Here is a 243,793-nt window from a genome sequence, read left to right on the forward strand (position 1 = left end):
AGACTTCATTTTGAGAAAGTAACATCTAGTTCTGAAAATGTGTGTGTGGTTAAAACATGTCAAAGTTACAAACCGATGTTCTCCCTTTCTTATCTGTTCACATCCAGCACAAAATAGCAGGCAACGACAGATGCCATGCATCCAGTATGATACTTTATAATGCAGTAGCCCAGTTCATGAGGGAAAGATCAGTCTCAGCAACTCCAACAATCTTGCCTATGTATTTTATTCAGCTCTGTATTTTGGGCGGTAGGTAAGTGAGTTTTTGACATTTACTGCAAACAAACAGAGAGAAAAGCAAAAATGAACCTCCTCAGCTGAGGCCAGAAAAAAGAGTGCAATCATCACTGATGCCTCTGAGTTGTTTTAATTATGACACAGTGCACAGAAAAAGAGGGAACGGAGGAAAACAAGGGAGAAAAAATGAAAATCAATAATGTGGCAAGGTGATGTATGCATCAATCCAGTGTGATGACTTCTACTAATGAAAAATAATAGTTAATAACAGACTTGTTTGTGGAAAACAGAACACTCCTCTTAACAGGATATTAGAGTGACAGAAATGGATAAAGGGCCTTTAAAAAGTGCTTATCTTGAACTCATTCAGCTGTCTTTCTCTGCATAGTCCAGGCTATTCCCCCCCCCCCTCAGAGCCAGAAATCCAAAGAGCAATTTACAACACTGTTGGCAGCGATTTGTCTGCAAGTGCTTATGGGGAAGAGTATGTTCGATACACATTCCCTTGGCTTGATTCTTTTCCACTGCCGATGTCATTTGTGTTGGATTGATAGATAAGATGTGTCTCAGCTGAAAACCGCTGAAAAGGCCTTGATGATGCTCTCCATATGTTCGGCTACATGAGTTCAAGTGTTATGCAGTCACTTGGGTGATGAAAGACCCCATCACTGATGAATCTTGTCAATGCCTCATTAAAAACGGTGGTGAATTCAGCACAGATGATTCGCTGATGAGGTCAAGATGGAATATGGAAAATACATGTTAAATACATCAATGTTACACTATAATGGCACAGAAGAAAATGGGGTGGGGGGGGGGGGGGGATACATAAATCAGTCATTTCGAATATGTGATAACTTCAGGCTAAGATGCAAATAAGTATATTATTCATTTGTACTTTATATCAGCTTACCGGAGTTCACTGTCAAACAATCTCATTACAGTGTGTTCTATTTTTTCTTGATGCAACTTTTATGACTGATTTCAGGGTGACTATAGAAGCTGCAAGGAAATTGTGCCAAAGTCTGTTTGCTTGAATAATGAACATGACCTGATAAGGTTGAAAAAGATGCTATTCTCACTTTAATTTATGAAGCTTCACCCCGGAGGTATGAAAGTATATTATTTCTCATATGATTTACTGAAAACTGCTCTCATTATGCGACAGTGAATAATTGTGGCATGTACTGTATGTTTGTTAAAGAGCTGAAACAACACTTTCTTATATACTGTAGCTGGCACTGCTAGGCTGCAACGTAAACACGGATTACTTGGCAGTTGGTTTGGCAACTTAAAGATGTTCAATCTGCTCATTTGTGTCTCTAATCACCCTCCGGTTACACATGATGCCTTTAACGATGCCCTCCTGCCACATAACTCCACTAAACAACATGCTGGGGATTGGCTCGCTGCTGTGTCTTGCAGAAGGAGGGAAAACTCTGTCACCACTGTGTACCAGCCCAAATCCCACACCTTCCTTTTAACCTGTCGTAACAGATTGTTTGGCCACTCTTGGGGACGAGGAACTCGAGGTCCCATTTTAACTATCCAGTATTTACACTCATCATTCATTTGAAAGCATGCTCTCTTTTTTTCCCCACAGAAAAAGTCCAGCATTGAGTTTTATTGTTAGTTGTTTTTTTAGTTCTCTTTTTGCTCCCTTCCCACTCCTGTGGGGAAAATAGAGTATTGGTCTTTAGCTGCTATGTTTTGCCATGTTCACTAGCTAGTCAATGGCTCTGACTGTCTCGAAATTGTTTTTTAAGAAGAAGAAAACAGCTCCCTGCTGTTACAGCAGTACGCGAGTGGGAAACTTGGACCAAAATAAAGGCTAGATAGATAGACAATGAGATGAAAACTCACAATAAAGCTCTATAGATCCATTGACATGTTCTTTTCTTTTTACACATCGCTCTTATGAAGAAAAAAAACTCGATTTAAGTGGCTTTAAAGCAATATAATGCAAGCCAACAGTGGATGCTTGTTTTGCAACACAAGCCACCAGAAAGGTCCACGTCAAGGGTGAATGGGCATTGTTAGCTGCAGAGACAACCAGTGACCTGATGGCCAACACTCCAGACACAATGCACATACACTTCACTTTACTTTAGCTGGTGCCTATTTATTTCTCGGGTACTTTCTTTAACACTGTCTGAATGTTTTCATTCAGACAGAAAAGTTCAGTAAAGGTGTACTGCTGATGTGTCTTTTAAAAGGAGGAAAGACATTAAAGAAAAAATGGCATCTTTGCAAGATGCTTGGTTTTTGTTTTTATGATCGGACTCAACAACGTTTCCCGATGTACCTTTAAATCGCACAGTGACCTGTGTGGATCACCTCCATCTTCGCATCACGCTTGGCATCGGCAACCTGCGGTCCAAGTAGTGTTTGTTGCTTTTCCAGATAGACAAGGTGGACATACTCACGAGTGCATTCATTCTCAGGCGCAGGGCATATTGAATTTCAGCAGTAGAGGGCACAATGGCACTTTCACACTAGCCCACAGATTGATGCCTTTAATTAAATTACAGTAAATACGTTGCCTTTTGTGAGGACTGTCCACACCTTCAACATGCATCCGACCACATGATGTGCTTTCCAGATAACAGGCCCTGAGGGCAATTACATTCTGACTTTAAATCATTACTTTTACTGATGATTATGACCTTAAATGCATGCTACATCTAATTCATGATTCTAAGCATTAAGGCCATGCGCAAATCATAGTTTTTGATATTCAAATCGAATAAAAACTGATTATTCTATTTTAAGACTATAGTGATGCAAGTCTTTGAAATGTACTGCTTCTAATTCATCAAAGGCCAACATGAAAGTATTTGGGTGTTTTTTATGTCTTTCTTTTAAAATATTCAGAAACAATCAGAAATTGAAGGCATTTTTTCTCAGAGAGGGGTCACAAATTTCTCGACCTGCTAACGATGAATATGCACTTTTTTTGTTATTGAATTTCCAAACCTGGCTGCCCAAGCATCGGCAATCCAGAACGTACCACGAATGTTCAAAGGATCGTGTGATCACGTTTTAGTTTTCTCCGTCACTAAAAGATCCGTAACTCGGAGGATGTTTGATCGGTTGCCTTCTACTGTAAGATACTAAAAAATTCATTTTAAAGTTGAATGATTCCTGTTACAATTTCTAAAATACTGTTTAAAAAAAATCACAAAATGAATACTCATTTTTACAAGGTTTCACTGTTTCATTTAAACCAAAATAAATCCCCTTTTCTGGTGATGTGTTTAAACAGCAGTGGGTGAATTTCAATCAAGGCTAGAAAGAATCAATCCAGCACAGACGAGTTGGTCTTTTTCTCCCTTTTTCTTCATTTTGCCGTGAGAACCTTCACGTTCCCTGTGGACCATGCCTGTCTAAATGTAGACCCTCTCACTTGATTAAATGTGTCGGGTAGTACTTGGCCTTCACATCACTGCAGTGCTGCCAGCTGCCTGGGGGCTTCCAGTGGGTGTAGTTTCCTGACAGCCTCTGGATTTGATCTCTGATCACTGTTTTTTACAGACATGAGCAAAACATTAACAGTTATACCTTGTGATTAAAGCTACCTAACACTGTTTTATTCAGTAGACATGATCTGATTGTTATTCAGAGTGTGGATGGGTGTTCCTGCTGGAGAATCAGGGTGGGGTTTTCTAACACCTGCTGACTTTGTCTTTCTTCTGTTTGATGCTGGACAGATAGGATGCAGTGAATTTTTGGGAGCTTTTTGTTAAAACTAGCTTTCTGCCTATTATTATGCTGTGAAAATGGGTCATGATTATTAGTGAACTCATTACACAAGCAAAAGCTTTCATATATAAGTCATGTGATTAGCGTGACAATTGCACAGGGGGAGAAAGACTAAAAAGCTTGGTGCCACACGTAGTTAAAAGTCCAAAATCTGAGTCAGGCTAAAGGTCATCCACCAGAGATCACTACACAAAGGAAACGAAATTGGTAGGAGGCACACAGCAAAAATCTAAAAACAGGAAACTAACGAGGAAATGCAATAAGAATCTAAACATTCATTCATTCATCGGGAAACTAGCGGATGATACCGTGGAGACAAAGACTATCACAACGTTTCCCAACCAGAAGCCGTGGGTGGATAAAACCATCCGCGACGCTCTGAGATCCCGCACCGCTGCCTACAACACGGGACTCATGACGGGGGACATGGACCCGTACAAAGCCGCGTCATATAACGTGCGGAGGGCGGTGAAAGAGGCGAAGCAGCGCTACGGGAGGAAACTAGAGTCACAACTCCAACAGAGTGACTCTAGGAGCCTGTGGCGGGGACTAAGGACAATAACGGACTATAAAGCACCAACAACCGGTATGACGAACGCGGCCGTGACTCTGGCAGACGAGCTGAACACTTTCTATGCTCGCTTCGAGGCTGCAGCTAAGGTCTCCAACAATGCTAGTGTTAGCGGCGCTAACGGCTGCAGACAGGAAGATACTGCCAGCACCGGAAACGTGCTCGTCATCTCCGAGCATGAAGTAAGGAGAGCCTTCAAGAGAGTGAACACCAGGAAAGCAGCAGGACCAGACGGCATCCCAGGTCGTATCCTAAGAGACTGCGCATACCAGCTAGCTCCTGTGTTCACTGAGATATTCAACATCTCTTTATCTCAGTCGGTGATCCCCACATGCTTCAAGGAGTCCATCATTGTTCCTGTCCCGAAGAAACCCCACCCTGCTTCTCTCAATGACTATCGCCCTGTAGCCCTCACCTCAGTAGTGATGAAGTGCTTTGAACGCCTGGTCAGAGACTTCATCATTTCTTCACTACCAGACACACTGGACCCACTACAGTTCGCTTACCGTCCAAATCGTTCCACAGACGATGCCATCTCTCATCTCCTCCACACATCACTCACTCACTTGGACACTAGAAGGGGGAATTATGTTAAAATGCTCTTCATAGACTACAGCTCTGCATTTAACACCATAATTCCCTCCACACTCACCACCAAGCTGGAGCATCTGGGACTCAGCTCATCTATGTGTCAGTGGATCTCCAACTTCCTAACTGGCAGACCACAGGCAGTAAGGATGGGCGGACATGTCTCAGCCTCCACCACTCTCAGCACTGGAGCCCCCCAGGGGTGTGTTCTGAGCCCCCTGCTGTACTCTTTGTACACATATGACTGTGTGGCCACTACCAGCTCCACCACCATCATCAAGTTTGCTGACGACACCGTCGTGGTGGGCCTGATCTCTGATAACAACGAGACGGCCTACCTGAAGGAGATTAGGAATCTGGAGAACTGGTGCCAGAGGAACAACCTCCTTCTAAACGTCAGTAAGACAAAGGAGCTGATAGTGGACTTCAGCACTAAGCAGGAGAGGAACTACCAGACCCCCGTCATCAACGAGTGCCCAGTGGAGAGAGTGGACAGCTTCAAATACCTCGGAGTTCACATCACGCAGGACCTGTCATGGTCCTGTCACATCAACACCGTGGTGAAAAAGGCCCGACAGCGTCTCTACCACCTCAGACGCTTGAGAGACTTCCAACTGCCCTCCAAGGTGCTCAGGAACTTTTACTCGTGCACCATAGAGAGCATCCTGGCGGGAAACATCTTAACCTGGTTCGGGAACAGCACCATGCAGGACAGACGAGCTCTACAGAGGGTTGTGCGGTCAGCTGAGCGCACCATCCGCTCCGAGCTCCCTGACCTGCACTCAATCTACAGCAGGCGGTGCTGGACCAAGGCCAGGAAGATCGTGAAGGACCTCAGCCATCCCAACAACAGACTGTTCTCTCTGTTGAGGTCAGGAAAGCGATTCCGCTCCCTGAAGACCAACACAGAGAGACTGAGGAGGAGCTTCTTCCCGCAGGCGATACGGTCTCTCAATCACACCACCACACAGTACTGACCCACACATATGGTTCTTACACACACACACTGGACATTCTGGACATTGTTTTTGCACAACACTGGTCACTATATTCTTCATTTCCAGTTAATACTTGTACAGCTGCTGTTATTGTGTATATATTTATTTATATTTAGATTTCTTCATACATTCTTATATAGTTCTATATTGTGTATTGTGTATTTTGTTGTACAGTTATTTTATTTTCAACTTTAATTTATATATTTATCTTATTCTTCCCAGTTAAATTTACCCTTCATTCTAATTTGTGTTGTACAGTTATTTCATTTTTAACCTTAATTTATATTTTATTCCTTCCTAGTTAAATTTACCCTTTTTAATTTTTCATATTTATTTCCTATCTTATTCATAGCCTTTTCCTTTTTTGTTCTCTTTAGGTCACGAGCAGTTGTCCAAGCATTTCACTACATATCGTACTGTGTATGACTGTGTACGTGACAAATAAAATTTGAATTTGAATTTGAATTTAAACAAGACAAAAAGTAAGGAGCACTAGGCATGACTGGAAATCTTAAATGCTGTGAGTACAAAGCCAGTCTAGCAAAAGGGAGAAAGTATTGAGTGAGCGATAAGCTGATTGAGCACGAGTTTGGCCCAAAACTGGTGGGAAGCAAAGCAAATGGCAGAAGTAGAACTAACTAAAGTGCAAGATAAAGAAAGATTTCAAAACAGAGTCTATCCCAGTGCGGTATGGAGCGTTAAGACTTACATTATTCCAGTTTTGCCTTTATATATTGCAGAGGGCTCCACTGCTGTGCATCATTTAGCATTGTCGCATGTTCTCCCCTGTGCCTGTGAGGGTTTTCTCCATGGTTTCTTGCCACAGTTGTGGATGATTGTTTGTTTTTCTGTGACAGACTACTGATCTGTTCAGGTTCTACCCCACCTCAGCTGTGATGGGCTCTATGCCTGCTGCAGCACCAGTTCATTAACAAGTGGAGGAATTTATATATACTATAGACTATCATGTAGCGATGCTGGATATTATTTCACAGGATTCCTTCCTGATTTATGGACACTTTCTGGTTGGTTTATCATGTAAGTAATTGTGTTTTTTTGTGGGGGGGGTTTCATGTATTCTCTTCGCTGAATTATTTTTAAACCTCACTTGGTTTATATAATAGCCAAACTGTGGGTTACACTGATGATGGCTTATAGCTGAGACACATTTTTTTTTTTTTTTTACCCACAAAAAAGGAAGACAATTTATCAGTGAGCACCGGCATCCTTTCTCTTTTCATATGTTGCACATTCCCCAATCAATCTCTTTAATCAAACCCCACAGCAAATCTGGGGCAGAGTTGCACTGCAGTGCAAAAAAACAATGGGAAACAAGTACTACAATGGGAATTATACTCATATCGGTGACATATTAGGTCCAATCTGTCTTTCGGTGTTAGTGAAGGAAGTAGTGTGTACCACAGTACCAGGCAGATTTTAAGGACACCATGAACTGTTACCATTTCTTCCTAATCTTAATCATGTTGTCGTTGCCAAGCACATATCTTGGAGAATGAGAGATTTTTATTTATTTTTATTTTTTTGAAGAAATGGACTCTTGACATAAAAAAACAGAAAGATTGCCACAGAACATAATACAGAGTTTTGGCAGAAATCATCAAATTCTGTATTTCTTGTCTGGTGATAGGGCTGGGAAAAACTGTAAATACATCAGCACACAGTGAAACAGTAGGTGGTCTACTAAATAGGAGAGTAACGGGGCTAGTGGCTCATTTTTTCACTCTGGGAGGCTTTTTACAGCTCATTCCAACCACTGATTATATAAAAAAAAACATACATTTTGTACTTATCCTGCAAAATTGTGAGCACGTATGAAATGTTACCAAAAATCCGACATTATACACTAAATCTAAGGCCTGATAATGCTGTGAGAATGAGGTCAGGGTATTATCCAGTGTCTAACATGCGGCAACAAGGGCTAGTTCACTTCAGACATGCTCTCTCACTACAGGAAAACTTTATGTTTAGGAGTGGTTGCTACATGTTTAGAACAAATGGACTACTGTGGGTTTAACATACTATAGCACAACCTTTGCATTAGGCAGCCGTCTGTTTACAGTCCATTCAATGTCCCGCTTGCATTCTCAAGAGCACCTCTGATGATTCAGGGCTGAAAAGGCCGCTCTCATTCTTCCACGACACCCGAGGTCAAACATGAACCAGACTGTGAGGGAAAGCAAACTTTTGGGTAAAGATTTTACAGCTCACCTTTAGGTTCTTTTTAAAAGTAAATATGCTTTCTTTACTACTTCTCCAACACTCTCCCCTGACTTTACCTCTTTTTATTAACAGATGCACGTCACGTTTCTTCCTGTAGGCAGCAAAGATGTTGACGGCCGTGTTCAGTTTCTCAGGAGTAAGCCTCCCAAGGACTGGATGTCTTTTATTGAACCACAAGAGTATTGTTTGCGATTATTAAATGCACTCATTTCTTCAGATGAAACAAAGGCTGATTAGTGTATGCTCATATCTGTGGTCACTGTCCCCAGGTGGAATCAGTTGACGGGAACTGTCACGGGCTGATTTAATTTCCATAGCCTCGTTCGCAGGGACTCGGGGAAAAGCGCGCACCTAACGCTCTTTCTTCATTACACTCCCAGTGCACATTCCCTTCATTTCTACAGACAATCCATCTGCTGCTCTAAACCCTGTTTTGTCAAGAGTTGTTAGCCGCTTGGTCCCAGGGATGGGCACCGCAGGCGATTATTAATCTTGTTTGTTTCGTGTTTCTCTTTCTCTGTGCAATAGCGGGACTGAATGCCCGGTGGACTTTCTCTTCCACAGACATAATTAATGATGTAAGTAAGTGCAGATTATCATTGAGACTTGTGAAATAGGGCCGCCTCTGAGGTCTACAAGTGTCACCTTGTGAATGATTAGATATTTGTACAGAAGCCACTTTTCCTTCCTTGTAGCTTTAAAATTCTACTGAATTCAGTAAAAATATATGGCCGTAGAAAAACAGAGACATCTTAAAATATATCCTGGCAGGCGTATAAACCTTTGTGCCGTCTCAATAGAATTCCATTTTTTATTTGCTGTCATGTAAATAACAAAAAAATTAAGTTGCATTGTTTTATGTGTCATTCTTGAGTTTCCTGGATGTAACACTTGGGGAATATTCCTGCAAATGAAATTTATAGCTATTAATTAAACACCCTCAGCAAGTGTGATATCCTGCAAAGGTATACTGTCTGCTTGTTAATGCTCCAAACCCAACAGTGGGAAGAGTTGACATAATCCGATCCCTGATAATCACGATCTTGTCAGAGAAGGACGAGGCCAGAAGAGAAGGACACTGCTGATTCTGGCTCGGGCAGCTTTAAGCTATCCAGCGGCACTGAAGTTTTCTAAGCACTCGTAATCGATACGTTTACACACATGTTTCTCATGTAAGTGAGATGTGATCCAGAATCAATCCCACTTTGGTGACTCCGCTGCCATGCTGACCTCATCTTTTTTCCATCACATTAGCATTGAACAAATGAGCCGTATCCCCCTGTGTTCCTCTGTGCTCCCACAGACACCCCAGGAATCGAACTGGAAAGAAGAAATATAAAAAATGCACGGCAGATGCCTTTGCTGCCCTTCGATTCTTTCGGTCCTTAACTCAAAAATCTGTAGTCGCTGTAATATTTAATTTCTGCAGAAGGCATAATAATGTTCCACTTTAACAATTACGTTTGAATAAAGGCAAGTCACGACTCTCTTTTTTGTACTGAAGCCAGTTGGGGGAACAATAAACCACAATTTTGAAATTCAAATTCAAAGGCCCTGCAGATTGAAGTTTCTTGATTGAATTTATGATAATTTGGTTATGCTTCATTTATCAATGAAAATATGATAAATATTTGAAACAACTCCTGATATCACACAGTCCTGCTCAACACTGCCAGGGACAGCCTCCAAGGTGACCTTAATGTTAATTAACACCTGCACTTTTTAAAAGAAATTGATTATTTTAACCATCATTAAAAAAAGAAAAGAAAAAGCAGGCTTTATTACAGGGTTGTTCTATTGGATTGCATCAGTTTACCTCATCAACTGAGTGAAAGCCTACCTTAGTTTACCCTAACAAATGAAAACAGATTCCCACACAGTGTCTCTTGATCACTGATTTTTCATCTTTAGTAGGGAAGCAACCGTGATTTGATAGTGTTATACCATTTTTGTCATAATGAGTCAATTTATCTCATAATCTTGTGGAAAAGAAGCAGCTTTCGGAAGATAAGGAGCTAATTTATCAGAATAAAACAGGTTCATTTTCTTTAGATCACGGGATAATATAGAGCTCCATAAAGATAACCTAATACCCTTGTATGGTTACTAAAGAAGTTAATGATCCCCATCTCTGAGGTGTGATTGCCTAAGAAGTAACTGATGATGTGTTGATCAATAATGAATGCTCCTTGATCTGACACTTGCTGCTTAAATTAGCTATATATACACCACACATGCCCTGATGTTGACAAGGAATCACGTGTGCATGCTGCCATGTGATATGGGAACTATAGCACTTACTCTGTGGGAACTTTTTATTTTAGTCGGAAAGGAGCTATACATCTGCATCTCTAAAGCACTTTGCTATAGAGATGCAATATTATTTCTATTAATAAAAATACGAGTAAAGAGAATAATAAACAGATAATGAAGGTGTTGAGAGTGACTGAAGGGGCTTTTTATGTAAGAATAGAACTCTTTGCAGCTGGTGGAGACCTGTTTGTTTTCTCTGGTTTATGCATTATACCATCTTTTTTTTTTCTTTTTTGTCTTACATTGGTAAGAAGAAAAAGCTTGGTAAGAATAGCATACATGCTAGTATCTTCATTAAAGTGAAGTAGTGATGAATCACCCATATGCATGAATCATAAATCTGTAATAGCCTAATTTCAAGTAGGATCTATGATGCTTAAGATACGGGAAAAAAATAGAAATGCAATGGGAGAAAAAAAACCCCCCACACATTTTAGAGACCCTCCAAAATTTTACAAATCATGTTTTCAGGGCAGCTCATTAGGCACAGTCAGGCGCCCCCTGGCTTCCCTGCAGTTTGCACCCTGCTGATATTCTGATCTATGATAAACATAGAGACAATAGATAGATAATGGTGAAGTAGAAAAAAAACCTATATTTAGCTGCACATTAGCCTAGCTCTAATATAGTGAACTCTCGATGTGTAATTTTACCATAACAAAAGATTGTAGCGAGAATTAAATTGTGATACTTACCCGTTGCTTGGCTGTAATAGGGTAACTTGCTCTCCATTTACCAGCTGCTGGAGTGACACTTAAAAGCTCAAAGCTGCCATTAAATCACAATCAACCCCACCAAACCAAATTCCAAGAAAATTCAACATTCGACATGAACATCCACCCAAACTCAACATAAAACCATGGCTCTAATATGCAAATATAATATGATGCGCCTATAGTTAGCACAACATTATTCATCCTTTTCCGGAACTGATGGCACTTTGTAAAGCACAGGAAAAGATTGTAATCTGCTTTGATATTACCGTGACTTAGGAGATGAATTGTTTATTTGCCTTTAATCAAAATGCTTCGTTTATTAACCTTAACCAAAGTGCTTTTATTACCTTAATGAAGGCTAATCACAGACGGGAGTTTGAATGCAGACTCCGGTCTCTGGTGTGAGATTTGGATGCTTGGTGCAAACACCATTCATTCCAATCACCACCGCTCCGTCTTGAAAGGAGTTCATAAACGTGGAGCTTTGTCTCTGAACATGATGATATCATGCAATGGGTATAAATAGCACCCCGCTTCACCACATTGTCATTTCTGCACATTTCGACCTTTCTGCGTGTCATTTATAGCTTTTAAAATAACTACACAGGTAATCCTCCAAAACCTTTAAGGGAAACAGTTACCTGATGATAATGATAGGAAGCATTTTCAGGTCAGGGTTAGGCTGTCCTTCGGCTCTGATTAGTGAATGAAGTCAGTGTGAAATTAAATGAAAAAGGCATTAAAAGAAAACGCACTTTAATAACATGTGAAATCATGGTGTTATTCTTATACCATTTCATGGCATCAGGCTGCTCTGAGCATAATCCAACCAGAGATAATGCTGCACTTAAATGTAATTTAAAAAACAATTTAGCAGTATATAAATGCAATCTGTAGGAGACGTGGTTGCCGAAATGTGGAATTTAATAAGTGGTTATGACTGTCGCTGTCCTAGGTCTGGGTTATGCTTCGAATCCTGAAGCACAATTACCCGCTAATGTCTAATATAGAGACTGTTTCTGAGTAAGTTCACAAATCATTTTTTAGATCGCTTGTTTAAAAAAAGTGAGATTCCTCAAATAAATATTCCTACGACGCTTTCATTTATTTGCAGTCACACAAAGTCACTCGTGAACCCCCTGTAGAATATTTAAGGATACCTCATTAAAACTGGTGTGTTCGTGACCCTGGTGTGATTGTTCACAGAATGCTTTCCATCTACATGCATAAAAAATGATTAAAAAAAGGATTTGCACAAAAGACTGACATCTCCCAAAGCACTCAGCTAAACTGTGTCCAGATGAAAAAAGGAGATATAATTGAAATTTTCAATGTAATTTGATTTCTTTGGCATCTCCATTGACTCGTGCTGTGAATGGTGAGGCAATTTAGTCACTTAGAAATTATTTCTATGAAGCACCACTTATTCTAAATCATATGCAAGCATACCTCCTCCTCAGAGCTGAGATTGAACTCCAAGTATGATTGTGTTTTTTGTTTCCATGCAAAAAATAAAGACTTGCAAAGAAATACCCCGAACAAAGAAGAAACTGAAGGGTTTTATGTAACTGCAAATCATCATCGCCATCTTTTTTCTTACATTTAATGTTTTTGTTTATGCATTTTCTGGACCTCACTTGGTGCGTAGCCTATTATTATCCCCTAGATATTATCCGAGATGTAGATTTTTTTGCATCAAAGACATTGCTTTGGGAACGTTTCTGATTTTTTGTCATGCAGAGACTCTGTTCCGAGGTGCAAAGTGTCTTGATGCACACAGCATGTGATGAGCCACATCTGTAGACCATGTACCTGTGTATATAACCGGAGGCGCAGTTTTAATGAGCATTTACAAAACAAAGAAAACATTGCATATCAAATGGGTTGATAATGTACCTACAGAAATGAATTAATTTAAAAAGTATTTGACAATGAAAGATAAAAAAAAATCGGCAGTAAGTAAAAATTACTCAAATTGTAATTATACAATAATCAGTATTCAGGGTAAAAAAAATTAACCATAGGCATTTTACTGCATGTAGAAATCCTGTGGCCATGGGGCTTTTTTCCTATGATAGGACATCTTTCTAAACCAAGAAAAAGAAAGAAAGAAACACTGAAATACAGCATTGTGCAAAAGTGTTAAGCCATTCTTCAATTCTTTATATACTGCCATGAAAATTGCAAACAGATGCAGCAATTTATTGAAACATACAAACACAAAAGCAAATACCGTAAACGGCAAGCTATGGTCTCTACCTTGAAAGTCCATATTTGGTATGACCACCTTTATTCTTCGATACAGCCTGAACTTTGTTAGAAAAGCTTTCTTTATGAGCATTCTTTAAGAAGTCTTCAGAAATAGTTGTCCTGGCTTCTTGAAGGACATTCAAAGCTCTTTCGCTGTCGGCTGCTTTTTGTTCCATTCTCTGAATAGATGATCCCACACTGCTTCAATAATGACTGTACTTTTCTGCATTCATAATTCCATCATTTTTCTCCAAAGATGGGCTGATATGCAGCCCTGAACCTTGACAGAGCTGCCACCATGTTTTACAGATGACTGCAGACACTCACTGTTGCACCTCTCTGCTGACCTCCTTCGTACATATTGATGACAACTTGAACCAAGGATTTCAAATTTGGAATCATCCTTCCATAAGATTTGTTGCATTTGATTTTCAGTGCAGTTTTCGTGTAATTTGCCACATCTTTTCTCACGGTTTCATTTTCTTAAGAATGGCTTCTTGACATCCACCCTTCCACTGAAACCATTTCTGATGAGGGTTCAGTGAACAGTAGATGGATTCAACAGTAGATTCATCTTTCAGGTTGTATTTCAGGGTTTTTTTTCCCTGTTAAGGACTTTCAGATACTGGTCATCTGTAGATCGCTTTTGAGGCCTGACACTTGCCCTCCTTTAGTCCAGTTCTCTCAAATTACTTAAGATTTTGAGAGAACTGGACACACCGCACACCATGTTTTCTGCTAATAGTTCTTTGGGAATCATCTTGTCAGTGCAAAAATACAAGTTATGCCTGTCAAACTGTGTTATCTTTGGCATTATTCATAAATTCAACTAAAGAAATGGGAATAAATTATGTGTTTCTGTGACAGGCTATTAGTAACAAAGTGCCTAAAGACACAATTTAAAATTGTTTCTCTGCCAAGTTGTCTGTTACATGTCGATTCAACACTGCCTCATCCCTTGAATGACTTTTAGCCCCCCCCCCCCCCCCCCTTTTTTTTTAATCATAGGTCAATGTTAAATTGCCAAACAGATTTAAAAAAAACAATTAATCTGAGCATGGCCGGGTGAAAGAACTCGGCTGAAAGAACTCTTGTTCAAGACCACTTAAAAAAAAAGTCTGGCTCTACAGTACACAAGCTTTTGCTTTAATTGCTTAAAACCCTCCAAACACTTTGAGAGCACACACAAATCAATGTGAGGAAAAGCAGTGGCACCTGTTACTGAGGTGTCAAAATCTCCCCAAATGAATTTTTTTTACAATGACGGCTTATTTAGCGTAATTTTCCACCTGAAAAGTACAATTAGGCTATTATCACAAAAAATCTGACCAAGTGCTTTATTACAACTAAGGGTAAAATAAATTTAAAGATTCAGTCTTGTAAACTTGTGTAGCTCACATTGTGTATGCTGCTGTTTCTGAATGCATTTAGCAGCTGTGATGATTTTTTTTCTTGGGGGGCAAATACGATACATTTCGTAGTTTTTAGTTTGTTTGTTTGTTCATGTCTTTGGTTGTTTGTTTGTTTTTTGCTTTGTTTTTAATTATGAAGTAAGATTCTTTTCTTTGGGTGTCAGGGGGCTTCATTTGTTGTGGAGCAAGGCACTGATAGGCCAACAGGTCCAATTATGAGGCCCACTGTCAGCGCTGTTTTGTAAGGCGGTGCAATTCCAGCCTCAGCAGATGTGATTAAAAATGCCTTCTGTGGGAATTGTTTATGCTGTAGCTTGTTTAAGTTGTTGTGCCAGTGGATCAGTGGGTCAGCCTGTTGATTCCCAAACCAAAGCCATGCTGCATTTTTTGAGTTATTATACCAGTAGGTTTGTCTGGCAGTAGCACTTACACAGCAGTAGGGTTTGGTGTTCAGACTTGTAGTAATGACATATGTAGGTTTTTTGTTTATTACCTTATGTGAGCCGCCAGATGTCACTTTTTTACGTGAATGATTGCATTTAAGGTCGGAACATTTAATTAGGGTCAGGTGTTGTTGGGCGGAAGGACCAAACAGTTTGTGACTGTTGTGCTGTTGTGATTTATGTTGGATGATGTTGGATATTAAGATGAACTATGAAACAGCAAATGCAATCAGTGGTGAGCAATAAATGTTTAAAGTGACAAGATAAGGAATGCTGCAGTTATTGGACTTTCTCAATACCAAAAGCTTTCATTCATAACTGTGGCATCACTGCGTCAACCCCGCCCATCAAATACCTTAGTGGCTTTTAATTATACAGATCATTATACAGGGATCCTCATACAAAGAGCTTTCCCCCATTTCTCTAGTCTTTGTGCTAATCTAAACTGTCTTCTCAGCTCTCTCAGAGAGAAACTTGTTTATATATGACTCATTCACAAAGCAACATACTAAATTGATATATTTCATAATATCATCTAAATGAAATTCACATGGACTGGCTTTTGTATAGCAATATATGGTAAATGGCCTGTATTTGTATAGTGCTTTACTAGTCCCTAAGGACCCCAAAGCGCTTTACACATTCAGTCATCCACCCATTCACACACACATTCACACACTGGTGATGGCAAGCTACAATGTAGCCACAGCTGCCCTGGGGCGCACTGACAGAGGCGAGGCTGCTGGACACTGGCGCCACCGGGCCCTCTGACCACCACCAGTAGGCAACGGGTGAAGCGTCCGAGACAACGACCGAGACTGTCCAAGCCAGGGCTCGAACCGGCAACCTTCCGATTACAAGATGAACTGCCAACTCTTGAGCCACGATTGCCCCAATACTGTCAGACTAGCTTAGCTTCTTTGATTGGAAAGCAGAGGGAAGCTTCTAACAAACTCCAGCTCAGAATTTAATATGTTAACTCCTATATATAAGTTGTTTGATTTATTAACACAAACCTAAATCAGTGTTTGGCTGGACAGCAGATTGTTAAAACGTGGACAGAGCTGGACTCTGTCTTATTGTGAAGTGTACGTATATAGATGACTAACATGGGAAGGGGACATCATTTTGACAGTCAAGAAAATAGTCACAAATGACTGTCAAAGTAAAACAGGAAATGAAAAGCATCATAACTAAAACACAAGTATGAAAGTAACTAGTCATTTGAAAAAACTCTTCATAACCAGGACCTAACTAAGAATATAGACATAAAAAATGAATGCAAAAGATAATCTATAGAGTAAAATTCTAAAACACTGATCCTCAGACCCAGTGGTCATGACAGGCTTACGTTTCCCCCGTGTTCCTGAGTTTGAGTTCTTTTGGCAAGTATAAAGTATCAATCCTTCACCATCTCTCCGTGATGTGCTGGACAGTCACAGGAGCAAGCTCAGTAAAAGACCAAAGCCATCACACTTTACAACTCCTCCCTATGACCCCTGAGGGGTAGACTGTGAAGGAATTTCAACATAGCCAGGATTTCTTTGTCTTAGCTGCCTTGACAAAAGTGCTTCAGGCTCTGTGTGCACTCACACAAAAAAGGGCGTTTCATGCGTCATATGACTCTTCTTCCACACAAAGTGACCCCTGCGAATGCTGCCTACTCCAGTCAGAGACGTTATCAGATGATGATGATGATAAAATGGCAATTAAAAATTTATAAAGGACATAAAAACATGACAGTAAAATGCATCATGGTGAAAATAAGACGAGAGATTAATGCAGCAGAAAATCATTAATATTGGGATTTAGTGCACAGACCGGTAAATAAAGGTTTTTAATTCAAGTTGATTATTTTAACGCTGCTGTTTATATCAAACTGCACGTTAAAGCTCTGAAACTTTAAAGTTTACTGTCCCGTGGCCTAATAAAGGAAACATGGAATTCACTTTAATTTGTCACCAGATCAAAGTAAGATTAATTTTTTTGATTGAATAGGTATTGTTGGTGATAAATAGCCTGATCAATTTTCTAATTTATGCTCTAGCAGCTGCAGTTCCAGCAGTGTGAAACAAAAGTAGAACAGATTAAAACTATAAGAACATTTATATTTTATCTGCTTTAGCTGTTGAATACATGCAAATTTCAGCAGCAATACAAACCACAGCTTTGTGCATTTTTTACAGCTGGGCTTCGGTCTGTAATTTTTACACCTTAACAAGTTACACGTATAAAACATATTCTTACAGCACGTGATTCATAATGCACTTAAAAGATGCTGTGAGTTTCGGTTTCTTCCTGGATGATGGAAGCGCAGAATAGTGTGTTTAAAAACAGCCTTTTTCCAGCAACCATCATTCAGATGAACAAATCATAGCTCTGCGATCCTGCATGAGGCTGGGTAAATTCTCTATTATTATTATTTATTTATTTATTCAGTATTTTGTGTTATGCTCATCTGTTGTCTGTGTTTGTATTAAAAAGTGTACAAGTGAGGATGGATGACTCACCAGTGCAGCTCAAATCTATCTACGGGTTCAAATAAAAGCTGTATTATTCAAGTAAAGGAACCTGGGCCTGAACCTGAACCTAAATTAGTGAAAAGATGGCGTTTCCAGTCGATTTTATACTGAAACGTTGAGCCTGCTCCTGTCCAGGTTATGTGGTTAGCATAAGTTACCAGCATAACAGAGCCAGGTAAAAAAAGAGTGCTGTCTTGTGACACCGAAAATTCGGATTTTAAGATCAACAAATCTTAATAATTCATTAGTCTCGCTTCATAATATATAGCATAATATATATGTCATCTTGTATGTATTATTTAACTTTGGAATATTTCTTCTTGGGATTAATGAAATATTCAGATTCGGATAATGCTAACGTTTTTTTTTTATATCAGTCATACAATATCCCATATATTTTACATTTATTTTATGTTCTTGGTAATATATTTTTATATGGTATATATTTCATGAATCAGTTGTGGGTTTTATTTTTAGGCAAACAGACCCATTTGATTGCTGTTTCTCTTGAATGTGAGGTGAGGTTTAGGAGGGTTTTTCTTTGTCATATTAAGTCAAATACCTTGAGCTTTCTTTTTTCTTTTCTTTGCAGTATTTGTCTGATAAGAACCAAAAAACTGAATATGTTACAACTGACTCATACTGAAAAAAAATAAATGTATGTCCATTCTTTTTTTTTTCTGCATTGATTTAGGTGAGCTGTCATCTAGAGACAAAACAACAGAAGGTGTGCAGTTTTTTCTAAGATTTTCTGTCTTTAAAAAAATGGAAATAAGTTAATAAATAATTCCTGCCTCAGTCAGTCAAATGAAAAGTCAAACCTTAATCCTGAAATGCACACATGTAAACAGATAATCCAGTTTCATATGGCACATAAGCTGCACAATATTTTGCTTGCGGTTTAGATCGCCCATTTCACTGTCCGTGCATTCATTATACATGCAATAAGATATGTGATTACCATTTTGAATATCAGCACTCCCCCCACCCACCCAAACCCCCTTTAACCATCCACCCACAACCCAATACGCACACGTGCACGCACGCAGACACACTGACGGTGAAGGTCGGTTTTAAAAGACAGGTTTGCCGTTTTCATTTTTAAGAGCATAAAAATCCTACAGTATCTGTGTTTAACCACAAGATTATCTCTGACTCAGCATGAGAAGCAGCACCTGTATGGGGTTAAATGCCACTCTAATGGGCAGAAAGACAGCATGGATTTCCATCTTAGTACTGAAAATGAATGCTAATGGTTCTGCTTATTGCGGTGGAGCTGAAAACAGTAGCACCTAATCCCTGACATGATGGAGTGTTCTTTATTTATTTATTTCACTGAGCTCAGTGGACTCCAAAAACCATCTGTCAACTTACCTGTCAGCATCTGTTACTTTGACTGTTCAGCCTTTATTTTCATGGCATTATGTCCAGAAAACTAACGAGAACGAGAGATTTTAAAGAAGACTTCTCGCAATGATTTGACAGAAAGATTAAAAGAAACAGACTGGATTGCATTCTTCTAAATGTGTCATTTCTTGAGTATTTTTTCTGTCTTTACCCCCATTGTATTCTTACATCAAAGGATTTTTGTGTCTCGGAGAGCAGTTGCAGCGAGAAAAGAAAAACTACTTTTAAGAGCTACATAATGCTGCTTTTCTCTTGCTAACTACCTTCTCTACCATACTTTCCACTGATGTCTTGTACTCCCCACTCATTCAGTATATCTGCAGAGGAAATAACTCAGGTGGAAGAAGGGACCTGCCAGCATACTTGCCCATTCATCACAGTCTGTTTGTGGCAACTGTATGCAGCGGGTGACTCAGCAGCAACCTGCACATCAGAGGGTGAGGCTGCATCACAACTCCGAGGATGACTGAGAGGTCATTTGTGGTCTTCAGAAAAGTGGACAGCTGTACTGCTTTTGGCATGTTGTCCAGGCTGCTTGCCTCTCTCCCTGCCACCTCTGACCCAGCCTAGTGTGACTTGAATTCTAATGCGCAGGGTATTGAGTATTGTCGCCGGGCTATGCTCTGAAATGTCATTAGCGATGAGGCCAACCCATGCTAATCGCTAACATCTTGAAAAGGTTGCTTCTGACATTGGTGCGGGCTCTGAATGAGCTGTGATAGCTGATGATTGTTATCTGCTCACAGCGGAGGCGCACTGTGCCTGTCACTATGCTGCTGCACCTTTCTGAATACGCTGCGACACAAAGCTCAATCTCACATTATGCTAAGAGGATTGATAATGAAGCCCAGGGTAAAAAAAGAAAAAAGAAAAAGTTGGTATTTTCTCAGTGAATGGTCATACAGAGTATCAGGAAAAGCTGTTTATGTGATGATTTGGCGAATAAGCGATTTGTCATAGAAAATCCAGCTGATCCAGGTTGGCTTATTCACCAGAGTTATATAACTTCTATAAAAACCCTTCCTGCATCTCATATTGAATTATGCTTGCAAATGAGCATAACATTTTTATTCAGACCAGACACCTGTTCGACAAACCAAATAACTTCCTGATGCCATGCATACTCTCTCCGTTTCTCTTTCACACAGACATACACATGCATATTGAGTAAATGTTTACCAATTAGCATTTCAAAACAAAACACAAAATAATAGATGCTTATCTTGTGTGTTTTCATAATGGATTGCCGTTTGGCTTACATTACCTGACAAACACGCCGCATACACACCGGTGCGGAACTGTTTAATTTCATCACAGTGTACAGTCTTCGGATTAAGAGACGTGCACAAGGACACAAAGGTAAAATGTTTCCATCTCAATGTAAAGCGAGCGGAAGTCAATTAACATCTAATCGGCATGGCAGGAACTCATTTCCTTGCTTTTAAAAACATCCTCCAGGTCACCAACTAGTATAGCTCTGCACTTTTTTCAAAAGCAAAGTTCTTGAGTTTGCAGTCACCGCTGCGTATGCTAGCCGAAACTTCAATGCGTTCGTAGAGCGCCATTTCAGTACAACAGTCGTGTCAAGGCATTTTTTACTGTCACGTAAAGACCCTACAATATTAGAAAGAAACCCAAACAATCCGACAACCCCTTATGAGCAAGAACCTGGCGGCTGGGGGAAAGAAAAACGCCCTTTAACAGGAAGAAACAAGGGTCTGGCAGGGGCAGCCATCCATTTGGGAGTGAGGAGGAAGCATCAATTTTTGTTGTTGTTTTCCCTTTTCTTTTACATGAATTTAAAGTACATGTTTGATAGGAGGACTTTGTCATGGTCGTGGACTGGTTAGGGTTGTTTTTTATCCCCCCACTCCCCCTCTGGCCAACCCTGGTGTTGGCCAGAGGGGCCGATGGCGCGATATGGCAGCCTCGCTTCTGTCAGTCTGCCCCAGGGCAGCTGTGGCTACAACTGTAGCTTGCCTCCACCAGTGTATGAATGTGAGAGTGAATGAATAGTGGTATTGTAAAGCGCTTTGGGTGCCTTGAAAAGCGCTATATAAATCCAATCCATCATTATTATTGTAGGATCTACCTTGCAATAGAAGGTTGTTGTGATTTGGCACTATATAAATAAAATTGAATTAATCTAAGACTTAGGTGGAGGTGGGCAAGGCCTGCCCTGGGCTGCACCTGCTGGTGGTGTCTCCTAGTTTCAGCTTACAAACCTGTTTGTCATCAAGACATTAAAAGATCAGTTTAATCACAGCAGATCCCTGAGCCTGGGCCTACTGGAGGTTTCTTCCTGTTAAAAGGGAGTTTTTCCTTCCCACTGTACCCAAGTGCTTGCTCATAGGGGGTCATATGATTGTTGGGGTTTTCTCTCTATTATTATCAGGTTCTTACTGACAGTACAAGGTGACTGTTGTTATAGCACCGAGTTGAATTGAATACCTGTCCGTCCTTCACAGATACTGAGGAACCCTGGCTCCTTCCACCACCTTCTCTCTCTTCTTCTCTAGAAAACCCAAATAAGAATTCAGTTTAAATATTAGGGCTTCAGTGCTCCAAGCGACTTGAATCTATCACATTTTTTTCTGGCAGAAGTGAACTCCTGAGCTGTTGACCTAAATTCCCATTGACCTCTGCTTGCAAGTCTCATTTGTGAATTTCAAACTCCTATCAATAAATCACTGTACGGGCTAGGGTCTTCCTTTAGTGTCCTTTACAATTATTTCTTATAACCAGTTATGACAGAATTAGGCTGCAACTCTGCTGTGGTTATTGACCGAATCAGATTTTACAGCAGCCTGTGTGATGAACTAAACTTGGTGACTTTCCACTCGTGCACACCAGCCAACAAGTGGGTTGTAGCCCAGGCTGCATGGGCACAAGGGAGTCTGGATTTCCATTTTCTGTGAAAAACAGTGTTCTCTTGCCCAGTGCATCATTGTAAATATAATTAATGTAAATAATGTCATAATATGCCCTCTTGTGTTAATTAAAGATGCAAAACAAAACCTTTTTTTTTTAGTTTTGAAAAATTGACTCCCCCTCATATGCCTCACAGTGGCTCTCTCTCAAAGGCAAACTTTAAACAAAGGAAGCATGAGACAGTGCCACTCACTAGAAGTAAGCATATTTACATTTGCAATCAGACTCCATTTTGTAAGCTCCATTACCTCGCCGTTAATTATTATCGTGGTGGGAAGGAGGTCTGTCCACAACTGTCGTTACAAGTCATTGAATTTTTCCAACCGATTCCTGGTTGCCATAAAAATTCATAGAAGCACCCTTGTTATAGCTGAAAATTGGTCAATTACATCTTATAAAATCAAACACCAATTCTGTTCAATGACTTGTTCAAAAAACAAAAAAAGAGCACCAATGTTGAGTAGTTTCCCGTACCACTGCAGAAAAGAAAAAAAATGCAAGTTCATGTAAAGTAACCCATAAAAATGTTTACATATTTGTCAGTGTGTAAATAACAGCTAGTGCCTGCTGTGGGACAGGTGTAGAAGAAGTACACACAATATACTTAACTCACTGGTGAAGGTCAAAGTCATTACTGCTGCTAACAATTAATGCTGAGGTGAAGAAGAGGATACTGGCAGGCCCATATCTTATTTTATGCATACCAATGAGATTGTGATGCAGGGCCTGTGCTACCCTTTCACTCAAGCAGAACATTACTCGCAGTGTTAAATTATTTCTCATAGTGGTGGTGTTGATTCTCATATAAATGTGAGTGTTTTGCTCTTTAATTGAGACACACACACTGCCTGCCAGTTTTCTGCTTATTAGACTGAGCTAAAAAGAGTGACCAGTGCTAATGAACCCCAAACACATCATCAAACCCAGCGTCTGCATGCAACTCATCACCACCCCCTTTTATTGTGATTATTATTATTATGTTTTTAGCCTATTAAATTTGTCAGATTTTAACTTCTCATCTTGTTGGCACAATAAAGAGGAAATCAAAACAATTAATTACAATGAAACGGTAAAGTTGAACCATGTCAACGGGTGACAAAAGAAAACACATTTTTTTATTACCAATAATTCCAAATAAACTTGCACTCGTGTTGTGTATTCTCTGCCAGACAGCTACAATTACCAGCATCCGCATTTACATTGATGGCCCATTATACTGCAATTACCACTACAGCATCATGCCATAACTTAAAGTCATGATCTAAATCTGGCCAGCTGCACTTACAGCTTCTCAGCGATGACTCATTGTATTCGTGACCAGATTTTAATGCTACGACTAGCCAATAAATACAGACTTTTACATAAAATGGGCTTAAAACGGGTTCCTCCAATTCTCCACTTCCTCACTGTCATCTGTATAATCATACTTGCATATGACCCCGCTTAGCTGCTGAAAGCCACTCTCCATCTGCTGCGGTAAGAAACGAAGACAAGCTGTTTTCAGCTTAACACATCTAACTCACACACCTGCTACTGTTAGACAGACTTAGGTTGCACTTGGCAGCTCACACAATATTATAAATTGCTGCCTGCTGCCTCCACTAAATGTAATGGGCTATATCATGTTTACCAAGGAAAATTGTTCTACTCCTTCATGATGCTGTGATTCTAAGTAATTGTGACCTTTACAGAGAATAACTTGTCATTTAGATTTTCTTAGCAACAAACTTTCTCCAATTTCCTCCCGCTGTGTTCACGTGGACACAAAATAAATAAATAAATGCATTCATTTAAAAAGGGGAGGGTTATATTTATTATTAGCACCTGGAAAGCAAGCCGGTGAGAGCTTTGTACGAAAGCCGTTTACGTCCACAAATCATTTCTACACCAGATGAAGCTGGGAATATTACCTCATTAAAAATGTTCCATCTATGCTATCTATCAGCTTTACCTTTTCAGCTGATAGGAACTGTGGAAACGTCCCTAAAGGTTTTTTTTTTTTTCTTCCGCCGACTGTTTCACATCATTGCCTGCAATCTTTTCTAATAAACCAAGTGATGTCAGCATTTAATTTGTCGAACCTCTCTGAGGCTTAAAGAAGATTTTAAAAAGAACGCCATCTGGCATCAAAAACCGAATTTATTCAAATTACTCATCCAAAAAGCGCATAACTAGAGTTGTGTTAGTCAGTCAGATGCTGATGAATGGATTCAGTGAAGTTTTTCATAAACGTTTGATAAACACAATTTCCTTTGTAGGCTCTGCCCACTGATGCATTACAGAGCAAGAAGCGGTGTTGCTACAAGTTTCCCAGTGACCACCTGCAGTGCCGTAACATCAATGCAGAAGCAAACTCAGAAGCTAGAAACTTTCATAAACTTTCATGGCTTAGCGAGCAATCTTCATTAAAATTGTATCTTGGATTGAATCTTCAAAGTGACACTGGTTTTCCACTAGATTCTGTAGGATACTAATAAACTCTAAACTGGGGTGTCAAACTCACAGCCCACGGATCTGAGCTGGCACCAAAAAAGGGTCTAATTCAGCACAATGGATGGCTTTGCAAAGTGTGAAAAATGCATTGTCTTAAAAATGTAGAAAAGTCATTAATAATACCATTTCTTAAAATGAACTCCTGGTTTAGTAAGCACTAAGACGAGGTGTAAATGTGTGGAAACTTCAAAAGTAACTCTAGAGCTCAACAAGTTCAAAACGTGAGATATTGTTATTTAGTTTCAAAATAATCTACATGTGAAGGTTTTGTGCCTTTGTTGGCTCGCCTGTACTCTCTCCAATGTAAGGCACATGTACAGAATGTGTTTGTTCTTCTTTACAGGATGTAAAGAAGCTACTTTGGGCTGCTCCCATATTTGCGAGGGGTTGCCACAGCGGGTAGCTCCGCATGTTTGATTTGGCAGATTGTTCCCTTGTTAGGTGAATGTGTAGAAAAAATAGGTGTTTTTCAAGACCCTATTTTAAACTTATTGATGCGATCTTTATTTGAGCGCCCAATTTGGATCAGGAACCCATCTTAATGCGATGGGTAAATAAAAATATGAACTAATATCAGTGACACACGTAGGTTTAGGCAGTTTGCTCACTGATCCAGCTTGAATTCACACTGTTCTGATGTCAACAGACCAAAGGTTTTAAGTGTTGGTACCAAACTGTTCATCAGGACTGAATCTACCCCAGCTGTTCATCTGTCAGCTCTGCGTGCTCCGAGCAAAACACAACTATCTATATAAATGATTCACTGTTTCGCTGTGGCAGTGGCTCCCAAGGTTTTCTTCTTTTATGCTCTGTTTTGGAAAACAAATTATACAGTGAATTGATAGTATTTTAATTATCCGACCATAAAAATAACAGTAAAAACTACAAACAAAAGGAATCGGGTGGAACTCTACATGCTGTTATTCATTTTAAGTTGCACAAACAAAAAGCAATTTAAACTTAAAGCCCAAACTGAGTTTTTACAAAAACAAGACTCTCCTCCTACGCTGATGGCAAACCTTGGAGCATGATCGTCTTCTTCATATTTTGAATTTGACTGCCGTACTTGCCTGACAACCTTCACTTGTTTTTTCTTTTGGAACGGTCACTCTTGAAATTCACTAGCAAGTTCTGCTTTCTGAATACATTTCCTTACCTGAATCTTTTAAGCTTAGCTACCATTAGAGTACACTTTTTTCAAAATCCACAGTCCACATTGTTACGTATTGAACTGCTCACTAACACAAATATACAATCAACCAATCACATGTCAGTATGTTCAGTCATGTAGAAATGGTCAATGTGACCTCAAACTGTGTTCAAACTGAGCATCAGAATAGGGAAGAAAAGGGATTTAAGTGATTCTGAGTGTGTCATGGTTGTTGGTGCCTGACGGGCTCCTCTGAGCATTTCAGAAACTGATGCTCTATTGGGATTTTGCACAAACATCTCTAGAGTTTACAGAGAATCGTCTGAAAAAGATAAAATATCCAGTAGCGGGTTTGTTGATACCATAGGTCAGAGGAGAATGACCAGGCTGCTTTGAGCGGATAGGAAGGCAGCATGAACTCAAATAACTATTTGTTACAACCAAGATATGCAGAGGAGCACCTTTCAACACACAACACATTGACAGTTTGAAGCAGATGGGCGTACAGCAGCAGAAGACCACACCTGATGCCACTGGTGTCAACTAGCAGGAAATGGAGGCAATAATGTCACCTGGTCTGATAAGTTTTAACTTCTGCTACTGCATTCAGACAGTAAGGTGAGAATTTGGCACAAACAACATGAAACCGCAGATCTGCCCCGCTTTATATCAACAGTTAAGGCTAGTGTATTATTTCCCCCTTAATACCAACTGAGCATAGTCAAAACACCACAACGTACCCCTGTGTTGTTGCTGATCCATTTATAACCATCTACTGGTGGCTTCCTTCAGCAGGGCAACACATCATATCACAAAAATCACATCAGCTCAAAGTGGTTGAACATCCCAGTGAACTCACTGCACTCAAATGGCCCCCATAGTCACCAGATCACAATCCAACAGAGCACCTTTGGGAAGTGATTGAACCTCATCATGGATGTGCAGCCAAAAAATCTGCGGTAAATGTGTGATACTGTCATGTCAAAATGGACCAAAATGTCTGAGGAATGTTTTCAACACCTTGTCGAATCTGTGCCACAAAGAATTATAGCAGTTCTGAAGGAAAAGGGGGGTCTAGCAATGGTACCTAATAAAGTGGCAAGTAGGTATATGGTTCACTCTTCATTTCAGTAGAGTGGATTTAACACCTGTAGATGGGAAAGGCAGTCTGTGCTAGACAGTGTAACAACAAAGAAGCAAAACCTGCTGCAATGTTTCAATACTGGAGAAAAAGTTACAAAGTAAAAGGACTTTTTCATATGAAAACATTCAGAAAAAGAGATGATGCTCAAAGAGCTAATTCAGCTGTGGGCGTTGTGTGGTGCTAAATGAGCTGGCTAAAGGTCTAAATATAAAGCTGCTATTACATTACAGTTGTCCCTAATACACTATAGTATGTGATTAGCTGAAGCACAGAGGAACAAACCGTGTTTGTGTCGGTTTTTTGAAACCGGGCACAGAAATGATGATGATCAGTGCAGCTTAAAAGATTTCATCTTCAGTCAAAAGATAGCTTTAAGTAAAGCAAGAGGACAAATACGGTTTTTTGATTCGCCACATGAAAACTGTTACACCAAAGATAAAAGCAACACATCTTTTGTCATAGAAAATATGAACATTAAAAAGAACTAAGTTGACCAATTAAGGCGTTGCTGCAACTTGTGTTATGTTTAAGATGATTTTTGACTTTTTTTGCAGCCTTTAAACCTTAGACATGATGCACATTTATTCGGATTATTGCACGATAATGATGTCAGAGGCGATACACGAAAAAATTAATTATTTTATGCGAAGATGCGTGCCCGCTTTCTTGTGTGAAACCAGCAGAAACTTGGTCCCCGTCTCCCACATAACACAGAAAGTAGGCAAACTGTTGTGTAAACAACAGTGACATGCAAGCTGATTAAGGGCTGGACAAATTACCATATAGTCCAGACAGAAATAAATTGAAGTATGCAGGAATCAGCTATCAGATTATAAAACCTTCAGTCAGCTCAGCCATGTCTTCATAAGTATTTTTTTTCTTGCAAGGTGCAAGTTCACAAATTAGGGAAAGAATATCAACAAAGAGAACACTAGAGGAGTGCAGTAATGATTTTATCTGAAAATTATGTTTTGCTTCAGTCCGGTAAACTGATTAGATGTTTAATATATCCTGTTTCCTCGGCGATTGACATCATTATACAACAGCGGCCTCGCCACAGGTAAAATCAGGCTTCTTTGTTTTTGAAAAATGTTTTTTCATATGTACTAAATTTGCTGATAAGAAGTCTGAGCATAGGAAAGGATGGCTACATTGTCTCTTCTGCTGTGGAACATTAGCTTGTGTGCTGAATGACTTTAAATCTGTGTTTGCGTAAAGAACAATAAAAAGCTGTAATCTTTTTTTTCCCGCCCAGCATCTCTTCACCCTTTCACGGGTCAAGTGCAAGCGAGTTGTGTAAGCTTTCCTCGTTATTCATTGCAACCCACTGCAGAAGTTCAGTTAACTAATGAGAATTGGAGAATTGGAGGCCTTTTGAATGAATTCAGATATTTGTCATATTTAGTTCATGGACACAAACCACCAAACCTTAACCCAATCTCTTTTGTTGGCTTGAACAATAGACTAATTATTGTTTAATAATCATGTTTAATTTTCCAGAGAGACACTTATCTTTTAAAAAGTCAATCGAAAGATGTTCTTCGGAGCAACCTTTTATCATCAGGCCAATTCCTCAGCTTTGGTGTGAGATAAAGAAATTGAGAATCTCATTAACGCCAAAGCATGGATGGGAAGATTTATCTCAACTAGCTAATGAGGCTGGGAATGTTTCCAGTGTGCATAATCAAATGCAGAGCAAAAATACAATACGCTATTAGCATATATTTTAAAAGAACAACAACAGCAAAACACCACACACACACACACACAATCACAGGTACAAAGGAACAGGTCAACTGTGGAAGAATTGGAAAAAATTGTAGAGGAGTCCATAAATGCACCTGTGTTTCATTGTTTGTTATTATGTGTGAAAACCAAATAAGAAATATACGAAAAACAACATTTACACTGAGAAATGTTTTTCAGTTCGTTAATGGACTAGTACTTAACACTTTTCTACTCTGAGCACTTAAAGCACTTTTTACTACAAGCAACCTTGACCAGTTCACAAACACCCACTCACACAGCACTTTAGTCTATGCCTTCGAGCACTCTCAGAGACACAGAGACCGGTCAGCAAACCTCTGGCAACCTCTGATCTCTAGTGAAAATTGTGTGTCCCCTGACCTGTTGCTGAGTTGGTGGAAGTTGCTGGTGGTCGCTCGCTGAAAGGTATACGGTGCTGCTTTGGTCACTAGCGTTTCCCACGGTCACCCGTGATTTAAATGAAAAAATCCCGACACAATTCATTCTGTAGTGATGTCGGGTTTTGGTTCATTTTTCTTTAAATCGTTTTCCTTCTCGTGTTTTACATTTTCTCTTGTCTTTCTGTGCCTTTGACCCCCTCTCTTTTGTCTATGCGTGTCTCAGAGAAATTAACATATTCTTCTTTTGCTAATAACTTTCTTTGTTAGTCCCTTCTTACTTTGCTTCCTTTTTTCCCTTCCAAGTCCTCATCAAGTCTCAAGGCTTTTCACATTTGTCTAATTTGCGCTTCTTTTTCCTTCTTCTTCCTCGTGTCTGTGACCTGGAAATCAATCTCAGTGTACCATGGTAAAGGATGTCTCAATTCCCAAAATGCACCTGGAGGACAGAGAAGCGATGACCAGATGTGTTAAAATTGAAGATGCATAGGTGTATCTTTTGTTGAAGTTTTTTTTTACATTAAGTGCTTAAAAGATGTGTGGCACAGCTGTAATATATAAATGGTTGTAGCTGTATTAATTTAATTTGAGTTTGTTAAGTTGATTAGACTTTCTGCCCTTCAGAACTACTCAAAAGTAGTCCTGAATATCCTCCGAAACTACAGTAGTAGCTGTATTTTTTTTAAAAGTAAGATGTTCTCATGTCAAAGGTCATCTTTAATTGTCATCGCTCTAAAATGAGGCTCCAGAGAAAGGATGTCTCATTTTATTGAATGCCTGTTGCCTCCACTCTCCCCCATCTCTTCTTCGCCTCCATCACTTGCAATGCATAAGTGGCAGAAACTCCGCTTCTTCTACTTACCACTTGAAGCTGGCTCTAAAATCGACATAGACTTCCAACTTTACAGCATTAAAAACCATATTTACAACCGGGTACCAAAAAAAATGGTTTTGGCCTCTATGGATAATACCACCCTCATACCACCTGTAGGAGGGGAGTTCTTTTATAACTCATCCACCTGGATAATTGAGTTAAGGATGGGCCACGTTGATTGAAAAGTGTCCCCAGGCTGCAGGAGGTGATCAGTGTCTCCTACTTCAAGTCATTAAACTAGACCTTTTAGTGTGTGTGTGTGTGTGTGTGTGTGTGTGTGTGTGTGTGTGTGTGTGTGTGTGTGTGTGTGTGTGTGTGTGTGTGTGTGTGTGAAAGGAGTTGGTACTATTTTCAGCACTGTTAATAGATGAGTAATATTGTCCCTCGCTATATGTTACAGACCATCCAAGATGTTTGTGCTTTGGTTTTGGTGTGTCTGATACTTTGCATTAATGTGTTGCACCCATAAAGATTATCAATGCATCTGCTAACTAAGCTCACTAACATTAACTGATAAATTAGCACGCCATCCTTTCATCGATATATGGTAAATTTTGGCTCCACAAAGCCAGCATGGCAGCAGCCAAAATGCTAATGCTGAGGCCTAATCAGAGGCTGACATCACAGTGGCTCTTTTATGCTGTTTATGCTTTTATCTCTATTGGGAAGGACTAAGATTCAAGGAGAGGAGAGGACGCACAAACTGAGAAATCAGAGGCCGTTTTATCTCCTTTTATCTCGCTTCTATTTTACCTCAAGTTTACCTCGTCAGCTTTCACAAAATGTTGTCAGTTATGCCGTGATTGTTTTCACCAAGTTAATTGCACACTTCTCAGTGCTCTAACATGGAAAGCATTGAGATAACATTTATGAAGCAAAAATTAAAACTAAAAATGGAAGGCAACATACTTCCCCCCACCATAATTAAATGTCAGCTCCTGTTTCATTTTAGAGACATTATCAGGCCCATCAGTGCTTCTGTGTTTTTGTTCGTGTGTGAATGTGTGTGTGTCTCAACCTGTGTCAAACTGAATACGATTTTAAAACTATTTTAGTTATACCGACAACAGAAAAATCCTAAAATGTCTAAAATCAATCATTACCAAAACCTAGTTGGAACAAAGTGTTTATTAAAAGATAACAGCAAAGCCCATTTTTTATATTTTTCTCTTCCACGATAAAGGCATGCAGCCATACACGTGCCGCTGTTTGTAATGCACATGAAGCACGTGAAGTGGTGAAGTATCAGCAGTAGAATTAACTTACTGTTGAAAGTAAACATAACAGGGTTTACGGTAGATTGTGATATCACAGCTAGGCTGTTGAACCTGAGTGCAGACAGAGGCAAAGGAACAGGTCAACAGACTGTTGATTCATCCAAGGTAAATAAAGGATTAGAGGAAAAGGCTGAAGAGGTGCTGGGCTGGCAGCAAGAGAACTGAAACTATGGCTTAAGTAGCTGGAAACCTGGGAAACCTAGGCTCGTTGACTGAAACCCAAGGTTGGAGCTGATCCAAGCAAAAGGCGAGCAGGGAACCAGTAGCTCTGAGTGCACAGTCCAGCAGCAGTGGAGCAGGTTGAGCCAGGGCCACAGACTGGAATCCTCTTAGGGGAGAAGATAGGGACAGACATAGGCTGGCTCAGGCAGGGCTGACTAATACATCAGCCTCCTCTGGGTATGAGTGCTAAAGGCCAGCTCAGGGAAAGATATTGCTTTGGCTGACTCTGTGTTGACCAGTTGAACATAGGATTTGTCAAATGACTCAAGTAAGGAGAAGGCCAGTTCTGAGACGGTCTTCGTGTCAACTATCAGAGGCAGAAGAAACAGGTACAAACACCTACACCTTGTGTAGGCCAACCATGGAAGAGGCCTTGGAACTGACTTGGCATAGGGGTAGCTGAGACATCCTTCTTGTGGAGGCCTTTGAGGCGAGGCAGGTCAACCAGAAACGGGATGCCAGGGGTTTAAGTCAGCTGGTCTGAAAACTGGCAGGGACAGGCTGGCAAAAAACCATCTGGCTGACTGCTAGCGGTCAGAGTGGTGAGCTGGCTGTCGAACTAATTCTTGTGAGCCCAGCCTAACCAACCAGGCTGCTGGCTAAAGACTGATGGGAGCAATAACTGAGCTAAGGTTCATGGAGGCAACTCGAGACTAGTTTGTGTATGTCACCAACTAAAGTTTTTACAAATGGAGTCCAGCGTCTGGTGGGTCCGCATTTTTGGCCAGAATGTACCGTTACGTCAAGGCCGATGTACTCAAGCGTAGAGGACGACACTAAAAGACTTCTGAAATAAAGCAAGTCAAAAAAGTAGTGCAAAAGTTGTAGGAGCTTGATTGGCAGCAAGAAAACTGAAATTTGGGTTTGGGTGAGTAGTAGCTGCGAACCTCAGATGCGACCGAGGCACGGTTGGAAGCTGGACTGAGAAAGGCAAAAAGAGAGCCAGGCAGAGAAGGATCCAGTTAGCTGAGAATCGGGCTGAGCCAACAAAGAGAGTGAACCAGGAAGAAAAGGGGGCTGACTCATTTATGGAAGTGCTTAAGCAGAGACTACGTTCTGGCAGAGTGGTGGTACTGAAAGTAGACTTGATAGGAGAAGTGTTTGCAGCTGGTGAAGCTCAGCTTAGGTTCCAGCACACCTGTCCCCACTCCTATAATCAGACACACACAGAAGTAAACACATAAGAAAGAGAGAGGGGAAAAGGAGGCAAGGAGATGGTGGGGATAGAAACAAAGGGTTTGACAGGTGATGCCTGGCTTATAGGAAAAAATTGTATCAATCCAAAAGATTTAAAGTATTTTATTTAAAGGTAAAAACAGAAAATGGAACACCTGAGTTATAACTAATGTAGCGCACAGAGTTTTTGCTTTGCAGGTAACTGAAGCAAAGCGTGTACGGCAAAGTTGGTGATCGTTTATTGACTTTATATTTCAAAAATGTTTTTGAAACATGTGACCTCATCCAAGCATTCGTGTTCCTCTTTCTGTAGCACACTTCCTTTCCAAATATCAGCATTGGACTTCTAGATATCAAAAGGATGTCTATATGCAATAAAATAATACATAACTGCTAACAGTTATCCAGGCAATAACACTTAGTTAGCCTGCTAATTGTTAGCGGATCCAATATGTTGGTTAGCGTAACAAGAAAGAGCTCGTTCAAGGAATCCACCTAATAACTGTTTCCACAACAGCTAGGTGGGATAAGTCCTGTGACTTTTCTCATTAATCATCACGACAATTAGAGCCTCAAACATGTCACAGTTAGCGTTGTGCAGTCACAGCATAGACTGTAATGTAGGTCGTCAGATCACAGCTAACTGCCCGCAAAAGTGAGAAAACACTCCCAAGATATAGTAATGATTAGATTAGTAGCCAGCTAAATTACAGAGAAAATGTGTCTTTCAGCCAAGCATCAAAAAGATGCTGTGAAAGCATTCAGAATTGCAGATGATACCAACGGAGCTAATTAAGCTGTGGGTGTTGTGTGGCGCTAAATGAGCTGGCTACAGGTTCTAAATGTGAGGCTGCTGTTATGTTACTGTCATCTATGCACAGTGTGTGATTATCCGAAGCAGAGAGTAACAAATTAAAGTGTTTGTGTCTGTTGTTTAAACCAACGTGCCACAGGATCTTGACTACACAGTTTATTTTAAATGGGAGCATGAGCAGAAACAAGGTTGTTAATTTTTATGTCTCTTTTGTTGATTTAAAAAAATGGATGCCTGATTAACTGAAAATATTGCTCGTGTGATTTATACCCTCCTCGCTCCTACCTTACCAATGTTATTGATGCCCAGTTTGTATATGAAGCATAGACAAGATTAATGATCCTTGAAGGTGGAGTATTAAATGATCCAAATGCAAATACTCTGTATGGCTGTGACTGCTTTTTTTTTTTTTTTTTTTCCTTTTTTGGGGGGGGAGTAATTCAATTCAAGGGCAGAAATTAGACTTGCAAAACTTCAGCCATACTCAGGGAAAATACACTGGGATGTGTAGCTTTGCTGTAAGTGGCAAACAACAGGGAAATGAAACATGCACCAAGAAGAAGGAACCATCAATCTAATGGGATTCTATTGCAAATTCTCTGCATTTCAGTGTCGCTAGCTCACACAGGGGGATAGTCAACAGTGGAATAGCTTTTAGACACTTCTTCCGCACACGCAGAGGAGTATGCCGCCTCTCTCTAGATCCAGCATAACAAGCTTTATTCCATGTAATTCTGTACAAAGAAACTCATTTTCAGTTGTCTATAGAAAGAATAACAGCTTGGAATAAAATAATGGGAAGTCCAGTAAAAATGAATCAGCTTCATTAGACGCTGTAATAGCCTCACTTAGTGATGGCAGACACAATGACTGGCAAACTCTGCTCATTAAGGAGATTTGAGCCTCACATGGCAGCATATGATGAATGGCAAATTATGACCTATTTTGTTTTCTGAAATATATTTCTGCACTGCACATAAGCTATTTTTGCAATCTTAAGCTTCCACAACAATTTAAAGATTCTCAAGCTAGTAATCTCAAGCTCAAAACACCACGCACCGTGATGTAAAGCTTTCACTCGGGTTTGTGCGAGCTAGCGGTGACTCCATAAGTATCCTCAAGCATGGCTTCTTTTTTAAACAGTGCACAAGTGGAGCTTGAACAGCATGATGCGCACTGATTTGTGTCGTTAAACAAAGCAGAGGGCCGGATGACAAATGAGGGAGGAGGGAGCGTGATCAGTGAGACTTTCTTGTTCTCAGCAGCGGTCGTCGTCTCTGCAGTGATTCAGAATACAACCGTCGCTTTTAAAACTTCTCATCCCTTGCAAGTAGTGTGAGACAGAAGAGAATACATTACAGCTGATTGCAGATTATGACAGTTAGTGATATCACCGTTTGACCTTCTGTACCACTTCGGTAAACGGCCTGCTGCAGTCAGGTCACGTCAGACACAATGAAAGTCGAATAACCTTTGCATCATTCTTGCTCTCAGCTGCAGAGAGACATCCTGGGAAGGACTTATCTTGGAAGAAGTGTAGGCTGATGAGTGAAATACTCAGCCATGGCAGAAGCAGCTTTTTGACTGGAGCTCGCATGGAGTGCAGAGCTGGATTTCTAGCCGCTCAAGTTATTACATAAAGTAACATTTGAAGAGAGTTCACATAGAACTCTCTTCACATTGAGATTGACAAGATGGCGCCGAGTATGGCAGCCTCGTCGCGAGCTCCCCCAAGCAACGGCTTTCTTCTGTGTTTAATTTTACTTTTCCTTTATTTTTTCACGAGCAGCACTTGTCTCCTTGTGTACGACCGACAAACCTTACTGGACATAAAAGACGGTCTTTCTTATAACTTTCCGGAGTTCAAGTTTTGCAACACGGACGCTCCGTTTGCAGACCCCCCATTCATCTCACCTGAGACGCCTTTGTTCTCTGGCCCTGGAGGCCGCAAACGCCGACGCAGAGGGAGAAGATCTGGCGTTCTGGTTCGACTGAGACGGCGCACTTACAGACCACCGTTACCCAGTTTATTACTGGCTAATGTGCAGTCTCTGGAGAACAAGCTGTGCGAGCTTCGGGCACGGATCTCATTCCAGCGAGAGATGCGGGACTGCTGCGTGATCTGCCTCACAGAAACCTGGCTATCGGACAAAGTACCGGACTCCGCAATACAACTGCCGGGGTTCTCTGTGCACCGCGCGGACAGGTCACAGGATCTTACTGGGAAAAGCAGAGGCGGTGGTGTGTGTTTCATGATCAACAACAGCTGGTGTGATTATGCGAACGTGCACCCGGTCAAATCCTTCTGCTCACCGGACCTGGAGTACCTGATGATTAAGTGCCGGCCATTCTGGCTACCGAGGGAATTTACAGCAGTGATTATTACGGCTGTTTACATTCCCCCACAAGCCGACACTGACCGTGCACTCAGGGAACTGTACAGCGCGATCAGCAGTGAGGAAACCGCACACCCAGAGGCAGCGTTTATCACAGCCGGAGACTTTAATAAGGGAAACCTGAAGAAAGTCTCACCAAAACTCCATCAACACATCCTTTTTAACACACGTGGAAACCGGCTACTCGGCCACTGTTACACCTCTTTCCGGGATGCGTACAAAGCCCTCCCCCGCGCCCCATTCGGCCAATCAGATCACTGCTCCATCCTGCTCCTGCCCGCCTACAGGCAGAAGCTGAAACAGGAAGCTCCAACCCGGAGGGCGGTGCACTGTTGGACGGACCAATCGGAGTCTGCGCTGCGGGACTGTTTTGATCACGCGGACTGGGAAATGTTTCACGTGGCCGCCAGAGACATTGATGAGTACACAGACTCAGTCTGTGGATTTATCAGGAAATGCGTGGAAGATGTCGTCCCATCCAGAACAGTTAAATCCTTCCCAAATCAAAAACCCTGGATTAACGGAGATGTTCGCGCGGCACTGGCGGCACGGAACACCGCCTTCGCCTCCGCGAACACATCGGACTACAAACACGCACATTACCAACTCCGGAAGACGATCAAAGCAGCCAAACGTGAGTACAGGGACAGGGTGGAGCAACAGTTTGACAACCCTCGGAGTATGTGACAGGGACTAAACACGATCACAGACTTTAGAGGGAAAACCAGCACACCGCAGACCACGGCCTCTCTGTGTGAGGATCTAAACGTATTCTACGCTAGATTCGACGCAGCGAACACCATGAGACCGGACAGTGTGCGCACCGCGGATGACGTCAGTGCGCACACTGTGTCTGAGGAGGATGTGCGGAAGTGCTTCAGGAAGGTGAACGCGCGCAAAGCTACTGGTCCGGACGGGATTCCCGGCCGCGTCCTCAAGTCATGCGCGGCTCAGCTGGCTGGAGTGTTCACACACATCTTCAACCTTTCCCTCTCTCTGTCTGTAGTCCCAGCCTGCTTCAAAATGGCCACCATCGTCCCTGTACCCAAATCCTCCACCATCTCCTCATTGAACGACTGGCGACCTGTAGCCCTGACCCCCATCGTAAGCAAATGCTTCGAGAAGCTGGTCAGGGACTTCATCTGCTCTGCACTACCCGACTCACTGGACCCTCTACAGTTTGCATACCGCCACAACAGGTCCACTGATGATGCCATAGCCCTGACACTACACACTGCCCTGTCACACCTGGAGAAGAGAGACACGTATGTGAGAATGCTGTTTGTAGATTACAGCTCAGCATTCAATACCATCGTTCCCTCGAAGCTGGACAGGAAACTGCAGGATCTAGGACTGAGCAGCTCCCTCTGCAGCTGGATCCTTAGCTTCCTGTCTGACAGACGCCAGGTGGTCAGACTGGGCAGCATCACCTCATCCCCCATCACACTGAACACTGGTGCTCCACAGGGGTGTGTACTGAGCCCTCTCCTGTACTCACTCTACACCTACGACTGCACAGCCACTAACAGCTCCAACATCATTGTGAAGTTTGCGGACGACACTACAGTGGTGGGTCTTATCACCAACGGTGATGAGACGGCTTACAGGGAGGAGGTCAGCGCCCTGACCCACTGGTGTCAAGACAACCATCTCACCCTCAACGTCGCAAAGACAAAGGAGTTGATAGTGGACTTCCGGAGGTGCAGAGAAGTACACACCCCCATCACCATCAACGGCGCTGCTGTGGAGAGAGTGAGCAGCTTCCGGTTCCTTGGAGTACACCTGGCTGAGGATCTTACGTGGTCAGTACACACAAACAAAACAGTGAAGAAGGCGCAGCAGCGCCTCTTCTTTCTCAGGAGACTGAAAAGATTCGGCATGAGCCCCCGCATCCTCAGGACCTTCTATCACTGTACCATTGAGAGCATCCTCACTGGATGCATCACCACCTGGTATGGCAACAGCACCGCCTACAACCGCAAAGCTCTCCAGCGAGTAGTGCGGTGCTCTGAACGGATAATTGGAGGTGAGCTTCCCTCCCTCCAAGACATCTACAGGAAGCGCTGCCTGAGGAAAGCGGGGAGGATCATCAAGGACTCCAGTCACCCCAGCCATAAACTGTTCAGACTGCTTCCATCAGGAAGGAGGTTCTGCAGCATCCGGTCCCGTACCAGCAGACTGAGAGACAGCTTCTTCCACCAGGCCATCAGACTGCTGAACACGTCATAGACACCTCAGCTTCACTACTGGAACTTCAACATTATGCACTCCACACTGTATATAAATGCCACTTGTTTTGCACATTTTCAACTCTGTATATTTTATATATTTTATTATTATTGTTATTATTGTTATTATTATTATTATTTTTACTATTTAATTTGTAAAAATGTGTATACACACACACACACACACACACACACACACACACGTAGGAAAATATTTAGTATACACATCCAGAAATGCATACACTATTATATATTGTACATATATTTATTAGTTTCAGGTTGGCCATTCTTGTATTTTGCTCGTTTGTGTTGTTGTGTTTGCACATCTCTGTTGCTTGTGGGGCTCGCACACAAGAATTTCACTCGCATGTGCTGTGCCAGTGTGCCTGCACATGTGATGTGACAATAAAAGTGATTTGATTTGATTTAGAAGAGGACCTGAACACAGGACACCAGGGTAGAATAGTCAATTTTGCTTTGGAAAGGTTCCTAACTGAGTGAAGTGACCCAGAAGTATCTGTGAGGCAGCCTTAATAAGATCTGGTTGAATTCTCTAAATACTAAGGAAAGGTGCTTGACTGCATCCCCCTTTCTTTACCTCCTAAATTATATAGATATCTTTTGAGCCTTCAACAATTTGTTAAACCAGCAGGAAAGCTATTAACACAGTTTAATCAGTTGTATTATGAAGACGTTGCTTTGCATGAGGCCGTTTGTATCATGGATTTTTTTTTATAAATGCTCTCCGAATGCTCTTCTTAACGATTTAAAGGAATATAAGGTTTCCCATAATTCAGTTCGCATTAGTTATGATATATTGCTGTATTTCCAGCCTTTATGGATTCCCATTAATTATTTTAACTTCGGTCACATATGTTGAAAGCCTTAATAAAAAGCAGGAGTCTGTCTCGATCATCTGTCAGGACTGAAGAGAAAATGTGAGTGGACAGAATGAGCAGCTAATTTTAATGTGAGTTTCTGTGTATTCACTTATTTTCAAAGAGCTCAGCCTTGGTAATGAGGTCGCGTCTGTCAACAACAAGAATTCACAGGGAAAGGTATCAAAGATGTGCTTTATGTAGCCCATCTTCTGAATGCTGTGGTTTCACCACAGTAGACCGATGCAAACAGCACCTGCCTTCACATTATAAAGTAGTGTAGGCTAAATGTAGTTAGCCCCGTGCTTCTCTTTGCCAGCCTTCTTATGAATTCTCCTTCACCTCATGATTTTTCCAGCAAAGTCACAGAAAAGTGATTAGGTAAAGGCATGGTGGATAATTTGGCCGCAATCCAAAATCTAAGCCTTTACTGCCAGGCTGGAGATTATACGCAAGAGCTCTATCGGTTTAGCAAACATTTCCAGCAAGGGTTACCTAAAAGGCAATGTTCCAAAAGGAAGCAAGGAAATCACACATAAATATAGCTACTAGAAGCATGTCACAAAAAGGAAAAACATCAAAAAGCTCGAAGAATACAAACCAGATGGAATGACAAACTGGAAGAAGTAATATGACAATCAGGCAACAAGAAGTTGAAAAACAGATTATATAAATAGTGGGAAGACTAATTGCTAATTAATTAATGACATTGGTGCACAAAATTGGCAGGGAACTAGACAAAGAACAGAAGAAAAAGAGATGAATTTATTTTCATTTATTCATTTTGTTAGCCCAACGTGTTTATTTTCCTTTTCTCTCTTTTTTTAAAATAAATGGCTCTTTGTGAATGGACCTTATCATTTGCCAATACACAGCGAGTCCTTAACAGCCCTCGCTATGCCAGAGAGAAAGCAAAAGTAGTTCCTCTGCAAAACTCTCCCTTTAAGTTCATGTTTTTATAAAAGCAGGTGTGCACAGGACTATCAAGGATGATCAGAAAATCATTAGCATGGCGCATAGAAACCTATATGACTTCACAGCAAGTCAACAACGCTCTTTGGGATGAAGGTGCAAATGTTTCCTCGTCAATAATCAGCGGGGCATTTTGTTACCTTGACCTTGAACAATTCAGCACCAGATGCGAATCCTCACAAAAGCATCAGTTTGAGAGGGAACAAAAGCATGGACGCATTAAACTCAATTGAGTCTATATCACCGTCGTTGAAAAGGGAAGAGATTAACACAAAACAAAACAAAAGCACTGAGCATGATCCAAAATAAAGCACCTCATCTCTGTTTTATTGATGGCATTTATTGATGATTTCACTGCTGACAGAAGCAGCAGGATGATTGCAGAAGCATACAGGGAGCGCTGTGCGTGCTCCTGTTCAGCCCAGTGCAATTCAAAGCGCACGACTGAGGCAGCCAGAGAGTATGTCGTGGTGAAGATTTGTAACATGACCTGAATTGGACTGAGCTGTATTTTAAGTTGATGAAGTGCAGAATAAAGAGGGGGAGGATATCCCACTACAAGAGAAGTGTAGAGAATATGCAAAACGTCTGCTGATGCCAGTTTGCAGTGGCCGACTGCAAAAGATTCTCCACAAGCTATTAAACATGATTATCTTGTTTGACAGCAGGTATGTTACGTTTGAAGGTCTAAACACTGTGTTGGAAATTTCTCTCTATATGTATATATGACTTGGGCTTTTAACATAATGCCTTATTTTTAACAATTTAAAATTATACATGAGTGTCTGGAGAACAGCTAAAGTGTAACAGTGTCTATGCTTTGGACTGTAGAGATACTGTAAATGGATCTGAGCTCTTTATTTTTTGCCAGTAGTGTCAGTGTTGCCTCACAATGGCTATAATTATGTCTGAATGTAAGTGTGATTGAAATTGTGATTCTTATAGCATGCTGATCTAAAAAATAAAATGTGAAATGCAAAGACTTGTAAATGGTAAATGGTCTAGTTCTTATATAGCGCTTTTCCACTCTTCTGAGCACTCAAAGCGCTTTACACAACTTGTGCATTCACCCATTCACACCCATTCGCACAAGCACAACTGACATTCACACACATTCATACTCCGATGAATGCATCGGAGAGCAATTTCGGGTTAGTATCTTGCCCAAGGATATTTGGCATGCAGACTAGGGGGAAGCCGGGAATCGAACCACCAACCTTCCGATCAGTAGATGACCTGCTCTACCACCTGAGCTCAGGTAGCTCAGGTAACTGTATAACTAAGGTTTAACGCCCGAAACCTTTTAGCATCATTTGTTATTTTATATTTTTTAAAAACATCTACATATAATTATTAAGACTGTTTGGGCAGTGACTTCTTCCCAGTTTGGACTCTCCCGCTAGCGTGGCGTTCTTTCAGCGTCTGCGTCCAGCTTTAATCTCACTGAAATGTGTTGAAATTATGTCAGCACGCGCAAACTCCCTTAGTTTTAATTGACAGTGTTGAATGGAGACAACATGCACTCAACTGTGGTGGAAACACTTATCCTCACAATTCAAAACTAACGAGAAGATGTTTGGAAATAGAAGAGGAATTTCTATACAGACAATCTGCAATCTCCTTCCATTGCAGTTAAGATGACGCTTTTCATTGCATGTCTAATGTAGACCGTTTTTATGGATATGACGGAGTGCTTGAGATAAATAATGCATTTTTTTTTCCAATTTACCGACTTTTCCAGTCAAAATATGGTGTTAGATAAGATTTAATTAGACATTATGTCACATTCTGAAATTTTAGTTTAGATTTCTTTTAGAAATTATGTGTATTATGTTCAAGATTAGTTTTCATGAATATGACTAGTCACGATGATTTGAGTCTGTCTTCACGTGCGCAGACGCAAATGATGTAGCCATCATTGAAGAGCAAAAGCTGAACATTAAATAATTAAAGGTTGTGCTACAGGAAGAATTTCAGTTTCTTTCAGCACATTTTAAATGAGGGTCAGTAACTTGAATACTTGAAACACAGCCCGATAACCTACTAACTCACCAATATTGAGAAATTAAGAGCAATTAACATCTTGACAAAAATCAACCAAAAAGAAGTGAAAATAAGTATTGTCCCTGCGGTACTGGCTCTTCTTTTTTTCCTGCTTTTTTTTTTCAATTATGCAACACACTTTGAGCAAAATGTCAGCTGAAAAAGAGGAAATTACAGAAACAAATGAGATAATCATAATTATATTGCTGCATATCCAAACACTTTTCAAATCCCACATTGATATGAGGTGCTAATTACATATGCATCTTCCTGGGGTTGGGTGGGAGGTATAACCAGTCACGAGGGATCGCATCCATAATTCATTATTTTACCTATGAATTTAAATCACAAATGGGTAAGAAAAAAAGTGCCTTTGTGAACTTCGAATAACGTCTTGTGCATTAATACACAGTAAATCTGCACTGTGCAAATACGGCACGATTAACATAAATTAAAATATAAAGGACTGAGCTCAGGGTAGTAAAATGAACTGAACTGATTAGAGCATCATCATTTTCGTAAATACCAATCATACTGTGAATGTTTTTCCTCACAAACTTCATCATTTCATAGTATTCATAATCCGGCTAGGCTGAACTACGTTGCTTCTCTGTAACGTTTTGTTATCAGCTTGTGAATGAGCTTGTTCTATAACACCTATATTAATTATTATTTTTATTGTTATATTATTAGTTTGCTTTTCTGTTCTGAGACTTGTGCAGCAGTCCGTGTATCTGCAGTTGTTGTTGTTATTTACTCTCGATGACAACTTGGCAAACAATCTTTTAATGAAATGCACATAGCATGCCTTAAAGCTCCAAACAGGCTTGGTGTCTGCATAGGTCTCTAACCTGCCTTTGAATGATTTGTACATATCTAGTTTATTATTTTTTTTAAACACCCTGTAATTTAGTTTGATGTATTGCCACTGAATAACTGTTTTAAACCAGTTATAGCTGTGTTATAGTTTATTGGATGAGAAATGCTGTCATAAAAATTTTAAACCTCACAGCAATTTATCTGTCTATCCTACAACCACATTATCTAGTACAATAAACATTTAAGTGAACGTCCATGTGGGCCATCTAAGAGTTTTCAAGGTGAAGTGTTACCCAAAATGTAATTCCTACAGGGTGGAGTTCCTGCTGTTGGCAACATCACATTGAATGTCCAGACTCTGCAATCTGAGTAGGTTTCTTTTGTCCATTTGTCAATATCACTTGGCATTTTTTTTCTTTCAAGGGCACATAAACGAAGGGTTGAGAGCAGGCACTGAACCTAATTATGCTGATGGTCATGGGATTCTAAAAGCCGTTGGTCATTAGCTCTCATAAACGTCTACATGGCGTCCCCTGAGTGACGTTTTGCTGAGGACAGGGAGATGCATCTGATGCATTTTTATTATAGACTTCACAATGACTGCAGCATGAGCTTGGTCGATGAAAGAAAGGCTCGGGGAGTGTCCGGGAAAGTGCATTGTTTTTTTTTTCGACTGTAAGGCCTGCTATCACGTTTATATTGAATCTATGCTCTGTATGCTGGCCCGTATCATATATCTGCAGAGTAAGACAGTATTGTTATTGCAGCACAATGCAGAAGAAATTTGGTGAATGATTGCTGCTACGAAAGGAACTTAAAAACTAGATAAATGTGTTTGCCTTCCTTATCTTCCATAGCATATTTCCACTCAAAATGTTTCCTGAGTGCTAAGTGTAAGAATGCAAGACATCTGGACAACATAATTTGGAGGAAAAATGTTTGGGTTTTTTATTTTTTATTTTTATTTTTTTTTGCTATTGAAAACTGCAGCACTTTGTGTGCTTGCTTAAATGTAAAATTCTTGTGCATGTCTTCAGCTTGCTATTCTCCCGTGGGACATGTATCTGTCTCCTCCACACAATAAAGCTTGATTTATTTTCGGTCCACTCTGTGCATTCGATAATGTAGTTTAATCTGATTCGAGGCAGAATCTTGGCATCCAGGTAGGGGAAGGCTTCTATTTGTCTACTCTTGGATTTGGATCCATCTTTTTTTCTCTGGAACCTAAAACAAAGCATGTGCTGGATATGAGCCACCACACAGACGAGTAGCTCAGAAAATGATCTTCAGCATGCATCAATCCAGCAATGATTCAGGTGGGGGAGACTGAATGGAGCTCGTCTCCAAAGCTGTCACTGCAAAACAAACAAATTATAGCGCATAGTCGCTCTGGGCAACAAAGTGAAAAGATAAAATAGTAAAATAAGCTTTAGGATTGCATATGATTATACTTTGTAACACATATCTAACATAGGAGGCCATCATTTCTGCACAACATCAACATATTACCCCAAAGGCTGATGATGTATTGTATAAAGGTCACCATATAGATCTGAAATAGGTTTAATTATTACAACCAGACCACCACAGTAATACAATAATATGAGACCTTTTAAAGTACATAATCAAGAGTTATGAGAGAGCGTTCATGGCAAAGTTGATGTTTTTGCTTTCTCCTCCATATAATATCGTCTCTCTCATATACCAAAACACCACAGTATGCAGTAATCTCACACTGAAGTAGGTGAAGGATGCGGTGTTGTCATGTTATCCTTCAAATAAAGCATGCAGAGTAAAATTCCTTCAGAGTGCCAAGAATCCAGGTGACAAATTACACTGACAGCACATAAAGATTGTTTCACAGGAGATCACAGGTCTAAATTTGTCTCTGGTCTTTCATTTTCTGCACTTCTGATTATGCATGGACTTCTGTATACTTTGTGTACGCCGTTTTTACACAGCGCGTCCCGACTGCCGCCGAGAGCAAATAACATGGTATGTAAGCATAAGCGCGACAACAATGGCAGCAATACATTTGTTTCTGTGAATGTGTGAAAGCTGTCTTCGCCATGCTCTCTCTTGCAATCTCTTGAGAACTGAAGAAACTAAAGAACAGACTTAAGTAACAGGCACTGAAGTAACAAGAGCGAGCCAAACACTGCCAATCGCTACATCATGGAGCCGCTGGAGTTTACTTTGCAGTGGGACTGGAAAACTATTTTTAAAAAGAATCCGTGGATGAAATTGTGACTGATAAAAGTTGAGTAAGTTATGCATACGCTAACTCGAGAAAAGTGAACTAAATACGGAAAATGGAAATGGAAAGACGGCATGCTTCTGCGAGAGATGCATGTTTAAATTAAGATAGCTATAGGGACTTTAAAATCCATTTAGCGTTCAGACATTAGGTTCGTTTTTGTTTTGAAAGACCCATTATGAGAGTAAACAAACCTAATTCAGCCTAATAAAGTGCTGTAAGCAGTCTGACCTTGCTGTTGGGTTGTTTGTAGTTCGCAGCACAGCATAGGGACTGCCTGGAATCTGCTTTTCTTTTCTTAACTGCAGCCGCAAAACTGTGGCCACATATCGACAACAGAGCTGTAGTTTCCACCAAATACATTTGATTATATACCTTTTTTTGGCGGTGTGTGACACGGGTAGAGGACAATGACACATCTCCCAAAAGCAATCCTTTTGTTCATCTGCATAACTTCAATTTTCATAATTGCTTTGCTCAAATGGAACTCCAGGCACCTGCCCAGCAGCACTATTTGGCTGTGTTTTCCCTTATGCTGCATTCAGACTCTGGCTAGTGATTTTTCACACTCGCATTGGAGATTAAAAAGAAAAAAGAAAAAGGAAAAAAAAAAGCAGGCTAGTAAAATATTCATTCCTCAGTTTTGCATAAATTACATCTCATAATAGGTTATGCATACAGCTGCATACTTTTACAGAAATTATTAATGTTATGCCACTTTCATCTGCAGTGGCGTAATTAACTTCAAATCCTAAACTGCCTTCGCCTCTGATTTTGTTGAAATGTCTTTATGTGATTTCACATTTTCACTTATATATTTAGAATATTTTCTGTGAATACAGCTTTTTGCCAACTCAAACATCCAAAATGTAATTCACCTGGTTCACCTGAGAAGATTATATATTACAAGGAATTAATATAGCCGAAGACAACACAAATAGCTCACACTTAAAGAACTGTTAGCAGGAAGAAATGTGTGTCAGGTCATCTCTTCAGACCTCCCCGGCCCTATGAAGCTAATTGAAGTCCGCAGAAAGTGCAGGTATCTGATTGAGAACACGTTTCATTTGAGCAGGAAAAGGACACATAAAAATGTAATGCTGACACAAGGATAGTACTATGAACTTGTGCATGAGGCTAACCTCAGCAGGTTTTGTGAGTGATGGAATAAATTGAAAGTTCACTGATGGGATTCACTGCCAGCTTCGTGTTTGGTGTTTTATAGTGGGAATTATGCAGGTAATTGGTGACTGATTTAAATAATAGGTTGGCAAAAATTGGTTTAAAGAAAAAAAAGAAGAAGAAGACCTTGGGTTACCTGGTGTTTGGGGGTGGCTATGGATTAACATCATACAGATGTAAACCAGGAAGCTTTGATGAGCTTCACAGCTGTTAACACAGAAGACTTGAGCAGACCCACAAGATGAAGCACTAATGTGGGATATCATGCTCAAATCATGTTATGGATGTGCTACACAACACAATGCAGTTCTCCGCCACGATGCTGACAAGCTGATTTCCTTTACGCGTTACTCTGACAGTTTGTTCTGTTCAGCACTGTGTGGCCATGTGTACAAACATCTGCCAGCTCTTGCAGTTGCTCTGTGTCTAAAAAGATGCCAGCTAGTGCCAGCAGGGAGATGAATGCAGCAACATCTGAATTATTGACGAAAGTGAGAGGTATCTTAATTTTAATGACTTTGGACATGAGGGGAATTTGAGGATTGTCAATGCTCTTTTCAACCACACCAAGGACATAAGCGCTCTCTAATTAAACAATGAGCCGTCTTGAAATCTATTATAGAAACAGCGGAGCAAATAAAATCAGGCCAAATTATCTAATATTGCAAAAATGACCAAGATGCAGCCACCGAAGCTTTTCGCTGAGATGTAGCTTTCATTTCGAAACAGTCAGGCAGAGAAATTGTGGCTGTAAACTGTAAGCTTATTATTTCCTCTGTAACTCAATATCCTACAACCATTATGTAGCCATCCTACATGGGATTTGAATAAATTCAATTGAAGGAGCCATGTTTGCATGTATGCAAATTGCCTTCTTAATTCAAGAACTCTCATGTTATTCCCTCTCTCCATTTTTCTCCGGCATTTTTGCATCACGGCGTTAGCATTCGACAATCCTCTGTGACTCGCAAATTAGTGCAAAGAGTTGAAAGAAAAAGAAAAATTGATCCATGAGCTTTGCTGATTCTGGTACAAATTATTTATAAAAGGAGAGGGGAAAATAGAAAGAAAAGAGAGATGTTTCACCTTATGAGCAGAGATGTGTTACTGAATATTCTAGGATGCCTATTTTTCTCTGTGCTGGTTAAGACAACTGCACAAACACTGTGCCAGGCCTCCCTAATGGATATAAAGTAAATTATTGCGACATCAATATACCAGATTAAACATGATGACACTCTATTCTGGATTTTTTTTTCTTCATTTATTTATTTTTTGGATATTAAATCACACACAAGTTCAGTGCTGGGATTCGATGCCCTTCTGTGAAAAATGAATCTATTATATTCTTCAGGAGCTTCACTGATGGTCCTTGGTGGTTTGAACAACTGCAGTGATTAATGGCAACATGAATTTTGCAGACACCCTCTACTGGCTTCAAATAGTAACTACTACCGCCTCAAATCATTCACAACATTCACATAACTCTCTCATTCCGACCCCCCCACCCCCAAAAAAAGACCTCATCTTTCTTTTTCCTCACATTTCTTTGATCTAACTGACCATCCCAGACTAAAACTTTCCATGTTTCTCTCGTTATCCCTACATTAAAGAAAAATTATTCTCCAGCCTACAGAATTGGGTCAACTGCACCAACATATTACATCATGGCGAAACCTCTCTGCATTTGAGATTACTCCATTACTTTGATGACTGAAGTAATTTGTACATATGATTCAGCTGTATGATCTCGTAAAGTTTTTTTTTTTTTAAACTGACTGTAAGAAAAAAAACCGTGTGAGGCATTTTACTCTTGCGGCATGAAAAGGTGTCAGATTTTATCTTATTTGTTTCAACACCAGCTGCAAAGAGACATTTTTATGCTCAAGGAGACAGAATACAATATAATGAGTAATCAATTCAGGGGGTAGTAGTGGCACATCATATCATTGGAGAAGTACTTTCCTGTTTACACAAGTTTATACTTCAAAGGTTCCCATCTGTTCTCTGCTCCTGTTTGTTTGAGTGTTGTCACTATTAAGACCCTTCTGTCCTCTGGGGGAACTTTGTTTTCGTGCACAATTGCAAAAGTAAAACTCAACTTTAAGTCGCTACATTAAGCAAAACCGTGAACATATTTAAAATCCAGGGCTTAGCTGGGCTGCAGGAAAAGTACCTACTTCATATTTTTCTTTTGCAGTTGGGACATATTTGCTAATTGATTGTGTTCACAGCTTTTTATCAGAATAAATCATGAACGCGGATCTGTTTGGCAACTGGCATCCCGCAGCACATGAATGCATGACAAAGGCAGACTTTTCAAATGCATTTCAACACAGCGTAACATGACTTTGACAAAAATAAAATCGGACATGATGTTCTTTGTAATGGATTAAGTTGTCTGTCATGTCACGCAGACATTAAATGGAAAGAGTGGCTGCCAAGAAAGCAGCAAAAGAGACTGTTGGCAGTAGTCTAAAATAAATGTGGCTCCAGAAAACTGGTACAACATTCAAAACACAGATTTGGTCCTTTAATCTTTGAATTAAAAGATAGTTGCAGTCATATTGTTTTTTTTCCCTTCTGATTCCAAGCCTGTTATTGTCTCTGAAAATCAGCTTCAAAAGCAGCTCAGTCACAACAAGATGAGGATCATTTTATAGTGTCGTTCAAATGCAAATATAACTTAACCTACATTTTAAAATGCATGTTCCTCCAAGTTATTCGCCGCTAATTCAAACCGACAAGAAGCTCACATTATTTTACATTAATTGTGACTTTCCCTTTCTCACTCTTTTTGACATTTTAGCTTTAAGGCATTTTAGAGGGAAAAAGCTGTTATTGGCTTGCTAGAAGCAACCTTGTGAACTCCTTTGAACCCCCTCTTTGCAGTTTTTGAGTGCTACCCTTTTTAAGGGTGTCCTGCCCAGGCTGACAGACACCCGTGACACCCTCCTGCAGCATTAATGCGCCGTGAATTCGAGCGCAGCAACATGACATACCGATGAGGGGGGAACTAAAGAACAGACCAACAAAAGATAAAACTATTTGAGGAGAGTAATAATTGTAAAAATAGCTTTTGATTAAATAATGTAGGAGAAAGAGAATGAAATAAATTATATATGTTCATAGCCTGAATTGCATTACATAATTGATGCGCACGGTCGTACATTATGTAGCAACTGTCAACATGTGAAATATGTTTGAAAAAATAATACAAGTGTGATTCTCGAACCACTTAAGGGTGAAAGGGAAGGAGATGCCTGTGGGACAATGCTGGTATCACACTCACCTATAGCTCAGCTTTTCTGTCCTTTTCCTCTTTCTTTAAATCCAGGGTGCAGTTTAACTGCCAGAGAACGTGTTAGGGTGCCTTTAGGGTCTAAACTCCCAAAGGGGGAACAAGATTAGAATGTCAAATGTCATAGCAAACATTAAAAACGTCTCATGAACTACAAGAAAACCGGTAAGACTTGCGCTCCTTTGATATATCAAGGCCTTTGTATGATGCTCAGGATGATGTTTTAGGATTGAAAAAAACCCGCCTATGACTCTTTTTTTAAAAACTAGGTTGGTCGTGACTATGCTTTTATATGTTTGCAAGTATATCAAAAAAAAAAGAAGAGGAAAAAAGCCATCTCTCGACTGAGTTAGTGCAGTATTACCCTGGGGCATTTTTCAGACTTTGGGGTTGGATATCACAAATGCACCTTAATGGTGTATTATTGATTTGAATGTATTGCCTGTTCCCCTAATTTACATGTTTCAGAAGCCCACAGTGCACTGCATGTAGGGAGGCCAATAAGTGCTGCTGTTCAGGAGAAAATTGAGTTTCAACAGGGGCTGAGATGCGACTGCAAAATTACAAGTACAAACACTCGTCTGATGAAGATCTCATTTTGTTTTTAATACTCTCAAGTCAGGATTTATTGCAAAGAGCATGTCACCCATCTGCTTTGTTCTACTATTATTTGAATGCTATTGATTGAAAAAAAGAAAAAGAAGCACGCACATACACACACACCCACACAAATACACACACTTAGATCCTTTTTATTAAATCCACAAGCCTGAATCATGTCATGATTGATTTCAAAACAGCTGCAAGGCAACGTTTTGGAAAGAAAATCAAGGACATCAAAGCTTTGGCTTTGAGGAGACTTATTGGTAAGATTATGACCATGAATGTGATCATAGCATTTTAATTTTATGGTGTCAATTAATTAAATTTTAACTGATTGCTGTTTGTGCACTGATTTCTGATTGAGTTTGCATATACCCATTACATGGAAAGTAAATTGTCGGAACAGTATATTTAAAAAAAACAACAAAAAAAACAAACAAACAACCCCCCCTCCCACTGCAGATGCAGTACATGTACTGATTGATTGATTGCATCTGTTCCACCTGTATTCAACTGAGAAAACTCACCTTACCAATAAAATGTTGATGAATGTCTGAAACATGGAGCTTGACCCATGATTGCAGCATAATTAGATGATTAATGTGGATGTGGTGATGCAGTGGTTAGTGGAAAAGGTTGTGGGTTCAGGGTTTCTGGTTGGCTGGGGCCTCTCTTTGTGGAGTAAGCATGTTCTCCCAGGGTATACCCTCTGGGTAAAGGACGTGCATGCTAGGTTGGGCTGTAAGTGTGAATGTGAGCATGAATTTTCTCTATATATCTCTGTGTTAGCCCTTTGATAGGCTGGCAACCTATCCTCTGCCCCACGTCCTATCCAAGACCCTGAACTGGATAAGCTGTTAAGAGGATGGATGGCTTGACGTTTATACATTCACACTAATGTGAGCCACAGTTAGCATCATCCTTATTTAGTATACTGTGTGATGTTCTTTTGGTTTAAGAAGATTGACCTCTTCACATAAGGGTCAGTGTGCTGGATCTATTGCAGAAGGGTTTTTTTTTCTTGGAGATTGCATGAGAAAACCAAAGAGGCAAGGGAACTGTTGCGTGATGTGCCAGAACAAGAAAGGGGAGGAAAAAAATGTAATCGTAAACTTCTGTTCAGGTTAACTGCACCTGATCAGTGAGAATACAGTAGGGTCTGGAGTAACTGTCAACCATGATGGTGTTTTGCTGTTCACGTGGAGGTAGTGCAGCCTGGAGGATCATGCGAGGATGCCCAGGAGGCTGTGGGGGCTTTGAAAAGGTAGGCATTTTGGAGAGGAAGCAGATGGCCCACATTAAAAGCAAAGGGCCCTTGTGACTGTCCTCAATGGCCCTGCAGAGAACTGGGTAATTAAATGAGAAATTTAATCAGATTCCTCAAATTAAATGTCCAGCTGGATAGTTCTGCAAGAACACCACTGACTACACATTTACCTAAGGGAGTATCACCAGTGGATGCATAATTCTCCAATCAGTACACACTTGCACAAGAGGATATTCCAGGTGATGATTGCTGCTAAAGTATTCCATTCACAGTTCTGCCAGCAGGAGGCAAGGGGGCCCTCACTGCGCGGCCACAGAGGGGTCATTTTAATAATAGGACCTGAGAGGAAGCAACGAAACTGCGAGAGGACAGCATTGGTGGGGTGCAATCAGTGGAATTAGCCGGTTGGCTATTATGTTTTCCGCCTCCGCGCTTCAGATAGATATCTAACAACATTTCTGTTTGATGCAACATGTTTTGATGAAACACGTTTGTTTTTTTTTTAATAAGAGGCAGTGGAGTGTCGCGTGGATGGTGGACATAAGCTCTCGATTTCTGAAGTCTTTCTTATCACAGCCACCCTAGACAGAAACCAGCTTCTGGGTCCGTTAGAAGTCATTTTGCATTCAGCAAATCCAAGAACCGCCTCCCCCCCGCGTCTTCTCCTCTCCCTTCTCAGCTCCCGCCCCGTGCAGACTCCCTCTCCCTCTCTCGCTCTCTTTTGCACACACGCAGCCTGTCCGGTAGGATGGGACCAGACCAGTAGCCACATATCCGTGCACGCCTGACCGCTAGTCTACTTCCTGGATGGAAGAATGGGACATTTCCAGCACCACTTTTCTGCTTCGGGCTTCGTCTCGCTGACGCCGCGGATAATCACTTAATAATGACCGCATGTAGTCAATATTATTCGATCACTTTTTTTTCTCTCCCCCCTTGCTTCTTCCTCCTGTAGTTAAATACCGCGATTGATCGCCGATTGACCTCGCTACACTTCGGGAATGTCGCTATCTGGAAGCCCGCAGCTGCACACACGGAGGAGTCCAACAACAGATTTTGAACTGTTTTTGCACACCCATAGCGTGCGTAACGTTGTATTCCTCGAAGCTAAGAGCAGCCTGTGCTCAGACCGGAGGCGAAAAATTTTGTCTTTTTAAAAAAGGAAAAAAGGGGGGAGGAAGAAAAAGCAGTGACTGTGTCCTGACCGCCAACCATTACTTTGATGCTCTGCCTTCGTGGCCACTGTGCCAACTTCGTTTTAGCTTAGGTGGTGTGCGTGTGAGTGATTTCTGTCTCTCTCTCGCTTTCTCTGGTTGTTCTCTTTTTTTTAAAGAAGAAGAAAAAGACAAACTTTGTCACCCGTTGCCTTCTTGCTGCTCTCGATGAGTAGACTAACATGCGGAGAATACGGGAACCGAGTTACTGGTGGATTTTATCCTTAATGTTTTTAACCTTGCCCAAACACAAAGACTGTCAGCCTGGTAAGTACTCGCAAACACACGCGTTAGCTATCATTTTTATTCAGCCCAACTCCTCCGGTGCCTCGCGCTACAGTGTTAGTTTAGCTCCCCCTTTTCTTTTTTTTACCCCCTCCCCTTATATTTTCAAGGGTAAACGGATAAAGGTTTTGCTTGTGGAGATGAAGGGTAACGTTTAGCTTAACGGTTTCAGGGCCGAGCCGAGTTCAACGTCCAGCCGCCGAGACGTTTAGCCTGCGTGATTTGTGTGCATGTTATTGATTAAGCAGCGAGACTATGGCGCAAAGTATCCCTGCGTTAACGCCACACTGAACACTCAAGCAGAGCCGGTTCTAGTCTCCGAGCTGCCGTTTGACCCTTCTCCCTCGTTAGCTGGCTAGTCGCACAGAGCGATTCGGGGTATATGAATGTATGGAAATGCACAATAACATTCCTGGAGGCACTCCTGTGGCTATACTTTATGCCCGGTGTTTCCACGTTGGTGTTTTTTTCCCCCTTCTAACGTTGGGTTACGAAGATTGATTTATCCGGGTGCCCTGCAGTTTTATCGCGGGGTTAATAAGTTATTTTACAGACGCACAGTAGTTGTGCTTTTAGTTTATGTGGCGGTATATTATGTGCGTTTCCTCGCTGTCATGTGCGTAGGTAGAGGCGAGGATGAGGACGATAGTTAGCGCTGTTGGTTCGTGGATGGATGTGCATGTATGAGAGGCGATTAATGCCACTGGAGTACGAATGCAGGTCTGGACTGTAGGCTGCTTGTCCTGTGCAAAAACAAAAGGAAAAGAGACAGGGATGACTAAATATTGACGTTTTTGAGCGTTTAAGGGGTTGTATCCGTTGCCACAGCTGTTTCAGCCACCCGTTCAGTATGTTTTATTAAATGTGGGAAAAATGACAAAATGTCATAGGTTGCTGAGTGTGGTGCAACACTGGGTCTTGTGGTGAAGCCTGTGTCCCTTTTTTAAATGTTGTTTTCCCACTCGAAGTGCTCTTTGTGGTTGGGGGGAGGTTGGACTTCATTTAGATTCAGGAATCACAGAGGAGGCCGGAGTGAAGGCTAATGCTGGGTTTGAGGTCAAATGTCAAAGGGATTGTGATTAGGTTTTGATTTATATCCCCTTTAAGATGGATCAAAACAATCAGTGGAATGACACACTTTAAGATATTGAAGGTTTTTTTTTCCTTTGTGCTTCATGGCCCCTCAGATTTATTGATAGGGTAAGGATGATATCTGTGTTGTATACCAGGCCAAGAGTGACGTGGATTTTACAGTTAAAACAGCTGATGTAAGTTTTAAACACGTCTTATGTTTTAATTTTTTATTACGCTCCATTAAATTGTGATGGGTAGGGGGTTAACTAAAATCAGATTTTTCAGTGGTCAAACTGCAACATGAAAATATGTTTCTTAACAACAGCTGTATCTCTGGGAGTGGTGCATTGCAATTGTTTGGCACCTGTAAGCCAACATATGCCAAGACAGCTGCTCATAAATGAACGGATTGGACTAGAAGTAGGTATTGGACAACGAATGCATCTGTAAGCTGACACCAACATTTCAGTTTCCTGGCAATTTGATTTATGAGCGTCTCTTCTTCATCACTTCTGTTGTTAGTGCATTAACAAGTGGATAAATGTAAAGTGAACGAAATTCACCAGATAGTGGCAGCTAGCGGGGCAAACGAATCGGCTAATTGGCATGTTAATAAGGTTAACTCAATAGTATTGCATGACTAACCACATAAATGAACACCATTCCCCTTTTTTCCCCTTTCAAATGTTTTTTTTTTCTTCAGTTACTCAGCTTTCATCATGAGGATAATTGGATAATTTTTCTACTGTATGATATTGTGAGCATTGTTACCCTTTTATTCCCATACTTAAAGGTATTTAAAGACACAGTACTAGGTGTCATATATCCGAAATGTAGTTTTTAGTGCTAGTGGAGTTATATGATTCTCATTGCCCAATTTGATACCATGGACAAAAAAAAGAGACAAACAAAATGAATATCCCTTGTCATTAAATATTAACTCCTTTATTTTAAAATCATTTCAAATCAATAAGATGGTGGTCAAAGACTGTTTATTTTAAAAATATTTACATTATATTTTATTTGATGGGATACAGACTGAAATTTAAGGATCGTTGCTGGGTAGCCTAGTAGCATCACAATGAGTTACAACAATAGTTACATTAGCTTAAGCATTTCTTTAATGTTAGCCATTGCAAACAGTTCAGTCTTATGAAATGTGGCAGATTTCACAACGGCAATGCCATCAGCCTCGAACATTTCAGGATCGCTACACAAACATGGATACTGCCTTTCTTATCAGCAAACTAGCTAGAGGTAGAGCACACTAGTTGCCATCTTTCACAGGTGGTTTTTGGTGTGCTTGTTGGGCTGGGGGTGTCTCCTTCTTCTTCTTCAGTATGAAACAATGGGTTAGAACAGTTGTAGGTGGATTCTGCCCCCATCAGTTCCAGAAGAATTGCAGCCTTGGTACCTACGTTACGTTAAAAAAAACAACCCCAAAACAAAACCAATGAGTAGCGTTGCCTTTTCAGAATTATTGAAAGATGTTGTGAGTATCGGTTCTGGTGACATCCCTGTTCTGTCTTTACAGATGTGGTTCGTAAACAGCTATTCAGAGATTTAAAAACCCATAAACAGACACATTTTTTATAGATTCCACCATCATCTGTGCTGTAATACTTAAGCTGTTTACACATATGTCCTCCAGAAAATGTGGAAAAATCAGGGACAGGTGTGAACTTTTAAATATATGTAACACTCAAAAGGACGTTCTCTACATCAGATTTATTCCCAGTAGTGGAAAATGCACAGTTTGATTTTTGTCAAGGATAGAGCATACTTGAGGCAGGACACATGACAACCAACGATTTATGGAAATTCTTTAAACTGGCAGGGTAAAAACCATTTAATGATTTGGACATTTGCATTCGGCTCCCTTGGCGATGTCAAAGGTCAAAGCTGCTGTGCGTGCATGGAAATGGCTTCGCTGTACAAGCATATTAGTGTCTGTAACTGTTTAATGGATCCGCTCCTGTGGCACCAATCACCCTCTATAGAAAAGTAGCAGTGATGTAACACTTGAGAATGGTTCCTCGCTGCCCCCCCCTCTCTCTTGCCCCAAGATCCTTCAGTTCCACACTTCCATATCCTCATGTGCTCAGTTAGCTGTTTTATTAAGTAGTAGGCTAAAAAGGCCCCAATTTTCAGTGTCTTGAATATGGAATGCCATCAGGATACATCATTTCTAAATAGTTAAAACGGTTTCTTGTGTTTTGGCAATAGCCATACACCGGTACCAGCTGCACTTTCTTCCTCTCTTCTCCCTCCAACAGGGAGTTGACACATACACCATAGTGTCCACACGGTCCCACCTCCTCTCCCTTACTCACCGGCCTCTACATCTTTATGTATATATCATTCATTGAAATTCAAAAGTCCTTTGCCATCGTCAGCCCCGTGGTTTTACAAATGGCTTTGAATATCAGTTCCTGTGTCGTGACAACACTGTTGTTTCAAAAGACGGCATTAAGACCGCACCGGCTTACTGAGAAACCACCTGAAGTTGGGGGAGGATAAGTCCTCCAGTTTCTCTCATCTGTGTTCTTCTGCTATTCTTAGGCTGGTTTACAAAGACGTTACTGCCGAAGTTAACGTGAAAGTATGAATTTTAAAAGGTTAAGAGAAACTATTTGCTTAAAAAAAAAAAAAGGATACAAGATTTAAACAAATGGCTGTCAGGGCCGATTTATTTTCATGATAACCTATGCGGGTTTTTTTCTTCTTTGGATACAAAGGCAGTTATGCATGTCTTTTCTCACTAATGCAAGCACCATGATTCCACCTCCACCCAAAATGTAATTCTCTTCAGTAAAACGGTGTATATAAAGACTTATAAGAAGATTATTTACTATTGTGTTTTTAAAAAAAGAAACTGTATGGTGTGTGGTTGGACTTGCACCTCTGCATCCATCATAGGAATTGCTCACTGGTAATTATAGAAATTCACTTAAATATGTGTGTAATACAGCCTTGCGATGCAGCTGTGGAATAATTGGTTACACAGGGGGGGAGAGGAGAAAGGACCTTTTAACCCTTTACAGCCGATCGGAGCGGGCACGCTCTGTTTTGCGTAACTATTTTTAAATCCCGGTAGCTCTGAAACCAAGTAAGCTAGCGCAATAATTTTTTTTGCATATGAAACTGGAGGAGTTGTACTTACTTCTTATGCCATCAGCTTGTCCTAGGTCACAGTTTCCTTCCACATATAGCTTTGCAAAAACTGCATAAAAATCACTTGCAGCAACAAAAACATGATATTCCAGAAACACGCTTCGCCGATCCATCAGCTGTTTGTAACACTTCCTACGTCCATCAGCGCGAACTATCACATGACCGCATGACCTGCCCGAAACCGGAAGTGACGTCATTTTGCGGAAATGTAGTTTTTTACGATCGGGGCCTTATGAGCTTGTGTTTTACTTGTTATGTGTTTTAAAAAGTTATGTTTGACTTTATGACTTTCTGTGTCGTTTCTGGGATGCTTAAGACTCATATTGCACTGCTGGAAATAGTTTATTTTGATGCATATGCTGTTATTTTGCAAATTTGCACTATAATATTTATTTTCGTTTTTCCTGCAGTATATAAAAATTGGTGTATTTCAAAAATAAAACTATGAAGACACTCAAAATAAATTTCCTGTGGTGGGAAACTAGTTTGTGTAACTTTTTTGTATTTACAGTTTTGAGGGATAAGCCTCTTAAATTTCTCTAACTAGAAATATATGTTAAAAAAACAAAAATGATTTTCAATTTTTTTGTAGTTTATTGCACTTTTTTGCAATTTATGTAATTACTATGCACCTAATGCAGACATATTATTAAAGTTTGGGCTATAATGGTTGTATTGATGTATAGCAACTTGAAATGCTCCCAAAAATGGCTCCACAGCATGTAAAAATATAATATAAGCTCTGGCGAACTTGGTTCTATGGTAGGTCTTAAAGGGTTAAAAGATTTAAAAAATAACCATGTGCGGCTTAATGGATGTTTTCAAAGGTATTGAATTGTAAAAATGACCCTTTTCAAATAACATCATTGTTGCCTGCTGCAAATAGAATAGTACCGAGCAAACAAATTATTAATCTAATTAATGAGGTCCTGATATACCGCTGGGCCAGCAGGATGCCAGCTGTCTGGACATCACTGAAGCTGGCAACAGCATCATTATCATCAAGGTCCTCAGTATTTTTAATATTTTTTTTTCTGGCTAGCTGGTTCAATATGTACAGTACTGACACCGCGTCTCAAAACGGACTCTCGTGGTTTTTAAATAGCATCAGTAACATATGCTCATTCTCAATCTTTGATGGGCTCAGCGCAGTGTTATCTGTTGTCTCTCCACCAGCTGCCTGTGCCACCCACTAAATGCTCCGATGGGGAAACATTGCAACTGTAATCACTTTTCACTTGTGTGCAGTGTGCAGATAACTCGCTGTTTATCCCTTTGCTAGTGATGCTCATCCTTTGCTTATTGCTTTTAAATTTAATGACTAGCTTATCTGTCATTCTAATTAGAGTTTTGGGGGGGGGACCTTAAAACAAGAACGCAGTATTGTTGGTAAAAGTATTTGAACCGTGATTGTTTGAACTACGAGGGAGCCAACTTAGCAACCGGCAACCATTGTGGTGTGCAGAAAGCACCCCAGCGTGTAACCTCTAACTGATCATCTGTGAAAAATGTTCCTCATTTACCTGTGAAATGAGCTACCTTTTTATTATTCCACAGTTTCATGTAGAATTTGTACTTGCTATTAAGAGTCAGTTTTGTTTATGCGGCAGCACAGTTGGAGTAATAGGACAATTATGTTAAATGCAGGACATTTAAAGGACATTTACATTTTTTTTTTAAAAGAAGCTGTTACTTTAAAGGGATGTGAGGACAAATGAGACTGACTTTCACAAACATTTGAGGAATCGTGTCAGTTTTAAGATGAACATTTCTTATGCATGAATATATTATATATACTTTTCAGTTTTAGTGCTAATATTGCACACACAGATCTTGTGCCTGTTCTCTGTTCTATTTCGGTTCTGTTCTGTTTTCTATTTTAGAAGCGTTTGGTCATGTACTGAAAATACCAGACATATGTTTTCTGTGCGCCTGGAATAGTCATTGTGAAATGAAATTGAAAGGCACTCCATCATATTCTCATATGTGAAAATAATTCCAAGAAATGCTGAAAATCCAATCAGGGTGCAAGATGAACTTTCCCCGTCCTAGCACTGGTGCTGCCAACTTTCAGTGAGTCGCCCCTGCGCGTGATTTCATTTGGTGCAGTGTGGTTAGTCAGCCTTATGTGCTGTCCTAATTGGTCTAATTTTTCACTGATGTAAAGACTGACAGTGACTCAGGACTTGATATTTGCGAAGCACTTTAATCTCTGGGCTAGGTTTCAGTGCCACGAGCACTGGCGGGCAAAATTGGTCATTTTCTATTATATAAATTGTTACATTTAGATGCATATAAAACGAAGCGTGTACTTTAGTAACCATTGAGAGGGATTGGGTGGAGCTCGGTGTTTTGAGCCATTTAAAAGTGAGATTTTATGTAAAGGTGCAGTTGTAGCCTGAGGTTTTTGGTTCCATGTTTTGGCAGCTGGTCCCGTGAGCCTGCATAGTAGTGCATTTGAATCCCTCCCTTTGAAACTGAAACTCCTCAGATTTATAAGAGAAGAAAGTGAAGACAAGAGCAAAATGGCAGTGTGGAGTCCATGGTGTGTTTCAGCTCAGTGTGAGAGGATGTACTTCTTGCTTCCCGTTTCACCTCACGAGAGTGTGTCAGCTCATTGTTAAAAATTTAGAGTTGCCTGCAATGGACAGGCAGTATGTATAGACACATGGCATTCCACTTGCACACTGCTTCGCAACTACTTTGCTACCACTTGTGATTATTTTCTTCTTCAGTGGCTCAGGGGTGTCTTGCTGCCAGCCCCTGCACCCGGTCAGTTTTATAAACCCCCAAATTTTATAAGTCAGGCCTCCCTTTCGATTTCTACATCCTCCTCTCTCTCTCTCATTCTACTTCTTATTGTACACCTTTTTTTTTCCTTTTAAACTTAAATGGCTATTGACCGCTTCATCTTTTGAACACAGTAACAGCTAAATGCACTGTTTCGTGTGTCATTGTGTCAGTGTGCTCACACTGGTTATGAAAGTGTAGGCAGGGAGAGGGCCGGTAGGGAGAGGCCAACTGAGCTAGTGAAGAATAACCACAGTGACAAGCGCTGTAGCTGTCAGTGCCAGAGAAGCACCAAACAGGCCTAAGATTATCCAGGGTTTTTCCTGCATAGGAAAACAGCAACAACAAAAACATACAAGCACCCACCAAAGAGGTTTTGTCCTTGTACCAAAAAAACAAACAAACAAACAAAAAAAAAGCCCACACCAAGGACTGGCATGAAAACTATTTCAACCATGTTGTTTTTTTTTTTTTTGTAAGGTACTCCAGGCTCATTACCATAACTATATGCTGAGCAGTCATGCTGAAGTGTTTAATCACCACCTGGTGCTTGTGCATTTTAAGCTGGGGTGACCCTGTCCTGATGCACACATGTAACTAGGTTTATGTTAAATTGGCTCAATCCAAAAAAAACCCATCCAACACTGGACACGCTAATCTTGACAAAGCTATTCAGAGGAAGCTAATGACTCAGTCCTATGAGTAAAACTAGGAGGACAGCATCCTTGTTGCATCTACAAAAAAAGTAAAAATAAAAATAATAAATGGTTGGATGGTGATTGTATTAAGTTAAAAATATTTCCCGTTCTCTGACCACTTGAAAATTGTGAGGACTATAATGGTTGTCCAGAGTTTGTTGATGTTGCACACTCACAACCACTTTTGATTGCAAGCTGGTCGACCAGGTCGCCTGAAAGGAGACGATATTTCTACAAACAGTTGCCATCTCACTTGGACTGACTGCAATCACTCTGAGATTGTAGAAGGTTTGCAAATACTAAACTATCAGTGCTCACAGATTACCAACATTTTTATGTTAAAGTGTGCTTTCTCCTGTGGAAAAGTACCAGCACTAACACACTGTGTGCATTCTGAAGCAGAAAAGCTTTGCTTCTTCTCAAAGAACGAGCAAGCAAAAGACATGTTTACATTTAGAGCTCCCCCCCTACACATTGTTTAATCAAACATGTTGAATGTGTTTCCTTACTTATGGTTTATTAAGTAAACTGGTTTGTTTAATAAAAAGATAATGTGGGTTTCAAAGCCCGCATTATCTGCGTTCCTGGTAGCTGGGGTGTTTCTCTTCCCTGCCTTTTTTAGGGACGTTATTGTTGATTAACTACCAGCTGTCAATCTGTGGAATCTGCTCATTAAGTGATGACTTATTGACCTCGTTTCTGGGTCCAAGCTGCTTCTGAGTTGGAGGAGGCTTTTTAATGTTGGATTTTTTTTTTTTTTTAAAGTGTGCTGCAGTGCTTTGTCTCTTGTGTTTTGAGTAGACACGAGCCCTCTAAAACTACTCAGTTGTCATTCTCAGCCTCTACAGCTTTTTATTAGCACTCTTCATGCACAGCATGTCTTTAAGCTAAATTTTTTAAAAACACAGGGTGTACACCACAGCCTGTGTTCTCTCAGTGTCCCATGCGCACACGTTTTCCTTTTAACCTTTAGGAAAGAATCACTCTCTCGCCAAACTAAGATGACATTAAGCTTAGGATCAGAACTTTTATATAGCAAGTAATCCAAACCATGCAGCATCGTATTAATGACTAACCTTGTGTTGTGAATGGGGTCATCTTAGTTTTCTTGTCTGAATTTTTCATTTTATTCTTTCATTAATTGTCTCTGTCAATCAGGAATCCACGTGTACTTTCGTTGAGACTGTATTAATCCTCATCCTGTGTTTTTCTCAGGCTAATATAAATATGATAGCCACCAGGTAGCAGATCATTATTTCAACTGGACCAAATTCGCTAACCCTTTAAATAACACTGTTTTTAGTTCACAGTCTTCATTGCTCTGTTTAACAAGTGCCATATACATTTGCTGTTTTTTGAAAAAGAAATCCTTTAGTCACGACTTGGTATACCATTGTTTGATGTTAGTTAGCTAAAACTCAGAGGAGAATTGCCACACTGCAGAGCATCTCTGAATGCACAGCAAATCGAATCTTGATGTAGTTGGGCTACACCAGCAGAAGACCACACTGGGTGCTGTCCCGGTCAGCTAAGGGCAGGAAGGATGTGTTACAACAGTGAAGAATAGAGGAATGGGTCTGACAGGTCTGTTAGTGCTGCAACATTTAAATGTGTAGAGTCAGAATTTAATCTAAACAGCATAAAAACCTGAACCGTTATGGATTTGTATCAACGGTTCAAGCTTCTGGTGCTGTGAGGGATATTTTTCTGGCACACTTTGGCCACTTTAGTACCAGCTGAGCATCATTTAAATAGCACAGCCCTACCTAAGTTGTATTGGTGACAATGTCCATCCTTTTATGCCCATCTTGTGATGGCTGCTTCTAGCACGCCATGTAACAAAGCCGGTATTGTCTCAGACTAGTTTCTTGAACATGACAATGAGTTCACTGTATTCTAATGGCCTCCACAGTCACCAGATCCGAATCCAATAGAGCACCTTTGGGATGTGGTGAAGCAGGAGATTTGCATCGTGAATGTGCAGCCGACAAATGTGCAGCAACTCTGTGATGCTATCACATGAATGTGGGCCAAAATCTCCGAGGAATGTTTCCAAGCACATCGTTGAATCTGTGCCATGAAGAATTGAGGCAGTTCTGAAGGCAAAAGGGCGTGCAACCCGTTTCTAGAAAGGTGTACCTAATAAAGTGTCTGACTGTAGATCTGAGTGCCAAGGCCAACTCTTGTCCACTCGATACAGCTTCATCGATTTGCAGTTGTGCCACGGCTCTTTTATGTCTCTGTAGTGCTTAATGTAAGGTTCAGAAATGGAGCATCATCGAGCACTCTGTTCTTAGCAACTGCATTTCCAATATTGTTGTCAGTTGCTTTGGGATTTCCTTTTGTTTTACAGGCGTATTGAAGACACATTTGCAGCTCATTTAAAATTGATGTGGCTGGAGACAATTTGTGACTGTTTTACTTCTATTTATTACTTCCACTCCTTTAATTGGAAGTGTGACTGCAGCGTTCCTTCTCCTCCCACAAAAACCGGAGGAAAATTAATAAGAAAAGAGAAGCGTCATTAAGTATGAATTTAATTGTTTCTTATAAATATAGGCAACATTTTCTGTCTGGCAGAGACTGATCTGGTGTAAAAACACAGCGGAAAGGCCTTGTGTATTTGAGCTCACTGGCTTCCATTGACATTGAGGGTGAGATTGCCCTGCCTGAAATTGCAGGAATTAATATTGAAGTGGAGAATTTCAATATGAGCTCAACGTTCTGGGAAGAGTGTTTATTTTATAAGATAATTACTGTAATTTGATATTAATGGTGATTAAACTGTTTATTTGTGTAACTTATGTTAATCAAGGCAATCAGTCATCACTTCATTACTTGGTGCGTGTATGGTTGACTTCCCTCACTCTTTCAGCCAAGATACTCGGAGCTGGTCACAGTAGCATTTTAATCATTTAGAATGACTCACGGCCACTTCACTCCAAATCATTTCATTTGTCCTAGCAACACCCGACGATGCACGCGCATACACATATGCACGCATACACACACGCGCACTGGAACGGACCAGGCGGGTTTAAAAGAAAGGGGGGAAAATGCTGCCGGGGAAACTCGTGTACTTATTTCCTGTGCTTCATGACAATAGTGATTAATGTCCAGGCAATAACGCACTCTCACCGAAGGACATCTACTGCTGCACTGGAGGACTTGGCTATATCAATAAATGTCCTGTGTCCTTCCGTCGCCGTGTCCTCTTTCCCCTTTAAAAAAAATAAATAAAAATCTTGCCTCGACGTGATACCGTGTCGGCTTTACTTACAGCTGAACTGTCTGTCAGTGTTGCCCTGTGGAGAATGGAAACAATGGGGCTTTTTTTTTGTGCTGCTTAGTGTTGTGTGTCAACAGACCATATGTATTTCCTTTGTGCACACTTGGTGTGTTTCTCTGCTCTTTTTTTTTTTTTTATTATTATTTTTTTAAAATGTGGGTTACATTCAAGATTGTCTTTTTCTGAGGCGAGGAAAAAACAAATTCAAAAGTAGGCTATCTCCTCCACGAGGCTCATTTTCCCTGTCATGAATTATGGCGACAATCACTGAAGATATAGGATTAGGCGGTGCATGTTTTATCAAGCTCAGAGTGCTTGGCAGAATGCAAAATAAGCTTGTTGAATGAGAGTCAAGGTGTGTGTGTGTGTGTGTGTGTGATGAATTACATTTTAACCTTTACATAAATTATATTCTTGTTATCGTGAGCAACTATAGAAAGCCAGCGCGACATTTTTCTTTTCTTTTTTTGCTAGTTCAAATTTAGGTCACGGCAGGACTTGTGTATGAAATTGTACGCATCATTCAGCCTTTGACCTTCAACGAGATGGGAAAGTGTTTTATTTGAATGGAAGAGCAAATGAACATTAACATACGGTAAGCTTGACATGGTGCCACGTTAGTCTGATTGTATTATATAGCCATCATATATATATATATATATATATATATATATATATATATATATATATATATATATATATATATATATATATATATATATATATATATATATATATGCCTTCATTTTCATGATTGCTTTTATGGAGCACCACGACTACAAAAATCAAAGCCATAAGTAAATGACTTAATGAAAACGATGCCATTAGAGGCAACACAAACTGTTACACGTAATTGTGGGCATTCTTGATTTATGACGTAAAATTTTGGTATTGTTTATTTTGCCCCGTTTTTACAATGTTGACTCCCGGAAACCTATTTGTTTAAGGAGTTTGAGCTGGCTCGGCGCCCCTTGTGCTTTCATCTGACCCAAATCTTTTTGGGCAGACAATCGCCATTGTTGTAATGATGATTAAACTCCTTAAGTTAACACCTTAACAGATGAGTCCCAAGGCTCTTTCCTTTGGGTTGAGAATGAGATCGATGTTCTTTTCAGCCAGAAACCAACAGGTAAAAGGTTCAGGGTAATTGGGTTTTTAACCATCTTCTACTGTGGTGGTCCTAAGCCACTTTTAGGTACATAATATATCATTATTCATGGCCTGCTTTTGGATGTTTCACTCATTCACAAAATGGATATTGTAAATAAGTACCATAGGCTGCTAGTGGGGAAAATTTGGTGTTGGTTAATTTCAGGGGATTCCTGGGGAGAAGATCTGCTGAGTTGGAGGCTTTTTTAAGTCAGACCAGGAGTTTAGAGTCTACGCTATCGATCCTGTTGACACGCTTCCCTTTGGGGAATGCAAATGTTTCTGTACTTCAACACAAACACTCCTGGTAGTAGGACCCTAATTAACTAGGGATTTGAATACCGTGGCCTTTACGTTTGACATTTCCATATTTCAGAAAGATATTGTTTTATGCTTCCTCAACAAAGACAACTCTCATATTCACCAGACAGTGAAATTTTATGACAACACAGTAAACAGCTGAATTTATCGAACATTTATCAAAACCAAAAAAGGAGGAAAAAAAAAAGTCCTTCTGTTTGATCCCTGGATAGTTTGAGCTGCGCTGTCGCACAAATTCTCGTGTGTCCGCATATCTGTCAAACACCGGCATAAACTGAAAGTGTGATAGCTGCTCCGTGTTATTGTCACAGCTAATCTAAGCCTAACAACACACGTGTTTACTGAAGCAGAGCAGATCCATCCCAAGGTAACCACTAATCACTCAGGGATTGCAGAGATCATCTGTCCCCACACTTAACAGCCAGCGTCAAGCAGGTGGGAGCTAGCAACCACTCTGCTGCTTCAGCCTCTCAGATCTCAAGACAATCATCTGTGTTGCTGTAATGTTTAGAATTAAATGCTTTGAATAGGCCTTATGGTACCAGTAACATTACTGAGTGTCTTCTTGTTAAAGTGGAAGTTGCCGCTTTGAGATAAAAGGTTAATCATGTATTTAAGCATGTGAATATTCTCTGAATAGACTGACTAAAGTACTTTTTCCAATAAGCATGATGGCACTTAGGGGGTATTCAGCTTACTACTTGCAAGGCTCACCATTTTGCTGAACTCCACCACCATATTTGAAGGGTAGCAGTGTAGTGGTGGTGGAGCAGCAATTAGTTGCTTCATAAATTTGTCAATAGATGGAAATTATTATGACAATATTTAGAGAGATGATGGCAAACACTGCCCAGTTTCCAGCTTTATAAATATACTGGGATGGTTGTCATTCGTGCTTAAGGGATGCTGATGAAATATATCTTAACATAATCTAAAGATGTCAACTTGGAATTTGGCACATGCAGCCACTTTCTGGACCATATCATTCGGTCATAAGAACTGCAACTAAATGCCTGTGCGAGCTGGCTCTAATGCTGTTTGATTAGAATCATTACCTTGAGTCACAGCCAAGTACCTCTCAATTGAATGCTGTTTGTTTTTGCCTGCTCTTTTGTGCTCTGAATCTCTTGTTTATCAGCCTTAAATAGCTTTTTCTACATGTAGATTACATCCGTGCCATGTTGGTTTTAGTGAGTCTGCTGTAAAAAGTCTATGGCGGTCTTTTGATAGACTAACATTGAATAAACAGAAAAGTGCCAATGATTAGGCACCAAAATCACCAAGCTGGTGTATATGAAAACAAGGCCAAAAAAAAAAGAGTGAATGTCGAGGAGCTGTTATGAGCAGATGTCCTCATTTGTCATGATTGATATGTTGGCATAGATGACTGGTGCTTTAACAGTCTTGTAATCCCTTTTGGCTAATTAGCGGCCACCCTATTGCAGCATGCCACTCGGATTCCTGTGTAATACCTCCCAAGTTAATCAGCATTTATATATTGTTTGGACCTGTTATGCTTTAAATTTAAGATTTAAGATCGCGGATAAAAAATAAACTGCTTTGGATGCTGAGCCAGTAAGGGGCCACTTTAGAATTCATTAGCTTTATTGCCATTCCCAATAAAACTACAGGTAGTTCTAAGGGTATCTTTTTATTTTGATTTTTCTGAAATTATCTTAGAAATTTAAAAAATTTAATTTCAAAGCCAAAATCAATCAGTTTGTAATTACTGGAAACAAGCACTGCAGTTTTGCAGTTAAATGGTAACAATGGGAACAGAGAACTGAGGACGTCTCAATGTGAGGGAAAAATTAAATTTTCTAAAGCATGTTATTTCTTGGAAATTAGCGCATTACAAAGTGACATTAGATGAATGTGACCAAAGCATGCATCACGAAATCTACGGGACAAGTCTGACCCTATCATGCAGGAAGTTTAAGTAAGAAAACTTATAATTGGAAATGCTGTTCAATGGCTGCATGGACTCGTCAGTGAATGGGCTAATGCACACTTCCTGCTGTAGCAAACCAAAGTTTTTCATTAGGATTATTTTACTATATAAAGAATACATTGTAGCGCAGCAGCAGACTGATACACTGAATATTTGAGGAAGTGCACGATGGTTGTTGTACACCGCATGCAGGGTGGGGTAAAAACCTAATGAACTGCAAATAGTCGACACTGCATACTAGCGAGGCTACTGGAGAGAGCGTTGGAGATGTATCAAGTGCATTGCACTTCATGGTTTTATTTATCGTTTCTAAATTCAGCCTTCCAAGTATTGATTAGAGCCCAACATCAAAAAGCATTTAAAGGGGGAAGGAGGAGGTCTGACTGCTTGTATGGCCCCAGGCAGGCATACAAAGTCTGTTTGGAAGTGATGCAAGGCCCTATGCAGTTGCTATTATTTATGGTTAACATTGAGTCATTTGGCTAGCAACTCGAAGGTTGGGTATTTTTCATCGGTGCTAGGCACATTTCTACAGGTATTTGATTTAGTTCCAAACTATTTAATGAATTTCGGGCAATATTTTTCAAATTGACAATTGTTTTGTAGATGCTTGTCTTTAAATCATCCTCGTGAAGCTATGCCAACATACATTTTCATGCTAGGTTGTCCTACAGTCACTGCGATCAAATATCTGGCCTGGTGGTGTCGGTGTCATGCTCCTAGATGGACCCATTTATATTACCAGTAATCAAGCATCACCATTCAGGAACACCAGTAATGTGCGAGGAGTGTAATGCATCCACCAGAGGCAGCTGAATTTATTTCAGAATCAATAACTAGACAATTCATGCAGGGCTGCACACTGTGTCCTGAGGAATGACCTCATAAGCTCTTGGCACTTAAGTGATCCAATTGCCACATATTGAAAATTGAAAACTCACTTTACACAGTAAATTTTCTTGACACTGTCAGAGCTGTTATGTCCAGTCCTGCCACTGTGTGTGGAGGCACATTTGAAGATGCTTTATTGTAGTCCGTGAAAGGAACAAGCTATAGCTGGTCTAGTAAAGGTCGCAGGCCTGAATTTGTTTTAATCTTGTTAATGGTTTTCATCAGAAGCCCTGATGCACTCAATCAGTGAACACTCTGGCTTCTTAATGCACTTAATTCACTGTACTAGCTTTGCCCTATAGATTTGCCTTGTAGATTCAGCCTGGTTGTAAGTGGCAATGTTAAACACCGAATCCCCCACAGGAAGCCGTCCAATTTTAATTCGCAAGAGCCGGCTTTGGTCAGACAATAGAACAGTTCTATTCTTTACCGGCATCTAATGAGTAGAGAATAAATGTCAGGATGTGTACTTTGTTCTTTTTCCCCCCTTTTTTTTCCATTTTCAAGGAAGCCTAAATACACTGGAGACTTTCATCTAGACCTTTTCGCCCACATGCGTTATCAAAGTCTGACATTTGATGTACTGCGTTTCTCACTTATTTCTTGTGGTAAAAGGTTTAACACATGACACACTGCACTGCTCAGGCCTCATCACCTCTAACTTATATAATATTAAAACGCAAGTGACACAGATGTTCACAGTATATCTTTCTAATTGGCGAAAAACTGCTAGGAATGCATGCGCATAAACTGCGAGCGGGGAGGCTGGGTGACACGTTTGGATTTGATTATAATGAGATGGCCTTACCCAGTTTTCGCCCGAGAAGTTTACAGACAAGACTGCAGAGCAAGTGTGGCATAATGAGAAAGTCGAGTAGGCCTCCTTTGCCCTTCCTCCTATTCAGCTTGCTTTGTTGTACAGGTTTCCTAATGAAACACAAACAAAAAATGTTTTCTGTTTGGGAGGCGGTCCATAATGCACACAATGCTCACCGTCGTGTGTGTTTTGATAGCATTCGTATACTCGTGCGAGCTGCGAGTTTTTGTCTCTTCACCATCTCTGCCCGTCTCTCCAACTCGGCGTGGAGCCGCGTTTTAGGCTTTCAGCACTCTGTGTGGCATTGACAAAACAGCCATGTACTGAATGTGCGGCTGCACTTCCTGTCAATTAACATGATGAACACGAAGCTAGATGGATCTGGACATGTTAACAGATATGCTAATATGTATTAAAAAAAAGAGGTGTCAAGGGAAATTTTGGAAATTTCAGTCGCGGAACAATTTTAGCACCAGACTAATGGGCTTAATTTTACTGTACTACAACTACATTTCTCTTGCCCAAGGATGTCGGTGTCCTTGTTGCTGAAGCTGCTCATTTGCTTTTAGCTGTGTAGCTCTAAATATCTGCATTGGGATTATATTTGTTGTTTTATTATTTCTGAGTTTGATGTCTTAGCCCTAAGGCCTGGCTCCCCGTGCGCCATATCTTTGGCTGATCTTGGCAGTTCTCGTGTTCCCGAGGTCTTGGTGTGACCGCTTCCCGAGGAATGAGAAACACATGATCTCACAAGATCAAACTCCACTTATTTTTCTCTGCTTCACAGTCAGATTGCCGACCTTGTTTTTACCACTGTGGCTTGATGTGGAACTATGCACCGTGCGCTGCGGATAGACTGAGGTACTTGGCATATCAAATAAAAAAAGAGCCATTTGAAATGTACGTGTGTTTGGCGAAAAGATATCCGTTAAACAGAAAGTAAAGCAGATGTCCTTCCATTTGACAGCAGCTGTCTCCTTCAGAATACACATTTCCCTTTTATATAGATAGAGATTTTGCATGCGCGAGTCTAGCCTTTTAGACACTCATGATGCCTGTAAAAACGCAGCTCGCTTCTCGTGAGTCTGAATTCAGGCAGAATAATGTAAAAGTTGTTTAGGCTGTAGTTTGTCTAATTAGTACATTTAATTATATGCATTCTCTCTCCCTCTAATTAGGGGGATGGCTGAGAAAATGGGGGCGGGTGAAGTGAAGCTTCCCTCTCCCACAACAACTACTGTCAAAATGTCTGTATGTCGCTGTGTGAATCTAAAGCAGGACAAATGTGGAGGAGAATATGAAAAATGGATCAGTGCTGACGCACTCGTTGGACAGTATCCACTTCATTCAAACACATCGGCGCATCCATTAGGGGCTATGACGGTGATGCAAAATACCTTGCTCAAAGTGCGCACTTTTCTGGGATGTTATTGTTGCCAAAAGGTGTTTTTCTTATCGCTCTCTCTTTTTCTTTTTCTTTTTCTTTCCTTCTTTAAAAAGCTCCTGGTGAAATGGTGAGGCAGACACACACTATGTTAATGAAATGGTGCAAGTGAGCCAAGTTGTTTTTCCTTTGATAATTACGTTGAAATAAACAGGCATATTAGGGTAGGGTAACATCGGGGATGCTACAGGGATTGGAACAAGCCTTTCTCAGTTTTTAAAGCAACAATTCTCCCCATAATAAAATGCATATCTTTCCCCCCTAGCCTGTGATGCTAGTTATCCATTTAGATTGTGACAATGCAAGTTCCCCAGCTTCGGAGAGATCAGCTGCAGAGATTATTTCTCTTGAATATAAAGGAACTAAATGCCTCGTGATGCTCGGAGCAGTAAAAACTCAGCAGCAATCGCTTTCCAGAAATAATGACCTGGTTACTCAAACAATCTACCGAGCTAGTGCTGTTTTCTTCCCATCACCTGATAACCTGCTCCCAAACTGTTCGATGTAAAAGGATTTAGCAGGATATATGGCACCGTAGGCTACAGGGAAAATTAAGTAAATTAAATTTTTGTTATGAACTGTCCCTTTAAGGTTAAGTTGTTGGTAAGAGAGTGCTTAAATCGCTGCAGCCCTTGAAGACTGATCATTTGTTTCTCTTATGTTCAAGAAATCCCATGGAGAGGCCAGTGTTAAATTGATCCTACTAGCAAATATAGTCTCAGCTTTCAAAGCATGATGTTGCATATTGCAGCATAGTTTTGTCAAAACTAATTAAAAATACATCAATAAGCCACACTGTTGTTGTTTCGTGACTTATTCTCATTATTACCACGAACACGGGCAGTTTATTTTACGTCAGACCCGCATACACTGTCCTGCTGGAGTAAATATTAGCGAACAAAATCTGTGACTGAAAATAGCTCTGGAATAATATGCTGTTTCCTCCTGTTAATGACTCAAGTTTGCTGAAAAACCCGAGGTGTTTTGTGTAATTGGTTTGTTCTCAGCAGGTAAAGCCTGAAATGCTAACATACAGAGTCGGTGCTTTAGAGGGTTTGGTGTTTTTATGGGATTTGCCTTTAATGGCTAAAATATAGAATATTGACAGGTTTATATTTTAAAGCCAAACGCTGCCACTGAGGTTCGAAACAAATGATAGACTACCCGAAGGCTCTCCATGTACTAGTACAAGTACATTTGATCTTTATTTTTACGTTAGATGAAACCAAAACACATCATGAAAAACGGGCCTGGTCGTCTATTTCTATTTTTTTGAGCACTAAATGAAACTGCATGACTTGGGTTTGTGTGGATTTTGTTTTTAAATATCATCTGGCAGGGTTTTCTGTTATGGATAGCTAAGAGTCTCAAAATTAAATAATTTCATAATTAAATATGCTGTTAATTAAATAAAATTGCTTAATGAACCATTGACCAATTAAAATATTGATATTTTATTTTTAATAAAAACATTTTTTTAAGTAATACTAATAATAATTACATAAATTAAGAATTTCCAATATTTAAAAATATATGTTATGCCTGCTGTGCTGCATTGCTTCATGAATCTATTTCATGGGTCAGCTATCAAAGTTAGGGGACTTTGCCGGGGAATCAAGTGGACACTATGCCTTTTAGTTAATTTAAGTTTCTCAATATCAAGTACAGAGTTTGTATTTGCATACTTTCTAGTTTCTACTTGACAACCACTCTCAGGGGTCCAGATTTGAGGACGGCTCACAGTAACACAGCAGCATCCTTTTATAACATCAGCGTGGCTTCACTGCATAGTTTACTGCCTCTTTTACTATTGACTAATTTTTACAGTGAAAATGGCACATAAGAGATCTAATTACCTGTGTTCTTTTAAAATGTATATACGTTTTTGTAAAGCTTTTAGCAAAATGCTCAACTATAAATGGCCGGTTAATATGAAATTATTTTGAAAGGTCAAACACTGGACTGGAGTACACTGGTATGTTAAATTCAGTGTTTCTGATTAATCAACAGCAGATTCATTAAAAACTTTTTTTTTTTACATAACTCAATGCTCATTGAAGAAAAAAACAAAGAACAATTTATTCATTTTACCTCTAGTAGAAAAACCTTTAACAGACAGCTGGTGTTTAGAATACAGTTGAATAAATAATAAAAAGAGATAATATAATTATTTATGGAGCAGGCTTGTCATCAGAATATCCACATGCAGCGTTAACATCCTGGTCCGGATGTTTGTGCTCCTGGTGAAAAATACTCTTTCCTCCTTGTATTTAAAATATGTTTACTCTCACTTTTTAATTGAAAGTAAACAGTTATAAACAAATATAACACATCTGAACTTAATGAAATAATGTACTGAGAGCACTCTGGAGAAACATTATGATTAACTCGGCCAAATGTAATTATTGTGGAATAAATAAAACACTGCAATAATCCATACATCACCTGTTAGATGTCATCTGAAAGCCTAGATTATACTCTGTTGTGGCTGGAGACCTGAAGGCCGAGTAGTCATTCCGATTATAGTCCGACATCTGCAGCAACAGTGCCGCCTGAGGATCGCGCATAATTGCTGCACTGTAAAGTCAATTATCCGCAGATTAGTCTGCGCGATCACATAAAACAGGCCGGCACACGGACCCTCGCGCTAACTGTCTAATGATGTAATTTATGACACCAGCCCCTGAATGGCCCCTCACGGACACAGAAAGCATAATTCCCCGGTGAAGTGAATTATATCCCGTGTTCACCCTCCACTGAGAGCTGAGTGAGTGTTTGGGTTGTGAAAACAGTGTGCCAGGAGGAGGCTTTTCTTGGTGGGTATCATGAGGTCTGACCACCTGGTCAGCTGAGAGGCGAGCTGGCTGTTAGGCTGATGAGACCTGATACCTTTGAAAACGCAGCACTTTTGAATAAAGGCTTAGATATTTAAAGATTAAGCCACTAGATTCTGACCTTAAAAAAAGATCCCAAGTATATTTGATGACACAAACAGTAGTATTTCAAACTTGTCTATACCACTGGGATACCCACTGTATCAGACCGTTATCGGGGAATGGTCTGTCTTTACTTGCTATATAGTCTTCTGGGTCTGCTGATGAGCTGCAGTGACAGTTGAAATTATTTCATGTTGTACAGGAACCATGAAATAATTTATTAAATAGTGAAACAATTCAACATGTTTTTAATGCACTGATATTTTAATTAATATGAGAAAATTAATGATTAAAAAAAAAGATTATTATTTTATTTTGGCACTTTTGGTTCTCCATACGATGTGTAATTGCCTCGATAACAGGCAAAGGACAAAAACTATCTGTGCAGAGAATTTGTCAGTTTATTAATTGACTGCATTAAGCAATTTACAGTAATAAGCTGAGATAGTTTCGCTGTGCATTTCAGTCATAGATGATAGAATTTACCTCATTAAACACACCAGCGCTCTGTCACGGTTTATCCAAATTACACAGACATTGCAACTCAGGATGTATTTGATAGCTTAATCCATCCTCAAATAATCCTCTTGGTGACATAGATGTGCTAGCCCGACTATCCTTCACATACCTGATACTAATGCTGGTGATGAGATTGAATTTTTATCTCTGTCCCCAATGACTAATGCAAGTTAAATGCTCCTGTGGTTGTTGTTAGGCTCCTGTTTTTCAAGAGCTCTCAGGGGTTCTTGGCTTGTTGTTGAGTGTGATATTATGGAACAAATAGTAGGGCTTAATGGTGGTGCAGATGATTTAATTGCCCTCGGGGCGATGAAAAAGGGGGGAAAAATGTTTCTGTAGGCTACACAGTGTACTGTTGTTATGTAGTTGTTTGGAAGCCTTTATTTTGTGAGATTCCACACGGTGGGGCGATGCAGGCCAAAAATATATGGTATAAAATATCTTATTTGACTACCTGTGTTCCACATGTGCTTTCTGCATTGAAGTATGTTGTTTAATTGCAGCACGGTTCTCCTCAGTCTCCTTCAGGCCCAGCACCGACTGTGTTGTCTGCTCTGCTCTATCAGAGATGCTGTGGCTTCAATCCTTTGCCCACAGGGGACGGCTGACATGGATGTGTGTAAACTGTTGACATGGTGCTGTCTCCTATGCTCTCTGATCAAAGACGGTGCAGCCCTCCTGTTTCACAACCTGCCTTCAAATATGCTCCAAGTCTCACAGACTCCCTGCCTCTCTGTTTCACACTTGTTATTAACCCGTGACTCCCCGTGGTAAATCGCTACATCTGACAAAGACAAAGAAGCTGTTTATGCCTTTCCTTATGTAGCCTCTGTGACCTCCCTCCAAGCAATGAATTTGATTTGGAAAATGGTGTGTATGTAGCTCACGCCTTAGTGGAAACCAATTTTGGAGACAGTAATGCACTGGCTTTAAGTGCAAGAAAAGATTTGGCTTGAAGTTGTGCTTAGTTTAATTAATCCTCGGTAATGATGCAACTATTAGTAAGAGCTCCGGTTGTCTTAAGTGGCTGGAGGGGTGTGTGTGTATCGTGTGTGTGTGTGTGTGTGTTTTCATTCGATGAGCGGCGATGCTGATCAAGCCAACTACAACTCACTGTCTAAATGTGGTTCGGCTTCAGGACTCCGGGGAGTTCTGCTATTGTTTCAAAGTTTCCTTTAACCTCATGAGAACACTAACAAGTGTGATATTAAATAGCTATTGTTACGACATCCTGATGCAGTGTTGCGTCTTTTAATACAGTAAGAGCCGGGAAATCCTGTCACATTTGTGTTGCAAATTGAGACATTAAAGCTTTATTTTTGTTGTGATTTTTGTGAGAAAATTCATTAAAACAAATATGATCTGTTTCTCAGTCTTTTGGTAAATAATGCTAGGCAGCTAATGCACAGAGTTTTTAAAGTGTCCATATTATTTTGTTTTTGAGACCTATCTAAGTCACTATGTTACACATTTGCATAATGCCCACCTTGCGGCTAGTTTGGCTCAACCTCAAAGGATTAGCAGCTGCCTTATAGGCTGCCCCTTTTATTTACTTGCCAGAGCCGCTTCTGCTAACTCTAAAACGTCTCTGCCACGAGCGGAGCACGCCAAATGTTCTTTGTTGGCTTCAGTAGCAAATGCAATTGAGTCTTAGTGCACTCTCAGCATCTGAGGAACTGAAGACACAGTGGATTATTTTTTATTTTTGATGGTAATGTCCCCTCAACAAAAGAAAAATTCTAACTGTTGGCATGTTGCGTGGCTCATGGCTTATGTTACAATTGGCTTTGATCGCATACCATGCCCACAGGCCAGAGCTTTGTCTGAAGTGTAATGGTAGTGGACAGTCAGAAATTGTGTCATTTCAGACTGATTTTTATTTAAACCAATAAACAAATACTGGGTGTGGGTTGCTATGTTTTCTTGTCTTTGACTTCTTGCTTTATTATAACCAGCTTTTCGTTTTTGCATTCACTGGCGTGGCACACATGGACCAGCTAAAAGAGCACAGTTGCCAACAAGGCCAGTTGTGTAATCCAGATCTGTGTTGAAATATCTGGGTTCTTCCTTTGCACTAGCTCTTATACGGCTGAGCGATTCATGGAATTTTCACTTAATTTACGATTATTGTAATAACAAGATAATTTCTTGTGTTGGAAAGCAAGTGCTTTTCTTTACAGTGGTGCACTTCTGCCGCTCCCTGAAAGCCCAACCTGTTTTGTTCAGCTCCAGCCAAGTTGACTTTTTGGGGGGAGAGTCACTTGGTCAACAAGATCCATACAGAAGAATTAAAAGTCATAGGATTTCTGCAGTTCAACCTGTGAAAGGATTATTAATGATAACCTCCAGCCGCCCTTGTCTCCAAATCGGTCAGGGTCTCTCAACCAGCCGCTTTCAACGGCACGTGACATTTGGCTGTCGGCTTTTGCTCTTCATCTCCCTTCCTGTTGCTGCTCTACAGGCCCCCTGAGGCAAGTGAGTCTGTTGCCTCTGGGCTTCTCTTCACTCCTGCATGCAGCCGCAGAGATCCTGTGGTGTAGGCATGCCGGTGGGGACCGGGAGTCGCTCTTGGGAGATGGACTTTATGGTCAAAAAACACCCTTTAGGCAGGGTTCAGGGGTGGGGCTAGAGTGGCACTGTCCCCAGCCTCCCCCACCACCAGGTTTTTCATGAGAGAGAGACCTTAGAGAGGCTGAAACGAAAATTGTTGAAGAGGTGCTTCAACAAAGCACTGTTTGAGGGGAAAAGTGTCTGCTTAAAAACCAAGACAAAACAAAAAACCTTTCACAAATGCTGTCTGATGGTCTGTTATAGTATCTGTGAACACAGTCAGACCTTGCGCTCAGGTACAGCTTAGGCCCCTGAAGGTTCCTGTCCCTATTATGTTATGATGTCATCATGTTACCTAGCAGCAGCCTATGAATAGGCTAAAATTACTCATTTGTAGCATTTATGATTTCATCCAAAAGAAAAAGCTTTATCCAAACATTGTCATTTTATCACTGCCTAACAATCAAATAAAATCCCAGACCAAACGAGACTAGGGATGTACAAGTGAGCAAATGATGCCCACTTTAAGTTGTGATCTAAGTGCTAAATGTTTTTTGTTTTGTTTTTTTTTACTCTTTAGTAAGTGTTGTGTGAGAATGAAGTGATGATTGAACCCACGTGAATAGATTTTTTTTTTTTTTTTTTTTTTGCATTTGAAAAGTGATATTAACGGCTGTTGTGTCCAATTGAATGTAAAGTGGTGAGAACACAATACTCAACATACCAACCAGTTGTACAAAAACTAATACAACATGGATAATCTCAGTGGATTCAGAAAGTATGTTGAAAGAAGTAACAGTGGCTTCTTCCATTTTCAGTCGAGCAGATTGTCGTCTCTGGTTTTGTTTTTAGTTCGCCCTGCTGTTCCTACACAGAAACGATCTGCTCACCCACTTTCTTGCATCTTTGAAGCAACAGCGAACCAGAATTACCACGTCTCCACCTTTTGAAACCTACAGCGGGTTTTGAATCCTTAAAGCAACACAAAACATTCTTATTTTTAGGTGTGCTCATCCCACAATAACTTCAACTAGACAATCTTTTTCCCTCCATCCTAGCCCTCCGGCTGCATCTGTTTTGGAGCATTTCTTTTCCCCAATGAGTTTGGTTGTTGTAGTTTGGGGTTTCATGCTTTAGGGAGCAGATATGCTTAAGAACAATCTGTCCCCCTAACGTTGTTGTACCATTGTGTTTTGAGTGTTTTTGATTTCTTGCTGGTAATTTTCCACAAGTGAAAGACAGTTGTGGCCTGAAAGACATGGGACCAATTGCCTGCACTCCTAGCAATGTGGCAGTCTGAACATTACTGGAGCTTAGCTCAAAAGCTGCTGTGATACTGTTAGATCCATGCATATGTTGTTAGCATAATGACAGTCCAGCCTAATTAGACTGTTTCTTTTCTAGACCAACTGCTACTGTAAAGGGTGTGATTAATGATAACTGCAAGAGTGTAGGAGGCACCAGAGTGGGTTGTAGGATAAACTTGGTGATGGTGATCATTACCAAACTCAAACGATTAGAGTAGCTGCACTCTGAAACACACATTCAAGGCAGTCTGACCTGATGTGTGTATCAACAGTGATCGAAAAAGGTTTTTAGATATCTCAGGCAAAAACACAAAGTAAAACAGTATTTTCAGTGTGTGTGTGTGTGTGTGTGTGCCAGTGCGTGTGTGTCTGCCTCTTCAGCGAGGTTCTTATCACATGTACAGAGTCCCCACTGCATTACTATGTACTTCATCTAACCATGGTAGTCCTTGTTCTGCTCTGGAGCCTTTGTGAGCTTGGATTAATCCAGTTCTGGTTAGTGACCCTCCAGCACACAGCAGAGGAGAAACAGGACTACCTTCTCCGGCTGTGGTCTAAAACAGTGGAGCTGGAGTCCGTCTGCATGCAACACTTCTTTGGCGAGGTAGCTGAGTTATGTCAAGGACTGCCACGGCGATGATTGGTCAGCCTGCTGACAGGGGACCACAAGACTAGAAAAGCCAGGGATGGACAGTGTGAAAATTTAGTGCACAAATAAGAGCACATTATTCCAGTTCTGTCAAAGAAAAAAATGGAGAAATGCTAAAATGACAGGCCACTTTTATTTTGGTGGCATGTAATATTCTTGGGTGGCCAAGTAAATCTCATGCATGGGGGAATACTGGCTTTGCTCTGCCGGTTTATTAATTGTGTTCTTTGTGCTCTATGTGTCCCTCCAACAATTTATGTGAGGAAAAAGAAAACGATGTGGTTTTTATCATTTTAGTAATATTGCTGCACACACACAAAAATGCAAGATACGCAGATATGAATACATCTTTGATTGGCTAACATCGACTGACAAGCCTTCTGATTAATATCCATCAAATCGTATTCAAATAGAAAACCAGGAGATTTTATTGCAATTATCTGTGTTCGGCTGATTATGCGTGAAATCCTTTCAGTAGTTTGTGAACTAGTAAAAATCCAGACTGAATTGCTGCAGGGACAGGAGCTTTGTCATAGTATGTGTTTGCATTGCAAAGGAAATGTTTCTTTTCCCTGTTGAGTTTTCTGACCTGTATCTCTCCCTCCCACAGTCGCGTCGGGTCACCACACTGGAGGCAACCATTATGGAGGCACAGGCGTAATGAGGGAGAGGAGGACAGTTGATGACCCCTACTGGTCCTATTCAGGTGAACTCTCATTTATGCTCTGGCTGGAGCCTAAGTAGGAGGGGAAATTGCTTACCTTTTCTACCTTACCCACCATTTTCCATTTTATTTCCTGCTGTTTCGCCATCAAACTCCCACCCCCCACCCCCTCCTCGCTTTAGCAAAATGGGTTTAATAAAGCATTTATGATTCATATAATGGCATACCTGTGATGTATGCTTTTAATAAGAGCAATTAAACAAATGCACTCTGGAGTGAACAGCAGTGACATATTGTGGAGCGAGTCTATGTTCAGATTCATAACGGGAAATAATGAGTTAACTGTCTCATTTGTAAAAGTATAGATTAGGACTGATGGATGCTGTCAGCAGTACTATGAAAATGTAATTGTTTAATTCCTAACCGCGTTATTGGTGCTTTGCTTTTAATCTAAATAAATGTTTTTGAGAAGACTTGCTTACTCTGTATTGCAATCTCTTAGCTGTTTACCTTAACACATTTGGAAGATGGATGAATATAGCAGCCCTCAGTGAACTGTCTGATGTATACTTTAATGAATGATTCATTCTGCGCACTCTTATGCTTGTAAATAATCTCACAGTTGGGTATAAATTTGCATATCACATCTTTATGGGTGGTAGTCTTGGAGGAAAGTTTTTAGAGTTATAAACCTGTAAATAAGGAAAGAAGCTGAGCTCAAATAATGTATCAAAATATTTAAAACGGTATGTCACGGTATAATATTTTAAACTATCAGAAGCATATTTTATCAACTTCTAAGCTAAAGCTGTATTTAAATGCTTTAAGAGTTTAATTTTTCCCATTTTCTGGTATCTAAATTTGCTGTAAGGGGAGAAAAAAGTATAAAAGCACTGGGCTCTATGCATTTATAATGGCATGGCTCATTATTTGACTCATCAGCAGCACTTTACAAGACCATGAGTTAATGTATCTGAGTACCTGCTGAGCACTTGGTATTTGTTTTCTTTTTATAGCACGCAACATTTGGCACTGCTTGTAATGGTAAAAGTCTTTAAATTTGCTGTTTATTGGGCTCGGATGCAAAATGTGTGCACAGTTGTATGCAGAGCAGAAGATGTTTTTGTGGTGGTGAATTGATAAGCATATCCAGTTTGTTCCTTCAAAGCATTCATTCTCATTCAGCTGTACACGTCCACACCCCGGCGCAAACATAGCCCTCTGTAGGCCATCAAGCAGCTCCGATGGGAAATAGGGGTTATGTGATTTGATGGAGGGCACTTTACTGGAAGAGCTCAGGAAGGGAGGAGCACTCGGTAAAATCGTATTTACAGGTTCCAAGTTCCAAAAACACCACCTTGCAAATAACTAACTCGGCCCCTCTGCCGGCGGAGTGCATCGTGGCTCTGAAAATGAATATACTGATGGAATATTTTGTCCTCGCCGCTCCAGTTGTGAACCTAGACTCTTGTGGTTTTAGGCAAGAAAATTGTGCAAATAAAAACACAAAAAACAAAAACAAACTGTGGCTACTTTGGAGTCAAGTTTGTTTGGTATTCATGTCACTCCTGATTGTGACCCTCGTCTCTCCCAGTTGTCGAGTAAAGGCAGTGAAAAGAATGCCTGCTTTGACTATCCAAGCGTGATTGCTCTTTCGCCACAAGGTGTGTGGTGCCTGTTTTAGGAGTTCTGGTCACTTCAGAGATGCCATTGTTTTCTGTGCAGCCTACAAAAACGGAAGCCCTGATCACATTTTAACTGTGATCATATAAACAACTTTGGTTCTTTAATTAGATAATGATGCAACATTATGCCATATACAGTGTTTTTGGCATTGGTCTGCTTTAGCGGTGGGCATTATAGCCTCAAAATTATATCGTGATACTTCTGATTAAGAAAGGAATAAAGAATTAGACTTATTGCTCGCAGCTTACATGCAGCAGCTTTTTTAAATGTAGGCAAATACAGGGCATTTTCCATCTTTTGACACACTTCCTAGTTTGAAGTGTGAATCTAGTGAAAAGAGGTTCCAGCAGCAGCATTAGTGTGGTGGCAGTGACACAGCATTATATCCAGTGACACAGCTCAAGTCACATGTAAGCACAAAAGTAGCCTAAATGATGCTTTCCATGGAAATCTTAAGTACAAATACAACATGACTACTTAACACTTGAGTTACTTTATTGTTAAACTAAACTCTTATATAGTATTGTCACATAATAAAACGGAGAAATATTTTCTACCTGTGATGTTTTGTCTTGGGCCGAGCTTCGCTGCTTAAAGCTTTGCTTTTCACATCAGTAATTTCCATCCACCGTTTGCTCTTCCTGTCATATGGAATGCAACTAGCGAGTGCAGCAAGTGTTGCTTGGTTGACTCATTTGTTTACTTTTGGGTCACACATCACCAGCTGCTAGTGTCTTCTCCTTCATAGCCTGGTCGTGCTTGACGGTGTGCTGCCTTTTTTTTTTTTTTTTTTTTTTTTTCCCCGCTTCAAGCGCTGAAACGACTTTGTTCCCACTAATGCTGGAAACAATTTTCGTGCATAATTTAAAAACGACTGCGTTTCTGTGCGAGGTTGTTGAAGTGGCTTCCTTTATAGGTGCGAAATTGTCATCAGAAGGTCTTGCTGTCAGACTTGCCTGGGCTTGTCTCATTGTTGCGTGCAAGGCGGCATGAATGCATGGCATCGCCATAGCAACAATACATTTATATCAGGATTATCATAGACGAGATGATGTGGCACAGCCCTAGCCCACTTAGTATTTTGTGTTTGTGCCAATGTGTAATGGCAGTAGGCTCAGTAAGCCTGGTGGAAAAATCACCTGTAGCAAGGATTAAGTGAGGCGGTACATCACAAATACCTGACATGACTTTAATTTGTACCTTCAGTAATGGCCACACTCCAAATATATGGCATTTGCTGCATGAAGTGGTGCTTCTGCTCTTTTCCCCTAAAGGTCAGAGTGTGTGTTTCTTTTTTTCCAATGATGTTAGTGGTTGTAATAATTGATTTAGTTTAGATGGTCCACCACTCTTGTAAAACACTGTAACTGTGTCTTGCGCTTCATTGGTATTTCTGTCCTGTCATGCATTCATCGACCAGAATTTGAAATTTGCCTTTTAGCAAATGAAGTGACAAAATACTGATGAGAGCAACCGTTTTTTGCTTCTTTTTGTTTTGGGTCACACATCAATTTTACACTGGTTAAATGTTCAGCGATAGACATGAATAAAAAGCTGAAAAGCCTTAGAACATTTAAGCTGTTTCCAATAATGATATTGTTTGTTTGTTTTCTTCAGGACCAAATGTAAACATGTATTAGTCATGCTAAGCAACACATGTCTGCAGTACTTGGATGTAGAAAATGAAAAGTGTCTGCTGCGTGGGTTTAAAGTGAAATCACCAGTTGACCCAAATGATGCGTAACCACATTCTTCCTGTACGGACGTTAACCTGCAGGGAAGCAAGTGCTAGCTGCTGCTAGCAATGCCTGGTAATGGGTAAATTATATTCACAGTGACATTTAAAGTATTTTTGAATGAAAACTGAAATGTTTGTGTTGCCAGTTTGTTTAACCTTGTACATGGAGCACGAGTGATATAGGATTTTTAAGTCAAATGTGAATATTTGATGATTTTATAAAGCTGATATATCGCTCATATTCTTTTTTTCGTTGAGACACAATAACAGATTTCAGTAACATTTGTCATGTGTAGTTGTTTGAGTCGTTACTAACAATCTCAGTGCTATGGATTACTTGTTGCAGACTGCCCTCTGATGGAAACTGTACAATGTCAAAACCCAATAACATAACTGAGGTGTTTCTCCCGTCTCTTATCAGCTGCTGTGAATACTGATGACGGCACTTTGCAAATGGCTAATATCAGTTATAAATGAGATGATAATGATTTCTTACTTTTAGGCTATGCAGCTAGTCTGATCCCTCTCCCGCCATCCCCCCTCCCATTTAAAAGACTTATAAATTATTTGCCAGGAACATCTTTTGACCACACCTGAGTCCACACTCCTGTGGGACACAATCTTGATATTCATGCTGAGGTCCTTCTTATTTTCTAATTAGAACATCAGGCATGCGTCTTTGGTCAATTAAATTCTAAGGCTTTGTTTTTTGACAGTATGTTAGGTATCGTTAATAAACAGCCTGCAGCACCATTGACATACTTCTTTTTATAACTATCTTGCTAAGGTCTCATTTTGATATGCTGTTTGTTCATGGTTGGCAAGAGAAGGGCCGGTAATTGGGTATCTGGGTTTTTCTATGTTGGGATGGTGGCCAAAAAATAAAATAAAACAAATAAGGAAAAAAAAATTATCAAGATAGGCAACTGGCTGACACGATTTGATTTTTGGACATTCATTTCAGGTCCGTGTAGACCACCAGTTCCTACCAGTCAAGACAGCTGGCAGATTGTACAAAAAAATAAAAGGAAAGAACTGAGGGAATACAGAAATGGTCATTACTTGGGGAAGGTAATTAGCGGCTAAGGCTGTGAATGGAGGACAGAGGAGCGTGCCTTAGCAGCTAAATGGTTATTAAAGGCATTTGCTCTGTGCAAGTGAGTGTAAAAAGAAACGCACACAGTCGGGCTAGCCTGAAGCTAGAAGCAACTGCATAGATAGACTAGCACTGTGAGCGAGACACACGAGTACTGAACGTAACCTATAGAGGAGCATTGTGCCACCAGTGTGATTACTTTAGGAGCGAGGGCATTCCAAGAATGTGAAATGATGTTTCTCAGGCCAAAATAAAACATAGTGATGAAAATTTTTTTTTATTTTTGATGATCAGATCTTTTTTCTTTAAACTCGCCTGCGTTATCAATAGGACGAGTGACTTTTGCGCAGTTTTTGTTTTTCTCTAAAAAATCTGGCTACACGTGACAGTGATGTGAGTTGGCTTTTAATAATATTCATTATTGCTTCGTATTTTCCATAAGAGGGTGCTAACCCCTTACTTTGTACATATTAGTCTAGTGCATTGAGGAGTGAAGCACATGACACATCACCTTCCTGTGTGCTTGGATTATGAACCTCAGTAAAAGTAGCCTCGAAACCTGCACCCTGAAATTTGATTAAAAGTTATTTAAGGCATGCTGTGTGTGTGTGTGTGTGTGTGTGTGTGTGGGAGGGGGGGTGTTCGTGTAGTGTTCATGGAGGCATTTTTCATAAGAGGGATGATATCATACTCACTGTAAGACTCCCACAGGAACATAGCTATGCATCATTTTTCCCCTTTTTATATCTCTGCAGGTTTTCACATCATCTCTGTTAGTTTCTTTGGCTTCCTTCATCATAAGTTTTATGTTTTTGGCCAATATATGCAGTAGTTTGCTTTTGATTGGTCTCTTGTGGATTTATTGTTCTAGTTTAATTACAGCACAACAGTTGGAGTACCTTAACGTGCATTTGCAGAAGCATTACGCCTGATCCCCTGTAACAGTGTGTAGAATGAGAAACGGAAAAGAAAAACACAGTGAAGAAATACCAGCACTAGATGTTGGGGGAAAATTATAGATCAGCGTCCCAAAGAAAATTGTCATCCCCCCCCCCCTCCGTTGTATTATGAGATTTTCTGTAGTCGCTGAATTATCTCGCATGTCATTTCAGACTGTTGAAGCAGTCGTTGTTTAATTTTATTTTTATTTTTAAACGGTCCTTCCATTGATCACTGTAGGAACTTATGATTTTGGTTTGGGGGAAAAATGACTCTGCAAAATTGGTGAAATTAAAAATGCTGTAAAGGGCACACGCTGAAACCATAATCCTTCAGATGATCTAGTAGTCCACCTCCGCAAATTAATAACATAGCTAAGGGCTCTGCATTTCAGTAATTTTTCACAGTAATAACTTACTAATAGCTCAGTGCTTCATATGAATAGAGCTCCTACTGTCTTTCATGCAGCGGTTATGGGTGTTTGGATGAAAGCCACCCCGACAAGCAGTTGTAGCAACTGGATGAGCCTGGGATTGTCTGATATGTGTGGATTATGTTTCCCCTCAGCCTAACTGTTTTATTCCACTTCACTGAGGTTGCCCATGATCATTAGCAATCTTTCCACTCATGTCTCACATAATGAAGTGAATGAAGTGTCATTTTCAATCAACTGCTATGTTGATCCAACTTAATTAGTACTTTAGAGGATACAGAACAAGATTAGGTAACTCACTGTTCTTGATTGCCAGGGCTGTTTATTTTGGTTTTGAATTAACCCTCTGCTCTGGCACTGCGAGCAGTTTGAGTTTCTTAATTTTTTTTATTTTTTGGCTTCACCTCTTGAGATGTATTGCGTTATTCCCTCATAGCTAATAAGCAAAAAATTGTTGCCTAGCTTTTAAGATAAACTTGTCAATTGCAAATTACTCTGCCGCTGTATAATTGATCTTACTATAAATAAATCTTTATTAAGACACACATTTGTTTAAACAACACGCCGCAGGATTGATTTTTAGAGCCCAGTGATTGGGCTGGTTTCAAAAATGTGTCTATTCCTCTCCGGTTGCTTAGTTAGGTTAAATGTTAAACCCTGTGATTCATGTAACCTTAAATTGGCTCGGTGCTTTTGAAGGCAGTGCAGTTTTTCTCCTGCGTTTTGACACCCCCTTACAACTGCTGGAGGGAAAAGAGCAATGCCATGTTGTCATGGTGCCCAACAGAAGGAGCTCTGCCTCTTGGAGGTAATGAATCGAGAGGAGGATTGCTCCCAGTAGACTTCCGTGTATAAGAAGCACTTGAGTTTAAAGTAAAGGTCCCTCGCTATATGGATGTTCTATGAGTAGGCATAGAGGGTAATGTATGGGGCATAGCCTTCAGGACGTAATCTTCAGGGATGAAGATGACTTTTTTCCCCCTCCTGCTCTCTCTCATTCCCCGATGAAAGAAGCGGCTCACCATGCTCCAAGTGATGAAACAAGTTTTTCATGATAAATGGAGGTGATTTTCCCCTGATTGTTTTGAATCATGATGTAGAACGAATCATTTTGCTCTCCGAATTAACACAAAAAAATTTGTTTGATCCTTTTTCCCCCCCAAGGATGAAATATTTTGAATGTAAGCTAGAAATTACAGTTAGATTTAATTTCCAATGAAAGTAAAGTCGAATGATATTTTTAGATAGACGCGATGTCGTTTGAGTTTCCAATCAGAATGACTGATATTACAATCCAATATGTTTGTACTAACCATGCAAAAATGTGCATTAGTGAGTCATTACACTTTAAACAGATCTGTCACCTAACTGCTGCGCGCACTCACCCAGAGGCCGCTCACATATTCCAGACTGTTGAAGTGTCCGCACTGATTCTTCTTGCTTGCTAAACAAAGGAAAGAGTCACACGTCTATAACGCAGGCATTTTAAACGGGATGCCATCCTAACTCTTGCTCGGCTGAGTCGTGTATTTACTGATGCTGCTCGTGATGAATAGTTGGAAGAAGTTTAACTTTTTCCCAATGTGAACGAAGAACGCCGCAGCTGCTGCCTAATCAGCTCGCGACATGAGGGCATCCCGTGAGAGCGCGGTAGCTGCTTGTGCGTGAAGCGTGAAGGAGAAGTTGATCTTTTATGTTAGCAACCACCACGTTGCTTTCGAGCTAGCTTGATTTACCCTAGCTGCCGATCAAAGCTCTGTTAGCTTACAACAATAGCGCCAGGAAAGATTGCTCCCCCACCAAATGTCAGGCATGCCCACTGTCGAGCACTGAAGCTGAACATATGTGCGAATCCTCCCTAAGGGCCTGAGCATGCTCGATCAGCCCTGGTTGGTAGAGTGTGCGCAGACTAATAACTCAAAGAATTGTTATGGGGAAAGAAAAATATTAAATACAAATTAGATCCTGAAGCAATGAGTCAGAGGAGCTTTTATCAGAATTCCAGGATTTGAGGGAAACGAACGGACAGTGTGTGGCTGCATTGTTTTCTAGTTATACGTGCATACTGGTAGCTTCCTGACAAAGATTATTATCCAACGACAAGTGTTGATTGTCCAGAAAAGTAGGAATCAGTTTTCTCTGCTCTTCAGCGCCTCCTCCACTTTTCTCTTTGTTTCCACAGTAGCGACTGCGCTCCTTTACAGTATTCAGTTTGTGAAACGAAAGGTCCTCCTGAACTTTGTTGTGCTCATCCTGTGAGATTCCTTTACTGCCTACCCACAGAGCGACTTGATTAATTTCCTCCTCCTAGGAGTACAGAGAGAGATTCATCTGTCTTACACCCTGCATTTATAGTCGCAGGCATTCTACGTGATGATGGAAGCTTAACACAACATCATCTATATTCCTCCAGTCTTGCTGCTGTGTGTATCAACCTGTAGATGTACCTGCACTCATTTTGAGAGAAAATGAGAGGTGCAAGAACACTAATTATTAAAAATGAATTTTGCGAGGGGACCAAGCTGGCTCATTATTCATCTTGGTTATTGCTAGCAGTTTGGATCAGCCTTCCTGTGCCAGAATTGGTCTATTTGTCTCTGTCAAGGGTGGGCCCTTGACAGATGTGCCAATATGGCTGCCGAAGTTCTGTGCTGGGGGAGAGGCATCTTAATTCTCCATGATGTATCACACTGGCAGCAACCAATTTAGCAGAATTGAGCTCCAAATCATCTTACTTCCCACTGCCTCTGACAATCTGTTTCCTTTTTCTAGATGAGGTAAATATATATTAAGAATTGAAATAAATTAGGGATTCCTGCACCCTGAGTTAATGCTGTATGAGTGAGGTTTTGCAGAACTTAATTGCTTGCGTTTATACACGGATATGTCCGGAGAACAGCGTCTTCGGCCGCCACCACCTTGACGCATAAAGCAAAAAGTCCAAAGTCCAACATCTGCGATAAGCGCAGCCAAATTTCCTGGTTTCCTTGTTTAGAGCAGATTGATGCGTTGGACTGACATGTTTGTTGTGTAAACCTAATTAATTAAATTTCAGACGTCACATAGTGTTAGTGTGCCTCGTGGCACCATATTAGGCTTAGTGGGTGGCTCAGGTCCAACTTAATGGATGCGGACATGCTCGGCCTGCTGGGACTGCAATATTGAGGAAGTGTGAGATTGCCAGCCCACAGGTTTCCTCACTAATATGGTTATGCTGATGAGCTAGAATGAGCTAGATTGCGGTTCAGCAAATTTTTAAACTCATAATCATGATGACTTACTTTGTAATGAGCGCACATCCCCCTAGAGGTGAGGAGTTAACTATAGGGGGCAAGGCTATAATAGTGGCATAATGGCACAATTTTGGAAGACGTGTAATGCTTCCCTCGGATTCTAAAACAACGTTTGATTTATGATCATTTGTTCAAGTGCAGTGAGGTATGTTGGCATAAAATTCTACTTAGACCTTCAAACCAGTGAGTAACTGAATGGAAGTAGTTGATGAGGTCTAGCACTGCTTCCAGTTCGCTGACTTTCCCTGGCTTGTTAGATTGTTTATGCCGCGCTACTACCTCTACTTTACTGAGTTACACTGATTTCTGTCTAGAGTCTAAATTATAAGGACACTTGCTGTGTAAACATGTAGCCATTGTTGTCCCTGCTTAGCTTGCAGAACAACTCCAAGAGTAATAGCTGCTGAGGATGTGAGCTGAGCACAGAGGGCTGTAGCTCAGAGTGGTTCAGGCCTTTTTTTTAATACTGTATTTTCTGAGCTAATTGTGCCTGTGGGATGTGCGATATCTTGTTTTGTCTTCTTTTTTTCTGTAATTAAAATGCATGTATGAGATTTTGGTGACTGGGTTAATGTCTGTAATTTTGCTTTATGAATTATAACTACTCTTGTATTGCTGATTCAAGAAAACTAAATATAGTCCCTGAGAAGTGCTGCGATGAAATTCCAACAATCGGTATCATTATCATTCTGCAAACACAAAGACATTTATTTTAATTTAGGGTGACCCAGCTTCATATTCTCACGGTAGCAAGTAGGAGAAAAAAGAAGATCACTCAGGCCTGTCATCCTTTGTCTTGCAGAGTCTCATGACTGATTTAAGCTGGAGCTCATATACCTGCGAGGGATAATAAATAATGTAGCTGTATCATGAAATTATTGGAGTAGAAGCTGTTCTTTGCATTGCAAAATGTGTGGTAGTCTAAACCTTTTGTGCAGTACCCAAACATCCTCTCTGATTTCCGCTTATTTTCAGTAGGTTTAAAGCTGAAAGGTGAAAATGATACTCCCGCAGTAAGTAGGGTTTATAAAAGGACCTTTGTTTGAATTGAGGAAAAAAAATAATTCATATGTTGGAGGGGGAGCGAGTGGGCTAATGTCTACACTTTGCTGAGAATATAAATAAAGCCATTTATTTTCACACAATACATTTCAGGAAAAATTCCACTTTAAAACCAGACTGCAAAGGACCAGTTTATCAGTCATCCATGAGAACACGAGCATCTTTAGTGCTATCCATTAGCCACTTTGCTGACGTCACCAATCTTGTATTAATTTGAGTGAGTTGGGACTCACAACAAGATGGACTTCTTATTGATCGCTTAATGCATGTATCTGTGAGGTGTAGTGGAGACGGAATAACTCGAGTCTGTGACGGGGAATAGAGAACTTGTTTTTCCAAACTCTTATTTTGCCTACAGCAACTTTATTTTGAAATGAACGTAGCTGGTTTTCAGCAGCGTTCTCTTCTCCCCGGGAATCAATTTTCTGCCTCTTTATGTGAGTGCCCGCCTCGTTTCTGTTCTTAAATTCCCCTCCCCATCCATCGCTCCTAATGCTGACCACATCTCAGTTCCGAGCAGCACTTTGCTTGTGGGTGCCGTGGGGTAGTAAGGAGGGGGAGACGTGGACTGGATTACGGCTTGATTTAAAATGGCTGCTCGCTGTGCTCAAGCTTAACACTCGTCTTGGGATGTGTGGTCATGTGCAATCTTGGGAGTTTGTGGCCTAATTAGCGGTTTCGGGGTACCCAAGGCTAAAAAAACTCCACTGTTGCTCTCTCATCTTCCCTCAGTTTTAATTTCTGCCACTTTTTTTCTCTCCCTCCATCTCTGCATCTACTGACTGACGCACTTGTAACTACACATGGACAGATTTTCTGCTCTGCTGAGCTTTAACTGAAAGGGCACTTGGAGAGAGCCTATCCTGTGCCAAGGCAAATGCCACATTTTGCAAATTTAAATAAAGTGGTCTGGATTCATACCAAAACTTAATGAGTTGCTTAAGCCATGCTCCACAACCCCACCAAGTTTCAGGAAATGTGGTGTGTTAGTTTTTATGAAGGCTTTCTGACACACGCTAAGACAGTAAAACGCTGAAAACCCACCTCTGCCTTAGCTCTCGACCTGGCAAAGGAAAAATCCGGACAAAGAATGACTGGATCCGTGTGAATAAGCTGAGAAAATAACAGTTCGGCTCTGTGGAGGCTTCTCCGTGCAGCGTGGAGCAGATGAAAACGTGTGTTTAGTTCAGGTCAAACTTTACCGGAGCAAATCGAAAAGATAATTTGGCTAAAGGTGATGTTTACCTGTGCCAAGAAGGTCTTAGAGATGGCCCACCGGTGTCTGTTTTGCTCTGTTACCTAAATATCTCGCAATAATGGCTGAGTTCGCTCGGAGTTTGCTGGATGTATCTCTTTGGGGAGTTCATGAACCAAAGAGGAAGGCGCTTATTAAAAGTGGAGACTTTGGGTGATTGTTTGGGGAAGGTCACAAACTTTGGCTATAACCAGCCATTCTACTGCATTCATTACCCAGACACCGAAGTAGTAACAGCAGCCTCGGAAAATGTTTAGGAACTGTGGAGCGATTTAAGGCTTTTTCTTTTTTTCTTTTTTTTGGCCTTGCTTCTTTCTAAACTAGTACAAATAATTCTTGCCATTACTTAGAGTAACTGTCCTTTACTTTTCTCTTTCGTTTTGACCAGTGAATCTCCCGTGTTTTTGCACATTTATTATTTCTGTTAATACTGGTGGATTAACAGAAGAGGGCATAAGCCTGTAGGAGGTTGTTATACAAGGGTAAACAATGGATCTCAGTCCCAGGCAGCTTGGATACAAGTGATTCGCAGTGCTGATCTCTGCTGTGCGATTAAAGTCAAAATTCCTCACTGTCATTCATGCTTTTCTCTTTTTCTTCCACAATCTATATTGAAACTTTGACTAGTGTTAGAAACGAGTCTTGTTTTTTTCCCCGTACATTTTGCAACGACTCACACTGACTCTAACTGCCAGACATTTTCTGGTTTTCACACCGTAAAAATGGCACTGCATGACCAAAGGCTTAAAATAGGAGCTCTTACAAAATAATACAAGCTGGTGAAATATAATTCCAGATAACATGTCATCTGGAGTGGGGCACTGTGTGGGTGGAGATCTTTCACCTCCACCTGCAGACTGTGGCTAATGGTCTGCTTAGTCCTGACCTCATACTGTGGGGTCATCCCCGATGCACAGACAGGCAGGTAAGTGAGAGGTTTCTGCTTGTCTCACAACCTCTCTCCCCCTGAGAGGCGGCAGCCTCCTTATGCTTGTTCTGGTTTATCGCTGCACAGTGACCCACAGTCATCTCAGCCTCATACCATTTCATCCATGGACTTAGGACCCTGTGGCAGGCATCTACCAGCGCTCCCTCTGCAGTAAGAGTATGCAGGAATGATTATTTAGTGTTTGCTCTGAGGACCGTCACTAACATAAATGCATATAGCACAGATGGCGTGCCACATTAGCGTATCTATATACTTCAGCCTCAGTGCTTCATCTTCATCGCCATTTACTACTACTACTCCTGAAATGCTAATTATCCCTCAGTGTAATTTTGACTGTGATTTGAATACAATCACTCTCTCTTATATTAAAACGTCCATCACACGCAGCTGCAGGACATTTATGAGTGCTGAGGTTAGCGTCTGCGTTTCCCAGAGTTGGCTGATATGGAACAGTTGCCCTTGGACAAAGCAGAGTAATGTAGCATCACTAATCAGTGTTTCACTTTGCAGCTCTACAGAGGAGATCTGCGTTCTGCTCAACAGAGTGCTCACCATCCTCTCCTGTTTACAATTAGCAGGAGGCTTCCTTACAGTGATGCAGTGTTGGATTGCTTTCAGTGTGCACTGATACACAGAGGGCAAAACCCAGAGAGAAAACACTTGGTCTTTGTGTGGAAAAAAACAACTTAAATGTGCAGGAAAAACAACCATAAAGTGAAGAGGAAAAGGCTTTTAATCATTCGGTTTATTTATTTTAGTTATGCGCTGCCCTACTCTCTCAAACCTACTCATTATCCAGGCAATCATAAGGCTTGTAATCCTTAGCTAAATGACGTAAATTAGCTGGAAGCGTGTTATAAGAAATCTACATAAAGTATGGTACTTCCAAATTCACAATTTGCACTAAATTTATAATAAAAAAGCTAAACTCATTTAAATTGCATAGCTAGATGTATAAATACCCTGGGGCTAGAAATGCTGTCAACCTTTCCAGCACAGTTCTTTACAATACGGCATTTAAGCAACTTTTTTTTTTTTTTTTTTTTTTTTTTTGCACCCAGATTATGTTGCTGGTCAGTTTTTAACACCTACGTTAAATTATACACATGAACCTTTGTAAAGCTTGTCATAATGTTAACAATATTTTTTCCCCCCATTTATCTCCTGTTTTGATGAGGTGAATGCACAAGAATAATGAGCATGTCTCTTCTTGGATATATGCTCTTTTAAAAAATGCTTTATTTTACATCGGCACACAGGAGGTTTAATTCTATGTGTATTTCACAATAAAGCATCTATCTGGACTTGATGTTACATGTTACACTCATAAGTTTTTTGGTACAATGACTTTTTTATTTGTTTTTTTTATACAACAAATATTTAAACCACAAAGCAAAAAATTGTAACTGAATTAACTTCAGTAGCCAATGTCAACAAAGCATGAGTTTCTGTCACGTCCTTGCATTTAACAATATATTGTCTTTATTACAACACAATATAGATGAATTCAAATTGCAATTTACAGTCAATAAATGACATAAAATGGACACTAATGCGTAAAATTGTAACAGCTTCCCACTAGCATGTTGTTACGAAGCACAGAGGTGAGCTAATTCTTGTGCACTGAGCTGCTTTGGAAATAAACGGGCAGACATTTCACCGATCTCCTCGCTAGTCGTGTTAGTTGTGTAACGCTCACTTTATTCAAGAGTAGGGAAATGTAACCCAGAGTGAGTTTAATCGGCCTCGAGTGTGTAAATATGGACTGATTATTTTGGGAATTTTTCATGCTGGGGTTAAAGGTTAAGTTAAGTGTGCGGTGTAAATGCTAAGTTTGCAATGATTCATTGTCTTGCATCATCTTTTACTCACACCACACGCTGTAGCACAGCACATCTGAAATGTGTTTGAAGGTACTGTTCTCAGTATCTCTGTGGCATGCCAACAAGCTTGAGTAATGCTTTTGTAATTAATTTAAAAAAAAAAAAAAGAGTCTATAGTTGCTTATGTGCTGACCATCCACAGATTCTTTTCAGAGTGACCAAAGCATTTGTTGGCTTGCTGGCTTTTGGCCAAATTAAAGGGGAAACTGTTAGAGCTTTTGAATTGTAAGGGAAGCTCTTCCTCGCGGGACAGAATGTATTTCTGTCCCTCTCATTCTTTACACAAGGTCCTGGAGATTATTTTTACAGACTAGGGGATGTTGTACTTATGCAGTGGCCAACACCCAAGAACAGGAAGCCACAGTTTCTATGAAAGCCCACGAGATGGAAGCAGATAGCGCCAAGGGAAAACAATATTTTGGCTGGAGCTCATTCTGGTGGCCAATTAGACCCCAATGCCTGTATGATTTAGCACTTCCTCTACCTGCTTTTATGTGTTTGGGGCTGCTGTGTGGAACACAATGACCTCTGATTAAAGATTGAGCTCAGGCTCTGAGACGGCTGTGGCGCCATTCTTATCAGATGCCTTCTTCTCAGAACTCAGCAAGACCACCTGAAATCAATGCATGTATAGTCTCACACTGACGCAGTGAGACAATGAGCATATTTAGATTTTGATTTGAATATTGTCAGTTTTGTAGAAAGCAATTCATGGCGATGGGAATGTTTCTCGGGCTCGTACCCTCGTTAACAGGCCTATTTTTTTTTTTTAAAAACCACATTATACTACAGAGAGAATATTTTTATACCTTTTTTTTAAATTTTCTTTTCAATGTCATGCACCAGGTGAGATTGGTGTAATTGTAATTTTGTTGTGCTGCCATAATGACAGAGGTCTTGGATCTTGAATCGACTTTTGGGCTTCATGTAGGCGTCTAATGGACAATCTCGTTTCAATGCTTCGTGTTTATGTGGGGTTTTAAAAGTTATTGCTTTCTATTATTAGTTCTAAAAGGCAGATGAAACTCTAAACTCTGATCTAAATTACCTGAAAATGTATAATATAGTTAATAATTTGAAGCCTAATATCGCTGAACGATTCCGTAGATAAACATTAGCGGCCCTTTGTCTTTCAAAGCACTTAGTGGGGCACATTGTTTTATGGGCAGAGACGAATGCATTGTTTGTCTTTTCCTCCACCCTCTACTGCAGACGCGGGCTGGAGGCGAAGCTGAGATCTTGAATGTTTGGGTGGAGTGAGGGGTATGAGGTCACGCTGCTAATTGCATAATGAGACGTGTCTGGGTTAAGATAATGCTTCAAAGAAACTGTTATGTAACCTAAAAGCAGCACGGACTTAAATTTAGATGAAAACGTGCAGTTTTCCTTTACGGCCGAGTTTACAGATCTCTTAATTTTATTACTTCTGGAAAAACAGTGTCATTTTCTCAGCCATTAAGCCAATCAAATAAAATCTCCCGCTACTGCTCCTCCTCCTAACCTGTCTGCTCCGCAAACAGGCGAAGTCTCCAGATTTTAGTCACACAACACATGTTTTACTGCAAACACAAAGTGGCTCGCTTCAAGGTAAATGAGATTCCAGTGTCTAGTAGTGGTTGGGCCCTCAGTGTTACCTGTCAATTAGTGTCAGTTCCTTTAACATGTCACAGGATGCTAATGGCTCTTTACAAGAAAGCGGAATAAAAAGTACTCATCTGGCTAGGTTGTGTATAGACTTTTCCTGGGTTTTAATTCTCTTTTTGTAATGATCGGATCAATGTGAAATCATGTACGACACGAGTATTTTGTTCTTTATCGCAGAAAGGGGGTGGTGGAAATTTTTTTGCCAGCTTAGTGACTTTCTTGAAAGGTCTATTGACTTACAAGACTCTCTCTCTTTTTTCCTGCCTACTCTTGTGAAGCTGTGGCTTTCTAGACTGTGACTAAAGGGACAGTAGCAGTAAATTCAGTAGACCAATTAAGGGCCAGTCAGTAACATTAATGTGCATTACTTCCAGTCACTGATCTTCAGTGTATGAGGAACCTTCTTATTTGGCTTGATTCTAAATGATTTAATTTGGCAAGTTACTTTTATAAGAGTGAGTTTATTCCAGTGTCAGCGCTGCCCTCAGAATCGCCGCTCTCCAACAGTAACTTTCCCATGGAAAAGGCAGATTGGCCGGACTTATGAACGGGCTTTCAAAGAGCCCATTCCTATCATAGTTCCATATTATGGGTTCATCACTTTCTAGCTTGTGATTATTACTTCCCTGGGGATAATGCGTTTGACCTGCACTTCTCTCTCTGGAACATTTGGTTTCAGTCCCGCTAATTGGACGCAGGGAAGCCCCCCGCAGGAGAAAAGCTTTTTCTTGACACAGGTTAACTTCATTGCGTTTTTTTTTTTTTTTTCCTTTTCTTGTGATGACCATACTGCTTGATCCTTTTCGGATGAGCCAGCAAGCTTGTTCACATTTTAGAAAAGCTGACTGTTCTGAAGAAGGCAAAGCTTTTAAGAAGTCAAGCTAAACCCAAAGCACTCTGTGTCTAATTCAGTGGCAGAAAACTTGTTTGTGCTTGAGGACTGTACAAGAAATTAATTTGGCCTACAACCTCCATGGCAGATGGATAGCAGCAGAGGAAAGCCTTCGGTAGAGTCTGTTAGAGGCATAGTGGTGACTTTGGCTGTAGTTGTCGAGGATGATATATGAATGCTGATCTTCCAGACTTGGCAAGCAGCTACCATGTCGTACCAACCCAAGAAGCAGTCAGAGGAAAGCGTGTGATTGAAACTGAAAGGACAATCTCTTAATGAAACCTATGTCTTATCATGTCAGTCATCGCTAAATTCTAAAGCAACTGGCCTCCTGTTATTTTAAAAATGGGTCAGTATATGACCTGCAGCATAGATAAAAGGCAACTTCAAAATGAATCTTAAGCACTTGTATATGATGGCTAAGTTGGCCATGGACCATGACCTGCTGGATCTAATGTTTCATTGGATGTTTTTTTTTTTTTTTCTTGCTAAAATTCCAAATGATGGCAAAACAATTACTGGCTACAGGATCATATGTAGCCCAAGTCCATTTGCTGTTCTGCTACAATAACCAGGAAATAGTTCTTTTTGTAATGCGATGCACAAATGTCTGCATCACATTACAAATCACATTACCACCACCCAATGAAAGGTTTATGCCACAGCTGTACTAGTAATGAGCAAAATCATTGTTTATGGTTTGGTACGGGTTAGACAATGAGTGTGTGAGCTTATCCATGAATTTTCCAATTTACTGTTTTCCAAAAAGCAGCAAAAAAGTAAACCACATTAGTTTTAATTGTCAAATGTTATGCTTGATTCATCTCTTACTTTCCAGAAAAGTCCAGTCTGGTGGCTTAAATTTTGTTATTAAAAATATGAATTGAGTTTAGTGAATTGTGTAATTTTAAGTTTAAAAAAAAAAAAAAAAAAAAAGTTTTTCACAAATTGAAAAAAATGTTTTCATGACCCAGCGGGCTGATATTTTGTTTAACACGGTATTTTTCAATTTCAAGTGCTAACTTTTGTAATGTGTCCAAGCATGTCTTGATGCATGCTCAACCATCAAAGTAAGGAAATTCCAAAAAGTTGATATTGTTCATTTTGTAGCGTTTTCAGTAGGAAATGCATTTTGTCAAACACCCAAGTTAACTCTTCAGTCTCAGCTGACTTGATTACAAATTTTTCTAGCTTTGGTCTTAAGGCAGGGTTGGTAGGCAGCTCAAAACGCCACGTTCAGAATGTGTCTCGTATGACGTTTCATCTTCCCTCACTCATGTTCCAATTAGTGAAGCAGTGCAGTCCATAACAGATTACAGGATGACCCCACCCTAAGCACTGACTAAGTGTGTCTGCTCTTGGAACGGTCTTCAATGTACGTATTTTACTTTCAAGGGTCAGTACTGCAGGCAGAAATGTGTGTGTGGGTGTGTCATGTGTTCCCAAGTTTAACCCATTGTGGGCAGTTTGTATGTGGAGGAAGTGGAAAAGCAGGCTCTGTTATCATAACCTGGAACACCACTGAGCCATTGGTTCAGGTATGTGGATGACACCACAGAGCAGACACGATTCCCACAAAGAGCAGGGCGATATGACCAAAAATATTTATCACAATATACATTTGAAAATTTGCGATAACGATATAACTGACGATATAATTGACACTAGACAAAATGCTTTACAACTCCACAACTTTGTTAGTGCTGTTTTTTATGTGCATTAAAGTTATATAAAAATGTAACAGTGCAAATACAAAAGGCATTTCCAGTGGAAATTGGCCGACATAAAAAAAGAGGTTATACACACACAATACGGTAATATTATGAAGCACAGTACGTATCACTCCGCGAGCCTCCTGCCTACGATAGCCGTAATGCTCCGACAATCCATCAAGCGGTGCGGGTTCGTAGCTTAGCAAAGTCGTACTAAAACATTTGACAGATTTTCGAGCGCCGTGTACCACATAAAATTGTTTCGAGGTCAGTTAACGTTTTTCAAAAAACACGGTAATAACGACGGTCTGCTAGCATGCTCTACCAAAAATAGTGCTTTGTTGTGTATCTGACGGACAAAAGCCAAACCAGTTCCACACCATTAAAGTTGCAGCATTTTTACAAACCAATTCTGGTTCATCCGTTTAGTTCAACGATCCGCTTTCGCCCTTCTCATTCTCCGTCGCCACCATGCTTTTTCCGTCATGTGCGTATGAAAACAAAGGCACTGCGCATGCACGTTTTACCCAGATTCTATCGCGATATTTCATTTTCTTGTCATTGCCCAACATTATACAGGTATTACTGTGAATGGTATGATATGGTCCAGCCCTATTCCCACAGACACAGCAGTCAGGGAACAGAGTAACATCATATCAAAAAATGCCCTGAATAAATGTGGTTATCCCAGTTGGACATTTGTCAAAGCTGGAAAGGCATCTAAAGAATGCTCCAGGCAATCCAGCAGAGAAGGACAACCGCTGCCTAAGCGAAAACCTTTAGTGTGATCCCTTATGTGTGGGAGTATCGGAACAACTGAGACGCTTTTTCTAAAAACACCACATCTCTGTGGCTTTCAAACCCCAAAACATGCTACACCAAAAATTGGTGCACTCCAAGGATCGGGTCTCCCGACACAAACCGAGTAATACAGTGTACGCGGTTAAGTGCCAGGAGGATTGCCGTGAATTATACATCGGGGAAACCAAACAACCTCTGGCTAAGAGGATGGTGGAGCACAGAAGAGCTACCTTATCAGTCCAGGACTCCGCAGTCTTATTACACCTAATGTCCAGTGGCCACTCTTTCAGTATTGAGGATGTAGATATCCTGGATAGGGAGGATCACTGGTTTGAGCAGGGAGTCAAGGAAGCCATTAACTGAGGAGGGGGCCTAAGGGTACATCTTTTACCATCTTACAATGCTGTGATTGCAACTATTTCCTAACATTCTGTGAATGGCACTCTGGGCCATTGATCAGTGGTCATGACAATTTGCATATTAATGATCATAAAATTGAATTCAGCTCATTGTTAGTCAGTGGTGCTAGTTTTTGGTCGTTATGTTAAAGTACTGTTTATAAGGTTGGAGAAACCTGCAGTCACCTGAAACTGAGTAAGTCATTTGAATGAGTGATGAAATATTTCTCTCACAGAGGGGAAAAAAATGTTTACTGTGTCTGTTAGTTGAATATTTTCAAATGCTTTCTAGGGGGTAGCAGCACAATTTAACTTTGTCTTATCTGCTAAAATGCATTTCTACAGTTAATTAGATCATTTTAAGACTGTAAGTTGTTACTTTTACAGTGTTATTGTTAAAATGTAACAATTTAACATGGAAACCAAGTATAGAGTTGAATGAATTATTTATGTGGGCACATACACAATTGAATTTGGTTTATTTCATAATAAAGCTTCTATTACAAGTAAATGTTACATTTCACATTACTTTTATACATTTTAAAACACTGCATATATTGAACTTACAGAAATCTAATAGCTGTGAACGTATCATGAGAAGGAACCAAACCTGGTATGATTTAATCTGTAATAAAAAATGTAATTGCTTGCTTGCTTAATTTACTTTTATTTGCTTTTTGATTACTTTTTTCTTCCTTTTGACAAGCTTGAAAAAAAAAAATCCTCCTCTGTAGCGTCTGAAGAATCTTAACATTTGAACATTTAAAATTCAGATTAAAATAACGCAGCCCTGTGATGTTCAATTACCAGTTGCAAATGTTGTTGTTGCACTAATCTGTTATAAAACGACTCAACTTTTATATTAGTTTTTTACATGGAGATCTTCAGCGTGGCTCCGCTGTCCGCTTGTTTGTTTTCCACATAAACCTTTCACAATAAAACTCAAGATCCTATTGAGACTTTTCAAAATAAACTGAATCACGTGAAAGAGTATGCAGTTTATGGATGAGATGGAGAAAAAAAAAAAAAGAGCCGTCAGGTGATTAAAAAATAAACCTTAAACTTTGAAAGAAAATGGCGACCGTTACAACTTATGTCTAAAAATGTCTCGTTTCATGCATCGGTTAAAACACTCGAATCCAGGTAAAGGACGCCCAGCTGGAAAAACTTCACTCAAGTCGAGCTGACCGAGATTCACAGAATTGACAGAAAATGTTACATTTTTGTGATTTATATCGTTGTCAGGACGATAAATGTCTTATATCGCGATATGAGATTTTTGTCATATCGCACAGCCCTACATATAAACGCAAAATAAAAATCTGGTGATCATTTGTGAAAATGTAAACTAAAGTTTAAAGATGCATGCTTTGTTGGTGATTCTTTTTTTCCCCTTCTTCCTGGAGGCCCAATTGTTGCCATATTGTATTAGCTTTCTGAGGCTTTAATTCTCCTAGTTGAGCCAGTGCCACTACAGTACTGTGAACAGAGACATTTTTGGTGTACTTGCTTTCCTCTACCTCTTTGTTCATCACAGAATTGACAAGGTCAAGCAAATGCACATTTAATTTGGTGAAGTGTAACTGAAGACTCACTCATGCTTCACCCTCTACGTACCCCCACAGTGACCCCCAGACGCCTTTTTTTTTTCTTCTTTTTTTTCATTCTCGCCAACTGCACTGATATACAAGTACTAGATCTCACTAAGAAGTGGATATTGGTTGAGAACGCTGAGAAAAATGTTTTAAAAGTGGGTAGGCCGACTGCAATTATTTTCTTGTTTTGCAATTCCTGGGTTGACTGTTCTTATTCACGTATTTCTTCACTTTTCTTTGAAGCATCCCGACGTCCACTGAGGGCATTATGGTTTGTACCTTCATGGTTCACTGATAATTGAGTCGTCTTATGCAGATTAGCCAGTAAAGGATTCTGAAAAGAAACTCCTTTTGAGAGTACAGGAAATAGAAATCTTAATTGTTGCAACTAATGATTCACTTTCATAAACACCTTTCCAGTTACCTGAAAGTTTCCATTATATGTCTGGGTAAGACATCTGTGGACGTATTGAAACTTCTAAGAGTACCAGTTTTTATTCATTACATTTCTCTTGTTGAACACCAGCAAAAAGGACTCTGTCTCCGCTTGAAATGTTGTTTCACTGTGGTGTAACATTGGTAGTTTTGGCAGCATGACCCCATTTAGACTGGAACAGTCAGTCACCAAAATTGGCTGCCCCAGTTTTGCCAGAATGAGTTTCCTCACTTTGATTGTAGTTGCATGCTGTCTGATACAGTTTCAAATGTATTCAGACTCATTTGCAATCAGAGCTTTATGGTAGATCTTCCCCTCTGTTCTTTCTTTCAAAGAAGCCTCTTGTGCAATGTGGGATTTATATACCAAATCCCACATTGCATAGAAAATAAAGGTGTTAGGCCGAGCCCCACTGTAGCAAATCCAAGAAATGACAATGAACTGCAGACCGTTCCTGGCAGCTTATAGTTGGTGCAGTGGGAGTTTGTATCTTAATTGCTAAACACTCACAATCAGCATCATTCAGTAAACTGAATTGTTTTTTTTTTTGTTTTGTTTTGTTTTTTTTTGCCCCCCACCCTTCCCTCAGTTGTTTCAGCTTTTGCTCTGAACTCGCTCTCTCTTTCCTTCATCACATCACATCCCAGCCATTAGGTCACAGAGCTGCCAGGAAGCATGTAAGGAGATCTGCCTGACACAGGGAAAGTGGAACAAAGGGATAAAGTCTGTCGGTTTGTTTTATGCAAAGGAGCTCCGGCTTAGCAGTTTACTGAAGATAGGACTGTAAAATGCACGTAGTGTGACAGACTAGTGCTTTTTACTTGCCGTGCCTAAAAGTTCATTTTTAATATAGAAACCCTTAAACGCTCTACATCCTCAGCGAGGGCCCCATCCAGGCTTCAAAAGCTATGTATAATTAGATTAACCTCACTGTGAATCAGTATCTTAATTTGAAGGTTAAAAAAAACAAACATGTATATATACATGAGCTGTGCTGATGACACCATTCTGTAAATGGCAATATTGAGCAAGTCCATTGGCTGGTCCATAACCTTTTAGTTATTTGGTAATGATATACTTTATGTTTTAGCTTCAGTTAGTTTAATATGTTGCCAAAATAATCTAGTTTAACGTGTACACCATGTGCACGATTTTACTGTGTTGGGTCTAATCTCACACAGTACGATATTGCATTAAACAACGTTAATGTTACCACGCCATTATTTTGTGAGGACACAAGAAAAAAAAGAAATCATCCTTGGCAGCCGTTGTCTGATTAGCGACTCAGTCTGTTCCTTTGGCTTGTCTGAACATCATACAAGCCGTGAGCTCATCGCTTGTCTAACCTGGACATTTGATACTCCTGAGTGCTGCAGCATGTGCGGCTCCACCCTCTGGAGTGTTATCAGCATATTGAAACTGACAGCAGGAGCGTTGTTCGAAATGTTATCCGATGCGCCTGCATTCACTGAACAGATTAGGCAGCACACACATAGGATGATCTTCTTTTGCGCTTCTCCATCTATACAACCGCTGTGACCCTCCTTACTGCTGACACTGTGCCTTCTATCTTCTGGCCATGTTTTGTTGTCAGTGGTACTCATGCATATGGACTGATCGGCGTAGATTTTTGCAAGTGCTAGTGTGCCAATTCTGGGAGGTCTGCCAGCCGGCATACAGCATGCGTGCTTTCACTGCAGGGGACAAAACGGAAATGACAAGGCAATCGCCATTCTGTCAGCATTGCCATGGTAGCACAGGCACGGCTGTTTATCCCAAGGTTAATGGGATGACGCCTGGAACTGAAAGTGCCAGATTGAGAGAAACATGTGCCTGTTTTACTTAAAAACAAGTAGATAGCAGAGAGCAGAGTCACATCACACAGAGCTAAGCCCGGAACAGCTCGGATTAACAAAAATGAGCGAAGAATGTTATAGGCCTCACCCATCTTAATTCTAGCGAAGATTGTAAGTAGCCCGATGAAGGCTTGATTACATAAAATCCATATTTAGAGGTGATGTTTTAGCAGTAAGCCTGCATTTTAACCCATCAGAAAAAAATGTCGGCATATAGACATTTTAGCATTAAACCTGCAGGAATAAAAATAGTTTTACCTTGGTGAGGCTTTTTCAGCATGTTTCGAGCTGATTGCTGTTCGGCTATTTATTCTTTCTTGTCAGAGGTTTTGTTTGCTGCTGTGTGCATTGAATTTTCTGAACCAAGATTACACCTTATAATAACCTATAATCATTAGTTAATTGTTAAGCAGTTATTGCATACAATATGCCCCCTAAGAATGCAGTGTGTTGCAAGTCCCTCAAAGACACCAAACTGCATAAATGAGCCACTTGTCACTCATCACCATCCCTTTTCTTGCAAAGAATTAGAAATAGCTGACTAAATAAAACATTTTTTTTGATGATTTAGCTGCTACTTTCTTTCTTTCTTTCTTTCTTTTAACCATATGATCACATTTGTGAGCTTTTGTTTTGATACCACTGGGTATTTATTAATTTAGTATCAGCGCAGCATCTGAGCAGCGTCTAGCTTATTCTGTAGAACTGAAGAACTTGATATTTCTAACTTGCAACTGGTCTCGAAAAGTCACACAACCATGCTTCTAATCACGCCTGCAGTTACCAGCTGAACTGCCATTTAGTTTCATTCTTTGCCCCTTCTTGAATCCCACGGCGAACTGTAAATGTGAGCGGTGATTCATAGCTGTTGAACCATGCTGTGATTTTCCGTTTAAGCTGGAGATATTCCTGAGATAGGAGCTTTTACATAAGCGCAAGTCATTTATTTTTGTTTGCCAAATATATGCTCATAAAATCCAGCATACTCATTGAACTACCTGACGGCACAAAAGATTTTCAGTAGAATAAATGTGACATGTAGCATATTGCAGGAGCTCTTCTCACAGAGCCACGTACTCAGTGTAGTTGAAAATACCTATAGTGTGTAATGTTTCAGATAAATCATTTCACCGCATTTTGGAACCAGTACCTTTTTTTTAAATTTCTTCACCTCAGCCTTATAGAGAGGCAAGGCTGCAATGAGAAAGGCTTAACCGCTAGGATTATAGTCATTCTGATGGATGGTGATGAGACAGATTAATCGACTGCTGTGTAACCCGCACTTATCTGATTTTAGCACTGCTCCTCCCTTTCTCTTCTTGAAAGGCTGAATTATTTCTCTTGCAGTAAATGGGATGTAATGTTTGTTTCACTGGAAAATTAGCAAAAGATTACACAGCTTTACACTTCAAATGAAAGAAACCTGTGAAACAACAGTCAATCCAATGTGCTAGTTTAATAACATTTACACCTGAACTTTATGACTGAATATCATATTGCTTACCAACAATAATTCAAAGTTGTTTTTATATTCCGTGACTTACTCATTTTGAAATATGTTATCAAGGTCTGTGAAGCCTTGTGGATCTCAGTAACATCTGAAATTTGTTGTCGTTTGAAACGATTCACTAAAGGGGGAGAACGGGAAAGCAAGAGAATGAGGATTGAAATTGCCCACTGCAGAACCAGAGCAGTTTTTAGGGTGATGGATTTTTTATTTAATTTTTTTTTTTATCTGTAGCTTTGCTAGCCCCCATAGCTCGCTTTTATCAGTTAGGGAAATGGTAAGCATTCAGAGCAGTTGGAGACATTTCAGACCGCTGTGCCAAAGAAAACATACATTTTCTGCAAACATAAATGAGACTGAAGCAAGTCGTAGCAAACTGTACGACTACCTCAAATGTGTACTTGTGTAATTGTGTGTGTAATGTGTAATTTTATCAGCAACATTGGTAACCAAACAAATTTTCAATCTGAAAACCATTTATAATTACACCTCTGCAGACAACCACAGTTGATTTTAAAATCAAACAGCCAAGATGTGATTGAACTGTAGATTTTCAGCTTTAACTTAAGAGGTTTAAACAAAATATTGCTGTAACTATTTAGAAATTGCATGGTACAATTTTCATACATTTCCATTTCCGGCAGCTTAAATGGACAAAATTACACCGTTTAAATGTAGGAATTGTTTTTAATACTTGGATGAAAATTCTTAGCTTTCAGTGACTGTCAGTGAACCTCCTTGAGATGCTCTGTTAGGCTTTCACTGCAGTCACCTTCAGTTGATGGTTGTTTGAACATCTCTCTGCCTTCAACTTGTCTTCACTAACTGAAAAGCGAGCTCTGTTGGGTTGACATCACGTGACTGACTTGGCTGCTGAAGAATATCATGACTTTTTTTATGCACCGAGAAGCTCTTGGGTTGGTTTTGCAGTGTCCTTTGGGTCTTATCCATTTACCCCATGAAGCTCTGTCCAATCAGTTTTTGTAGCTTTTGGATGAATCTGAGCAGAGAGCATAGCCCTGTACACTTCAGAATTCATCCTTCTACTTCTGTTAACAGACTGGTTTTGTTGGCAGTCATGCATGCCAGTGCCATAACATTGCCTCCAATATGACTGACAGATTGATGTGTTATGCTTTCAATCATGAGCTGTTCTTTTGCTTCTTTTCTCTTCCTATCATTCTGACAGAAGCTACAAGTTGTCTAAGTCTAATCTGTCCTTCCTGTTCTTGAGTGTAACCAGTGGTTTGCACCTTCTTGGAAGTGATTGTTAGAATTTTGAACGAGATTACCTACTTGAAAGGTTGTCTTGATTTAGATTGAGTTAGATGGATTTTCTTTAACCAGTGAAATAATTTCTTGATTCTAAGCATTAGGGTTTTTTTTTGGTTTTTTTGTTTTTATTTATTTATTTTTTTTTAAATGAAGCAATATGAGAATCCAACTGCTTAGTGATCCCGAGGATGTTTTTGCTGTGGTTGCTGTATAAAATCACTTTGAATTGCTAGATATTTGGTGGTTTGCCTTAGTAACAAGCAGCTTTTTACGTTATAGGAAGCAGTTGTTTCATTGTTGTTGGGGAATTTAATAGATTACAGAACTTTCATTTAAAAATTAGCTTTTTAAAAAGATTGGTCTCGATACACTTTCCATTTAGATAGCAAGGTAGTAACTACCTTAAAATACAAGTTAAACATGATAAGGGAAAAATGTACATTTTTATATAAAGGCTTAACAAACTTCTGTGCACGTAACATTGTATTGCATCATGGTCGACATTTGCTCCCATTTTATGCAAATCCTTTCGGGATTTATGTTTGGCAAGCAGCTTTCACTTGCTTCATAGTATTACTGGTTTTTCATAATGGAGTCCTCTTTCATTTTATGAAATATTAGGCTTGATATTGGTACAAATATATTGGTGAGTCTACAATCATGACTGATAAATATAATCCCGCTCTATAGATGTACTCATTAGTTAGAAATGTAGCTCCAATCCATTTAAATATTTCACTATTATTCAGACCTTATTATTCTATACTCTTGTAGGTGGTCTTGTGAATTTGGTGGACAAATCAAAGATATTTCCTTGATTTTAGTGCACTTTTAAGAACCTGGCCCTTTTTATTTGAGCGATTAATAAAGCAACTTCTCTTTCTGGATCTGCACACACTCCAAGTGCATATTTGTCCTCTGGTCGATATGTTAAAACACTGATTATTTCCAAATAATCTTAAATGTCACACTATCATTTTAAGAGACTTGAGCGCAGCCAATGAGGCTGTGCTCAAGGTATTTCAATGCAGCAAGCCCTAAAGCCACCCTTGATTCGGCGTCTTCTCATGAAGGGGAGCTCTTATATCTTTTTCATAAGACTGTAGCAAAGTTGCCCTATGTCTGTGGGGAATGGGATCATGAATATTGTGTTAACCCAGAAAAGTTAAAATCCATGCATGCTTCCTTGTTCCCTTGATCCCCTCAGCTTTTGTTGTTGCATTGGCCAATTGTACCCGAGAAGAGATCAAGGGGACCCCTGTTGGTTGTGGATTATTCCTTTGTAGCGCCGCCACTGTAGGGGATAGAGGATTAGAAAAGTGCAGACAGTGGATGATGATGTTACAGGAAGTTCGTTTTCAGCACACACAGCAGATTAATGGTTAATCTGAAGTATTTTCTGTTGAATATGTTTAAATATTTGTTGTAGGTCCCCCCCCTATTTTCTTCTATATTTTGCTTTGTTTTAAGGATGGAAGGAGAGATGGGTGCCCATCAATTCTGTGCCCACTGTAGGCTCAATTTCAATTAGTGCAGCACGATGGGATTATGCTTCCTATGGATATGTATATCATATACATAGACAATTAAGACTGGAATTGCCTTTACCCAGATGATGAATTTTCATAATGTTTACATGTTTTCCCTGCAGTGGGAGGGTGGGGTGCGAACAGATTTAGAAGACACTGCAGCTCAGTGAATATAGCACAGAACTCTTATTGCTGCTGTTCCAGTAATATTGTCAGGGTTTCTATGTGTGTGTCAGAGCCAGTATGCTTAGACAGATGTGATTTCTAGGGGCTAGTGTGCATTGTGCATAATCATCATACATCTTGTGTCTTTTATTTCTGCAGGAAGCCATGGACCTCGAGGCTGGGCAGCCTTATACCCAGAATGTGCCGGAAACAACCAATCACCTGTGGACATTGCAGATGAACAAGCTCAGATTTCTCAGGAGTACCTGAAGCTGGAGCTTGACAAGTTCAACACAGAGTCCTCCAACCAGACCACGATGAAGAACACTGGAAAGACAGGTTTGCAGTAGAGAATTTGTTTATCCCTCATTCGAAAAGCAGTGCAGCAGCAATACCAATCATCTTTAATTTCCACGACTGCTATTTTGAGACATGACATGTGATGGTTACACAGTCAGGGAAAAAACGATTTGAACCCCAGCTGATTTTGTAAGTTTGCCCACTAACAAAGAAATGATCAGTCTATGATTTCAGATGTGGGTTTATTTAAACAATAACCATAAAATCCAGAAAAATGCATTTCAGAAAGGTTATAAATTAATTTGCATTTGCATGAATGAAATAAGTATTTGCAAAACATGCTTTAGTACTTGGTGGAAAAACAATTGTTGGTAATCATAGAGGTCAGACCAGTCTTATAGTTGGTCACAAGTCTTGCACACATCTCAGGGGGGATTTTGTCCCACTCCTCTTTGCAGATCCTCTCCAGGTCATTAATGTTTTGTGGCGTGTTTGACAACTCGAACCGTCAGCCCCCTCCACAGATTTTTGATGGGGCAATCGTGGCTCAAGAGTTGGCAGTTTGTCTTGTAATCGGAAGGTTGCCGGTTCGAGCCCCAGCTCCGACAGTCTTGGTTGTTGTGGCAAGACACTTCACCCGTTGCCTACTGGTGGTGGTCAGAGGGCCCGGTGGCGCCAGTGTCCGGCAGCCTCGCCTCTGTCATTGCGCCCCAGGGTGGCGGTGGCTACAATGTAGCTTGCCATCACCAGTGTGTGAATGTGTCTGTGAATGGGTGGATGACTGAATGTAGTGTAAAGCGCTTTGTGGTCCATGGGGACTAAGTAAAGCGCTGTACAAATACAGGCCATTTACCTTTTACCATATTAAGGTCTGGGGACTGACTTGGCCACTACAAGACCTTAATATGCTTCTTCTTGAGCCAATCTTTTGTTGCCTTGGCCATGTGTCACTGTCATGGTGGAATACTGACCCACGACCCATTTACAATGCCTTGGCTGAGGGAAGGAGGTTCTCACTCAAGAGCTGACATGGCCCCATCCATTCTCTCTTTGATGTGGTGCAGTTGTCCTGTCCCCTTGGCAGAAAAACACCCCCAAAGCACAATGTTTCCACCTCCGTGTTCGACGGTGGGTACTGTGTTCTTGGAGTCATATGCAGCTTTCTTCCTCCTCCAAACACAGCAAGTTGAGTTGAGGCCAAAATAGCTCGATTTTGGTCTCATCTGACCACAACAATTTCACCCAGTCCTCCTCTGAATCATCAAGATGTTCAGTGGAAAACTTCAAACAGGCTTGTACACGTGCTTTGTTGAGCAGGGGGACTGTGCGGGCACTGCACGATTTCAGTCCTTCTCGGTGTAGTGTGTTGGTGACTATGGTCCCAGCAGCCTTGAGATCATTGGCAAGCTCCTCCCAAGTAGTTCTGGCCTGGTTCCTCACCGTTCTCATTATCATTGAAACGTGTGAGATCTTGCATGGAGCTCCAGACTGAGGGAGATCGGCAATTATTTTATGGTTCTTCCATCTGCGAATAATCACGCCATCTGTTTTCACCTTCTCACCCAGCTGCTTTGTGATGGTCTTGTAGCCCATTCCAGCCTTGCGTTGGTTCACAATCTTGTCCCTGACATGCTTGGAATGCTCTCTGGCCTTGGCCATGGTGCAGAGTTTGGAATCTAGATAGAATGATTGCTTCTATGGACTGCTGTCTTTTATACAGGTAACGAGTTGCGAAGGTTCCCAATGTCAGCTCGTTACCTGTACAAAATACACCTGGGAGCCATAAATCTTGCTGATTGATCAAATACTTATTTTGTTCAACTTTTTGAAATGCATTTTTCTGGATTTTTTTTTTTTTTTTTTGGGGGGGGGTGGTATTGTTCCTGTCGCTCACTGTTCAAATAAACCTTCCATTGAAATTCTAGACTGACCTACAAAATCAGCTGGAGTTGAAATAATTGAATCCCTAACTATATACAGTGGCTTGCAGATTTTGGTACCCTTGGTTAAAATTTCTCTTCCCGTGAATACACAAAGTGAGTAATAGATGACCTGATTTTCAAACCAGATACATTTCTTTGATAATTTGAGCAGGATTATTTACCGTAATTGTCGGGCTATAAGCCGCTACTTTTTGCACAAGCTTTGGACCCTGCGGCTTTTAGTCAGGTGCGACTTTTCTATGGATTGTCCATGATTTTTGTCATATCGTAAGACGATTTGTTTTGTTTGTTCCGCTGTTGTACGGCACTACGTTGCCTGGCGGAAGGGCATGTGATCAGACACACAGTATCGGGGTTCAAGAGTAGTATGTTGGTCACATGTCCATCCGCCAGGCAACATAGTGCCGTACAAGTAGCGCGAAAAACAAACTTCAAAGTAGCGCTACACGTTCAGCCGGAGGCGTGGATGACAAGCGGCGATAAACTTGCGAAAAGCAAGTTATGCTCAACTCCACCGGTGGAATCTGACAGCGTGGAAAAGTGTGAAAACATCCACGATCACCAACGGATTTCGAAGGGCTGGACTGCTGCATGATGGAGAGGAGGACACCGCCACGGCCCTTCAGAGGATGTTCGACTCTGACACTGACAACGAGGATTTGTTTGGTTTTGAAAGTGACAACGAAGGAAAGAAGCGGAGAGTGGATGAAGTAGCCATCCTGAGCCTGTTCGTATCCGACACTGGAGAAGAGGACTTTGGTGGTTTTAGTGCGCAGGAATATGGTGGTGAATGACTGACTTTTCTTCTTGTTAAAGCCGTGTCACTGCACCTGAGCCTAAAAGGTAGTCCGAATCTATTTTTCTGCTGTGCTGTAGGTTATTGTTATGTACTGCATTTGTTACTCATTTATGAAGCACAGTACATGTTTCGTACTTGTAATTACCGCTACTTGTACATATACCTAAAAAGTTATGTAAATATGTACCCATAACTTGTTTTTCAAAATATTAATAAAAGTGATGTCTCCAAACAGCCATCTCTTTCCTGACAATTCCCTTTGTGCATATTCTCTTACATATGATAAGTCAACATTGAAACACCTGCGGCTTTTGGTCAGGTGCAGCTAATGTATGTACAAAACAGGATTTTCCCCTGATTTTAGCTTGTGCGGCTAATATTCAGGTGCGCTTTGTAGTCCGGGAAATACGGTAATCATTTCCATCATCTATTGTTCAAAATAGAGGAGAAACATGAACCTGAAGCATGAGACTGAGCATGGTCAGCTCTTAGTAACACCCCTTCTGGCAAATATCGTAGTTTGTAAACACATTTTTCAGCCAGCTTAGAGTCTTTCATTTTAGGTGTGCTTTTTCAACCCTTTTCTTTACAAAAGTTCTGTGAGAGTCTTTGACCGTCTTTTCTTTTGTGATCCACAGTTGGGGTGGCTGTCAGGGCCTGTGCTTCTTGAGATACTCCACTGCGGATTTTAAAGTGTGTTTAGGATCATTATCCTGTTGTAGAAGCCATCCTCTTTCCTACTACAGCATCTATACAGATGGTCTCATGTTTGCTTGCAGAATTTGCTGGTATTTCATTGAATCCATTCTTTTCTCTACCACCGAAATGTTTCCCGTGCCACTGGCTGAAACACAAGCCAAAAGTATGATCGATCTATCCCCTTGCTTAGCAGTTGCTACTGTAGTGCATTTTTTTTTTATGAAATCCTGCACAAAACAGCTTTGCTTATTGCAGCCTCAAAATGATTTTTTTTTTTTTTTTTTGCTTTTCCAGTCCACAGAACTCGTCTCTAAAATGCTTGTTTAGCTGTTTATTTGCAGATTTCCAAAGCTGACTTTTCTGATAATGATGCATGAAAGTTTATTTTTCCCACCTGACATTTCCATAAAGCTCACATTCTTATAGCAGTTCTTTCTGGGGGGGGGGGGGAGTTTTCTGAACTTATATTGACCCTACGGTTCCTGTTCACTGTTATATCATGAACTGAGGAAGTGGCTACATGAAAACCCTTTGTTTCTTTCCTTCTCCTGCTTTGTGGAGGATTTTAGCTTTTAGCATACTAAAACGCTGCTTGGAGGAGCCAATTGCTTCTGATTGTTGGGACAAGGTTTGAAGAGTCGCTGTATAGTTAAAGCTTTGATATTTAAATCACCTGGCCTTTCCTAAGGATGATTGTGAAAAAGCCAAATCCCTAAAAAGCTAATTTATCTCCGAGACCTTGATAAAAGATATCGGAGAGCTCAAATCTCTCAGGGTGTAGAGACGGTTATGTGGGGCTCTATTTTTTCTCTCTCCTGTGCTTAAAAAAATGCAAATTATCTTTTACTTTACAGTATGTGGAAATCATTCATCTTCTACTCACTTAGCTCTTTGCAGTAATGGGAATTACTGACCAGGGAAACCCAGAGTTTTCCATACTACGGTTATATTATACAACATGACTTAAGATTGCTTTAATGTGTTTTATCTGTAGTTGTTTATGACCATTGGGAGTAATGCTACTCTCATACAGCAGGAAAATCCTCATCTGGAAATATGGGACTCTGATTTGCAGGATCATTGTAATCATGTAGCTTCACTTTGCATGTAATCACTAGATTAGTCAAAATGTGGTCATTATGTCTGGAAACTGCTTTAAAATATAATTTCACTGATGTGATGCAAGACTGAAGTTATCCAATATGATATCAAAATGTAAATCTTTAAGTGATTAAAAAAAATTGCATATGAACATGTTAAACACAGGAATTTAAGTATGTGGATTTCAGAGATTTTATACTTGAAATGTCAAATTTCAAACCACAGCAGCACAAACACTGAAATTACGTGCAGTAGTATCTGCCAAGATTTCTGTACATCTATCAGTGGATCCAGAGATTTCTTTGATATTGGCTCTACTGTCCTCCTCCTCTGCTCTGCTCATTCTCTTTGTGTTCAGTGCCTTGTTTACAGATACATTTTGAAGTTTACTTGTTGACTGCTACTTCAAACCGTGAACTTAATTTTTTTTTTTTTTATCCCCCCACTGAGCAAATCCGTGGACCACTGGTGTGAAAACCTTGACCCTAATTGATATCTGCGCTTTTGGCACGGTTTCTCTCTGCGAGTAATGTCATCCTTTGCATTTGATCATAATGAGAGTTTTTAGCCTCCATGACAACCAAGGCCACTGACACAGCCGAGCAGTGCTGCGGGGTGCTTATTTACAAAAATGGAACTAACACGGCTGGGTGCAATTTTTGGACGTTTACAGTACAAAGGGTATTTTGCATTGTTAAAGCACTGTCCAAATCAGGAACATGAAACTATACTGCCACAGAATATTACAGTGCAAAAGCTAGTTAGATGAGGTCTACTTAATTTTTTTTTTTTAGCAAATTCATGTCATTGTCTCATGAAATGTGATTTAATCAGTTTCACTTGAATGGAGGTTTTTGGATTTTTAGTGAGAGGACAGGTTGACTTGACTGATGAATTACTGAAAATATTACATTTCCAAGATGAAATATAGATATAGTACTATGCCAGTATCTAAAGCCACTCATTTCTTTATATTTTGTTTTCAAGGCACCACACTCTTGTATTATTTATTTTTTTTTTTTAAATAGTCTCATCAATAGACTTTCTGAAGGTCTTTGAAAAGATAGTCAAGTTCCAAAGAAAAAGTTTCACTCATTTTCAGTAGAGTCCTTGTTCCTGACCATATTAAGAGGACTGTGGTTTTTTTTCTTGTTTTTTTTTTTGTTTGTTAAGCCACTTAACAGTGACCCATGAAGCACTCAAACATAAAACCCCCCACCTGACTCAATGGATGAACAAGTGTTGTGTTTCCACATAACAGAAAACTTAGCAAAGAACCAATTTTAAATTATATCTTCTCTTCGTTACTGTTTTTTGTCTCATAAATTGTATTTACATTTACCACATTTTTGAATAATTGCTGCACCAATTTCCTATTAATCCAAATTTAAAGAAATGAAGAGCAGCTCAAGACTTTTGAATAGCACTGTACATGATTTTTCTTTTGAAATGTGTGAAAATCAGATTTGTATGGATGGAGGTATAGATTTCTTTCAACCCTAAAATATATATATAGAGAGAGATAAATAAATAAAAGAGAAGCTCAGAACATGTTTGAAATCCGTGTGTAAACTTTTATTATCTTCTCAGAGGCCTTGAAATCATCACTTGAAATATTTTCACAGGGTGAGGTTGTTAATACTTTATTGATCCAACTATTCAACAAAGCTGTGCATGAAGATTACTTTTTGGCCTTCACATTCATCATCTTTTGTTTTCCACATCATTACTTGTTGCATCCTTGATTTGATGTTTACTTGGTCTAGCTCAGTCAACAGAATAGCAGGAATACAATCTTTTGTTCTTTTGATGGTTCTCAATTCAGCCTATGCCTGAGATGACAAAGTTTATCAAGTGCATTGATTGTAATGGTGCTGTGGGTCTTGGTTTCTTGTTATTGCCACTAACTCATCTTAATAAGTAGAGCGGTCCTTTATTCCTGACCTGTGTCAAATGTTAGTATTTTGTATCCCTTCTCCGCTTGGCTGCAATATAACATTTCTTTTTGCCTGTTAGATTATCACAGTTTTTATTCGAGGCTCTTCAGTTTTCAAGGTCTGCTTCAAAAGACTAAAGCAGGGGGTAGCATTATTGTCAAATCATTAGTCTCAGTGGTATGACCTTCAGTCAAAAGCGCATTACCATATGGCCATTTTGTGTGAATAAATGATGTTTAACGCCAGTAAAGAAATAGCTTGTATTAATAAGATTTTTTTTTTTTTAAATGATCTACTTCTAATTTTGTTAGTTCTGCTTTTTCTTAGCCAGTTTTATCAACGGAAACAAATTTTGAACATAAAGCTAACACAATACGCAAAAGTCATAGCAGTTTTATGTTAACATAAGCCCGCAACACTATTGATCACCTTTGATAGCAAGGCAGTTGGACAGGTCGTCTTTTGGGAGGCAACCTAACAAATACAGTGGCCCCTCGTTTATCGCGGGAGTTAAGTTCTAAAAATAACCTGTTATCGGTGAAATCCGAAAAGTAGTCAACTTTATTTTTTACAATTATTATAGCTGTTTTAAGGCTGTGAAAGCCCTCACTAAACACTTTATACACTTTTCTCAGACAGGCATGAACATATTCACACTTTTCTCTGTTGTTTAAACACTCTTTGGTGCTACTGCAGCTGCCTCTGACAGTGCAAAACGTTTCGTGGACATTGTGTTTGTTGGGGAGATAACTTACAATATACGGTACAGCACTTCAAAGTCACACTGCTAGCGATCGAAGATTTATGTAAATTTGACAAGCTGAACGGATTCTGTACTGTACAGGAGACACGGCACGAGATTGATTGACAATGGTCTACAGCAGCGGTCCCCAACCTTTTTTGCGCTACGGACCGGTTTATGCCCGACAATATTTTCATGGACCGGCCTTTAAGGTGTCGCGGATAAATACAATAAAATAAAACTAGTACCGGTATCGAAAAAAAGAATTTATTCATAACACACGTGAAAAGACCAAGGAAAACCGAGTAAACGATAACAAAATAACGCTGAAAACAGATTTAAAAACCCTGAAAACTATTAATTTCACACCTGAGCCTCAACTCTCGCGGCCCGGTACCAAACGACTCACGGACCGGTACCGGTCCGAGCCCCGGGGGTTGGGGACCGCTGGTCTACAGCCAATCAGGACACAGAACACAATGTGGTGTTTAAAAACAAAAAGCAAAATTGCACCAAAAAAAAAAATCAGCGAAACAGCGAGGCCACCTTATAGAGAGGGACCACTGTAATCGTGGTCCGACTCAGACTGCCTGTGGTCACACTCACTGACATTGGCAAAGGTCTGCAAATAGTCACCATCAAATTCAGCCTGTACCAATGAGCACGACTTGTCTGACACGTCTCCTTGCAATCGGGGATTGGACTCAACTGGTCGCAGCTAGTTGTGTTCTGGTTATATTCCAAGATAAAAGCAAGACTGACTGACTGTCAATTTGCTGTGAAATCACCATCCTGCAGCAACTATTCCACTACCTGTAGAGGAATTTCAGTTTCAGATCTTCCGATCTGGCTTGAGTCTGTTTTTAAGTAGGTAATGTGAATTTCTGTATGTGTAGTTGGCAATGCATTTGGAACAGACTGCTACAGATTTGCGATTTTTAGCTGATTTATCACATTTAATAGCTGCATTATCACAAACAGTTAGCGTAATTTTGGCCGTGCTGCAGTCTTCAACTGCTTTTTGTGAACGAAGGTGAGATTGGCAAACTTTTTTTTGCTATGTTCTCATGAAGGTTAATATGTTCTAAATCATCATTTTGATCCGTGATAACCTCTTTACATTTCCCTTTTTGTCATCCTAGTTGTTGATATCATGAATTATAACCACATTAGGTCTATACACCAAGTCTGCTCCATCTCTGTCCATGCGAAGACATCCTGAAGTTGGAGCGTTTTCAAATTGGCCAAACTTGTTTTATTTTCCCTCTAAAAGAAATATCTTGTTCTCAGGAGCCGATTGTTCCACCATGTTCATCAGCTAGCCGCTAACTGTTCCTGTCATTTGGAGCTGAGCTGGTGGAGTGTAGTATGTTTCACAGTGTTTTTGCTGAAAGCAGTTGCCTGCTGATGCTGAAAACTGAACAAAACATTAAAGTCTCAAGAATGAAAGCTAAACAAAAGCTGACACTTTGTATAGAGCTCTGTGAAGGGAAAGGCAGCTGCAGATTTCACGCACGTTTGTCATTTTTATTGACTCTTCATGTTGTCATGTTTGGCTTTTGTGTTATTTGACACATAATTGATTTAATGGCACAAATACCTTAAGTTTTGAAATTGGCGTTTAAAATCCAATACTTGTGCAAAGTATTCGAGCAATTTTAGCATTTTTCTCGAGATCGATGGCCCGACTCTTTCGAGCGTTGCGTTTTTCAACCCATCATCGCCACCAGGAGGTGCTGCAATCAAAGTGCCGAGTTCCTCCAGGGAGTGGCTTTAACGTTACACTATTTAAAAGTCAGTGTTGTAATTAAGAAGCGAGTGAATAGATCTTAAAAGTTCATTGCGATTGATTTCATGGCATTCCCTTGTGCCTTGACCTGCTTTGAGATCGGGCTGATTGGCTGCCATTCAAGCAGTATTCCTCAACAAAACATTTCTCAGTAAAATTTCAAACAACTCCCAACCAAATTCATGGGGAATCGGAAGGCCCCAGAGACATTTGCATTGATCAAGGATTTACTTTCACACACACTCCCCTTCTTTCACAGGCTGTGATTCAAGGTCTTTTTGGCTTAGCTTCTAATTCCTCCTCTGCTGTTGGAGGGTTCAAACACACGCAGGGCCGCATTTTTAATGAAACTCCCAAGGCCAGCCAGCAACCCCTTTTCTTGGCTTTCTTGTGTTGCACACAGGATTACACTACTTCAACAACGGCAGTAACAGGGATTTATTACCATCTATGTAAATGTTTTTTGCGGTTTTGCAAAGCAGTTGCACAATTATGATAATGCCGTGGGTAGTTATTTCCTGTGCAGATTGATCCTTCACTTTGACCTGATGCTTTCAGTCTTGGAAATCTCCGGCATCATTTCTTCTCCTTCATGCTGTGGGCCTTCAGCTTAAGCGGCACTGGCACGTTAATGCTGCTGGCAGATTCTTTCTTGCCTCACGACAGGGGCTCGGATCATCCCTCATCACACAATGTTCTCCTCTCTTCAGATCATCTTGTCTCTTGGTTCTTTTTCTCAAGATCTCGTACTCATTTTCTTCCTGATACCTGTCACTGGTCTGTTTGACTTACTTTGATTCCATTCATTCGCTCAGGACAACTTGTTCGCCATGTTATCTGTTTACTGACAGTCTGTGTTTGCTTGTTCAGATGCTCATCCTCCTAGTTTGCTTTGTGAAATGATTAAAAGTGGGCTTTTCTTATTCACAGGCTGACTAAATCCTCTGTAACTAGAGGGATCAACTGACGGAGAACCAGGTCTAATCTGGCTAATGATGTCAAACATAGATGTGGTAAAGGGCTGTAGAAGCATTAGCATATAACCTCAGCCAGGACAGTGGGAGGGATGATAATCTGCTGTGCCATGGTGTTTCAGATGCTGTGGAAATTTAACACAGCTTAAACTCAACATTACACGATCTTTCTGAGTGTAACAGCGGGCAGATAGTCTGAATTTTTAAGGTGAATCCCAGTAGCTGTGGATGCATGAAAACATAAGAACATTTTTTAACTTCTGAAGATGGGTTGCAGATCTTCCACTCGCACATCAGCCTTTAAGTTACATATTTAAAGTTTCCATTGATGCGTAAGGTTATAATCTGAGCAATCTGTACTTTCCAGTCACTTCATTAGGTTCATTTTCTTCTGTAAGGTCTTTACCTCACAATATAAGGTGCCTTGAGACGACTGTAATTTGGTGCCATATGAATAAAATTGAATTGAATGAATCAGCCAATCACACATCTGCAGCTCAATGCATTTAGGCATGTGGACATGGAGATGATGACCTGCTGAACATTAAACTGTGCAGAATGAGGAAGAAAGGTGATTTAAGTCACTTTAAATTCATCATGGTTGTTGGTGGTAGATGGGGTGGTCTGACTATTTCTAGAGTTTACAGAAAATGGTGCGAAAAAGAGAAAATATCCAGTGAGCGGCAGTTATTGGTTTGAAAATGGCTTGCTGATGCCAGAGGTCAGAGGAGAATGGATGAGCTGCTTCAAGCTGAAAGGACGGTAACAGCAACTCAAATAACCAGTCATAACAACCAGGGTATGCAGAAGAGCGTCTCTGCGAATATGAAACTGAGGCTACAATTTGTACATGCTCACCAAAATTGGACAATAGAAAATAGGAAAAACGTTGATGATGTAACATTTGGATGGTGGGGTCAGAATGCGGCATAAACGACATAAAAGCATGGATCGAGGCTGAGGTCGATGGTGTAATAGTGTGTGGGATGTTTTCTTGGCACACGTTTCCGGACCCTTGGTACCAACTGAACATGATGTAAACACTTACCTGAGTATTGTTGGTAACTGTGTTCATGACCTTGCATTCAGCAGGATAAAACGGCGTTCACCAAGTTTAAATGATCTCACACTAGTTTCTTGAACATGAACATCACTGTCCACAAATGCCATCCACAATCGCCAGATCTCAATCTGACAGAGCACCTTTGAGATTTGGCGGAACAAAGGATTCATGGATGTGGCTCCAACAAATCTACAGCAACTGTGTCACATGACCTTATTGACAAGTAGTTTGTTAAAAGGTGTAGAATTTCCACATTGAAAATTTTTGATGGGCTGCCCGTGTGAGACTTTTGATACAACCAGCTTTCTTTTTTCTCTCTCTCAAATACCAACATGGTCCATAAGTATCAGTTTTTGAGTATGATATTCTCGATGTTTAAGTAATTTTCTACATAGTTTAACTTTGCATAAAGTTCTCAAGCTGGAAATATTTTTATACTGCTTCATTTTCTGTCTCTTAGGCTTTTGATACTCAGTTCAGAGAACTGAGGCAAAAAAAAAAATGTCTGTATTGAATACCGCTGTGAGTTAATTACATCCTGCATGAAAACCCTGATAGAAATGGCAGGCTTGTAGGGAATGTGCTAGTTCATTCTGCAATAAAATCACAAGTTCAGATGTAAATTCAAAGAGGTAGCAGCAACATTCAGATGAGCTTCTAGAAATAGATTAACTGATTTTTTTTTTTTTTTTTTTTTTTTGGGGGGGGGGCAAATTTATAATTGTAGACCTGTTAAAGTCACATCAATGTATGTAAGCTAATTAAATTCTTTTACTTAAATAGTATTGTAATGAACTTATCTAATATAGAACGATTTAAAATGCTACAAAAAGCTTAATTTTCCCCACAAAATGTAATTAAAGTTTGCTTGCAGAAACTGTTTATAATCCTTTGAGAGAGAATGCAATAATGGCTGCTATTAAGAAAAGGCAATGGCATTAAAGCCTTGTGAAAAGCTAACGCATGGAAGAAGCTCACAATGCGAGAGAAGGCTGTTGTGTCTTTTAGCGAGTCATGCAACAACTTAAAGAAACTCTGGCTTTTACTTTTGAAGCGGCGTCTTGGAGTCGATTAGTGGAATGTCGAGGTCAGCGGAGGCGGCCGGTGCAAGCTTTCTCTGAGATGCGTCATTGTGATCATTGCTCATCTGCTCACCACCGAATTCTGCAGATTCATTTATGAATCATTCTATAGAGGCAGAGTTTTTTCTTATTAATCTGCATACACACAATGCTCAATGGAAAAACAAGTTTTTGTTTATTAGCATGGAGTTGACATAGTATTTAGATAATTAATCATAGGGTTGATTTTTTTTTTTTTTTTTTTTTTTTTTTTCTTGCTTTAAGTAGCAGTGTTCTTGGAATGATTGTACAAGGTTGGCGGACTTTTCTTTTGCAAGTTTTTCTCATTCTTCTTGGCACAATTGATAAAGCTCAACAATGCTGGAGGGGCAGCATCGATGCACTGCTGTTCTTTCTACAGATGCTTTGGCAGGTTAATGTTTGAGATCTAGCTGGGTACAACTTTTTCTAGAGCTTTCGCTCGGTCCGAGATCACGACTGCTTCTGGAAACGATTTTCACTTAAGATTGCTGCATATATCTTTACTTCCATCCTGATTAGTCTCCCGCTCCTTGCACGATCCTGTCACCACCGTGTTTGACTGTAGGGAATGTATTAATGAGGCGGTGCTCAGTGCCTGGCTTCTTCCGCGCACGTTGGGAGTTCAGTCTACCTTTTAGTGAAGTATGGATTCCTTCTGGCCACTTTACCATTAATGCCTGATTAGCTGAGTGCTGCACTGATGGTTGTTGTTCATTAAGGTTCTCCAGTCTGCACAAAAGAGTTACTGTTGTGTTCCTGTTAGCCTGCAAAACTCGCACTGAGGATGACTGGTGGCTGCAAAACTTGAAGATGATTTGAGGATACAGAGCTCTGTGACACTTTCACTGCTGCAGAAATATGATGTCTTTCTCTAGATCTGTACCTTTTCACAATCCTGTCAAACCTGTGGAGTTCTCCCACCCTCAATTATTTGTTTTCATTCTTATACATCCATTTCATTATGGCACACTGTATAGAGCGGTGTCTACACTTGCTAATTATGTTAAGGAAATTGAAAATTTCATTCTTATATCTTTAATATTTTAAAAATAGTCTCAAAATGTGTTTTTTGTGTAATAAATTTGAAATTGTGGAAAATGTGAAAGGGTCTGAACACTAATAAATGCATTACAGGTCTTACAAAAACAAATCATGACAATTTATGAGCTGACTGTTAGAAAATGTCTCCTGCATCAGTCACTCTCCAAAGGATTAAGATACTTTGAGGTTTTTACATTTCTTATTGCCAGATAATTTAGTTTAGTTTTTAATGAATATATATTTTTTAGTTTAATTATTTCAGAATAAGTCTGCAGTCTACGCAGCTTAGTTAATCCGTTTAATAAATGCAAGTTGTAGAAAAGAATTGTTGAGTTTGGACAGTTCATCCGAGCATTAATCATTAAAGCAAATCACAGCTACTTAGCTACTCTTTGCAAGTTTGATTTGTCACATTGGTCTCGCCACTGAGTTAGTTGTCATTGGGGAAAAAATAAAATAAAAGACAAATCAGGATTCAGGTAATAATAATAGGCACAGAAATTATTTTTCTAACTTTAGACTGCCCATCTGAGCTTCTGTAGACCATGTTCTTTGATGAGTAATCTGCTTTGCCCTGCCTTAACACAAGTGTGCTTATTTTCTTCCCTTGTTTGATTCGATTCTTTTTTTTTTTTTTTTTTTTTTTTTCTTTCTACCTCTTTTCTTTTTTTTCTCCAGTTGCTATACTCCTGAAGGATGAGTACTTTGTAGCAGGGGCTGGACTGCCAGGGCGCTTTAAGGCTGAGAAGATGGAGTTTCACTGGGGCCAGAGTAATGGATCAGCAGGCTCAGAACACAGCATAAATGGCAGAAGGTTCCCTGTAGAGGTAAAATGCCATGTTGCTACCATGCAATCTGATAAATGTGCGATATGGAGTGTTGAAGGTCAACAATGAATGTTGGAGAGAGATTAGTGAATTCAAGTTTATGCTTGAACTATTTTTATAGCATTTTTTTTTTTATCCATAAACACCAGCATCTAAGTCCCCCCCCCCCCCCCAATATTTATCCAAATTATTTATGACAAGGATTTGGTGGTAGTTTAAAAAAATTTGCAGGTATTTCTGTCATAAGCCTTTGTACTGAGCTAAGGGAACATATTGATGCACAAAAACATTAGTTTTCAAGTCAAGACACGGTACTAGTTTGAGGCAGATCATTGGATCAAAGTAAATCCTCTTCATATTTTAAAGTAAATTCTGGATCCAAGGAAAATGAGAGACAGTGCATCGTCTTTAGTTTGCATTTATTTAAATGATCTTTTGCTAGCTGCCACATTGCTACAGATTGTCTTCACACGTCTACTAGAAAATAGCCGTATGCCATAATTGGTGAGAAAGTACCCCTGATGATAGAAATCTGTGTCTTGCCTCATTTTGACAGCCTATGACATTTGTAATACAGAAAGGCTTTTTAATAAATTGGGATTATGTTGTTCAAAACACATGGGATTTTATGCGATAGGGAGCGTCTTACGATCGCATTACGGAACTGGCTAAACATGAGAAAACTGACTGGAAGTGGTTCAGTTCCTGTAACATGGCTGTAAAGACTGACGCCCCTCTGAATTATTGATTGTCTCCACGTATTAAAGCACAAATTTCACATTTAATATCATGCATAGATTGAGGTATTAGTGACTTTGAATGCATCATTTATGCCAGCCATTCCTAGTCGCCGTCTAAAATTGGAATTGCAGTTGTGTAATGCTCTTCTTGCAAAGTGGGGTCATAGAATACGGTTTTTACCCCCTCTTATGTCAAATTGTTGATAATTAGTTTAAATTTAGCAGCATATGAAAACAGGAAGTGGCTGTTAGTGAGCCTTTCTGTCCTATCTCCAAACACACAGCTAGAAGCCTCCTGTGTTTGTTTCTTGGCCCTCCTCTTTGGAGCCATCTCTGCAGGCACAGCTTTTGATGCTGAATGGCTGAGTAATTAGATTTATTTTTGCCACATAATTTTGTGTTCAGTGTAGTGTTAAAGGGCACCGGATAATGTACAGCCATTATAAAGCTGTTGTGCATATGGCTCCTTTGATGGTGTGCTACCTAATAAGACTGAAGAATTTACTTTAATAGCCAATTTGAGCAGCTGTTGGAAAACAAAGCATTTCTTTCAGTAATACAATTTATAGATGAGAAATATAGATTTGTAGCTTAGTATACTTTTTTTTTATACGCCAAGGTTTTGCGTTGAATCCTCTGTCAAAGAATACATGAGGCGGTGCTTAAATACACATAAATGATATAATAATTAAGTGGAAAAATTCCAAAGTCATAGAAATATATACATACATACAGAGGTTAAAAAAATATTGTTACAGCTGCACAAGATAAACTTCTGCTGTAATGCCAGCACATACATCCATCATCAAACACGCAGAAAATAAAGCTAAACATCTACAATTACTGAATAATTGTCAGCCGACAGTGAAATTGCAAAAATGTGGGTATGGTACTGGCACCCTAGACTGAATGCTCCTTAATGTGTGGCAGCAATCAAGAATGAAACTCTTGCCATTTGCAAAGGACATCTGCTATAGCCTTTATCTCACTAATAAATGAAGGAGTCTCTGTATGTGTGCATGTGGGTCCTTTGTATTTCTCAGCAAATCTTCTTACAGTCTATTTCACACTGCTGGGGATGAAAGGAAGTGGGGTGTTGAATGTAAAGTGGCTGTCAGTTGTTTTCTGTTACCATCTGCATGTGAAGTATTTCAGGAACTTCAGTTAATTGTAGCTTGTACTGATAGATTGCATTATTGAACACTGATAGTCCCAACATTGTAGTGTCTACCATCAGGCATGTAAGGCTATTTAGATTTAAAAACTGTAGCTACATCTAGGGTATGCTTATTAATTAACCTCTGCTGATAGGTGGTGCCACATGTGACTGATGACGCACCACCCAACAGCAGAGGTTAATTAATAAAACTGTAGTCAAAGGAGCTTGTAAAGAAAAGCGTCTGGACTTAAGTTGCTTGAAGACGTTTCACCTCTCATCCGAGAAGCTTCTTCAGTTCTAAGGTGAAATGGTGGGGAGTCCCAGATTTAAACCTAGTGGGAATATCCCCCACAGAGGGACAAAAGGACCCCCTGATGATCCTCTAATCGCCTGAGCCAAGGTGTGAAAATGGGTGTGGGTCCCAATCAGCCAGAGTTTCGGATGAGCTCATTGTGAAACCTGGCCCCACCTTATCATGCAAATTCCTGCTTTTCTTTACAAGCTGCTTTGACTACGATGACCTGGATGACTGAGAACCTTCACAGACATAATAAAACTGTAGAAAAGTTGGGCACGGCAGTAGAAAGGAGGGCTCTCTCATATTTGATTGTGAATGTGATATATGTACACTGTTTGCAATTTTTTTTTTTTTCTGAACTCAAATCTTTGTAGCTATCAGCTGTCCTACTTTCTGTTTTCTATTTTATCACTGCAGTGGTTTTATCAGAGCAAGTGTGCTGTCGGCTCATTCAAAAGAAGCTCTCTCTGGATGGGCACTGCAACTTAAATAATGGGTGACCCTCTTCTTGTGCCATGTCTTCTTTGAACAAGCATGTCAAGAACATGTAACCCAGATAGGACTGACTTGGCACAGTATAATGGGGTGTGTGTGTGTGTGTGTGTGTGTGTGTGTGTGTGTGTGTGTGTGTGTGTTGGGGGGTGTAGGCTCACCAAAAGCCACTCGTAACTACAAATAGTGACCGTATTGTATCAGAATGTGCTGCTCCCGATGACATTTCCTATAGGAAGTACAAAAAGGAATATTCCAGACGTCAGCAAATACATCCATCTGTATAGGAAAAGGAAATGTATGTACAAGGTGCAGCACAAAAGCGGCTCTGAGTTGGAGGTCCTTTTTTTTTTTTTCCTCTTATCAAACAGTCAGCTGGCATACTGTACATCAGAAATGATAGATTACCTCAGATACCAGAAAGCAAACATGAAATAAAATGATATGTTTTGAAGGGAAATGAGGTTGTGTAGGATATAGCCCTTAGCCATTTCCTTTTTTTTTCTCCTTTTTTTTTTTAATATGACTTGGCAGAATTTGATGTATTTACGATGATATCAAACCTGACACGATGTGTGCAGCCAATCCCTGCGTGTTACAGCCTATGTATACCGGTAAATGTTTGTGCTTGATGTACCCAGTGATCGTTTATAGCAGAGGCTGGCTTTTGTTGTGTATATGTTTTTGTTCTTCAAGAGTTGAACAGCATGACCTTGGAGGTTGAGCTCCAGGGCTTATTTGTCTCTGCTAAACAGAGACCGTTTTCCAATCTGCTGCTGTCTAATTATCTCTCCACTTTAAATGCGTCACTTTGAGCTCTGACTCACATATAACACTGTGCATAAAGCTTTTGCTTTTTCAGTGTTAAAAAAAGGAGGGGGGGGGGATTTACTGTCCCACCTTCCCAGAAGCTCTAAAGTGTATACAAATGTAGTTCACATGTGTCCAGAGGGTCGAAACACAAAATTTGAATTCAACGAGCTGTATTATAGAGCAGGTCTGGCTTTGTACCATGGTTATTTTAAAAAAGTAAAGGGGGGAAACAAAACAATGGGCTCCTGAGCTTGACATTAATCTAACCGCGGTCTTTTTCGTGGGAGTGAAGTGGGGAAATCGATAGATGGACCACCTGTTCGCTCAAACAGCGGAGTGAAAAATGAAACTGGAATTTTTTTTCTCCCTCAGGGTACCATAGGGAGATCTTTTCTAATAATATATGAGGGTGTCACCAAGGTTAGATTAATTATACATGGATTACAAATCACACCTTCGAAGGGTATGCGTTTGCACACAGGACTAGGGATGTATGAAAAGTGTTGAGGTGAGTGTACAGTAAGAAAGGGAGAAGTTGAGTAAAGATGAGTGTCCAATGAGCGAAGGGCCACTCCATTAGATATCCTCAGCTCCCTAATAACTACTGGAAAAGATTTAAGGATGGGGCCGGTCCAGATATTGGCTGGCATTATTTATTTAGATTTTGATTAAGATGCCAATTTCCTGAAAAGAAAAGTTTGTTTTTAGTGGTTGGATGTTATAATAAAAGGATCACAGTTAATTGCTTTACAGCAATATATGCGTATTAATAATAAAAAAAAAAAAGTAACTTACAGTGACTCTAAATGGATCCTACTCTGGTACTCTGTGCTGCAGACAGTGCTGAGATGATCAGAAATAATGCAGTCAGAGCATGTTTTGCTTAACAATCTCTGATGCAACGTTTCCTTGAGCATATTTTGCTGAATTATCCTCTGGGCCAAGTAAAGCCCCTCAATAGGCCAGAAACAGTCGATAATATTGGCCAGCCGATGTATGCTGAGCCTGAAATCTCAGTGTACTGCACCACTGAGATAACTCAAATAAGCAAAAGATGTTTAAAAGAGGACACACACACACACACACACACACACACACACACACACACACACACACACACACACACACACACACACACACACACACACACACACACACAACCAATTACAAAAATTGCAAACAAATCCAGATAGTGTTACAAGAACAAAACTGGTGAAAAGAAATATGGATGTGTGTATATTTATATGTGAATTAAGTTTAGAAATAGAGAGCTAGATAGCTAGCTATAGTATAGATTGTACTGTATGTACTTACTGACACATATATTGTCTTGTTTTGAATAACTCAAGAGACTAACTACACAACACGCGTTCTTACGAAACAAATTCTGACAGGATAGTGCCGACTCGAATCATTTCCTCCATGGCTGCTGCATTTCGTGAGCATCTTGTTCAGTCTTCTGACTACTCGTATAATAGTAGATTTTTCTACAACGAAGACTACCTTTCAACGCGCATAAACACCAAGCAACACCACAACAAATGTTACTTTAATGGATGGAGATAAAAAGTTAGCCGCTTGCTTAGCATTGGATTCAGTATTGTCGCTGACAGCAGCTTCTCCCCCTCCTGGCTGGTCCCTTCCCTTCTGCTTCACAGCCGAGATGGGTGAGTTAAAGGGGAAAAGCACACACAGTTATATGGCCATTATGAGTTGCATCATTTCATTTGGGTACCTCTACAGGTCCCTCATGTAGTTGTATTTGTCAGTGTGAATACACTTACGCTCACTATTAGCACTGTGTTAAGCATGGAAATGCGCAATTTGAGACACAGCATTAGTTACATAGACTGGATGAGCTTAGCTTCTCTGGCTGAGAAGCTGCTGGTTGCCAAGGTGCTTAATTTTTATAGATGCTTATGAAAAGTTGCACCCAGTTTCTATGATTTATAACCTCAGTAAACATTTTTCTGTTGACTTTATAGTCTAAATCACTATTTTCAGGTCTTATTGACTAAAATTCAATTTATTTTGTATGTCACGGTCATTATTAGAGTCAAACGGGGTGTGCTGGCTCGCTGACTATTTGTCAGTAACAAGTTATGTGAAACGGCGTCATAGTTGACACTTCCATCTTTTAGATACAGTTCACAGATTTCCATCATGTGCTGTCTTTTACTTTGTCTATAAAGTTCTGTCAGTCATTTGTAATGTGAAATACTAAGTTTAATTTAGTTGTTCAGCAGCACCTACTGTGCAAATTAACACTTTATTGACACTTTATTCGTCTTGAAAATGAAATCTCTAGCACTTTGTAGGTGCCCAAGTAAAATGATAACGTAGATGATCATGTGCGATTTGAGTGCAAGAATGGAGAGATTTATCTGTTAATGACAAAATGCTGCGGTAGCACACTTGTTGTAAAGGAAAGAAGAAATGCATTTGTGATACTGTGAATAACATCTAAGCTCCCTCCGCCAACAAACTTATTTCTTGTAGATTTTGTGTCTTGCCTCAATATTTTGCCGTCTTGGGAAATCACGCCAAACATGACTTTGTTTTTCACCTGTGTGCGCCTAAATGGAACTCGGGATTGCAGAACAGCTTTCAGCACTTGTGTTCACAGTCACTTGGTGGCGAAAAAAAAATGGGTTGCTATAGATGGAGGCTCAGAGTATGTGGACAGCATATCTCTATGCATTACTCATAGCTTAAAGATTGGTCAGACCCCACATCTGCTCCTTTTTCAACGACTTTGAGCGCTATCTGTAAGCGTGGATAAAGCTCACTCTAAAGAGCAGGGATTCTGACAAACCTAAAAACAAAATGTTGTAATTCTGCAATCAAATAATTGAAATTCCTTTACGGTTTTCACTGCGATGGAGAATCCAGTTTTCCAAAGTGTGCTGTTAACAAGAGCAGGTCACATGAGCCAGTCTCTCTGAGTAAATGAAGCCTAAGGGGGTGAGCTTAATTGGGTAAAGTAGTTAATAACATCTGAAGGGTGATGAATGGCCGATGCTCTTTCTTGCTGAGTTCTCAGACAACAAATTAGTTCCATTAAAGGCTGCAGTTAAAGGAACTCTGAAGGAAACTGATTAACTTAAATTATCTGAGTAATTTTGTACCTGGTTAAAGCTGATGGTTAGCATTAATGGATTTATACACTTATTTACTTTGACTTTTTGAATCTGTTGTCAGCACAGCCACGTGTGGTTTGTGGCTTCTCGTAATTTTCCTTTGAAAAGAAAAAAGACGTGCATACCCTTTAATTAAATCAACATCTAGAACCTTTTTCTTATTGCCAATTAACTCGGTTCAGTGACATGAAAGGGTTTTTCAATTTAAAGAGGCTTGAATGTGCAATGATAGACAGCTCCAATTGCTACTTTTAGAATCATTTGCTGATTCTGGTCAGCATTACGGTTATGTCTGCTTTGAAATATGGAAAGAAGAGGGGGTTGTTTTTTTTTTCTTTCTTTTTAATTGAAAACCCAAGGCATGGTACATGCTATATATGGTGTATTCTCTGTATGCTGGTTTTCCATTACAACCCACACGCCCAAAGCTTTGTTTTGAAATCCGAAGCGGTGTTTGTGGGTGATTTAAGGTAATTTAAGCAGTGATCAGAAGAATGCCATTCTGTTAGATCTCAGCACAAGGGGGATCACGTTCCTCCAGCTTTTCCACTCTGCTTGTGACTGTCTGTTAGGACAGTCACCCTGAGGAATGGGATGCTGTATTTCTCTAACATCCTCCAGGAGTGGCAGCACACAAAAAGGAATGACACAGATTATGGGAGATTTATAGGAGTGATAAATACACCCTCTTTTATGCCCCTCAAAACAGCTTTTCATCAGCTCCTCAGCAGTGTGTCCAAGTGATTGATGACAGGACTGTTCGCTCTCCTTGTCCACTCCTTAAGCTGTTTATGCTCTGTTTCCCACCCCAGATGCAGATCTACCTTTACAATCCGGATGACTTTGACAGCCTCAGTGCTGCCATTAAGGAAAGACGCATCGTTGCTGCCATGGCCATCTTCTTCGAGGTAAAGTATCAGCAGAGTTGGAGTTTGAGGTGCACAAGAAAATCCAACAATGCACTGCAGCACTTGTCTTTTGGACTGGGCAACCATTTAGGTCCAGACTAAATACCCAATTGATGACCTACCATGAAATTTAATACACATTCAAGTTCCTCTCAGCTGAACTGTGATGGATGGCATCATTGGGGTTTTATGAGCAGATATCAGTAAAAGTTACTGACATTACTATCAGCCTTATGAGTGTGCATCCTTCATAGCACAGCTTAGTTTCCTCATCGGAGGTCTCAGAAGAGTAAAACCTCGTTGTAGTAGCTCTGGGTGTAGTTGCTGGAAATATTGATGGAAAATATCCTTTTTCACTGTTGTATGAAATGACTTACTGCCAGCTGTAAGAGATCATTTACAAAACCAAGGAGATGAGGGAATAAATGGAATAGATAAAAGGAAGCTGCCTGTAGGAGTCAGGAGGATTAAAACAGGGCATTGGAACTATGGATTTAACATTGGGATTGTTTTTGGTCCAATTTTGAGAAAGGTAATCATATAAATTTTTCAAGTCCGTAAATGATAAATATTTATTAGGAATGATCTTTGGCACCTGCGTTGCGATAGGAAATTTCCTCTCCAGCTGGTTGCTGATTGCATTTCTTGTTCTGTGGCACACAGCAGATTGTTTGCTGAGATACTACAAATTGTCCCCTGAAGATCTGAGCACGTAAGCTCTTAATGGGCAACAATGGTCCTAATTTCTATTAGGTGTGCAAACACCTCCAAGATTTAAGCAGCAGCACTGAGAACTCTGCGGTTTCTATCTCTGTTAGACTAATTTCTATTAGCAACAACTTTACAGTTGGTGGCAGCTGATGTATATCTGCTAACCTTCACCTTAATAGTTTATAGAAAAGATTCTGTTCTTCGACTGAGGTAGGCTGGAATCGGGACACAGGTGTTTGCAATGTAGGTCTGCTCTTAGACAATGATGAACCGCGTGTGCACGAGGACCTAAATGGCTCCGCTGGGTCCTGACAGCCCTATTGCTTACTGCAATTAGCACCACCATACACAATTTGTTGGAAAAACAGTTTACAGTGTGAAGGTTTTTAAGCGGGCATGCACACACTGGCTCAGATTTACTATTTCTGATCAATGAAAAGTATTCTTCCTCTGCTCCCCAAAGGCCTATTAATGGCCTCTAAGGTGTGCATATTATCCACATTCAGCATTCAGCTCCAAACAATTACTCTCCTCTGACTGACCTGAATTAATGTCGAGCAAGGTATTATTGGTCCCCGTATCCCAACACTGTTTTTGTCCAGTCTTGTCTCTTAAGTGGGACGCTGGGAATATTTAAAAGCGTTGGACTGAGCAATATTGCTCATCTTTTGTCATTTCAAACAATGAACTGCCAGCCCAACAGATAAAGAAGGCATCATCACCAGTCCTCTGGAGACGGCACAGGAGGAGGACGTCTGTGGTCATTAAAACATTTTAAATCATCTGGAAAAAAAGAAATTCAGATGTGGATTTTTCAAAAATCGGAAAAAGTTTCAGAAAGTGTCTCCCTGAATGTTGCTCAGTGAACATCACAATGTTCATCTCTAGTTTTCTTTTTCCCATTTTCCCCCTTTTGTGTGTGATCTACATTCTAGGTCACAGGCCACACATGGATACTACCCGTAGATCTGCAAAGACCAGAAAATGTGCATTTGTTTGGAAAAATATTTGGCATTTAGGAAAATGGATGAGACAGCTCTCTCAGACAGAATTTATCAGTATACTCTGCGGCTCGACTGTAAAAGCACCGAGTCCTCGGCAAACCTGTGCCTCAGCAGACAGATATTGAGTTATTTTTGCCACCATTTCGTTCTATTGAGTTTCGTAGCATTAGGAAACACACTCGTGAGCTCATTCTCCCTGCCTTCATCTGTAAAATGTACACTATTAAAAATGATTTTCATGCATCTACATCATAATGAAAATCCTATCAGATGAGCAAAGACATTTGATATGAAGTCACTCTATCAGACCTGTGCTGTGAATAGTTTTTAATTAGGTTCTTTGGATTGAACTTTTCTTAGTAACAGACGTATGAAACTTTGTTGAAAGCATGTTTTGTAGCTGAGATTTAATTTAGTTTGCTTTAAATCACGTTTGCAGCAGATGTGACTGTCTTTTAAAGTAGTGCAGGTTTTACTGTACATACAGTATCACAGCTAAAAAGGCGAACGCAGTCTTTGAAATGATCAGATATGTTTAGTGTCTTTTATAACAATCAAAGCATCAAAAGCAGGTTAACATACTAAAGGCAGAGCAGGAATTGGAGACGTAGTTTATGGTTATGTTGGCGAGTGGGTACTGCACATAAACATCAAGGTTATTTTGTAACACATTTTTAAAACTGTGTGATGATAGGTTCAGATTTTTGGTGGTTATTTTCCAAGTAAACCAGAACAATCAAACCCCGAAACAAAAACCATTACAAGAAGCAGAATGGAAAAAGATGGCTTCTGGTGCTGCAGTTTAGTCCGCTGATGTCGATTGTCTTTTGGTATTTTATTTGGATTATTATAGAAGTCTGTTAATCCCTTTTCTAATCCTTTGTCTCTGGATGTTTCCTGCAGCTGGGGCAAAAAGACAACCCAGCTGTGGACCCCATCATCCAGGGATTGAAGGGAGTCGTGCATCATGGTAAGTAACGGGCACGTAACCCCTGACACACTCTACTTTCCGTAGAAGAATAGTTTTCATGCCGTTGAGTGCTCGTCATTCTTTGTTGAGCTGCGATGCTTTTATTTGTTTATTTCATATAGTTTTAACTTTAATTCCATAATCTCTCAATCTCGCAAAAAAACATTACATTTGGGGAAATAAAGTTCTAATGGGATCTTCGAAAAGCAATTGACCCTTACAAAATCCCTCTGATGTTTTCGTAATAGATGTTTTGATTTATCCGCAGAGGTAAAATCCTTTTGCCATTGCAGATATGGTGCCGTTCCTCCTCCTCCAGGAACAAAATGTCAACGCTCTTGCATTCAGCTGCTTAAGCACTATTATTTTAAAAATTCCAAATGAGTCTAAACACAAGCTATGAGCAGAGTTTAACTTCAAAAGGAGATAAAATTTGTAAGATCCCGCCTCTGCCGTGCTACTGTGGCTCCACAGTAGGAGACCTCCAAGGAGCTTCACTCACAGAGAAAGAACTATTAATTACATCTCAGCCTTAATTAGACAACCCTTTGTTTTAGTCAGGCTCAAATGTAAATCTATGAGCTCTCATGGACTGCAGCTCCTGCATAGGCTTATATTCATATTTAAGCTATTAATGTCTTGTGTTTTGTGCTATGGCACAATTCTTCATGGCATATTGTTTTAAATTACTGCTGCTGGGCCGGCGTCACGGGATTCATGGCTTATGCAGTCTATAAGCATATGTTTTATCACGAGTGTGTAATCCTTTACTACAGATGAGGGCACAACAGCTCTGTTTACACGGACACGTTTGACTTGTTTTACAGCCTGCAGCTGACGGTCTTTTTGTGACCATAATCGTAAACAGACAAGGACATGTAAGAGTATGAGGATATATAGAAGCGCAGCATAATTGCTCTTCACTCACGCTGGATTTGAAAGACCAGCGCTGGGCTTCACTGAATCGATTCTAATTATAATTCAACAACCTCAACTTTCTGGAGATAGGCGTTTCGATGTTTTGCATTGTGGGCTAGCGAGGTTATGACATTTGGCATTCACGTTGGAGGGGAAAAAAATATTAGCGGTTTTCTTTTTGCTAAAGATAAATGTATAAGGGTAAAAATTTGACCATAGCAAACCACTGGAGGCTACAGGAACACATGGAATTTGGCCTCAGAACCAGGAAAGGGGTCACTTTGTTTTGGCAAATTTTAAATAACTATATTCTGATTAGCCTTAAACCAGGATAACGTGTGTGCGTGTGGTTATTTTCCAAAGATGTAGTTAAGCTCCCTTTTTCTTTTGTTATATAACCTCGATAAAGACAGATTATCAAACATGTTGCATATACTTGATTATTTTGAGTCTCCAAGTGCCTGGACTGCACAGATGTCCGTGCTTGCACCACATTATTTCATTTCCTGACTGAAAGAGAGCCTGGTGTGGGTGTGGTGGTTTTTGGCCTGTCTTCCTCCGTGCCTTCTCCCCTGTTAGGATGCTTGGTTTTTCAACTAGCTCGTTATCCCGCAGTCATCCATCCATCAACATCTCGGTGGCCCATGAGCGATAGGGCACGTACACTGTCTGAAGACGGAGAGAGGAAAGGCTGTGCGCGCTGAATTTCAGTCGGGGTAGAGATGAGGCATCGGGGGCGAAGCTTCCCGTACCTCACCAGCCTGAATATAAACCACACCCTAAACCCATGAGCTACGAGAGATTATATCTGAATTAAGTTTGGCTTTATGTTGATATTTGTCATCATAATTCAAGGAGAAAAAAACAATCAAACCGACTTGCATAATCCACTTTACATAATCGCAGGACATATAGGAATTTTCCTCTAAAAGATGCTTCTGCTTTTTTTTTTTTTTTTGTTGTTGAGTGTTTGTTTTTCTGCACAGCTTTACCTGATTCTGATCAGAGGACTGAAGAGATCCAGCAATCATTATGATCTGTCGTAATTCCAATGGCCCATGCCACAGTTGCTGCACAGAGCAGAGCACGCTACCATCCAGCCACAGATCAGCTGTCAGAGCTGGCCATTTTATCACACTCCTCTCCCTTTGCTCTTCTCTCAGTCCATCTGAGTACAGAGATCTGGCCAGAGTGATAACAAGTGGTGAGGCTTTTAACTACTGCCATTCCACTCGTGGAGGTTTCAGGAAAGCAGTAATTATGCCATACCGGGAATGAAATGAAACAACCTTGTTAATGTTGGTGTAATTGTAACTTGACACATTAAGGGTTTTAGTGCGCCGAGCGATATGCTTTACAGCGCTGTGTATTGACAGGTTTTGATCTCTTTACACAGAAAAGGAGACCTACCTCAGGTCGTTCGTCTTGAGGGATCTGCTGCCATCGTCGGTGGACAGTTATTACAGATACACCGGCTCTCTGACCACTCCGCCCTGCAGCAAGGTAGTGGAGTGGATCATCTTCTCCAGGCCTGTGTATCTGTCCCACTCACAGGTGCGTCAAGTTCACATACGCGCACGCACACACACACACTTGTCCATACAGCTCTATTCTCCACGCACAGTCAGATCCCATTTGCGCACAGTCAGTGGATCGCTTGCTGTCCCACGGTGTCAGTGCACAAGCAATTTTTCCCCTCATCTGCCTCCCCTCCTTATTCCCTTTTCCTTCGTTCCTCTCCAACTCCTCTGCATATGAAACCATCACTGCCTATATAGTGGATGATTAAGCAGGAAGGGAGAGCCAATTACTGGCATTTGAATGATAGTAAGTGTGAGATAGCACCTATGCATATATTGTGCTGTTAGTGTGAGACATTGACTAAAGACTCCTAAATGGAATACTGCTCTGTGTGGAAGCTGGCTATCATATTATTAAAGTTGTTCAGGTTCATCAATTTAAATTCTCATTTACCTGAAGTAAAAGTTTAACACGTGTAATGAAAAAAAATGCCTTTAAACTATTCATTTATGTGCTTTACAGCATCTTGCCTCCCACGGTTTTTGCTGTTTTGATTTGAGAGATAATATATGCCAAGCCATGCCCAGTGCTTTCTGCTGATCCCATACACAGTCCTTTGCTGCATCTTTTATACAAACAATTCTTAGGTTACCCAGCTGCATATCCTCTAGAGAATTCTGTGCTGTAGAAATTTGCAAGGCTCAGTGGAATTTCCATCATCTTGCAAGAGGACAAATCTTTTGTTCAGAAATGACTTCTCCTGCAAGAATATTGACCCACCTTTACAATGTTTGTGACGCTCACAGATAGTCTTTTATGAACCTGTAATTCATTTCTCCAAGCACGCATAGGACACATTGATTCCACAGTATCTGTAATGTGTAGTCATTACAGCACACTGCAGGAGATCATTCATGGCAATCAATGGCCACAAATTTGCCCCATTGAGAAGTTACAGCCCAGCATGCAGCCCAGGGTGATGATTGAAGTCTGTGCCTACTGGTGCCTGTGGTGTGAATGTTACTTGCAAATGCTGTACTCCAGTTGTGAAGAGTCAGCTACTGGCATGCAGCTCCAAATGCAGTTCTGCATGATATATTGAAAGCGCGTGGACAGACGCGTATACATATGCACAATAGCACTTGAATTTGCCTCAATAGCTATTCTTTGTTTCTTTCTATCCAGCTGGAGGCTTTCTACTCCATCTTTACAACAGAGCAACAGGACCACGTCAAGTCTGTCGAGTACCTGAGGAACAACTTCAGGCCCCTGCAGGACCTGGGCAATCGCAAAGTTTTTAAGTCTGCTGTAGAAAATGCATGGCAGAGGGATTTGACCGAGATCCTGGGAAGCCCTCATAGCACCGAGGCTTCAAAAGGTAAGCTTTGTTTTCTCTATGATTTTTAGATTTTTCTCAGCTGCAGCACTACTATAAAAGGATTTGCTTAATCCACGGAGCTCCCATAATTACAATTATTACTTACTTTTTCAGCGGGGAATAGTTGCTTGAATTGGTAGCTAATATTGCAGCGTGGATTAATGTTGTAAATGCACACTGTGCAGAATAGTGTTGACATTAAGCCAATGTTGCATGGACCAAGATCTGTGATGGAAACAGTCTTACAAGTCATACAAGTAAAAAACTGAAAAGCAGGAAAATGCTTAGAAAGGGCAAACTAAATATAAGTACTTCTATCAGGGTTTTAAATATGATGATGGGATTTTATGCTTTTTTTTTTTTAAATGGGAGATGAGTGTTTAAACTATCTCGGTGGGTTAATTTCAATCACAGTCTACCTAAATATATACTGGCAAGATAAGTGGGCATTAATCTAAACCTGTTCATTTTATACTCGATTGGCTCAGTAAATGTTAACATGCTAATGAAAAACACTTAATTTTCAGATTTTTAAGAACTGAGTCCGTTCACTATGCAATATGGGCCCTAATTTGTGTGTGTGTGTGTGTGTGTGTGTGTGTGTGTGTGTGTGTGTGTGTGTGTGTGTGTGTATACACATTGGAAACCAAGTCACAAACTACCCAGCTACATAATGATTTCGACTTAAAGTCTAACAATCCTGTGTGCCTGGGCGTGTGTGAAACTGTCTATACTGATCGATATTATTAAATGAAATGTGCAAAGAGGGCAGCAGACTCGGTGCATACACGTAAATAAAATAATATGAATAAAGTGCTTTATTTAAATTAGTTTATGCATTGTTTGGATTTTGTTCCTAGATTCTAACGGATAAAAGAGTTTGTTAGCTGGCAAGTGTTGATTTTTGCCAATTGAAATTATAGAGGCAGATTTTATTTGCTGTATCTAACTAGCTAATCAGGCTAACATTAGCATCGTTAGAATTTAGAGAACATGAATCCTGGGAGATCAGGAACTAATCAGAGGGAAAAAAATATTTTTCAGCTGCTATTTTATGCACAAGGTGTTGCCATAGCGCGGGGCGCCGCATGTCTGATTTGGCATATGCCGGATGCGCTTCCTTACACAACCCCCAAAAGGATTTGTCTCTTCTCTCGGGATCAAACTGGTGATCTTTTGTTTGTTAGTCAAATATCTAAACCGCTACATTATGAAGCCATAGGGAACCAATCATAGACCTCGGCTAAAATCAGTCTCTCAGTAAAGGGACAATTTTATTGTGGGTTTTTTTGGGTTTTTTTCTCGTATTTTGTTAGATAAAAGTCGAACAGAGGAGAAATCAGTAGTTTAATGTAATAATTCCAATTTCAGGAGCTTTTTGGGTAAAACTTGGCACATTTGATTCTCTCACTGATACAACTGATTCTTCAAAGCACATATTAATACCAGGCACGGACCTCATGCAGTGCTTGATCAGAGTATCTTTGTTTGTCTTTCTCTTTTATGTGTGCATCTTGCCGTGCTGGCTTTAACCGAACAGTACAGGAACTATGGAGACTAATGAGAAAGGCTGCTGCTCCTTAAAGTGGTGTTGTTGGTGTCTGGCAGGGAGAATTGATTGGGAATGCTTGTGATGAAGTTGGAGCACTCTAACGGGGCCGATCAGCAATCATCATTAATATGTGGTACAGCTAAAATAGACCCATACAAATTAAGTTGTGAAATTGCTTTTGTGGCATTATGTCAGTAGGCAGAATGAATGGGAACCAGTGTCTTTTAATTTTTTGTTTACCCCTCCCTCGTCTTTTTATTTATTTATTTATTTTCTGTTTTGCAAAATCTAATCTGCATTTTTATCAAAGAATATTTTTGTGCAAGAATGTATAGGCGAATGGAGGTTTAAACACTGTCAATCTCATCTGCAAGGATGACATCTGTCAAGGTTGTGCAACGGGGCCTGTTTGTCCGCGCACAATAAATGATGGCTTTGCTTGTAAATGGCGTATGAGAGCCAGGGCCGCGCCTTCACTGAATGCTCCACCGCTGTGGCTTTTATGGCAATGGAATTTGTTTGGCCATTACAAATGCAGAGCTAACCTTTCAGATGCAAAATAGAGATTGCAGATTAGTTTGTGGTGGTGCACTGTCATTGTTTGTCCAGTAATAATGCCAAGATATATAGGGCACTATTTATTTTATCTTTGGTGTGTCTTTGCATGTGTAAAATAAACAACAAAAAAACCCCCCCAGCTCTGCCAAAGCCATACCCTCCATTTAAAATTTAATTAATTGAGACAATGGTGATAATGCTTTTTATGTCTTATCAGATTGCTGTGTTCATTATATTCTCAGGTTAGGGAACTGATAGTATGTTTCGAAACTGTAGAAAATGACAGCGACAGTTTCCAAGAACCCACAATGATGCTTTAAACTTTCTTGTGTTGTCACTTACAGCACAGAACTGAAAAGTAATGAATGTATAAAGATATAAAGTGGAGAAAGGCTGCCATGTCCTTATTCCGGAACAATTATAACCGAAGAATGTTTGGCATTTTACTCCTACAGTAGGCAGTTACTCGATTTTCACCCAGTCAGCCTTTCATTTTAATTAAAGGAGCATTAGTCTTAAAAAAAATCAGTAGGTGTTAAGATTATGGTTAAAGCTATAGACAGTGAGCATCACCGTTAAATGATTATTGTAGTTACTGCGTTGGTTTTTGGTGGTTGAGATGACTCGCATTACTCAGCTCGCCTGCAGAGTTCACAATGAATAGTTTTGTCCCCCCCCCTCATTGTGTTTAGAGTAAAATCCTTGTCTCCTCGATCATTCAATGCTGCAAACAGCTTCTTTTAAAAAAATACTGTAAAGGCTTTAGAAGTGAGACGCTTTGGAACTGCTGTTTGTTGACAACCGTCGATTCATCACCGCTCGGTAGACAGTGCCGGGAGAAAGATTCATGCTCTGTGCTGAGTGGTGTTGTAGACCGAGGTGGAACCTCTATGAAACACGAATTTTGAAGGTTACAGCGTTTAAAACAGTATGTACATTTTATTGTCAGCTTAAGGTTTTGTTTCCACTCGATCCTGCTCTGCGCCGGTTTTTACCAAGTGCAACTTTCACAAAACGAACACGTGCACATCTAAGTTTGAAATCAGTGCCTGGGTCGCAGCGTTTGCTCATAACTTGACTACATTTAAGAAAAGGTTGCTCAGATGACACATTTTTAGGAGAAGAATCTTTTTTTCTTTTTTTTTTTAAGTTTTCTTTGCAATATGCAGAACGGGAGAAGCTGAGATGGTTACTAATACGTGCGTGCTGATTGTTAAAAGGATGATGATTGCCATGACAGAAGTGATGCAGGCAGTAAAACCGCAGTGACATCTTCAGCTGCTATTAAATTATCATTGTTGAGGTTGACAACACACATCCGACAGGTTTATAATACATTTCGCACCTGTCACATCTAATCAACACCCCGAGATTTTCTTCCTTTTGTTTTTTCCCCCGTGTTCTCTTGACTGATTTCTTTCCACCCTGTCTCCCTTTTCTCCCTTTCACATATCGTGGTGCATAATTTGTGTCATAGCTTCAGTGTGCAAATGGAGAAAACTGTGGTGACAATTTCAATTTGGCAGAAACTCTGAGAGCACATAATCATTTGACACTATTTCCTGACTGCTGTTGCCCTGATCTGCTGAGAAGCATGTCCAGATTGTCCCTTACCCATACTGATGGAGCCCTGTGTAAATATCCTTGCTGCAGCCTGCACTGCCACCTTGAGGACGATTTACAGATTATCTTTTGTCTCCTTTGTGCGTAGTGTTTAATCTGACAAATTGGGTATGGGCATGTTGCTGCTAGATAATCTGTACCACATGCCCGCCACGCGGCGCTTGGTTCTTTTATATTTTGCCTGTGCTTTTTTTTTTCCCCCTTCTTCTTTTTTTTGGCATGAAAAAGGCACAACGCGTCCAGATTGACAATCTGCACACGCCGGAGGTTGTGCGTGACCCAACTGAAGCCTTCAGGAGTATTTTTGTTATTGAGTTACTTTAGCTTTGTGCACTTCTGGGTGTTTCTCAAGTGGAAATGGCTTTGAGTCAAAGCAAGCGGGATTTTGTAATAAGCCCGTTAAAAGGCAACCTTCATTCTACCCACACATGTCGACAGACAAAAACACGTGGTCAAGCAGTCATCCCAATCACAGTCTTCCATCTTCACCGAGCTGTATTCAGTCAGTGAAAAAGTGACACCACTGTTTACTTCCTTGTCAATCTTTTTTTCGTCCCCCTCCTCCCCTTTTCTTTCTTTTCATGCTGCCTTGTTCTCATATCCTTCTTTTTTTTCCCTCTCTGGTCTTTTTAGTGTGCAGCAGTGCCCCAGTGAGCATGAAGATCCAGCCACTAAACCAGACGGCATTGATGGTGAGCTGGGAACGCCCTCTGACAGTCTACCACCCACCTATCACCAGTTACATGGTCTCCTACAGCTGGGTGAAACGTGATGTCGCTGATGAAAAGACCTTCACCAAGACCGGGGATCAGAGCATGGTGAGTGTGGCTGTTTAAAAGCTTTTATTTATTTATTTTACAATAAATGTTGCATAAACAGCTCCGATTGGTGTGCAGAGCCTCAGATGTATCTGTCAGGATCAGAGGTTGGCCAGATCAGTGACGGTGTGTATTGGAGGTGACAGGTTATGATGAACTCTGCATGTGGCTGTTGGCTGATATGAGGGCCCAGACACTCTGCTGTCACTCACCTGTCTAAGAATAGAAGCACAGGCCCGTCACAAACTTTGACGTGTCACACTGAGATACTGTATATATAATGTGTTCAAAATTGCAGCTGTGGCCTTTATCCAGGTGTAGCATTTACCCCTCTGTTTATTTGCATTTAGGTTTGAATCAGCCTCAGAAGTAGGCACCTCTATTACAGGGTGAACAAAAAAAAAAACGCATACAGACCGAGGCGGCGTAAACAAAATAATATATTCGCTTTTATTTTCCCAATTTAAAAAGCAATCATTTAAAAAAATCTTCAGTTTTCAGGCAGTACGAGCGGCTCTTTCAACAGAAACTTCTGTTAGTAACATATGCAGAGCAAATGTACCCTTTTAGATCTTTGCTCCACTGATCATATAATTCATCTCGCTGCCTTAAACAGTGAGTTAGCACACTTCGGTTCTTACTGTAGCTTTTCAGCAGAATATTCAGTGGTGTCCACAGATATATCTGCAGGAGGTTGCACCTACAGGGCTGTTCTTTTTCACTCTATATATTCTTCTCTCTGGTCACATATTTTTGCATTTGTGGAAATCCAACACCCAGCTGTGCATCTCTTTAAAGCCCACTGACCCCCAGCTGTTTTTATAGTCTGCATGACTGGCTTTTTGATATAAACAGTGCAGAGGAGAAAAATCTCATCTCACCAGTTCAGAGACCTGGGATCAGTTCCCTGGTGGCAATGCTACCTCCAGCTTGGCGCATTCCAATAAACACAGTTGTCATGGGCTGGAAGCTCGTGAGGGATCTTGTAATGTTGCTGCACTAGCGACTCCTATTTGGTGTGGGTAACTGCACAGAAGGGGTGAGATCTGAGAGCAAGAGCTGGCTAATCCTTTAAGGTAATAACCCCCTTCACTCAAGCGTGTTTGCCTCACTTTGATGTTTAACCTTCACTGTGCAGAAGGATCCAATTGCAGAGTCTGGCACTGAAATTTTTTTAAACAATCGTTCTACAGGATGATTTCATGACATTATGAAGCAAATTTTGCAGCGTGGAACTTGCACGAGTTCGATGCCTCCGGTGCGCGCACACACTCTGTGAATAAGGAGACGCGTTGTGTTCAGCAGTTACACAATGAACAATGATTTGCATATTCATAGATTCTGGGAGAAAGGAGGAGGAGATGTAATTTTAAGAATTTTAAACCAGGTAATTGAACTACTTTGTGAGGGTAAAAACACTTCAGACACAAATTATTATTCCGCGCAGCTTATCTTTAATACTGTGTTTCCTAAAACATACCTGGAGGAGAACTTGAGCTTCGAATGTAGCTACTGAAGCTTAGAAAATGATGGACAAGTGAGCTGAAATCAATATGCAACCAGGCTTCTGGCAGTCAAGAACTCCTCCACAAAATAAACTGTTATTCTCATCAGAAAACATACCATAAGTTAATATTATTCCCTTTGTTGAATTATTGCCGCTCATTGTGGACAGAAGTTCACATCTCACTTGCAGCAACAATATTTATACCTGATGTTACCCATAGCTTTCTCTCATTATTTGTGAATTTTGGCATCTCTTTTTAGCTCTCTGTTAATGATTACTGCACCCTGATGTTCTTCTTATATCTCTACAGTCTTCATTTTCTGTACTCTGTGGCCACAAAAGAGCAGCGCGTTCTCCATAAAGGCTGCTGCACTGTGAAAATGCTTACTTAGATATCAAGTGTCATCTAAACTTTGTTACGGAAGATGTATTACCCATGATGTGACTGGTGAACCATGTTGGGCTCGTGAGGCTAAGTGACTATTTTGCGTGGAATGCATTAATGTAATAACATGATTTATTTGTCGTGGTGAAGTGGGAGACCTGTAAATTTGCATTGTGCTTTGATTTCAAATGGCTGACTGAGAGAGTGATTATAGTGTCCGTGTGGTGCTCTGTCCGTGCAGTTACACTCCATTAATACAGTCGATCAGCCTCTTTTTCTCACATTATTCTGTCCACTTCTCCCTCTCTGCACTAAAGTCCTTATTTTGCTCACTTCATTTCCATTTCAATTTTCAGTTTCTATCTCTGGACACCTTTATCTGAATTATTTTGGAGAAATACTGGCTCTGCAACACCAGAGGCAATCACCCACCTATTCTGAGGGCACTTTGAATACAAGTTAAGCCATCTGCAACCTGCAAAAACACAATTAAATTAAACAGAAAATAACCTTTCTAAACAGCTTGGAAGTTGTGGGCCACAGACTATTGGACAAGCAGTAGTTTAAAATGGAAAGCGTTCATTGGAGGCTATTTGAATTATTAGCATCTGCCTTTTCAAATGTGTTCATCTATTACGATGCAATTTCAGTTAGAATTGACAGTATTTTATGTGTGTTTTCTCTTACAGAAAGCAGTCATCACTAACGTTTCTCCTGACATCCTGTACCTGTTCAGAGTGCAGGCAGTGTGTCAACATGATCTGCGCAGTGATTTTAGCCAAACACTGTTGTTCAGAGGTATGTGGTCACAGCAGGTGTACTCTAAGGCCTTTGTTCCGTCTTCAAATGCACTAATAGATGAATATATAAATATTTTATGTCCCTCCCTCTTTTGTTTCACAGCTAATACGACAAGAATTTTTGAAGGATCTCGAATTGTGAAGACTGGGATGGTTAGTTGACCAGAAGATGGCAGTGCACATTTCTTTTTGCATCTCAGTGACGTTCATGTCATATTCTGTTGGGTAACCATTCCCCCCCCCCCCCCCCCCCCCCCCCCTCTCTTCCCATCTCCCTCAGCCCACAGTTTCTCCTGCGTCCTCAGCAGACATGGCTCCAATCAGTTCTGGTTCCTCCACGTGGACGTCCTCTGGTATCCACTTCTCCATTGTCTCCATGGCAACAGGGATGGGCCCCTCTTCTAGTGGCAGCCAGGCCACGGTGGCATCGGTAGTGACGAGCACCTTGCTGGCAGGCTTGGGTGTCGGCGGAGGGGTCATCTCCTCCATGCCCAGCTCTGTTTGGCCCACGCAGGCGCCTCAAGCCACTCAGAACCCCACTCGTCCATCCACCGCGCCCGCAAAGTCCAACAACGAGCAGACGCCACCTCAGGGCTCCGAGACAGACAACGCGTCTGAGGAGAATAATGCTCCGCACGAGGGTGAAGAGGAGGGGGAGGAAGGCGAGAAAGATGGGGAGAAGGAGGAGGAGGAAGAGCAGCAGAAGAAGAAGAAGGAAAAAACTGGAACTGACAATGGGGAGAAACAAGCAAACAGCACTCTGGCCAAAAAACCTTTAATCCCCACCCCCGCATCCACAGCCAAAGAGAAAGGAGAAGGGAAACCTACAGTTAAAGGCACCACAGTACCTCCGAGCACTGGTGAAGACGTGGAGAGCAACCCTACAGGTGTAAACCCAGTGTCCACTCAGGAGCCGCGTAATAGCAGCGTAAAGACGCAAATTCCCAAGAATTTACCTACAAAGATCCCCACTGAAAATGAAAATGCAAACAGCTGGCCTTTCTCTGTCCACACTGGTGAGCAGGACATTTCGATTCCTGTGTTGTTGTTTTTTATTTCTTTTTTTTCCCCTCCTCATACTGAAAAATCTTTTGAACTCTTGTTAAGCCTTTTTTCCCTTGTTGTCGGCTGTTGTGCCAGGCAAGACTTCTTTCCAAAGCACAGTTCTGTAAACACCACCAGCACTTACAGAGACCAGTTTAGCAGAACAAATAACTTGATATAAGACGCTAACTACACTGGTTACCATCTCGGTCAAAGACGGAGCCCCAGGCATTTGTGTCACTACAACACAGAGACCTGAAGGAAGAAGTAGGCTGTCTGCCAGAGGGACTGCGCCTCAAGGAATTCCTTTAAGCATGTTTTAAAAGAGTTTGTTTTGAGGGAGAGCATTTATGAAGATGTCTTTGCCTCTTTTTTTTGTCTTATTTCCCCCTCAACAAACCATGAAAATACTAGAAGTGGCACTGAAAAATGTTAAAAGGCAGTTGCCGTTAGTGATTATCAATAACAATATAAACAAACAACACTGCGGTTTTCTTTTGAATCTGATCAACCAACCCAATCACATTGTTTTAATCATCTAATTAGAGTTAATCTTGAGCTCTTGTAAAATGTGTTTGTTCTCTCCTTGATTTGTGTTTGTGTTTGTTTTTGTTTTTTTCCATAATGACTTCTGTCTAGGCTTTTAATTTTAGGAAACAATTTATTTCGTGAACATTATAGAATTAATGGAGAAAAGCCTAGCATAGTGTCCCAGCGTTTAACTGAAGAGAAGACGCAAAGACTAACCCTACTCTGTTCCAAGATTTCCATTTTATCTGCGAACAAAATATCAGAATAGCCTTTAAATATATTCACGGAGGCACTTTATAAGAGCACAGATGAAACTGTATAAGTCGGTACGACATATTTAGACATTTAACATGTGTTTGTTTTGTCTTTCAGACAGAACCACCATGTCCAATGGGATGCCGCCACCTCACCCGGGGATGGGCAGGATGGTGTGGATTGTCCCCTTGGTGGTGGTGTCTGCTCTCACTCTGCTGTGCCTCATCATGCTGCTAATTGTGATGGTCTACTGGAGGTGAGAGAGAGTTCACAACCTCATTCCCGGGGCTCCATCTTAGTTTGTTAGAGCAGTAAATTGCTATGATGAAGTGCTGTAGCCTTTTATTGAAAATAAAAAGCCTTATCTTTACTGGGTGTGGGGATGATGATGTCTCTGATTCCTCCTTTAGAGGTATAAAAATACAGCTGCCCCTCACTCACACTGGACCTCTTGAATGCATTTTTTTTCTCTGTTCATGTTTTCTACTAAGTAAACCACCTGCGTTTAAGTGTCCTCAGCATGGTTTGGGCTTAGCAAGGGTACTAATGCTGCTTTCTTCCCTTTGCTTTGTACATTTTGCCCATCACCCACTTGGGTGAGGGGCAGGAGACCTGAAGGCCCCGCAATGCCAGCATGGGTCCCAGCTGTGTCTTCATCTGCTGGGCTAATTTCCAGCCATGCTATTGGAGCCCGAGTAATTACACAGGCCAGGCCACAAGCACATGTCGGCTGGTTAATGAGTAACAAATGGCACTGTAGGCTACTTCCTCAGCTGGTCCTGTGTATATTTACTGCCGCTACTTGTAAAGGATTTTATTTGTTTATAGACTCTTTAGAAATAAATATTTGAAATGTGTTAAATGCATTTAAATGTTTTTTTTTTTTGTTTTTTTGATTTGATCGCCACAGCAAATGTTTATATCACCTTGCTGTGACAGATAATAAAACAGTGAGATATAATTAAAAGCGGGGTTATTGGCTCCACAGAGGTGTAAAAAACCAGAGCTGAAAGCAAGATGACTGTACAGATTCGGTTAGCGAGAGTTTGGGTATTTGAGTAGAAAAGCAGGGGCAGCTTTGAGATTTGAAATGGCCATCGCAGCTGCTGTTGTGACAGCTCAGACACTTCACAGACAATGCCTGCTTCCCTTAGGGAAAAGGCTACGGTGAAAGATGAAATCAAGCCGTTTACTCTTCATCCTCTGCGTGGTCTCTCTTAGTGACACAGAGGCTAAACCCGTGAGTTTCTCTAGTTCCAGATGTTTTGTTCATTATCATATCGGCTTAATTCCACCATACATTTGATTTTTAGAGGCGTCTATGGAGAAATGTGTGGCCAGTGAATTATCTATTAAAGCTTCCCTGTTTGGGTTTATCTGAGGTTATGAGTCTGGTGTTAATTGCTGGTGTTGCCCATCTGGAAGCCTGTGAGGCTCAAGGTGTTGGCTGAAAACTGACAGATATAAAACCGAGAACAAACCCAGTCCCACCTCTTTTTTTTCTTTCTTTCTTTTCTTTTTCTTCTTAATTGGAATTCATTAATAAAGCTGTTAAACTGGCCTTAATGCAAGCTGCTCTTCTGAGAGTCAGGAAGACGACATGGACGATGCCGATTAGTTAGCAGGACCACATCTGCCCTCAAAGGAGGCCATTAGATCGGGAGGCTGCGACTGAAACCGGGGGGAGCGCTCCTCCCCCGTTTGTTTTCACCTTTCCTCTCTCGCGCTCTCTTTTCTCTCTATCAATTCTCTCTGTCACAGTCTCTGTTTGGCTCCTCTCTTTGTGCATTTTCTTTTTAAATGCAGTTCCACCTTTTTGTTTCGGTTTCATCTCTCTAAGAATGACTAGCATCTGCTCCCTCCTCTGCATGGCGTACAGGTAGGGTTAAAACTGGGGTATGTTAGCACTGGGATGAAACGTGGGTCTTATAGGACAGATTGCATGCGAGTTGGTATACCAGGTGTTCCGGTTCCTCACTGGTTGTTGTCAGTCACGCTAGAGCTGCTGATTATTTTTAATGCACAGCTGACCTTTTTACAAATCTGTTTTAATATCACCAGATAAATAACCTCAATACTTACGAAAGAGCATGGCTGCTTGCAGTTTGTCACTCTGTGAACTCTGAACTTCAGGCTGTATGAAAATTTTGATTGAATTGTCCTGGCAGTATTTGCAAAGATCCAGGCTTTTTGAAACAGCTTTTTGAGCAGCAGCAGAGGCAGCAGCTGCTGCCAACAATGAGTATTTACTCCAGAAAATGCATCTTGAAGTTGATTTCCTTGTCCTCAAAGTCCCTTGAAAGAGGCCCTGAGAAGAGAAAATGTGTTTGGATTAGTTGTCTTCGGTTTGCATAAAGAGCCAAACTCGGCTCGGCGCTGCAGCGTGTCACCGTGAGTTGTTTACCTGGTCCCTATAGTCAGCGAAGGCTCTGTTTCCAGGAGCCACTCACTCTGTGTGCGATCAGCTGTGTCCTAACTTCTCTGGGGTTTTCATTAGGAGTTTTCTGCTGTTGTCATTCTGTTCAACATTTCTATACTGATGTTGACGGACCGGATCTGAGAACAACCGGCTAACGACTCCCTCAATACACTTGGCTGCATCATTTGAGCTGATAGTGGGTGGGTTTACTGTGCCACATTCACTATACTTATCTCTCTGGGTCCCTGCAGGAGATTTTTCCAGACAGCTCACTTTTATGTGGAGGAGAGCAGCTCTCCACGGGTGGTGGCCAATGAGAATATCCCAGTCATCCCTATACCAGGTGAGCTATGTTTTCTATACTGTGCCAGAAATTTAATTTATCAGTTTTAACGAGCCAGCGTGTACTTTGTCACACATCAGACTGAAACGGGACTTGCATGAAGCCTGTTTGGTATGATTTGTATGTGAGGTTGTGGCTTTAAAAAAGTACTGTATTGTATTAGTTAATGTGCAAAAAAAAAGTTGGACAACAAGCAAGTTGAAGTTTGCTAAAAGTGATTTAAATGAACCAAAAAATAAAGTAATGGCTGAAGTGTTTTCTCAAGTTCTCCACCGCTTTAGGCTAACAGTAGCAGATCAGCATTTGTTTGCTAAAGGTAATCCATAAATGGTTCAGGTACATGATGGTGCCAGTGAAGAGGTAATTTATCAGACTACAAATATAAGGAATCACTGTTGCAGATGTTCCCATTGCAGAAATTTTGAGTCTGATCTAATAAATCTGTTTTTTAACCATAAAAAGATTTAAGACAAAACTTAAATTTAGTTTATTAAATCTGTTCTGTAACCTTAAAAATAGTTTTTTTTTTAAGACATAAACAGAGGACTAATGGAATCTTGACTGACTTTTATCGATTTATGTCTACTGATGTATTGCACATTTACAAGGCGTCATTAAATCTTTTCAAAGGGTTTTCTGTATTACCTTAATGTCTGCTTTGCAGTTTCTGTTCATTTACATGTGAATTGACTCCGGAAACAGCACTGTAGAAGTTGTGTGACTGGCTTTTCTTAGCCCTTATTGTCCCAGGCAGCAGTGGAGTGGCAGCTAATCGATATCAGACTTTACTTTCACAGTCGCTTTAAGCTCAGGGACATTTCAAGGCTGTGACATCAGTCGAGCTATAATCATGATGCTAGTATTGACTCTGCATGCACTCTGTTTTTATTGCTCTTTCTTTGTTTCTTCCCTTGTTTCTCTTGTTGTTTGTTTGTTTGTTCCTCTCTTTTTCCCCCCACTATATTTTCTCTCTGCTTATCTATTTGTGTGTATTTGTAGTGATTCAGAAGTTTGAAATGGAGCCGTGGGACCTTTAAGCCCACCTTTTGTTCAGCTTTATGTCCTGTCAAGAATGGGCCTAATCAGCCTTAGTCTATTACACTTTCTAGCTGCCACAAAGCCACATTTCACCCAGAGCTACTCTGATGAACTGATCAGGCTGATAAGTCTCTTGACACTAATATAGATGGAAAAAAGACACTTTGATAAATGACCAGATTAATAGGCAAGAATTCACCTCTATGCTGTAGCCACTGAGGCAAGTAAAAGCCTCGGAGGCCCCAGCTGCTAGTGTGTATTAGTTAAGACATTGGCCAGAATCGGCAGCGATGACAGCTGGGTCTCCTGCACTGTCCCTGTGTGATGCTGACCAGCCTTATCAAAGATCTTTCATGTGTGATTTGGAGCTGATTTGGCTCAGATGAGACAGATGTGTCTTCCTGTACAGCTCAAAATGCCAAAATCTAGGTGTTTGTGATAGAGGTCACTTGGTTATTTATTTATTTTTTAAATCTTTTCCTTTTGTTAAAAATAATCTACCAGTCTCACTGATGTAGTGATGCCGCGTAAAAGTAAACAAAGTCACAAATTTCTTTCATTTCTGTTAGTGAGTAAAAAAGCGATGACATAATGGGCACTTGCTGTTTTTACTGCTTCCCCTGCAGATGACATGGAGGCCATCCCTGTTAAGCAGTTTGTGAAACACGTCATGGAGCTCTACAAAAACAACATGCAGGGTTTTGCTGAGGAGTTTGAGGTACTCTTTTGACACAACATTGTGAAGCATTGTTAACCCTCGCTGCGTACAGAGTCGTGTTTTACATCAGAGCTGGGTTTTGTTGGTCTGCATGAAGGAGCTAAAACATCCATTGTTGCCTTTTAGTTCTACTCTGCTTTACGTTACCTACAAACTAAACAAGAGGTCATGTATGCCAACATGCAGCTCTTTGATTGGGCAGTTTTGACAACTTTGTGCTGACAGCAGGTCTTGCAGTCCTTTACTACTCATTTGTATTTACAAAAGAAAAGGTCCTGAAGGTTTATTGATAAAGGAGCATCATCATGAATGGAGATGAGCGAGTGGAAAGGGTACGAAAAGCTTTTTAAAATAATTACTGTGTTGTTGCTGCGTTTTATGTATTTCTTTCACTTAGACAAAGAACCATAAAATCGAGCCAATCCAGTGGATCTGCTTTGCTTTCACGCCACAAACCTCGCCACACTCTGCTCGAGGGAAGAACTTTCCTCGTAGTCTTCCTCTGTGTAGTTTACCGCTCAGCCATAAAAGGCCAATGGTATGTTGTTGTCACCGAGTCAGACAGGCTGTGTATCTGTATCTAATGTAATCTCAGGCAAGTTCGATCAATCTAAAGGTCAGAGGTCAAGCTTTATGAAAATCTTGTCACTGCAATCTTCACTTTCCATTATTTTAGATACATCTACTAAGGGGTTTTCACACCAGTCCAAACCCAACAAACCAAATGAGAAGTTTCCAGATTTTCTTTGAAGTAAAAAAAAAAAAGAAAAAATTACGTAAATTTGCATAAAAGCACATAAACTAGTGCTGATACTGCTAAACTACTGAGCGCAGAATTTATCTTTTGTGCACGCTCTCTCCAAATGGGCCTGCCAAATCTGAACAATGGTTGGACATTATATCATGCACACACTCGTGCGCGGGGTTGCTAATTTTGAACAGATGGTTGAGAGAAAGATGGAGAGAGAGACCAGAGTGATGAAGGTTAATTAGAGAAGGTCTGTCTGCCGGTTGACCGGACGGGAACACACTCTCTGTGTAACTAGGTTAAGAAAGGAGGCAAAAGCTTCACCCCCAGTGTATTCCTTCTAATTGGGGTCATGTAATGTGATGCCTGTGTGCGCAGTGTTCAAATGCACCACGACGAAGCCGTTTTGGACGTGATTGTTTTTTTGGGGGGGTGACTGAATGCATCGTGCTGTAGAAAAGAAGAAGGCTGTTCTACTAGAGGCTCGAGTTCAAGCCCCAGTTGCAGCAAGCATCTGCTCTGAAGCGTCCTTGAATAAGGCACAGAATCCATGCTAGAGGTTCGGCTTTAAATTGGGGGCTATGAGCTGTGCACAGGGGAGATCTGTAGGGTGGAAAAAAATAAAACTTCCCCAACAATATAGTATCAGAAAGAACACTGAGATTTTGAGTAAATATAACTTCTTTTTAGAATGTAATTCTGTTAGATCTAGCCTCCTTAATAAAATCAATTTCTGTTTATTTTTTTTCCCTCCCTGCAGGAGGTCCAACGCTCCACAGCCGACCTGAAAATCACAGCAGAACATTCCAATCATCCTGACAACAAGCACAAAAACAGATACATCAACATTGTGGCCTGTGAGTCAGCTGTAAAATCTGATTACGTCTGCCGCTTTGGATTCCAATAGTGTTCATAAAACGGGTTTTCATCTTTTTAATAATTCTCACAAATATGTCAATGCTTCCCCTTAGACGACCACAGCCGGGTGAAATTACGGGCTTTGGCAGGAAAAGATGCCAAACATTCGGATTACATTAATGCCAACTATGTGGATGTGAGTTCAACCAGCCACTTAACATTGTTGAAGGTTTACTTTTCTTTTTTTTTGTTTTTGAAATGGAAAGGTTGCGAGTCTGAACCGCTTCAGCTGAACAGCGACTTGAATGAAGCAATAGTGCGATGTGAAAGAGTTATTGGCAGTGCTAAACGGCTTGCTGACAGCTTTGTTTAAAATATCAATCGAGGTGTCCAAGTCATAAACCTGACAGATAGTAATAAAAAATTTTACATTTATATTTGAGAAATGTATTCATGCATGAATACGTATCATTACTGTCAGCTCAAGGAGTGAATTTCATGACCAGCAAATGTTTCGCCAGTAAATCGGTTGCATCAGCTATATCAGGAATATTGATAGAGGAGTGATTGCATCTTACCAGTAAACAACACTCCCGCCACTCTCCTGTTTTCAGGGCTACAACCAGCCCAGAGCTTATATAGCTGCTCAGGGCCCTCTCAAGTCTACATTCGAGGACTTCTGGAGGATGGTGTGGGAGCAGAACACTGGAGTCATAGTCATGATCACGAACCTTGTGGAGAAAGGAAGAGTAGGTTCACTTTGATCTATCGCATAATCGAAGCAAACATTTGACTGTAATTCAGATAGGTTCAAATGTAACTCTGTGCATGCTGTGTGTTTCAGAGGAAATGTGACCAGTACTGGCCAACAGAGAACAGCGAGCAGTATGGAAGCATCGTGGTGACCCTGAAAAGCACCAAAGTGCACGCTTGCTACACATTGCGCCGTTTCCTCATTAGGAACACTAAAGTTAAAAAGGTAACCAGACACTTGCACTATAATAAACTTTGTCTTAGTGGGTTGAACCTGCTGAAATATTGAAACATCGACATCACGGTCCAGTCAAAAGAAAACACTGGTCGACATCTGCCTGCTTCAGAAATGTATTTCGTAAATATGAATCTGCTCTAATGGCAGAGAATTTTTGTGTACTCTGAAAATTATTAATATTGTTCCAATTTGGAATTAGTGGGAAACATCTGATTACACTGAACAGATCAACGGATCAAGCCAAGGTTGTATCCATGTGTAACATGAGATGCGTCATGTTTTTTTTGGAGGGGGGCGCGGGGGTTTGTGGATTATAATTAAAAACCTTCCCAAAAAATGAAATCAGGACAGATTTATAAGGGTAATCAGATTTATCAGGTCACATTTATCCAACATGTTCTCTCTCTCTGACTGTTAAATCTTAACGCAGCTTTCATTATCATTCATTTTGGTATGGTCCCTACCCCCAGACATTCAGTAACCATAGTGACTACCTTGCACCAGTCATTTCCTGGAAACGAATATTTAGTAACAACTATTCTTAATATTAGAACTTGTTTTTGTTGTGGGGATAGAACTTTAAGTGATTGTGGGCAGGTTACAGAGTAAAATGTCATATTCATCAAACCATTAGTGAGCCCTCATGTCCTGTGAACGGAGGCCGTGCCAAATTTGCGTCAGGACAGAATAAAAGCAATCACTGAGAAATATTGATTTGTAGTATCCCTACCCTCTAAGGGATTATGTGGACCCAAACAGCACAGAGCAGTCACAGGATGTCCTTGTGTAAAGGTGAACGGTGCGAGTTTTTCTATTCATTCATCACCCATTTTTCTTTCAGTAGCCAGCCGTACACAGTTCATGGGTAACCACGGGGAGATCCAGAGTTTTTTGTACATGCTTACGCTAGGACACGCATTATAATGTTGTAAAGAACAAATAAAGGCTTTATTTTTTTTTATTTTTTTATTTTTTTCTGTTTAGAAATGCTGAGTGGGAGATTTCAAATGCTATGCTGTTTATCTCCCGACTATTTTGTTCCGTGCTCAGAAATGTTGTTTCTGATGTCTTTCAGGGGCAGAAGGGGAACCCGAAAGGGAAACTAAATGAGCGCATTGTGGTCCAGTATCACTACACTCAGTGGCCTGACATGGGAGTACCGGAGTACACCCTTCCTGTCCTCACCTTCATCAACCGCTCGTCTGCAGCTCGTGCTGCAGACATGGGCCCTGTCCTGGTGCACTGCAGGTACATCATTATTACTTAGCTCCTGGGCTAGATGAGTGTTACTTATTAGCATTAGGCTCATATTTGCTGACCTGGCCAAAAGCTTCCTGTACGGGTTTGCTTATATTGCTTGTCGCTCTGCTCTTCAGTGCAGGCGTGGGGCGCACCGGAACATACATTGTCATTGACAGCATGCTGCAACAAATCAAGGACAAAAGCACAGTCAGCGTCCTGGATTTTCTCAAACATATCCGCACACAACGCAACTACCTAGTCCAGACTGAGGTAAGAAGCACTAAATAATCAGTTACTCTGGGAAATGTCTCTAAAGGTCATCTCTGATTAAAGATGGATAGGGAGTTATGAAAGCTGTTCACTTTGATACTCTAAGCTCAGGTAAAGGTCACGCTTCCTGCAGTTTCAATGCAACACGCAGAGCAAAATGTGATGTGGTGAGACCAGAATGAGTCCATACTGGCTGTCCTCTGGCAGCACTTTAGTCGTTTTTTTAACTATGGGATGATTGGTCATAGTTACCTGCTGCCCCTATCCATTTATATTCCTGCTATCTTCTCTATGAGATCAGTTCACAGACAACTGTCAGGAAATGTGATGTTGTTGTCTCTTCCACGGTTTCATGTAAGCTTTTTAGTACCAGTTTACCTTGGAAAAAACAGTTAATTTAACCAGATATTACATATTTTATCTTAATACCCTCACTAAATGTTAGAGGCAGGTATTGTAGTTTTGATTTCACTGTCAAAGATTTGGATGTTACATTAGAAGTCCACAATGACAGGCTGACCCACCTCACGGCATACAACCCTGAGAATGTCCAACAAAAAGCAGACTCCTGGTCACGCTCCTGACCTGCAAACTCTTCAAACTGAAAACTGCCTTTTGGTATCGGGCTCATAGCAGCAGACCCAGCTCTGATCAGCACTGATGATCCTCACCGTGAAAGGTTCAGTTTGACAGAGAGGTTTCTGCCTGCTGTCAGTTTGACGTCTGCAGTGAAAGATTTCCAGGAAGCAACTTTTAAAGGGGAATCGACAAATTCAGATTAAATGTTTTGTTTTCTTTTTTTATTTCTTTTGACTGACTCTACTAGTTACTCTGCAGAATCCAATATTTATGATCTAATCATTTATATTTTAATTAAATATATTGTTTTTATAATGTCTGTAGATGTCTGATTTTTATCTTCAGTAAACAATGCTAAAACTTGGCATGGAAGAGTACTTGGAATTAAAAATGTATAATAATAATAATGTTTTTTTCCTAACAATCATTTTAAATAAGCATTTTAATTAATAAACTCACTTTTTGTCAATAAAAGTAAATCGGCTTGGTGGCTATAACTGGATGAAGTCTAGTTCTTACGTAATTTGGGATACATCAGCTTTTTCTGGTAAGAATGGCTCCTTTGTTCTCCACATGTCCATCTTCCTCTGTTTTTTTTAAAGCTCTTTGGGAATCATCTGGTTGGAGGGAAAACACTATTTTGTGCCTGTTGTCTCTGGCTTTTTTCACATATTCAACAAAACAAATGGGAACAAATTTTGTGCTTTTGCAGCAGGTTACCAGTAGCAAAGTGCCTAAAGATACAATTTAAAATCAGTTCTTTGCTGCGTTGTCTTTTATGTGTTGACACATCACTGATTCATCCTTTGAGTTTGGTGCCTTTTTATGTTTGAATGATTCGTAGGTCAGTGTCAAGTGACTTAACAAACAAAACAAAAAATTCCTGTGAGACTGTTTAGGTATAACGACTGGACTGAAACTGAGCGAAAAGAGAGCGTTGTCAAAATAAAAACTTTGAAACACCTTCAAAAAGCCTGGAGAGATATTGCTGGAGACTACTTTAAAAGAATCTGGCTCCTTGGAAGCAAAATATAAAGATACATTGAAACATTTCTGAATGCTCTATACCTTTTGTCTCCCACCAGGAGCAGTATGTTTTCATCCACGATGCTTTAATGGAGGCTATCCTGAGCAGAGAGACGGAGGTGCCCGCCTGGCAGCTTCACAGCTATGTCAACAGCGTCCTTACACCCAACTCAACAGGCCGCACACGGCTGGAGAAGCAGTTCAGGGTTAGTAAGCGCGCAAGTCTAACTAGTCGCGTTAGACGAGCTGTCTGCGTCAGCAGTGGCTCCATCAGCTGCATTTGAGGTGGTCTTTGACTCAGAAGCTTGTTAGCAACACGCAGGCGGCTTTCCACTCGCAGACAGAAATAAATTGAGAGCGTCTCTGATGTTGATGCTAATAAAGTCATGTCTGTCACCCCTGCCGCCTTATGCAAAGCTTGATGAATGTTTCATTAAGCTCCTGCTCATTCAACATCAGGAGAGACAAACTAATTGCTCCCACATAATGTCACTTCCTCCTGAGATTCACATGCTTGTTATTAATGTGAAAGACTTGCTGTTAATTTTGGGGTTTAAACAGTATTATATCTTAGTTTTTATGTGTTTGATTTTAATTTACAGCGACTCTCCGGACTAAAATCTAATTTTGCCTTCTCTCTCGCCAGCTGCTGACTCAGTGCAACACACGCTTTGTGGAGTGCTTCAGCGCCCACAAAGACTGCAACAAGGAAAAGAACCGCAATTCCTCAGTGGTTCCCTGTGAGTATTTACAACAGCATACTTGACATGGAGCCGAGGCTTCGGCGAACCAAGGTCATGTCGAACAAGCTCTCGGCAAGAACGTGTTTAAATAATCTTCCACGAATCGTATCAATCTTGTGTTGGTTAATTTTGTAAATGAAAGGAAATGAGAATTGGACTCAGATTTGCTTATGGCAGATTTTGCAGCCTCTCTTTATTCATATTTCCAACATTAAAATCGGTTGCCGTAGTCCTATAAGTTAATCTTTCCATGCCTTGGTGAAACCCTGATGATGGAAAAGGAGGTCCTTGTTGCTATAGCAACAGTCGGGACTGGTAATAAATGTGTGCATTATCAGTCAGTGCAATATTACAGAGGCCGGGGTTCTGATTCAAAATGTGTTTTTCTATCTCTGCCTCTCAACAGCGGAGCGAGCAAGGGTTGGACTCGCCACTCTGCCTGGCATGAAAGGAACAGATTACATTAATGCATCCTACATAATGGTACAGTGTGATAGCTCCTGAGAGATTTTTTTTTTTTTTGTTTACTCTTTGTCATTGTGGGGTTTTTTGTGTTTTGGGGTGGTCTTTTTTTGAAGAATTTTATTGACTGATGTTTCCTGTCTTGCAATTGTTTGACAGGGACAGTGCTGAGTGTCTGAGAAAATAGCTATAAATGAACCAGAGTTAGAGCTAGAGACTAGTTTGTAGCTGTGTCCCTGGCTAGTTCTGAAAGAGCGATCTATATTTAAATGACAATGATGGTGATTGTGATGTGGAGGTTACAAGTAGGTCCATAATTTGTTGAGCAGAGACATGAATTTTATAGTTCTACCTCACAAAACCACCACATTGTCTTTACTATGTGATCGGTTCTGCAGCATTTGGCTGAATCTGAGCAGAGTATAGCCCTGAACATGTCACATTTCATCCTGCTGCTTCTGTCAGCAGTCACATCATCAATAAGAACTAGGGACTGAGTTCCATTTCCAGCCATACATGCCCATGCCATTAACATTGCCTCCACCCTGTTTGACAGATGACGTGTCTTGCTTGTTTCTCTCCTTCTCCGTATTCCTGTCTCGTCATCATGCTGGTACATTAGTCTCGGTTCATCGGTCTGAAGTCTTTGTTTCAGAGTTCTTTTAAATGTTTCCCGACAAAGTCTGATCTGCTCTTCTCGTTCCTGAGCGTAACCAGTGGTTTGCACCATGTCGTAAACCCTCTGTATTTACATTCATGAAAGCGTCTCCTGATTGTTTATTTCAAATTACAAGGAAAAACTGCAAAACTACATTGAATCTGCTTCAGATGTTATGTCTTCTTCATTTGTCGTGAAATTACAAAGCTTCACCTGGACATGAAATGTGGTCGTCAGTCAATTCTTTACTAAATTTTGGATCTCTTGTATTAAAATGCCTGGAATTCTTAAACATTTAATTCGAAATTTAATTTCAACTGAACTCAAATCTGCATTTCATTCACATTTCAGTTGTTTGATTTAAAATCACCTGTGGTGGTGTACAGAGGCAAAATTACTTTTTCCACAAATTATGGACCTAACTACGTTTAAGGTTTTTTTTTAGTGTGGGAAATATTTCATATGCATGAGTGCTGTGGCCTTGAGAAAAACTAAAAGCTCACTGTCTGTCATTTCAGGGCTACTACAGGAGCAATGAGTTCATCATTACCCAGCATCCTTTGCCTCATACCACCACAGACTTCTGGAGAATGATTTGGGACCATAACGCTCAAATTATTGTCATGTTGCCCGACAACCACGGCCTGGTAAGTAATGGAGGAAGAATATACAATTTTTCTCTGAAGTTTCTTATTTGTCTGTCCCGCAGTTTCTGATGGACGTGCGCCGTTTGTACGTGAACATTTAGAATGAAAATGAATCATTAGTGAAAAAGTAAATACCAGGTTTCTTTCATGGTTTCCCTGCAGGCTGAGGATGAATTTGTTTACTGGCCGAGTCGCGAAGAGGCCATGAACTGCATCGCCTTCACTGTCACACTCATCAGTAAGGACAGACTGTGCCTCTCCAACGAGGAGCAGATCATCATCCATGACTTCATTCTAGAGGCCACACAGGTAGCTGCTCCTCTGCCTCATTACATCAGTGTTGGGTTATTATTACATGACGCATCACGTCAGGAGTTCATCATCTTTATTACATTTTATTTCAGTGGGGAAATGCTGTAATGTGTAGAATCCTAATTAAACATGTCATGGGTGTGCGCTCTTCTTCTCCAACAGGACGATTACGTTCTGGAGGTGAGGCATTTCCAGTGCCCTAAATGGCCAAACCCTGATGCCCCTCTCAGCAGCACCTTCGAGCTCATTAGTGTCATCAAGGAGGAAGCCATGACTCGAGATGGCCCCACTATTGTGCATGATGAGTATGTTTATATTTACCTTTATGGCTTTTGTGATGAGAAAAGACTAAATAATCTTTGGGTTAAGGTTCAAGTTAAGTTAATCTAAATGTGAAGAGTTCAGAAGGGAAGGTCTCCTCAGATGTTAACTTAATTTTTGGTAGATGTGGTGACATTGTAGGGTCTTCACGAGTGGGATACAGATGGAGTGCTTTCCATGGCTTGGGCTTTGAAAAATCCTTAAGTGTGTGCACTTGGAGGATAAACCAAAACGCCAGAAGTGTTTTTAGTAACCAGGCAACCAAAACGTTTTCCATGTTCCCAGCTGATGTCTTTCCTCCAGACGTCTGTACAAATACTTAGCTGCTGTTGGTAACAGCAGCGCCTATCAGAATAGTTCTCATTGCACAATGTCCTCACAATGAAAAATAAATCTGTTTGCTCCCTGTAGTTGTCAAAGAGCAAAAAAACAGCCCCAGTGTTCCCCCACTCATTTATATACTAGGTGTGAACATGATGGGATGCTTATGACTGACAAGGGAAGCTGTATGCAGCCAGGTTTTTGCTTTCTTTGATTCAGTGCAGTGATGATTTTTTTTTCTTTATAAATTAACTTGTTGTGAGTCTTGCAGAAAGACACCCAGTAGTATTAGAGGTCAGTGGGAAACACATCTTACTGCCCAATTAATTTAAATTGCTTACAACTTTGCCTTTAAATTGGCACTGTACCTTTTATTTTATATTAATTAATTTGACGTTTTTCTCACTTTTACTTATTCAGTTATTTACAGTGGTGGCAAATGTAGTTGTGACCTCCATCAGTGCTTTCTATATGCAACTGCATGCATGACTCTTAACTGGTATTGTTAAACCATTCAATCAAACATTATGCAGTTCAACTGGATTCTAGTGCAGAGACTGCCGAGGCATTGTGATTCAAGTGTACTCGCTGACAGCCCTTTCTCTCAGTGTCCGATAACCTTGAGTGATACTGTGTTGTGACATGTCAGTCTTTAGAGCACACAATGAAGATCACAATGATCTAACCTCAGTTTAAGAGTGATATAAGCACAAGGAACTATTCAATGTGAAAGGGACATGGCAAAGTGAAACCGTTAACTTTGGGGGAGGGAGGAAGAACCTTTCCGATGTCTTTGACTAGTATGCATGTGCAGGGCAAAAATAACAATTTATGACACTTAATAATTTTGCCATGCCTAATTAACCCTTTGGTATGAGTTTGTGGTCACAAGCGCTACATTCAAGTCTTCCTTAATAGAACATGATGTTCATTTTGTCCCAATTAGAGTTGAATAAATAAGAAAGCAAAGTTTACTTTTAGGCCTGGCAACATTTTACTTGATAAGTTGCTGCAGAACGAACGTGTAGTGTTTGCGGTTTAAAAAAAACAAACAAAACCAAAACAGTAGTCCAGAAACCAGCAGTGACTATGCATAACGTCAGCAGCTTATTTGTAGTAGCTGTGTTCAAGCTATAAAGCGACATACAAGAAATTAGCCCTACATATGCAGTCATTAAGGCGATAACACAAAAATAGGAAAACAGCCAGCAGAGCTGATTCTGGGTATCTCCTCTCAGGTATGGAGCAGTGTCAGCAGGAATGCTCTGTGCCCTCACCACGCTGTCCCAGCAGCTGGAGAACGAGGGTGTTGTCGACATCTATCAGGTGGCTAAGATGATCAATCTCATGAGGCCAGGAGTCTTCACTGACATAGTAAGTTCACACTGTGGTAAAACATCGAGTGCCTAAAATTTTGTGTTACAATTGTCAAATATTTTTATCATTTTTTTTTCCTTTAACAAGCATGTCAAACACCTTTGAAGTTGAAGTGGATTGTCTGCTTGCACAGTGCTTTACTGTGTAGTCTACTGTCACCATTTTCCATAAAACCCAACTAAAAACGAGTATCTGCTCCGAATGGGCCTCTGAATTAATGCTAAATGTTGCTCTGTATCTGCCGGAAGTATAAATAGATTTGGATTGGGTTGCTAACACCTTTTGCATATCAACTTCATTAGCTTGCGATTGACATTGTTGCGTTTACAGCTTGTTCTGCTGCCCCCAAGTGGCCAGAAAGTCAATTAATACTGCCTTAAGCTGCATTTACTGCTGCATTGATTATTTTCTTGTCAACAGCAGGCAGAAAAACAGGCTGGCAGATACACAAATTGCCAGGTGTCTTCACATCAAGCACACTTTTCATTCAGCAGAGATGGAGCTCCATTAGTATTCTTGGCTTTGTCCAGTTTTCCTTAAGCTCTGTTTTCTTCACCAATTCCTGACAAAATGTCTTTGGCTTTAGCTGCTAAATGCCTCATGGTGTTCACCATCTAGTATAATTTTTTTTAAAGCTTTCTATGGTATGTGGTGAGAATTCATAAATGGATCATTTGGGCAAAAAGGCTGGCGAACTGGATGTTTCTACTTTTTAGGTGACTCACTGCAAAAGTTACTTTCATTCATCTGTTTGTAACAGAAACGTCCTTTGATGGTGGTACCTAGACATGCTTGTGATTATATTAAAAAAATTAAGTGATCTTTAGAGTGAACTTGGTGCCTATTTTTGTGTTTGTGTGCACAGGAGCAGTACCAGTACCTTTACAAAGCCATGCTCAGCCTGGTCAGTAACCGAGAGTGTGGCCTGAGCCCCATGCACATGGACACTAATGGGGCGGTGGTGATCGCAGACGAGTCGGACCCCGCAGAGAGCATGGAGTCGCTCGTCTGAGGACATTCTTACAGGCACTTAATTTGTAAAAATCCGAGAACATTTCTGAGGCCTTTTTGCCAGACTATTGATTAAAATGAATAACCTTATTACTTTTTATACTGATAAAAGTTTTTTGATATTTATGTTTTTGTCCTTTATTTCTTGTCTTAAATGTTATCCTGCTGAGCGTTTGCACCTGTTTTAATTTGACACGAGGAATAAGCAGCTCTGTCCAGTTTGCACTATACTATCAGTGTTACTGCCTAAAATCCAGTGAGCAAAAGTATGACATCATTAAATCCTGGCATCGCGAGGAAACTCGGATCTTGGACCGCGCTGAGACAAACGCGAGGCACGAAGGCCGGGATGCACTGAAGCGATCCGCTTCCTGATTGTCTCGGAACAAAACTTCACTTCATTTTACAAGCATGAATTATGTCACTTTATCACTTCAGTCAGACTAACTGTTTTGAGGCTCCGCTCCACAGGGGTGAAGCTTTTTATCTCGTGAGAGACTCACACCTGCCTATATATTATTTCCCCAGTATCTCACTGCTGTCTTGTAAAATGTACTTATGGCTTATTTTGTTAAAGTGTGTTACAACATCTAATGTGAACATTTATTGCTTTTTACAGGGATTTATATTGTTATATTGTTAAATTGTTTTGTAATATATATAAATATATCTATAAATATTATATCCCTAATAGCCAGCCAATGATTGTTTTTTTTGTTTTGTTTTTTCCTTATTTGTCCACCTGCCTTGGTGTAAACTTACTTTTTTTTTTCTTTTTTTTAAATAAATGGAGATCTGTAGCTTGTCATGTATTGCCTACAAATCTCCAGCTGTGTTTTTCTTTTCTTTCTTTTTTTTTTTTTCTTTTTTTCCAGCATTTCTTTGAGCTTTTCTAACCCAAGCGGTCCAAGCTCAGCTGTTAAACATCTGTACCAACAAAATGTAATTGCTCTACATCATTTTTTTTTCTCCATGTGTTTTTGCAATGCAGTGGATGTAACGAGAATTTATTTTTGACGCTGATCAACACCAAAATTGAATAAATGAATAAATAAAATTCACGTCAAAGTGAAAACAACTGGCAGCGGATTAGTCTTCAACATTTAAAAATCCAAATCCCACATTTTTCTGCACAAACGTTCAAGGACTTCAAGGCCACATTCACAGAGGGATCTTTGGCAGCATGTAGAAGTTGGTTGGGTTGAGTCATTTGCGGATATGTGCACATCAGTTTTGTGGATAAAGATACTGCAGTTTTGTTGACCTTTATAATCCTGCCAAGCTGATGTGAGGAAACTGCCAGTTTTTCAAGACTTAATCTGGACTCTCTCTCTCTCTCTCTCTCTCTCTCTCTCTCTCTATATATATATATATATATATATATATACACACACACACACACACACACACATACATACATACATACATACATACATACATACATATATATATATATATATATATATATATATATATATATATATATATATATATATATATATATATATATATATATATATATATATATATATATATATATATATAAAAAAATCAAAATAAAATATGGTGCATGCCTGAGCTTGAGATGTGGAGGTGAGCCTTACAAGCATAAGGTTTGTGGAAGCCCTTCACAGAAAGTAGGCAGAGAGACTTTGAGACAGGAGCTAAAAGAGGATAAACTGAGGCTGTTTTAAACTGTGAATCATTCAAGGCTGCTCCATTAGAGTGCCACAATAAAAAAGATGAAGCAGGAAATGAGTAGAAATTGCTCTCAATTAAGGAAATTCATGCTTTATAGTTCATTGTTTTACCCAATTTTACCACAGAGGAGAATCCCCGCCAGGCGTCCTGGTGAAGATGTTATTCAGTGCCTTGTTCAGATGTTTTTGGGTTTTGTTTTGTTTTTTGGGGTTTTTTTTGGATAGTTATCTTAGATAGTTATCTTTGTTCGTAATGAAGTTATTGCAGGAAAATGGAACTAGGACTTGGACTTCATGGGACTGAAATTGCTCAATGTACTGTCATCACAAAGTGGATTAACTTACGGAAGGATGGACTATTTAGATTTTATTAAAAGGGGTGAATGTGTTTGCAAATTAATCGATCTGAATCTACATTCATATAAAGACATATTGATATGGGTCATTTTTCTCCCGCTGTTGATCAGTGTCAAAAAAAATTATGTTACTTCCATTTAAAATTGTAAACAAACACTGAAAAAAGTCAAATTAGGTGAAATCTTTCTGTGGGGGGGGGAGGTGATGCTTTATTTGTAACCAAAGATGTGGTCCCGCTTTGGAACATGTTATTGGTTTTATCCTGAGATCTATTAAACCAGATAGAATTTGAAATCCATATTGTTAAATCTCGCAGATTTCCCCTGTGGAAAGTGTGAACTTATCCTTTGAGCATGTTTCACTTCTAGCCTCAAACTCGCCTTCCACAAGCTCAAGATCAAAGACTTGTGTGACGAGGTTTCAAATTCCGACTGTAAATTGTATTTTATTGGACTTTACTGCGTTAGTTTGGAACTGTAATTATAACCCATTTTCAACCCTTAACATTCCTCTCTTGGTTGTGTTTTCTGAGATCGATTTTGTTTGTTTTTTTTAATTCAATTTGATTTTTTTAACATGTATATTTTTTAAATTCATCTGATAACATCTATTTCCTTTCCACCCGGGAGTTTGCTAAATCCATTGAAACCCCTCTGACATTTGGAGAAACATCAAAACTCCACAGCGAAACTTTTTTTCATTTTTAAATTTTCACCTCGTGTTGGTGTGTGTGTGAGTGTGAATGCCAGCATCTTTCTCTGCTCACATTTGAAACACAAGTGCTGTAGCTTCACGCATTTACTTAAAAAGGAAAAAAAAATCTGTAACCTTTGTGATCATAGAAGTTTATATTTTCATACAAATATTTGGTTTGTACAGAGGACCTGTAACAGATTGTACTTTTGTGAAAACACCTCAGCAAAACTCCAACAAACGAAGCTGCCCTCCTGAGATCCGCCATGACGATTTAGATCAGATATCAGATATGTTGGTCTCGGATCACTTCAGCTACGCTGGTCATTAACTCTAATCTGTAACTTACGAAAATTTAAAAAAAAAGAAAAAAAAAAGGTTTTGTCAGTCACATTACGTGTTTATATGACAGTATCATAGTTATTCCTATGATGCTATTATATACCATATTATAATATACTGTCATTTAGGTAAATTGTATTGCTCTGCATTGAATAAAGTCTGGCTTTGGGTGCACTGCATCCTTGTATTACATGAAGTATGGAAAATAAAATAAGGAACCTGCTCTCCATGTCGCCCCCTGCTGTCACACTCTCGCCGAACAACAGTGGTGGAAGAAGTACGCACAATCCTGTGTGTTAATATATGCAAGTGATTTGCTCATTTAAATCTTTATACACTGCCGTGTCAACCTATCACATCCTCTAATTCATATTTATACTCATGATGAAATGACTGTAAAATCCTAATACATCGAGTAACCCGAGCTATGAAATAAATGTGGTGGACTGAAATATTTCCCTGTGAAATGTAGTGGAGTAGACATATGAAGTGGCATAAAATTGAAAATCCGAATGAGCTGAAATGGCACCATAGGTTCATTTTCCCCTAATGCCGCACTTTATTTTGGCAGAAATTGGCACTGTTAAAAGTATTGTAAATTAGGGGGGGGTTTGAGTCCGCCTCGGGCTCTTTTCTCTACTCTTTCTCTCTTTCGTTTTGCTCTCCATCTGAACTGTCACTATATAAAAGGTTAAAATGGATAAATACGTGCTAGGAAAAAAATAGGCATAATTAACTTTTAGCAGTCCACATGCTCAATTTAGTCCTGTATGAATGTACAAACTGCAATACAGAGGGGAAAAACATATATTACAGAATCTAAAGATCACGGATATCCTCATACTCAAAACTACTAAATGTTGTTACTTTGCACCAGGAACTCTTTGTGTTCAGTGTTGACGGTTGTGTCCCAGGTACATCTTAGGAAACATGACAGGTGATGCACATGTACAGTAATTTTTATTTAGAGGCCACAGCTCTTGCATATTACAACTGTTGGCTTTCATAAGGCAAAAGCAAGAATGAATCCACCAGCTAATTCACACAGAAAACAGAAAGCATTTGGGGAGGGTGGGAACCCACGGGCATGCAGCAATGGCTCAGAATGCAATGTACAGCATTTTATATTTATATATATTTATATAATATATACAAAACAACAGTGAGACCCAAACAAATGCCAGACATCTCATTCTACACAATTACAGAACAAAGACGGACCAACTTTTTTTTTTTTTAATAAAAAAAATTCTTTTTGCTCTTTTTCCTTGTAAAAGTGCAACTCAATTAAAATAGAACCTGTTTCAAGGCCTTTTAATGTTGAAATAAAAATAGAATCTCCCGAGTTATCAAAATGGAGCTATGAGAATATTGCATCTCTAGAATACCCACTCGAAGTTCAAGATTCCTGTTGAACCATGTCTAATTCGTAATTGAGATGAGATCACATAGCATTGACACATGATAAAAAATGCAGGTCTAGACTTACTGTCGATGTTAAGAACAGTGAGTAGACGACGGTTTATCTGTAACAGCCGTAAACAAATACAGAGGTTTTATTTTCAGTTCGAAGCAGTTGGCATTCACTTAAAAACAGACGAGACAAAGAAAAGGGTCCACACACTCATCATCACGACAATGTACCATTAATGAATGTAGAATACGACAAAGAAGCGCCATATAGGATTGCATTGGACAGGGACACACCTATTAATCTCACTCAACATTGTCAAACAAATGGTTCTCCATATTGCTTAGTAACACATAGAAATGAATTTAGAAATGAATGAATCCAAGATAGGTGCTATCTTTATCATGACACAGCTAAACTGCCAATCATGGTTATTTTTTTTAAAACATTTTTATTTTGATTTTCTTCAGTATAAGTACTATTTTTATAGTTAATAGTTCCTTCATAGGCATTTCGAGCTGACAAAGAGGTCCTAGAGTGGCTATCTGAGTTGGTACATGCATCGGTAACCAGGCTAAAGTCAAAAGTGTGAAAGGGAGGGGGTCGGGGTGAGGGAGGGTCCTAGAGGGAGGCCGGGGCTGAAGTCTCGGTGTCTAGTCGTCCTCTTCGTCCTCCTCGTCGCTGTCCTTCATGGAGATGCCTTGCATGCCTCCTTCCCTCACCGAAGCAGCGGCCTCCTCCATGGTCAGCCTGTTGCGCACCGTGTCGTACATCTTACTGTTCAGGGTGGAGTCGAGGACACCCTGCAGGCGGAAGTCCCGGTACTTTTTCTGCATGAAGACAAATATATATGTCACGTGACACGCTTCCTGCTGTGTCTACTACAAAAGAAAGTTGACATGAGATACATGGATGTCAGAGAAATAGTGAAACCATGGGCCAGCTTTTGGATCTTAAAGGACCACGTAAGCTGCAGGAGTCCAAAACCCATCCATGTGAACCCACGGTGCTCTAAGATAGACCAAGTTAGGATTTGTAGACAAAAAAAAGTTTCCAGTTTATCAACACCTTACCTTTGTAATCCTGATGAGGATTTTTAACTGGTAGACGTGGAGCTGCTGATCCATGCGTTCAGTGAGCCAGGTCCCCAGCAGGTTCATGGTGGCAGTGTACCATTGCTGAAACACAAACACAACACTCTCCAGCAAAACACACACCCACACACATACTAAAGACACCTTGACAGAAAACTAACCTTTAAGACGCAGGTATAAAACCAGAACTAAACAAGTACATTTCATAATAACATCAGCATTCAGTCACTCGGATTGAAGCTCAGTACAAAGTCTGTATCGCACTTCACAAGAAACCCATTCTTGCATGAGTCAGAACGAGCAAATAATGCAAGTTAAGAGGTTTTCGAAAAAGGGGAAATCATGTTCAAAATAAATAAAATCTCACGAGCCACAGAAGTATTACAAGCTACAGAACATGGACGTGCTTCAACTGTTTCTTTTGATCGTAGATTAAAAGATATAATACTCCAACTTCTACATGTCAGATCGCCTCATCTCTTCATCGCGTGCTTTTAACTCGGAGTTCCGGACAGCATTAAATATAAATCACTGAGCCGATATCAAAGTTAAACTTTGGAAGTTAACGCTGGTGCACTGAAGTGGTGACAACTTCAAACTGTATGGTAAAACATTAGACTTGCTACATTTCTCAAACATTTCTCTCACTTTTTGGGGGTCTCTAATTTGGATGAAAAGATCAAAACTGGTGCAACGTCTCTAGGTAGGATAGCACAACGAATGGGAACGGTGAAACAGCTAGTCTGGCTTTAACAATAGGTAAGTACAATCAAAAAGCTCAAACATAATTAACATGCTTTTTAGGTCTGAGTAAGAGAAACTGCACAATGTTAGTGCAAAACTTATCTTAGCATAAAACATGAAGCAATAAACTGTCTCCTTGCTTTGACTTCATCCATAAGAAATATTCAATTATTGTCATACTAAGAGCTAAAAGTAAAAGCAGACCTTACTGAGCTGTGTGCCAAAAACTCAGGATCCACACTGCTCTAAACACTCGGTGTCATGATGTTAAAAGTGAGGAGATATAGTCAATTTGGTCGTCTCAGACACAGATGTGGCTGTGAGCACAGAGTCTCTACCCACCTTATGTCTGTGAGGGGCAACCAATCAGAAGAAAACTGGCTTCAAGGGAGGGTAAAGGGAGCCAAGACAGCTTGTTTTTAGACAGTGGGTGAATTGAGCGGCTCCACCAAGGGCCATTAAACAACAGAAGATGATTATTCTGAGCAGTAAACCATGAAAAGCTACAGTAACAATATCCAAGAATTAAAATATCATTTTGAAATGAGCAAAATAGGTTCCCTGTCATAGAAATATGCACTCGGGTCATTTTACTAAACAACGGACTTATAAGCTTATCCCAGTGGTCAATAAGACACACAAAAAACAGAAGAGCTTCTTTGGTGTCAAATCCCCCAACGACACTTCGCACTAAACCAACAGATGGAATCAAATTAAATTCTATGTAATGTTTACTAAAGTAAATGGAAACTGCTTGAATTTCATTTAGTGATCCCAACACACTCAAGGACACAAACAGACACACGTTTACCTTTTACACAAGGAAACTGCATTTATAGCGCTACGAAGAGATGGAAGGAGCAAGTTTATGGAATTTCCCTGAGTGCACTGATATTACAGCGACTTGAAGGAATTAATTAAAAAGAGGGAAGTCATAACGCATTGAAAAATGTATCTGTCTTGAACTGCAATTACCTTTTCAACTTCTAAAAAATGTTCAAGTCGATATTTTGTAGCAGCTGCATGGCCCATCAATTACTGAAGGCAATTACTAAGCCTTTATTTATAATTTATTCAAGTGGAAACGCGGTGCTGCATTTGAAATGCCCTACACTGTGGATAGAAAACTACTATGGGGAATTGAAATTATAGTTTTGACACGGGTACATTAGCAAAAGAAAAATAGAATGAGAGTGAGTAAATGGTTTGCAGGCAGGGAGCAGCGGTGCTGTTTTCTTGTACCTTTTTCGCTCTCGTTTCCTTGGGGTGGCAATTTTCCAGACTGCACCAAAGTTACAAGAGAACAGCACCCATGTTTGATAGAAACGGGCGTCATACCTCCAAAAAAGGTCAACTTTAAACTTGTGAGTAGGCAGGAACGCAGAGAAGCTTTACAAGGCCCGAATTAGAGGTGGAAGGAGTTAGCTTAGTTGGTGTGTTTTTAGTTTTTAGGTTGAGGTTTATTGAGATCAGGATTAGGTGAATGGTTGAAAGGTTTGAACTTGCAGATGCCTGTCCACTTCACAGTCGAGTTGAGCGTGCAGTGCATGCAGACTTCGCAGGTGGGTGGGTGGGTGAGTGGCTGAGTACGTGCTAAGGACGACTGCTCTATGTGCAAATGAGGCAGAACTCTGAGGAGGGTCATGCTAGAAGATGTACACAGGAAGATTATTTGACTCTAAAATCATGCCAACCAACATAATGTGATAAAACAAGGCAACGCAACGCTAGAGATAAGTGCCACTTTTTGACTAGAGGAGGCAGCAGGAATGAAGTTAATCAGAAAACAGGAGATTAAAAGGATTGAAATAAATCAGCGTAAGAAAGAGAGATAAAGTAGAGCCTATGCAGTGTCTAGGAACGACTTCCACATGCAATGCAAATGAATGAATGGAAATGCATTCAAATCAAAAGGAAAAAAACATTGACGGCTTCGAAGTTGCTAAAACTGAAACACTCACAGCTCAAAACAAAACAAAAAAAAGTCAATTTCAACACAACGGTGCTGACTAGGATCTCAGTTGGGCACTCTGGGGCCACACGGGGGACACAAGGGGGTAAAAAGCTCCACAGTAGAAAAAATTAAGGACACACGGAGACAGGGGAGCCAGTGTGGACCTCAAAGACAAAAGCAAAACCCACTTCACAACAGCATCACTCCTGGCTCCAAATAAAAAAGAAGATTAAAAAAAAAAGTCATATTCATCTGGCACAAAAATAGAAAACCATTGTCTGTCAGACATAAAAACGTGACGTCACTGCCTCACAGAAAGAACTGAGAATCTGTCAGACACACAAAGCAATCACACGCCTGTGGAGACACAGGTCTTTACAAACAGGTTCTAAATGACATGAAGCAGACACATCACAGCATTATGTGTTGTTTGAATCACACATGGAGGACACATTTATGTCAATGTATCCCATTAGGATTATGTTTGGTAAGACAGTGCTCTCTTCCCCCTGTAACACACTGGTTCCCAACAATTCACATCCAAGTCATGCCTTTTTATGAACCCTCATTAGACCTTATACTTTTTTAACCTGCATCATGTTTTCTTCTTAGGTTGCTTTCATTAATGTTTCAAATCCCTGGAGGCAATGGAAACAGCCGTGTGGAAGTTCAGCTGCAGTTTAGCAGCGTGGGAGTTACATAAAACTGACTAAAAATGGCTCGGACCTCAGAATACTAACAATAGAAAGCTAAAGTAGATCTATTAATGCCCCCAGAGCATAAAAGTGCAAACCTGGTCCGAGCAGGTGGAAGTCATTCATCATCTGTTCTCATCAATTGTGTAAAAACAACAATAGAAAAGGGAGAAGGCGTTTGTGCTGTTTTTAGGACTATATTTATATTTGAAAAAGCTTAGTCTTTTGTGCTTTGTCCGGTTTGTTGTTTGTCATGTCTCGTTGCCCTTCGTTTCTCTTTCCCCTCACCCCAATTGTTCGCAGCAGATGGCTGCCCCTCCCTGAGCCTGGCCCTGCTGGAGGTTTGCTTGTGTTAAAAGAGAATTTTTTTTTTATTGTTGTGTTTTTTGCCACTACTATCGCCAAGTGCTTCCTCGCAGAGGATCAGTGGGTTTCTTTGTACATCGATGTAGGGTCTTTACTTTTATATAAAGAGCCTTGTGCTGACTACTGCTGTGATTTGGTGATACATAAATAAGCATGAATTGAATTCATTTTTATTAAAAGATAAAGCGATCTGTAATTGCCTATTAAAGTATTAATGAGTCAAACATGCATTGTTTCCCAATACCTTAGACTCCCGAACTCTGTTTTTTATTCAGTTTTAGCTTTTTTTTCAAAGCATGTTTTCATTTTGTGTTCATTTTATTCCCCTTTTTACTTTCTCCTGGGGGATGCTTTGAATTGCAATGTTTATTTAAAAGGTGTTACAAAGATAAATTTGCACTTTAGGACTGAAAAGTCTGTTGCAGGTTATCATTTTTACTACCAGTGCATCTATTTTCATCTTTCTCTTGCATTTTATCTAAATGATGAAATTTGGTTTATGCTTACACTGCTGTTCACTCACCTCAGTCTAAGTTGCGCAACAGACTGCTCGGGGTGTAATTAAAAAAAGGGGGGTGTGATGTCTCCTTTCTGTTCATATTTATCATCATCGTCATGACTGATCGCATTTTCCTTGGGTGGTTGGGAACCACTGTTCTAACAGATCAAGGGTATTTGCCATGTCAGCCTCTCAGATTGACCCAGGCCCGTCCAGCAGTGCATCATTCACCCAGCGTTTTCATTTCACACACAGAAACGGCACAGGTGCTTCACTGTGGACTGACGACAAAAGGACTGAGTGGGTTTTTATTTTCATTCAGGAGGCTGACATGTTTTGTGTGGAAAGCATCTGAAAGCAGAGGACAGTGGTGACTTAAAAAATACAAGAACTTGGTGTCCTGGCGTATGATCAGTATGGACAGTTCTGTTCTTTCCACAGAGAGCACTGCTTTAGATAATCCTTTCTGAGGATGCTTTTATGGACTCTTTGGTAAGTAAAAGTTTGATTTTTTAATACACAAAGGCCCAAAAGCACTGTGGCAATGCACACCAGAATGCAGAGGGCAGCTGAGATTCGGAAAGAAAAGAGACAGAGAGACAGAAAAGTCGAGAAGGGATCAGAAAAGCCTCTTCTTCCAGGCAGAAATACATTTCCTGGTCTCAAAATGGGACTTATCCCTCTCTGCCCTGTTGTTTTGCCACATTTTGGAAGGCCCCTCCCTTTTTGTGAGGAGGAGACGGCATCTTACTTACATCAAATAACCTTTCTATATACACCTCCTCATTGACCTTATCACGAAGCATATCCTGAGAGTGGCGCACAAAGGTCACGTAGCCGTCAGCTACATCCATTCCAGGTTTCTATAAGAACAGACAAAGAATAGGGTCACGACTCAGGAGAAGAGCAAACAAGCGGCTGTACCAATAATTACTGTCTTCAAAAAGGTAGAACAAAATCACTCAGATGATATTTTGTTCAGCTCTAAATGCTCACAAACAAAACAGGAAAGTCGGAGGCTGTTAAACTTACAGGTACATCCACATATTTTGAAGCAGCTTTCACCTGAAAGTCGAAACAAAACCGTCAAACAGTGGCTGAAAGGTGAAATGTTAATTATCGTCAGATTCATTAGGGCTTGGAATATTTTACTATTAAAGATACAAAACTAGAGTTCTTTTACCCTTTTTTAACCCCCCATGAGACAAAAAAAGCAGGCTTTCAGGAAATACATTCAGTTTTTCAGAATATAAAGTGAATTTTTTTAAAGAATACTTTCAAGAAAAATAAACTGAGGGACTGAAGAAAGAAAAATCTTACCGTGAATGAAAGGAATGAAGAAAAGAGAGTGCCTTCATCATATCTGGAAATTTTGGCCAGCACTCCCTCCAATATGGCAACAAACTGAAAAACGAGAGGAATCATGAACAATCTAATAATCATATTTTAAAAAAGTCAAGTTAAATTTTTTTCTACTATTGTTATCAAAGTAAGCTGATATGAAGCTGCACCTTTGCAACCAGAAGCTGAATCATGTCCCTCACACTCTCCTCAATCAGCTCGTCTATCTGGGAGTGGAACTGTTTCTGTGGAAAGCAGAAGAATTTCCAACAAAAGTATTCACGTCAGCAAATTAAAAGCACAAAGCCTCATTGTCCAACATGCAATCATTGCCCCAGATGAAGTTTTTACCTCTTGGCCCATCTCCATAGCACACAATTTTGCTGATTGGTCCTTGGCGTCCACCATCACGTTGAACATGGTGCATAATGTTGGAGAGATGCGGAAATCTGTGGACTTGCTGCTCTTTGCCAGCTTGGACTCAAATGCCATCCTGGTGCTGCAGTGCAAATTAAAAATGATACACTCTAAAATGAAAATGTGCTGCAGATGTTCATTATGCAGAAAACAAACTCTTTGCATTTTGGAGCTTTTGTGTCTCTCGCAGTTTGTCATCATCTCCCGCACAGTCACACAAATACACACCGTTTGACACAGTTCTCGATCATGTTGCTCGACATGAGCTTGATGCGGCTCTCGAGGTGTTTGGCAAACTCCTCCTCAGGCCAGTGCAGGTCCCTGATGAAAGTCTGGAGGGCGTCCAGCTTCCAGAAGAGGTCCTCCGATGTCCCGGAGCCATTACTGCCATTGACCCAAACACACATACACAGGTCAGAAGACAAATGTCAACCTGTTACCTGGGGGGGGGGGGGGATTAAAGGTTTGGAGGGGGTGGGGGTTGTAGTGGCAGGAGCAGAGGTGGATGCTGTGCCGCTACACTTTTTTTTTTTAACACAATTTTGCTCTGGCCATATACTGACTGGTCCACCTACGTGTCTCCTTTCCTGTTTGTTCAGGAGTTTCTGGACAGTCAGTTTATGGGCGAAAAAGCAGCGGGAAGGGTTTACTGTAACAGATCAATAACCATGCTACAGAGTATGATTATTGACTGGTATGTGAAGTGGCCACATGCAGGTAAAGTCACTGCAGATACAGTAGCTAATCACACAAAGGAGTAGGGAATGGAGGAAGTGAGGGAGGGCGTGCAAAAAAAAAAAGAAAAAAAAAAGGCATTTATAGTCAGTGTCCAAAAAACATTTAAAAAAATCTCCAAATTGGCTTCACTCATCACAGGCCCTCTCTCAACATCCATGTCCCCAGGCTGGTGGGACCCCTGGAAGGATTATCAAACAAACCATGCAGACCTTTTTAGCCATCCTGAGTAGAGCTGATTGGGAAAAGTGTTACATTTAGAGTGAGGAAGGAAAGGAGATAAAAACAGAGGCGGAGAGGTTTGAACTCCTGCCTCTAAGCCTCTCCACTTTATCATCTCCACTCCGAACCGCTCTGTCTGCCCTCCCAATCAGACTACTAGCAGGTGGTCAAGGTCAGAGATGAACCTACGGCCATGTACAATCTACAATTCGCTAAGCATCACTAGAGCAAATGTTTGTGGACAACAACTCTGGGGAGATACACATTTTGTACAATGGAGATCTTGATGTTTCAAATGGGGAACATTTTCTGCACGGTAGAACTCCAATAGCCTTAGAACTACTTTTTTCTTTTTTTTTTTGCTTGATTCGTTTTTTTTTTTCAGCCTGTATCTCCACACCTCAGCTCAACAGCATGCATGTTGAGACAAATGAGAGCATTACAGCCTCTCATTTTAGAAAGCACGTCCCCATCTACTCTAACACCTCTCAGTGACCTTGGCATGAACATGAACAGCAATAAGTGGCAAGTATTCACAGGAGAAAACCGATTCAGATTTTGTTGAATTTAATAATAATAATAATAATGGATACTTTATTGATCCCCATGGGGAAATTACTTGTTTTTCTCTGCATTTGACCCATTCACTCAGTGAAGCAGTGGGCAGCCCACTAAGCAGGCGCCCGGGGAGCAGTGTGTAGGGACGGTACCTTGCTCAGGGGTACCTCAGGGTAGCCGTTAAGTGGATTCGAACCGCCGACCTTCCGATCATGGGGCGACCACTTTACCTACTGAGCTATCCCTGCCCCTTTAAATGTCAGTTTCGACTTCATTTACATTTTTTGCTACAATTTCAAAATTTGGCAAATCTTTTTTAATTGTCCTTACTCATGGGCATCTTCATACCAAGTTATCACTGCTTTCTCAGTAAATCTAAAGTGAACTAGTTGAATACACACTCAGAGTCATATATAGCAGCCATCCATGACGGGGTAGAAAAGCTAGGCATTTGTGGAAGGTTAACTGATAGTCCTGCTACTGGCACTGGCAGATTTGGTACTTTGGGAATTTGGAGGTTCACATTTGGTAGATTCACATTGGGCAGATTACTTGTTAAACTCCTGCAGAAAAGACAGACAAAAAGAAAAAAAAAGAATCCATAACAGTGGCGTGGGAGCTGCAGAAAGCAATGTAACACTCATCATAAAAGTAAAATCTGAAAATATGTGAAGACTGGAACAAAGAGTAACGCACATAAAAGGGACGGTAACTGTCAAAGACTCACATTTTACAAAAATACTCAAGAGTAAAGAGAGCTGGACACACACATAAAGTATTAAATGCAGCGATAGAGACAAGCAAAGTAATACCGAAAACCCAAAAAATGAACACGAATAAAGACCAAGAAAATACAGGTTACCTTAATACACTTTAAATATAATCTTTGCAATGAAAGGAAAATGTGAAAGCAGACATATTAAAGCCACAACAAATAAAGTAGCAACATAACACACTGGAGGCAAATTTTTTTCTGGTAACATGTCAAAGCACACGTCATGAATGTTAGTTCACACACAGAACAACAGGGATACTATGTTTTGCCCTGACCCCAATGTGTCGGCGAGAATTGGTGAGACATACATTAATCAAGCACTATTTTCAGACTAGAAAAACCAATTTCTTCTACAGGATAAAGAGGTTGCTCAGCCCACACTTGGCTCGTTCTTTAAAAGTGAAGCTACAGGAAGCTTGGATGAACATTACAGCTGCGCTACCAGATTTTTCAGCCTCCACACAGTCAGTCAGTCTGTCATCTGCATAAAAAAGCTTTGCATCTCCAGCCATCCTACAGCCTAGCTATAAAGACGGAAGCTCCTTACTTTACAGGCTCCCAGGACTCTCTCTCAAAGCCCTTGTGAATTGATTGTGCGATGGAGGACTCCATCAGATCCACATATCTAACCACCAGAGGAGCATACAGATCTTGAAGATGTTTGTGAAACTTTCCATTGCACAGATGATCTATGAGGGGGGAAAAAAGCGTGTTACAAAAGGATATCATACTTTTTTTTTTTTTAGATGAAAATACCTGAAGGTAGCTGAAACATAAAGATGGGCCAACTGCATGAACTTACAATCTGTCCGGAGGAAGTCATTGAGCAGCTGGAAAAGGGGAAAGCTGTCCCAGCTCTCAGGTGACTGGATCTCCAGAGCGGCATCCATGTCGATGGCGTAGAGGGCCAGGAAGTTTTCTGCATGTTCCACCATAAGGTCTGTCCACCATGCAAATGCCTAGAGACACAGCAGGAGGGAAAGCAAACAGGTGAACAAGTCCTCTTGTTAAAAGATGAGAGGGAAAGGAGGGAATAATAAACACTACTGGACAGTATCGCTCTTAAAAGGAAATACCACTGGGTTGATGCATGTTTGGTGTGTTGAGAGAATAGTTTGGCATTTCGGCAAATATCCTTACCCTTTCTTGCTGGGACTTGATTTTTCATACGTTGGATGTAACACTTGAATATGAAGCTAAAGTCAGAAGCTGGTTGGGTTTACTTAGTTTAAACACTTGAAACAGAGGGAAGCAGCTAGACTACCAGGGTCTCACAGCACAGGGTAAGAGGCAGGGCACACTCCTGGTTTTTAAGTGGGCTTTTTGTATTACCTACACTAATTGGCAGGTCACACAGTATTCATATGCACAAGTTTGCTAGCATCACTGTATAACCTAGCGCTTCTCTTTCTCAACCAAGCATTGATGATACATTTCCTGTTATAGTAGAAAACATATAAAGCCGAATGCACCACAGACCACCCTCTCAAATGATTTCAGTAATTGCAAAACCTGCCTGTAGCTATTTGCATTTGTTTATCTGTGATCTGGTTAGCATTTTAAAATTGAGTGTAAACAGAGTTGCCAGAAGACTGATTTACTACCTTTGAGCAGTCCAGCTGCTTCTCTCTGTTACAGGTGTCCATTAGACGTCCCCTGTTATTTAATTTGAGAAGATATTTGGTTATATTTGTGGATACCGAATGACTTTTCCGTGCCGTGTGTGAATTCTGTAATTGCCGGGTATTTCCTTTCAAATGAACAGAAATTCTATCACAGCTGTCAGCTTGTGTGCTTGTGTATGTTTTCCATGGCATACAACTAGATCAAATCCACAGCTCTTCCTAATTGGTACATGAATTCAAATCCAGATTATACTTGGGAGAAGATTTGCACAGTGGGGTTGCATCTTTGTGCCTTCTATTCATGACAGTATCTTTACATCTAGGGTGCTCTTCTCATGCAAACGTGGATCTCCCTGCATGCTTTTCTCTCCAGCTGAGAGATGAGGGGGTCCACCATTCACATCACCAACAAACCCATAGCCCACTAGATGTGAATGTGTCTCATGCACATCACTGTCTAGACACACCAAAGACTGCAGCATACAGCATCTCTAGTGTTGGAGTGTGTCTGTTCCAATTAGTTAAGTAGGTGTCTGAGATTCAGCGGATCGTTTTTCTAGCACAGTCAGGACTTTCTCACCCTTTGACAGCAGAGGTACAGTAGTTGCTTTGCTGGCAGTCTTGGCTTGGCTTATTTGCTTATCATTCAGACTAACATATTGCCAAGTTCAATTAATGAAGCTGAATTTTTCCAAGTTATGCTGCATGCTCTACTTTACTGCTGTTTATTGTTAATCGACCACCTTATTTAACCACCACAGCAGCAGTCAGAACCGTACTTACCTTCCTACTTACCTGTCCACTTCAAACGTTTAAAAATCATGATAGCTCTAATGTTAGAAACACAGGCAGCAAACAAGGCTCTTCTCCATCGCATTCAAGGATATATACTCTTATATCAGCTAAAGGGGAGGACAGTAAATAGCTTCCAACAGGGAAGGGGAAAGGCTCAAAGGTCACCAGGCAGAGTAGCCTCCAACCTTTGTTAGTGGTTAAGGAACACATACAGGACCCTGAGAAATCTACGGCAGACCCACTGTTCAGCCAAAACAAACTCTAGTGCTGTATCAGTGCAACCATGTCAAGGGACCAGTCTTAAAGGGGGTGTAGTTTGCTTAGGGGAGAGATGTAGAATCATCTACTGGACATGCACAGAGCATTACGGGAGTTTCTCATTCAACTTGACTACATACCTCTTTTCCCTGCTTGGGCAGTCACCAATCATATGACAGTGAGAATACAGGAAGATGTTCAGAACAATAATGTATTTTTGAAGCATTTCTTTGTTAGGGTTTGTAAACTGAGAATAGACAGCAGAGAGGGATGGAAGAGGAGAAGCTGGAGAAGTAATGCTTAAACAGGTGCGGACTGTGAAATTAACTGCTGGATGGAGGGGAAACAAATGTTTATGGAGGATCAAACTTCAAAGGTTCACATGGAGCATACTTTGGGAAATTTACTGGTTCAGCATGCTAGGATAGAAAGGAAACCTCTTTATGGCCCGATGAACATGCTTTATGATAACAATTATGTTGTGCAAGCTAAAGTGTTTTTTTTAAAAATTTATATTTAAACAGATTTGCTCTCACTTCTGTGCCTACAAACCCACCCACTGAGTTCATTCTCTGTCTAGAAACGTGCTTCTTGCCATAGTGGCGCACATGCCATACAGGAGGGTCGTGATGGGGACTGAAGAGGAAAAAAAGAAAAAAAAATACTGTACCGATTGATCTCCAGAACTTGTGACTGCCGCCTGTCAAGCATATTCAGAGAGATACAGTAAATCTGCTTTATCTGTATATTCTAAGATCACATTTGGATCACCTTCAGATCTACACAGCTGCACATGTTCATCATGCTTTCCATCAGCTTGATGTCTAAAGTCGCCAACACGATGGAATAAGGAAGCTAGATGGATTTTTAAAAGGAGATGCCTTCCTTGAATATTGGTTCAGCTTGTTCTCATTCCCAGAGTGCCAAATACTACCATTCTGTCAAAAGCTGTTAATATATTGAGATATGCGCAAGGTGTTGACTGGTGATGACACTCGTATCACAGTTAAACCCACTGGGTAAGTGCAATTTGTCAGTGTGCACAGTTGTAAAGGGGCAAAATCCAAAGTGAGATCTCTTCCTACTTCTAACCGAGTCGATTTTTATGCCTAAATGCTTAAAATTAGTTAGTGAAAAACAAGCAAAACAAAGCACAAAGCGCAAATGGCTCACAAACCAAAGTGATTTGCTCCACAAAGACTCCTCCAATCACTTAATGCCAAATTGGTTTCTCTAAAGGAGGATCTGTGGAGGTGTCCTGTATTGCTAGAGCTCATGTGTCACGGCACATTTGACAAAGAAGAACTTTTGCATATATCTGCAAACATATATAGCAGAATTAGACAGGACAGCAGTGTTTGACACCCTGGGATGAGAACATGTCCATTAGCTTGTAGTGCTAAACCAAAGCCATACAGATCTAAAGGTAAAACAGTAGCAAAGACTGTGTTTAAGTAAAAAGTTAACTAATGTCAATTTCACCATTTTATTTGGGACAAAAATATGCTAAATGTCAAAACAGCAGTATATCTTTGTTGACTCCATTGGAATAAACTGGTGAAATTAAGACTGACTGAGTTGTTACAGTTTATGCTACCTTATACCTCCACTCCACCCCATTTCACTGGGATGTATTATACTTGTGACTCCACTAGATTTATTCAACACACATCTTTTCTTTAAGACTATATTTATTCACATAAAATCCTATTTGAACTTACAACTTAGAATGCTCTGTTTATATTTAAACCCATACATGTCAGTTTTTTAGGCTTTTGAACCTTTTTGAAATACTTCACATGTGGCTATGTGAATTCCCATCTAAACCTCTCAGGTTTCATTTACATGGCTTTCACGATTCCCCCAAGAAAAAGCAAAAACATTATCTGATTTAAATGTGGTGATCTCTCCTTGAAGGCTTTTTACCTGTGCACCTCTGGAAAGCCTTTCACCGCAAATCTCAAACTTGCACTTTTGTGTCAAACTACCTCAACCTGTCGAGACTCATTACTGAGCTGGCTTTTCAGTACAACCCAGAGAAGAAAAAACAGTTTTCAGTGGAAGAGCCAACAGACAACAAGACTGAAGGTGGCTCATCGGGTGAGGAGCGGGACCAAGAGCAGGGCTAGACTGATAAACTGGCATACCGGGCATTTTCCTAGTGGGCCGACTCACTTTTGGACCAATGGGGCAACTAAAAGACCGCTGCACACTGGCCCCACAAGCACTGACAGCAGCCCATTCATTCAGCTTCATTACTGCCACTGTATTGCCCAATAAAATGTCTTAACTACCAAGCCCGCCTCTACATTCGCCCAAGTAGCTTAGTGTTGATGAGGTAGCGAAAAAGTGGAGCTGAAATGCTGAGACAGAAAAATAGAAATAAATGCAGCAAAATTAACCGACATGTTAGCTGTCGGGGCTGCTGCACCGTCAACTCCTCCTCGTAAAAAAGTGCACGAGGAGGGACCACAGCGAGGGAGACGCCTGGACCAAATATGCCAGGGCCGATTTTGTGTCCCAGTCCAGCCCTGAGCAGGAGTATGCTTCCTTTTTAAAAATTCACCAGCTTTGAATTCATCCCTCAGAATTTAAATGTTAATGCTTTCGATTGTTGCTCCCCGCTAAGCCAGCTTGCCAGACTTAGGTCCCTGTAACTCTGGCCTCTTCCACAAAATGCAATTCAAGCTAAAGGCTTTTGACCATTTTGACACAATGGTGGACTGCAAGGGAGCAATCTAAACATGCCGGTGCCTAAAGCGTACAAGGAGACGGCGCTGGAGAAGATAACAGCCATATTTAAATCAGGTAATGTTTTTGTTTTTCATTGGTAGAGTCACAAAACACACTACAATACAGACTATGGCAGTTTAGTATTATTGATAAAAGCATCTAATTGAATTTCACAAAGATCAGTTTTCTTGGGAACAATGTGTTTTACTTACTACTTTAAATTCAGTGTAAGGCCTGAGGTTTATTATAAGTGATCTTGTTGTGTGTGACCAAAGGGAAGCAGCGCAGTAGAAGCCATGAAAATGCGCATTAACTTGTTTCACCTTGTGTTTTTTCTTCTAGCCAAACATCTATACTGGAGTATCCTCAACATAATACTATCGTTTTAACAACTTATGTAAAACTAATGCACTGTCATCACAGCAAAAAAGATGCCATTGTACCATTTCTGTCTAATTTACAGTCTACCCTCAAACATGGCCCTCTGATTCCATGTGGCGATGGTCCGTTGAACACCAATTAGAGCTTTCCGAAATTAAATTAATCTTTGAAAGTTTTTTCCCTTTTTTTTTTTAGTTACCCATAGATGAAAGCAGCTTTATTTATAGAGGATTGATAATAAGGCTAGCTCCCTGCTGTGGGGCAAGTGAGATAAGAGTGAGAGCATAGAGGGAAAGTGCTTTGAGGAGGAGAGGAGGAGAGGGTTCTCACTCACCTCCGCATGGTGTTCCTGGTTCTGCTGGAGGACCTCTATGACTAACTCCGCCAGGCGAATTGTTTCCTCCAGCTTTTTGGCAGGCGTGACTAAGCGGCCTACGTTCTCTGAGACAAAAGGATGAGGGTGAGGGATGAGTGGTTAGTCAAGCACAGAGGATTCCAGGGGGATTTTTATGACTATTCAAAAGATTTTTTTTTTTCTGTTTATATTTTTGACCGTTTAATAAAAGTATAAACACAGCACTTACACTGTGATGTTTACCTACCATACCCCCCATAACAAGTAAAGCGTGTTCTTATTTACTGTGTATGCATTTTGGGCTGCATGACATAAAGCAACAGAGTTGATGCATTTATGGGATAATCAGACTCATGTTGGAGGAGTATCAGACACAGGAATAGAGGCGCTGAGATGGAGGTGCAATGCAGCATTGAAAACATGCATATTGTGTAGCGGTACTGAATAAGCCATCTGTATAAGGAGCTGTCTCATGGCCAAAAATACTCTGTGAACACGCACAGTAAAAATTATTCATTCCTTCTCTTTGAAGTTATCTGATTGGATGAGATTATTAATTCAAAGCTAATAGTACTGGATGTCTAATAAGGATCGGGTTCTCTACAAACACTCGTGGCTAGAACTACATGAAAGGGACATTTATACATATTTCTGTAATTCTTTTTTTCTTAAGACCAACAAGTGTATAAGAATCTTCTTAAATATATATTATTTTATAAGTAATCTGATCTCAATATAATAATACACACATTGGCTGGCTCATAGTTTTCTTTGTTAGAACTAATTTTATAAAAAGGCAGGTGCTTGGATCAAATTAATAAAATAGTTGCCAATTATCTGATGAAATTCCTGAAGGTAATGAATATTTTTTACAAGCGTGCTGATTTTGGATTTCTCTTAAACTGTGCTTATGTGCTCATGAAAGCTGTTCCTCACTTATCAGCTGGTGACTTTGGTCTATGATTAGCAAAAGCTCCAAATCACTTGCTCGTACCTTTGTCGGCAGAACGATCTGATAAAAACAGATATGTGTCATGAAATGGAGTTGTTCCTTGAACACTGTGATTATATGGCATGACATATTTTGAACATGGAACTGAATGGCTACACAGATCTGAAATCAAAAGCACATAAATACATAACTCTACATAAAACAGTAGAAGTCTGCAGTCGGCAGTTCTAACTGGAAGCCTTTTGCTGTTTTCATTATTATTTTAGGGTTCTGCGGGTATTGCTGCTCAAGCCAAATGAATATTTTTTTCGGAGCCTGGTGAAAAATTAAATGAAGGAACCCTAAGCTAGCAGTAGAGATTACACTTTCAAATGCCACATAGAGGGAACTGAGCTGTAAAGTAATATTTAAGACTTCTAATAATGCCTGATCACGAGGGTTTGAATTAGATATAATATGGTTTAAAGAGGAGCAAAGTTTTGTTTGTTTTGTTGTTGCTTTTTTATTCCATTGCACATGCGCTCCAAGAGAAAGCCATACAAACTCCACAAAGAATGGCCCTGTCCAGGTTTAAACCCAGGGCCTCCTGACTGGGAGGCAAGGGGGATATTTGGGATGGTTTCAGATGTCTCAAATTTCTTATACTTGAGGTTTTGTGGTTGTCTTTAGCATCTGTGCTACATCTTTGCTTTACTTTACTCCCAGACAAAAATCCCCATAATGCATATCTTTATATAATGAGCTCATTTTCATGTGTGGCCTGTGGTGAAAATGTATGCTAATTTGTGTGATGGGGGGGGAGGGGGGGAGGTTGCATTAAAGTGTTGCTTATGTCTTTTTAAATTACATTATAATGTAGATAAAAATATAGGACCATATGTAAGAGATTGCATTACTTTATGGTTTTGATGGTGTCTTAACATGTCTACCGAAAAACACACTTGTTCACCTTTATTCAAGTGTGAGTACACTACATTTGAATTGAGTGAGAATAACATTTTCAGCCGTATAATTCACTGCTCCAGATTTGAATCTGGAAAAATATAAAGTAGTACAATCTCTACAGATTTACTGCTTTTTTAAGACATGCCAAGACATTTGAGAACTTGTACAATATTTAAAGTGTGTATAGAAGATGTGCTAATGGTAAATGCATGCATATGTCTTACACTGATTTGCAGTAAACATGTGTGTAAGGTGTGGGTGTATTTGTATATGTAAATGTAAGTGTGCACTATAGCTAAACCATAAGCTAAACATGGGTTCACCTGGATCCTTTTGATCCTTTTGACCTTTCTCAACTTCAGCGAGAAAAAGGGGAGAGAAAAGATAAAAAGGAGATGTTTAGAATTAGCACGGCTCTATGGTTATTTTCACGAAAGGGGATGGGGGCTTGGGGGAACTCAGGCTTGTTGTTCATCGCCACGTGACCCTTTAAATGAATCTGCTGGGACACTTTCAGCTCCAGGGACTGACGCTTCTGGGCAACAGACAAACGTCACAAACACACAATAAAAAATAGAAACACTGAACCAGTAGCCTGTGGAAAATTTTAAAAAAAAAGGTGATAAGATGTTTTTTTGTTAACAAACAGACAAAGCTTCGACTATTGCAAACAGGTAGGGGACACAAACAGCTTAAAGGACCGTAGACAGGACACGCTGAGTGACTTGAGTTGACCTGAGTCAAGTTAAAACACAAACTGGAGCTGTTACATCCATACACTCTATCCTGTTGTTCCCATTCAATAGCTCTGTCAACAGATGCTCTTTCACTGTCACTGGAGACACGGTGACAAACAAGCCTACCTGTTCGGCACAGCACACCACTGACACATGATCAGACCAAATGACTGAAAACAGATACCAATGTAAGCAATATAAAAATGCATTCAAGTCAAAGGAATGGGCTTCAAACCAAAAGAAAGAAGCTTACAGACCAGACCGCTCATTCATGTCCATCACAAACAGATGGTGCAAAAAAATGGACCCCTACTGATTCTGTGTGGTACTGCTCAGATCTCTCGACTGGTGCACTCCCCACTCACTCTCACAGACAAAGGCACAGATAAAAACAAGCATGGCAGGAGCAACCTTTCTGGAGAAAGAGAAGAGGCAGAAGGGAGGGGATGAGGTGAAGGTGCGCTTAAAAGAATGAGGGGGGGAATGGGAAGAGATGATGAAGGTACTCACGGATGGTTAAATCCATCACTTGAGATGCCAAGCAGAAGACAGGGTGCTCAAACATTTCCCTCTTTTTCCCTATAAAAAAGGATCGGGGCATGCAAAAGGATGGGGTCAGAAGGGGGAAGTCTAGAGGTCAGAGGGTGATGGGAAGAGGGCTGTCCAGGTGAAGGAGACAATCTGTTGGGCAGGAGGCCCAATAATAAGGTCAAATCGTTGGTAAAATTTGAATCAGATGCCTCACAAGGACAGGTGGAAATAAATTCACACAGCATGAAAAGATAGTAAGGTTTCAATCCTTAGTATCTTTAGCACCCTGAGGGATTTCTTTCAAGGCATAAACAACATCAGAGATCTCTATGTAAATGTGCATGTCAGTGCAACTGGTATGTTGAAAAATAGACACAGCAAGAGGAAGAAATAAGACATCCTAAAATGTCTTTATGTATTTTTTCATATGTAATCCATGCCAGTAAAGAAAGGCCGTGTTATGTCTCAAAGCACATGCAAGGCTGATGCTGGTTTGTATGCATTCAATCCCAGCATTCCTTTGGTTAGAAGCCACTCATCACATAGTGGAGAGGTTAGAAAAAGTGACATCTGTGTGGAGAGGGGGGAAAAAAAGCAGAGCAGACAGGGGAGGGAGCAGAAGATAGTGGTCTTCAGCAAGAGCATAAGACACAGTTGACAGGAGAGCTGCTGGTATTTCAAGGCAGGGAGTGTAAAGAGGGGCGGGCAGAGTCAGCTGGAGGTATCAGAGAGGTTGGAGCTAACAGTAAGATAGTGGAAGAGAGGGAGTGTGTGTCGACTGGGAGCTGGGAGTCATTTAAGCTGAACTTACAATCCAATCATCAAATGTCAGAAGCCAGGATACTACACAGCTCGAATAGTCAAGGCACAAAGAGAGATCGGCACATCAACAGATTTCAGGGCTTTGGATTTGAATGCATTTTTACTCACACACCTCTACACAAAAGCCAACTTGACCTACAGAACAGCACAGAGCTAAAGCAGGCCTGAAACAAAGGAGAGAGTTATTGGACTGAGAGACAGAAAGTGACTGTGACAAATCATTTGCCACAAATCATTTGGGATATGGACACAAATATACCATATACCAAGTGAATTTACCATGTGTAAATTAATTGATAACATGACAGGCAGTCTTACAGAAGAAAAAGAACATATGGAGATATACTGATTGTTCACTCTGCCGTTTTCTACCAAACCACTGACTGGGCACTTCAATCTGAGTCTGTAAAACATGACATCTTCATGATCAGTAGGAATGTTTAGCAGATGCATAGCATTTGTACCCTGATACCAGCAGTCATTATGTGACAGTGAATTGTGTTGTTCTGGTTACCTTCAATTTTAGCATAGTCTTTAATCCGCTGGTAGTTGAGCTGAGCAGCCTGCTCCAAACATTTGCGAATTACCCCTTTAACTTCTTCTGGTGGAACCGGGGTCACAATGTCCTTCATCAGGACCTGCAGGCCACATCGAAGATGACTCACAGAACCTCAATATTTCAGAGGGCACCTTTTTCATTGTTCATAAAATGTTTTTATTTAAGCATTTACTAACCCTCTCCAGCAAAGATAAAGTGGCCTTCAGTGCACCCTCTGGACGACCGAAGGGGAAACAATATCTACAAGGGAAGACCGAAGATTTAATAACAGAGAAAAATACCAATAACCGGGATGTTTTGTGACTTGGTGTAATCTGGTTTTAGTGAGGCGGCAATCACCTGAAATTTACAATCCGGTTTTCCAATATCACACGCAACCGCTCCTTGATGTCTTCAAAGCGCTCCTTCTCATCCACTGTCACTGTAGTCAGCCCGTCTGGCCTATGAAGATCGCACCCACAAACGTTAACCCAGCTGCAACCCCAAAGTCCAACGTATATAACCCTTTATCTAAGCCCCCAAATCTCTGGTTAACAGCTTTCACACCCCAGGGAACTGATTGAGTGATTTTTTTTTCTTTTTCTTGAGTTCCCTCCAGTGTTACACATTGAAAAAATGACCATGTCTCACCTGTTTTCACCTTGAATCAGTGGATTTTTGGACTCCTTTTTCTTTCTAAACTTGAATATGCATGCTCGTTTAGAGGCAGCACGGGGATCTGGGCTTTGGGAGCTCTTTGGGGATTTTAGGACCTCATAGCCCAGTGGGCCCCAGTAACTGATGCCCTCTCTGACTTTAACAGATGCATGGGAGGATGAATAATATGGACAGTAAGAGACTATGGCAACAAAGGACAGAGAGAAAAGAAAAAAAAACAAAGAAAGTGGTAGAAAACAAGGAAATATGTAGAGATATGCAATTGATTAACAACATAACATGAAATTACAGAAAGAAAGGCCAAAAAAATGTACAACAACATAAAAAATTAAGAAAACATAAACATGACAAAAATAATTTGATGGAAACAAAACCTTTCCGTTCTGATCTTATCCTGTGTTAATGCATCTTTAAATTTCTCAACTGCTGCATCCATAGGAGGCATAGCTTTGCCTGACAAAGTGTAATTTGTAACAAATGAAGGTTGAAAGTCATAAAATGTAAATATGTTTATAAATGTCATAATGTTTCATAAAGAAGGACTTAGCGCACACCTGTTCCCATGGACATGAGAGGCACAAAAAGCGAAGCTGTAGTGAAGAAGTGTGGGGTCGATAATGGCCCCATTTTCTGCCCTTTCCAGGAGATCACGCAGGTAACACAGGTGTCTGTGACAACCCCGAACTCCGTTCCTTGCGCAGTATTCATCCAAGACAAACACCTGGCCCGGACTGAACCATCCCTACACCACACAAACACAGACACACAGTGTACTACTTGATAACAACTGACTAAAGAGCACTCACTGTCATTCATGCGACAACGAGCGGAAACAAACTCACCAGGCAGCAGAAGGTGTCGTTGAGCCTGTGGTCCAACGTGAGTCGCTGCATCATCTCAAAAAGCGAGGCGTGGTCAAAGCTACAGGGGTTAGCGGAGATAAATTCATCCATGCCATGTTTCTGAGCTCTGTCAGCGTCTATCCGGCCAAAGGCACAGGGAAAAGCACACGGTTCAGAGGAGACGACATCAGTGAGGCACAGGGCAACAGTCTTCATTACAACACGAGAAACACCAGGGAGGCTTTTTTTTTGGGCTACTTCTAAGGGCAAATTATAAACACTTACAGCTTACATTGTCAACTTGCATTGTGTCAGATAGCGTAAAGAGTTTTCTTGTATTGGTGGATGAGATTCTATCAAACTGAAGCTAAACTCAAAGGGACGAGTGTTTCTACTGTATGTGCATTCATGCATCTAAAGTTTTGCAGGGGAAAAAATCCTAAAAGAGCCAAAAGGTGTTTGGATGAAATGCTGTAAATAATATGTAAAAAAAAATATTAGATCCATTCTTCTTTATGTATTCAATAGATTCTGCCATTCGCGACTGTTGTCACTCAGGTCCTGATAAATATTGACACGTGTGCTAATAAAAAAGGCACAAATATGGCAAAGGAGAAATCATTTGAACATGCTGTAAAAAACAGTTCTAACAAAAGAAAAAAAAAGTTATTTTGAGAAACAAATTCTTAAGATTTGCAGATTTCTCTCTGAATATGGATGCTGAACCTCTACTCGAGCTCTATTGGGTTTTTAATGTTTATCTTGCTACAGTGCTTTTGCCACTAACCTTCTCTGTAACAAGAGGACTTTTCAAAATGTTAAACCTGCTCCCTAAGTGAAGAAAGACATTAGTAACATTAAACAATGACAAAATGAAAAACATGGAATGGAAGTAATGTAAAAATGGGTGTTGAAACCATTAGTGGGATAATCTTTTTTTTCTACCCTCTAAACCAAAACAGTCATTTCTTGTTCTGCAGATATTAAAGCTGTCAAAGAGAAAAATGGAAAAAATGATGGGGACGAAGATGTTTCAAAATAGATAAGAGGCACAGCCATGTCCTCTGTGTGAGTGACAGGTGTCATGTCCGAGAGACACTGACATGAGTGATGATGATTTTGGGGGGTGGGTGAGGGAAGCGGAGACCTGATCGTGGTAGAGCAGGAAAATATTGAATAAAGCACAAGTGACATCTATCAACCTCCAGGTCAGTGAAGGGGGAAGAGGGGAAGGGTTTAATGTGGGTGCTAAAACTTAGCTGAAGTTTGCCAAAAAAGGAACCTGAAGGAAGGTACATTTTAGCAAATTTTTAATCCAATCTGAGAAAGAAAACCTGTAAGACAACAAGTAAAATGTGGACAATAAAACAGGGAAACAGAGCGAAGAGGAGAGGAGGGACAAGACAGGTGCAGTAAGTTATCATGTATAAAGGTAACGCTATGAAAGAAGACAGTGAACGGCGTTACAGATGAGTGGAGCGTTGGTTAAGAGATGATGACAGGATGAAAAAGGATCTGGTTGGTCAGAAAATCTTTCAATTTGACAATAACATGGTGGAAAGTGGTGACAAAGAAAACACTGTGGCAGACAAAAAAGGAAGTGAGGCGTTGAGAAAACATCCAAAGAGTGAGCACAAGGTGTCAGGTGTTGGACTATGAGACACAGAGAGTGGGCTACATTTCCTTTAGTTGGAATAAAAATGGAGTTTAAGTCCAGAAAACACTCAATGCTATAGTAACATTACTATAACTCTCAAGATAAAATAACCAAATTGCCAAAGTAAATATGAGAGTACTTTTGCATACATTTATAAATGATTACATGCTGGAGAACAGTGTGACTTTTCGTAAAGCTTTTAATTATGTCATGCACATCTGCAGACCCATTTTCAAATTTGCAATTTTGATAATTTTTTTTATGCATTCCTCTTTTTTTCCCTTCTCTACGCATTTGCAAGTTGACAATACTTGAATATGTTGCAGTGTATTCATGATCTCTACAGAGCACACTAACAGGCATACCACTACCGGAGAACTCTAATAGGGTAGCAATACAATTTTGGTGCAAGTACATGGGTAAATAGCATGAAGCCGACAGAGGCAAAACTGTATCATTCTCTGGGAGATGGGGGAAATGAATGAAAACTCCTGTATTTGTACAAAAGTATGGACACATGACACAGGTGTTCTCCTATTCAGGCAAACAAGGGCAGTCAAAAGAAATCAAATGAGATTGCTCCTTTCTGGAGGTGTAGTTACCGGTCTAGCCTCTATCTACAGGCCCATCTACTGTAGGAGGAAGGAGTGGGAGTCCGGAGTATTTTATCATAAGACGGGGCGGCATTAGCTACTCCTTGTCTTTGGCATTCAGAATACTCCGCGTACATATTTGCCAACTCTCGTCAAGAAAAGTTCAAAGAAAAAGAATTAAAAGCAATTGAGCCCTCTGAAGTAAAGCATAATTAACATAAACACTTTGGGGAAACAACTGCATACACAGGCTGTCATCGTAATTTATCCATATCTCTATCTTTAAAGAAACACATGTAAACATTAGTCTTTTAAAGTTTCGTCTGTGAATCGGGTTGTTTGCAGCTCTTGATTTTGATAAGACATTTACACTAAATATTCTTGGTAATACAAAACTATGAAATCATTTCTTCATGAATAGCACGTCGCATTTTAGCCTGATATCGCTTTACTCTGAGGGGTCCTTCCACCAATAAGAATAAAGAGAGAAGGCAATTATGCAGAAACAACTATGATATCAACTTTAACTATTATTGAGCCAAATAATAATTCCTAAGAATAAAATACATGCATCCTATATTGGCACGAATGGATGCTTATACTTTCATCCTCAGAGCTGAGGTTGTTAAAAACAAAAAGTCATCAACTAATATCTAAGACATGAAGCGAGACGTGAAAAAAAAGGAGAAGAAGGAAAGAAGAGAGAAAAGGACGTTGCATTTGTCAGATAATCGGCGGGGATTATCTGAGCTGTGCCGGCTACAGGGAAGCACTTACCCTTGAGTCCAGCTAGAAGACAGCAGGGTAAGAAGGGACAAACCAGAATAACATAAAGACTAGCAACAAGGCTGGAGGAGAGCAATCACGAGAGACCCTGACCTAGCAGCTGCATTACTTAAGAAGGGTCCAGGCAAAGCATGAAGAAGAAAACACAACTCAAAAACAACAACCTATACCAACATGATAGTTTGTGGGTGGTGGTGTGTGAGTACATGTGAGGATATGTGAACAACAGATGCTGAGGCATATTAGAGAAAGGAAGAGGGAGACAGAAAGCAAGAGAGAGAAAGAGAGAGAGACAGACAGACAGAGACAGAGGAAGGAGACAGAGCTTACGATCCTCATCACTCTACTGCAGTTTACTCTTGGTTATGGACAGCTACTTAAAGAGTTAAGAGCTACACAGTAAGTACTGTCCCTTTGTTTGATTACAGAGCAAACACAAGGCTTACTCTTAAAAGGGACACTGGCAAACACAAACACCTACATTATAAAGGAAACTGTAAAAGGTGGCCCGAATCGTTTTTAGAAGAAAAAGAGACTATGAAGGTGCTGGATGAAATGAAGGTCAGGTTTTTATCACCAACCTCTTACAATTATAGCAACAAATTTAAGCACACTTTAAAGGTGCACTCTACTCGTTTTGCAAGTAATTGTTGTCACTACTGCACTTTACTGTCTGATTCTAATTGCCTTTTATTGCGCTTGATATTTCCGCTATAGCCAGAAATGGAAGCTTTTCTGCAATGATGTAATTCTTTTTCTACAATTTCCACAAGTCCATCTGTTTTTGAACAAATAAAAAAAAAACAAAAAAACGCACCGAGTCGATAGAAACGCCTCACGAGAGAAATTGTCTTCTGTGTTCTGGAGGAGCTGAGTCAGGTCAAGAAAACAACCCTTTTAATATTACAGTCAAGGACAGACGACAAGATATGGGGTTTTCTTTTTTAAATAAAGGCCTTTGATCGGATGTCCTCACACTCTATCATATTTATTTGCAGTATTATGTCAGAAAGCTGTTGCACAGACTAAACCTGTGTTATTTAACATTTTATTGATGTGCACTAAAGCTGCAGAACCTTCATAGCACTCTTCTTTTCCATCCTTTCACTGCAGCAGAGTCAGGAGGGCTGTGTATGTTATGGTCCCAGTGCCATTCAAGACCACCAGGGGGTGAAACATGTACGCGTGGTGTGCCACAATGTTTCAGGGAGGGGAAGGAGGTCTGTGCCACTGTGAGAGGCTTTGAATGGCAACAGCTGGCATCAGAGGAGTCAACTAACCACAAGAACGATCACATACTGGACAAAAAAACCGATGGAGAAACAACATAGAATCTCATGTGACAGGATTTGCATTGAGTGACCCAATTCATGTCTTCTGATACTTTTATAAAAGAGTGGAGTAAACTTGGGGCTTTTCACTTTTGAATAGTATTATTGCAACCCTGAGGTTGTTTTTTTTGTATTTGTATTTAAAGCCAATTAAATTTACATAATTATTCTAAGAAAAAAAAAATCTCATTACAATTGAAAAAGAAATTATTCTCAGCCCAAAGAGTCAAAAGATGCACACAAAAAAGTCGTGTTTGGTTCTGAATAGCAGGATCTATTATTGTGAATTGTTAAGCAGCATGTGAGTTTACATTTAGTAAGTAAATAAGCTTTGTGTTAGTGTTCTCATGGGCAAATTTAAGGTAGTTTAAACCTTTGCACAAGAATAATAAGAACTTAGTGATTATGACTCACTGCATATTAGTAACCACTTGAATAAATACAGATGTTGCTTCTAGATTTTATAGTTACAAAAATATATATTTTTCCCTTCTTTAATGAGGAGGGAGGGGACATAAGAGACGGTCAGAATAGAAGGTGATAGAGATGCCACACTACTGTAGACAGTCTTACCTTCACTTTGCTACCTGACCTGTGGACTGCTTAGAAGTGCAAGTACAGTGACAAATTGGTTAAAATTTTCAACATGAGGACCATCTGAGAAACTGTCTCAGAATAACAGCTGCCCTCGCAGCAGCCATCTAGAGTTGGCAACTGTATTAAAACAGGGCTATGGTTCGGACAAGAGCAGCACACCCTGGCACTGTCAGTCTGAATTCAACCCCAGTAGGCTTGAATGTTCAAATCTTATGTATGGTGACCTATTTAATCTTCATAAAATCTTTGCACGCCATGGCCTACTTCTGTATGATAAGGTCTTTTTTAGGTTGGTTGTTCCTTGAGAACAGACTGATGAAATAGCATGGAATCGCACCTTTACACACTGTGGGAGTGGTGACAATGAGTGGAAGTCCATCAGATGCTGGAGGGATCTGTGAGAGATAAATGCATGTGCGTGCGTGCTTGTGTGTTAGTTCTATCAGCACGTATTGTGACTGCAGTGTGGAGCGCATGGCGTGAGACAGTTATGGGTTAGAGCTTTCGCTGCTTTGTGGATGAAAACTGCTATTGCTTGGGTGATTATGTTGTGTTTTGGGCTACTTACAGAACTGAGAAATGGGAGCATCCATTTGGGCTGAGGCACCCCCTTTGGAATTTAGTTTCTGGACCTGAGTGGGTGGGACAGGCTTGTGGGACTGGCCAGTGGCGCGATACATGGCCTGGACCCACAGGATGCGGTCCTGCTCGTCGTCGCTGGCAAAGATCACAGTGTCGCCTTCCTTCACAGCATTGAAGAAAGCCCTGCCACCATCTAAGCCTAATAACGCAAAGCTGGGGATCAGCTGGTAGATATTTACATTGTGTGTGTCTTTTGTTTATGTGTGTGTGAGTATAGGTATGTCCTGGTGTGTATCCTCACCTGGCTGGGGATCACTGTAGTCCACAGTATATCCGTCCAGCTGCAAAAGCTCTTGTGGTTCTGACTTTTTCTCTCGGTAGCTGCACATCGCAAACGTATACTGACTCACCTGTAAAAAGAAAAAAATTGCAGTCAAATGAGTCACAAATAAAATCTTTCTATACAATCTTTAAGCTAGTGATTCTCAAACTGTGACCAGGCCCAACTAGTGAGGAATAAGACCAAATAAACTACTATTTAATTGTTATTAGCGGTTAAAAAATGTGGGATGTAGGATGTTAAAGCTTTTGGGGTTGTAAACTGGGACATGCTAGTTTTATATAAAACAACGACACGGACTCCTGAGTGACATGTGCTCTATATTGATTGGGTAGGCTTACAGGAACCTTTAAGCCAAAACCCGAAACACTGCAATGATCTTAAAAACATGTTTTGTTTTTTACCTGCACGAGGACAAAGAAACGCTTCTTCCAGCGCTTCCAAACATTCTTCCCAAAAGCCCACAGATACCTGTCAAAACATTGTTCACACATGATGACAAAACACAGTAAAGCTGTCATAAAGAACACAAATGCTAACTCCATCTGAAGCGGAGTTTTTTATATTTGATCTTAAGTTATGTGGATTTGCTACATAATAACGAAAAAATAGAAATTAGAAGTTGAAATTCTTAAGAAGTGCACTTTAACTGTTACATGAATAAAATGTGATTAATGCCAAACGCTTTGCATGTGTTAGCATCTTCTAAAATGATTAAATGAAACTACACATTGGCATCCACCAGGGGGAGTAATGCACTTCACAGTACTTTTCCATGGTAGGTGAGTAGAAATGAGGCCAAGGAGCTCAGAGTTGGAGTTCTATAGGAAAGATGTGGAATATAAAAATAAGAACACCACTGCACGTGCTGCTTGACAGTGGGTCGCTTACCCGCAGTGTTTCATGTTCTGTGGTTTGTCCATACGTATGGCCAGTTTGATCTTGAGATCTTGGTCAGGGCAGGCCTTGGTCACAGTCATTTTGTGGAGTTCTGACTGTTTGGGGCTGTTAGGAGTTGGGTGGAGGACAACCTGCACTCGCAGAAAAGTAGATCATTAAATAAAAGAAATTATACATGACCAGGTGGTAAATCTTTGATCTGTACAACACTGAGCAGTGTCAATCAGTCTGCTTGCATGCATTAGTGATTTTGTGGTGTGTTTGCTTTTCAAAAGAAATTTAAAAAAAGGTAGCGAGGAAGAAGAACTGTGCTTTGCTCTCCCTCCCCGAAGAGGGGGGTCTAATCTCTCTTTGCTGAGTTAAAGAGCTTTGAGGAAGCCTGCCAACTCTGCTGCAGTGGGAGATCAAAGAACCAAGGTCACTGCCACTACAGGGACGTCTGAGGCGCCGCTGCCCCGACGCAAACCAGCAACACCACCTTCCTTAACTACCTGTCACATTTACACGACAGGAAAAAGCAGGGTAAAGAAGCGATTCATGTTTCTGCTTTGTTCACGTTTGAGTCATGTTTGAGTAATGCTCAAAGGCTGGAAGTCTCTTGTTAGGAATGAGGCAAGAATTTTTTATCAGTCTACTCTCAACAGATGTGCAGCAGTCAAATTCAGATACAGCACAATGTGAAAATTTCAAAATGTGAGAGCCGTTTGTACTTTCAAAGGAGCTCATGGAAAAAAATAAAAATAAAAAAAAATACTGGAACTAGAGCAAAATAACAAAACCCTATTTATAAATCGCAGTCATGTGACGGGACCCTGGAGACTCTTTTGAGCGTATTACAATCAGAATGATGCACAGCTACATAAATAAAACTGCTTTGAGTGACTGTGCATGTATTTCTATAATCAAAACACAAGTTTGCACTATTTTCATCGCTATGTCAACATCAGAGTGTTAGTGCGCTAATAAAACAATAAGCAGAAATGTTACCCGGCCCAGTTCTTTGTCTTCCAGTGCCAGCACCCCTGTACTCTCTGTAAACAGCTTCACCTTGACAGCAGGCAAAGGGTGTGTAGTGGTGAAGTCACCTTGGGTCCCCCAGCTGAAACAGACAACAAAAAGCACTCCAGAGGTTAGTTTCCATGACACCACGGTGAGTCCATGTTCCCATCAATTGTCATTTTTAATTGCTAGTCAGTCTGGGAGACAGATTTCACCTTAGTTGCAGTATTTTATATGTAAATTACACCGAAAATGTCAGTAAACAATTTCAAATTCAAATTAAACCGTTTTCAGATGCTTTTTGGTTTAATCAAATAAATTCAGCTGAGCCTCCTGGGACTGAAGCATACAATGCAATGTTTATGCACACAAACACTCCAATCTTTTGTATCACAGGAGAAAGATAGAGGTGGTCTGATTGAAGGAATTAAAAAAAACAACGATTACGGCAAAGACTGGAGTAGTCTGGTCACAATGAAAGTTGCATACTTGAAACACAAAGAAAGAAAGAAAGAAAAAACAATTAAATTTACTTCAGTATCTACTGGTATCAAAGGTGTCATTTAGTTATTACCATTTCTACCAGGACAGTAAGTAAACTGACTACATATTAGCCCTAGACACTGACAGCATGTGATTTCCAGCATTCTCCACGTTTCATGGGTGTGCAACATTTGCAAAATGTGCACAGCAGCCAGGCAAATACTTTCACGCACACTTACAGCCATCACAGCCACACACTAACATGCCATTAGTGTAGTAGCTACTCACTGTAAGTGAAGACACAAAGTTCACCAAAGTAAACTGCAAAGGAATCACCAGACAAACATTTGTAACAACAAACCTAATTAGACCCTTAAATCACCCTCACCCAGCTGAACATGGACAAAGAAGCAACAAAGGCAAAGGGACTTCAGCGATCCAGAGCTTATAGGCAGCCATGAGCCAGCAGCCTCAGTGTGAGCTGTACAAGGATCAAAGCAGTTTCAAGGTATCTGCTGATACTTATACACATACTGGAAAATTAAGAAAATTTAAAAAAAAAGTCTGACATCTGTTTTGTTGCATAAATTCATTGCTCCTGCTATTGTTTGCTAAGCTAAAATATGTGAGATAAAGGTGGCTGTACAGCAACTCATCTTCATTTAATAGAATAAAATAGAGCAGAATAGAATAGAATAGAATAGAATAGAATAGAATAGAATAGAATAGAATAGAATAGAATAGGACTTTTTTAATCTCTTGGGGAAGTCCCCTCAGGGACATCTTTCCCAAAGCATAGCACTATATTTTCAGTTGTTTTATTGAGAAAATAAGTTATTGCATTAAGAGAAATTAGATGTTGTTTTGCATATGTTGTCATTTACAGCAAAGAAAGGCAAAAATGACTATTGACAGGTCACACTTAGGAAAGTTGGGAATCGGCTAAGAAAATATCCTAATACAAAGAGTGTTTTAAAACAGTAAGTATAGTTGAGGTTAACGCAGCGCACTACATCTTAGTGTATATATCTATATATATGTAGTTTCCCATGTAGGCTTGAAACTCATTACTATTTGCAAATATGTTCAATTTACTAGCAAGGCACCATTTATCAATAGACTATGTAAGATCTAGGTCTGAGACTGTGCTTAGGGAAAGGCCTCACTGGTCAGATACCCCTGGTACCAAACTGAGAAAGAAAGAAACAGGTTGAGGCAGGTTGGGGTAAATGAAAAGTAATATACATGTAAGTATGGCTCTATTTCTGAACTTCTAAGTAACTATATCCAACTAAAACTGGTTAGTGTTGTGCATATATGCCCTAGAAGCCTACAGATGGATGTCCGGGTGTTGGAGGATCCGAAATAGCAGGAAGCAGTCCAGAGCGGCAAAAGCAGCTTGAAGCGATGTGGGATTTTGCAGTGTTACTGTGAGGGTGTGTTTGGTACAGTATATGATGTGAGGAGTGAGAGTGAAGTCTTACAGCTCACTTCTGAAATAGCTCAGAGCTTTTGCTTCATTAGATATCTGTCAGTGACTCAACATATTTGCCTTAGGCTATGGCACTAGGATACTTCACCTGTATGTATCGTTTAATATAATAATTAGGCACCATGTTTTGACAGGTAAGGTAATGTATGAGACTGTATATCTGATTCTGCAGAATTAGTTTTGAAATGTTTAGTTTAAACTGCCATTCATGAGTGTGGCAGTGTTTACAAAAATATTAAAATAAGCTATCATTTAACAGCAAGCCATTAATATCAAACTGGAATCTCACCAGCTATGCTATGCACAAGCAAGAAGAATGACAAGAAACTAAGCGGTTTGTTGCAATCATAGGATACAACATATATAAGCCTCTGTTATCTCTCATTGTCATCTATAGCTGCTAACGTGCCAAAGCTGCCTCATGAAGCTTTAGCAATACAACATGAATGCCACGCTCTAAGTTCTCACTCTGCAGCAAGACACGACAAACATGGTGTCAGTTTCCAGTCTAGAAAAGGATTTTTTTCTTGTAAGCATTTCTAACATTCATAATTAATTGCCGCTTTATGTACACAAAGATGTTGCAGACACAGCATGTAGAGGAAGAGAAGAAGAGCTGGTGACTGACAGTGAGGAGTGACTGTGAGCTGTGTTGATTTCAGATGGAACCATTGTACCAGCATGAAGGTGACCTTGTGGCTTATTCTAAGGTCTATTAATGGACGTGCAAGCGCTACCCTCCTGCAATTTTTTCCTACAAAATATGATACAACTATGTGCTTGCTCAAATGGGTCAAATGAAAAAAATCTGAGTTACAAAATTACGAGAGAATTAAATGAATGTCAAAACATTTATCGGCTCATCCGAGTTAAATCAGAACCACGATAGTCAGTTCAATGTCAGTCTGAGCACATGGCTGCTGAACACATCCAATTATTGTATGCAAATATCCTGCAGCAGTCTGTACATTAACACATTTATCTCATATAGGTCTTTGCAATGTTTTTTGTGTATACTTGTTTGTGCTGCATATAAGCAACCGCACACGGTTGTGTTTTAGTCACTACAATAATTTCTGGGAGGCTTACCCTAACCTAAAAGCAACTTTAATGTGTGGGTTCCTCACAATAGCTGTAAATAGCTTTATGTCCCCACAACATATGGAATATGCTGGAATACACACACACACACACACACACACACACACACACACACACACACACACACGCACACACACACACACACACACACACACACACACACACACACACATTACCCTTGCCTTGTTCTCCTCTAATCCGTCCCCTCATTCATGTCCTTCCGTCTCTCTTCATAAAATGGTTCTTAAATTAAGGAGATCAGAGGAAGACATTTGGGCCTTAAAATAGCTCAAATTTGCATGAATGTTTCATGGACATTTATCTTGTATCTTGTACTGTGCAGTACTGGTTAATTAGAGGAAAAAGGGTAGATATATTTAGCAGCAGATATATTTTTCATCACCACCGTCATTGTTGTTAATCGAGTCTAATGAACTGGTAACAAGAAGGGAAGCAACGGAATGATTTAGGATATGTACAAACCATGGGGAATTTCACAGAAGGGAACTATGTTATGCCATTTTGTATTTAACATGCTATGGGATTTTAACAACCCTCAACCAGTCAAAAACGTTGGTTTCAGCTGTAGATCATAGCTTACTCCAGCAGCTTTAATAATAAAGATCTGTGCTGTCCCATGAGTCTAGAGATTTACTGTTAAGACAAATTTTCCTTAAACCCACTTTTATTAAAGGTGGAACATGCATTAGGTTCTATATGTGTAGACTTCTACAAAAGCAACCCCCTCCTCCACCCAGACAAAATCATTACTAACGGGTCACCAGAAGTGTGTGGTCTCTGATACTTTCAGTTCCAATTTAAAATCAAAGAGAAACACAGCATTTCTGCTTCAACTTACTCTGGAAAAATGATAGGATACACAGCTGTGCTTACACACACCTTTGTCCCAACTATACATTATACATAATGATGCTAACATGAATCTATAGCATCTATAGTACGCAGATTGAATTTAATATAAATCTAATAAACATAATAATATTATTTGAGTACATCAATAATATAATGGGCTAAAAAATGCCTTGTTTGGGAAGCTACTGAGAATCGCCCTGATCCATCAACAGAGTGCAGCCTGGGCAGGTCCACTCACTTGACTCACTCAGTCTGGCTTGAATGACACCACTTAAACACACTACTGAATACAAAGAAAGATAATCAATAAAAATGAAGAGGAGGTTATTTCTCTGTTTCTTTTGTCTATCTGGGAGTGACAAAAGAAAAAGGCGAAAGAAGAGGAAGAGGAGAAAAAGGTAAGGCAATTCTGAATGGCATAGATAATAACGAGTAGATAGATAATTTATAACACAATGAGAATTTTTGTCTAGGGCTCCCACAGACTCTAGACTTGCTGCTGCCCATCAATCCCGACGATCGTCTTCAAAAACATAAGCGGTATGCATCGAAGCATAATGTGAATGCCAGGATACAGTGTTTCCCTGTTCCACTGTTTATTTTCTAAATGTGCAGTCCCCCTCCCCAAGCCAGTACAAGTGTACAGAGTCTGAAGAAGACTTCATTAAAATTGCAAGACAAGACGGTCTATGTCTCTGCTCTGCATTCACACAAAGTCTAGTTATTGAGAATCTTTTTCACAGGGTTATGTAAAGGTTGTGTGTGCTTTAAAAATGACTGCTATGAATAAAAGAATATCAAAAAATATGTTTAAAAATATATCTCTTGTTCTCGCTATTGATGCTTGCACTTCTCATTCGCTTTCTATCTTCCTCAACTGCTGTTCACTTTCTCTCTCTCTATCTCACTGAACCAGGAACGAAAGCCTAAGTTTGAATGTTGCATTTCTAGATAATACCCCAACAACTGCTGCAAATCATATAATCATCATTAAGTGCAGGTATTTTCCATATATAGGTGTTTGAGATCTGAATTTCCTGCCCTGGTCCAAAAAAAGAAAAAAGGTTTCAATTGAGAAAATAAGCAAACTCATGTTTTGGTAAACTTCACAGTGCTTTTCCATTTCCTTTTAATGCAGTCATTTACATACAAAGTGCCTGTGAAAGAGAATGAGGAACACTAGAGAGAACACCAAGAAGCCACTGGGTTGTGGGAGAGTTTAACAGCATACGTTTAGAGTATTTTTCTCAGAGCCAATTAATTTCTCAAAGTGTGGTTCAGCATGGATCTTACATTACACTTCGTGTTACCATTACATAGTTTTGATCGCAAAGCTCAAAACCACAGATGGCTCATCTAAAGGAAACAACAAAAATCAATTATTAACACTTCATTAACATTCATCTTCCATTAAACCAGAGGTTTGACTTCAGAGATTCCTCAGTAGGCATCAGTGCCTACGCTCTACTGATTTGAGTTACATTATTAAGGTATTTGTCATTCATATATATGCATGTGGAAAACCATGCAGGTGCGTGCTAAGGCTCTTACGTTGGCTTGGATGCCTCTGCCTGGTCAGTCTGGAGTTTCTCGCCTCCCTCCACCTCCATGGTGCAGTAAACAATCCTGTTTGGAGCCAGTGATTTCAAGCCCTGCACTTCCATGATCACCACCTGGGAAGCATAGACACCTCAGTGGAGGTTACTGATGTAAAGTGATTTATCTGAACGGAGTTTAAAAAGTCAGCATCTTATGAGCAGCTAGCAGTTCTAGGCAGTAATTTTTCGAAACAGTATGCCAGCCACAAAGACGATTTAAGCTTACGGCCAGTGCCCTCGTTGTACAAAAATGTAGATTGTAGTTGATTTTTTTTTTTTACTGGAACAGGCTGTAATAATTTCAGATTTCCTTCCAGTGAAGTATAACTCTCTATCATCAAAAGTGCTAGTAGGAATAATCTGTCACATCAGGTCTTATATTCACTCTTTAATAACTCTGAACACAATATAGAGATAACACTGCCAGAGGTAACTCTTAAATTGTAACCATGAATTTCAAATGGGAGAGCCAAAGGCAGAAATATGTGCTGGCAAGACAAGAGTTTACTTAGCAAAAGTAATTCTTAACTTTCCTGTATATTATGCTGTTTGTTATCTAGTCATCTTGCAGATTTTGCTTGGGGGTTTGGGGGTGGGGGTGGGGGGGTGCACTCAAAAAAATTTAAGGAACACTTAGAAAATGCATCAGATCTCAATGAGAGAAATATCATGCTAGATATCTTTACTGATATGGACTGGATAACGTGTTGTGAAGAAAACGATGCCACATGGTTTGATGAAAATGGAAATGATCAACAAGGGGTTGAATTTAAAAACACCCAATAACCAAAGCCAAAAATGCTGCAGCAGGCTAATCCATTGTGCTCAAATTTCATTGCAGCACCAACATGATAGTTTGCATGGCTTAACAACATTGCGGCATGCTCCTAAACAGCAGATGGTGTGCGAGGGGATCTGCTCCGGGATCTGGGATGTGCAAATCTGGAGGAGCTGGACTACCTGTGCAACCTCTACAGGGCCCAAGTATCGCCTCATGCTGCCAGTTGTGACACTAGCCTTAATCAAATGCAAAACTAGGAAATAAACTGTAAGAAAACAAGAGGAGGGAAAATATAGTGTCCTCCACCTGTAAAACAAGTCCTCATTTGGGGGTTGCCTCATTGTTGACCCTCCAGTACAATTTCATTAACACCAAAGCAGCTGAAACTGATTAACAACCCCCTCTGCTACTTAACTGATCAGATCAATATTCCAGAAATGTAATTGCCTTGATGATGTACTCTGATTACAAGGTGTTCCTCTAAAAATTTTTTGAACAGTGCATGAAAATCTTAACATCTGCTCTTTCTATGTACTCAACGCAGGAATCAAGTGACTTGTTGTGTATCACAAGTGATTCCACCTCGAGTTTCTGAAGAGGTGAATTCTTTCAGCGATTGGAAATAAACTTGGTGCTTTACCAAAGACCTATCACAGTGCCACCTCACAAAAACACATACTTCTTTTGCTACTGTGCAAATAATTTCAGACTTCAATCTCTAGAGTGGTGTGCCAAATTGTTTGTGAGCAAACAGAAGAAGCAGGGTCTTATTCTTCTGCACATTATGTACTTCCTGATTCCAAAATAGCACCGCATCATAAGAAGTGAGGTGCGATAGCTCCCTGTTCCATGGTAATAGCTCATCTCAGACAAGCCGATAACAAGATGACTCACATTTACCTGCTCCGTTAAGGAGCAGGTAAAAGGGGGTTTTTGTGTGTATGTGTTTATGCCAGTCTGCTCTTCGCACGGCGTCTGTTCAGTCCCCTGAACAGGTCTGCTGTGTGTTTCTATACTTAGTCTCAAGTAGTTGATACAAGTTATGAATTAAAAGTTATGTTGTAGACAGATGCAGTTTTGCATTTATATGACAGTTGGCTATATGTCAGATATCCATTTCACAATACCATCATCGAGGTGTCTGATTAGTCCTAGACTCATTCTGACATTCATAAAGAGCTGGCTCGAAAAGGAAGAAGATACAAGGATGTCTCTGAAAGAGAAGTCCTTGTATCTAATTCAACAGGCTATTACCTGCTTTATTCTCATAATAGCACAATCAGATGTCACACTGACTTAATAACAAGTAAATTAAAGACTATTTAATGTCAGCTGCATCAGACACTTGTGTTCTCACATGCATCTCCGTAGGGTCTATCCCTAAACCTTTCTAAAAGTCTAGAACGGTTTAGGGATGCAGCGAATGTGTCAAAATAGTTTATTTTCTGTAAATATCCCTACTTCTTTTGAGTGCCTGAAACATTTGTACAGTACTCCATCTCAAAACCATCGAAACTTTGTAATGCTTGTGATTTTCACATATTGATCATCACACACTCATATCTAGTATCTAATTACCTCTAAAGTAAATGACAGGACCACATCAGATTTGGACAGCGTGTTCTCATCCTCTTGGCCCATATCGATGATAGAGGTATTGTGTCCCCGCTTCAGCTTCTGGAGTTTAAACTCCCCGCCCTTAGACACAGGCATGCTCTCCAAGTTGGCCATCAGCTGATTCACTGAAGACTTGAGTTCCTCGATGAACATGGCCTCCATCTCTTTAGATACAAATTTGGGGAACTTTCCACCCTGTTGACAAAAATATAAAAAGGCTCAGAAGAGAACTACAAGTCGGGTAAAATAAAAATGATGAAATATCAAAGAAAGGTTCATTTACGTCAGTTTAATTAGTTTCCTATAGCAATGCTAATTATGTGTAAAGTAAATACAGCAACATTTGTAAATACTGCCCATACACTACTCTCTTCCACTACGATGTTTATAAAAGTTACACCATATTGGCAACATATTAACTATATAACAAAGCATGAATTCCCCCGCTGAGTCTGACTCACTCTGGCAATCTGGTCTGCCATCTGAAGACGACCATCCAGCTCTCGTCTGATCTGTGCAGCCTGCTCATCCAGGTTGTCCAGCTATTGGTAACCAGAGAAAAGCAAGTCAGTTGAATCCCACTAGGTATTGCAATGCTTTAAATGTGAAATATTATCATTATTGTTACTGTTAATAATGACTTGTTTAGGTTGCATAGGAATATAGGTATTTAGCCAGTTTTGTTGGAATGTCATGGCAACTGACGAGGTGCACGTACGCTCATGAGGAACCAGACAGGACCTGCACGGCATATTGCTCTTATTGTATACAGCCAGATAACAGTTGTTGGTGATAATACACAGAGAACGGTAGTAAACACAATGACATATAGCACAATAAATTTGATATGTTTATCAGACCTCGAGGGCACATGGTCTAAGGAAACAATCAACACTGATACAGCAGGAACACATATATTTCTCATTTCACGCAGTCTTCCTCCATGTCACGCGCTGCCACATACATTTCCTACAATGTAATTTGGGCCACAACAGTTAAGTGAGATTAGAAGCAAGTAATGCCACCTTGAACTGCTTTGCCTTGGACAGAAAATATGAGCACGTTACAGAGATCTGGTAAGCTCCCTAGATTTTTATTTTTAATTTTATTATTAAACTCTCAGATTTTCACTTCAGGAACAGCTGTTGCTGAGTCAAGTCACATGGCCCGAGGTCTTATGCTGGTCTTATGCTCCCTGTGGAGTCACATAAGGCGTTGCTTTCAATGACTCAATTTGAGTGAATGAACTGTGAGGCTGTAGACTTGGGACTCGGACTCAAGTCGCACTGGATTCGCAAACACAAGGACAGTCAACTTGACTTGGTGTTGCTAAAATACTGAAAAACACTCTACTGAATGTGGTTTTGTCTTTGAGCTCTGGCAAGCTGTCATAAATAATTAATGACATAACAAAGATGTGGGCAACATCGGCTCACGCACACTTTCAGCTGCAGATGCTGGAAGCGGAACAAAGAAAACTCTAAATTTAGATAATTAAATTTAAGGTACTGGATAATTATTGAGAGGCCTTTTTTTTTTAGCAAGTATCTAATTTATCACAAGAAACAGAATATAAATAAAGTAAAAGTTGTAAACAAAAAAGCTACTATTACTAAAAAGTACTGCGACACTGGTGGAGCTGTTGTTTATTGTACATGGTACATAGATTGGTTCTTATAAAGCACCTTTCTACTCTACCTGAGCAATTGAAGACATGCACATGCCTCATTCACATCCATTCAAGCCTAAGTGCCTTCTAACATTTACACACATTCACGCTCTGATGGATGCATCGGAGAGCAGCCAGTATCTTGCCCAAGGATATTTGGCATGCAGACTGGAGCAAGGGATCGGACCACCAACCTTCCGATTACTAGTTGAACTAGTTTATGGGAATACAGCATAGCAACTGTGCGTGGGCGCTCATTTGGTTACAATTAGCTGTTCGGGGCAATTGTTTGTATTTTTATTTATTAATTAATTTTTTCCATTATGACACACATCCTTTGCTATTACTGCTCAGCCCACTCTCAGTACATCCAATGTTAATGACGCATCCATTTTCTTAAACACTGATTCAATTCAGGATCATAAAGAGGCAGGAGGGTATCTCAGTATTGCTCCCTGAACAGGTGACAAGTGTATCACAAGGCTAACACAGAGATGCTAACATTAACACCTGCGGCCAATTTAGAATCACCAGTTAACATAACAAGCATGTGGGACACCCACCCCGGCTGTCCACTGCATTAAAACTCCAGGAACGTCCTGCTATAAAGTGACAGCACTAACCACTGCACCACTGTGCCACCATTAATAATGAATTACCAAAATCAGTAAGCTGCTGCTTTCTATTGTTCTAGCATCCCAAATTAAATACACGAGCTTGGGTCATTTGTTTAATTGAGTGCTTTCACTCTTATCGCAGGTTCATTCACATTATAGCTTTTGGTGTAGATGTGCCATGGTCAAGCTGCACATTTCAAACAGCTGATCTTAAATTGATGCCTCGGGAAAGGCTAAGCTGGGTGGGCCAGAAGAAATGACAACAACAGTGATAAAGAACAGCTCTGTCTTGAAATGAGCCATCCAGAACGTTTTCTGGTGCACAGGATCAAAACGAGAGATAACGCAACTCATTTACAATATTTGAAAAGTGCCTCGACTGGACAACATTAGATGCAGGCCTGACATCTGTTCGCCTAAAATTTGCCCCAGAGTAATGATAAGCAGAGAAATCTGCGTCTTTCTTACATCAATAATGAATGAGAGTTTTATATTAGCTGACACGAGGATGTAGTGGAAATGGCTGATGTCTTTTTCATGCACTGTGCTTCTGCATGTTTCACTCCTTCAGTTATTCTCTCAGCCAAAATGTCTCATTCTTGTCAGATTTGATGTTGTGACTCACCAGTCAGCACCGTTCCCACTATGAGGTCTGCAGCCTAATTGAGATGGGGTGTTTTTTGCAGCACAGTTGCACCTGGGGAGCCACAAACCTCTCCACCCAGCGGTGTGGTGTGCGTGAGTTTTACAGTGAAAAATAAAAATCAGCCCCGTCTCACCAAGGCGCTGTTAAACTGTAAAATTCTTGAGGTTTACATGAGCATAAAAACTGGTGGGAAAATGTGACGCTACAGTTTTCGTGGCACACACATACCGTATCAGAGATTTACTTTCAAGAGAAAGTAAATCTCTAGAATAAAAATACTTCAGTTTGCCAAACATACAGGACAAGAGACTGTCGATAAAAACATTGCAAAATTGTAGAAGAAACCTGTGATCTCTAATATTTCAATGCACAGCAGGAGCAGGAGCTGCACTGTAATAATATAAGTTCTTTAAAATATTTTATATTTCTCACTGTCTAAAAAAATCATTCAGTTATTTGAAAATGTGGCAATACTTTTTCCAACTATATGTCCCTTATTGGGTTAAGTGACTTTCAATATGACAAGCTTGAAAATAACATGAAATAGTGCCCCAACAGAAGCAGGATACCATAAAATATGCAACGCATATAGCATGGTGTTCTTGAGAGGGGTAATGTATCACAATCAATTTTTGATTTTATCACTAACAGCCACTTGGTCTCACCAGCTGAGCTCCCGATTCTATTTGTGATAACAGTGCTTTAAACTCCTCTGGTCTCCTGCTAATGGGATGCGTGCCAGACCTGACCTCTCTGTGCCTTATGGTATTTCACTCACTTATATTACATTAACAGGCCTTGTCTTTCAGGCTTTGCCATATTGATTCTTCGCCCCTTCCAGCAATCCTTTCTAAGAGAGAATGAGGTGAAGTCACGGTGCAGCCATTAGAAGCAGAGGAGGGGTGTAGTAAGTAACACACAGGAGGGAAAAGACTGACACAGACACCCGTGGTCACGGTCTGTACATTGAAAAAAAGGCAATACATTTTAGAAGCTTAGTCATGCAATTAATGGAATATTGTTTTCATTACTGAAATGTGTTATCAGTTTGTAATATATTCAGATGTGTGTTAAATGGTGAACTGTCAAGTGTGGTGTGCTACCAGTGTTGGCCACTGAACAGCCACCCTACTACATAACCCAGAGTTCCTGTTTAGTAGAGCACATAATCAGACTTTGCCACCAGCTGCAGCAGAATGTCTGCATTAGAAGCACAGCAGTACTCTGCCACGCTGAGACTCTTAAATGATGGAGAGCATCCTGTGGCAGGAAATATCATGAACCAGAGTATTATTTTCATTGTCCAAGAGCAAAAAAACCCCAAAAACAGATTTATCCACAGCCACAGCTCTGAATGATCCTATATGCTTTCCTTTCCCTTCTTTCCCTGCTGCTGCTGGTCTTGTGCTGCCTGTCAAAACGCTCAGAGATCTGGGTACTGTTGGACTGCGGTGCAAGCGACATCTGATTCTTGCAATCCCAAAAGAACAGCCTGGAAATTCAGCAGCTCAGCCTGTTAGTGTCTGACGCTGCATTTTTATTGTATGTGTGCTGTGTGCTTTCCCCCTCCTGCTAAATCCAGAGAATACGACGGACCTAAACCCATATGTCAAGGAAATATCTCTTCACAGGAAAATCTTTTATAAGTGAAATTGAACAAGGCATTAACACATATTTTATTACAGATATGTGTAAATTGCAGTTCATCTGCAAAATTGCTAACATGGAAAGAGCACGTGAATCTAACGGGTGCAATGTGAAGGGGGGGATGGGGTCGCATTTCTCCTGTTACTGTCATCTCTGCCCTGACAGCTTTGAAAAGGAAAGACAGTGCTTGCTGTGAAAGGGGAGGAGAGCTGATGGAACTAACAGCCACCACCTACTGAGGCCCACTGCACCCCAATCTTATCAAGCCTACAACTACTGAAAGGTCACTATTGTCAGTGGCTCTCAGGGACAATATAGGTGGACAGGTAATCTCATATAAATAAGACTGGCTAAAAGGTAAATTTCTGTCTATGTTACAGCACCATTGCAGCTAAATAAAGGTGACACTTCCTCAGTGTTAGCTAGACTGACAGCAGGTTAAAGGTGACAGAGCAGAAGCAGGCGGGTAGTTAACAGCTCAGCTGATAACACATTCCCAGGTGGATGCTGGGACATTAGCGGCAGCCTGTAAACATTGCCAGAGGCAGATTTTTATAAAGACCAAAGACAGGGCGGGCAGGGCTAGATCGGAGCTAGATGGGACCTGCAGGACTTGAAGCTGTCCTATATTTAGAACTGCTGCTGTCTGCATCAATGCGTTTGTGCTTTATGTGTGTTAATCTGCACGATGTGAGAAAAGGCTGTAGTTATTTGAGCGCACCATCGTGCAAGGTACCCCAGTTAGAAAATGTAATTGCAACTACTTTTTTTTTTTTCAAGAACATCCATCTCATTTCTGCTCATCTTCAACACAGTGCCTTGTTCTTAAAACCTAGGGACACCTCAAAACAGGAAGTAGGCATGAATTATATTCACCCTGAGTCCTAAAAAGTCCTAAAAAATGATTTGAGTTATTAGAGATAGACTTGTATACAAATACAAATTCACATCAATGGGCTCCTGCTTACAGCACTTAACAACACATAAGATATGTTACGTTACACTTATTATATGAGTGTTTAAGATTGTAACTCTACTTTTCAGAAGCCTTGATAAGAGCCTTGAACTCGAAGCATTGCACAGAAATCATTTTATGGAAGCTGTTTGACATGTGGATGAATCTGTTTTCAAACCTGTTGCATGATCTTTTTAAACCAGGTCCAGCCTATTATACATTGTGATGGGCATAGCTTTTTTGATCTTTATAGCTGACCTATAATAACTCTATCAACAGAACAACACTTAATTGCAAGTTGGTGCTATGATGCAAGTGATTTTGATTACGTCCATGCCTTATTTGGCAGTGTACTCTATATGAAACAATGGTGGAAAATTTGGTCATAGGGCTTTTTGGCAAAAGCATCCTAGAGCTAGAGTGAACCCCATTAGAAGCAGGCAAAGCTGGTGCTCAAGCACAGCAACGCTGTAGCCAAAGTGTGCCGTGAAACAAGGGCAGTCTGTCTCAGAGATAAAGGCTTGTGTTGCCTGAGAAACTATCAGCAAGAGTAGGCGGGAAGGTCATCACTCAGACAAGGGAAGAACAAAAGCTGAGATCGGAGAGAGCTGAGCTACGGCAGATGGAGACCTTCAGAAAAAACTTCACTATCAGGGTTTCCTAATATGTTTTGCAACCTCCAGAGAATATGGGATGGAACGGTATGGTAGATCTTTGAATGCAAGAAGCTGAAGTAAACTGAGCTTGGATTCAATGCAATCTGTGGCTAGAAAACCAAAACAGGCTACAGAACCACATCAATATCAAGGCTATTCTGTAAGATGGAAGTGTGAGAGAGGGCCCATCAACATGCAAAAGCCTCCCCGGTTAGTGAGTGTCTCTGGATAAAGAGAAATGACTCCACATGGGTTTCCAAGTACTGATTTCTGCTTATAGGTAAAGCTGGGATGCTCAAATGCATCAAAGCACAGAGGAAAAACAAGAAGATGTCACGACTCACTTGGTGTTCCCACAGAGAGTTGGCACCATGTCTTAAGGACTGGACTTAGGGAATATTTCAAGCTAGGACTATAAAATAGTCTATTAGTACACTTTTCAGGAAAAGAGGTTGTTATTTTGCTGTGATAATGGAGATTTGGAAAACATGGAAATAGTTTGTTTTATAGTTTTCCCATATAATAAATATTGTCTATATTCCATCCACACATCAAGCTTCACATCACTGCTTTTTCAGCTAAGAGGTGGCTTGCCAGGCATAGCAAATGCTTTCATCCTCTCCCAATCCTGTGTGGAGTGAAGAGGCTCCATTACGCCATTATATCAGCAACAGGCTAAACCAGGAAGAGCTCAGGCCTCATTTCCCAACTAACAGTTGCTGACATAACAAATTTAAGGGAAAAAGGAGGGATCTCCTTTAAAAACCTGTCAAAGGCAAACTGATTGGAATATCATCTTTCGCTCTGGGTGGGTGTCTACAGGCCATGATTTGCAATTCTTCAGAGGGGAAAGTTTCATTTTGTTTGTGCTTTTCTTCTTATTCCCAGGCTTAGGTAATTTAATCAGTCGCTCGAGATTAGAGAATCATTTCACTAAGTGAGAGCCCATTGATGTGAATAAATATCAGTGATTAAAACAACTCAGAATGAGAATCTGCGAGCAGTGGTAGCATTTCGTGCCGAAATGATTTGTCAGCTAATTATTTCAGTTCCTTCAGCAACTAGGTTCCCACCAAGCTCTACAAGAGAGTAAGAACTTTACCGAGCAGTTGTTGACCTGAAAGCGTGCATAATGCCATCCCTTCATGCTCACTTCTCCTGAGGTGAGTGCAAGAGAAGTGAGTTTCATGCCATTAACAAAAATGCATCAGCCACTAGCAATGGATACAAAATGTCCTGTTGTTATCTGCAAGAGCAAACATAAGTGCTTAAGGGTTGGTTTGATTTCTTTGTTTGCTTGTTTCTGTGTTTTAAATTGTGTTGTAGTTTACACTATCAGCTACTTATCATAGGGACCAAAGCTAAAGAATGCACTGCCGAGGACAGAGACGGAAATCTATAAAAAAGTAAAAATCAATTCCTCAGTTTAAGTCTGCATTTTATTTTCACCGCAGTTCTTCCTGATGGATAACCGATTGTAAAAATCAACAGACTCTTTTTTACAAAAGCTATAATTTTACCTTGCAGAACATAGGAGCTGCCGGACTGCTGCTTTAAAGCAGTGTGTTTGTTTCTGGATTTGTGTTACTTCCATAATTTTAACTAATACCTTAAAAAAATTCAGTCACACAATCAAACTAATAGCAATAAAAGCAGGCATCAACTCTTGAGCTAATAAAAAGAAAGAAAGAAAAAACTGCCAAAAGCTGTATTGGCTACTTAAAGTGGGTTTTCTCTGATTTAGGCTTCTGCAGGCAATCCTTGTAGAGCCTACATTACAATGTAACCTACATAATTGGCTGAACTTGTTACCAGCTTTCATGTGTGTGTTGTTTTATGTGTTAGTTACCTTGTTGATTTGCCACATATAAAAGAAGGTGGTGACAAGGTGACAATTACATTTCAATAGAGGTGCACCATCAGATTATGGTGTAAGTTATGCCACAGAGGGGGTTATAACTAGGGGTGGGTTTTAATAATTGATTCATCGATTAAAATCGATTCTGGCTTGGATAACGTGATATCGATTCATTAAAATCCTGAATCGATTTTTTTATATAAATGTATTTTGCCCAAAATTCCAGAATCTCAGGTGAAACGTCACAAAATTTTGACAACCACCAAACATTTAAAACAGTAAATGAGAGCAGGTACACGGCTTCTGCACAAAGACGTAAACTCAAAGCGCGGACCTGCGGATCAGAATCAGTGAGATGTCGCCTTTCTCACCCGACGGCACGGACACGGTCGGGGCTGAAAGCCGACAGCTCGCTGATTCTGATGTTTCGGCGGGTCCGCGCTTTGTGTTTACTCCCTTTTTGCGCTGATTCCAAAGCTGTTAGTTTTATCTCTCTCCAAACAATATTGACTGAACCAGCAGCAAAAGAAGATCCAAACTGCGCTTCACATAAACATCGTCATGGATTCCCTCTGACTTTCACTGTTTTGCTTCTACCACGATAAAATCACACTTCATGCACAGCTCTCTCTCTCTCTTTCTCAGTGTACTTCAAGAACAGTTTCCCGTCTATCCCCGAAATCTGTTTTCTGCATTATTCACTTGCTTGTTATGCACAAGACTACCGTTATTTACAGCGCTGTCGGTCGATGTTTTTTTTTCCTTTTACTTACTTCCGAAAAGAAAACCTAATTTCTGCCGTTCAATAGGCTTCTGAACAAATTTAAACTTTTTAAAATTATACAAAATGCAAAACGCTGTGTCTCTAATAAAACCGCTGTAACTTCAGAGGTAATGTTCATATGTTGATTAATGGTTTTCTTTTGTTTTTGATGTACTGCAGAATATTTTTATAAAATCCCAGGCCAGGAGAATCACCTTCATGTTTTTCTGTGTTTTATCTTCAGCTACTTTGACACAAAGGCATCTGCTGTGACGCTCACACCTTTGATAAAGTCTGGAAAGTGTCAGCTTCCTTTTTATAGATACAAAAATATGTAAATGTACTGATCTGAATTATAATATTTCTGACTGTCTGAGGCAAAATTTCCCAGATTCAAATCGAATTGAATCGAATCGATTCTAGAATTCAGTGAAGATACCCAGCCCTAGTTATAACATCCCTGTAGAATTAACATCCAAGTATAAAGCTGCATGCTAGGTGCCCATGTTAAACTTCACAACAACACATAGCAATTTTTGTCTATAAAGCTAACCATAACAATCACAACAACTGTATATTGGCTACAAAAGGAATTCAAATTTTGTAAAGGCCTAATCTTTGCTAACAGTAGGTGTCTTCTTGGCTTCACCTCAGCTAATTTGAGTCATGAAATTTGGACCAAATTTATCCTTGTTTGTAGTCCTAATGGCTTTTGGAACATTTTTATTGCAAATATTTGACCAAAAATACAGACAGCCGTCAAGAAAGTCTGTGCTCCAATTTTGGTTAGTGAAATTTGAGTATTTTATTTGCTACCGAATGCTAATTGGTAGGTGCCTGGTTCTATTGTTTACAGTCTACTGATGAAACTTAAGTTTCAGCAAGTTAGCTAATAACTTAGCACTCCATCAATCATACAAATAAGGTCACACAAAAAGTGATTGTAACAGCAGTAAAAAGCTCTTCCATCGCAGGTTAACCAATGCTCACAAAACTCTCAACACTTATACATGAAAAGTTTTCCTAGACGTTTTAAAACTGGTTTCTCACATTACTATTTTACTCAAGAAAAACCCAATACAAACATATTTTTCTATAAACGCTATCATATGAAGAATTACAAGTGGACACAGACTTCACCATAGATTAGACTAATTATGACTTTTCAGTGTAGACACCAAGCACATTTTTAAGTTATTTGGTCATGCTTGGTGTCACTGCAGATAAATAAATGTGCAGCCATTAGTCAGTAGACCATGCTCAGAGTTTGGCTGGCGCAGCAGCTGGCCGTACACGTCTAATCAGTCTGTTAGTCATTTCCAGGGGCTGCTCTTACTTTAGCACGAGACAGAAATAGACCAGTGTTTCCTTTGACTAGTTGAATGCAAGTGCAAAAAATATAAATCCCCAGTGATAACAGCTAAAAAATGATGGCCTCTGAATCCCAGCCAATCCATGAAAACCTTTCATCAAATCCCAGCAGCCCTGAGCCATGCAGACTGGATTGCTGCATTTCCTTTTAGTGCGGATTTTATCGTGTAGTAGAGGGCAGTATGCAGCAGCTGGTTGCTTACTGAGAGATGCTCCAAGGCACCAATAGTACAGTCAAATACATTTATTACAGCAGCAAAAGAAATGAAACAAGATGCCAAGAACACCTGGAACAACAGTTACAGTGAAAACAGATATAAAAACAAACGCACTTATTCAGATTGTTTCACTCACGAGGAGACACGTAAATGACCAACTTACCTGCAACTGCAATGCAAGGGTGAAGAAATACAATTATGCACCATGTGTATTTGTATTTGTTCATTTGTACTGGTGAATTGTTGATTCTTGATCTGCATTGTTCAAGCTAGGTTCCGTTTGAAGAAATTGCATGTTTTGCATGCAAATTTGTGACCCTATACCATCAGCTCTGCTGCCAGAGTATAAAAAAATAGGTTAAGCATCTTTAAAGGCTTGGGAGGAAAAACACACTGAATATGAGCGCCATGTATTGCTCATAAGCAATACACACATGCAGAACACTGCCTATATAGTTAGTTTCCATCTGAAACATTTCAATAATACTAAACTAATTTAATTAGCTTACTAGCATCTCATGCCATCTGCTTGTATTTTAGCAGCTGCTGAAGGTAGAATGACACCTGATCCAAAGTAGCTAAGTGCTTTAAAAACTAAACTGCCTCCCATAAGATGTGTTCATTAGAACTAAATGAAATTATTTAGTGACCAGATACGAACATTTCAGAGGTTTCCTCCAAATGCTGCCAAATCGCAAAGAAAGGCAACATTAGCAGTGCTTTTAGCTTTCTCATAGTGAGCAGTAAAGACAGCAAGGGAAGGAGAGTTATGTCTGACACAAGCACCCAAGTGTCCACTTTTATCCACCAGCAATCACAATATATCTCCACTACAATGGAGCATTGCTTGTCTGGTATCAAGGGATATATGTCAAGGAGACTAATTTGCTTTTATAATATCCCCATTTAACACTAGCACTAACAGTTCCATATGGGACAAATATTTATAACTCTAAATGCACCTACAGTCATAAATGTGCCACTGTTATTATTAATAATCTATGAACAAATTATCCGGTTCACACCCTGCAAAAAGGCAACTAGCCTGTGGTATTATAAGGATAAAGTGTGTTGTTGTTGTTGTGTTCTAACCACAGCACAGACAGGAGAACCGAGAAGTTGTGGCGTATAGTTGCAAAGGGGGAAAAAAAGGTGAAGAAATAAACTTGCAGCGTTAAAGTAAACACAAAGGAGGGATCTAATAAACCACAGTAACAGTTTGCACTGTGCATAATGTTAAACAGTTAGTCTAATTAAGGAATTAGAAGTCGATGGACCATGCTCAGAGGTTGGCATGTCCCAACTTGGGACAGAATTTGCATGTATTTGAGTCAAGGAGCAAAGCCATGTGTCACACAGGTGTGATGCCTTACCTGGCAGGCTTGATAAAGCAGCTGGTGCTCAAATTTTTTGATGCCGAGGATATTCTGAAACATCTCGTACAGTTGGTCCTTGCTGAGGATCAGCTCGGAAGCCGCGCTGGCAGTCATGCGTTGCTGCGCCTTCCGCGGATCCTCATCGCCACGGTAGATGGTGTCAAACTTGGCCATCCAGGAGCTGAGCACCGTCTCTTTGCTCAGACCGTCGATCTCCGGAAGGCTGCGCACGCGCTTCTCGATGTGCCTCTTGAACACTTCCCTGAAATCGTTGGCTGAGAAGCCACCACTCTGGACCATCTTTGCCACACGGTCACTCTTAAGAAATACCTACATTGTGAAAGACCAGTGTCAATAGTTGCAGCTGAATAGGAAATGGATTTAAAAAAAAAATGTTGATCAGTAATTATATGGCAGCTCTGCTGTCACTCTTGGCTTCAAACAGCAAATATCTGTCTTCAACAGCAAAACAAAACCATTAAACTGAATAATAACTTTGGAGTGAAAAATCAGAGCATGTATGCATTTGCTGTGACTCAAGACAGGCATTCTGTGTGCAGCTAATGACAGCCTAACAGGGAGACATCCAGACAAGGCAATATTGTCACTGTGAAGCAATTATCAAAGATGACTGCTTTGTTATTTTGACAGTCAAATTTTGTTCTTAGCATTCATTATGACTCAAAGCAGTGACTACTGTGCTGAAACACCAGAGTGCAGCAGTAAATTACTCGTGACATTTTATTTTTGAAATTCATATGTCCTTATTTTATGAAAATGTGTTTACCATAAATTTTTCTATGACACCAATGATGGCTGAATGACCATATAAGACATCTTGTACCCTACATATGAGTGCAAGAGGGATGCACACTTTCAGGTTTTCAATATTTAATTCTGAACACTTGTTGTGTATTTCACATTAATATTAAATATCACAAAATAAATGAGATTCCTGTTCAGCTGTCACGCCTGTGTCAGTTATCTCCTAATTAACTTCTGCAAAAAGAGTAATTGTGTGTGCGCTTCCTGAGGGTTCCAGTCTCACATTAACGTTTTTCATAATGGCTTGTTTTTCCATCACTAATTTAACACATCCCCCTATATGTAATTCCTTTTGTCCTGTAAGCATTGTAGTAATGACTTTTTCATCTGCAGATTGAATAGTGAGCTTGGAAAAGATGGCTGTGTCAACCACATGCTCTGACTCATAATCTGTGCAGTGAAAAGCTTCAGCCACCATTTTACCACTCAGAATTCAGGCATTTTGACATGGAACAGCAAGAGCGCTGTGCAGTGCTTTTCTGACTTTTTAGATTGAAAGCTACACATTTTAGAGAGAATAATGCGGAATATCCTGCACACACAACAAAAAGCGCTTTTCTTTACAAGAGTGAAAATGTGAACATTTAGAATCATACGAAATGCAGCATATTTGGAAGCATTAAGCACCTGAGCTTGAATGAAAAGGTTATTACTGTGATTGTGCTGCTATGGCTACGTAGGGTAGGTTGTTAGTACCTCAGAGTAACTCTGCACAGCGTTGATGAATGCCTCATCAGCCACAATTTGTGTGTCTCCATTGAGGAAGGCCTGGAAGCGATCCTTGGTCTGCTGAAGCTGCTGCTTGGTAATCTGTGGAAGCAAGAACAAACAAAGATTGTGTCATGAGAAAAAAATGTTTAAACCAAATAATAAAGCCAGTTTTTCATTGTTTACCTCGGTCAGATTCACACAAATCACGGAACAAGCATCGAGCATGCTTCTCGCCATTTTCACCAAATATCTCCTCTTATTCAAATTCATTTCATTTAACTGTATCTCATTCTGTGACTCATTCCTTCAGTCGTAGCCCACAGAATATAAGTGCAAGTGGATTTATGATGTTACACTGAGTGTTTGCTAGCTCCAGCTTTGCATCTACATCCTAAACCCACATTACCTCTAGTGCCTCTGAACAACAGCCAATCATACTCCTTTTTTACCATCACTTATAGATGAAATGCGTTGCCTAATGGCTTCCCCACTTGAAACCTAAACAGTGGAAATCTGCCAAACTAAATAAATCACACACAGCTAAAAAGGTGTGCAATGGTTGCATATTAAACCCCTACAAAACTACTGACTATATTTGTCTCAGCAATCTCTCGAATTTTGCTGATTAGCAGCTAGCAAAGCACGCTAAATTGCAAAACTACAGTCAATATAAAATTGTTTAACATCATCATGTTGACCTATGTAGCATTACAGAATGGCTCACTATAGATTATAAACTTGTTATAACATGTTATAACATCAGTTAAATAAAATTATTCTGAGCTAAAGTACATAACATGGCGTGCTTGTTATCTGTGAACTTCCTGAGATACATCTGTGCACATGAGTAAGATTTTCTCCATCACTTCCTTTTGTTCCAGTTTCGATCTTCATTACAGTCTTGATGTCCATGTATTGATTTCACACATGGTTACTGACTCAGTAATCTAAAGGTCAAGACTGACAGTCTCCCTCTGATAAGTGCCTTCAATCTTACAGTTCAACCTGTTATTATACGGGACCTGCTGGTAATGTGTGTGTCTGCCTGCGTTCAGCAGCACATTGCAAGTGACAGACTTTGGTGTAGGAGTGAGGTGGAAAAGCACCACATATCGTGTGCCTGTGAGGCAATTTCAACACCATCTGTGTGTCCATCATATTACCCCAACCCCGTTTGATAGTGCTCAGAAAGTAATAGCCTCTAAGAATTCACTATTAGAGCCAAGTGCCAGAGTTAGAAAGCTTTAACGTATTCAGGTCAAAATACAAACACCCAGCCAGTCGATACTATCACCAGAGGTTAAAAATGAGATGACCTGTCCAGTAAAAATAATATGGACTGAAACTGGAGGTATCACAAATCATTTCACCAAGACATCTCTTTTACTTTAGGCGATTGTTGTGGTACAGAGGATCTCAGGATGATACATCCACTTAACGTCCAAACAAGTTCCACTTACAACATAAAACGGCACATCTACATCGGGGATCGATACTGCCCCTCTGCTTCAGGTTTCAGATTAATTCATGTTTCCCACAGCTAGATGTGAGATTAAAGAAAAATCTAGGCAATTCCTGCTGTGTTTTAATAAACCATGGCGTTTAAGGAACATCCTAAGGCAAGAGATGTTAATATTAACACGAGTATGCAAACTGCTCTGGTCTATGGGGATACACGGGAGCTGGGGTTGACACACTTGTCCATAGTCAGATATTATCCATATCTGAAAGTGAGGTTGAGGATAAAAACATCTGTTTTCACTTGTATAATAAACTGAGTTACTTTAATTTCGAAGATTTAATTCCCTTTATATTTCCTCCCAATAACACATTTCTTATACATTTCAGAAATACCTGCAGAGAAGTCTGACCTCAGTGTCCTGGTTGGCTTTTTTGTGTAGAGTTTGAATTTTCTTCCTGTATCTGGTATAAATCCATATCGGGTTTATACCAGGTTTATACCGGTTATAGCTTCCTCCCACTGTCTAAAGACATGCACGTTAAGTTCCCTGGTGATTCTAAACTGGCTCTAGTTTTCTTTTTATCTGTGTTGGTCCTGTGATAGACTAGTAACCTGTCTAGGTTGTACCCTACCTCTCCTCCTATTACAGGTAGCCTAGAAGCACAATTAAGAAAGTGAATGGATGGATGGAAATTTCCTAAGCAGCTTTCTGTGTAATAAAACTCTAAACAGGAGTGTGGCTCTTCAGACTGAAGTCGCATGCTCAGTAATGATGTACAATGTTTTTCAAAAACAGGCAAAGAAAGCAATGTGAATAATATGTCAAACAGAAAGGAAAATGCATCCTGAGAGATGCTTTTTACTGCTGAGCTTTCAAAAGAGGCAAAAAACAAAGATGAATCAGGCTGACTGAAATGTTTTAGCAAAGCTAACACTTGTAATACTAGCTCTGAGGTCATTCATAGTGTAGCTTGCATAAATAGAGCCAAGCACTGATATATACTCTTTATACTGCAGACTTTGTGCACAACACAAAGTCTGTGTTGTGTAGACCAGAACAGATTTGTGACCATTATGACTGGATATTAATGAGCGTTTGTAATTACAGCTGAAACAATTAGTCAAGGTATCAACTGGCAGAAAATGAATCAGGCAGCTCTTTCAATAATTAATCTGTTCTTTCAGTAATTAAAATGAAATACAGAAAACCTCACTGTTTCTGTCCTCAATAACATGATATGAATGTGAGATATTTCTTTTCAAATATAACATTTAAAAAGGTACCGGAGTAAAAATGACAAAAAGATGGGATATTGTGATTGGAACAGTGGGAGAGCACATTTGTGTTTTACTTGAAGATTTTACCTTGAAAGGTCAAAGCTAATAGTTCTTCCACTGACAGTTTCTTCGGGCTGATCTGAGATCATGTGACAACATAATAAGCTACTAACTCCATTCAAGTTTGCATATGTGGGGAGAAAGCTGAATCACAGCTTGACTACTGGAAGTATTTGGAGTTTTTTGTGCTTTCATTTATTCCCTCATTGGAGAACCGTGCTGTGTTAATGGATGAAAGAAAATGCCTGCATTTTCATCAGTATTGCCAGACTCCCAAGACATACTTTGCTGCTTTGGTCATATTGATTCTTCTCTGTGGCTCTTATCAAGATTGCAGTGTTACCCAGTGATTCATTCGCTGGCAATGAAGTGGGCATTGGTATTAATCACCGTTCACATATCAATAGAGGAGCCATGCACATGTACAGCAGCTTCATTGCAGTTTAAACTGAGAGTAAATATTTCACTTCGGCCATGTGGATGATAGTTAGGTTGCATAAAACTTCAATAAATTCAGTATTTCAACTTTGTATGACCAAAAGCAGATTTACGTCACAAGATAGGGCACTGGCCACGATGAAGGATTAGCGCTGATAAATTCCCTAATTCCCTGCTAATTTTTCTAGGGAATATTCTTTGTTACTGTGTGCTAGAAAGTCCGTCTACTTTAACTTTGCATAATTTCAGTTTGTATCTAAATGCCCACTGAGTCTCTAACAGAGATTCGCGGTACTAAGTTCCCTCAGGCGCATGTCTTGTAAAACATCAGTGACCTTTAGTCATTCTTCAGTGAGCTTATGGAGTAATTTTCTGTTCTTCTGTTGGTATGTTTCTATTTTGCCACAGTCTGAGTCGGGGTCTCTGCATTTGCTGTGAAATAACTCTTTGTTTTTGTTATTTGGAATTAGGACGTTAATTTTTCATTTGTACACTGTTTTGGTTTTGTACATCATGATGGGGTCAAAGCCTTTACAAGGAAAATGGTAAAAATGCGCTCTGATTTACTGCATCAGAAATACAGTATATCAAATAATGCAAGGGTTGTGCTATACTAATGATCTTGAAAGTCAATATTCGGTATGGCTTACTTTATTCTTCAACACAGCCTGAACCCTCTTAGAGAAGCTTTCTTGTCATTCTTTTAACGAGTCCTTATGAATAGTTCTCCCGGTCACTCAAAGCTCTTTTTTGGGGGAATTTGGCTCCCCTTTGCTCTCTGTCAAGATGATTCCACACTGCTTCAATAATGTTGAGGCTCTGCGGAGGCCGATCCTTGATTGGTTGTGATCCATTGTTTCTGTTGCTGTTGATGTTTTTTATCCAGCTATGCTTGTATTGCAATGCCATTGTGTTTGTTGCTAATCAGATGCTCTCCAATGGCATTACATGATGGACCAAATTCTGAGGGTGCCTTTCTGTGTTCGTAAATTTACTTTTGGCTTCTCTCAGAGCGCATGCTTGTTTTAGCAGATTTATGCTGGATGCTGTTCCTGACGCAGTCCCCAAGGCATTTTGAGTCAGCGTAAACCACTACACTATGGAACCACACTTTTCTGTATTTATATTTTTGACCAGATCCAGATCTGCAGAACCACTGACTTAAAGTCATGACAGAGCCTCCACCGTGTTTTAAGGATGACTGTAGACGGTCACTGTTATACCTCCTCCAAATGTGTTAATAATGATTTAAGCCAAAAAAACTGGATTCATCAGTCCATCAGCCCACTGATTTCCAGTCCAGTCCATTTTTTTCATAGTTTCCCTTCCTGTGGCTGTCAAGAACAGCTGTCCTTCCACTGAGACCATTTCTGATGAGGCTCCAGTGAACAGTAGATGTCTCAGCTAAAGACCCAGATGCATTTCTCAGGTCCTATGTCAGGTCTTTGCTGGATTTTCCTTTCTTTTGTTGAAAGACACAACTTTTAGAAAGTGTGCCTCTGCTGTACATAACTTTTTCATCTTTTGTCTACCAGTTTTCCATTTTCCTTAAACTTTTAAGGATACTGTGCATGATGCTGGGATACGACAATTTTTCAGCTAATCACTCTTTGGGACTGACCTTGTTGTTGTTGTAAAACTATTGAACTGTGTTATCTTTGGCATTTTCCATAGATTCAACTCAGGAAATCAGAGCAAATTATATGTTTTTGTGACAGGTTGCTAGAAACTAAGTGCTAAGTTGTTGTATTTCAGTTGTCTGTTATGCGTAGACACAATACTGGTTCTTCCTTTGAGTTTGGTGCTTTTGTTATGTTTGAATAATTCATAGCTCAGAGTGAAACGGCTTATCAAACAAACAAAAGTTCTCTAAAACTGATAAATAAATAAGAGAAAAGCTGTCAAAAAGATCTTCAGAAAATCTGGAAAAATCTTGCTCAAAACCACTTTCAAAAATTGCAATAAAAACAGATTAAAAAACCCAGTCTTTCTGTTTTTGATTCTTCGTGTACATTGGTTTTATCTTAAAAACTGTGATCAACATGCATTCTAATCAGGACATTTTACATTTAGAAAACTGAACATCTAATGGTAGCAAATGACCTCAACTGTAGTTGCCATTTTTGCACGATATTTAAAATTGAAAAAAAAAAAAGTACCTGTACTACTCTAAATGTATGAGATCTAATCTTAAACCATCAAAGGGAAGTGTAAATTAATTTAAGGTTTTATAAATATGTGCAAAACTAAAACAATGGACATTGTTGAGATTAAATGTTGTATCCGAGATCCTGAATGTAATCTGAAGTACAGTAAGTTGGATAACACCTGATTCACAGTAAATTTTCAGTACACAGTACATTATGATTGGATTCATATAGATATTTGTATCTCTTTGACTGAATCAACATGTCATCAGCTTGTGATGTATACTGTATCCACTGTCTGCGGTGGAGTAATTAGCTAATTGAATGTGGTGCACTGTACTGTAGCTTGTGTAGTTTAGCACGATAAGGACTTTGCTTTGCTGACTCACACTTGAGCTCCTTAAAGTTATATAATGTCAGGGGAGGGGGAAGTTAAATTAGGCTGCTTTCCCAAATTAAATGGCAGCAAAATAAATGAACAGTTTTCTGTGTTGGGCAGAAGTAAAACAGATGTGTAATCGATTCATTAAAACGAAATAAAATATTTAAAAAGAAAACATACAATTACACATCTGTATATCAATAGAGATAAAAAAAAATGTAAACTTTACATTTGTGAAATCTAATGTAAAAATTGGAGAAAGGGTGTTATATAAACTCAGTTCTATTGTTTGCCGCTGTTTGCCCTGTCTCAATGCTTGGTTTTTAGCAAATATGTTATCAGTGGCTGCTATCACCAGACAAGGTTATTCATGTTGTAGATGACACCACCAGCCCACATCTGAGTAAACAGCAAACAAGGGTACAGGAGCAAGTACTGTATGACAGCTGCACAAAATCTACCAACAGCAGGCTTCATCAAACACAAAACACCAACACTGCGTAGCGACTATGGTCACAAAACTACAATTATACAAAGACACATCCACAAGCTATTATCCTGGAACCAGACATGCACTCGTAGATTTGTTCTGAAGTCACATGCACACACAGCATTGTGTGAGTAAATACCACTCCGCTGGGTTAGCAAACAGCCAGGTGCAGACTCCACAGACAGAGCCTGACACACAGCAAACAGGGATAAAACAAGAGGCTCCGGTTCTGTATAACTAGCCTTCACGGTGTTGTCATATTCGGGAGCTGTGGAGCTGCTGATATATTCAGAAAAACACTGTTTTCACAACCAGCAAAGCCCCTTCTAGTAAGTGTCATCCATTACCACACACCACCATCTCACAGGCAGCAGTCTGTTCTGCTGGTTCTTCATTTTGCTCATTCGCTTGATGAAAATAATCGCTTAGCAGAAGCGAACGTAAAACCACATGAATATGAACACTCACAAATTAAGAACACCAAACTCAAATTCTCTTTGACAGATTTTGATGAAATTCATCTGTTGACCTGTAATTAAATGCACATGTGTTGTACTCCTCGATCACTTTAGAAATGTGTGGTAATGTACGTACGAAATATGATAAACAAGAGCCACAGATTCTGTTGAATTTTGGAGAAACGAATGACGGAGGCCTGAACTAAATCTATAGTTAAATTGGAAACTGGAAGAAAGTGACTTTGGAGCATGCTCCCAGAACTTAAAATACACAAACACAAATATGTTAACACAAATAGGCAATTAAGCAAAGATTTGATATTGTTTTTTCTTTGTTTTTGTCACGGTCCTGGGTCGGTGACCCAGTGTTTTGAGTTTCTTGTGTCTCTGAGTTTTTGTATTATGATCGTAGTTCTCTTTCTTGCCCCAGTTTATTCTTTAGTCTAGTGTCTTAGTTTGGCTTTCTTGTATTCTCTTTAGTTTTCTGAGTATTTAGTTAGCCGCTGTTATTGTTCTCTGTGTTTCTTAGTTGCTCTGTCTCCCCTAGTCAAGTCTGCGTCTATGTTACATTTCCTGTTTTACTTTGAAGGTCTGTGTCCTACATGAATGTATTGAGTTTCGCTTCCCTTGGGTCTTGTTATGTCCGATTTCTCCCAGCTGTGCTCCCCTTCTGTGTCTCATTCCCCTCATTATTTCCCAGTGTATTTAAGACCTGCGTTTCCCTGTGTCAGTGTTGCGATCTCCCTCATTCATGGCTGTGTGTTTCTCTGTGTAATATGTTATAGTTTCCAGTTTAGTCTGTATAGTTTTTCTCTCCAGCAATAAAGCTGTGTTTTGAGTTCATTCCTGCCTCTGTGAGCTTGCGTTTGGGTCCTCATCCTGCCTGCACACAGCCGCAACCATGACAGTTTTGTATTAAAGGGCTACACACTGCAGTACCACTGCATTACTTTATACCGTAGAGCACACGAAGCTGACTGTGAATCAGTAACTCCATTCCTGGTGCATTACTCTCATTAAGAGTCTGCAACCACCCTCCCATCACAAATCACTTACTGTCTTCCTTTGTAATTTCTCCGACTTTCTCTCTTCGTTCCCTCCTTTTAGCTTTCAAAGGTGATTATCTCACAAGAGTCTTGTTTGATGTTCAATAAGGTTTGTTTTGTGGGTTTTCACCAATAGAAAGCGGCACGAGATGTGTTGAAAAAAAAGATCACACAGACTGAATTAATCAGGCTTTTGAAAAACTTTTGTAGAATTAGTGATAGGAAAGATCAACGCGCATCCAATATTTATTGGCTGGGAAGGCTTAACAGTCTTCACCAATAAAAGGTTGTAGACTCAGCGTTAATCCATGTCCTGAGAGATGTTTTAACAGTTTCTCACTATGTTTAAGTCTGTTTTTTATGTTGTCTTACTGCTTGATGACACCCCCTGTGTTACTTTACATCAATATCACAGAAGAATGCCTCTGAAAGAGTATAAAGTTTGAGCTTCGTTAAGGAGGGAACCATTAAAGCACTGGTTGCATGAACATGTGACAATAAACTCAGAGTATCTACCTGACATACCGCCTCATGCCTGCTCCAGGCTGCTGTTTGTGCTCTTTGTGCCTCAGTGGAGAGTGGGAAAGAGAGACTCATAGGAGAGGTGCAGTAATGGCCCTGCTATAGCTCTTCTGTCTTTAATGTGGAAAATCACCACTAGTAATCTCTCTCTCAGTATCTCTCCTTGTTGTCCTTTTTACTCATACCTGTGTAATTTTCCCTTTGAAGCAATGTTACACAGGGTTCAGCATAACAGCACACATTTGCACCAACAAACTCTTGAGCCCTAAATAACCACCAACAGCCGCCTGAGTTCTCTTAGGGGACTCAACAATGATCAGAAAGTGTGATGACATGCAGCCGCACATAGTATCCATCAAAAGACTCACAAAAGTTCTCTTAGAGTGATTATAACTTCCATAACGCATAATCAGAGTCCCATAATTATGAGACAACTGTCTTGTAATTATGTCACAATTACAGTATAAGAAAAAAGTATGCGATTATAGCCAGAAATAGGAAGATGTTACAATAGCTGATTTAGTTTCGATTTGCTTTCCTTTACATGACACACTTATAGGCGTGACTAGGCAATGCACATGTCATTATGAATAGCCCTTTAACCTTGCACGTTTTCAAGGTTAAAGGAGTGTTTTGTCAAACGTGCAGACCTGTTTTGATCTCGCTCTAGCAGGCTACCAATCTCAGAATGAATTCTCCATCTCTGCAAAGTTTGACAGGCATTATAAATGCTGCAACTGCTGCAGTGTAAATGTCAACATTTGGCACAAAGTACAAATGGATCCCTGCTGTTTTCTTCCACTACACTTCCAATAAAATGGTCTTTGCTTACAGGAAGCATGTTGATCAGGGCTCAGACAGTTTGTTGATTAATCACATAGTCAACTGATGTAACAGCAAATGGGAACATTTCAGCATTTCGTTGATCATTAATCAATTTTCAAACAAAAATGTAAACAAAAATAACTTCAAAGTCAAATTTTCTGACTGATAAAAAGTGAGCTTGTGCCTGTTGTTGTGAACTTACATGAGAATACATTGAATAAATACAGCTTTGCCCTGCTTTTTGCTTATTATAGACCAAAATGATTAAATACATAAAACTAAAGCAGTAGCAGTTTTAATTATGGTAAGCTCAGTAAAAAAAAAAACTTGTATACCAGTAAAAATGATAAATGAAATGCCGCTTTAGAATTGCTAATGTTTGGTCTTCTCTCAATAAGCCGACCCTTATTTTTGCACTAGTTTTTTCCAGTGAGGCGAATGTGCAATACTGGGAGCAGGAATGAAAACTTATGCAGCAATTAAACAATCCTGCTTAATTTGTCTCCATGCATGAATGCAGTGTTGGGACACAGCAGCTATTCTCAGCCAGACAAATCTTGCCTCACATCACACTGATGGTTAACATTCGTTGGCACAAATGTATCTGTTGCTTTGAAAGGCCAACAAGAATTCATAGCCCGGGTGAGGACACACGAGACTATAATTAACAAGCACATCCTGTATTTTGAGAGCCATTGAAGGAGATAAAATACTACGTGGGATATTGCTTTTAAGCCAGATCACGCTCACGTCTTCCCACCTATGTGGAATAATCCCTCACATGATGCCATCCATACCAGCTTTAAACTCCCATGCATTTACATGCCAGGACTCTGTGCTCTAACACTTGCATTTTGGTAGCCTGTTTTTTGAGCACATGGCACATGTCATGTGAGCATCACACCAAAATGTTGGATTATTACTAGAGCACATATTATTCAATTTGATCCCTATTTCTTGCCTTCAAAGTACAGCGCTGTTAGGAAAAGACATTGTTAGTATTCTGACAAATAAGATCTAAGCTTCCCTCCTTCGTTATGTCCCCATAGAGAGGATGTTTAATTTGAGAAGCTGTGATAATTTACACGTGGCTGCACAGATCGTGGGTGAGGGGGTATTTCGCCTGCTGCTTTTCAGCTGTCACCCCTTCTGAATTCACTTGCTTATCCGCACCGTCAATAAACACCTTTATTCTCCTATACTAGCGGTGCTAAAACATCCTACCAAGACTGCTGCTTAATGGGAGAGAACAATTTTTCCTATTATCAGCTCTCAAGCGCTGACTGACATGTTTTATTTTCAGCTCAATGCTTGACTTTGCCATTGACAGCGAAGCTTCTTTTATTGTCGAAGGATGTCTTTTTTTAATTTCAAGCAGAACACCATTCAGCGATCTTACATAATAATGCAAATGATTTCAGTGCCATACTTCAGCTCTCCATTTAGTGCCACTGTGTTTTGCACATATGACTGAATGTCTTATGAATATATTGAGGTTTGTCAGTTCACTCTGAGTTGTTTATATCTACATATTCACCATTCAGATAATCTGGTGTCTTTTGGTAGAAATAGAAGGCAATAGGGGCAATATACATGCCACTGAGTAAAGAGATGAATGCACACTACACAGTGCAGTTTTTAAAACCGTGCAGTAGTCACTTGAATCGTGAATATTACAATAATTATCCAATAAACAAATGTAGCAGCTGTCAATAGCAATGATAAACATTGAATGTCTATGCAAACACCCTGACCGCTACCAGTGTTATTGTTTCGATATTGATAATCTCCTGTCTTTTGCCAAAGTTAGAGTAAACTAAAAACTGAAAGTCAGTGTGATTAAGTGGATTTAGTTAACAAAAATAAAACATTACCATACTTTAAAGAAACAAATAGCAGCTGAAATTGTATATAATTTGTATTTACACAGCTAACAGCAGCTGCTATTAATACAGGAACGTCTGCATGGCAGTAAATCAACTGCTTTCACAAAGTGTTTGCGTTGTTATACCAATTCTTAACATATTCAGTCTGGCCCCTAAACAAATGAAAGATTAAACCTCAGAAATGATAACAATCGAAACGAAAATGAAACACTGAGAAATATAAACTGAAAGGGGCAAAATTGATGCTTTTGTTCAAAAGCACCAATGAAAAAAATTAGATGTTCATTTAGACAGATCTGCAATCTGTGAGCCAAGTGCAACGTTACAATCATCTTTTTCACTCATTGAAAAGTTGTTCACAGTGGAACTCCCACAGTTCTCTGCAAACACCTGTGTGGCAAACATCGGTTTGCACTTCAGTCTAATTCAAATTCACATCACAAACCCTGCTGTACAATTCACAGCCCCTCTCCCTCACAGTATAAATGGCATACTGTATAGTATTAAAATGCTGAGCCAGAAGGAACTCTATTAAGTGAACCTGCTGGCAGATGAACTGATTAGGTCAGATTATCTTCAAGGGAATCACACTTTGTAATTCTGACATGGACAGTTACTCACTTTGGAAAATCAACATAAACTGCGATCTATAAAAGCAAATGGTCTTGGTTTGATTAATCAGACTGCAAACATTTTATTCTCCTTGGCTACATTTTTGAATCAAAGCAGAATTTCATTCCTGCTTGTTTCTTGTGCTTTGAGCTGTACACATCAACAAGTTAAGCTCTCATTGACACATTTGGTAGGTGTTCCTTTAACAAACATTTAGTGGCAGTCCAATTAAATACCAAACACTTGTTACATAATATTTACATTTTCTGAATAAAGTCAAACTGACCAACCAAACAAGCTGACAACCATCAGATCAACATTGCTAGCCATTAAAAACAGTCATATTTTTCTAAACCTATACATTTCTTTTTGCATTATACTTTGAAAACAAAATGCAAAATTGTGATTTTACTGTATTGCCAACATGTCTTTAGAATAGAATAGAATAGAATAGAATAGAATAGAATAGAATAATCCTTTAATTGTCCCACAAGGGGAAATTTGGTATTTTGTATTTTATTTATTTAACTCCTCTGTGTGTGCAGTTTATTCCCATTGAATGAAAGAGGTTTTTGCCCTCTGGGACCATCACAATGATGCTAAAATTTCATAAATTGTACCAACGCAATCTGTCTGTAACCTCAATACTCAACACATTCGCTGTGTGGGTCACAAGATACTTAGCCTTTTAAGCAAACACATGTGTTACCACTCAGTCATGCACATACACCCAAGCTAGCAGTGAGCAGGAACAAACTGCTGTTTTTTTAAGACGTTGTTCAGACTGTACTGTAAGATTTACTTTTTATACCCTGAAAAAGAGTCACCTTCCTGTTCCTGCCCTGTTGGCTTATCTTCCACAAGGTTATGGCAACATATTTCAAGAAGCAGCAGTGGAGCTTGCACAGTCTACAGCCTGGCCTGTTTCTCTGTGATAGCCCATCACTGCTGTTTGTGTGCCAGAGCTTCTAATAACGGATTATCATGGAGCTGCTCCACATGTTTTGCTGAGGCCTTTAAGTCTTTTCATTACAGAAATTGCTTCATCATTTTTCTGTGACTAATCTATAATAGCTAAAATTGTAATAGGGCACATATTAGATTGTGCTGCCAACACTGTGAGGAATTACCTTAATAAATTATGTCTATGGACATCTGAGGAGCCCACATTCACATGAGGTTCATGGCTAAGATGAATCCATAGAAATGTAATTAGACAAATGTTAAATATTCTTTTTGTGTGATAAATTATTTCTCCATATCCACCCAAGACAGAAATATAATTAAAAGACAGTGAACTGATGACTACTGTCTAACTCCATGATGTTATAAATGCACACAACTGCCTCAAAATAATCAACGTAGATGTTGGTGCTCACCATTTTGTTAACAGTTCTGTGTTATAAGCCATGCTCATCAAGTGATTGGATTGAACCAATTCACTGTGCCTAAAATTGAGATTTTTTTTTTTCAATTATTTTAATGTGTGATTTTTATCCATGTTTGGATCAAATCAGAAACACCAGCTAGACTGTGGGCAGACAGACACACTCTGAGTTCCTGGTTTGATTGTTTGTTCGGATATTCACTCACCCACAACTGAGAATTGTGGCTGCCTGAGCAACCAGATATGAAAGTGCATTACTAGGCGTGCATTAGACTATCAGTAACCTACGCTCAACAGACTACAAACAAACAAATGGACGGAAACACTGCAGTTTATGCCTCCTACATGGACTTGTGCATGAGTCAGCAGAAAATTCAGACCATATGGCTTAACAGTGACCAGAGGAAGACAAGTTGTCTGCATGTTAAATGAAAGCAGCACTTATAAATGCATATTTCCATAGTAGTATTCATGGTGTTAAAATGAATGAGCGACCAAAATGAATGACTCTTCTGAAAGCCTCCTGACCACAGTGAGTAACAAAGAACTTCTTCCTTCTGAGGAGAGATTTAGGAACCTGATACTGTCATGCAATGTGATGACAAGGTTTCAGTATTCAAGCAGTTCTATATAAAACATGCTGATCCATACAGAGGCTTCTTAATTCATAACTGACAGGTCAGTCAAACAGATAGTCTGCATACAGCAAAGGAAATATACAAGGGGCATTATCCTAACTTACAATCAGTTGAACGTTCCCCTTAGCACAGTAGGCCTGTGCATGGTGACTTTGACAGTAAGGACAGCATGACCCAAAACTGGCATCAACATCAGTGGACCAACATAGCAGAAGCCAGGGTGTTGGCCCTGTCCTTTACAGTAGCTAAGGTATATAAATCTTATAAGATAAATGTCCTGTTAAAATAATAATAATAATAATAATAATAATAATAATAATAATAATAATAATAATAATAATAATAATAAATAGTAAAAGGTTAAAAATGTGTCAATGTTGAAAATGTTTTAATGCAATTAATTTTCTACAGGCCACTGAGAGGAGCAAAGCTCATCTTCAGAGAAGAGAGGCCATTAAGCTACCCTCCTCAAGAGGTCTGTGCCTAAAAGTCACCTTGGGAGGCCAAATTGACGGGATAAGTGATGGCGCAAACGGGTTGGGATTGGGTATCCGCCAAGCAGGCAGGACAGAGCAATATACAGCTGCATATCTAATTGACATCGGGAGTTCGGTAAAAATGTAGGCCAACAAGGGCAATGACACTGTCCTGTTGTGACTTGCCATCCACCATCTCCTGAACGCCCTTTCACTTAATGGGCTTGCTGGGCTGTAGGGCTGCTTTCATCTACGAGCTAGAGTGCTGGAGGAACATGGACTGCACTCAGCCTGCAGCTCTGCAGCACCACGAGTCCCCTTCACTACCAGAAGCTCGAAGCACCTTTATATGCTCCTGTCATGCTCCATGAATTCAACATTTTGCGTCAAACAAACAAACGGTGCTTTCACTGGCACCTTGCTGTCTCCATGCGCTTTCGGATAGGGCCTAGTGGCCAGACCTGTACTCTGGTTTATGTAGGTCATCAATGACAACATCTGCGATATGAAAGGAGGTATTTCGTCATCATGTGGCTATCAGTTATGCCTTTGCACCGGGTGCTCTTACCTTCTGCTGCCGCCTTGCCATATCTGTGGGCTGTTTTGCATTGAACGGGTAAGCGATGCATCGCATGACAAAAACATATAGCTGCAGCTTCTTTTTGCGGTCTTCTTCCTCTCTGTGCAGCTTCTCCAGATCCTCCTTCTCCTCGCTGACGGCCGAGGGGCTCGGGCTAGTAGGACGGGCACTGCTGCGGCTGCTGCTGGGCGCTAGTCCACCCGAGCTCTCGCTGGTCCTGCTCGGGGAGATGCGGGATCCGGCCTGAGGAGCCATTGCCTCTTTGCTTTCCTCCTCCACTATCCCATCAGATTCCTCCTCGCTGGACGACGGATCTAACATCTTGCACTAGAAGTGGTGCGCCTATACAGAAATCCGAACCTACTAACTGAGTTTGTTTGGGGTTTTTTTTAATTGTTTTAAATATATATATATATGTATATATCCCCAGATGATGGCCGAGCCGCTGTCTTACCCGTGCATAGATATAATGCAGGATGTGCCTGAAGTCGAGTTAGGGATAGGCCCTGGTTGTACTCGCTGGCTGAGGGATGTCAGCTGTATACGAGTAATGCTGGAAGAGCTATAGTCTGCTTCACACTGACCATTCTCCGCCTGCGCCGAGCACTCGTCGGTGCTTACGTATTTTCGGTATTTTATTGGCCAGTCGCTGCTGCGGATGTGAGAGGGGGAGGTGAGAAGAGTCGGAGAGGAGGGGTGGAGGGATTGTAGTGTAGGGATTGTGAGGGGACGAGATCGGCTTTTTCCCTCCCCCTTTCCTTTTTTTTCGGTGAAAGCGGGAGATGGCCTCTTCCTTCCTGCCAACCCGGTCGACCGGAGCTGGCCGTGGTCCTGAACTCGCACTCTAAGCAAAGATCCGAGTCTGAAGCGCGCGCGGCTCCGCGTTTAGTGTAGCCCCTCATAACTTCACGCAGTGGCACACCTAAGATGGCTGCCACCGGATTTCTCTGATATTGTCACTGACTGAAATGGGGAACATTATGAAGTGCACGGGCCGCGCACGGGATGCAGAACAGCGGGTGTAAAATGCCGTGTGCTGTCGAAGGGTGGGGTTGCAACACGGAGCGACCTCTCTGAAGCTACACAAATTAATTGTTACAGCGCGTGCTGGCATCCCTTGTCAGGAAATCTCACCACACAAGCGTTTCTTCTACTAAACAGGAATTAATTATTCAAGCTGAACAGAATCCCCCAGGTGTCTGACTCACTGTTAGTTACTGGGCCAGTGTGAATATGCTGCATAACGCGTTGATCTTTAATGTGAATCGGACTTTAAAAGAGAACAAAAACAAAAACACCGTTTTGGCTGTGTTACAGTACAGATGTGTTGTAGTAAGTCGTTTCGTGCAACACTAATCTGTGATGTTCTGCCAGAGCTTAGCACACGAAAAGTCACGTGATACTTTAAATCCTGCAGACACTACAATACTGGAAGCACAGTCCGACCGTATTTATATGACACGTGGCTTGCTCTCCTCGTGAAGTGCATTTTTCTTAATAAAAAAAAGGGAAAAAAGGACATTTTTATTCCCTTCATCCGTCCTCCATGCAATATTTATAGCAGCCCCCCCAAAGAAACCCTACCCCAGTCCAGTACTCACAGCATTAGCTTTAAATACTGAGGCTCAGAGTATTGACATTTTGTTGATAATTATAGTAACTCCAGTGAGACAGTTTTCCTGAGTGTGAGACTGAGATGTGCTTGTTTGACCTGTTAATCCTGACTGGAACTACAAACTCTCAAATAAAATGCTTCAATTTGCCTTCACTGCAGTGTCTTACAGTCTTTTATGGTAGTACTTAACATAGACCTGTACTGATAACTCTGAAGCAGTTTAACAAAAAAAAATTGTTTCCTGTACAGATTTTAAAGCTTTCGATTTCACTGTAAGCAGAGCAGAAAGGAATGGTTATCATCCCCCAGTCTTTTAGATCTTACTCTGTGCAAAGTCTACTTAATATTCGTCTTCAATATAGCAACAAGCAAAAATAGATTTCATGGAAAGGCTCTGTTAAAGTAAAAGAAGAGGACATATTTGCTTATATGTTCCTTGACTCATGGTGTAATTTCTGAACATTCACCCCATAGTTCTTCTAAATTCAGGGTGTTTTCGGTAGCTAAAAATACTTGCTGGTTCCTAAGATCCTTACTCCCTTGTAAGTATTGGGAGCTGTTCTACTTGTGCTGTGGAACAAGGAAGTAAAAACTAGCAGCCTTAAAGTAAAGGATAAATGAATTATACGTCAAGAATTTTAAAAAATAAAGTACAAAGACAAAGACAAAATTTTTGCGGTAACGAAAAAAACAATATGGACAAAAGTATTGGACCACATCTCTTACTCAGAATGCCAAATTTGATGACTAAGACATAATGGGTCATTCTAAAGACTTAAATAAATTTGAGCATGTTACTTTAATAGGATGCCACTGATGCAACAAGTTAGCTTGTGAAATTTCTACCCTACTAGATATTCCATCATCAAATGTAAGTGGTGTTATTGCAAAGGAGTAAGTGTTTAGAAACCACAGCAACTCAGGCAGTAAAGTTACAAAGAGGGGTCACCGAGGGATGAGCTTCATAGTGAGTAAACATCATCATTAACATCAGCACAAAAACTGTGAGCCAGGTGTGGCATGGCTTTTAATGTCGGAGTAGCTGCCTTCAAGCCTTACATCACCAAGAAGACTGACAAGCTTTGAATGGAGCGGTGTAAAGCATGTCTCCGCTGGACTCTGCAACCGTGGAAACTTGTCCTGTGGAGTGACGACTCATGCTTCTCTACCTGACAGTTTGATGGATAAATCTGAGTTTTTGAAATGCCAGGATAACATTACCTGTCTCTCTCCACTGTGCCAGTTAAATTTTGGGGGGAAATGTTGTGGGCTTGAACCTGAGAGCCTCCTTTTTAGTTCCAGAGAAGCGAAATCTAAATGCTTCAGCTTGAGAAAGCCCGTTTGGACATGATGAAAGCAAGGTGTATTATGGCTCTGTTGGATGAATTTGCTATAGAAGAATTTGACTGGCCCTGATCTCCTTTGGAATGAATGGTGGCTGAAAGCCAGACTCTCTCATCCAACATCAGGGTTGTAATGCATACAGGGTTGTAATAAAACTACTGTAATGTGTCATGTGTAGCTGGCCCAATTTAGTCCAAATAGTGTCCCATCTGGGCATTTTAGAACTAGTAAGTCCTTTTCTTGCATTTGATGTACATATTATTATTAACAGTGCCAGCATTAAATGTCCAGAATTCTGTGTAAACGACAAAGTTTGACATATGTGGGACTCTTGAGGTAGAGATAAAGTTTTAACAAGCTTTAATACTTCATGGTCCAAAAAAAGCAGAAATTAAATTAAATTAAAAAATGACAAAGTCACAAAGTTCACAATCAAGAAGATAACAAGGAAGCCAAACATCCAGAATATGCTTAGGAAATGTGGACAACATGATAAGGAGAGGCTCAAACAACATGGACACAAAATAATTAGGGGAGAGGTAGCTGGTGGGATTCGTGGCTGAAACGACAGGGAGGAAGTAAAATTAAATACAAGGTGTCAGCAAAAACAGAGTACCAAAATCAAACAGGAAGTAACTAAACAGGGAATCACTAACTGAGGCAAAGGCTTATCAAGTCACAAAAGGAAGCCTTTGTCTAGCTTTTCCATCCTGGGAAGGCTAGAGTAAAACACCAGGGTCAAAACAATACTGATCTAACAGAAAACCAGGTAACAAAAGCTGTAAGAAAAAAAAACTAAACAAGGAAGCGTTACAAGAATAGAGACAAAAAACTCCAAACAACAAAACTCAGATTATGATCAAAAGCAGAGAATGCTAAATAACAGATCAGAGGTCAGAGTCCGTAAAACACAAAATCAACCCTGGCAATAAGAACTTGCAACCCCATAACAGCACAAACTACATTTTTCTGTATCTTAGAAAGCAAGGTTATTTTTGAGGTGCGGGCTGGAATATCTGCTTGTCAACTGTTCCCTTCTATTATAGATACATACACACACGAGGAAAAAAAAAAAAACACAAAACAACTTTCAACAGACACCATTAAACTGAATGTTAAACAGATAAATAAATAAATATTGTTTTTATCTTACCTTTTCAAAAATAATGAAAAACTATAAATAATGGACAAACTCTATTGAATAAATAATGATATAACCAAATTAGAAAACAAAAGCATGAAAAAAATGCTTTAATCTGGAGTATAATAGCTTCTGAAATGCCAAATTGGTAAGAGTCAATCTTTTTTAACGTTCCCTGCTGAATGAGAGAACTTGCAAAACCTCCTTATGTTAGAAGTTCTTTCCACACAACAAAACACAATAACTGAATTATATCAAAGTCAGTATCCAAATGTATGTGTTCTACAGTCTAGGGCAGCTAGGATACTTTATAATAAAACCTGCACTGCCAAGAATATTGTGTGTTAAAATTCAAGAAGTAGCCGCACTAAAATACCCAAAAGTTTCCACTACTTAAAGTTTTTTATGATATAATTGGTTTTTCTTTGGCTCTACAATTGTCAGCTCACCCTTGTTTTGCTCTACTTAGGTACTGAACAATTCAACTCAAATTCAGGAGATTCACATATATCACACACTGAAATAATAAAAAAAAATCTGCTCAAAATACAATATAAAATGTTACATTTAAAGAAATTTACTTAATCGATATCCAGTTTATACCAAGCACATCATCCCTCAGTGATTCGTTATTTGAATGAATAAACCTTTGCATTTGCATCTGACTCAGAATTATTGCTTCATGTTTATCGAGAGTAAAGAATCTTTTTTTCCTTTCAGTGTAGCTTATTTAGGTTTAGATGGATACAAATTCACAAATAATCAGAGTAATTAAAAGTGTGAAGATTTAATTTGATTTTGTGTAAAAAAGTGGTGCAAAGTAGTAACATTTTATGAGCAGACTTTCTGAATGTGTTGACTGAGTAGTTTTGACCTTTCCTCAGAATTAGGAAACCAACTTTATTTTTAGGCAAGGCAAGGCAAGGCAAGTTTATTTGTATAGCACAATTCAACAACAAGGTGATTCAAAGTGCTTTACAGAGACATTAGAAACAAGAACAAATAAAAAGCATGATTTAAAATTGATTAAAACAAGCAAATAAACTAACTAACTAATTAACAAACAAACAAACAAACAACAGTATATAAAATCAAAACAGATAAAATCAGAACAGTAGATAAAATCAGTAGTTAAATGTAAGTTTTGAAATTTAAGCTTAAAGTGTGGATTTGGTGCTTTATTCAAATGCAGCTGAGAACAGGTGAGTCTTCAACCTGGATTTAAATAAACTGAGTGTTTCAGCTGATCTGAGGCTTTCTGGGAGTTTGTTCCAGATATAAGGAGCATAAAAGCTGAATGCAGCTTCTCCGTGTCTGGTTCTGACTCTGGGAACTGATAAAAGACCGGATCCAGATGACCTGAGGGATCTGGATGGTTCATACTGGGTCAGGAGGTCATTGATGTATTTTGGTCCTAAACCATTCAGAGCTTTATAGGCCAGCATCAGAACTTTAAAGTCTATCCTCTGACGGACAGGCAGCCAGTGTAAAGACCTCAGAGCTGGACTGATGTGGTCCACTTTTTTGGTCTTAGTGAGGACTCGAGCAGCAGAGTTCTGAATGAGCTGTAGTTGTCTGACTGATTTTTTAGGTAGACCTGTAAAGATGCTGTTACAGTAATCAAGCCTACTAAAGATGAATGCATGGACTAGTTTTTCCAGGTCCTGTTGAGACATCAGATCTTTTATCCTTGATATATTCTTGAGGTGATAGTAAGCTGACTTTGTTATTGTCTTAATGTGTTTTTCTAAGTTTAGGTCTGCATCCATCACTACACCCAAATTTCTCGCCTGGTTTGTGGTTTTTAGATGTATAGATTGAAGTTCTCTGGTGACCTGTAATCGTTTTTCTTTGGCGCCAAAGACTATTACCTCAGTTTTGTTTTTGTTTAGCTGGAGAAAATTGTGGCACAACCAGTCATTGATTTCCTCAATGCATTTACCAAGAGCCTGTACAGGGCCTCGGTCTCCTGGTGACATTGTGATATATATTTGTGTGTCATCTGCATAGCTGTGATAGTTTATTTTGTTGTTGTTTATAATCTGTGCCAGTGGGAGCATGTAGATGTTAAACAGAAGGGGTCCCAAGATGGAACCTTGGGGAACTCCACATGTGATACTTGTCTGCTCAGATGTGAAGTTACCTATTGATACAAAGTATTTCCTGTTTTCTACGTATGTTTTGAACCAGTTTAGTACAGTTCCTGAAAGACCTGTCCAGTTCTCCAGTCGTTTGAGTAATATGTTGTGGTCAACTGTATCAAATGCTGCACTGAGATCCAGTAAAACTAGGACTGACATTTTTCCACTGTCTGTATTCAGACATATGTCATTAAACACTTTGGTCAGAGTGGTTTCAGTGCTGTGGTTCTGTCTAAAACCTGACTGGAAGGCATCGTAGCAATTATTCTGTTTTAAGAAGTAACTGAGCTGTTGAGAAACTGCTTTTTCAATGATCTTACTTAAAAACGGGAGATTTGAGATCGGCCTGTAGTTGTTCATTTGTGTCTTGTCAAGATTGTCCTTTTTCAGTATAGGTTTGATTACAGCAGTTTTTAGTGATTCTGGAAACACACCTGATAATAAAGAAAAGTTGACGATCTGTAACAGGTCTGACTCTAAAGTCTTTGAGACCTTTTTGAAAAAACTTGTTGGCAGGACATCTAAACAGCAGGAGGAGGAGTTCAGTTGACCTAAGATGTCCTCCAGGTCTTTGCTGTTAATAGGTTGAAACTGTTTCATGGTGTTTAAACAGTTTTTTGGTGGACACAGTACATATCCTGGATCTGCTGTTGATGTACCAATTGCTTGTCTAATTTTTTGGATTTTTTCAGTGAAGAATTTGGCAAAGTCATTGCAGGCCATGGTCGAATGAAGTTCAGCTGCCACTGACACAGGGGGGTTTGTTAGCCTGTCAACTGTAGAAAATAAGACCCGAGCATTATGGCTGTTTTTAGTGATGATGTCAGAGAAGTAGGACCTTCTTGCATTCCTCAGTTGTAAATTATAATTGTGAAGTTTCTCTTTATAAATGTCATAATGAACCTGGAGGTTTGTTTTTCTCCATCTGCGCTCAGCTTTCCTACACTCTCTTTTTTCATTTTTCACCAGTGTGGAGTTTCTCCATGGAGACTTTTTCCTTCCAGAGATAACCTTCACCTTAATGGGAGCAATAGTGTCCATTACATTTAACATGTTAGCATTGAAGCTATTGACGAGCTCATTGACTGACCCTCTGGACAGGTCAGGTGTTAATGGGAAGACCTGGTTAAAGATCTCACTACTGTGTTCAGTTATACACCGTTTTGTGATCACTGTTGTTGATATATTTGTGTGGGCTGAGATTTTACTTTCAAAGAAAACACAGTAATGATCAGACAGGCCCACATCAGACACAGTAACCTTTGAAATGCTCAGGCCTTTGGAGATCAGTAGGTCAAGAGTGTGTCCTCTATTATGTGTGGCCTCTGTTACATGCTGAGTCAGCCCAAAGTTGCCCAGAGTGTTACTCAGGTCTTTAGTCCCTTTGTCCTGAGGGTTGTCCACATGAATGTTAAAATCCCCAGCAATAATTACACAGTCAAAATCAACACAGATCACAGACAGCAGTTCACTGAGGTCATTAAAAAAGTCTGTGCAGTATTTGGGAGGCCTGTAAACATTAAGAAACACAACTTTGGATGGGGCCTTCAGCTGTAAAGCCACATATTCAAAAGACTGAAAACTTCCAGGAGATAGCTGCTTACATTGAAATGATTCATTAAATAAGACAGCAACCCCTCCTCCTCTCCTGCTCGCCCTGACCTCACTGATAAAACTGTAGTTAGGAGGGGTCGTCTCGATGAGAACAGCTCCACTGTTACTTTGGTCCAACCAAGTTTCAGTTAAAAACATAAAATCAAGGCTGTGCTCAGTGATTAAATCATTAATTAAAAATGTTTTCCCAGCTAGAGATCTAATGCTTAATAAAGCCAACTTAAGTGTTTTAGAGGTATTACTTGTCCCCTCGTGTTTGGGAGCAGTCTGTGGCACACAAGGTATGTTTACTATGTTTAAAGATCTTTTAGAGTGCAGCTCTCTGTGTTTTGACCAGGCCACATGTCTCCTGTCACCTAAAAGTACAGAAATTTTAAAACCTTCTAGTAAACAGGGTCCCAGCTTCTCCTGGGAAAAGTCATCACTGCCATAATCCTCACAGCCCGGACCCTTCACACATCACGCATCAAACTGCGGAGACAGGGCATGAAGAGGAACTAAGGGGGGCGAGGCTGGGCAATGTGACTTCGATTGCTCTGTTGAGGGTGGGGCTCGATGGCGAACCTTTGGCCGCTCTGGTGGGGGGTTTATGGGGGACAAAAAGGGATTGGGACGGGGGGTAGATCTGAGCCCAGCATTGACCCGCTCCATCATCTCCTCAGTGAATTTCAGGTGTGGGGAGGAGGGAGAAAGGGAGGGGGAGGAGGGTGATGGCCTGTCAGGGGTTTGGGGGACTGGGGAAGGTCGTGGTCCCTTGTCCTGGTCGTTGGTGTTGTTGAGAGAGTTGGAGGCAAATAGGGACCCCTCTTCTTGCCCTAGATGTCTCTCCTTTCTGAGGCTCTTCCTCAGATGCCATGGATGTCTCTCCTTTCTGAGGCTCTTCCCGGGTGGGGGCAAATGGAGCTCCTCCTCAAGGTTTCTGCTGGGCTTTGTCTGTTCTTGGAGTACTGTTTGTTCCTCTTTATGAGATAACTCCTCGTTTATCTCAGCCTTGGCACCAAGCACGGATGGATGACGTATGGAATAAAACAAGTTGGAGGTGAACAGTTTCACCCCTGACTTGTTAAAATTAAATCCATTTGCTTTGAACAGATGCCTGCGTTCCCAAAAAATATTAAAGTTGTCGATAAAATGCACTGAGTGGTCAGCACATGCTGATATAAGCCATTTATTCAGTGTAAACAACCTGCTGAATCTCTCGTCTCCTCCTCTGACCGGCGGTACAGGTCCACTGATGAATACAGCTGCATTCAGAGAGTTTACAGTATTTAATAATCCAGTAAAGTCCCGTTTCAGAACCTCCGACTGTTGTTTGGACACATCGTTTGACCCTGTATGCAGAACAATGTTTGTCACAGTTGGATATTCATCTGCAATTTGAAGAATTCTCTCCTTCAGGTTGTTGACCATATCGTTAGGAAAGCAGAGGACTTTAGTGTTCTTACCGCACATCCTTTGTACATCCTTTACGGCAGAGTCACCCACAATCAGAGTTTCAGGCCTAGCCTTTAGCTTTCCCTGTGGCCTTTCACTTTTCAACAGATTTTCAGACCTTATTTCGCTGCTTTTAGATGGATGGTTGTCCGATATAGATCCAGGGTCCTTTGATAGTGGAGCAAATCTGTTCTGCAGTTTCACATTCAGTTGTTTTGGAGGTTTGTTGTTAACCTTCCTATTCACGGTTGTCCAGTCCTGTTTCCTCCCGTATACAGGGGTAGAAGAGCTTCTCTGTCTCGTAGGAAGTGAAGGCCAGTCGGTTTCAGAGATTTCAGCTCGCTGTGCCCTGCCTGTGATACGTCCTCCCCCTTCCAGGAGACATGATTTATGTCTTGGTTTTGCACCAAGACAGTCTAAGGGGGGATTATCACTTGAGGATTTATAATAATGCACAGAGTCTACTTTCTTGGTCATGTTATCTGTGCTCCTTAGCTGTGTACTAGCTTGCTCATCGCCATTGTTTTGAATCAAAGGCAAGGTTGTTTCATTTCCACACAGTCCATTTACCTCCACGTTTACTTCTAAGCGATGAATTTTTGTCTCCAGTACTGCAATCTTCTGCAGGAGGCTGTGGTAGTCATCTGTGGAGAGGGAAGGCATCTTGTTGCTAGTTAGCCTAGCGGTTAGCACCTTTCCAGGCTATTGAGGCTGCTCGGTGCCCAGACGCTGTAATCAGGCTTCAGCTGTGTCTAGGCCACAGACACACGGAGCGCTGAGGACAAGGTAACCATAAAATGTTGCTGTTTCTGTTAAGAACACTCTAGTCCTAATGATCTACAAGTGTCCAGAAGTTATCGCAGGTAAGCTCACACGGAAAAAAGGGAAAAAATCAGCATAAAAATCAATAAAAATCAATATAAGAAGCAAAGCATTCAAGAGCAAAGAGATGAAGCGTCCACACTCACAAAGGGGAGGAGCCTTTGTGTTATGTTTGGCTTTGTGTTATGTTTGGCTGCAAAATTATCTTTCCTTAATATTTTTTGTCCTTTTGACCCTGGTTTGTGTTTACCTTCCCTGCCCACTCTTATAATACTTCCAGATCCAGAACATCCATGACAGCCCATATAGTGTGAGCTCAGCATGGACGGAGGATGAGCAGGCCTGCATGCTTCATCTGTGATTTAATTGATTCTGACAGCTGGACTGACTGGCTGCTACTCCAGATGTTCTTTAAGTGTCTGAGCAGCAAGTAACCATGCTTTCAAGGACTCCCGTATTTTCTGTTGCCCTGACTTGGCATTTAACTGTCCTTCTTCTTCAGGTTTTACTCACACAGCCTGTCCACGTTAATACCAAGCATGACATTTGCCTTTGTTCCCCATAGTCCTCAGCTCATTAAGTCCTCAACAGACCACTGCCAGCTCTCATTGGGTGCTTGTACATTGACACGGCTCGGTTTTCTGCACACATTTTTGAGCCCTTGGAGAGGTTTAGCACCAAAACTAGCAGCAGAACTTTCAAAACCTTTTAAACATTAATTATTGACTGATGCTCTTCACCCTACTCTTCTACTTCTGCTAGAGTGTGTACACATTAAATGTTGATGTTCTCCAGGGTACTATAATGTAACTGAAAGTGCAGAAAAAACTTCTTGTTGTGCAACTGATGCAAAATTTGTTTTCGTTTTTGTTTTAAAGGAAACATTTGCAGTATTGTTTTTCTTCACTTTAGTTTGAGATACCAGTTGCCCCAAAAATTTAAGCATTTGAAGATTTCGCCTCTGTTACAGCTCAAAAGTTTTATTTTTGGTATTGACACTTGGAAACATGAAAAACAAACTTTAAGTTTGAAGAAGAACTTTCTTCTTTGCTCCCATGATAATAAATGCAGTCATTAGAGGTCTTCATTACAGGCTGAAATGACTGAAGTTGTTTTTCCTGGGAGGACAGTCTCTTGTTGAACTTTTGATAAATTTTTCAATAGTGTCTTTATGAGACTGGCACGAGTGATCTAAACAGTGAGGTAGGAAGCTGGAAATCTACAACATGTTGGGAAGCACAGAGTATGGCTATAGTTAGGTCCATAGGTTTTTCAATTGATGCTTGTTTGTGAGTCTTTCAGCTTGAAAAGCTGCTCTGTTGGGTTGTTCAGGTGACTGACTTGGCTACTATCTCAGATGGTCTACTATCCATTTGCACTGTGAAATGCTGCCCAATCATTATTTTTTAGCTTTCAGATGAATCTGAACAGAGCAGTTAGGCCTTCCTGCTACTCCTGTCAACAGCCTGGCTCTGCAGGCAGCCATACATGCTCATGACATAACATTGTCTTCACCACGTCTGACAGATGATGTGATATGCTCCGTACTTTTCTGTTGCCATCATTCTCAAATTAATCTTGGTTTCATCTATTTGAGATTTCTTTTTCCAGAACTGTGCAGGCTCTTTTCACCAGCAAAGTCTAAGCTGCTCTTCTTGTTCTTGAGTGGCCATGGAGTGTGCCCTAGTATATTTGGGCATTGTATAAAAACACACAGTCCCAAGGCCAGAGCCAGCTATGCCACACGGCCAAGTTGCACCCCACATGTTGCCTCTAACAGGGTTAGAAGTTGTCCTTGGAGACCCACCACCCTGCAAGCATATAGTCAGTGGTCACTCAAGCCTCTGGAACTCTGCTGCCTTTAGGCTGTGGCATATAATAGGCCCTGGACTGCACAGAGAGACAAAACAACACAGCAGTGTTTGTAGTGTGGGCTATATGTAGACCAGTGTATCAGTGCAATCAAGTACACCTGCCTCTAATTAGTCCAACCCCATTCCAGCCATTGGCTCACCAAAAATGTGACAACCACAAAACCACTCCCAACCCAGTGCAACTTCACACAATAATATGGAGCTGAATTAACACAGGCACATTAGTCTACCATGTTACAAGCTGCATGCTATTAAAAGCCAACATATGCAGACTTCTGCCTTGTTCGGGTGGCAGCATTTTTCTTTTTTTTTTCTTTTGTGTCCTGACACGTTTATGTTTTTTGTTTTTGTTTGATTATTTTGTTGGTTTTGGAAACGAATTTAAACGAACTTGTGACCATACTTGAGAATCACAGTGACACATAGTGATTAGGCATATGATTGAAAAATGCCTAGGTTTAGAGCTGTGAGCTATGAGCTGTGAGCAATGCAAAGTTAAATATATATATATTTGTATAAATGGGAAACAACCCTAACTTGAAAGTTTGAAATGTGTGAGATCCATGACTTGTTTGAAGAACTAGAAATTATCTAAAAATGCCTTAAGTGAAAATGTAGAGTTGCATCTATTCTCCCAAACCCAAAAAAAAAAAAAAAAAAGGAGAAGAAGCATTCTGTAACTTAGAAATAAGGCTGACGTGTTGACAACAGACTAAAACACTAATTCGCAGGTGGCTATCAGGAACAGAGAGGCGAGCAAAGTCACAAACACCAAGGCTGCAGACAGCCACGCAGCAACAGCAGATAACATAGAGACAACGCCTGCTAGAACCGTTTTGAAACCTCAGCAAAACAATTTGTCAGAACGTGCATGACGTGTCAAAAATATAATGCTCAGGGAAACCTGAGACCACACAATCCATATGGACTTTATTGAGCTAAATGAATGCCAAGGGTAAA

The 243,793-nt window shown here is 40.2% G+C and overlaps 3 protein-coding genes across 9 annotated transcripts; 1 reads left to right on the forward strand and 2 right to left on the reverse strand.

Moving 5' to 3' along the window:
- The first annotated feature begins 52,345 nt into the window (after positions 1 to 52,345).
- Positions 52,346 to 162,378, forward strand: ca16b (carbonic anhydrase XVI b). The gene is made up of 29 exons (XM_080891799.1): positions 52,346 to 53,112; positions 79,300 to 79,395; positions 107,657 to 107,836; positions 121,667 to 121,815; positions 129,270 to 129,365; positions 131,984 to 132,050; positions 134,365 to 134,522; positions 135,675 to 135,867; positions 140,234 to 140,418; positions 143,000 to 143,108; positions 143,214 to 143,263; positions 143,391 to 144,126; positions 145,058 to 145,196; positions 147,611 to 147,702; positions 149,367 to 149,458; positions 150,967 to 151,063; positions 151,178 to 151,260; positions 151,679 to 151,813; positions 151,909 to 152,043; positions 153,131 to 153,303; positions 153,432 to 153,567; positions 155,232 to 155,378; positions 155,819 to 155,912; positions 156,322 to 156,398; positions 157,554 to 157,682; positions 157,845 to 157,991; positions 158,157 to 158,299; positions 159,875 to 160,010; positions 160,879 to 162,378. Exons 1-29 carry the CDS (start codon positions 53,028 to 53,030, stop codon positions 161,023 to 161,025), a joined length of 4,206 nt encoding a protein of 1,401 aa, XP_080747925.1. The 5' UTR covers positions 52,346 to 53,027; the 3' UTR covers positions 161,026 to 162,378.
- Positions 162,379 to 165,065: 2,687 nt separating this feature from the next.
- Positions 165,066 to 231,524, reverse strand: cadpsb (Ca2+-dependent activator protein for secretion b). 7 transcript variants are annotated; one of them, XM_080891510.1, is made up of 30 exons: positions 230,837 to 231,523; positions 216,147 to 216,260; positions 214,623 to 214,955; positions 203,311 to 203,391; positions 202,811 to 203,044; positions 200,405 to 200,526; positions 194,893 to 195,004; positions 193,897 to 194,036; positions 193,410 to 193,476; positions 192,967 to 193,075; positions 192,652 to 192,864; positions 187,120 to 187,256; positions 186,832 to 187,019; positions 185,960 to 186,061; positions 185,797 to 185,860; positions 185,576 to 185,699; positions 183,295 to 183,327; positions 181,054 to 181,160; positions 178,276 to 178,305; positions 175,730 to 175,886; positions 175,475 to 175,616; positions 174,554 to 174,715; positions 172,866 to 173,021; positions 172,572 to 172,719; positions 172,391 to 172,465; positions 172,200 to 172,283; positions 171,912 to 171,944; positions 171,635 to 171,742; positions 166,601 to 166,705; positions 165,066 to 166,357 (listed from the first exon to the last, which is right to left on the reverse strand). In XM_080891510.1, exons 1-30 carry the CDS (start codon positions 231,167 to 231,169, stop codon positions 166,181 to 166,183), a joined length of 3,990 nt encoding a protein of 1,329 aa, XP_080747636.1. In that variant the 5' UTR covers positions 231,170 to 231,523; the 3' UTR covers positions 165,066 to 166,180. The 7 variants fall into 7 exon arrangements, with proteins under 7 accessions (XP_080747636.1, XP_080747640.1, XP_080747638.1 ...); XM_080891514.1 differs by lacking the exon at positions 174,554 to 174,715 and having other exon boundaries at positions 230,837 to 231,524; XM_080891512.1 differs by lacking the exon at positions 183,295 to 183,327.
- LOC308402247 (uncharacterized protein) lies at positions 231,299 to 241,098 on the reverse strand (the record flags this gene model as incomplete). Its single annotated transcript, XM_080890934.1, has 3 exons — positions 240,149 to 241,098; positions 239,518 to 240,034; positions 231,299 to 231,500 (listed from the first exon to the last, which is right to left on the reverse strand). The coding sequence occupies exons 1-3, from the start codon at positions 240,798 to 240,800 to the stop codon at positions 231,299 to 231,301; spliced, it is 1,371 nt and encodes a 456-aa protein (XP_080747060.1). The 5' UTR covers positions 240,801 to 241,098.
- Positions 241,099 to 243,793: the final 2,695 nt, after the last annotated feature.

This window comes from Rhamphochromis sp. 'chilingali' (assembly GCF_963969265.1).
Source record: "Rhamphochromis sp. 'chilingali' genome assembly, chromosome: 9".
NCBI lineage: Eukaryota > Metazoa > Chordata > Actinopteri > Cichliformes > Cichlidae > Rhamphochromis > Rhamphochromis sp. 'chilingali'.

What these genes read in the sequence shown, in the direction of transcription:
- ca16b (XM_080891799.1), top strand. Translation starts at nt 53,028, where the DNA reads ATGCGGAGAATACGGGAACCGAGTTACTGGTGGATTTTATCCTTAATG. An exon ending in TGCCCGACAACCACGGCCTG is followed by an intron (nt 157,683 to 157,844) that starts GTAAGTAATGGA and finishes GTTTCCCTGCAG; the next exon opens with GCTGAGGATGAATTTGTTTA. An exon ending in TCATTCTAGAGGCCACACAG is followed by an intron (nt 157,992 to 158,156) that starts GTAGCTGCTCCT and finishes CTTCTCCAACAG; the next exon opens with GACGATTACGTTCTGGAGGT.
- cadpsb (XM_080891510.1), bottom strand. Translation starts at nt 231,169, where the DNA reads ATGTTAGATCCGTCGTCCAGCGAGGAGGAATCTGATGGGATAGTGGAG. An exon ending in GCAGAGGCATCCAAGCCAAC is followed by an intron (nt 195,005 to 200,404) that starts GTAAGAGCCTTA and finishes TGTCTGTTTCAG; the next exon opens with CTGGGGGACCCAAGGTGACT. An exon ending in GCTGCTATATATGACTCTGA is followed by an intron (nt 173,022 to 174,553) that starts GTGTGTATTCAA and finishes GGTCAATGGCAG; the next exon opens with TAATGGCTCCGGGACATCGG.